The sequence below is a fragment of the Monodon monoceros genome, unplaced genomic scaffold (assembly GCF_005190385.1).
Source record: "Monodon monoceros isolate NGI ecotype Baffin Bay Population unplaced genomic scaffold, NGI_Narwhal_1 Super_Scaffold_15, whole genome shotgun sequence".
Lineage (NCBI taxonomy): Eukaryota > Metazoa > Chordata > Mammalia > Artiodactyla > Monodontidae > Monodon > Monodon monoceros.
In genome coordinates, this window is record NW_021703771.1 from 52,920,405 (window position 1) to 53,208,762 (window position 288,358).

At 39.1% G+C, this 288,358-nt stretch overlaps 3 protein-coding genes, 1 long non-coding RNA gene and 1 other non-coding gene across 10 annotated transcripts; 3 read left to right on the forward strand and 2 right to left on the reverse strand.

Annotated features, from left to right (window-relative positions):
- Positions 1-9,314: 9,314 nt before the first annotated feature.
- TRNAE-CUC lies at positions 9,315-9,386 on the reverse strand. Its single transcript has one exon. It is a non-coding gene; the product is annotated as a tRNA-Glu (tRNA).
- Positions 9,387-14,152: 4,766 nt separating this feature from the next.
- LOC114895857 lies at positions 14,153-16,212 on the reverse strand. Its single transcript, XR_003793661.1, has 3 exons — positions 16,148-16,212; positions 15,928-16,010; positions 14,153-14,753 (listed from the first exon to the last, which is right to left on the reverse strand). It is a non-coding gene; the product is annotated as an uncharacterized LOC114895857 (long non-coding RNA).
- A 3,366-nt stretch (positions 16,213-19,578) lies between these two features.
- NCOA7 (nuclear receptor coactivator 7) lies at positions 19,579-163,744 on the forward strand. Of its 4 annotated transcripts, XM_029223480.1 has the most exons (17): positions 19,700-19,849; positions 44,817-44,927; positions 61,718-61,737; positions 85,966-86,186; positions 101,689-101,768; positions 105,158-105,265; positions 109,184-109,297; positions 109,854-109,979; positions 111,694-111,878; positions 115,969-117,014; positions 118,271-118,439; positions 146,590-146,737; positions 154,336-154,461; positions 155,762-155,914; positions 160,595-160,690; positions 161,143-161,216; positions 161,593-161,793. In XM_029223480.1, the coding sequence occupies exons 4-17, from the start codon at positions 86,015-86,017 to the stop codon at positions 161,726-161,728; spliced, it is 2,733 nt and encodes a 910-aa protein (XP_029079313.1). In that variant the 5' UTR covers positions 19,700-19,849; positions 44,817-44,927; positions 61,718-61,737; positions 85,966-86,014; the 3' UTR covers positions 161,729-161,793. The 4 variants fall into 4 exon arrangements, with proteins under 4 accessions (XP_029079311.1, XP_029079312.1, XP_029079313.1 ...); XM_029223478.1 differs by lacking the exon at positions 61,718-61,737 and having other exon boundaries at positions 19,579-19,849; positions 161,593-163,738; XM_029223479.1 differs by lacking the exon at positions 61,718-61,737 and having other exon boundaries at positions 19,579-19,849; positions 116,002-117,014; positions 161,593-161,912.
- An 11,555-nt stretch (positions 163,745-175,299) lies between these two features.
- On the forward strand, positions 175,300-191,185 carry HINT3 (histidine triad nucleotide binding protein 3). The gene is made up of 5 exons (XM_029224325.1): positions 175,300-175,807; positions 182,967-183,084; positions 186,497-186,566; positions 188,464-188,590; positions 190,692-191,185. The coding sequence occupies exons 1-5, from the start codon at positions 175,607-175,609 to the stop codon at positions 190,722-190,724; spliced, it is 549 nt and encodes a 182-aa protein (XP_029080158.1). The 5' UTR covers positions 175,300-175,606; the 3' UTR covers positions 190,725-191,185.
- Positions 191,186-194,795: 3,610 nt separating this feature from the next.
- TRMT11 (tRNA methyltransferase 11 homolog) lies at positions 194,796-255,625 on the forward strand. 3 transcript variants are annotated; one of them, XM_029224175.1, is made up of 13 exons: positions 194,796-194,887; positions 209,093-209,158; positions 210,770-210,843; positions 214,070-214,151; positions 214,240-214,332; positions 214,567-214,701; positions 215,698-215,854; positions 223,171-223,251; positions 226,489-226,653; positions 228,005-228,077; positions 228,203-228,334; positions 235,772-235,892; positions 255,316-255,600. In XM_029224175.1, the coding sequence occupies exons 1-13, from the start codon at positions 194,816-194,818 to the stop codon at positions 255,445-255,447; spliced, it is 1,383 nt and encodes a 460-aa protein (XP_029080008.1). In that variant the 5' UTR covers positions 194,796-194,815; the 3' UTR covers positions 255,448-255,600. The 3 variants fall into 3 exon arrangements, with proteins under 3 accessions (XP_029080008.1, XP_029080010.1, XP_029080011.1); XM_029224177.1 differs by lacking the exon at positions 194,796-194,887 and adding an exon at positions 202,780-203,096 and having other exon boundaries at positions 255,316-255,625; XM_029224178.1 differs by lacking the exon at positions 194,796-194,887 and adding an exon at positions 203,334-203,392 and having other exon boundaries at positions 255,316-255,625.
- The last annotated feature ends 32,733 nt before the right edge of the window (positions 255,626-288,358 follow it).

Consider the following 288,358-nt stretch of genomic DNA (forward strand, 5'->3'; position numbering starts at 1 on the left):
AAACACTTTCTTTCATACCTTTTATATTTTAGGTGCCAAAGGTTTTTATTTTGTTGTGGATGAGCTAAATAGATCTATTTATTTGTTAAGAGAGCACACTTTATGTTTTCTGTCTTCAAAAAGCTATGGCTTTTCATTTGATGCAAAATAAATACAATGAAGTCATGTTTCTTTAAAAGAAAAATCTTAACTCTAATAAATGCAGCCGAGATTGAAATTATATTACTGTTTCTAAATGATGTCCTTCACTATCAAAAAGCTAATCACACATAGGCGGACAGAGTCGTGCCACTGTCTAGCACTTAAGGCAGAATCTGTCATAAACCCTGATGAAGCTATTGACTCACCAGTGACTGGGCAGGGACTTTGAGCTGCTCCCACCCTCCTTTCTGTGCCTCCCTAATACTCTTAGAATGAAGACAAAATCCTTAACCTCAAGCCACAAGACCATGCAAGATCTGTCCCCTGCCCACTTCTTAGACCTCTCCTCACCTATCTCTGCTACCTCTGAATTGCTACCCAGCCATCCCCCTTTATTCCAGCCCTTTTTCTCCTTGCTCTCTCCTGCTACAAGGCCTTGCACATGTTCCTTTTGCTCACAATGTTCTTTTCTCTCCTTCTTACCTAGGTAACACATCTGATTTTTCACATCTTGAGAGATGGATCACTCCTCTAACATCGCCAACTGGTTCAAAACCATATTGTGGAATCTTGTAAACCACATACTTCTCTTTCACAGAATTTGTCAGTTGCAGTTTAAGTTTGTGATTATATGATTAATCTGTCTCCACCGCTACACTGAAAGCAAATGATAGTGACAATGTTTCTGTTCATCATTGTTTCCAGGGCCTCTTTGCCCTGTGTCTGGTACAGAAGAGAAGTTAAAAAAATATGTGTGGATGTTAGTTAAGTGACTGAATACATGAATGCATGACTGACTGAATGAGGAATGAATGAATAAATGTCATACGCTAGACCTGCATACTTGTTGTATTGAGTTTATCTGAATTGCTTCCCCCCAAATTTAATCTGATAGCACAGTACATATGCAAGTAAAATCAAGCATATGAAACGAGAAGAAAGAAGCCAGAAGAAAAAAAATCCTCTGTTGCTCCTTATGAATACAGTAAACTCTAGATTTTGACTATATCCAACATTTCCAAGGTAAGTAAGGGTTACTTGGATTAAACGTGTCTGAATGAGACACATGAGACTAGGACGCCACCTTGTGGTTTATTTTCACATTTATCGTTTTCAACCTGCCTGGAACTTTCCTACTTCAGAAAAAAACGCCATTAAAAACTACAGCAATATTGATAAAGGAGGCAAGAATATACAATGGAGAAAAGACAGCCTCTTCAATAAGTGGTGCTGGGAAAACTGGACACCTACATGTAAAAGAGTGAAATTAGAACACTCCCTAACACCATACACAAAAATAAACTCCAAATGGATTAAGACCTAAATGTAAAGCAAGACACTGTAAAACTCTTAGAGGAAAACATAGGCAGAACACTCTATGACATCAATCACAACAAGATCCTTTTTGACCCACCTCCTAGAGAAATGGAAATAAAAACAAAAATAAACAAATGGGACTTAAGCTTAAAAGCTTTTTGCACAGCAAAGGAAACCATAAACAAGACCAAAAGACAACCCTCAGAATGGGAGAAAATATTTGCAAAAGAAGCAACTGACAAAGGATTAATCTCCAAAATATACAAGCAGCTCATGCAGCTCTATATCAAAAAAAACCACAAACAACCCAATCCAAAAATGGGCAGAAGACCTAAATAGACATTTCTCCAAAGAAGATATACAGATTGCCAACACATGAAAGGATGCTCAACATCACTAATCATTAGAGAAATACAAATCAGAACTACAATGAGGTATCACCTCACACCAGTTAGAATGGGCATCATCAGAAAATCTGCAAACAATAAATGCTGGACAGGGTGTGGAGAAAAGGGAACCCTCTTGCACTGTTGGTGGGAATGTAAATTGATATGCCACTATGGAGAACAGTATGGAGGTTCCTTAAAAAACTAAAAACAGAACTACCATATGACCCAGCAATCCCACTACTGGGCATATACCCTGAGAAAACCATAATTCAAAAAGAGTCATGTACCACAATGTTCATTGCGGCTCTATTTACAATAGCCAGGACATGGAAACACCCTAAGTGTCCACTGACAGATGAATGGATAAAGAAGATGTGGCACATATATGCAATGGCATATTACTCAGCCATAAAAATAAACGAATTTGAGTTATTGTAGTAAGGTGGATGGACCTAGAGTCTGTCATACAGAGTGCAGTAAGTCAGAAAGAGAAAAACAGGGCTTCCCTGGTGGCGCAGTGGTTGAGAGTCCGCCTGCCGATGCAGGGGACACGGGTTCGTGCCCCGGCCTGGGAAGATCCCACATGCCGCGGAGCGGCTGGGCCCGTGAGCCATGGCCGCTGAGCCTGCGCGTCCGGAGCCTGTGCTCCGCAACGGGAGAGGCCACAACAGTGAGAGGCCCGAAAAACAAATACCGTATGCTAACACATATATATGGAATCTAAAAAAAAAAAATGGTTCTGAAGAACCTAGGGGCAGGACCGGAATAAAGACACAGACGTAGAGAATGGACTTGAGGGCACCGGGAGGGGGAAGGGTAAGCTGGGACAAAGTGAGAGAGTGGCATGGACATATATACACTACCAAACGTAAAATAGATACTAGTGGGAAGCAGCCGCATAGCACAGGGAGATCAGCTCAGTGCTTTGTGACCACCTAGAGGGGTGGGATAGGGAGGGTGGGAGGGAGACGCAAGAGGGAGGAGATATGGGGACATATGTATGCATATGGCTGATTCACTTTGTTATAAAGCAGAAACTAACACACTATTGTAAAGCAATTATACTCCAATAAAGATGTTTAAAAAAAAAAACCTACAGCAATAGAGGGGAGTGGAATTTTTGCTCATCTAAATATTGCTTGCATGTCATTATCCCAAAGACTTTATTCAAACATTATCATTCATTCCTTTTTGTTTTTTATTTTAATGAAATATTGAATTGGTAGAGAAAAATGATATATGTGTTATAAATAATCAAAGGAGACAACACCTGTGTGCTCACCACCCAGCTTAGCACTACCAGTACTTTGAAAGAGCTCTGTGTGCTTTTCATTGAATCCTTTCTCCATATCTCTATTAACCAGGCACACCCACTATGTTGCTTTATTTATAGTTTACCATCCATGTACATATCAATAAGTAATAGTTTTCATTTAGCATTTTAAAACTGCATATGAAATGAGATCATTCTGTATTTGATTTGCTTTTTAAATTAAGTAGTATTTTTCTGGGACTCATCATGTTGATAAGAGGAGCTGTGATCCATTTGTTTTCACCACTCTGTAGTATTTCATTTTACGACTATACCACAATATAATTTAGCTCTTCTACTCTTTTTTTGCGGTACACGGGCCTCTCACTGTTGTGGCCTCTCCCGTTGTGGAGCACAGGCTCCGGACGCGCAGGCTCAGCGGCCATGGCTCACGGGCCTAGCCACTCTGCGGCATGTGGGATCTTCCCGGACCGGGCCACGAACCCGTTTCCCCTGCATCGGCAGGCGGACTTTCAACCACTTTGCCACCGGGGAAGCCCAGCTCTTCTACTCTTGATGGACATTTAGGTTGCTTCCAGTTTGGGTCTATTATGATGGTACTACTGTGAACATTCTTGTATATGTCTTCTGGAGCTTACGCGCAGGATTTCTCCCAGGGGATTGAATTGCTGGGCATGAGAACCTCCAACTTTACTAGATAATAACAAATTATTTTTCAAAGTTATTTTATCACACCAATTTACACTCCCACCTTTAGCGTATACAAGTTTCAGTCTATATCCTTACCAGCACTTGATATTGTTAGATTTTTCCATTTTTGCTAATTTATGGGTATAATCAGACTCTCTTGTTTTAATGTGCATTTCTTGGTTACACAAGAAGTCAGCCCTCTTTTCAAAGGTTTATTGGTGACCATGTTTCTTCTGAAAAGTGCCAGTTTCAATTTTTTGCCTCATTCTTTCTTTTATCCACTCGAGTCATTTGATTTGCTACTATGTGCCAAGTACTGTCATTGTCTAGAGGATACAAAGATGAATATGATGTAGACCCTGTCCTCATGAAGCTCCTGGCTTACTATCATTATTGCTTTCAGGGATCATACTAATAATCAAGACCAAAAAACAACAACAATTTTGAGCACCAATTATATGATTATCACTTTGTAAGACAGAAGTACATTTTATGAACTCAAACTTCAAGGAATTTACAAAACCATAGCTTACACAAAACAATAGGAAATTATTAAAAGTACCGTATATTATGTTACATATATTATAAAAATTCAGAGGATGTAATAAGCAGAAAAAATTAATTGATCAAGTGTGTCCATGGTTTAAATTTAAATTTCTTTTCTTTTATGTAACTAATGTAAAAACATTTTTTTCTATAGCCTACTCATTAAATGAGGAAAATGGAAAAAAAGAACCATTTTTATTTAAGTCAATAAGATAATAGTGATCAACATGGAGATGTGGCAAAGATTAGTTTTAATTAAATAAAAATTATGCTGAAGAAAGAAACACTTTCACAAATCAACATGCTTATCCAATAAATGCAAGTATGTTGTGTTTGCTGTTAAACTTATTTCTTTTTTTTTTTTTTAAGAGTACTTTTTTTTCTTGTAATTTATTTAATTTATTTATTTTTGGCTGCGTTGGGTCTTTGTTGCTGCATGCGGGCTTTCTCTGGTTGCCGTGAGCGGGGCCTACTCTTCGTCGCGGTGTGTGGGCTTCTCATTGCAGTGGCTTCTCTTGTTGCAGAGCACGGTCTCCAGGCACGCAGACTTAAGTAGTTGTGGCTCGCGGGCTCCAGAGCACAGGCTCAGTAGCTATGGCGCACGGGCTTAGTTGCTCCACAGCATGTGGGATCTTCCTGGACCAGGGCTCGAACCCGTGTCCCCTATGTTGGCAGGCGGATTCTTAACCACTGCGCCACCAGGTAAGCCCCTAAACTTATTTCTTAATTGAAAGTTTTCCCCAACTTTCTGGGGAATTTGGTAACCTCCAATAAGCAGCTGCTAGGATTGACTCTCAACAAAATTGTAATGCATAGAGTTCAATTATTCATTTGAAATAGAACCTGAGATATCATACAATTCCTTTTTCCTTCTATGGAACACTCCCCATGAACCACCCTATTTGTAAAGACTGCTCTAAAGAACACTCCATAGTGCCACCAGAAAATTTGTTGTAGCTGGGGAGTCTTAAAGAATACAGGATTTAGGCTGGGCAAATCCAGGCGGGAATCCTGGTTCCCCAACATATTTGTATGACATACTTGTATAACTTATAAATAAGTTATAAACTTTCTAAGTTTCCTAAACTACAAAGCAAGGATAATTGTAAGAATTGATTCTAATATTGTGGATTCAGCATTCAAAACCATAACTTACACAAAACAATATGCAAATTATTAAAAGTACTATATATTATATTATGTATATTATAGAAATTCATAGAAATAATTTAGAAATTCATCTAAAAGAAGACAATAAGAGGTAGACATTATTCAGGATGACTCAGTTTAATTCTTTTTCTGCTTTCTGCTCTCAGCAGAAATATAGCAGTGTGATTCATAAAAAATAGTATTATGAGGGGTTAGCTTTCAAGTGAAGTCCTAGCAATCTACTTCTTGGTTTAATTGATTATTTAATTCATTGATTTAGCACCAACCATATGTCAAGCACTGTACTAGATGCTGTTGAAAGTCCTTCCTTTCCTTCCTACCTTAGTTACTCTCAGACATCCTTTATAATTCTAGTATTTGTCAGCCCAATCAAGGTCCACTGTAGTAGCCCAGCCCTGGGTGAATGATGATTATTTATTTAAATAAAGTAATTTGACAGGTCCAGAAATATATTTTTGGTATACAGCAAATAACCCCTGCTATATTTTCTGCAGGTTAAATAATTTCTGTTCCTTTACCCTTAAGGAGCCTCTTCATATGTGGAGTATTTCTGCAGACAGTCCTTCAGCATTTCCCCACTCATTGAAAACACAGAAATGGAGCACGATATTCTGGCTCTATGAAGCAGTAATTTCATACTATGTGTAGGCTATGTGATATATTTCTGTGTCTAAATGACAATGTCATGTAGAAAAACTGACTAAAAATAAGAGTAGAGGGAATTCCCTGGCTGTCCAGTGGTTAGGACTCAGGGCTTTCACTGTGGTGGCTGGGGTTCAATCCCTGGTCAGGGAACTAATATCCCCCAAGCTGTGCAGTGTGGCAAAAAAAAAAAAAAAAAAAAAATTACATTAAAAAAGTAATAAATAAATAAATAGTGGTATATATACACAAAAAACAGTAGAATAGATAAAACACAAAATGATTCTAACCATAACAAAATAAAACTCCATTAAAAAATAAATCAAACAAGAGAAATATGCTACTGCTATTAATGACTACCCTGCAATCTCCAGACTCTTTCTTCTTTGACTTCCTTGACCTTGACTTATCCTCACTCTGCTCCTTCAGACTTTCCTCCTTTGTCCTCTTCTAGCCAGTCAGGCTTGCAAACCTCCACTCTTCATTTTGCTGTACTCAATCTCTTGGCATGCATTTCCATTCTTGAGGGTTCAATTCTCAATTCAAAGATGAATCTCCTCAGAATCTATCATCATTAGTCAAAAATGTCAACCCATGTATAGGACAGCTTCACTTGGATGCCCTCTCTTTAGTCCAAACCTAAATGCAACTTGACTTCCTGCTGTGCCTCGTTCTGAATCAACACCCTTTCCAAATTAATAGGCCATAATCAAAACCTTAATCATTTTCCCCTTTGATTCCTACTCAACTGTGATAAACAGTCTTACTGCCCTTTCTTACCTGTGCCTACAACAGTGACTGGCATGGAGTAAGAATTAAGAAGTGTTTGCTAAATCAGTGAATGAATGAATGAATGAGTGACAATAACTCTGTGAAGCATGCATGGGAGCTAGTAGCATCTCCATTGTACAGAAAAAGCTCCAGAGGCTCAGAGAAGCTGAGTCACTTTCCCAAGGTAACTCAGCTGATATTGGCGGACAGGATTATTTCACAGTCTCTGGCTCCTGAACAAGAGTGTTTTCTTTGCTTTCCTAAGACCTCTTTTTCTTCTCCATATTTGCTCTTCTGCAATATCTAGTTATTGATAGGTTTGCTGTCTCTTTCTCACACTAGTCCAGACCCTCACCACGTAGAGTCATGTTTAAAGCTATGGTCTCCTAGACAGAGTTGCTTACGGTGGTCTGGCTTCCACTGGTCTATTCTGAACCCAACAGCCGTGTCTCAACACCCGTCTTTACTTAACTCTCCTTCATCTTCTCCTTGACCTTTTTACAATATCCTATTCTCTTCACTGCTACTTCCTTCTTGAATTTCTCTGATCTGGTTATAAACTCTCTTACTGCACCTTTGCTGTTTTCTTTATAGTTATTCTACTTCTTCCCATTCTCCTATAATATATTCTCACCTTGGTTTATTACTTGGTCTTCTGTCCTTTTTCTAGATTCTCTTTTTGAGAGAGCTCATATCTTCTCAAACTTCTAAGCTAATAGCTCCAAAATCCCTACCTTCCTAAGTTCCATCCAGTATTTCCAACCACCATTTACCTGTGCTGCCACAGCTGGGATCCAACTGAACTTACCTTCTGTCCCAACTCTGTTTCCCCACCTCAACCTCCCTACCACTTTTCATGCCACTCCAACTTTACTAACCACATAGAACACAACTCATATTGTCATTACTGATTCTTCCCTATTATTCTTAAGCTTTTCTATCCTATCAAATACCAAGGCTTCTTGCATTCCCTTTGTAACTCCATAGATTGTCTTAGAGTCCTCCATAATCTGGCTGCACTAACCTGTCTTACCCGGACGTGCACTGTTCCCTAGCACAGGTGCCCTTCTATAGCCAGCCTGGTACAGCCACACTGGATGCCCAGGCCTTGGTCATCCTGGATCCCCTAAGATTAAATGCCCATTCCCACTTTCTCAGGCTTTCCAGATCCTGCTAGCCTCTAGGTTATTTTGAGAACCAGTTTTCCAGTTCTATTTTCATTCTCATATCCACTTCTTTCTCCCTTCCCTCATTACATATTTCAATTATTTGAAGTACTTACCACATAGCAAAGAGTCGAGGAAAGGTGCCTTTGTTTTTGTTAATGGCGATAATAATAAGAAATATATTTCTGTCTTAATTCCTCAATGAAAGACTCCTTAAACACTTCTGCTTTTTCCTACCCCCTGGACCATTAATAAATACTCTTCCTTTTCCTCTTCCAAACCAGGCTCAGCACAGCTAAAAGGAAAGCAAGACAAAGCCACAGGAGCTGTAATTAAGCTCTTGGTTTATTTCTGTGCTATTGTGAAATTTCAGGCTTAAAATGAAATGGTCAAAAAAAAACCCCCAGTAGCTTAAAAGTTAGCAAAGGTTAGAATGATTTTGAAATTTCAGGATTTAAAAAAAATGTAATGTCTATATAGCACCATTTTATCTTCTTTTTGACTCCAACATTTCCATATTCTCTTTTGGGGAATTCCCAGAGTCCTTCTTTGCCCTGAATGTAAGAATTCCAAATGATACTTAACTACTTTTGAAAGACCTATATGATTAACCTACAGGGAATCGACACACTGGATGCAAGAAATTTGCCATATTTGCGTGAAGGTCTTTGAGAAAAGTTAAAATACAACAGGTAAAATAATTACTACAGTGTGTTAGTAACAGAAAATATAAAGCAGCTACTTGATAATTAACCAACAACATATCTCAGAAAAGATCTTAGATTCATAAAGAAGAACCGGGTAAGAACAGCTCCAACATACGCAATCTACAAAGCACAAAATCTGAATATATGAAACTTGACTCTCAGCGTGATGCAAAATAGGTATAATCCCTCCTAAAATGATTTTCCTCCTCTTATTAGTCAAACGAAGCTTCAGATTAACAAAGGCTCAATAAATTAATGCTTGTATACACATCCAAACTATTTCCAAAGCTGGAAAACGCAAATTTATAAGTGACGTAGTTGTATTTAGAGTACTTTAGAATCAGGGATCATTTTGTTGCTTATTTGATTGCAAATATCTGTAAAAAGGTATGGCGTATTTTAAATCTTAGGTTCAATAATATTCAAAGCTAACTCAATTTGTATAATAGAAAAAATTCGGTAACAACCATCATAACTCATTTGCAAGCAAGAAAAAAGCTTCTTCCCTGACCGGGAATCGAACCCGGGCCGCGGCGGTGAGAGCGCCGAATCCTAACCACTAGACCACCAGGGAACTTGCTAACCTTTCTCTCTCAGTGTATTTGTTTCTTTAGAAATCGCCACGTAAACCTGGCCAATAAAAAAAGAGATTGTTGCCTCTAAGCCCTGCCCACTTCGTTCCTGTTTTGGGTTTCTGTAGGTTTGCAATGTTTCAAGATAAAAAGTTGGGGAAAAAAGAAATAGATATTTCTAGGAAATAAAAAATAAAATAAATAAAATTTAAAATAGCATAGACAATTTCTAGGAGGATACGGGAGGAACTGTTGAATTTCTTCACTTGACTAAACCCGGCAAATGCTCTGCGCTCTCAGGCGATCTCCGCGGCGGCTCCTAAGGGGAAAGGCTGGATCCTCCAAATCGAATCCTCTTCCGACTGCCATGCTGGAAAAGACGTCCTGGGATTTCATCCTAATTATGTAACATGGAAATATCTATATCTAGACAATGTTAAAGTACTGTCCAGAACCTTGCAATTTGCTTTATCATTTTCTCAATCATCTAGCTGCTCTTTCTAAATCTAACCTCTTTTTCTCTCTGTGTATGTCTTTGTCTTTCCCTCTCACGCAGATGTTAAATCCCACTAAACATTTTACTAAATCTAACGGTAAGATTGCCACGGGCGGAGAGTGTTTCCCGGTGTAGAGCTTGGCACAGAGCAGATGCTCTGTAAGCGTGGGTGATGAAGGGCCTTGTGGCCTTTAGGACGCGACTACTTAATTTACTTATTTGAGAGTCAGATTAACGAAACTGGGAGGGCTGTGGGTAATTCGCTTAGTGAAGAACCAGGGCATCTGCACCCGGATCGGAGTAAAACGCGTTTTAAACACGTAAACAGCGTTAAAACGCGCTGTTTCCATTATCCTCCTGTTTTTCAAGCTGTTATTATCTGGGCAAGTGCTTCCTTTCTCCGCATTATGTATGAGAAACGGCCAGGAAATGATGCAATTACCAAAGGAATCAAGAAACCTTCCAGCCCAGCCTCAGTTCGGAAGCCCTCATGAAATACGAGCAGAAGACAATAGGATGTAACTCAGCTTTGAAAGCGTCAACCGTTACAGTTGGACAAATGTAACCCTAGAGACCCCGCTCCGCTGCAAAATGGAAGGAGGCTTAAGTAAAACAGATATAAATTTGTAATGAACTTGCGCACAACCTCCGGCGCCATTGTGAATTACAGCCTTCGTCCATCACCTAGAATTTAGGTGAGCCTGAGCTAGAATATTTTTTCTTGTTTTCAGCAACTCAGAAATGGAGTTTAGATTACTGATAAAACTTATCTAAAATTATTTAATAATATGCAAACAGGAAGATTAAAATGACTTATTAAGACTAATAAGTAAAGATGGAAACATCACCAGAAGAAATTTCTAAACAACTACTATATTTTAGATGGGACCCACACCCCTTTCCTATATCAAGGAATTTTTAGGAAATCGAGTGCAGTAGGTGGAGCTTTCACTTCTCAACTGGGGGTTTTCAGAGCTTAGCATGAAAGAGCATCTGGTTTTGAATTAAAAGATAAAGCAGATATTACTTTTAGAATAATTTAAATTTGTTTTAATAGGTTTAGTCACAGTCTTGTACAAAAGGTACGAAAGGGTACAGCGAGAACCATCATTCCTCTTTTATCATTCTTCATTTCTTCTTCCCAGAGTTGACCAGTGTTAACAGTTTCTTCTGTATCCTCCTAGAAATTGTCTATGCTATTTTAAATTTTATTTATTTTATTTTTTATTTCCTAGAAATATCTATTTCTTTTTTCCCCAACTTTTTATCTTGAAACATTCCAAACCTACAGAAAACTACAAGTATAGGACATTGAACACACATATACCCTTCATCTAGACCTGTGCTAATTTAGTAGTACCAGCATCCACCGTGTGACTTTTGTGCACTGAAATGTGGTTAGTAAGAGTTTAGGTGTTCTATAAGTGTTGCATGCATACTGGATTTTTTTTTTTTTTTTTTTTTTGGTACGCAGGCCTCTCACTGCTGTGGCCTCTCCAGTTGCAGAGCACAGGCTCCGGACGCGCAGGCTCAGCGGCCATGGCTCACGGGCCCAGCCGCTCCGCGGCATGTGGGATCTTCCCGGACCGGGGCACGAACCCGCGTCCCCTGCATCGGCAGGCGGACTCTCAACCACTGTGCCTGCCACCAGGGAAGCCCGCATACTGGATTTTTAAGCCTTAGTATGGAGGAGGAGGAGGAGGAAAAAAAAAAAAAAAAAAGTAAAATATCTCATTAATAATTTTTACATTGAGCACATTTTAAATGCTAATTGAATATGAGTTAAAATATTAAAATTAATTTCACTTTCTTCTTTGTTTTTAACCTAGCTACTAGAATATTTAAAATTATTGATATATATATATATGGCTTGCATTATATTTCTATTTTATAGTACTAATCTAGATTCACCAGTTGTCAATATTTTGCCATATTTGCTTTCTCTTGATCTTTTTTCTGAACCATTTGAGGTTAGTTGCAGACACCATGATACTTTACTTCGAAAAACTATACCATATATTTCCTAAGAACAAGCAATACAATTATCACACTTAGGAAATTTAAATTTAATACAATATTATTTATGATACAGTTCATAGTCAAATTTTTCAATTGTCCTAACACCTTTTATACTTTTTCATTTTTATCCAGGATCCATTCAAGGATTATACACTGCATTTAATTGCCAAGTTTCTGTAGTCTCCTTCCTTTAATCTGAAACAAGTCCCCAATTTTTTTTTTTATAGCATTGAATAGTGGAAGACATTTGCTTCAGAAAGTCCCTCAATTTAGACAAATATTTCTCTTGTCAGGAAAACTACCTTAAGTGATATGTCCTTCTCAGTGCATTATATCATAATTCAAATAATGCTGATGTATTGTGTTATCTCTAATGGTAAATGTGGTAGGCAGAATAATGGCTCCCACAGAGATGTACCTGTCCTAATCTCCAGAATATATGAATATTACTTCACGTGGCAGTAGGAATTTTGCAGATGTGTTTAAATTAAGGATTTTGAGAGAGAGAGATTAGCCTGGATTATCTGGGTGGGCCGGAAATCATCACAGGGGTCCTTTTCAGTCAAGGAGGGAGACTGGAGAGTTGGAGTCCCAGTGATGTGATCCCAGGAAGACTCTACCAGCATTTAACTGGCTTTGAAGATGGAGGAAGGGGACCATGAGCTAAGGAATGCAAGGGGCCTCTAGAAACTGAAAAAGGCAAGGAAAATGTTCTCCCTCAGCGCCTCCAGAAAGAAAGCAGCTCTGCCAACACCTAGATTCTGACCCATGTCAGAATTCTGGACTACAGAACCGTAAGATAATAAATTTGTGCTGTTGTAAGCCATTAAGTTTGTGGTGAATTTTTTACAGCACCAATAGGAAACAAACACAGTAAGTCTGATCATTTGGTGAAGGTGTCTGCCATATTTCTCCATTGTAAAGTTACCCTTTACACTTGTAATTAACAAATAACAACAACAACAACAAAAAGCAAATATCACCATGGAAGTAATACTTTGAAAATGTATGAATTTTCTGTTCCCCCGCAAAATTTCACCCAGTGGTTTTAGCATCCACCGATGATGCTTGCCTGAATCAATTACTACTATGTTGACTACAAAACGGTGTAATTTTATTATTCACCTGTAAAGAACTTTCCTTTCTGTACTCCCTCTTTTTATTCTTTATTTAATTTTAAAATATCAGTTTGGACTCATTCTTTTTTTATTTTTGTGGTTTTAGTCAATGTGTTATAATCTACTGCTGTCATTATTAATACTTAAATTGCTCCAAATATGGCCAGAAGGAGTCCCTGTAAGCTGGCTCCTGTATTCTTTTGACATGTCCCTATAAATTTTTGAGCAATTACTTTCTAGCATAAGGTGGTGCAGGCACACCCTCTACTTTGTAAACTGATTTATGGAGAATTAACATCTTTATGCATGTATCTTTTCTCTTTTAATTTCCTTGTTTAAAATTTTACATGACCAGGGGCATACTCTACATACTCTTCTGTGACCTTTTTTTAAATTAATTTCTTTTGAAGCATGTCCATTCTTTACATAAAGAGTTTTTTCATTATTTTTGATAACTGCATGGTATTCCATTGTATAGATATTTTATTAAAGTAGTTTTATATCATTGGTCATTTAGATTATTTTCAATTTTTTGCTCTTAACAAAGTACTACAACAAATAACCTTGGTGCCACATAATAGGCATTTAGTTTTTATTAATTGACCCACAAATGACTTACCTTATGGACTGCCAATTTCTGACTTGAAAATGTTATATATTGGAAGAAAAATCATGGCATCCAATTCAAATTCAGTTCTCGTTATAATTTATGGGCAATGTAATTTTTCAACTTGATTTCAACCTGACTCAGCTATTCTTCTTCTGTTCATTAATTTGCTCATTTGCTGAACAAATATTTATTGACTGTCTATTATATGCAAGTCACTATGTTAGGCACAGGATGCCTGATCTTGAAGTTTAGTCTGGTGGGGTTCAAGTAAACAAGCAATTACAGTCAGTAGAGTAGTGGATAGTAAAAGAAATGTTTGACTATACTTCAATTTAATAAGTTCATTTAATACATTAAAAACATGTTATTTATCGCACATACTTTGCTGATAGGAATGTAAAATCGTACAGCCACTCTGGAAAATACTTTGGCAGTTTCTTATAAAACTAATTATGCACCCATCAATTGTACCCTTAGGCATTTATACCAGAAAAATGAAAATTTATGTTCACATAAAATCTGCACATGAATGTTTATAGTAGCTTTATTCATAATAGCCTAAACTGGAAACAACGGAAACATCCTTCAGTGGGTGAATGGGTAAACTGTGGTACACACATACCATGGAATATTTCTCAAAAAAAAGAACAAACTATTGATACATATAACAACTTGGATAGATCCCAAGGGAATTATGCTGAATTAAAAAAAAAAAGCCAATCCAAAAGGTTATACACTGTATGATTCCATTTATCTAGAATTTTTGAAATGATAGAGATGAGAACATATTAGTGATTGACAGGAATTAGATGGGGTGGGGAGGAGGATGGAGGTGACTGTAAAAGGGTAGGTGTGGTACCTTTGTAGGAGTGATACAGCAGTCCTGTAGCTCGGGGGTCCCCAACCCCCCCGTTAGGAACCGGGCCGCACAGCAGGAGGTGAGCTGCAGACAGTGGCGCTTCATCTGCTGCTCCCCATGGTCCCCCATCGCTCACATTACCACTGAACCATCTCTTCCCCCACTCCCACCCGGTCCGTGGAAAAATTGTCTTCCATGAAACCGGTCCCTGGTGCCAAAAAGTTTGAAGGCCGCCGCTGTAGCTTATCGTGGTGGTGGTAGAAGAATCTATACCGATGATAAAATTGCATAGAAATCACACACACACAGGCAAGAACATGTGTAAAACTAGTGAAATCTCAATGAGCTCTAAAGATCATACCAATGTCATTTTCTGGTTTTGATATTTACTGTAGTTATGCAAGATGTTATCTTTGGGAGATAACTGGGGGAAAACCTGGGACTTCCCTGTACATTTTTTGCAACTTTCTGTGAATCTCTATTTCCTTTGAAAAACTCCCTTTTCAGCTTATTGCACTGTAATTTTCTTTCACTCAAATAAGTCCAGTAAACAATCACCACTTAACATCACTTTGAGTTTAGGGATTCATTTCAACATTTTAAATTATATCTTAGCACAGTATCTTAGCACTAGATTATTTAAATAAGTTTTTCAGAAATTATTTTAAAAAAAAAGAATTCTCAAGCTATTAAATAGACTATTTTTAGCAGAAATAAGGCAGCAGAAACTGTCCAAGGGTAGATGCTTTTTAATTAACTGTGAATAAAAGAAAGGGACAAATTTGGGGGGGGGGCTTATTCTAAATAAGCAGCCATACGTTCTACCTACTAACAGGCGCCCAGACAGCGATCCATTCCTACATATGTCAGTATTTCTTTCTCAATACACTCTGGCAGGCTCTTTCTCTTTTCAAATGACAAGGAGATTTCTACCTCCTCTTTAGACGAGATTTCTACCTCCTCTTTAAACAAGATTTCTACCTCTTCTTCATAACAAGCCGAGAGAAGCACTGAACCTAGGCCTATCCACAAAAGGACCTATTTACATTCTTCTCAAAACTCAAGATGGTATCTAAGATGTTCTGGACCAATGACCCCAGCTGTGAAAATGAGCTACTGCCTTCAACACTATTAAATAGTGAACTCTATTCTGCCTCCTTAGGTGCAAGATGGCTCCCCCACAGACCTCCAAGATGTCATCAGTGTTTCCCTCCCATGGAACTCCTGTGTCTCAACTAGCCTACGTCAGGTGTGTGCAAGGAGGTGTGTTTCTCTTTGTGCTAGGAAAAGCAGGATGGGTTTAACCACTAGAGAATGAACTTTCTTGGTGCTGGTAGATTAAACTCACCAACCAGTACAAAAATCTCCTCTTCAACATCTTTACCAAGAAAACTCCCAAAGAAGTTTCAATTCTTTCTGTAGTTGTGAGCTCATTACTTACCAGGGAGCTTTCATTTTGACAAGGTGTTGCAGCAGTATTTGCCAGTGTTTCTGGAACTCCAGTTTCATGAGAGGTTACGAGTGCTGTGGTCAGAAGCAGACATACATACTTCATTACAAAACTATTCTTGGATAGATATGTAAGAAAAATACAGAACACATTTGCAATAATCGTTGCTGTTGTTTGGTGATGTTCCCAAAGATGTGGAACTCATACCCACCTCCTCCAGGAAGTCCCTTGGGTGAACACCTGATGCCTGAACTCAGGGATCCAGTTGTCTCCCACTATCCAATTCCTGCCCTGAGGAGCAAAAAAAAGGAGGGCAAGTGACCCTCTTTTCTTCCTTTAAGAGCTGAAGGCCTTTCTGCTTCTCTCTGTCTACCCCCAAAGTCTCATCATACAGGGTTCTTTACCCCAGAAAAAGTGAGATGACAATTCTGCCTAAATTCCCCTAAAATGGCCTCTACCCTTCAACAGAGGTAGAAAGATCAGTTTTCATTTTTAATAGAGGCCCTCATATCCATAAAATCAGTGTAGCATTACAATTTTTCATCAACTCAGCATTTACCAAGCACTTTCTATTAGCTAAGTACAGTGAGGGGTGCTAAGGATACAATTTTTTAAAAAGAAAACCTTTATTATAATAATGTATATTGCTATAAAAATACCTAACTTTTCTTGAAGGTCACGTTCTAGACTTTAGCCTAAGCGTCATTCACAGATTATCTCATTTAATCCCTATATCCACCCTGAAATTTGGTACTATTATCATCCCCCTTTTACAGATACAGAGGTTAAGTAATTTACCCAAGGTCAGCATGTGATGGAGCCACAGTCTGAAGCCAGAGCCCGAACTCTTAGAGATTACCCTGTTCTTAAGAAGTACACATTCTAATGAGGTTTGATCTGTAGTGTACTAAGATTTCCCCAATAACTTTATATACTATATCTTATTCTCCCAATTAAAATTTCACCTTGTAGTTAGAGCAGTGCTATCCAGAAGAATTTCTGGCAATAACGGAAATGCTCTATTCCATGCTGTCCAATGAGTAGTCTCTAGCCACGTGTGGCTCTTTAGCACTTGAAATGTGGCTAGTGAAATGAAAAACTACATTTTAAATTTAATTTAGTTTCAATTTAAATGGCCACATGTGGCTAGTGGGTACTGTATTGGACAGCACAGATCTAGAGGATGAGGAAATGGTTTTAGTTCTTTGGATTTTTCTATAAAGACAAGGCTTAGGCAAATCAATAAATGCTGAGTTAATGAAAAAGAATAAATGAACAATCATTAAGGGGGAATTTTCTTCCTCTTTAAACTGTAGAGCAGAAATCTTTATTCTACCGTGACTTTCATTGTAATAAAATGTTATAATAAGCATATGATACAGCCTGCAGTCCTAGAGCAGTTCATGAAGACAGTAAAGAGGATCCTTAAATTATAAGCAATGTTTTTCAAAGGCTGACAAAACATTTATAATTGATGGTTACTAATTTTAAAACACATAGTTATATCTTTGCCTAATAAAAAAAGATCACTTCTTAATTTTTTTCTTGACAAAATCTGGGGTCCATAGAGAGAAAAACAAAAGGGAACGCTTGGTGGTGAAAGGATGGAAACAGTCAAGAATTGCAACTCGGGCTTCCCTGGTGGCTCAGTGGTTGAAAGGCCGCCTGCCGATGCAGGGGACACGGGTTCGTGCCCCTGTCCGGGAAGATCCCACATGCCGCGGAGCGGCTGGGCCCGTGAGCCATGGCCGCTGAGCCTGTGCGTCCGGAGCCTGTGCTCCGCAACGGGAGACGCCACAACAGTGAGAGGCCCGCGTACCGCAAAAAAAAAAAAAAAAAAAAAACAATCGCAACTCAGTGGACATTTCATGCAGAAACTACAGACTAAAGCAGACTCTTTACAAATGTGAGACTCAGCGACTGCCAAATTCTCGTTAAGTGACTTTGTTTTGTCACTTATTCATCACAAATATACATATAGATTCCTATAGTCAATTCGTTCTGAATATGGGGCTAGATATGATGAATAATAATGGGTACTTTTGAAAATAAACTGGGGCTCTAGATCAAATCAGAGTCTCTGGAAGTAACCAAGTCATGTGCCCTGTGTTTCCTGATCCATACACAATGCAGCTCCTACCCTGCTCCCCACTGGATGTCCACTTTACTTAAAAGAACTCATCTCAGAAAGTCTTAGCAATTTTATCACAGTTTGTACTGCTATTGAACATGTCTCTTCTTTGCCTGTTTTTAAAAAATTCATCTTAGATTTCAAAATCATTAAAGAAGTGTGAGAGCAGCTCACTTTCTCTGATGATCCCAAACCATGTTCTTCTGATTCAATGAAATCAGCTCTTTATACCTTAGAAGCCTAATTTTCCCTTGGAAATCATTTGCAAATAACATAATGAATGCCTAAAGAGAAAAGAGTAAAATACCCAGTTCTTCACATTCAAACCAAAAAGATGTAAACCTGAGGTCCAATTTTATACATGCTCAGTATATCATGGGCGATTATTCCATATTTTGCAAGATAATATAGCATGACCACTTGCAACTGAAATCCCAAAGCCATCACTGTTAAATGCTTCGCTCAGTCTTCCACGAGAGGCTGTTACAGCTTAAGCAGCATCAACAAGCCAGAGGAGGCCGCTATCTAGTGTGCCAGTGTGTCTGGCCTCTGACACACCAATGTTATCGCACCGGCTGCAGGCTCCACCATGAAGTTTTTTTCTGTGCGGACGGGTAAACCTCACGGCCAAATCCTCCTAGTCATCTTGCAGTGCTGGTCATGGGACCGTAGAAGGAACAGCTCCCAGATGGGGATGGGAAGCTCACAGGCACTGCCCCGCAGCTGATGCAAATCTTCCCAACCCAGGCTCTCTCGGGTCTTTGCCAAGAGTCGTCCTGGAGGGCTCAATTGCTACGTCCCTATTGCTGTAATGGCAGCATCCGGGATGCTGTGCCTAGGATGGGAGCGGGAGAGGGGAAGAGATGGTGGGCCCCTTTGAGAAACACAACGCCGTTAAGGACAGAAGGATGAATTTATTGTGACCGGTGGTCCCCGAACTGGAAGGAAACTCAAGGCTTTAAAGCTCAGGGAGACACTCTTTAACTCCAGCTCTGCTCTCAGGGCCGTATTCCCACGAACAGTGGTGGCCACAGCGAGCCAGCTGTAGGAGATGCAGCCCGGGGAGAGGTAAGAAGACCCTCCGAGGCTTAGCCGCCGGGCGTCCGACCGCCGGAGTCGCAACGAGCTCGCTCCCGGGAGGCGTCACAAAGGGCTGAGGCCTGCGGAGGCCTAGCGCGCACCTCTCCGGGGCGGAGCCGCCGGGCTCGGGCTGGGGCTGCGCCGGGTCAGCGGAGGCTGCAGCCGCCAGGGGGTGGCGCGGCGGCCCAGACCGCCAGCTAGGAGGTCGCCGGAGCAGGGAGGATGCCCCAGATGCAGCCCGAACGGCCGAGCGGAGCCGCCGAGCTCCCCGGACCCCGCCGCAGCGGAGGGGCGCAGAGCGTGGCGCGGGCCGGGCGGAGCTAGAGGTGGGCGTCTGCACCGCGTCGCGCCACCCGCTGCTCCCCGCCTCCGGCCAGGCCCGGCAGCCTGTCGTGGCCGATGTCCTGACCGCGGGTGCATCTGCAGGGTTGGCTAGGCACCGCGCCTGGGGAAAGGCCTGAGGAGTCCCCGCAGCGGCCACGTCCAGTAGCACCGGACGCCGGTCCCCGGGGGCGCGCGCTTGGGCGCTCCTCCCTCCTGCCCCAGCACCGCGTCACCGCAAGGTCCTCCCCCGACCCCTCCTCCCACCCACCCTGGAGGATGCGCTCCCAGGCGCCGAGCGGCAGAGGCCACCGCTCTCAGAAATGCGTGCACCGGCTCCCTTTTTCCCGGACCCGAAGAGCCGGCGCCCCCGCCCTGTAGGTAAGTAGGTGAGGCGGGGACTAGCCCTAGCAGCCGCCCGCTGCTGATGCTGCCGCTGGGTAGGGGCGGGGGGCCGGGGCCAGGACCCGCCAAACTTGCCTCCCTCTGGAGCTCGGTGCAGCGCTCGGAGGCGTCCTAATGGCGCTGGGCGCAGCCCCCTGTTAACCTGACAACCTCTTCTTGAGCTCGGGAGGCCCAGCTGTGGCGAAGGAGAGCTTGACCCTTCCCCGCCCATACCCTGGGCCCCGTGGGGTGCGCGCTTCGGGCAGGGACGGGGAGGATGTGTTGCTGTGTGGATTATTGGGGGGTGAAGGGAGAAATACCGTTGAATTTTCAGCAGCTCAGGTGGAAATATGTCACCGTATTTTTTCGGCTTGATGAACAGATGCGTTCTTCCTGTTCTCTCTTAATATGTAGCCACGCACAGCGTTATTTCAGCGGCATGGAGAAGTCGCTGTGGATTTTTGTGTATTTCAGAGTTGGCAGGCTGATATATAAAATTGATGTCTCCAACCCTTAGAGTCAACATTTTAGGGCCAGTTAGAGAAGGCTCCTCTAGGAGTCAAATATTCAAGAGATAGATGAGGCTGAGGAATTCTTGTGCTGCCTACTTGGGAGCCTTCGGCTTTCGTGAAGAGCGTGGCAAGTTTGATACAGGTGTAGGGAGTTGAGAATCTGCTGGAAGGATGGACGGAGTCGGCCAGCAGAGGCAGCCTTGGGCGCAGCCTAGCTTCCAACTAGATGTTAATAAGGTCTGTATTTCTGAGAAACTGGTTATAAATTCTTTCTTCTCTCCCAAGTGTAAAGTTCATACATCAGAGCTTTTGGCAAGATTATCTCTTCACAGGCTATCATTTTTAAATTTCGTATTAAGCAATAGGTTTAGAGTCTTGGAAAGTGGATCATTGTAAGCGCCAATTTTATTAACGTATTAAGGTTTAGAGCTTTGGAAGATGAACCGGTGTAAGCTCCAGGAGGACAGTGTCTTCGTCTTGTTCAGTCCTGTAATCCCCTAGTCTGATGAATAGTGGGCGCTCATTAGTTATTTGTTGAATGAACTGTGTTTCAAGCTTCATCTAAAGACAATTTAGGATTAAAATGTGTTTTCCTGTGGCCGTTGAAGTTTAACTGGATTTTAAAAATTACTTCTTTGTATAAATAGTCAAATTCGGTTATCCCAGCATTTAAGTTGAATCTTGACATTTTTAGGACCATATGTTATCCTTCTTTAATGTGTTATTAAATAAGGTAATTCTCCCCAACTCTTAATATAAGTTAATTTCATTTCTAAGCTTGCAATTTTTTTCTAATTGGTAATCAAACTTATTTTAATTAAACTCTAAAACACAAAAAGTACAATTCATGTTTAAAGGAAATTCTAGGTTACTCCAGAGGTAACAATGATTTGGTTAATAAGTGACATATTAACTCATTTTAGAGTTGAGTTGTTGTGGTTGACCTAATTATAATGTATTTATTACAGGTAAAAGTGGAAATAAAGCATTTAGAAGTGTCTGTGATTCCTAAATGATTCAAAATACATGGTATAGATACACATTTTCAACTGCATGGTTTTCCTCAGTATATAAACATATCAGTTTTCAAGTTTGACACCCAGGGTGGTTGTGACATTGCAGGTTTGGAAGGTTTGGTGCCTCTCTGCTTTTAAATCTTATGTTATCTTTAAATAATCAAGGATAACTGCATCACATTTCATTTGCTTTATTTTTGCACTGTGATACAATATTTCCTGTTTTGTTTTTATTTTCCTGTTACGTAAGTTTTCTGAGTCAGTATTAACCTTTTTTCAATCACTTGTTTAACAGAATTATCTGGGAGTGGTCCAGTCACTGATTTTCTTTCTTTCTCTTTTGTCATTTTAATACCTCTTCACCGTCCTTACTACATATTACCCAAAAGACTTATTTTCACAAAACTATGGTAAGCCCTAGTTTATAACTATTGCTTCTCCAGCCTACTTGGGCTCTTCCTAGATGGTGAGGAAATAACACTTTTATGTAAAAGGTAGTGAGATTGGGGGAACCAGCAGTGGGAGGGAGCTTATGAAAAATATGTTATGATTTATTCAAACAGAGCAAAAATTCTCCCATGAAATAAAGATAATTACATTTTACACATCTTCTATTTGTAGTCAAGGATATTGAGCAGTTAATTTATATTGTTCCTCCTTGCTCACTTTAAACTTCTCAAAAGAGCCCTCCCCTGTGGTTACAGTAAACTCTCTTTACTTTGTTGCAGATAATAGACACTTATTTGTTCATTTGACAAAGAGAAGCTGAGCGCTTGACTGTGCTGGCACTCTTGACCTTGAAATCAGTTCCTAATGTCAGAATGGAAGAGGCATTTTTCTGTGTGTGTCCTGCATCCAAATGCGTAGCGCCCTTGCAATTGAATGACTCACTACCTGGGTCCTGACAAGTGAGCCCCCCCGGTACCCTGACTCCACATGCACCACTGGAATGAAATCCTAAGACCTAGATTTACTCTATCTTACTTTTCTATATCTTTCCTAAGGTTTTATTACCAAACCCCTATCCCTTCCTCGCTAAATGTCCCTTACTGTCCCTTTTTTATCCCACCGGTTTTTATCCCAGCCCATGATTTTTGTTGTTGTTGTTTACATCTAGTAAGATCCACTCAATTCACATATGTTAGAACCAAAATTGTTATGGTTGCAGAAAAAGTATAGAAAAGAAAATTGGTATAACCTTGAATTTCAAATATAGGGAACTAGTGGATGAAGAATAATTGTTGTATACTAATCTCCCTTTAAAAATGGTAATGAATGCCAGAGACAATGAATTGTCTGCTCATAAATTTGACCAGAAGCTTAATTGAAAGAAATGTTTGTAGAGAGTTGGCTGAACAAAGGCCATGATGTCCACCCATGCCCCTCCAATTCTAGGTGTTACACCAGGAGTCTAGCCAGATCTTCAGAAACTGTATACTTTGGTTACCTTGTTTTGCATCCTTTGTACCCCTCCCCCCAAATTGTGCTCTATTAATAAAGACAGTCACAAGAAACCTACTGTTATTTTACTTAAGAGATGTGGTTATTAAGATAATAGTTCCTTCTACAGCTCCTGCTTGAAGACTCTTGCAAGAAATTCCATTCAACTCTAAATGCCAAAGAAAAGCTTTACTTCCCCTAAACAATTATGGAGTGTTCATTTTTCATCATGCAAAAATAGAATTAGATAGTTGATTATATTTCCCTTTCTGATTTGGCAACTAGGAAACACAGAGTCAGATTTACAACTTAATTTTAATAACCCTGTAAAAACCTATGGCGTATTATTGATGTTCTGACTTTCCCTTTGGTTTTGAATTTCTGTTCTACCTTGTTTTTTTTTTTTCTTCTGATTTTTTTAACCTAAGTATATTTTCCCATTTTATTGAATTTATTAAGCTGACTCACATCTTTTGTAGAACAAGGAAAAATATAAAACATAAAACCAATAAATGGAAACGTGCAGAATTGATCTATGGATACAGTATGTTTTGATTAACAAGTTTAATAGGTTCCATTAAATGTGCTTTGAACAAGTATTGCAAGTTTAGTATATTTACGCTTGTATAGCCAAATGGAAAACAATGTTACATAGTTTTGCAAAACTAAGATCCACTTATTGTTTTTAACTATTAAATTTATGTCTACTATTGACTAATTTAAAATTGGTAAAACCATTCAGTTTAAGTCAGTTCTGGATTGACCAGGAGATTCATTCTATTTAATTAAAAAAAAAAAAGTCATTTTTAGCCAAAGGCCTAAATTAGTTTAACACTCACCACACTGTACCGCACATTTGACCTCTTTCACATCAGTAATTTATTTGATTCATCTTTGTTTTAATAAATCATAGAGATTCTTCCTTGAGTCTCTTTTATTCACCATAAAATTTAAAAGATTGAGCTCCCTGAGTTAATTGATCAGAGTTTCTTCATTCTGGTATTTTGACAACTACCTGTTAAGTTGGTTGAATTTAACCACGTAAATAGTTATTCGCATCTGTGTGGTGTCAACTTCATTTTCATGCATTTATCACCCTGGTCCACAGAGAGACTGGCCCTTCTCAAGGGATAGTCATTGGTGCAGTCCAGGAGCTTTTGAGGTAAAAATAATCTGAATTCAAAAGTGCAACTTGAGACATTGAGGAGGGGATTTGGAGAGAGATGTGGGCAAATTTTTACATAGAGGCATATCATTCCGGTAACCTCCAAGTCTTTTTTTAAAAAGTTTTATTTTTGTAGTAGGCAATACCTTCATGTGATTCAAAAGGTACATATGGGTAAACATTGAAAGGATTCCCTCTCGTCCTCGTTACTAGTTACCTGCTTCCACTGTCCACTGGCAACCAGAGTTATCAGTTAATTGAGAATCCTCCAGTGACATTTTGTGCACATACAAGCAAATGTGAACATTCAGCCTGCCCCTTTGATTTCATCATCATTTCTCTAATTGCCTTCTCTCCATTCCCACTGTTCTTGTTTGGTTCCTCAGATGCTTTGGACTGTTGCCTGCACTTTACTTTCCCCTACATTTCAGCCAGTCTTCCTTCTAAACTTCCCTTTTCAACCTTCTAAAGGATTCCCATCCTGCGCAGGAAGGAGTCCACCATGAATCTTACTTAGCCTGGTCTCCTGGCCCCTGAGGAATTCATCTCTTGTCCCCTGCCCCTCCCTGTCATGCATGTGGCTCACAGTTATTCTTAACTTACCTCCCCATCCCCAATCACGGACCCTTTAAAAAAATCTGATGAAAGTTCATGGTCTCATCACACACGAAACACACCATTTTGCCTACATGTCCTTGTTTATGGACCCCAAGTTCAGAATCTCTATGTTGGTAACACAAAACTGTCACTTCCTGCACATGCGCTGCATATGATTTTTCTTCTCCACGCTGTTTCCTCTGCATGGAACACTCGGTCCTCCTACTTTCATTAGCAAGCCACACTCAGTTCTGGTGTCATCTCTAGGGGCCATTCTTTTTTTTTTTTATTTTTTATTTTTTTTTAAACATCTTTATTGGGGTATAATTGCTTTACAGTGGTGTGTTAGTTTCTGCTTTATAACAAAGTGAATCAGTTATACATATACATATGTTCCCATATGTCTTCCCTCTTGCGTCTCCCTCCTTCCCGCTCTCCCTATCCCACCCCTCCAGGCTGTCACAAAGCACCGAGCTAATATCCCTGTGCCTTGCGGCTGCTTCCCCCTAGCTATCTACCTTACTACGTTTGTTAGTGTGTATATGTCCATGACTCTCTCTCGCCCTGTCAAAGCTCACCCTTCCCCCTCCCCATATCCTCAAGTCCGTTCTCCAGTAGGTCTGCGTCTTTATTCCTGTCTTACCCTCTAGGGGCCATTCTTGGTTGAGATTCTAGAAACTCATGGAGCCTTCCACATGTAATGTAGTATCCCAAGTAGGCTTCCATACTGGCAACAGGCATTTCTCATAAATAGCAAAATTGCCTTTCTAGTAAAAATTAATTATGATTTTGGATAACATGCTATGATTGGTCAAAAAAAAAAAAAAGCCCAAGGTTGAAGCTTTTATTTAACTATTCATCCCTCCTCTACTCCGCTCCCCCCCATCCTCCGTAGAATATGTCTGTATCATTTTCTTTAGCATCCCTGCCTTACTTTACTAATTCTCTCCAAACATTGTGTTAGCACTCATTAAAAAAAAAAAGTTCATATTTATTATGGCCCTCACCTAAGAGAGTGTTTTTTGCCTCTGCCTCTGGGTTTGCTTCTGTAGTTCGTACATAAAGGAGTGAAACCCTCCGAGTGTGGTGTTACTCTTAAAAATCGAAAGTATTAACCACCAACCCTGATGGATGACATGAACCATCTGGAGATAGCGGCCCATCCTACGAAGTGACTCCTAAGTATGTGAATATAGTATTTTTCTTTCCAAGCCAAGCAATCGGAGGGCGTCCTCTGTGCTTGATTTTTTTTTTTTTTTTTTGCGGTACGCGGGCCTCTCACTGTTGTGGCCTCTCCCGTTGCGGAGCACAGGCTCCGGACGCGCAGGCCCAGCGGCCATGGCTCACGGGCCCAGCCGCTCCGCGGCATGTGGGATCTTCCCGGACCGGGTACGAACCCGTTTCCCCTGCATCGGCAGGCGGACTCTCAACCACTGCGCCACCAGGGAAGCCCTGTGCTTGATTTTATTGCAAAGTGCCTGACATGAGGTAAACTGCTGTTGACTGATTAACAGAGGATTTAGCCAGTAAGAATTTAATAACATTTGTTGAGCCCTGTTCCTGTGGAATCCTCTGACTAGTGGATGATTCTGATCACTAACCAAACTAGCCATGTAGAATAGGCAAAATCTGTAAGACTGCTCCATAGGTGTGAGATCCCTTGAAATCTTTCATTTTCCTTCTGTAATTGTGACCTCACTAAGCAAACATCAGATTTACTAATTTGTTTCCCCAGACATGTTGATGTGAGGAATTGAGTGTGTCTTGAGTAGCAGTAATGACTATTCCAGCCGTCCAATAGGTACAGCCCCTGCTGTATGCTGTAAAGCACAATTTTAGGATATTAATCTGTTGGGAGGGCTTGCTCAATCCTTCTGGTCCCAGGTATTTACAGCTGAGCCCTCAGCCCTAGGTGCTGGTGATTCCCCCTAGGTATATTACTTGCCGGGCTCTAGGCTCCCACTGAAACAGCTAGTTAGCAACCCTCTGATATCTTCTAAAATGATTTCAATTTAACACACTTTAACTCTAAAAAGCATTCTAGGAAGGAATCCTTTTAGTCCATTTGGGCTGCTAGAACAAAATTCCATAGACTGGGTGGCTTATAAGCAGCAGAAATTTACTGCTCACATTTCTGGAGGCTGGAAGTCCAAGATCAGGGTGCCAGCATGGTCAGGTTCTAGTGAGAACCCTCTTTCTGGGTGTAGACCATGGACTTCTTATTGTGTCCTCATCTAGTAGGAGGGGCTAGGGATCTCTCTGGGCCTCCTTTATGAGGGTACTAATCCCATGAGGGCGCTAATCCCATGAGGGTAGATCCCTCATGATCTAATCACCTCCTGAAGGTCCTACCTCATACCATCACCTAGAGCATTAGGTTTTCAAAGTATGAATTTGGGGTGGGGATGGGGGACACAAACAATCTATACGGCAGGAATAGAAAATTCACAAAACAGGACTACAAACGGCCAAAACATGAAAAAATATTCAACTTCATTGCATGAAAGAAATGCAGACTATAATTAGATTGTAAAAGTCTGTAACAATTCTGGCAAGTTGAAGTTGGGTCATTTTCCCTTTTCACAGATGGTAAGAGGTTATATGGGGGTATTATGCCTTTGATGGAGAGCAGTTCAACTCATAGAATCCCTTGGCACCCGTGATTCTGTTCTGAGCACATCCTAAAAAAATCAGAGATGAGGCTTAATTTCAGTGGGGAGCACATTGTCTCTGGAAGGCAGGTGGTATGGTAGATGGGTTAAGAGCAGGGATGCTGGAGCCTGTTGCCTGGCTTGAAGTCCTTTTCCACCGTTTGTCAGCTAGGTGAACTTAGGCAAGTTAATTTCTCCTTGATTTTCTCATCTGTGAAATGAAGATAATAATAGTATCCACCTCTCACATTGTATTGAGAATTAGATAAGTTAATATATGTAAAGCACTTGGAATTCTGTCACAGAGTAAGCAACTATATAAGTATTAGCTATTAGCAAGGTTGATATTGTAAAAATTGGAGACAAATCCAACAATGGAGTCTTTTTTGATAGTATACCAAACTGTATGTACAAAAAACCCTAATTTGATTTTAAAATGCAGCTTCATGGAAGAAAAGACAGGAAAGTGATAAAATATTGAGACTTTTGTCTCCATTGCTGGGATCATAGGCAATTTCTATTTTCACATTTTATTTGTTATCCATATATATTACAATGATAATTGTTAGAAATAATTAAAATTAATATATCATAGGATTCTTATATTCTTGACTTTTCTTCATCAGATGCATATTCATTTTGACATATTTTACTCTCTCTTCCTCTTTTCAAAGCTTCTAATATTTCACTTCCTCCACATCTTCACCCACATGCCATCTGCTTGGTATTTTCTTGCATTTAGCTTGCTTGCTTGTTTTATGTATAGATCAGCCCCAAGACTAGTTCCTCAAGAATAAGTAGAGTAAGTGAAATGATTTATGAGATTTTCACGGTGGTAGCTTTCTCTTGGAAATTTAAGCCAGAGAATGCTGCTTAGGTGATAATGGTGCTGTATCCTGTCCACATTGCAGGCACTCAGCCGTATCTCCCACTCATCACCTGCATAAACTCAGCACTTTAGTAGGGTCAGAAGGGTCCTCAGTACCCCTCACGCACATGGGGTAATTCCTGCCTTCAGGCTTTTGGCTGCCCGCTCTATCTGAATTTCCTTACACATTTCTTCCTTTTGAAGCCAATATTCTGCACCAGGTTGATACTTAATTCCATCAACGCTTTCCAAGACATCTGCTCTACCCCTAATTTCAGTTTATTTTGGCACTTCACTATTTGTACTGAAAATTTTTTTTTACATCTTTATTGGAGTATAATTGCTTTACCATGGTGTGTTAGTTTCTGCTTTATAACAAAGTGAATCAGCTATACATATACATATATCCCCATATCTCCTCCCTCTTGCGTCTCCCTCCTACCCTCCCTATCCCACCTCTCTAGGTGGACACAAAGCACCGAGCTGATCTCCCTGTGCTATGTAGCTGATTCCCACTAGCTATCTATTTTACATTTGGTAGTGTATATATGTCCATGCCACTCTCTCACTTCGTCCCAGCTTACCCTTCCCCCTCCCCGTGTCCTCAAGTCCATTCTCTACGTCTGCATCTTTATTCCTGTCCTGCCCCTAGGTTATTCAGAACCACTTTTTTTTTTATTTAGATTCCATATATATGTGTTAGCATACGGTATTTGTTTTTCGCTTTCTGACTTACTTCACTCTGTATGACAGTCTCTAAGTCCATCCACCTCACTACAAATACTCAATTTTGTCTCTTTTTATGGCTGAGTAATATTCCATTGTATATATGTGCCACATCTTCTTTATCCATTCATCTGTCAGTGGACACTTAGGTTGCTTCCGTGTCCTGGTTATTGTAAATAGAGCTACAATGAACATTGTGCCCCACGACTCTTTGAATTATGGTTTTCTCAGGGTATATGCCTGGTAGTGGGATTGCTGAAGTCGTTCTATTTTTAGTTTTTTTAAGGAACCTCCATACTGTTCTCCACAGTGGCTGTATCAATTTACATTCCCACCAACAGTGCAAGAGGGTTCCCTTTTCTCCACACCCTCTCCAGCATTTATTGTTAGTAGTTTTTTTGATGATGGCCATTCTGACCAGTGTGAGGTGATACCTCATTGTGGTTTTGATTTGCATTTCTATAATGATTAGTGATGTTGAGCATCCTTTCATGTGTTTGTTGGCAATCTGTATATCTTCTTTGGAGAAATGTCTATTTAGGTCTTCTGCCCATTTTTAGATTGGGTTGTTTGTTTTTTTGATATTGAGCTGCATGAGCTGCTGGTATATTTTGGAGATTAATCCTTTGTCAGTTACTTCGTTTGCAAATATTTTCTCCCATTCTGAGGGTTGTCTTTTCATCTTGTTTATAGTTTCCTTTGCTGTGCAAAAGCTTTTAAGTTTCATTAGGTCTCATTTGTTTATTTTTGTTTTTATTTCCATTTCTCTAGGAGGTGGGTCAAAAAGGATCTTCCTGTGATTTATGTCATAGAGTGTTCTGCCTATAGAGTTTTATAGGGTCTTGCCTTAAATTTAGATCTTTAATCCATTTTGAGTTTATTTTTGTGTATGGTGTTAGGAAGTGTTCTTATTTCATTCTTTTATATGTAGCTGTCCAGTTTTCTCAGCACCACTTATTGAAGAGGGTGTCTTTTCTCCATTGTATATTCTTGCCTCCTTTATCAAAGATAAGGTGACCATTATGTATGTGGGTTTATCTCTGGGCTTTCTATCCTATTCCATTGATCTATATTTCTGTTTTTGTGCCAGTACCATACTGTCTTGATTAATGTAGCTTTGTAGCATAGTCCGAAGTCTGGGAGCCTGATTCCTCCAGCTCCATTTTTCTTTCTCAGGATTGCTTTGGCTATTCGGGGGCTTTTGTGTTTCCATACAAATTGTGAAATGTTTTGTTCTAGTTCTGTGAAAAATGCCAGTGGTAGTTTGATAGGGGTTGCATTGAATCTGTAGTTTGCTTTGGGTAGTATAGTCATTTTCACAATATTGATTCTTCCAATCCAAGAACATGGTATATGTCTCCATCTGTTTGTATCATCTTTAATTTCTTTCATCAGTGTCTTATAGTTTTCTGCATACAGGTCTTTTGTCTCCTTAGGTAGGTTTATTCCTAGGTATTTTATTCTTTTTGTTGCAGTGGTAAATGGGAGTGTTTCCTTAATTTCTCTTTCAGATTTTTCATCATTAGTGTATAAGAATGCAAGAGATTTCTTGCATTAATTTTTTATCCTGCTACTTTACCAAATTCATTGATTAGCTCTAGTCATTTTCTGGTAGCATCTTGCACTGCAAATTAAATATAGGCTTGCTTTATGACTTAGTTTTTCTTACCGTTAGCTGGTAGGGGTTGTGTTTTGTACTACTCTGTGCCTTCAGGTTTCTAGCACATGGTTGTCCACATGCATGCACATGGAACACAAGAAGACTGCATGTTGTTGTGTTGATAACATTCTTAGGAGATGGTTTATGAGTTTTCTGTTCCATCTTCCTCTTTGCCCATCTTTCTCATTCTTTTATTTTCAAGATCAGAATGTTGTATCATTTGGTTCTCTCAGTCTTACAGATATTTGCCTGAAATTTTGATGATAGATTTTCATTCCTAAAGTCTAAAAACTAAAGGACTGAATTGCAAAGAACCTCACAGTTACCAAATGCATTTACAATTAGGGTCCAGTAATATACAGACTAATCCTAGTTGCAAGGATAACTATCATCAACGGTAAAGTATTGCTTGTTTGATCAAGAGAGTTTCAGGAGTTTGCCAGAGAATGTGTTTAAAGTTTGTAAATATTTTAGATTCTCATAGGTCTTGTGTTTCCTAGAAAGGACCAAATCCTAGGAAATATTTTCATGTATCTGCTCTCATAGCTTGGACCAGTGGTTCTCCAGCGGGGTTCATGTGCCCCTTGAGGGTATGGGAAGAAATTGTTAGAATGTCTGTATCATCTTTTCATGACTTCTATTTTGTTATATGTTTTATAATGTATGTATTAGTGCAGAAGACATATTTTATGTGAAAAATATACGTATTAGGATTTTATGCTCGGATGCTTTTATTGACGTGGAATATAACTTTAGAAAATGGAGACCACTAATATAAATAAAAGGTTAAGACCTTATTGTTCTATAACCGAAGTCAGGTTCTGTTATGTGTTTAGCCATAACAAATAAAAAGTCAACTTATTAAACATAAATCCTATGTCTAACCTGAACTAGAAGTTGTAATGTATGTCACTGTGTGTGCGTGCATGCGTGCACAGGCACACTTGCTTATACATGTAGAACATGAGACACTCCTTTTGAGAGCATACAGTCTGATTGAAAGGAATATGGGCATGAGGAGCCATTAATTAGAAAATGGTACGAGACAGCATAAGTGTGTGTGAGAAATGTAGCAGTATGAGTTTGTTAGATTAAAATTGCTAAAGTGTGGTAAGAGTGGCATGCCACAATGGTGATGCTACATTCTCAGAAGATTTCAAAACTCATTTTATGTTAAGAATTTTCCCTGATAATCAGGTCAGTTCTTAGTCCATCTACTCAATAAACTGTGCTTGAATTGTCTCCTGGGTACAGATGTTAACTATGTGAGCTTTCTGCTCTAATATTCAAAATGATATTTACCGATGCTCTCAATCATATGCCCACATTTCCTTTAAATTATATGAGAAAGTGGCAGAATAGACATAATGGGGAAGTAACAATATTTTTGAGGTAGTATCCTTTTGGAACAGTGATAGTATATAAGATTTAAGATAAGTGAATATTTCCTAGAGCTGCTCTGACAATTACCAAAAACTGGGTAGCCTAAAACAATAGGAATTCATTGTCTATAATTCTGGAGGGTGGAGTCTAAAATCAAGGTGTCGACAGGGCCACGATGTCTCTGAAACCTGTAAAATAATCCTTTCTTGCTTTTGGCTTCTTGTGATTTGCTGGCTGTCCTTGGCATTCCTTGGCTTGTAGCTGCCTAACTCTAATCTGTGCTTCTGTCTTCACGTGGAGTTCTTCCTGTGTGTCTTGATCTTCACATGGCCATCTTCTTATAAGGACACCAGTCATGTTGGATTAGAGGCCCACCATACTCCAGTATGACCTCCTTTTAACTGATTACATCTGCAGTGACCCTGTTTCCAAGTAAGGTCACATCCTGGGTTACAGTGGATACAACTTCAGCCTTTTTTTGGGGGGGTGTGTGTGACACAGTTCAACCATAACAATAAATAATATCAAAGTCTGTAGGTGAATGTACCAAGATGTACATAAGTCACGCTTGGTGTCAAGTGATGCCTCCTTGTAGCTAAACTTCCATAGCCATGCACATTGGTTGTGAGGTAAATGACAACTGGAAGGAAGGGATGCTTTCTTGGCTGTTTTTGTTAATTGGCTGCTTCTGTCTCTGGGCTTTGGTATTCCAGGCCTCGGTAGAATTATGCCTATAGATGGTAACATGTACTATGTGGCTTTGATCTTCCTGGTAAAAATCCACAAAGTAATTTGTGGATTAGGATATTTCTAAAGGTGTGTTGGGTTTTTTATTGTAATAATACTGCATAACAGCCTCCAAATCTTCGTGGCTTGGAACCACAAATATTTATTTCACATTCATGAATCTGCAGGTTGACTGTGGTTTGGGTACTGTTGGCTGGGTCCAGCAGGGCTGGGCTGGACTCCAAAGCTGAGGTAGGAGTTCAGGTCTGTTCCACACATCTTCATTCTGGGACCCGTTCTGAAGAAGGAAAAGCCACTACCTGAGGCATACTTTTCTGGTGGAGAACAGAAACTTGCCAGGCCTCTTAGAGCCTTAAGTTGAAGTGGGTACACTGTTAGTCCTCAGTCTGTTGGTTAAAACAACCACATGGCCAACTGGGTAAAGAAGAATACTCTGTGTACTAGTGCAGAGCACCACGAAGTGGCATAGCAGACGGTTTGCATGTGTAATTCTCTTACAAGGCGGGAGTGCTTAATTGAGTACAACAATCCAGTCTGGCCAAATGGCCAAAGAGCCCATTTTCTTTTGAATTCTGCAAGAACTTTTATATCAAACAACTTAATAAACCTTTAAAAGAAAACATACTTAAACCATAGAGTTGATTTCTTAACCCAGTCTCTTGGAAAATTAGAATTGAATATCATACGCATAATTTTTTTCAAAGAAGAGGTCACACTACTTCCTGATGCTGGTTTAATTTTGTGTTGAGCAGATTCCCTGCCCCGTAGCACTTTTCACTATGCTTCTTCCTGAACCCACGTTTGCATATTTCCCACATCTTGTGCCGTACCAACCAAAGCACTACATGCGCCTCTCCATTTTTGCCTTACACATCTGAGGGTAGGGTAGAATTCCAGTCCTCTTGAGCATGCTCTGATAGAGAACATTTTCATTAACGATAAAACTCTTTCTGGTTTACAGATATGACTGTTCATTGGGTAGCACTGTTGAACTATAACCAGAATGGTTGTTTTTGGTGTTGTCCCACTTCAAACACCTTCCCTAAGAACACTGGCCCATGTGACCTGACCCTTTTCTTTCCATTGGTACTTCTCTTTGCATAACAAATTTTATTTGGCATTACTTTCTGTCATATCCTTTTTTTCTGATTGTTTAATTTTTGTAGATTTTATTTCCTTGTCAAAAATCGAAGTTTTCTCAGAGTGTATTAGAGTGTATTGAGTCCTCTTTATATGCATAGGTTTTAGATAAATTGTGCAGTGATAGGCATAAAACAGGTTCTTAGTAAGCTTACTGATTGAAGAGATTGCTTGTCAGTATGTGACAAGGCACTATTTTGGAGTAAGTGTAAATTGTTTATTGCCACCTGTATATTCCATGTAAATAAATATGCTGAAAGCATATTAAAAAGGGTGATAATTCAATTATTTTGCATTTTTACACATATTGGGTGTATGCCAGTGTATTTTGAAAATAGCATTCAATTGCCGGTACCATCCACATGAGAACAAAGAAGCATGTGACTTTTCCTCAGTGAAATGGCAACTTACCTGGTAAAGTGAACTTCATGTCTCTTCACAGTCTCAAAAGACACTCTAATTCTTGGAAACTAGTGTTTGCAGCCCATATACTGTATGTTCTTTGGAAAGGTATTCCATTTATTACATCTTTCATCCATCAAATTTTATTGGTTTTGTTTGCATCAATTAACCCAGATCCATCAAATAGATACCTCCCATCAAATAATAATAATAATAATAATTAGTAGTAACCACTGGCCACACTTATTTCTGTCCTAAAGTTGAAGGAGTTGGGGCATGATGCAAGACCAGAACCCCTGCAGCAGTGATGGCATTTGCTGTGAGCAAAGGCAGCTGGTGTAGTGATTCACATTGGTGCCTACTCTCTGGAAGGCCTTGGGGAATAGGCTTGAGTTCTATACTAGTAGAGACTCCAGAAGACTGTGGAACTTTTTTCTTTTTTTTTTTAATTCCTTTTGGGCCAGGGCTAGAAGATATGTGCAAAAAGAGTCAAATAGGCCAGAGATCCTAGGATTTTAGCAGTGGGTCTATCGAATAATATTAAAATGAATTCCAGAAGTAATTGAAGACAAACTTTTCTTCCCATGTCACCTGTTTGTTTATTGATACTGTTTGGAGCCTACCACCTTTAGACTCACCTTAGAGATGATCTGAAGTGATCTTACAGTACTGGAGCAATAGTAGGGGGTGTCCCTAGAAACTACCTCTGTGGCGATGCAGGCATCAGATTTTTTTCAACTCTTGTGAGGGTAGGGACAATCATATGCATAGAGCAGACAACCAATAAATAGTGATTGATGGTGAGAAAGAGGAAGTTTCCTCTTATGGTTGAGACGTGAGGTCAGCAGAGCAGACTCTGTTCTGTTTTCATTGCCTCCAATAACTTTTTATATGACTTCCTGCATATTTTTCCTGTTTGTCTTTGTGTACAGGTAGAAAACTGTACAAGACTGAATTCATATATCCTTATAAGTATTAATGAGAGAATGCATGCAGTATATTAAAAACCTCCGGTAGAAGTTTATAGAATCATAATTTTTAGTTCTAAAAAGGACCTTCAGTTTTAGCCCCTAAAAAAAAGGGGGGGACTTTTGTAACTTAAAATCAATAAACAACATTTTTTAAAAAGATCAAAATTCCATTTTTAAATTCTGATTCTTTGTATTTACTAATTTCGTTTTCAGCGGGGAAATAATTGGATTGGCAGAAGATTACTTTTCAAAACAACAGAAACAAACAAAAAATTGCCAACAGCTAAGGGAAATATTTCTGGCATATTCACAGTTTTATTATTACTTCTGTCCTTAAAACTTAAGAGGTAATTCACTTAATTTAGTGAATTAAGGGAATGTGCTTTCCAGTTAGCTCTTTAAAAGTCTCATTCAGTGCAATAAATGTTTATTAAATGCTTGAACATATTCAGTGCAGTGCATTTATTAATGAATAGCGGTGACTAACCTGAATACAGTTCAGGATCGATGTCCTAAAAGACAATTGACCAGAAAACCGGTGTTCACCCTCTTGTTCTTTTAATGGTGGGTAAATCTGGAAAGAACCAGGCAATTGACGTGAAAATTCTGTGTGGTAATATTGCCTCGCGTTAGAGGCCATAATGAGTGGCTCTGACTTTGGCATTAGATAAAGCTGATCATTCTGGCTCTAACTTTTATGGCTGTTTGACCTTGAATAAATGTTTCAACCTTTCTAAATTTCAGATTCTTTATCTAAAAAGGATTGAGAATATGAACTCTCATATAGTCATAAAGATTAAACAGTGTGTGTAGTAGCATTGAACAAAAAAATCTGGTGCATATGGTTAATGTTCAGTAAACAGTCTTAACTGTTGCTGCTTGCTGTCATCTCTACATTCACCCGGGCTGCCTGGCTTGAGTTAGTTCATGATCTAATGTTTCTGTTTAGGGGCAAATTTGAATCTGCCTCTCCAGGTGCTGATGAAGGTAGGTGTAATTTTCATGAACACAGGAACATTTGGGCTTGTTGAAATCTCAATGGAGAGAATTCTTTGTTCCATGGGGTGCTAGACTCGATAGATACCTCTTGGACACATCTCATCTCTATACCAGGCCTTTTACAGATAAGGAAACTGGGGTCTAGAGAAATTGAGTAACTTGCCCAAGGCTACATACCTTGGAGATGGTAGAATCTGGATTCCAACTGGGCTTGTCCTGCTTTAAGGGCACTGTGCTGCCTTAATAATAAGAGTCCGAGGGGTTAGTCAGGTAAAGCACAGAGAATCTTGAAAACAGAGAACGACTCAGATGTGTGGAGTTTGTAAGATCTCAGCTTTGAAGGAATTTTTGAAATTAAAAAATTTTAATTAAAAATGTTAGTTTATCCATGGAACTTGACTTTCCTCTGTAACAGTGGTTTTCAGAGTGTAGCATTCCCCACTGGGGTGCAGTTTGGTTGGCATGGTTCCTGGGGAGGGGCACTAGCATTTAGTTGGGGGAAGCAGAGGTGCCAAGTGCCCTGCAATGAGCAGGACAGTCCTAGACAACAAATAATTGTCCTTATATTTCAAATTTCATGTCATCTGTAGGACCTACATGAATATTTATTGGGACATTCTAAAGAAAAGAAAGAGATTGGTTCTAAATTACTATGTATAGAAATTCTGGTTATTATTTATAGCACTAGTTTTTATTCTAATGTTCTGTGTACTCCCACCTACCCATTACCCACCCCCTCCCAACCTCTCACCTCTGCTCTTTCATCTTCCTGTACTTCTCATATGTAGTGAAATTATTTCTGATCTTATTTCACCTACAGCTAAACTTGTCCTAAATAAGTTGGTGTAACCATCTGAGTGTTTTGTTGTGTCTTCTAATGAAATTGTGCCTGAGAATTTACTTTATTATTATAAATTATTAACTTATAACTTACCTGTTGTAAGCTACTTTTCTTTTGGCATTATATTGATTTTTGAAACCTCAGAATTTACATACTGAACTACCTGTTATCAATTATTTTCCTTTGGGGCATTACATCGACTTCATAAAATTCAGTGTGTTAAATGGGTTATATTATCTATCAACTTCATCTCAGCATTATAAAGGGCATGTTATAAAATACTTATATACAGTTGACCATTGAAAAATGTGGGGGGTTGGATCACCAATCCTCCATGTAGGTAAAAAAAATGTGTATAACTCACAGTGGGCCCTCTGTATATGCAGTTCCTCTATGTCTGAGGATCCTGTAGGACTGTACTATAGTTACTGAAAAAATAGGAGTATAGGTGGACCTACGAGGCCCAAACCCTTGTTGTTCAAGGGGCAACTGTATTTATTTAGGTGAGGGGTGTTGATTTTTTGATAAGGTTGAGAACTTCCAGTCTACAGCGACCCCACAGAATGGTTGTCCAACTTGTGCTCAGTCATCTTTGGCGATAGGAAGCTGCTGTCTCTGGAGACAGCTCTTTGCATCAAGCCTTTATGTTGAGCCAAGACGCCTCTCCCTTAATATCCGGTGCCTAGTCCTAGGCACACCCTTGAAGTTCTATTGGTACAAGGCTAAATCCTCTGCCAGATAAGATCCTTGAGGTATTTGGAAATAGCTGCCCTTTCCTCCCAACTCTTCCCATGCTAACCCTGACCAGCCCCTTTGACTACTATTCTTAAAGTTTAATTTTGTGTTAGTTAATCATTCTGTTTGTTCCAGTTTCCTTATATTTCTCCTATATGGTAGTGGGAGACCCAGAGCTAAGTGCAGTAATCTTGATATATTCGAATCCTCAAAAAGCGTGGGACAGACCACCATAGTCTTTTTTATTCTGGGTTGATTGCATTAGTGGTTTTGTTTTGTTTTGTTGTTTTTGCCAAGGTGGGGCGGGAGGGGTTGGGAAGCAGTGGCATCGCACCACTGGGTGTGTGGATCTTACTGTCACCTCAAACTGCAGGTCATAGTCACTTGTGCTAATGTTGGGTTCTCCCTTTCTCTCGTTCCTTAGCACCTCTCCCAGATGTAGAACCCCAAATTAATCTACAGACAGCTGATGTCTGTCTGAATTGAAATGCTGTTATCCAGGATGTTATTTATCCCTCCAAAAGTCCAATGAGGCCCCTGTTTTTGTTTTTTTAATTAATTTATTTATTTTTGGCTGTGTTGGGTCTTGTTTCTGTGCAAGGGCTTTCTCCAGTTGTGGCGGGCAGGGGCCACTCTTCATCGCGGTGCGCGGGCCTCTCACTGTCGCGGTCCCTCCCGTTGCAGAGCACAGGCTCCAGACGTGCAGGCTCAGTAGTTGTGGCTCACGGGCCCAGTTGCTCCGCGGCATGTGGGATCCTCCCAGACCAGGGCTCGAACCCGTGTCCCCTGCATTGGCAGGCAGATTCTCAACCACTGCGCCACCAGGGAAGCCCCGAGGCCCCTGTTTTCATTCATGTCAGTGGTGAATTTACTGGTGAGGACAAGCCTTAAGGACGAGCACTGCATTAAGCTGTTAACATCTTCCCTCCAGGTTGAAGTTGGAGGTCAGCTCCCAGCTCCGGGTTGAGGCCAGTCAGTTGGTCAGCACGTACCTCTTGGTACAGTGGTTCAGTGCTTTCTGTAATGAGTCTAATCATAGAAGCATCCATCCATGTCTAGGCCACATTTCTCAATCTTATTCATAAGCAGATCAAGAGAAACTTATCCAGTGCCTTTTTAGTACAGTTACACAGTGGTTACCTAATTTCCTTGATGCACTGGAACAGTAACTATGTCCAAGAGGGAAATTAGGTCAGTATAATTTGGCTAGGCCACCATTCTCTGAACTTCCTCCCCTCTACCAGCCCTATACGAGAGCCACACCAGACCACGCAGGCCTCCCTGTGTACTATGTATTCCCTCCCGATGGCTCGTACCATCCTCATTCTGCCTAGTGAGACCAACCTCTTCTGCATTCAGGATCAAACTCCCGTTGCTCCCTCATAGTCCAGCTCTGGCATCATCTGTGGAGCTTCCCTGACCCTCCTTCCCTTCCTGGGAGAGTAGTTCCTTCCACTCTGTGCTGTGTGGTTCCTTGTACCCACCAATATTGGACCACTCGTCTTACCAGCTGGTGGGTGTCCGTTGCCTGTTCCACCTGAGCTTCCTGGCCTGTGAGTGCTGTCTTCATCTTTGTATCTCCAGCAGAGTACTTGGTCCATGGTAGATGCTTCAAAAAGGAACCTGCTTGTTTGTTGTTGTTCTGCTGAATGGTTGGTTTTCTGTGAACATTCTGGATCTCAGGGTTCACCGCCTCCTCTTCTGAGCCCTTGCCAAGCTGCCTTTAATGATCACGTCTAAAGTTTTGCTACAGATCTATGTGATGTTCTCCAGTGTGTAATTTGCACACTCCCTTCTCTATTTTGTTGAAAATTAAAAAGTATTTGCCTCTTGTCAGGCTTTTGGCATTTTCCACATATTCAACAACTCCTGACCGTGCCAGAGATGTTTTAGAAATCTCATTTGCACGTTCTCTTCCTAGAGAGAACTTATGAAGTGATCTGTCTAGCCCAGAGTTGATTCTTCATTTAGAGTATCTAGGAGATTTGATGAAACCTCTGTACTCATCTTAGGTAAAAGAGCACTGAAACCCACATTTGTTTAATTCTTTTCAGGTCGAATTTCATTTCCCTAGGCAAAGAATAATGGAGTAAGAGTTGATGAGGTCTCCAGTCATTTTGCCATCCATTGCCTTTGTCCCATTCAAGTGATAGACCACTGGCCTGTCCTTTATCATCACCTTGATTCAGGCATAACTTTTTAGTTCTTTGTTGCCATTAAGTTCTGTTTTCTGTTGCTTTGCTTCTGTGACACACATTTGTTTATCTGGGAGCGTTATCTCCTAGATGCTCCCCCTACATGTTTGTGGCGGACTTTTGTTCTATTTCTGTGTCTTTCTTCCCAGGTTTCTTGTTAAAAAGAGTATTCAAACTTCTGACCTTGGTTAACACTGATATTTGAATACCCTTTACGTGTTTAGATGACAGTATGGCTTTGAGAAAGACTGAACACCTGTCATATTTCAGTATAAGTCTAAGTATTTTCTAGGAGGAAATGTCTGCATAGAACGGTACATTTTGGTCTGTTCCTTATGTGGACAAATTTAGTGTGACCAAGCCTTAAAGCATGTTGTTGTCATTATTTCATTTGTATAATAGGAAACCTGTTGTTGGGAAAACAGTTGATGGACATCATGGGTGCTCGGGTGTTTTTCTAGTCCTCGCTGGTTATACCTGAATGAACAAGGAGCTGCAGTGTAGATGTGAAGCCAAAAAGCCACACTGGGCTGTGGGTCCACACTGGTTTGATGTAGTTAGGGAGTCTGGTAGCTCTGTCCTTAAATCCCTTCTAAGTGGTGTCATGGGGAGCATCAGACATTTGCTGGTGACACAGAAAATACTTTGTCTTCAACACAGCTCTTATGAGGTAAGGATTTTGTATGTGCCGGTTTCTTTTGGTTTTTTGTTTTTTTGAATAATGAACTGAATGTAGGTTTAAATTGACCATTCTGATTTAAGATTACAAAATAATATTTAAATAGAAGCTACATCTTGTGTTCCCTCATACACCATAAATGCAGGAGACTCTTGTAATTATGTAATACACCGTAAATGTAATACACCGTAAATGTAAAAATGTAACACACTGTAAATGCAGGAGACTCTTGTAATTCAGTGTTTGGACGAGTCTAGCGTTTATTGATGTGAGGAGAAAGTCAGCATTAAATGAAAAAAGGGCTTTTAAGAAGCCCATTATAACCACTTATAATGGAAAATGTAGTTCCCATTAGAGACTGATTTAAAGGAGCTCTGGCTCTTCACTGAAGCGTGAAAGCTGCTGGGTGATGCGCTGTGCAAATCATTTTTATAGCATCCTTTGCTGATCTCTTTCTGGTTAATCCGTTGGTGTGCCTAGACCTGAAAGAACTGCATCTGTCTTGTTTAAGAAATGTATAAATTCCCAGAAATTTAAAAGAAACCAAAGATTTGGGTATTTTTTTATTTATCAAAGAGAAAATGGAAAAAGAGCTCTGCCAGTTCTAAACAGACACAGCAGCACCAGATGTCAGTTCTCGGATCATTTAATCTTTTCCTCTTGTACTTATTTTTGTCAATATTTTTCCACTGGAACCACATATTAGTTTCTGGCTCAGCTTGCAATATAAAAATTTTCCAGTTAGATTGTTATGACTTCATTTTTATTCATGAGGGGAAATCTAATAAACAGAGATCATCACATATGGTGGCATGCAGGAGAGGAACTTTAAAATAAACCACCTGGCCCAGGGCAGGGCAGAAAGCCAGGGTTCTAATTCTATCTGGAGTTCCAGAGAGGCTGGCTTGAACCTACATTCTCCATTTCCAAATAATTGTTAATTTGGGAGGAATCCTTGGATTGATATCAGTTTGTCATATAATTGATCTTATCCCCAGGACTGGATTAATTCCTTGCTTAGCTTTTATGTGGCTTTTCTGCCTAGTTCTGTGTTAGGTATTTAGGGAAGTATAAGGAAAGTATGAAACATGATGGTTTTTGCCTTGGAGGAGCTTTGGTTTGTTTGGGGCTGAGGAGGGTAAGTGAAGTGGCATTGTCACACAGCGTACGATTAAGTGCCTCACAGTAAGTGATAAGTGACACGTGAAGTACGCTTACACGGCCAAGAGAGAAGGGCACACGAGTGGTCGGGGGAGCAGAATTGGGCCCTTGTGCTGGATCTGGTCAGAAGGAGTGTAGCAAGGTTACCTCAGGCTTGGGAAAAGAGTAAGGATTAAGGTATAGAGTTCGGGAGGAGCCCAGTGGGTTCAGGCCACATGTGAAATGGAGGTTAGGAGAGTTGGACACTTGGCCACTGTCTTTTCTTTGTTACCACAGTTCTTGAATGAGTACTTCCCTCATTCATTGAGTCATGGCTTTCATCCCCACTACTCCACTGAGGCAGTCCTATTGGAGGTCTCAGTGACCCCCGTCCTACTCATGGCCAGGTACATTTGTCCTAACCTGTAGAGTCTACGCCGAGGCGTTGGAGGCTGCTGATTCCAGACCACGCTTTCTAACTCATCTCCAAATGCTTTCTGGCTCCAAAGGTTATCGAAAGACATTGAAATGTACACCAAACTGGATTTAAATCTCTGCTCCACCAAGGCTGGTAATGTTGAACTAGGGAAATTGGTACCTCTCAGCCTCAGTTTAATGGAAGTAAGGATACCTAACTCATATTGTGGGTGTAAGGATTAAAAGAGAGAACATGGGGATAATACGTTGAAATAGTGACTTAACAGAAGGTAGGCATCGTGGTTGGTTTTCTTTCTCTGCCCGGTAGCTACTCTGCCCATCTTGCCCTTTTCATGCACATACTTATGCTCAGGTATTCCCTCTTTCTGGAATGCTGTCTCTTTTTCCTCTTTACTTATTGAAATCCTCACCACCCTAGAAGGTTTACTTTGTCACCTCAATCAAAATTGAACTTTGTGTCTTCTGGTTTCTTAGTGTCATTGTTCGGACAGCTCCAGGTTACTAACTCCACATTTTGTTGTGGAGTTAGTTTAACCAATTGTATCCCATTGACCTGACATGCATCTTAATTTCCCTACTGGTTGGTAAATCCCTTGAGGGCACCACCATGTCAAAGCCATGGAGATAAAGCAGTAAGAGTTGAAACTGTGTCATCCATTGTTTCCATACAGGACCCTGTGCATAGTTGTCATGCCTGCAGGGTGTTATCGTACTGTTTTTGTTTTTTTTCCCCTTAACTACAGCCATATGTTGATAATTTCTAAATCTTTTTCTCTAGCCCTCGCTGCACTCCTGTGCTTTACGTGAAATCAAACATCTGGTGAATGTTTCCAGTTGACTATCCCATGAGCACTCAAAGGCAGCATGTCCAAAACTGATCTTTCATCTGTTTCTGCCCCCTTCCTCCAAATGCATGCCACTTCCTGTAGATTGTATCATATCTGTAGTTTCACAGTCTACCCAGTCCCTGAAGCAGAAACTTGGAAAGCATTTATCATTCCTTTCTGTCCCATGTTGTCTACATGGAATGAGTCACCAAATCTGAACTCATTTGCCTCCTAAATATTTTCTGAACTTGTGCCCCCTCCTTCTGTGTCAAATACTGCTGGCCGAAGTGTGGGCCCTCCTCTCTCTACTAGTTTTACTGTAATATCTTTCTACTGCGTCCGTTTTCCCCGTTCTCGATCCTCTCAAGTCCATCCTCTGTGATCTGTATGTGTTACACTCCCTCCTCCCCTTCGGTGATGTCTGCCGGGCGTGGTGCCCTTGGGCCAGCATGATCACTTAGTGACACAGGTGCCGACAAAGGTGCAGGGAAGGGGGTGGTAGCACATAACGCATAGCTAGGATCAAGTTCAAACTCTTCAGCATGACATGAAAGGTCTTCATGACCTTAATCTTGCCTGTGTCTTCATCCTCATCTCCCACTGTTGCCCTGCTTCACATTTGATCCTGGAGCAACAGAGAAATATTGTGTCTCCCTGCTTTTGTTCAAGCTGGACTTGCTTCCTGTACCGTTTAACCAGGAACCCATACTCATCCTTGAGATCTTGGTGTATGTGGGGATTGCGGTGGGGTGGGCCCTGCATAAGGCTAAGTGTTCTTCCTCTAGGCCCTGTGCCTTCTTCATAGTGATTTGTATCCCATTGACCTGAAATCCTAAGTGTCTCCCTTGCAAGACAATAAATTTCATTAGGCCAAATATCATGTTTTATTTATCTTTGGTCTCTGATACTTATCACAGTACCTTCCCTGTAATATATGTTGTGAATTAAATTGTTTACGGAGTTGAGATGGATTAATAAATAATTTTGATTAATGAAAATTCTTTGCTTTTACTTTGAGACTCATTCAGGGTGAGAAGACAGATTTTAGGAAAGGTTAATGCTGTGCAGACAGTTTAGATTAGTGAACCAGGCAGTAAGTAGATATTGGGAAATTTTGAGCAGGGGCATGGCATGATGAAAGTGATATTTAAGGAAGATCGATCTGGAGACAACCTCTTATTACAGGTTTAAATTAGGTTGCTTCTGGGAAACTTAGGTGAGGGTTGCAGGGGTGGGAAGGAAGGAGTGGCAGAGAGAAGCATATAAAGCCATTCTGAAGAATAGCTTCCTGAGGCTTTGTACTTTCATTTCCACATTTGCTTAAGTGGGACGTACTCGCTGGCATGTTTCCGAAGTAAAATAGAGCACTGATTTGTTTTTAAAGAAAGAACATTCTTGTAAAACACCTAAGTGATCCATTTTTCCTCATTATGTATGAGACATATTTGTCATTAACGGCTTCAAAGGAGTGATTATAAATTCAGAAATTAAAAAAAAATTAGCTTCTGCATAGCTAGCCTAAAGCCTTCTAAAGTCAGTGGTTTTTGTTTTAGCACGTTTTGAAATAATTGTTAATTATGAGGAAAATACTTCAGTTTATTTTTCCAGCCACTTTTTATTTTATAGTTTAACTCTTCCATTCTAACTGTAGTTTCCTGCCCCCCTCCCCTTCCCACGGGGGCATTTGTATTTCATATATGACTCATGTGACTATGCTTACTGGTTAAAGTTTAGCTTCCATTTGTTGGGGCCATGTAGCTCCACCCTGCTTCATTCTTCATATTGCCGTTATAAACTTCTTAATTTACAGTCACTTTGTTATTTTTTTTCAGGGTGATGACCCATTGATTAAAAAGGAATTTTGCAAATATTTTGCACTTTTGATTGCATATTATGGATACCAAGGAAGAGAAGAAGGAACGGAAACAAAGTTATTTTGCTCGGTAAGCATTCATTTTGCAAATTTATATCAGAACTTAAAAAATGTTTGAGGGGACTTTATTCTTAAAGTATTACTTGGCATTTTGTGATTTGTGACTGTTCGTAAACAGAGCAGGTAACCAGTAGAAGTTAAATGCACTTTGTTTCATCCTTTTTCTTATTTACACTAGAGAAGTAACATTTGATTGGTTCTTCTCTTTCTGTCCTTGACAGTTCTCTCAGGCCAGTACTGCTCAGGGAATCTAACATTCTATATGCATTGCACTGCAGATTGCTCAGAATCCTGTGTTTAACAACCTACATTGAATTTTAAATCCTAAGTACTTAGTTCCTGCTGCTCTGTAGCTTAATTAGTTGAGTTATAACTAAAACTCTATGACATATTTAAAGCTTATTACTTTGTGGGGTGTCTATTACTAAAAAGTATTTTTGTAGGTAAATGGAATGGATGAAATTGTATCATTGCAGTACCTGTCATTTTTAAAGCTTGAACTCGTCCAACATATGTACATGTGTTAGTATCTGAATAGGAGTAATCTACTATATTATTGGTTACTATTTACAGATTTAAACATCTGTATGGCAGCCACTCACTAATCATAATAACATGAATGGTTCATTAAAACATTTATAAATCATTTTGATGGCTGGAATGTTTTCAAACTCAGTGCGAGAACATAGGCTTAAAATGATCATTATGGTCTCCTAAATTGAAATACTTCTTAAGAACTAATTCAGTCTCACCACATCCCCAGCCCCAATATTCTTGTTAAAGATGCACTTCCCGTTTTCCAAATGTAAGTCTTGGAAACTGAAAAACAAAGTTTTTCTTTGATGTTTTTATTCAGAAATTAAGCTAGGTTTTAGATTGTTAAGGAACTACTATGTGCCAAGTACTTTACTTATTATTTCATTTATCTTCACAATAAACTTGTGAAATAGGTTTTCTCCCTGTTTTATTAATGAGATAACTCAGAAAGTAAGTATTTTGTCCGTTTCATGTAGTGTAAGAGTCAGTATTCAAATATAGGGTTGTATCCAAAGGACATGTTTCACTTAGTAATAGTAAACCATGAATAAGAATTTTTGGAAAACAAGAGTTATACTATTAATTTTAGTGAATTATTTTTTCCTATTAGGACCCCAGAGAGTAGCAAGATTGTTTGGGGAGGGAAGAAATCAGGCATCTAATGGGTGAACCATTGAAAGATAGGACACTTAGAATAAACAAGAACTAAATGTTTATTCTGAGATAATTGTAGATTCACATGTAGTTCTAAGAAATAATACAGAGATATCTTATACCTTTCATCTAGTTTCCCACCTTACATAACTATTGTATAATAAATATCACAAGGAAATTGACATTGATACAGTCCATTAACCTTATTCAGATTTCACCAGGGTTTACAAGCACTGAAGCACTCATTTGTGTATGGGTGTGTGTGTGTGTGTGTGTGTGTGTATTTAGTTCTGTTCAGTTTTATTACGTGTAGATTTGTGTGGCCACCATCACAATCAAGATACAGAACAATTCCATCAAAAATATCCCATGTGCTACCCTTTTGTAGCCATATTCACCTTCTTCCTTCTGCCCATCCACTCCTGACAACCACTAATCTGTTTTCCATCTCTATAATTTGTCATTTCAAAAATATTATATGAATGGAATCATACAGTATCTAATGTTTTGAGATTTTTTTTCACTTCGTTCAATTCCCTTGATATCTTAGTCTATTCAGACTGCTGTAACAAAATACCACAGACTGAGTGGCTTACAAACAACAGAAATTATTTCTCGCAGTTCTAGAGGCTGGAAGTCCAAGACCAGGGAGCCATCATGGTCAGGCTTTATGTCTGGTGAGAGCCCCCTTCCTGGTTCATCAAAGGCCACCTTCTCACTGTAACTTCACGTGGTGAAAGCGGCAAGGAGCTTTCTCAGGCCTCTTTTATAAGTGCACTAATTCCATTCATGAGAGTTCTGCCCCTCATAACCTAATCACCTCCCAAAGACATCAATCTCCTAATACCGTCACATTGGGCATTAGGTTTCAGCATATGAATTTTGGGGGTACACAAACATTCAGATCATAGCACTTGAGATCTGCCCAAGATGTTGTATGTATCAACAGTTTGTTCCTTTTTATTGCTGAGTAGTATTCCATGTTATGGACGTATCACAATTTTTTAACCCTTCACCCATTGAAGGACATTTGGGTTGTTTCTACTTTGGGACTGTTACAAATAAAGCTAGGATCATTTGTGTAAAGATTTTTTTGTGAGTGTCAGTTTTAATTTATCTGGGATAAAGGCTCAATGGAATGGCTGAGTCGAATGATAAGTACATGTTTAATTTTATAAGGAACTGCTGGACTCTTTTCCAGAGTGGCTATACCGTTTTCTACTCCTTCCCATCTGCAATGTATAAATGATCCAGTTTCTTGGCACCCTCATCAGCATTCGGTATTGTCACTCTTTTTTATTTTAACCATACTGAGAGGTGTATGGTGATATCTCATTGTAGTTTTAATTTGCATTGCTTTAATGACTAATGAGGTTCAACATCTTTTCATGTGCTTATTAGCCATCTGTCCATCTTCTTCAGCACAATGTCTTTTCATGTGTTTTGTCTGTGTTCTAACTGGATTGTTTTCTTACTGTTCAGTGTTGCGAGTTCTTTATATGTTCTAGATACTAGTCCTTTGATATGTGGTTTGCCAGTATTTTCTTTCAGTGTGTAGCTTTTCTTTTCAACTTGCTAAAACAGTCTTTTGCAAAGCAAAAGTTTTAAATTTTAATTTTAATGATTCAATTTATTAGTTTTTCATTTTATGCATTGTGCTTTTGGCATCAAGTCTAACGACTCTTTGCCTAGTCCTAGGTCCTGAAGATTTTCTTTCATTTTTTCTAAATATTTTATAGTATTATGTTTCATACTTAAGTTGGTGATCCATCTTGAGTTAATTTTTATATAAGATGTGAATTTAGGTCAAGATTCTCTCTCTTTTTTTTTTGGCCTAGGGATGCCTCTATATAGTGATTTCAAAGGCTGTAGTGCCTTCTCAGTTTGCTTCCAAACTGATTCTAACAGTAAAGGTGACTGTGGTTCACGAACAACCTGCTCATGGCTAACCATGTCTTGCTCCTAAGATGTAGAGTGAGGGGAGCCCCTTAAACTGAGAATGCAAGATGAAACTTCTGGAAGAACAGCATACTTTTTTCAACTCAGAAATACAAAATTTAATTGTCATGCTTGCCTTGACCTCTTGTGGAAAGTATTCTAGCAGTGAAAAAGAAAAACATATCCAAAAATGGAGAGTGATCCTAGGAGCATAGGGATAGCAGGACAAGGCCAATAGTCAGTGGTACCATTAAAATAGTAAATCACCGTGACTAGTTACTAGGAAATGAGAGAGAGAGAGAAAAGATAAACCTGCAGTTTAGCTACTGTAATGCAGTTGCAGCCCCAAATGGTCAAGCTATTAAAAGCAAAAAGCAAACAAACAAACAAACACTCCAAAAACTTTATTATCAGAAAAGAGGCAGCCAAAGTTATAAATCTTTTCAACTACCTCTGACTAAACTGTGGAATTCCATAAAGTGGAATCACCAGCTGGACCTGCCTGAAAGCTGGTTTCTGACAACCTAGGGCAGTTTGCTCTGGAGTGTGTGTATACGGGCCCTCCAAGCAAGATCTCTAGGGAGGAATATAGAGTCAGGCCAAGGGTGCAGCCATACCACCTTACGCAAATCTCTGCTGGTGTGCAGAGGAGAGCAAAAGGAAGATTTGCCCTGATTTCTGCCTGCTACCACAATATGTATCAGAAATCCTAAAAATTGCTTTTAACCCCCCCATCCCTTTACCCTTCTGATTATTTAAATAGTCTCTGTTTTCTTCGTGCACTATTTCACCCTGGGGTTTCATAAACATTGTATGATTGTATGTAGTAAATAATCCTTTACCTACCCCCTTTGTTGATGGTTCTCTCTCTCTCTCTCTCTGACGTTAACATCAAAGCAAAGTTTAAAAGGCCCCATTTTAATAATTTTGGATTGAAATTAGTGATTCGAGGATCACCCAATACTTTCTTTCTTATAATTTATCTTGAAATATACCTGTGTAGATCTACATGGACATGTGAGTCAGCATCACTACTAGATAAATCTATTCTGGATAAGCCCTACGGAGTTTTCAGGATCTCCTGGCTCTGCCCCACCTGGTTTTCACCATCTTCAGTGTTTTGTACCAGTTGTTTATTACAGATCAAATGATTCATGAGACACTTTTCCATGCTTTTGCAAATAATTTGTATATACAAAATTAGTATATTATATATGTGTGTATTAATTCCTTGATACTTGACAGGTCTTGAAACCAAATGAAAAACTGAATTATTGGGCTTCCCTGGTGGCGCAGTGGTTGAGAGTCCGCCTGCCAATGCAGGGGACACGGGTTCGTGCCCCGGCCCGGGAAGATCCCACATGCCGCGGAGCGGCTGGGCCCGTGAGCCATGGCCGCTGAGCCTGCGCGTCCGGAGCCTGTGCTCCGCAACGGGAGAGGCCCGCGTACCGCAAAAAAAAAAAAAAAGAAAAAGAAAAACTGAATTATTAAAGCAAATTGTACTTTCTGTACTATCCTCTGGAGTGATCGTTATTCATTATGGCCCCTGCTCCCTCTTTCTTCCCTTGTAGTTAGAATGCAGGTATTTTTTTTTTCAGAAGTGCTACAAGGGCTCCCTTCTTCCACACTCATTTTGACATTATTTGGCTTCTGCAGAATTTAGTACCCTTTTCGTGATTTTTGTGTAGGTCCCTTTGTGCTCTTTATATATATGTTTCATCCCCAAATATGATTTGACTGCTTTGGAAATTTAGACTCAAGGGGTTTGAATAACTTCACTGAGATTACACAGCAGGTGGGTGAGGCAGCATTTGTGCCCAACCCTGTCCTTCTCCATCCAGAGCTTATGCTCTGAATGCTGCCCAGGGCCACGTGGCAGCTCAGTGGCAGGATGGCGCCCATAGAACACAGGTTACCTGACCTCGTGCTGCTCACATCGTGGGTTGAGTAGATTTCTGTGGGCAGTCCTGGCAGCTTAACATTGATTTATACCACTGTAAATTAATGTGCAGAAATGCATCCTGGATTCCAAAGATCTAAGTTATAAGTGACCTTTTCTAAAAACAACTTGTTTATAACTTGAAGACATCCCATAACCCATGTCTTATATACTTTATCCATCCGTAATATGGTTAATGTCAGACTGTTAACCAACCAAGGCAATAGGAAACATGCAGTCTGTATACCCCACCTGTGTAAGTCAGTGGTTTGCATTACAGTGATCCACTTTACACCCTAGGATTGCATCTTGTCTAAAAAGAGTAGCTGCCCATAATAGAAATGAATGCAGAGATAACATCTGGACAGAAAATCTCAGCTTGCCCTCTTGGTCAAGTCCAGAGTCTAAGATCCAGCGGAAGGCGTCACCTGGATGTGCCTGGCCGGTTGATCTGCAGCAGTGCTGAGGACAACAGGGAGTGCTCCCAGCTCCAGCCCCATGGAGGCAGTCTTTGAACCTTAGGGGAAGAGCCGTCTCTTTGTGGTACAGCTGGGCTAAGAATGCATATACCACGTGGGAGGAGTGGTGTGGTGTGAACTCTTGCCCTTCCTTTAATAAACAGTCTCTAATTGTTTTTTCCTGCTAGCCAAGGACCATTAGAGAAGAAACTTAGTATGTCCCAGATTTGAGGAAAAACCCTATTACTACCAGTTGTTGGATTCAGACATTGTCATATTGCAGAGTTTAATTGAGTTGGTATATGAAAAGCAAATAGACCCGTTTTAAGTGCTTGGTACATGTTAACTCTATACCTTCTTAATATTTGGTTAATGTCCTCTCAGTTTTACTACGCCTACTGATTCTCAAGTTAATAATAATAACACTTGTGGTGCTCTATAAAGTACTTGCATGTGCACTCCCTCACGTCAACCTCACCATGACCCTATGAGTGATAGAATTGCAGGTGATGAATCTGTAGTTCGGAAGGTTAGATAACTTGCCTCCAGTCACTTAGCCTTTAAATGGAGGGTCTGGCCCCTGAACCCCAGTCTGCTTTGTCTGTATCTCTGATTATTTTTCTTCATTCTATGTTGTATCAGTTTAAACAGCATTAAACATTAATTTTTACTTTGTCTGAGAGGGGGATTAGAACATATTCATAGCATCATAAGTAGGGGAAGTTGTATATGGATTTGGAAGTAAATGTTCTAGTTAACTTTATTGGAAACCATATCTGATTTCAGCTTCTAAGAACCACTCTAGAGGGCTGTTGGCGCTGTTAGGGACACATGCCTGTAGTGATCCATAGTCCTATCCAAGGACAGTCTCGTGTGTGACCTTCTGGGCTCCTATTTGCTGTTTATGTGTTTACAGTCATTCTCCCCCGAGATGGGCCATCTGGAGGGAAGGGACTCAGCAGTAGTTCAGTGTTCTTTCCTTGTGCCTTGTTAAGTACTGGTTGACATATAACAAGTGTTAAGTTTTTTTTTTGTGTGTGTGGTACGCGGGCCTTTCACTGCTGTGGCCTCTCCCGCTGCGGAGCACAGGCTCCGGACGCGCAGGTTCAGCGGCCATGGCTCACGGGCCCAGCCGCTCCGCGGCATGTGGAATCCTATCGGACCGGGGCGCGAACCCGCGTCCCCTGCATAGACAGGCGGACTCTCAACCACTGTGCCACCAGGGAAGCCCGTTAAGTATTTTTTGACCAACTGACAGATTGAGAATATTTAAAACAGCTTCTTTAATGTAGGATATAAATGGTTTGTGAGTCTTAATTTTTGTCACTATAAATTTTTCAGTATCCAGGAATTTTATTAATCTTAAAAAAATTGAGAATATTTTAAAACCATTTCCTGTGAAAAAGCTGTGTGTGCCTTATTTGAAAATATTACTAATTACCAAGTAAATGCTTGCCTGAGCTGTAATGCCTTTTAAGGCTTATGTTTCCTATTTTCTTGATTTGAATTCAGATCAAGTGGCTCTTAAGGGAATATTTACATATTGCTTGTCATTCATTACTGGGAAAAACAGCCATGGCCAAGTTTGACCTGCTAATGCTTTCAGGAAATCATTAACTTTTTTTTTTACAGATTAAAAAAAAAATGCATATAAACATTTAGCCATTAACAGTTAGACTCATGCTTTTGGCTTCATTTTTAAAGAACAGGCAGAGTTACTTGATTTAATTCCATGGAGAATACTGCTTTTCAAGCTGTAGGTTACCAACCCTTTGGGGCGTCATGAAATCAATTTAGTGGATAGGAACCAGCATTGTTTTAATGGAATGGAATAGGATAGATCAATCTGGACTGAGCTAGACTGAATAGAAAATATCAGCATCTGTTGTATGTAGTCAGAATAAATAATATTTCATGAAAATTTTCTTTTAAATATTTATAAGGATGTTTATATTGAATCACAATTAAAAATTTATTTTTATTTTGGGCCATATTGAACAGTGACTCATTGATTTAGAGGATTCTTTGGTGCTTAGTATACTGGCAGTGAGGTTATTTTTCCTCACTGAAAAACAAATTTCCTTGATCTAACACACATCGACCAACTGCTCAAAGAAAGCCGTACATAAGGCACTTGTTATATAAATATGCTTTCCCACAGTGCAGTGTAATGGGTCTAACTAATTTTAAGGATAAATGACAAGCATGTCTCTGTTTAACCTGAAATTCCCTTGCTGATCTGGACTGTCCCAGATCCTAGAGCGAGACCCAAGGAAACTGTAATTCAACAAAACCACCAGATGGAATTAAGCTTAGACAACTTCCGCTTTGGGGCCTCCTGAAGGTTTCTTCTCTGTAGGACTACTTACTATCTGTGGAGCTGTATAGTTTTCTTTTCTCTTAAATGAGAATAATAATAGTACCTACCTTTTAAGATTGTTGAGAATTAAATTAAGATTGTACTGAATTAAAATGTATGAAGTCTTTGTAATAAGCACTATTGAAAAATAAGCACTAATGAATTTTAATGTAAAAGCATGTTGCCTAAGTAAGGAGTATAGGAATAAATGAGAAATTGAGAAAAAGCAAGAATAAATATATAGGCATAAATTTGGTGTACATTTCAGGGAGTTTATCTATCCCTTGAAACTTGTCCATGCTCTCGTCATGGCCTTCAGTGAAAGACCGAAGACATGACTCCAAGACACAGAAAGACCAAAGCATGTGAAAAGTACATGGTTTAAGCCACCTCCCTCCTTTTTTTTTTTTTTCCTCCTTCTTAAATGTTGTTGCTGACAGTCAAGAAAGACTTCAGCTGAGCTCACTCCTGAGTTTGGATTTAAATTTGACACGACTGGCTCAAGATACTCTTGTCACATGCATTTGAAACCGTTCATTGTTGCTGGTACAACAACTTTTCAGCAAGAGAAAATTGAGTTCTGAACCAGAAAATGCTTTGTGCTCACAGCTCTGAAAGTTCATCGCTCATGCTTGTAGTCCAGCATGTCGGTGATTTTAGTAGAAATTTTCCTGTCTTCCCCGCCCCCCACAAATTCATATCTGAAAATTCCTACAGTCTTCACCCCCTCTAACTCATAAGTCAAATGCTGATTGCATTTCCTCCCTCACATCCTCCCACATTAGTCTTCCTGAGGTGCACTTCAGATATGTCACTTCTGCATCCCTAGTTCTTCCCTTGAATTTGAGGTTCTGCCCAATACGGCTCGTTCCTACCTTTCTGTCTTTATCTCCTACTTCGATTTTCTATACATGTCTTACTCTTTGCCCCCTCAGAACTTTGCTTTCATCATACAAAGAACTGCCCTTCTCCATCCTCTTTTTATTTACAGTGATGTCAAACCCATCACTCTGGCACACCCATCTTTAATTATGACATTGTCTCCTTGAGGCCTTTCCTGTTTCATTTAATCCTTCACCACCTCCCACACACATAACTAGATGTACCCTCCCTTGCCACTTGAGCCAAGGCATTACTAGGCTTCCTTATCCCTTCTCTTGAGGCCCTTAGCATAGTCTATCTTTGGATACACCCAGTAGCACTCTCATCTTCTCTGCCTTATTTGCTTGTGTTATTTATTGTCAGTTCTTTTTCGTTTTTATATTCCTCATAGGGTCTAGCTTCATGCCCTGCACCTAACAGTCATTCACTCTGAATGATAACCAACATGTACTATGTAACAGGGATTGATTTGTGTACTTGTCTAATCCCATAATTACCCTGTTATCATCCTAATTACAGACAAAGATGCTAAGCTGTATCGTAGATGTAATTTGCCCAAGGTCACATAATTATGAAGTAGCAGATCTAGGACTCAACCCTGGTATGCCTGACCTCACAGACCACAATCTTAATTACCATGTCATATTCTTCATTAAACTATGTTGAATTGAATTTCGTAGAACCTTATCAGTTACCCATAAATAGGACTCACTGATCTAAATGATACAATAATTAAATGTGTTTAAGTACTAAACTGATATTTTCTGATTTTCGGTGTAGAGGAATTATTAGGAACTTTGGAACAAGTTAAGGAATCTCTGCTCTTTCAAGGAAACTTTGTAAGTCCCTACATACCAGTGAAAAAGTCAGCAATCTCCTGACCTTCCTCTATAGTTTGGGGGTATATCAAGGATTCCCCTGTTATTTCTTCTCTAAGTCAGAGTTGGAGGCCCTAACAGGTGAAAATCTTCCAGCTTGGTCACTTCTGTTGTAAAGACGATTACCTGGTGCTTGTGCCACAGGGCATGTGTTCATGCATTTTTACTTCCCTCTTCCTTCATTTACTATTTTAAATAAAGTTTGCATAACCAAAATGGTTAATGTCCCATTTTTTTTTCTGTACTCATTTTGTGGTATATTATGCCAGTGAACATGCTGCAGGCTTGCCTACTTGTTTTAGCTTTTTGCTTCTCACACGTAAATGAAAACAGTATTGAAAATGATAGGGGGCCAGGTTTAAAGAGACTGGGCAAGACGTAGGGTGGCCTATGGTTTGCAAATGTGATTCGGCACCAAATAAAACAGACAGATGAGTCAGCACCACAGAGCATGAATCTGAGGGTCCTAGGGATGAGAAGGGAAAATGTTAGTTGGATTGGGGGGCCTGGATCTCTTCCCAAAGCAAGACGTGATCTAGCATCTGCTGAGGCAGAAGGTGCTGGAGAGCAAGGAGGGCTTTTTTTTTTTTAAAGAAGATGTTGGGGGTAGGAGTTTTTATTAATTAATTAATTTATTTTTGCTGTGTTGGGTCTTCGTTGCTGTGCGAGGGCTTTCTCTAGTTGTGGCAAGTGGGGGCCACTCTTCATCGCGGTACACGGGCCCCTCACTGTCTCGGCCTCTCTTGTTGTGGAGCACAGGCTCCGGACGCGCAGGCTCAGCAGTTGCGGCTCACGGGCCCAGCCGCTCCGCGGCATGTGGGATCTTCCCGGACCAGGGCTCGAACCCGTGTCCCCCGCATTAGCAGGCAGATTCTCAACCACTGCGCCACCAGGGAAGCCCGAGGGCTTTTCTTAATGGTTCCATTACTAGAACCGTGCAACTGATTTCACTTGGAGAAGAATCAAAGGTGACTTTGAGGTGGATATATCGTGTACTGAAATGAGAAATGTAGCTTGGTGGTTTTGAGACAAGGTTTCTTTAGGTGTGGACAGAGAGTATGATGTACATATAGAAGAACCAGAAAACAAGGCTATGGAGTACATCACAATTTTAAAATGGTATTTATTAATGTACTTATGGAATACTTGACAAACTAGATGGCCAAAATATGATCCTGTGAACTTAGGAAATGGTTAGAGGCCAGTTATCCGTGCTTAAGATATTCTTTTCTATACTTAGAAAAAAAGCAACCATGAAACCTGATTATATTTCTAAATCACTCTGTAGCATTTAAAATACAGTTTGCACATACATGTTCAAGAACACATCTGTTGTACGAAGCAGAATAGATTCAAAATTGACTGATCCTGCTTTTTAGGTGGCATGATTTGAACCACATTACTGTAATGTGTGATTTGAGCTAGGTCATTAATCTTTCCATTAACTTTTCCTGTGTATGTGAAAATGTTACTGTTGATTATGACAGCCTTGGTGCTTGTTCTTCACAGTTTAGAGCTTGAAGAGATTTGGGTTTAGAAGTTGTGTAATATATAATTTAAAGCAGATGAATTTCGATATTTCAGATTAATTTTGTTAGCACAGCAGAAAGCTGAATGGTAATTTGGTTATTTCATTTTCAGAAGGTAACTGAAGCAGACGCTGGTGAGGTCATTGGGGACTGAGCCATCTCCATTTCAATGGCTCCATCATTTTTTTTAAGTGGGGGATAATTCCTTTTACTTTGCTAAATCAACTGCTTTCACTAGATACTGAGAGAAATTTGATTTTTTTTAACTGCAACTCTGAGCTTATGTAATCAGGATTTCAGGATATTTTTTCTTTTATGAGAGTAGATGTATTTTAAATGTAAAAATGAGTAATATGTCCACATTATATATATGAAAACATAATTTTTCTTTTATAAGAGTATATGGATTTTTTAAATAAAAGAAATGTTATAAACACATGTATTTATCTTTAAGTGAAATTTGCACTGTCTTAACAGGTCATTGAAAACTTAAAATTATAAAATTGATTGAGTTATAAACCTAATCTACATAATTTTTACCTTCCTGTTTATTTTTAATGCATAGGAAAATCTTTCTCTAATTTTGAATTTGGTTTTTATATTATTATCTGATACAAGTAGATACTTAAGACATCCCCTAGTTCTCTGATCTAATCAAAGGTAAGACTTTATTAGAGTCATTTGATGTTTATCATTGAATTTGAAGTATATTGTTGTGTTAGGAGGAGAACCTTATGCATTTCATATGTCTCAGACAGACCTTATGTGCCTGCACCTGTTGAGCCCAGAGGACAGAGTGCCAAGCACAACAAATTTGGGTCTTGTTCTTATGGAGATTACTTTTCACAAGGACATTAAAGAAACACGTAAATGCATATGTCAATAGAAATTGCAGTGTTTGCTCTGAGGGAAAATAACAGGATGTTATGAAAGAATTGCAAGGGAAGTATCCACATTAGACAAGAGTGATGTTCAAGAAAGAACTCTGGAGAAAAATGACATTTAAGCAGATCTTGGGTATGAGCATGAATTTCCCACATGATCTACGTATTTAGGAGAAGGACTGGGGAAAAAGGAAGGGAGCGACTATTCTAAGTAGGGGGAAACACTTAGACTTCACATCTTTAAGGTGGGAAAAAGCTTGGCAGGTTCTTGGATCTGCAAGAAGGTCAGTGTGGCTGGAAGAGTACATTTAGCGAGGATAGCTCAAGAAGGGTGGAGAGTAGTCTGGGGCAGGTCATTCAGGGCCTTGTTGGTGATGTTTGGGAATAAGGATTAAGCATGGATGGAGATGCCATGACATGAAATGGGAAAACTAGAAAAGTAACAATTTTGAGAGGGAATCTCAAGACTTTAAGTTTGGATGTGTTAAGTTTGAGATGTCTATGAGACATCCCAGTGGAACCATTGTATGTACAATTAATTGGATATGTGAATCTGGAGTGAAAACAGAATGGTCTGGGCTGAGATAGAAATTGAAGAGTTGTTGGCCCCAGCCATAGGAATGGATGAGATCATGTAGGGAGAGTGTAAAGTGAAAAGAGAACAGAAGGAATGGGGAACAGAATTGGGTAAACCCAACATATAGTGATCTAGTAGGATGAAATCCAACAGAAGTGGAATCACAGTAGTCAGGAGAACAGAGCAAGCATTTGAAGAAGGAGAGAATGATCAGAAGTTTTGAAAGGAGAGAGTGGTAAATTGAGATGTGGACTGAAAAGTATCCATTAAGTTTGGCCACTTGGAAGTCACTGATGATTTGAATAAAAGCAGTTTCAGTACCATGATGGGAGAAGCCAGTTTAATGTAAATGGGGAATAAGGGAGTGGAAGCAGAGCTTCTAGGCAGTTCTTCTCGGAACTTGTCTGGGAAGGGAAGCCAAAAATTAGGGCCATGGCAGGAGGGAGATGTGGAGGTCAAGGAAGAGTACGTTTTTGAAGATGGAGGAGGAAGAGAAGCTATTTGAGCATGTCTGTCAGGTAATGGATATGATCATTCAGACAGGGCGGTCCCTCAGAGAGGCTAACTTAATGACTGACCCTTGTGTAAAGTCATGAGAATATTAGCAAAGCAATAAAGCAGGAGATGAGCCACACCAGGTCACCTGTACCCTGTCCATCCGGGGTCTATAACAACTTTATTGTCTATATTGATGATACCACACTCTCCTTTGCTGATCGCTCACTGTGTGCCAGGAGCTTTACAGATATGACCTCGTTTAAATCTCAGGACAACCCCTGGGCTAGATGATGGTATTTTCCTCATTTTGACAGATGAGGAAACAGGCTCAGAGTGGTTTAGTGAATTCCCAAGTTATACAACTAACAAGTAATGGAGCCGGGAATTCTTCCTTCTTGTGTCCTACTCCAAAGCCTTCATGAACCACTACCCCCATAGCACCCTCCAAGTATAATATAAAAATAGAATAAATCTGTTCCATAATAGAAATGTTCAGTTGTAATATCTTCATTGAAAACTTTATAGAAATTTTCCCATAAAAGGTTTTTTAACAGTTACTTAAATAATTTATTAGAATGTGCCCTCTTTGGAGTATATATCCAGAGGTAGTTGGAGAATTCCTAAGTGTTTAAGTTTATAGAACTTTTGGGTATTAATTTAAGAAACAGATGTACCAGCTTGGAATTAGAGTACCTTGGTGGTATTAACTTTTTTTTTTTTTTAACCAATATGAATTTAAAAATAAACTAAAAGTGACTGAATTTTAAAATATTAATGTTTTAATACAATTATTCTGTTGTAGGTGAGCATCAATTGTTCATGTCTATTTTAAATGCAAAATGCTAATCTTAATGCTGTGGGCAATAACATCTGTATAGGAACTTGATGGACAGTAAGTTTGATGAGAAGGGCTGGTTGGGCCTGTTGAAGTATCCTCTTCTGTGTACAGAAAGCAAGGCACTAGCAAATCTTCCTGCTAGTAAGTAATAATGTGCAGTGCAGAGTCTGTATGACTTGGATAGCAGCTGGGAAATTTCTTTTCCTGCATTCAGAAATCTAATGTGTCTCCATGACTTTCTTTTAGTACACAGTTTCTTTTATAGGCACATCATATGAGAAACTTCAGCCCCTCTCTAAGAGTAGGTCTGGGATGTAGAAGTACCAGGTAATAGAGTAAGTAGGTAACTAGGAGGCTTGAAAGAAGTGACTGAGAGATCAGAAAGAAAAGACAGCATTTCCTTAAATAAGTGTCAAGTTTATATAAACTTGATATCTCCTTTTCTTCCACTCCTCATCTTACTACAGGCGCCACGTCTAAGTTCAGAAACATAAAATCTTTTAGTTGAAAGACAAAGGTCATCTGGGCTACCAAGCCATGGCCGGAAACTCTGCTGCATCTGACAAATAGGCCTTTTCCAGCCTGGATTTGAGTTTTTCCAACCAGAGGAATGTCGCAGGGACTCCCAAGGCTACTTGTTTCTTGCTTGAAAAGCTCTTGTTACTAGACAGTTGTTTTTTAATTTTTAGTTAAAATTTATTTCCTTTCAACTTATTCCTCTCATTCCCAGTTACTTAGGATCCACACAAAATAAATAAAATCCCTCTTTCGTATATTCTCATCGCATGTATTTGAAGATAACATCATATTCTCTCTGAACCTTTTCTTTTCCAGGCTGACTATCCTAAGTTTCTAAATCTCTTCACATAAAATAGTTTTCAGATTCTTCACCATCTTGGTATGGTCTTGAATAATGTATTTGTAGGAATATTACTTGTTATCCTTACTTTTGTTAATACAGCATCATATTTCCTTAGTTTGTTGACAGTCATACTCACACTGAGGGAAAAGAGTGTTTTTCCTTGAGAATTGTAATTTTAATTTTATCTTGTTTTCCATTCATTATTCAGTTACCAGGAAGTTTGAAGCCTGATTTTCAACATCAAACCTATTTGCTGTCCTTTCCAGCTTGGGCCAAATTACACAGCCTGAACAGCATGCCTTCTACGTCCTTATCCAAATAGTTGATAAAAATGCTGGATTGGAGAGCTTTATGCAGTCTGGCATATTCATTATTTAACTACTACCATTAGTAGTTAAATAATTATCTTTAAGTCTTTCTACTTGCTGTAAATCAATTTTCTCTAAGTTTGCTTAACCAAATTCTCTAGCTTGGCTATTTCCATCTTACTTTTAAGAAGGTAGCAACAGACATTTTCAAGAGCCTTAGTGAAATCTTGATATACTGCCTCCTGTGACTTGTCCATCAATATGCCAAATCTAGCAGCCCTATTAAAAAGATAATTATTTTAGTTTGTAGTCACTCATTTTAGCATACCAATGGTGGCTCCAAGCAGCCAATAATTCATCTTTAAGCAATCACAAATGATTTGTCTAATATCTGTCAGTTTATTTTTTGGGAGTTGGTATCAAGCTGCTTTTAGTGTGTCATTTCTAGAATCTGTGTTGTTTTTCTTTTTAACCAGGATTTTTTTTTTTCTTTTAATCTTTTCCCGTGATTCTTACTGGTAATGGTTCTACCACTCAAGGAGTTGCTTCTTACAGGGCTAGAGACTTCATCCCGGATTTCATTTTCTTCTTAGCCATGGATGCTCTGTGCTTTTTAGTTTTTCACCTAGTCTGTTTTTTTTCTTTCTTTTTTTTTTTTTTTGTGGTACACGGGCCTCTCACTGCTGTGGCCTCTCCCATTGTGGAGCGCAGGCTCAGCGGCCATGGCTCACGGGCCCAGCTGCTCCGCGGCATGTGGGATCTTCCTGGACCGGGGCACGAACCCGTGTCCCTTGCGTCGGCAGGCGGACTCTCAACCACTGCACCACCAGGGAAGCCCACCTAGTCTGTTTGATAGAGCTGCAAAATAGGATTGGACTAGATCTACTTTATCTCTCTTGTAAGTTAACTTCATCCTGGGTGCCATAGGCAGTGGGCCTATTGCTTCTCATCCCTTCATCCTCTCAACATCCATAGAATTTCCGTATTACTTTTTCCTTTGCATTGTTTACAAACTTCTATTCATTCAGATCTTCAGCTGTCCATTGTTGTTCTTAGAGGTTTGTGTCATTTGTTTTTTGCTTTTGTTTGAGTTTCATTATGTGCCTTTCTGCCATCCCTTATTCATGCCCGTTGAAAGCATGGGTTCATGAGGAAGCATTTGTTTCTGGAGATGCTTTCTGCTTTGCCTCTTCAACAGGCTCATCTGTGATGGAGTTGGCAGAATTGTTTTGAAAGAACGTATGCCTCTTGAGCCATTTCCCTTTTAGACTGTGGCCTTGAAGTCGTACTCATCTGTCCTTTCCCTCAGGAAACATTTGTAAGAATGCACGGTCTGGTGTAATAACAGGATGCTTATAAGGTAGTAACAATGGGATAAATACTGGAACCGGTGTGACTGCCAAGTGCTATGAGTGTGGGGCAAAAGAAGTGACTGTCCAAAGGAGCTTGGGCATCATCGTCAAAGAGGTGACATTGGGCTGTCTTCAGATACCATAAAGAGAGAATGAAGGAGGGAAGACTGGGTAGATGCATGGTCACGTGAAAGTGCATATGAGATTGCATGTGACTGGGACACTGAGAGAGATTTCCTTAGATCATTTGGGTGAGTTGTCTTGCACTATCTACTGTATACTAAGATATCTTCCTTTTAATTTACAGTCACAATCTTCAGCTGAAAGGTAAGAGGAAAACATCGTTGAAGACCCAAATCCACAAGATTCTTACCCAGAACTTCCAAGTCACTAGAGAATCATTTCAGTTTTTTTCCATTGTGGATCAATCCCTTGACCATGTGTCTGGACAAGTTCCTCTTGACTGATGGTTTTGATAATTGTTAGGAGGTTCTCTGCCACTTTGTCCTAACTAACACAACCTGGTCAAATTTTGGTTGCTTTCAAACCCCCCTCCCTTACAGGGAGCCCCCAGTACTTTACTCTTTCTCTTTTAACTATTATAGCAATCAATAAAACAAGCACTGAATTACTTTATTACTTGCTAGGTAAGAAATCACACACGAATTCATTGTTAATGCTAATGAAGGATTGAAGTTTGAATTCTGGAGAGGAAGAATGAGTCCATAAGCCCACAAGCAATTAGTTTTAACAAGTCCCATTTGTCATTGGTCAGTAAAGAGGCTTCATTTATGGCCCATGAAGGTCTAGGGTACCAAAGATGCTCAGAAGTTGAGTTTCTAATTTTTTTAATATTAATTTTTAAAATTTTATTGAAGCATAGTTCATTTACAATGTAATGTTAGTTTCTGCTGTACAGCAAAATGACTCAGTTATACATATATATATATATTCTTTTCATATCCTTCTCCATTATGGTTTATCACAAGGTATTGAATATACCCTGTGCTATACAGTAGGATCTTGTTGTTTTTCCATCCTGTATATACTGGTTTGCATCTGCTAATCCCAAACTCCCAATCTTTCCCGCTTCCACCCCCCTCCCCCTTGGCAACCACAAGTCTGTTCTCTATGTCTGTGAGTCTGTTCCTGTTTCATAGATATGTTTATTTGTATCATATTTTAGATTCCACATATAAGTGATATCATATGGTATTTGTCATTGTCTTTCCGACTTAGAAATTGAGTTTTTAAAATCAGCTTTGGCTGATGGGCTACTCAGAATTCACAACCAGGTATAATGAAACACAGCACCAAGTTTACCTCCTAGGGAAGTGCTGCTATGATTGGGAAGTTCTTTGGCAGGACTCATGAAGGACAGCTAGGATCTCAGAAGCTTCTGTTGTTTTCCACAGCCAGGTTGGTCCAGATCTCACACCAGTGTGATGTCATCATCCTGTGTCCCCAATGTGGCATGGTCTCTGAGCCTGCTCTCTCCCCTGCCACATGTTCTGCCCACCAAAATTCTGTTACTAGTTTCAGTTTCTCTCTGGAGCCACTGAATAACTTTCTTTCTTGCATCTTATCTAAATTATTTTCCAACTTCTGGACATTGTGTTTAATGAAACTAATTTTTTTCAAGATAAAATTTTGCTCCAATCTATGTGCCCATGGAGTAAAACTGTTGGTCCTAGAAATTTAGTGACTTATTAATTCGAGGTCATAAATTTTAAGTGATTCTCATAGTTTGACCTCATTGTGGAGAAAATGATAAATTAAGGAAGAAGCAGAAACCAGGAAAGGCAAATGTGCTCATAGTGAAATCACGCACAGACACATAAACTATTTAGTTGTCTAGGCAGACAACTAAAACGCTTAGAAGAAATAAGTGGGGCAGGCCTTTGGTGTCAGTCTGGGTGGAGGCAGGATGCTTTGCGGGCTTTAGCATCCTCCCTCATGCCACTGCCATCAGTGCTTCTCCATGCCACCCCAGAGAAACGTGTAGTCCTAATAAAAGATGCAGCTTTAACACAAGTCCCCATGTCTTCCTTAAGCTTTCTAAAACTCATTTCTGCCCCTTGCTTCTTCCTGTAGAGAAATTATAGAGCGGTCACTAGCATAAGCAGGGCCTCTTTCCCTCTGTTTCTTCCTTCCTTTTTGTTGGTTCTACAAAATTGTTTCCTCTGAGAAATAATAATGGCCCTTTAAAAAAAAAAAACTGTCATGTTAAGCTGTGAAGTTTTCATTGTTTTTTAAAAATCATAATGCATGCAAAAATATTTGGTAGGCAGATTATTGAGAAACGATAAAGAATCTTTAAAAATAAGGTGTAAAAAAAAAAAATAAAAAAAATAAAAATAAGGTGTACTTTGATACACAGTGGGAGAATATTCAAAGGAACTTGTGGGTGGCTTATTTTTGTTTTTAATAAACAAACCTGTTTGGCTTTAACCATGGAAAGCGAGCTGTCATGAAACACTTATCTGAAATCACTAGATACAACTAAAGTGACTTAAAAATATTGATATAAATAATACTTATTAAATACATGTGGACATAAAATAGTCCTCTGCAGCTGTAAGAAAATGTTAAGACATTTCAAAAAAACATAATGAAGATTTTTTATTTTCTGAATAATGAATCTCCATATGGTTTATATTTATTTACTTAGTTTTTTATTTTTATAGACATTTAGGGCTAAAAAAATACCTTAAAAACCACTTAAGCTAACTTCTTGGTAGAGATGAGTTACTGAGCCTTGAGAGGTTGTTATTTAACCAGGGTCAGCTAGTGGCTAGTTAGGGAATTTTCATTCATTCATTCACTCATTCCACAAATGTATATTTTGGTTCTGCTGTATAGCCTGGATACTGTGCAAAGCACTGAGCCTTCAGTGATGACTAAAACAGACACTGTCCCTTATCTCATGAAGTTTACATTCTAATGGGGGAGCCAGCTATTAAACAGCTAATTGAAATAATTACTCAATTACACTATTGCTAAGTGCTGCAAAGAGAAAGTATTGATAGATGGTAGCAGAGAGTCTATAGCTGGGAGACCTAACCAAGTCTGAGGATCAGGGAAGGCCTTCTTGAGGAAGTAATGTTTGACCTGATCTCTGAGGGGTGATAGGGATGAGGTAGCTAAAGGGTGATGGGATGCATTCTCGGTAGAGGGAGAGCTTGTATAAAGGTAGAAGGAAGGTAAAATCAGTAGGAAGTAGCAACAGTGGAGTGTGGAGATCGAAATGGAGCAGAATCCAGGGTCCAGGTTTCTATGTAAATAGCTTAATGAATAGTGGTATGTACTCCAGTAAGTACATAATGGTAAGTTTCACCTCAGGGAAACCAGGATTTGGGGAGGCAACTTTCAGGCTCAGTTTTGGTCATCTTGAGTTTGGTGTGCTGTGAAGAGTGCATAGAAAAGTGGAGTAGGTGATTGGATCCACAGGGAAGAAGCTCGGAGCATAATCCTGAACTGGAGGTGTAAAGTTGAGAGTCAGGAGTTTGGGAATAAAAATGGAAGCATGGGCAGTGAGTCTTCTGAGAAGACAGTGTGGGGAGACAAGTCCCAAACCTGCTCCGTCCCCCATCTTCCCCATCACAGTAAGCAAGGCTTCCCATTAGCTTAAGCCCAAAATCTAGGAGTCAGTTTTAACCTTCTTTCCCTCACTTTCCACACCTAATCCATTAGCAAGCCCTGTGGACTTTACCTCCAGAACATAACCTAAATCCGTCCACTTCATCTCCTAATTCCCATCACCTCTCTTCTGGATAGCTGCCATAGCCTTTAACTGAACTCCTCACTTCCATCCTTGCCCTTTACAACCCATTCTTCATGTAGGAGCCAGAGAAAAACTTTTTTTTTTTTTTTTGCGGTACGCGAGCCTCTCACTGTTGTGGCCTCTCCCGTTGCGGAGCACAGGCTCTGGACGCGCAGGCTCAGCGGCCATGGCTCACGGGCCCAGCCGCTCCGCAGCATGTGGGATCTTCCCGGACCGGGGCACGAACCCGTGTCCCCTGCATCGGCAGGCGGACTCTCAACCACTGTGCCACCAGGGAAGCCCCCGAGAAAAACTTTTAAAACACAAATCAGATCATATCATTCTCTGCACTAAATCTTCCAGTGGCTTTTCATAGCCCTTGAAATAAACTCTAAACTCCTTATTCTGGTAGAAGGCCTCTGTGTCCCAGCCTCTGCCAGTCTCTCTGATCTCATCAGTGTTCACCTGGGCACCACCTCCTTGTCGCCGGCGACCTTCCTCCTGAACACAAGCACAAGGGGGTTTGAGATGGAGAGACCCCTCCACACCAAGAGGCGGTGGTGTCAAGAAGGCCAGAAAACGTCTGGTCAGTAGTGTTGATTGCAGCTGAAGGGTCAGATGAGACCAGAATTAGAAATCGTCTCCTGGGGCCTCACAGCCCCCAGCCTCTGCTGGCTCCATCACTGCTGCACCCTGCGTGGAGCATTTCCTGACGCCAGCTGCTCTGTGACTGCAGTGTCGCTGGGATGAGTGTGTAATTCATCTGTGCCACCAAGCTTGGTATCCTAACTGGTCAAGGGCACTGCACACTGAAGCATTATTCTTGTTAGAACGAGAAATAGGGACTAGAGGAACAGAAGAGTAATTGAGAAAATACGGTTTTTACTAATTGCAGAGGCTCACCCTTTTTTATTTATTTTTTGTTTAAATTAATTTTTATTGGAGTATAGTTGATTTACAATGTTGTGTTAGTTTCTGCTGTACAGAAAAGTGAATCAGTTATACATATACATATATCCACTCTTTTTTTAGATTCTGTTCCCGTGTAGGTCATTACAGAGTACTGAGCAGAATTCCCTGTTCACCATTTTTTCATGATTTGAAACAGCAGTAAGTGGTAACAATAAGAAATTCAAACAGTATAAAAGAGTGTAGCACATGATTTTTAAAGTCCTCTGACCTTCTTTTTTCCCCCTCTCGTCTGCAATTTCTGTTCCTCAAAGGTAACCTGGGTAATAGAATCACGCCTATCCTTTCAGAAATATTCATGCATATATAATCATGTTTTCTCTTACTTGCTGTAGCTTCCTTTTTGAAAACTTAATGCTATATATAATATAGACATCTTTCCATGATGGCTCCATTTTTTTGCTATTACATTGTTGCATTGAATTGCATTTTATACATATCTTTGTGTTTTTGTGCAAATATTTCTGTAGAATAAACTCCTAGCAGTCATCAAAGCCTATGTACAGTTAAAATTTCAATAATTACTCCAAATTGCCCTCCAAAAATTTTGTCCCAGTTTGCACTCCCACAAGCAGTGTTTTTTTATTTTATTTATTTATTTTTTAACATCTTTATTGGAGTATAATTGCTTTACAATGGTGTGTTAGTTTCTGCTTTGTAACAAAGTGAGTCAGTTATACATATACATATGTCCCCATATCTCTTCCCTCTTGCATCTCCCTCCCACCCCTCTAGGTGGTCACAAAGCACCGAGCTGATCTCCCTGTGCTATGCGGCTACAAGCAGTGTTTTTCATAGGATGTTACCATTCTGCTGTAAAACACATGCTTTTAAAAGTTGCTACTTGGGGATGTCTTGGTCTGTTAAGTTTCTCCCTCCCCCTTCCTTCCTTCTCTTTTCCTGTCTTTTTTGTCTTTCCTCATTTTATGTCTTTCTTATTTTTCTTTCTTCTTTCTCTCCTTCCTTTCTTTTTCCCTTCCTCCTTTACCATCCATCCAGTCACCAGTGTTTTCTAAGAGGCTGTTCCACACTGGACAGTGTGCTGTGACAGCCCTAAGCAGCTAGTGTCACCCTGAGGAGAGGATAGAAGATTCCATGCCTGCCTGCCCAGGCCCAGACGAGATTCTGCAGGCACTGAACTGTGTTCGTTTGAGAGCAATGAGCATAGTAGGAGCATACGCGTATCTTGTGTGAAGAGAAATGGAAAAGACTGGAGGTATTTAGTCAGAAGAAGGAAAAAAACTTGGTGTGAGGGGTGAGTGTGCTCTCTGTCTCACATTTTGAAAGGCCTGCCACAAGGAGCAGAAATCTCAGTTCTCTGGTGCAAGCGGGAAGTCAAACCAATGGATAGAAACTTCAGAGGTGGAATATGGCGTTCAGTCTCACGCAGAACTTTATAAATGCCGTTGATTTACTTATAAGTCATCATTGTTTAGTGTTCCTTTTCATGCAAGTGGGAAAAAAAATCTCCAAGAATAGACAGGGCACTAAGTGGATTCATACACTACATCTCTCAGCTGTTTCCTCTCCATTCGCGGACCCCACAGGGAGCTGCCAGGGGTGGCTCTGAACCCTCATTATGTGGTGACAAGCAGACTGCCTCAGCTCCAGCCTCACACCTTCCTGGGTGGGAAATAGCTCATCTAGTTGTCCAGCTTAAAGTCTCCCTAAGTGAAAACTCCCATTTGGAAAAAAATAAAAATAAAAATAAGAAAACTCCGGTTTGGGAAGGGCAACCTGGGAAGGCGCGCACGGTGGCCAGTGGTGTGCTGTACTCGGCCAGAGGGCAGGTTCTGCTGCTCTGGCAGTGGATCAGTTCCCTGGGCAGCCCCAGTTCTGCTCAGAGCCACTTACTCTCATCCACTGTTTTGACAGCTTGGAGGAGGAGCCTTCTGGGAGCCGGACTTCTCTAGTAGCCATCTTCTGATGGCATAGATTTGGGGATTGAGGGATTCCTTTGGGAGTTGAGCAGTTACAAGTCCATTTTGTTTGACAAATCAGGGTTTTTTTTTTTCCTGGCAATACAATTCCATTAAAAAATTTAGCAGGCTTTCATTCTGTTTTCATTGGCCAAACACCGTGGCTGGAAACCAGAAACATAGCCTTGGCAGAGTCACGGTCTTTGGATGAAGATGGAATTTGGCTTGAGAATTTTGGTCTCTCAGCTGTGGGCTGGTACTCAGCCCATCTCCTTAGCCTTGAGAGTAGCACTACCCTCTGGGTCTGTGCTTCAGGGCAGTGAAAACCAGCGACCTGAGCTGGGGAGGCACTATTGATTTCCTTCTTAGGAGCCCTGGGCTGTATTTCTGCTGCATTTGTGCAATGGGGCCATCATCACGTGTGTATGACAGAGGGAATAACTGGAGGTAAGGGGCCTGAGGAAGATCAGCTTCTCACAAATCCTCATCTCAGAATAGTGAAGTCCCTCCCTGGTGGTCCAGTGGTTAACACTTTGCCTTCCAATGCAGGGGGTGCGGGTTCCATCCCAGGTCAGGGAGCTAAGATCCCACATGCCTCACGGCCAAAAAAACCAAAACATAAAACAGAAGCAATATTGTAACAAATTCAATAAAGACTTAAAAAAAAAATAGTGAAGTCCCCTACTTACCTTGTACTGACTTTAGTTTGGGGCAGATAATTTGGCTTTCCCACCTCTGCAAGACTCTAGGTCACCACACCTTAGCCGCAAACAAAGGTTTTCTCTTCGTGAAATTGTATTTTCATCTGGCTCTACTTTCAGCAGATCAGTTACAGCCCAAACTTGTCTCTTTTTGGAAGACATTACTGAAGGCTAAATAAGTAGACAGTTTACTCTAGAATCCTAAAAATTCTCTTAAGTCCCCTAATAATGCAGTCCTGATAGACACATGATCTAGTTTTAGCATACAGCATCCATTTTATTGTCACATGACAAAAATGGCGAACTTCCCAGCTGCTATCCAACCCCAGCTCAGACAGTCCACATTTTGGGGTCACTCACATGTAAATTTACACAATAGTCTGAACTCTCTTTTTGAGGGGTGGGTGGTGTCAAGTAACAGAAAACAGATCAAACCAGCTTAGGGGGAAAGGAGTTGGGGGATTTACTGGCACCCATAAGTTAAAAAGTCCTGAGATAGATTTTAGATTTGACATAAAGAATACCTTGATTTGGGGCCCAAATAATGTTGTCATGACTCAGTTTCTCTGTATATAAGTTCTTCCATTCTTTTGTCTTCCTTCCCAGGATTTACTTGATAAACACTGACAACACAGGATCTCCCCTGTGCAACAGTAGGCAAAGTGAGTGTGTTACCTGTAGTTCACGTGAGTCCTGAGGTTCACTCTGATTGGACCAGCTTCGATCATGTGCTGGTTCTGAGCAGCTGTGCAGGAGGAGCCTCAGTGCTTTGATTGGCCTGGGTTAAATACAGTTGACCCTTGACCAACACAGGAGTTATGGGTGCTAACCTTCCATATAGTCAAAAACCCACATATAATTTATAGTTGGCTCTCCATATCTGCAGTTCTGATGTGTCCATGGTTCTGCATCCACAAATTCAACCAACCTCAGATCATGTAGTACTGTAGTGTTACCTCTTGAAAACGATCCCCATGTAAGTGGACCTGTGCAGTTCAAACTTAATATTGTTCAAGGACCACCTGTGTTTTTCATCCCTGGAGCTGGGGTGGAACCCTACCCAGATATGGTATTAAAAGTGGGGGAAGGGTATATTTATTGAAAATTGGTCCTTGATGGCAAAACAAGGAGGAACAGATTGTAGGGAGGTCAACAAAAGTCTACTACAATTATCTATAGTGTATCAGATACTGAACTAGGCACTGGAGTTGAGTTTTAAAAAGAAGAATGATGTATGTTGTGTCTTGGTGAATTTCTAGGCACTGGAGTGTTTGGAAAGAGTCTGTAAATATAATTGTTAATCCCATCACTGGATAGATAATTCAGTGAGATGACTTTTAAGGAGCTTTCCTACCTGAAATTTTATGATTTGTGCTTCTTGGAAAACAAGATGGAAAAGATAAATTTTTTATTAGCTTAGGTAATTATTTTATCATTTTAAATTATTATTATTTTACCATTTTAGAATCTTTAATATTGTGACAGCTTTATGTAGAATTCTGAAAACTCAATTTAGTGCTTTAACATCACAAGTCCCCTAAAACAATATCTGAATATAGAGGAATTAATATATATTGATGAAGAACTCCTTATTTTTTTGTGTGTATAATAGATTTACTAAGGATATAATAGTTGATAAATGCTGAATTTTAGTTTTTGCCCGTGTTGCTGTGAAATTGTAATGTGTAATACATGGGTTAAATATTGAGCCTTGCTTTTTACTGATTGGGGCTTCTTTGTGCTAATCCATATAAACAGCAATGAAACTTTCCTTTGTTTGACTTTCATTTGAACTGCAACTAGTATATTCCCTGCAGAGCGTCTCAGTGATAGTTAAAAACATATTTATTTTCCCTCATCTTATGAAATATTGTTATCATTATATTTTGGTTTTGTTCAGAAGCTTCTTCAATCTCAGCCAGAATAAAGTCCAGCTGAGTTTTCTTATGGCCTAACACAGGAACATGGAAATCCACAGGAAATTTGGATGACTATTATTCCAATATTATAAAGGTGTAAAAGAGTTCCATAATGTGTACGGAAATTAAAAGGAATTTCTCAGATCAGAACAATGAAAACTACATAAACAAATGCAAATCTATATGAAATTACCTTGCCTTTTATCAACTACTATTAAAAAATCAAAAAGAAAATGTAATAAAATCAAAGTGAAAGTTTCTTGGTAAAGACTGCTCTTGTAGAAGGTGGTTTGATTACTCAGTTAATGGCATATAATGAATTTTGTTTCCGTGTGCCAAGTGACATATTAAGTATGAAGAAGAGTTAATGATGGAAAAGTCCAGTTCTCTTTATCTGGGGAAATGGGCAGGTGTTTGAGTGGTGAGGGAGTTGTTAGGTTTCAGGGTAGTTGTCCCCCTCAGAGCACCTTATATTCTTTAAATTAGTACATTGGTTTTGGGCAGAGTTTGATTTCTGTCATTGTAAGGGTATCAAGCAACTTCACTGTGGTATTAGTCCCTTTTAGTCTATGTGACATGCTGGGATTCAAGGATTTTAACGATTTGTGGAATTTGACATAGATAACTTATAATTAGCCTGCTTTATCATTGCAGCACTGAAGTTTGTTTATTTCTTATCTGTTCATTCATTCATTCATGTCCCATCTTATTCCATAGAGATTTGAGGCACCTTATAAAAACTACATTTATGTAACCCATATATATAAGCAGACTTGTTGTGGTCCAGTCCCAGCATTAAGTCATATTCAGAGAAATAAGTATGACAGTGAAGATAATTGAAAATAATTCAAATACTTACTTCACCTCTCAGAAAACATCCAAAAGGGGAGTAAATGCATTATATGTAATAGAACTTTTAAAAAATCCTTTTTGCCCATCTCTCTGAACTTTTACATGGCTGTCAGCTATCTCCCCAAACTTTCTCTGTCTTGAAACCTACACAAAGGGTCTCCTCAAATCCAGTCAGTCCTTACCTTTCTCCTTCTTTCCACCTTCATTTTTAGGTATTTTTCTTCTTTTTTTAAAAAAAATTAATTAATCTATTTGTTTTTATTTATTTATTTTTGGCTGCATTGGGTCTTCGTTGCTGCATGCGGGCTTTCTCTAGCTGCAGCGAGCGGGGGCCACTCTTCGTTGCAGTGCGTGGGCCTCTCATTGTGGTGATTTCTCTTGTTGCGGAGCACAGGCTCTAGGCGCACGGGCTTCAGTAGTTGTGGCACGCAGGCTCAGCAGTTGCGGCTTGCGGGCTCTAGAGCACAGGCTCAGTAGTTGTGGCGCACGGGTCTAGTTGCTCTGCGGCATGTGGGGTCCTCCTGGACCAGGGCTCGAACCCGTGTCCCCTGCATTGGCAGGCAGATTCCTAACCACTGCGCCACCAGGGAAGTCCCGGTATCTTTTCTTCTATTTCCTCTCTCATTGTATATTCTTCTCCACTTCTCTCCTCCTGCTAATTTATTTCTCACATTTGTGTCAATAAGCCCAGAACCAGGGAAAGGGGAAAAAGCTGAGAATCAAACCCAGAGTTTCCCTTAGGAGGTAGCACAAGGAATGAGGTTGCAATTATCCACATATTCATATATTTTCTCTGTGTTACCCTTATAAAAAAAATTGTAAAATACTAATTAAAAACTGAAAGTCCAGGCTAGGGAACATATAAATTGAGATGAAAAATAGAACACTAAATGGCCTGTTATTAGTTGTGTAGTTGACTCAGAATTACAGTTGACCATAGAACAACATGGGTTTTAACTGCTCAGTCCCTCAGTCCACTTATATGCAGATTTTTTTTTTTTTTCCAATAAATACAGTCAGCTTTCTGAATCTGCAGATTCTGCATCCCTGGATTCACCCAACTGTGGATCAAAAGCTTAATATAGGATCCGGGGTTGGTTGAAGCCATGGATGCGGAACTAGCCGATATGGAGGGCCGACTATGGGACTTGAACATCCATGAATTTTGGTATCTGGCTGCAGGTCCTAAACCAATCCCCCATGTATACCGAGGGATGACTACTTCATGGTTAGTGATATAAAGGGACTCCTTTCCATAGTTCTCCCTAATCGTGAGTGGAGCACACCAGTTCCCCAGGTGACAAAGCCCTTAATTCTGAAATTACATAGGATTCACATCCTAGATAAAAGGAACACTAAAAGTTTAGTGGTAGTGTCTTTAACATCCATAAGAGCAATTTACTGCAGTTACTATGAGTGAAAAGAGAGGATATGAAGCCAAAACGTGACTTAAAGACATTCTGCAGTAGGCCAACACAGTATAGTCCAAGACTGCAGCTTCCTGATGATCTGAATTGACCTAAGAATAAAACTTTATGTTGTCTGTAGCAAAAAATGCAAACAGTGACCTTAGGAACCAAAGTAGTGATGTAAATGAGTGGATGCTACGTGGTAGCTGTCAGCCTTGGGCGTGGAGGTGCTGCACGGATGGAAGAGACTGGTGACTGCACGGCACACGCCCTCTCAGAGGAGGGAGGCTGCTCTCGCTCTGCTCCATCCTGTTTTGCCATGTGGGGCTCTAGTCCAGTGCTATGTGTCTTCTAATTCTTCAAGGTCAGCCTGAAATCTGGATTTTAATGTAAAATGTCCCCATTTTAAATGCTCACCGTTAGGTCATTTGGATTTTTAGAAAGTGCTTGTGGGCCAAGCAGGACTTGCCAGCAGGTGTTCAATCATTCAACTCTCATCAGAGGAAGGGGGAGCCTGCATGTTTTTTACACAAGTCTTTATCAATCTCACCTCCATCTTCTCTGCTGTGCTCAAGGTTGGTTCTTTGGCAAAGTCTAGCATCTGGTATTCTTGGATTCTCCAATACCAGCTGGGTGTCCAACCATTCAATTCAATTCTCACACTAACAGCTCTGAGTAAGTGTCAGACTACACAGGTTTAAGGGCTCAGTTTCTCAAGACTGCCCTCACCCCAGATGCTCCTTGTAAGTTCCACATCCCGAGTCAACCCGTACATACAGCCAACTTGGCTATGAATTTGGTTCCCATGATCCCCTACTCATTCACTGGAATGACTCACAGGACTTAGGAAAACACTTTACTTACATTTACGAGTTTATTATAAAGGATATGACTCAGGAACAGCCCAATGGAAGAGAAGCATAGGGCAAAGTATGTGGGTGGGGAGAACAGAGCTTCCATGTGCTCTCTGGGTGTGCCACCCTCCTAGAGCATTGATTTGTTCACCAACCCTGGAAGTTCTCTGAACTCTGTCATTTAAGGGCTTTCACGGAGGTTTCACGGGGTAGGCACGGTTGATTGAATCATTGGCCATTGGTGATTGAAGTGAATCTCTAGCGCCTCCCCTCTGTCCCCTCTCTCAAGGTCTAGGGGTGGGGCTGAAAGTTCCAAGCTTCTAATCAAGCCTTGGTGTTTCTGGTGACCAACCCATATCTTGAAGCTATCCAGGCCCCCTCACTCCCTACCCCTCCTCCCCACACATACCAGAGTCATCTCATTAGTATACAGAGACATTCTCATCACTCAGGAGACACCAAATGTTCTGGGAACTCTGTGCCAGAAACCAAAGGAAGAAAAAGATCAAATATTATTTTTTATTAAACCACAGGTGTTTATTTTGGTTGGTTACAAGCAAACTAGTATACTTGAGAGACAACCACTGATGAGGTTTTTTGAAGACCCTGACCAAGACTGCTGTGTGGTTGGAAGATCATCACCCTAGAGATGGACCCTCAGATTCATGAAAGCAAGGCCAGAATTTTTCTTCCAAAATCTATGTTTGGTTCACCCTTATACACAAATGAATTACCCCAGAGTTCTACACTAATTTCAGTAGGGAAAAATTTCAAAGTAGGTATTACTAGTCTCCCATTCCCTGAATTTTATTTTTGAGCAATGTCACTTCCCAAGGACATGACCAGTATATATTAATTGGAAGAAATACATCTACATACTGGATGTAAGCCAACTAAATTATGGGCATCTGCCAAAATAATTCAAAAACTGTCATGCCTGATATAAGGTTATTCTTTCTGAAAGTACCTATAATGATAGGAGGAGTTATGATCCTGTGTCTAGTTTATGACATTGAAATAACATTATCATAAAAGGATATGTGTGTGTCTAACTTGTTTAAAAGCAGTTAAGGGCTCCCCTGGTGGCGCAGTGGTTGAGAGTCCGCCTGCCGATGCAGGGGACACGGGTTCGTGCCCCAGTCCGGGAAGATCCCACATGCCGCGGAGCGGCTGGGCCCGTGAGCCATGGCCGCTGAGCCTGCACGTCCGGAGCCTGTGCTCCTCAACGGGAGAGGCCACGACAGTGAGAGGCCTGCGTACCGCAAAAAAAAAAAAAAAGGCAGTTAAAAATTATTAGAATATATTTTAAAAGTTGGAAGGGTGAGAGAAGTTGAGTTAGAACATATTATAATATTATGCCGCTCATAACTGTTTTCTGTAAGTAAGCCATTTCTGCTGATCGTAAGTGTTGTGTTTCACTCACTGGGCCTTCAGGAAAATGTTAATTTGTATACTAAACTGATTTCTTTTCAGGATTGTCTTTTTTCAGCCTTATTTTTCTCCATGTTTCTATAGTTTAAGCAGTTAACAGGGACCTAGGTTAAAATCTGAGAACAAGATCCCTGGCATCTTCGTATTTCAGCTTGAAAATTTTCAGAGTAGTATTCTTTAATTGGTTGCTTGTTTTGCTTAAATGGCTTCAATAAATCAAAATTTTCTGTTTCTTCAGAAGAATTGTGTCCCTGAAATATGCTGCTGTTATGCTGAGATGTATATGTCATTGAAATATATATCCCAATGCTCTTTTCTGTAAATGTCACTGGGGAGTCTGAGCATATGATTCATTCTGAGTAAAAGATATTTTAAAAAATAGTTAACTGACTTAAAAAAAAAAAGATTTCTGGGCATGCTAAGGGGCTCTAGTAAAAGAAAAAAAAGTATTTGGAGGACTTCTTGGCTTTAGTCATAAAGAATGAATACCTGTTTTCAGTGAAGATTAAAGAAATCAGATATGAAAATGAGATGAACTCCTTAGAAATCCTGCCTGTTAAAAATTTTCCTTCCAATATCTCCACCTCCAAGAGGCTGTTTTGCAGTCACCCAACATAAAATGAGAGCTCGTGTTTGTGGTATTTTCATTACACCTTTAGATTTCAAGATGGTCCTGAGTAAACTTTTTGTTTTTTCTTGAGAAATATTTGGTTACTGCCGGTCACTGACAGGAGTGAACTTTTTCAAGTAACGTAGACAACACATTGCATAGATGCAGAAATGATTTAGACATGGGAAACTAAGACACTACAGTGATATGCTGCTCAGTTTACAATTATTTGTGACGCAAAAGCTAATTTAGCCAGTGTGGTAGACTGAATAATGACCCCCAAAGATATCCAGCTTCTAATCCTTAGACCTGGGAGTGTTACCTTCTCTGGCTAAAAGACCTTGAAGATAAGATTAGGTTAAGGCTCTTGAGATGGGGAGATTATTCTGGATTATCTGGGTTGGCTTCTGGATGCAATCTCAGTTTTCATATAAGAAGGAGGCAGAGGGAGATTTGACTGCAGAGAAGAATGTGTGATAGTGAAACGAGAAACTGTGCTGCTGGCTTTGAAGATGGGAGAAGGGGCCACAAGGGATACAACTCTAGCAGCTGGAGAAAGCAAGGAAAGAGTGTCTGCAGGTAGTGTGGCCCCGTGACTGAGTTTGGACTTCTGACCTTCAGAACTGTAAGAGAATATGTGTGTGTTGTTTTAAACTACCAAGTTTGTGGTAATTTGTGACAGCAGCCATAGGAAGCTAATACAGCTAGTTGATTTGATGATGTTAAGTTAAATAAACTACATACATAATACCATTATAAAGCAAAAGGGAATTTAAAAACTGCCAAATACGTAGTCATTTCTTATCACTTCTGTTTGCAGATTTTGGTTAATTTCTGTATTGCTGTGTTTATCAGCTTATTCTTGACTGAAAAGCAGTAAAATTCCTAATATTTAAATATTACATTATATTTACAGGACTTTGCCGATTACTCTTAGCAGAATGCAATTCTCTTATCTCCCAGAGCAAGTTCCCTTTTCTGGTTCCCTTTCTCAGTTTATGGCTGAGGTATATATTGCTGTGGTCCGTACGTACTATTGATTCCCATGTAACTTTTTCAGGTTGTGACTCAGCATCCTGATTTTTGGAAAAGGGAACCAGACTCCCACACGGGCACTCTATATATGCAACAAAAGCGTGTCTTGTTTCGTAAATACAAGGCAAACATTCTACACAGTAGGCATCCATTTTGTGGCAGTACCATTGTCATCCTGGTACTGGGGGGAGCGTGTAAGTTTCTCTGAAATGTCCCTTATGAAGCCACCCCCCCCCCAAGCCTTCTCTGAAAGTGTGACAATTTGTTTATGTCCACTCCTGGCACCTGCACTTTGATGACCCGAGTCCCCTCAGATCTGCTGATTCCACCCCTGTTATAATAGCACAAAGAAATCCTAGAAAAGGGAAAATTTTGTGGTGTGTCCCTGATTGGCATTCTGTTTAGCAGTCTTTATAGGAACGCAGTTGTTTCTTGAGGCCAAGGGAAATTCTGTTACCTGTGTTCATCTGGATGGCTGTATTGCTGGTTAGTGAACTCAAAACCAAAGGATTTCATTTTCTAACTGTGTTGGTTCTATGGAACCAGAGTTTTTCCATTTGAACTGATGAATTCTCCTGGGGGAGAGGGGGATTTCATGATCAAAATTAGACTAAATGAAAAAAATGAATGCACATTTCAAGGGGTGGCACTAGAATCAGGTACATCTACAGATTTTCCCAGGGATTACTCCTGAACTTTTTGGTTTTATTTGATCATAATTCCAAGAGAGAATTTTCATTAGGTGAGTGTTTTGTTTCGTTTTGTTTTTCAATGATTCCCCCCCACCCCGCCCCCGGCTTGAAGTTTGATTTTATTTGGCATTTATCCCAGTTGGGAATTTGCAGTGGAAACGGAAAACTGACCTTCCATTTGTGAAATCACAAAATGAAATGGAACACCAGAAGTGATGCTCTCCTAGAAATAATAAATAGCTTTGTGCTGGTGTCTAAATTCATAGCACAGTTAACTAAAGTTAATATTTATGTACAGTGAGAAGAATAATGTCTGGAATCTCTCAGACATCTTGTTTGTTGTGTTATACTCTTTTTATATGTTACCTCATTTTCTTGGATCTTGAGAGATCCCCAAGTAGTGACAACAACAGTGGCACAACCAAGTAGGAACATCTGGTTATTGAGCTCTTACTGGGAGCCAGGCACAGGCTGAGTTTAATAGTACAGGTAAGCTGTCCGTGTACTACTTAGTTTAATCATCAGAAAACCCCATCTGAGGCCCTTGTTTCCCTTTCACAGATAAGGAACCCGAGTTGAGATTTAGTAACTTGCCTGAAGATGCATACCTAATAAAGAATAATGAAGGTTCAAACACAGATGTTTCTGGCTCACAGGCCGAACTTATTCTGTGGCAACACCCATTCCCCTGAGTCTGGAAATGGCAAGAGTCTGGTTTAGGCAACCGGGAAAAAACAGCCAAGACTCTGAAGGTCAGAACAGTACAACGACAAGGTTGCAGTGGAACAGCCAAGATCAAGAACTAAGAGAAGGTCCCCTGAGGGCCACAGACCAGCTCCGCCTTGATAAAGAAGGGGATTGGGGTTGCAGTGTAGCAATTTACTGTGATAGCTGGATTCAGAAAAAAGAATATACCTCTGAATGAGATTCAGCAAAATGTTGTCATAGCTATAGACGCTTAGTGTTTTAAAATGTATTTGCCTTATAATTACAAAATTAATATATATGCTTTCTGTATAAAAAAATTCAACACCAAATTATGTAAGTGTCAAGTAAAAGTTACCCCTCTTCTCTCTTTCCCCATTGACCAACCATTTTCCCATACCTATATATCTAACCTATGTACATATATAGCTAAATGGAATGGTTGTTGGTCTTGGAGGGTTTTCTTTTCTTTTTTGTTTTATTTCACAAAAATAGGGTCATACTATAATACTGTTCTATAACTTTTTAAATGAAATAATATTACATCTACATCTTTTATGTTAATACTCTTATTTCCGTACAGAAGCAATTTTGAGGAGAAATATTTGTATTAAAGAAGACTGTATTGGGGGGTGGGTGAAATGGGCGATGGTGGTCAAAAGACACAAATATCTAGTTATAAAATAAGTTCTGGGGATATAATGTACAGCTTGGTGACTATAGTTAATAATACTGTATTGTATATTTGCAAGTTACTAAGAGAGTAGATCTTAAAAGTTCTTATCACAAGAAAAAAAAATTTGTGGCTGTGTGTGGTGATGGATGTTAACTAGACTTATTATGGTGGTCATTTCATAATATATACATATATTGAGTCATTATGTTGTACACCTGAAGCTAATATAATATCAATTATATTCCAATAAAAAATATGCAAGGCTATTACATGCAGTTTGGGAGGTCACAACTTGGACCTGACCTGCTTGAATACTTCCAGTGATGGGGAGTTCCCTTCTTGGTGAAACAGCCAGTTCCACTATTGGATTGCTCTGTTAGAAAGTTATATTGAACTAATGTTTATTTTTTTGTGACTTCCTCTTGCTCATTAATATGTTCTCTGGAGTTCCACAGACCAAATCTCATCCCCTCTTTTTTTTTTTTTTTGCGGTACACGGGCCTCTCACTGCTGTGGCCTCTCCCATTGCGGAGCACAGGCTCCGGACGCGCAGGCTCAGTGGCCATGGCTCACGAGCCCAGCCGCTCCGAGGCATGCGGGATCCTCCCTGACCGGGGCGCGAACCTGCGTCCCCTGCATCGGCAGGCGGACTCTCAACCACTGCGCCACCAGGGAAGCCCTCATCCCCTTTTTACCTGTAACTGGATGAAATGAGACACCAAGGGGTATGCTTAAGAAAATTAAAAAATGAAAAAACTTAAAAAAAAACGGTAAAAGAAAAAGAAGATTATATTGCCTCCGTGGCTGCTCACTTTTGACATTTTCTACTTTTCTTCATGGAGATATTAGCTCCAAATTGTAGAGCAGAGCTTCTTTGTCTTTTTTTTTTTTTTTAAACATCCTTTGTATATGAAGGGTGTTCTTTCTTAACCTCTGGATTTTCCCAGGCCTGGAAGCTCTGCAGTGGAAGATATAATCAGATGCGAGGGAGCACAGGAAAGTGCTCCCTTAGGAAGGTTTAGTTTGGATTTAAAAGGTTTTTTTTTTTAACCTCAAAAATAGCTTTAGCACATTTCCTAAGCTCAGCCAACTTAGAGGCAGACAGGACCTTGAAAATCATGTCAGCCTCTTGCTTTTGTTTACCTTAGAAGTCCTGGAGAGTTTATCTTATTTCCAAAGAAGGTCACAACTGATTGTCAGACAGCCAAGCCCAGAACCTCTTTCCTTCCTGTGAGCATGTTCTCCATTGAAGCCTACCAGGTTGCCAAACCATTCTCCCTCAAATATTTCAGAGAATTTCCAAAGTCCAGTGGATTTTATTTTAAAGTCAAGGTATATATATGCCATAACACCTTTAGGAGAGATCCTGGAGGCCCTGTGGCCATTGTGAATTCCTGTTCCATAACTTAACCAAGCCCTGTGACCTTGCAAAGTGGCCCTAATTTTTCTCAGCCTTCCATTTCTTATCTGTAAGATAAGATTGCCTACCTCCTTGGCCTTTTGTGAGGATAGGATAATATTTATAAAGTACATAACACAGTGCCTGGTTCATTAGTCAACTCAATAGTAGTTGCTGTTAGAAGAAAGCTCTTTCAAACTTTTCGTAATAATCTTTTTTAAAAAGTAAAGCTCAATTTTAAAAATGTGACAATATATGTGTTAAATTATTGTAGGAAGGAGACTTCAAAGACTAAATACTTAAAAAAATTTTGGGGGGGGACTAGATGTTGTACATGGTTTAAGATCCAAAATATATAAAAGAGAAGCAGAAAGTAATTTTTCTTACTCTCTCTTTCCCCACAGCTACTACCTTTCTTTAGCTGGAAACTCACTTTACAAATTTTTTGTTATACCCTTGTAGACGTATTCTATGCACATACTCAATAAGCTTTAAATATGAAACGATTTCTGTCTTCAGTCTTTCCTCTAGTCTCTTGCTAATAGGGCTCTCTGTTGAGTCAGCTCTAGGTCAGCACTGTCCAGTACTGTCTGATGACAGAAGTGTTCTATACATGTGTTGTTCAATACAGTACCCACTAGCACATGCATCTATTGAGTTCTTAAAATATGACTCTTGTAACTGAAGAACTGAATTTAAAATTTTTATTTAATTTTTATTACATTTAATAACCACAGGTGGCTAGTTAGTGGCTACCATATTAGACAGTGCTGTGCTAGATATTTATGTCTATGGCACTTTTTATAGAAACACATGGACCTCAAATTATGGAATTAAGGAAAGAGTCATGGAGAGCCACTAAGTTAATGTTAATGAAAGAAGTCTATAGTTTAATATATTTTTAATTATATGTGGCTAATATATTTTCTTTTTAAGTATCTAGATAAGGAGATGAGAGTTTATTTTTGAGAACATGTTGCTAATCAAAGAAAGCTGTGAAATGGCATGTTTGTAGGAGAGCAGATCTCAAACAAATCAGAACGTAACCTCATTTATCTATTTATTTTTTCAAGAAGTATTTATTGAATAGCTAATGTGTACCATGCACAGGCCCTGGGACTATGGCATTAACAGAACCTAAACAAATCCCTGCCCTCATGAAGCTTTCACTCTAGTGCTAATGAAAACCTCCTCTCTGCATTTGGTGCCTTTTTGTGTTACATTCCACTGGCGGTCAGCAAGCAACAGGGAAGACCTCTGCAGAGACAAAGAAAGGAACTTGCTCCAGGCCCTTGGCTTTGATGGCCGCCAGTGCTCTAAACTTATTTCCTTTAGTAAAGGAAAAAGCTTCATAGGAAAACAGTTTTCATTGAGCTACTAAAAAATGCTTTCTTTAGCAGTATCACGTTATTTATTTCTGTAGTCTGCTATCTCTGGATTAGGATACGAGTAGGGGAAAAAGTGAGGTGTGCATGTGTCTTACAAGGGGAAAAAGTGAGGTGTGCATGTGTCTTACAAGTGCACACAATTTTAATGTAAAAAGAGCCAAGAGATTCCAAAATAGTATTCCTTTTTTTAAAATTGGAGTATTGTTAATTTACAATGTTGTGTTTCAAGTGTACAACAGATTCAGTTATACGTACATACATACTTATATATTCTTTTCCAGATTTTTTCCATTATAGGTTATTACAAGATATTGAGTATAGTTCCCTGTACAATACAGTAGGTCCTTGTTTATCTTATATAGTCCTTTAATATCCTTTATGGAAAGGCACGTATAAGAAGCTCAGAATCATGATGGTGAGCCACACTGCCTCATTCTTCTGCTCTTGGGGAAGGTCTGACTAGTGTAATTGCCCCTACCTTTACATTTTCTCCCCCAAACAGTGATTGCCTCTTAGTGTTAGCATTTCATTTGATTTAAGTGTTATTTTTATTTTTCTGCATTTTCAAAATTTCCTAGTATGAACACATATTATTTTCATAATAAAACAAAGAACAATAAATTATGTTGTAAAAAAATAGTTCAGTCAGAGAGATGATGAAAGCCTGAAATCATTCCATGGGATCAGAGACCAAGAAAAAGAGGTGTATTTGAGAGGGAGAGATTTAGGAAATAGAATTGACAGGGCTTGGTTACAGTAGTGAGAGGAGATTGTGTAATAAACACTTGTTTTATGAAACTGTGATCTATTTTTTAAAAAGACAAATGAGCATCACAAAACGTTTTTTGTTTTTTAGTTTTTTGGTTTTTTGGGGGTTTTTTTGGATTCACAGCAATCAAATGTTAAATATGTCTCACCATTTTCAATCACTCATCTGTTTAAGATGACTTGCCAGGTAATTTTTTTTTAATTAATTAATTTTGGTTGCATTGGGTCTTTGTTGCTCTGTGCGGGCTTTCTCTAGTTGCGGCGAGCGGGGGCTACTCTTCGTTGTGATGCGCAGGCTTCTCACTGCGGTGGCTTCTCTTGTTGTGGAGCACGGGCTCTAGGTGTGCGGGCTTCAGTAGTTGTGGCACGTGGACTCAGTAGTTGTGGCTTGCAGACTCTAGAGCGCAGGCTCAGTAGTTGTGGCGCACGGGCTTTGTTGCTCCGCAGCATGTGGGATCTTCCCGTACCAGGGCTCGAACCCATGTCCCCTGCATTGGCAGGTGGGTTCTTAACCACTGTGCCACCAGGGAAGCCCCAGGTAATTTTTTTAGTCCACCATATAAATGTGTACATTTGGGGCCATTAAAAAAGGTTTGGTGAAATAAAGGGAGTTTATTTTCTTATGTAACTTTTTGTTTCCAGTTATCTTAATTTAGTAATAAAATCCTTTTGTGAGAATGTCTTAGAATGATACTGATTCGAAGAACAAAAGGGAAGGCTTGGGCTTCCCTGGTGGCGCAGTGGTTGAGAGTCCGCCTGCCGATGCAGGGGACACGGGTTCGTGCCCCGGTCTGGGAGGATACCACATGACACGGAGCGGCTGGGCCCGTGAGCCATGGCCGCTGAGCCTGCTCGTACGGAGCCTGTGCTCCGCAATGGGAGAAGCCGCGACGGTGAGAGGCCCGCGTACCTCAAAAAAAAAAAAAAAAAAAGGGAAGGCTTTAAAGATAAAAGCCCTAAAAAGGAATGTTTGAAGAGCATTAACTATACCACATTTATCAGATTGGCAGTTTTCCCCCCTTAGAAAAGTATTAACAATGTATTTCCATGCTTTGGGGAAGGATTTTACAGTGGGCTTCCAGAACTCACATCTGATTTCCAGTTACAAGATCAGAATGTTCCCCTCATATTGATAACCTCCAGAGAAACAAATTCTCATGAGTTCTCTAGTCAAAACAAAAGATGTAGCTGATTGTAAAATTACTGAAGTGTTAAATTGTACTCTGTCTTCTGTTAAACAAGTTTGGTGTTGCTATTATCTAGCTTTTTTTTTTCTCCTTTCTGAAATAACAACTATGTTTGGCTATATGGGTTGACAATAATGGTCTGTGTGGAAAGGGGGGGAAATGAGTGAAACAATGTATCCCATTTTGTTATTTCCGCGTGTGAAAATCAGCCTCTAATGAGATGTCTCCGATAGTGCTGCTGTTCATCAAAACATGTGCCCTAGATCTGAGTGAATTTAATTATAGTGGGAACAGTGAAATAAGGACATTTAAATTAACTTACAGTAGAAAAATTCAGGAGATTAAGAAGCGGCAACATATCTCAGTCTGCATAGAACTAATTTTTGAAGTCTCTTTTCTCTCCTCCCTGGAAGGAATCATTTTGGGAAGTGGGCAGTAACGTTCACCTCAAGCATGTTTTTGTTAAATCAGTATATCAGAACAAGATCAGCATGTCCTTCTGGATACAGAGATCAGCTCTTTGCATAGACCTCCCTAAGCAAAGAGCTGATCTCTGTGTGATATCCAGGTTACTGCATATTAATTTCAGCCTCATACAGAAATCTGGATCGAGAGAGAAATTGTTTTATTAGGAGCATTATCTGACACACCTTTGCAAAGAGCCACCTACTCTTTTACCAGAAAAAAACAGTTTAAAATCTGAGGATAGAAAATAAAAACATGCTTCCTAGATATAATTCCTTTTTATGAATTTCCAATTTTGTTTAGTTTGTGTTCTTATTTGTTTTTTTAACAAGTAAACCTGAAGAGAGAGCTAAGCTAAGAGATGGGCAATATATTCATTTATGACTTTTTTCCAGCTCTCCTTTCTCCTAGGCCATATACTCATTTATTAGCTAATGAAAATATAAGAACTTAGCTGCTCAGTGAATAACAGCTTAGTTGAAGTGTTTTGTTAGAACATGGTATGGTACCTTTATCTCAAAAGCTGAGTTTTTGAACTATAACATGAACTTTTTGAACTAAGCATGAGCTGTACCATGCTTAGTTCTCGTGTTCTATATAGTTTTATGATTGCATTTGGGTATATTCTCCTGTTTCTGTTGGTTTGTATTTTACTGTTGATACATATTTTTTCAATTGATCCTAATAAAAGACCCCATTAGATAGCTAAGCCTCAGTGAGGGACCTCTTTAGACTGTTAATTTTTCCAACATTACAGAGCAAATCAGCATAAAATCAAACCTTAGTCCCTGTTTGATCCTACAGTTATCTCCTTTTTCTCCCAAAACATTTCATCCATTGCCCAGCATCAAATTGTATAGATGCTCAAGAGAGCAAAGGAAATAGACATGTGTGTGAGAAAGCCAACTGTGCCTAGATAGAAGGGGGGAAAATGGTCCTAATTTTAAAAATGTTTATATATGACCAGACTGCCACATATAGCAGAGGCCAAGGCCCTTATTCTTTACATTCTGGGGTGGTAAAAACATTCTTACGAAGGACTAGTGAGTACAGAGTGACACGCCAGTTAACCAGAGTGATACATCAACTGGAAAATATTTTGAGTTACTGGATTTCAGTGAATTATTATAAACTTCTGTTATACGTCTTTGACTTAGGAATGAAGACTTGAAAACATCAAATATGTTAACTAATGTATCAGTCAGCTATTAGTAATCATAACGACTATATGTTTCATTGTGGCATTTTCTATCTCAGGAAATGCAGCTCTTTCTTCACTACTACTATCATGTGTAAAGGAAAGGAATTACTCAGACCTGAACCAGTTCATACCTTGCCAAACCTTTCTACTCAGTGTGTGAGCCAATTATAAAGGATTTGTTTTTATAAATGTGCTTGCCCATCAGTCCAAAGTTACCCTTGAAACCAGAAACACTTTTAAAAAAAATGTAACACACTAAACATGGCATTGTAGTAGGGTAGCTGCATATCTTGATTAAAAATACCCAACATTTTATAGCCTGTAGAAGAATCTAGTATTTCCTCAGGTCTAAAGCATTTCCCAGTGATTTTTTTTGAGACATAAGTATGGAGGATATAAAATTGAGGAAAGGCCACAGATCTCCACATAAGAATTTTTAAGTGATTAAAAAAGAAAAAATAATAACAGGAAAGTGTAATTAACAGTAATATAAAGACTTTTCAATATCAGTTAATTAGTTTCTCAAAGACCAGTAGCATGAAATTAATATGATTTCTCTTAGCAAATTATTTCTCCAATGTTTTTCCTTTTTTTTTTTTTTCTCATCCCTAGATTGAAAAAGAAAAAGCAAGCCAAACAAAATGCAGAGACAGCCTCAGCTATGGCTACAAGGACTCATTCTGGAAAAGAAGATGCTAGTACAGTCATTTTAGAACAAGACATGTGCAACATTGCTGTGGAAGAGGATTATATTACTGATGAGAAAAAAAAGAGAAAAAGTAATCAGTTAAAGGAGATCAGGCGTACAGAACTAAAGAGATATTATAGTATTGGTGAGTATTGGTGGCAACTTTGCAGTATTTTCATTTAAAAAATCTGTAATAGTTTTAAAAAAATAATTTGTAACTGGTCATAATATATAATAATAATAGTAACAGTTTATTGAGCAGCTACTATGTGTGTGTGTGTATATATATAATATAATGTGTAAAGGGAATGACAATTATATAATAATTTATATTTATATAAATATATATAAATATTTTGTAAAGATATATATATATATAAAATATATATATAATCTTGTTTAAAGGGAATGACAACTGAATAATGTTGGTGTGTCTTGTTTAATTTTATGTTCCCAACATCTAACACAGTGTCTAGCACATTGTGTCTGCTCATAAATATTTATTAAATGAATGGTCACTTTTCTTGTATGAGAAATATTTTTCTTAGTATTTATAGACATGTCCATAAAAATGTTGATAGAAATGCCTGCACTGTTTCCTAGGCAATAGGAGATGGAGGAGAAATGGCCTAGCATCCATTGGTTAAACAAAAAAAGACCACGATGATGATGACTTGAGAGTTGTAGCTGAGGGGAATCTTAAAATGAGTCCACAATATCATGTAGTTTCTGAGGATAGTCATTGCATCTAAAGCTGCATTAGCACAGGTCGCTTGTCTAGCACGATGGAGGTGATGATCCTGCTTTACTTTACCATCCATCTCATACCTACTGCTCCTATCACATGCAGGCCTGGAGTATGTTCAAAAGAGAATGCAAAGGGACTTCCCTGGTGGTGCAGTGGTTAAGAATCCGCCTGCCAGTGCAGGGAACGTGGGTTCAAACCCTGGTGCAGGAGGATCCCACATGCCGCGGAGCAACTAAGCCCATGCACCACAACTACTGAGCCTGTGCTCTAGAGCCCACAAGCCACAACTACTGAGCCCACAAGCCACAACTACTGAAGCCTGTGTACCTAGAGCGCATGCTCCACAAGAGAAGCCATCATAATGAGAAGGTTGCGCACCACAACGAAGAATAGCCCCCACTCGCAGCAATGAAGACCCAACGCAGCCAAAAAAAAAAAAAAAAGAGTGCAAAGAAAGGGAACCAGGAGATGAAACTTGATGTGGCACATGGGTTACAGTGTACTTGAGATTGCTAGGCTCAGAGACAGAAGACTGAGGTCTCTGAGAACAAACTGCAGTCCAGTATATGAAACCTGGGCTGGTGGCAGGCACTTGGTCCACAGGGTCCCAAACTTGGTCCCAGTTGATGCCAAAGTTACCGGGGGACAGATCTCGTCTCTGTGTTAATATAACTCTCTACTAGTGCTCATCAAAGATAAAGGTGGGCTGCCATTGGGATGGTTATAAATGAGGTTTTGCTGACATTGCTCCAACAGAGGCAGATGAGGTATCTGCAGTGGAAAGCCTGTGGTTTGTAGTATTCCAGTGGGTTCCCGTGATTATGTCATATATTACATAGCTTCATGGATGCTTTTAATCTGAAGCCATTCAGCATTTTAAAAAGCTGTAACTGTCAGCCTATAGAAAGAGACTTCTGTGTGATTACTAAACTTCCTCTTAAAATTTTAAGTGTTGAGTATTATCCCTAAAAGGGAAAGAGGAGTAAGGAAAATTGCATTTCACATCTTTTACAGTGTATACATTTGAATGACATTTGAAAATGTGTGGTTTTTACAGTTGTACAGTTTAAAATACTGTCTTTTCTCATGCTACTTTAAATGCTGCTGCTTAAGAAGTATTTTTAAATGGAGACATTTTGCTCTGTAGGGTTTCCCTGAAGGAGGTTGATAGAGTCCTCTCCATTGAGATTTCTTTTTTCATGATGCTGCCCTAACTGCAGATGCTGCTTTGGGATAGCTTTTTAACGTGCTGCGCTCTGTTGCATGTGTAACACTTTGAATGTGAAACAATACCCTTCACTCTGCTCTTTACCTAACTAACTCTTCCTAGACGTCACCAAATCCCCTCAGTCATCTTTTCTTCCAGGAAGCCCTCCCTGTCCCTAGACAGGTTAGACTTCCCTTCTGCATTGTCATCGTGGATTTATTTATCTGCTCTCCTGTTTACAGGTTGGACCCTGTATTATTAGCTTTGTGTAGTATCTGCATTACAGGTGCTCTTTAAATGTGCATTGAGTGGGTGACATGTACATAGATGAATGAATACTGTGATTCGTTTGAGTTTCATGAAAATTCTGGAAGGATATAGGCAACATTACAGTAGTTGAGTCAGAATTATCCTGTGATTTTATTTGGTGACAGTTAAGTAAAGAGATGCCATTGTAGCTTTTCATTTTCTCTCAAGAATGGCAATGATAACAACGGTTTGGAGGTTTGAGGCATTTTCTTAGGAGAATCCAGTGCTTATAGAAAACTACTAGGTGGGTCATTGAGTCCCAGGGTTGCTTGTCCCTTTTCGCATTTGACTCTAGCTGACAGACAGCTGTGTTGGCAGGTTTGCTTGATCTCATAGGGCTGACGTGGCATATTTCCTAGATTCCCATCCCAGAATGTTGTCCCATACCACTAGGTGGAGTATTAGACCTCAAGTCAAAAGTAATTCTAGTCCAAGTTCTTTTGGTGGCTCTAGTCTGGGGAGGAGAGATGCTAAAATGGGAGGATCTTGTCAGCCACATTAAGGATTTGGACTTTATCCTGTATCAGTGGGAAGCCGCTGGGGGAACTCCATTAACTGTCTGTTTTAAGAGGATAAATCTAAGGACAATCGATGGAAGTGAGCCTGAAGGCAGGTTGGAGACTGGGGCAGAAGAGAAACAGCACCCTAAGGAGAGATTTTGCTCATAGAAACAGCAGTATTTGGTGACCAGTGTAGTGTGTGAGGGAGAAAAAGAACAGCGTCAAGAACTGACAAACTGGAAAACTCAAGAAGAAAGAAGGAAAATAATGAATTTGTGTTTGGAGGTAGTTTAGAGGTACCAGATGGATTTGTCTAGAGGGACCTGGATTTTAGTTAGGTGAAAGGCCTGGAAATTGCTACTTAAAGGTGTGAGGTAAATATGTGTAAAAGAAGTAATCCAGGGAACGCACAGAAAGTCAAAACAAAAAGTTAATGGAGGGACTTGCCTGGTGGCGCAGTGGTAAAGAATCCGCCTGCCAATGCAGGGGACATGGGTTCGAGCCCTGGTCCAGGAAGATCCCACATGCCTCGGAGCAACTAAGCCCGTGCGCCACAACTACTGAGCCTGCACTCTAGAGCCCACGAGACACAATTACTGAGCCTGCGAGCCACAAGTACTGAAGCCCGCACACCTAGAGCCCGTGCTCCACAACAAGAGAAGCCTCTGCAATGAGAAGCCCATGCACCGCAAAGAGGAGTAGCCCCCGCTCGCCACAGCTAGAGAAAGCCCGCGTGCAGGAACAAAGACCCAACACAGCCAAAAATAAATAAATAAATAAATAAAAAGTTAATGGATGATAAATGATAACTTATAGAAAAACAGACTGGAAGGATCTACAACAATATGTTGATTATTGTTTCCTCTGGGTGCAGAAATTGCAAAGGAGTGTTCTCTTTATGTTCTTGCACATTACACAGTTTAAATTTATTTTTAATATTAATCAGAAAATTATAGAGAACTGAATAATGTAATAGAGCAAACCCAAGGGCTTTAGAAAAAGAACATTAGACAAAAGTAAAGTTCTATCATCAATATAAAAGAAAGTGATTACTTTCTGTAGGTATCTATTTCCACTTCTGTAACATTACCTACCTGATTTCAGGAAGCATATTTAGACAAAATAATGTTTTTTACTTATTAAATTAGATTTATCTGTGCCTCATGTAAGCCTTGGGTAGTAATTCATTACTCTCTCCTACCACTTCGGGGAACACTACAGCTAAGATACTGATAAAAGATGTTATGGAAAGACTGAGTCACTAGAATCGCCTTGTAACAAAATGGTGCCAATTCCAAAAGTGCTTTGTTTTTGAGAGGGGAAGTAGGAGAAAGGAAGTGGATTAATTACATCGAGGCAGATGGCATCAGATAAATCTAGATCTAGCACCTATTGTAGCACGGGGCACACGGTAAGCATCCATGCAAAAGCTTCTAACATAAGTGAACTCAACCCTTCTATGCTTGCACTTGTATTACTGATATATAGGGCTCCTTATTCACTTATTCTATTTATTTATATAAACCCTTAAGGAATTGTTTGATAACAATATATTTTTATAATTTTCTATTTTAACAATGTTAATATATTTTTCAAAATTAGCTATTAAGTTATAGTTAAGTTTGACACAAGTAGTAGGAATGTTTACATATGTTTCAAAAGATGTTTGGTCCATATTACAATATCAGAATATATTAAGTTGCATGAATTATATCTCAAAATTCTCTTACATTAAAGGAATACATTATTCCTTAATCTGAGAATAGTACACATCTTTGCTTCTATGGAAGTGGAGATAGGAATGGGAATTTTACAAATGTGGATAATGTCTCAGTGGGAAATTCTTTAACTGAAACACAGATATATAGATGTAAGACCTGAAAGAGATAGAGAAATTTTATAAATACAGGAGACAAGCCTAAATTGGAATTAAATATATCACTATGTTTTTGTAGTGTTTTAATATAAAAGGTTAATACTAAGAATCCTGGGTAGGAAAGTAGTTATTGTAAGAGAATTGGGAGGTTGTTTTAACAAACAGAAAGCACTTAGGTAAGAGTTTGGTCAGTTTTGTGGTTATTGCAATAAAGATTTATTTAGAGAAAACCTCTGCAGTGTAAAGAATGAATTTAGCTTTTCAATAATAAATCTGCAGTGTCTAAATCATTTCACATCATAGTTTTCCCTCCTGAGTTCAAAAGGAACTTAACAAGAGTAAAATAAATGAAATTCTCCACTTTTCCTTTGTTAAACATTTTTGGGGTTTGCTACAGGATGAAAGTAACCAACTATTGAATTACTTCTCATGATGGCAACCCTGACAGATTACTTTTCCTTAGGGTATTTTTTTTTTTTTTTTTTTGGTACGTGGGTCTCTCACTGTTGTGGCCTCTGCCGTTGTGGAGCGCAGGCTCCGGACGCGCAGGCTCAGCGGCCATGGCTCACGGTACCAACCGCTCCGCGGCATGTGGGATCCTCCCGGACCGGGGCACGAACCCGTGTCCCCTGGACCGGCAGGCGGACTCCTAACCACTGCGCCACCAGGGAAGCCCTTAGGGTATTTTTTAACCACATGTGTGAAGATTTCCTATCTGTTGCTTATCTTTGTTTCACTTAGCAAGTTCAGGAAGCCAAAGATGTGCTATTCTGATAAACTAATTCCTAAACATAAAAGTAGGTCAAACTACAAACATACAATAGCATGACTCTTCTGTTCAAAAGTAATGATCATTCTAGTGCTTTAGAGCTCAAATCAAAGGCTTAAAATGGACTCTGGGGCTTCCCTGGTGGCGCAGTGGTTGAGGGTCCGCCTGCCGATGCAGTGGATGCGGGTTCGTGCCCCGGTCCGGGAGGATCCCTCATGCCGTGGAGCGGCCGGGTCCGTGAGCCATGGCCGCTGAGCCTGCGCGTCCGGAGCCTGTGCTCCGCAACGGGAGAGGCCGCAACAGTGAGAGGCCCGCGTACCGCAAAAAACAAAAACAAAAACAAAAACAAACAAACAAACAAAAAAATTGACTTTGATGTGGAAAGAGGATATTAAGAACCTTATTCATATATTTTTTTAATCAAGCAGTGTATAAAGACTTCAGGGACTTGGGTATAAAATAAATCGAAATTATTAGGATGGAAATAATTAGGCTTGTGCTTCTTGGGGCCATCAAGGAAGTCAGACTAATGTTTAAAGTGAAGTCATACCATGAAAGCCTAGGTGGTGAACAGGTCCAATCTGACAAGTGCCCCCAGAATGCAAAGGATCATCACAGAAAGAATGCAAGCGTTAAGAGAGAAGATGACAGATGTGGGAGGCGTAAGTGAAGGACCTAGGAATCAAAGGTGTTCTTGGTGAGGAGGTCAGAACAATGGGAATAGAAGCAGTAATCAGACATAGTGTAAGATAAGAAGAACGCTTTCATGAGCTGAAACTCGTACCTGACTTCTAAAATCAGAACAGCTCATCATATTTAAGCAAAATTAAGGGGAAAACTCTGCACTTAAATGTGGCAAATGTTTACAGGTTATGGATAAATGGTAAAAACAAACAAAAAAACAAACAGGCAAAAAGAAAAAAAACCACAAAACAAAATGTTCCCTACAAAGGAGCAGAGAAGAGAGGCACAGACTTCTCCACAGCAGCGAACACCAGGGGAATTAAATCTCCTTCAGAATTGTGAAGTAAAAGTTGTTTTTCAGACTCAAAGACAACAGGACAGCCTCAGACATACTAAGGTTTTAGGAAACATACCTTTTGTATCATACCTTTCTTAAAATAAAGTTACTGAGAGGGAGTGATGTTTTTTTCTGAGACACATGTCAAAATGTCCTCAAGAATGAAAAAGTCATTTATTTATTTATTTATTTATTATTTTTGGCTGTATTGGGTCTTCTTGCTGCGTGCGGCCTTTCTCTAGTTGTGGTGAGCAGGGGCTACTCTTCGTTGCGGTGCAAGGGCTTCTCATTGCAGTGGCTTCTCTTGTGGATTGCGGCTCTAGGTGTGTGGGCTTCAGTAGTTGCAGCATGCGGGCTCAGTAGTTGCGACCTGTGGGCCCTAGAGTGCGCGGACTTCAGTAGTTGTGGCACACAGGCTTAGTTGCTCCAAGGCATGTAGGATCTTCCCGGGCCAGGGATGGAACCCATGTCCCCTGCACTGGCAAGCTCATTCTTAACCAGGGAAGTCCTTAAAAAGTCATTTTATAAAAGAATTGGTTAGGTTAGCATTGCAACTAATAAAACATAAAATTAAAAATACATAATAATGATTGTAAACATGACTATAAGTAGGAATATAAAAAAGCATCATAATTCTTTTTTCTAGCTTTACTGAGATATAATTGACATAAAATTGAGTAAGGTTAATGTATACAATGTGTTAATTTGATACATAGATATATTGCAAAATGATTACCACCCTAGCATTCACTAACACCTTCATCTGGTCACATAATTACCATTTCTTTTATGCGGTAAGAACATTTAAGAGGTGCTCTCTTAACAAGTTTTAAGTATAGCATACAGTATTTAACTATGATCACCATGCTGTTCATTAGATCCTCAGAACCTATTCGTCTTATCGCTGGATGTTTGTACTCTGACCAACGTCTCCCCATTCCCACACCCCCCAGGCTCTGCTAACTGGCTGGGTTTCGCTCAAGGGACCCTCTTTCCTTTTCCTCACAGCTCCAGCCCTCCCATTAACACAGTATATTGTAATCCATTCTAGTCACTAAGTGAAGAAGCTGTGTTTGACAGAACTTGCTGTATTTGTTCCAGCTGAAAGTCTAGTCCTCTTATGACTATAGTGGTCTGCATCTTGCAAATCTTGTTTCCTGCTCAGTCCGTCGTGTGATATCACATTTGTATTATGAGAAATCTCACTTTCAGAGAAACACTCAAATGTGGTTGGGGCCAAGGGAAGGACAACAGATTAGACTAAACAGGGTTAGTGATTTTGAAAAATCAAATTAGAAGTGAACTGGGGAGAGTGCAAGGGAAAAACACTGATAGGAGGAATGTGGTCGGATCTTTTTGAAAGGCAGTTTGGCCATTTTTATCAAGAGCTTTACTTTTGCACACCCTTTTCCCCAACAATTCTGTTTGCAGAAGCTTACCCTAAGGAAATGATCATGAGCGTAGTGGATTTGACCACAGCGACTATCATTGCATGTTTAAAATAGTGGAAAAATTAAAATAACATAAATAACTTTAAATGGAATACTATGTGCCGTTTTTTTGTTTTCAATATGTTTTTTAACATAATTATTTACTTATTAATATTTATTTATTTGGCTGCATCGAATCTTAGTTGCGGCATGTGGGCTCTCTAGTTGTGGCGCGCGGGCTCCAGAGTGCACAGGCTTAGTTGCTACACGGCATGTGGGATCTTAGTTCCCCGAGGAGGGATCAAAAGCGCGTCCCCTGCATTGAAAGGCAGATTCTTAACCACTGGACCACCAGGGAATTCCCACCGTTTTTTAATGATGGAGAAAAACAGTTAATGCCGTGGGAAATTTTCACAAAATATTGTTACAGTAGAAAAGCAGGTTGACAATAGTGTATAGACTACAATTCCATCTGTGTGTAAAAGAAGGAGAGCTGTTGGAAGTATATTTACCAGAATGCAAACATTGTTTCTCTCTGAATGGGGGTAAAATGGGTGATTGGTATTTTCTTCTTTCATTCAACTGTATTTTAACTGTATTTCTGTATTTAACTGTATTTCTCTTTCAAAAATAATTTTGGATAGTCTTAATGTATTTAGCTTCTAGTCTTATATATTTATGCCTGGTTAACAGTTTGACATGTTTTTTAATTTTTGACCTAAATCGCGTATAATTTAAAAATTAATTTGAAGAGAAAGTGAAATATTCACAAGAATGATGTTTCCTATTTAGGAACATTATATGCACCACCCTGTATTCAAGCTTCCATTTATATTCTTCAGAGAACCTTTAAAAATTTTTTTATATATCTTTTGCCATTATCTTGCTGTATTTATTCTTAGATATTTTCTAGTTTGATACCATTATGCTGGAACTTTTCCAAATAGTTTTTATCACAAGTATAAAAGATTGCTACATCTGGTCACCTTACTGAACAATTTTATGATTTCTGGATGTTTTTATGATGTTGGCTTTTGAGGTAGATAATTAATTCATCTGCTAATAATCAAATTTTCATTTCTTTCTTTTCAGTATTTAAAACTTTTTTATGACTAGAGATTCCAGAACAAAGTTGAGTATAAACTATGATAGTAGGAATTCCTGTATCTATTTTGGTTAGTGTTTTACTTTTTATATTTGCTTTTGGTTTCTGCTATAAGAATCCATCTGTTTACTCAGGCCTGCTTTAGGAGGGTTTAGAATAGTGCTTAATTCTAGAGACCATTGGGGAACAAGTGGGCACATGGAGTCCATTCTGCACACATGTTGCCTTTCAGGGCTCTAAAAGGTGGCCTCCAATAAAGGGCAGGGGTTCCCTCTTCCTCCTCGGGATTTCCAAGCTGTCTCCTTATGTTTGAAGTGTTTCTGCTTTCATCTCCACTGCAGAGTTTATTTTTATGACCTTGAGTACTTGCGGTTTAGCCTTGCCTCACATTAGGTTAGCCTCTGTCGTAATTTAGTGGACTGGGAGATACTATGCCCAGAAGTCTTAAAAGGTTTGCTGGAAGTGCTCTCAGGCACTTGTCTTCATAGAACAACAGGAGTAAAAAGAATGGGTGGAGCTTGTGCAGTGCCTGTGGGTATCCCTCCCACTGCATACCCTGGAACCTTCTGTAAGGCTGGGGTGGCGGCCTCACTAGTGTGTTAGTTCAGGCTGCATTTAGGTAACTAACCAGGCACTGCAGTCCTGGAAGTGATGTCATGAAGTCATTTAGTTTTCATTCTTATGGGGAAATTGCTTTTGGTATACAACCTCTAGGGTTTCATTGCTTTTTCAGAAGCATATTTCTCATTAATATCAAAGAGTAAGTAAACATTCTTCATCATGTTAAGAAAATTCACTCCTATTCTTAGTTTTCTAACAGTTGGATTTTTAAAAATTTTATTCTTTTTAAAAATATAATAATGGCTATTTAATTTCATCAGATGATTTTTGACATGTATCAGAGTGATCAGATATGGTTTTTTTCCTTTAAGCAGTTTATAATCATCTATCACATTAATGCTATATCACTCCTGTATTTCTGGAATGAAACCTTTTGCTTATGGTATAATTCTTTTAACACCCTACTCTGTTCAAATTGCTGTTTACTTATGTTGACTGCAGTATTATTAATTACATTTGTTAAACACTTACTTTGTGCCAGGCTCTGAGATAAACACTGTGCCCATTATCTCATTTAATCTTTTGAACAACATTGTGAGATCTCCATTTTACAGATAAGGAAACGGAGGCACAAAGATTTCAAGTGACTTGTTTAACATTGCACAGCTATGAGGGTTGTTCGGTGAATCCAGCTTGTTTTGACCCCAAAACCAAATAATAATCAGAAAAATGTTGGGTGACATAAGGGAAATGGCACATGACCTGACTTTGATTAATATCATCAGTTTACCATAACCAAATACATCTGTTCCCGGTTTAGGGCTATGTCTGTCATTGGAAACAGGTTTTCCTGTTTACAAATTAGGGTACCCTTTTCTTAGATCTAGAGAGACATAGACAATTGTTGCTCTCTGAATCCACATCTTTTGGATGCCATGGAAACTGTCCTTCCTCTTCAGACAAGTATGTAGTGGGTCCTGTGCTTTCAGCTTCGTGTACCTATTCAGATGGTCTTATGATAGAGCTGGAAGGAAGGGAGAGAACTGATTGTTCAAGAGGAGTAAGGGAAGAAGGGGCACACACACCCGGTTGATGTAAGGCCAGAGAAAAATTGGTTCTGATATAATTTGAAAACCTGATAATTTTCAACATTCTGTTTGTGCTTGTTCAGATAGTTGATAATAGAAAAAACAAAGCTACACACTGACTTTTCTATCCTTCCTCTATCTATGTAGAGCTTATGGAATCAAGATCCAGGGAATTCACAGGTATCTCTTTGTTTCTGTTTTCAAGTACAATAATGGATAATAATGTCCACTGTCCTGACTTCACTCAGTCCCCAGGGGTCTGTGCCAGGAGCCAGATGCTCTGGTTTCAGTGACATTGATATTGTCTCATTCTTGCTGGAATTTTTCCAGAACTGAAACATATAACCAGAGCTGCATTCCTGAACACCTCCATCCACCTTCCCCTATCCCCCTTCTCCCCAGCACACTCACATTCACACCTGAGATCACTACTTGAATCCTCAAAAATCCCCTCTTTGGGTCTGAACCTCTTATCTTTTCCCATAAACCTGTTCATCACCTGTGGTAGGCAGAATAATGCCCTCATGCCCTCCCAGCCTCCCCAAAAGGTATCCGTGTCCTAATTTCCAAAACCTGTCAGGTTACACAGCAAAGGCGCATTAAGGTTGTAGATGGAATTAAGGTTGCTAATCAGCTGACCTGAAGGAGGTGCGCATCCTGGATTATCCAGGTGCCCAGTATAAACATGAGGATTCTGAAAAGTGAAAGAGGGTGGCAGAAGAGAGCTAGAGAAACAGCAGCATGAGAGCACACGGCTTGGTGTTGCTGGCTTTGCAGATGGACGGAGGGACCTTGAGTTGAGGAACGTGGGCTACTTCTGAGGTGAACAGGCCAGGAAACCGGTCTTCCCCTATAGCCTCCGGAAAGAACTGCCTGCTGACGCTGTGAATTTTGCCCGGTGAGACCCATGTCAGACTTGGAACGTACAGAACTGTAAGATAGTACGTTTGTGTCTATTTTTTATTTGGAGTCATGAGATTTGTGGTAACGTCTTACAGTAGCAATAGGAAGCTAACACATCATGTCATTCTCCTAACCCCGTCTCGGAGCCCCTCACCTACCACTCTTGCTGCCCTGCTTACGTGTCCTAACCCCATAGGTGGCCATGACAGCAGGGGATTGGCTGATTTCTTGCATGGTCTGTCACCCTGATGTTGAGACCCACCCCTGGGGGAACCCTTACTGCTGCTTCTTGTTGCTTTTTTCAGTATTCATTTTATTAAAACCTGACCTTTGCCACAATAACTCTTCCAAATGTCACAACCCCTTAACCCCCCAGTCCTGTCTTCACCTCCTTACATTTTAGCAAATAACTTTACTGATAGGGTTAACACCATCTGTCTTGAGATCCCTCCACTTTCATCTCAGGACCTCTGTGACCTCCCAGTCACCGTTTCCAGGTTTCCATCTCTCATCCTCAGGGTAACATTTGACAGCGTCAGTACAACTTTCCTTTAACTTTTTTCCACGCCTTTGTGACATTACACTCATTTTCCTATCTTTTCAATCCTCCCCACCTGCCAATCAGCCACACTTCTTTTCGGCCCCCGCCCCCCAAATCTAAGCCTTCCTTAGGTTCTGTTCTCAAACCTCGGATATTCTCTTGGCAGTTGTAAGCTCCACAACTTCACAGATCACCTAGTGAAAGGATTCCTTTACATCCGACTTTTATGCCTTTTCAGGCCCTGGACATTCTCCTGAACATCACCTTCTTTTAGCCCCAACACATGGAGAGAGAAGAGTCTTTCTGTAAACATATCTAGCATCTCCTCAGATGCAGGAGGCAAGAGCCTTGTTTTCTGGACACCCCTGGCCCTCCTGTGGGCTGGGAAGGGAGGAAGAAGCAGGGCTGTGGGCAGGGCACCAGGTCCACCTGAGGTCAACACAGGTTCTCCCCGTTCCCTGTTTCGGCCCTCCTAGGATTTATGAGAAACGAGACAGGTTAGGCAAAAGGGCTTATGTTTCATTCTTCTAGGGTTTTGGTCAATTTTGTCTCAGTTACATTCTTACTGGGTGGGAAAACTGGCTCTGAAACTTTTCAAAGGGGGGGCAAATAGGAGGTATAGTTGCTTTGTTCTGAATGGCTTCTGAGGATCACCTGGCCAATTTTCTCCTCTGGCAGTAGATACTTTTACATCATTTGCTTCAGGTTTTTGTAAGCAGGGGGAGGTTCCGAATTTGGATAGGTGTAAAGGGCCTGAGGAGGCCTAAAGCTTCAAGTAGAGGTGTCAGGTGTCATTGAGAGAGAATTCCATCCTTGTGGATGGCCATGAGTCCTCACCTGAAGTGCTGGAGGTGGAGTCCCCTCCTGAAGCACAGCAAAGGAACTCTTTCCAAGGAGGCTCGGATCTATTCCCCGCTCTCCCCAGTGTCTTGTGGACCATGTGCTACAGAATCCATCTAGATAAGGTATCCAGGACTTCGCTTATTGAGACAAGCAGCCGGCCATCTTGAAAACTTACTGCAAGAAAATATTTAGGAAGTAATATGAAGCCTTTCCTTGGGCGTTACTGATATGAAGACATTTGGGTCCTTAGAATGTGCCAGTTACTTCTCTGCTTTCTGTATTCAGTCAACTGTAAAACTTAGGGTTCGGGTTGTGGCTTTGATTGGTTCCGATGATTTTCCTGGTGTGATGCTCTATGAGTGAAAATGTTGCCCACCATCAAACTTGTCAGGCTCATTGATCTGTATTGGAAAGTTCATGCAAGCATATATAACGGATATCATATTAAAACACAGGATGCTCAAAGATGGGTACGTTACGGTCTTTACCTCAAGGATTTCAAAATCTTAGACTGTGGCGGGTTTTTGTTTTCTTTTAATAATACTACTGTGATTGCCATTTTTCTGGCCTACCCACTTGTGCCAAAGGAAAGTAAGTTTTATACTAATTCAGGTGTACATAGTTAAGTTTATCCTGAAAGGTTCAGCCAGCACCTGTCTTTCTTTGGCAGCTGAACAGTATGGAAACTCATGATTTGGTGGCTTACAACAGTGCCCGCATTGAGACCAGAGATGATTATGCACAGCCTATGGAAGGACACGGGCTGTAGCTGCCACAGATGGGAAACAGCAGCTTAGGTTCTAGAAATAGGAAGCACCTACAGAAGGACATGAAGAGACTGTGCTGAAAGCACGAGGAACTAAAGGGACAGCTGTTTATGGTGACAAAGAGAAGGGTAGGAGTGTGGGACAGAGAGTGGAGCTGGGATATTAACAAGAATGAACACCAGGTAGATGATAAGAGTTGTAAAATACTGTGATTGAGTTTTTCAGTAGGCTGTGTGGAATCTCCTGATCTGCAGAATCTGGAGATCTGAAACCACAGTCAGTACAGGCTCATCTTCCTGAAGTAATTTAGGTGTGGTCACCTGACAGAAGGGAGGTCACTTTTTACAGCAGAGGGGTTTTTCAGAGTGTCTCTGGTTCTACAAATGACTAGAAAAGGATACTAATAGCAGCATCTTTTATTCTTTTTCTTGGTTCTTAATTTAAAATAATGTAAAAGAAATACTTAAAAGTCAGTAAATCCCATGTGAATGAACTATTTTCATATTTCTGTGTTACCTTCCAGCTCTCATCCAGTTCACCCACATTTGTTGTGTAGTTGAAATGATATTGTTGGTTTGCGTGTGGGTATGGGGAGTTGTAGGACCTCAGATGTAGAGGGATGCGTTAATCACACTTCAGAGTGCATGGCTTGTCATCACTGGTCAGAGCTGGGCCCTTCGTTATTTATTCATGAGTTCCTTTTTATCCTCATTCCCCACTCCCGTTTCTCTCCCCGCTCCACTCCATTCTATTGTGTTCAATGTGTATAGGCTTTTGTCTGGATGTGGCCTTGAAAAATGTGTGTAGTTGTTTTGTGGACAGCTTTTTAAAATATACATAATGATACCATTCTGTACATCTCATTCTGTTTCTCTCGATGTAAACATGTTGCAGTGTATACTTGGGCTTGTTATGCTCTGGGATTCTAGGCAGTAATTAGATATATTTTGCTGACCCTCCTGTTCCCCGCTGCCACAGATACTGTTGTTCTGTATACCCTCCAGCAGGTTACTTCATGATATCTCCTGGGAGAGGATGTATATCTGTGGGTTAGTTTGCTGACTCATATGGGCTACGTATGCTTAATTTGCTGGGATGGCTGTACCAGTTTACATCGCTAGTAGCAGTTCACATCTTTGCCAACACTAGAATTATCCAGCTTTCTGATTTTTGCCATGCTAATAGATGTAAAATGGTGCTGCATCTTAATTTGCATTTTTCTGATCTCATACAAGTTAGAGCATCTTTTCATAGTTAATTCAATTTGGTACTTTTTGTCACTTAATTTGTATCCATTGTTATATGTCTCTCTGGTTTTCAGTGTCTGGGTTGATACATTTAATCATAACAATTGGGTTGAATCATATGTAGCTGCCAAACTATCAGGTTGACCAGTTTGACCCTTAAAAATAGCAAACTCTGTGGTCCAACTTAATGTGTTGTTGAACATATAGGTCTTTACAAGTTTTCACCATTATAAATAATACTGCAGTAGCATATGCTGTGCATAGCATTTTTCTTCTTTTGAATTTTTCCTTAGGATAAATAAGGGAAAGATTACTGAGTCAAAGAACGAACATTTTTATAGCTATTGTTACATATTGACAAATCACCTTCTAAAAGGGCTGTACTGATTTACATTATGCATCATTATTCATCATTTATATCATGACTGTACTAGTTTTACTTTAACTTCGTCTTTATACATTATCATTTAAACGAATACCTGAATAACTATAAAGCATAACCTCATTGTTATTTGTACTATTTGATCACAGTTAACATTAATCATTTATTCAAGTATACATGGATGAACAATATGTTTTTATGAGTTTGGTCTATTTGTACATTTAGTCCACTTTTCTTTTAATCTTTTTTTTTCAAAGTCAATTCGAAAGTGGGTTTTAATATACTGTAGATTACCCTATCCTCAATTTCTGAAAATGAAATCATTCACTTATAAACATTTTATTCTTCAGATGACAATCAAAACAAAACACATGATAAAAAAGAAAAGAAGATGGTGGTTCAGAAGCCCCAGGGTACTATGGAATACACTGTAAGTATAAACAGGTAGAATGAAAGTTTGTTAATACCACTAGATTTACATAATGTTTCTCCCTGACACATCCTTCCCCTTAGTCATTTCTCTTCCTTCCTTATTTTTTCCCTGGGTATACCTGTTACTTGAATTACCGTTTGATATGCCAAGGACGACCAATTTTAGGTCTCCATCCCAGACATGCTTTCTGAGTTCCCAAACCAAAGATTCAGCTGTCTACTCCGACATTAACTTAGACCTCTGTGCTTGGTCTTTGTTCAAGAAGCAGTGGCTCCATCATCCATACATTTCTACAAACCAGAACCTTAGCCTTAACATCTTCTTCCCATTACTCTCCATGTTCAATCTTCCTTTCCGTGACCATCCAGCAAGTCTAGGCCAGATCCCTTCATTTTTCTCCCTCATGGAATCTTTACATAGTTTATCTCCGTTTAACAATATTGATTCACTAGTGTGATTGTTATATCTAGATTGTGCCTTAATTCATATACCCACAGAGAGAGACTAGATTCCTCTTTGGTCAGCACTCTGTTTCTGGTGCTTGCAGGGTATAGGCCTCCATATGGTTGAATCAGCACATGAATAATGCATCGCATGTGTCCGTTACTGCACTTCCACGTTAATGTGCTCATCTCTCTCATTGCGCCATGAGCTCCTGGAGCCCAGGAGCTGTGTCTACTTATCCTAGGCCTGGCGTAAAGTGGGCACTCAGTTATAGATCTGTTTTAATTCACTTTGAGCCAGCATTGCTGAAGAGTGATCTCTGACTTCTAGAAAGAAATTAAGTGCTGTTGCCATTGCCCCTGTGTTTTCCTCATGTTTATTTCTTTTCTACTCATTATCTGTGTGCCGTGCCAGGCTCTATATATGGCAAGCAGCAAGGCCTGTCCCTGCCTGCCGTTTCTTCTGGAATGGTGAATCCTTTCCAAGCTTCTGTAGCATCACACTGAAGAGCCCTGGCACCAGCATTTCATGCTCAGGGCTCTGTGAACATCCCTAGGCATCTTTCTATGGTTTATAGGCTTGGTCCTTTCCAGAAAGGATTTGGGGGTGATTATATATCTCACATTACCGCTGTCTACAATATATTGTTGATCCCCATAACACCTAGCACAGTTCCTTACCTCCTAGAAGATACTGAGGAAGTGTTGGATTATTTATCATTAATAACAATATTAATTCTAAATCCATGTGTGTATCCTACAGTGTGATTCACGAGCCCCTCCAAGGAAATGAGAAGTATCTTTGCTAGGAGATGCTTCACATAGCATGTACTAAATAATGCAGTGAGAGTAAAAAAAATCAACCCCAAATTAATTCATATAAACAGGTGATCAAATTAGTAATTCAGATCTATCCACCTGATTGATTTATGTTATGGAGATTAGTTTTAGTTGGCAAGTTACTCTGTGTACTTGTCGTCGGAAATAAAAGGTGATCCATAACTTCGTGTTTAGAGAACCATGACCGGAACCCCTTACCTGATTGCTTACATTGCTCCAGAGCTGTGGATGTTCAAGCATTCTGTTTAGTTTCAAACATGTATTGATACCAGTATCCCTCCCAGGGTCTGTAACTTGGTTCCATATGTATGTCTTATCCTTGTGTAATAACGGCAGATTGTTAAAATTTTTCTCCTTTCCTGAAACCCCTATACATAGTATCTTCAAATGTTTGTGTAAAAGTATGAAGCCAATTTATTGATCACTTGCCATGAAGTAAGTGCTCTTGAATTAGAAATTACAATTATGTATCTCAATTTGGATGAAGAAACTGAAGTACAGAGAAGTTAAACAAGTGACCCAAGATCACACAGCTGGCAAGTGGCAGATTTGGAATTCAGGTCCAGCAGTCTGGCTCTGGTCTGTATTATCAATCTGTGTCTTATACTGACGCTAAACCCTGAAACCCCCCGGATTTGAATATGTTATGTAAATGTATAATATTTGAAAAAAATACATTTTAAAAAAGTTTTTTCAGTTTAGTACAGGTGATTTTGCTCAGGGTAAGGTAGGGGCATAGGTTAAGTTCTCAATGATTTTTAAAAAATATACGTATTTATGTCTTGTTCTAGAAATACGTTGAGGTAATTTTAATGCAGTCTGTAACTATGAACTTGGTTAGCCTGAGACAGTTCATCTAGTTGGTGGGGGTTTTTTTGGTTTTTTTGGCGGTACGCGGGCCTCTCACTGTTGTGGCCTCTCCTGTTGCGGAGCACAGGCTCCGGACGCGCAGGCTCAGCGGCCATGGCTCACGGGCCCAGCCGCTCCGCGGCACGTGGGATCCTCCCAGACCGGGGAACGAACCTGTGTCCCCTGCATCGGCAGGCGGAGTCTCAACCGCTGCGCCACCAGGGAAGCCCTAGTTGGTGGGTTTTTGACACTTAAGGGCAGTGAGTGGTAAGTTGAATTCTACATGTGTACCTTTGCCCCTGTCCACAACCTCCTGCAGCCACCTCAAATTTCCACCTATAATTCGAGGCTCCCCTGGTGGAGCCAGTTCTGCTTACAGGGTCAGCCACCAGTGTTGACCCAGGGCTATAGTTGGGAACTTCTCAGTGACATTCGCCAGAATGACCTCCCGCTAACAAGTTCCATCCAGTGACCCTGGAGAGGGAGTCTGTCCTGGGATATTGACCTTACCAGAGGCAGCAGACTTCTTTTTGGGTGGAGCTTTTTCACTGAAGTTTCACATCTTCTTACTGCCCTTTTTATTCCTATTCCCCTTCTATTAGAGAAGGAAAGAAACATGTATACCTGAGACATATCACAAGTTTTATAGATTTAGAGAATAACACTAATTTGGCTGACCATGGGAAATTGTCATTTTTCATGTCAGTGAACAATTTTTGTAGCTAATCCGAAGTTCTTTTAGATTTCCCTGCCTTTCACTTTTTTCATTCATCAAATATTTAAGTGCCTTCTATGTGTCAGGCACTGTGGGGAAAAAGGCCATTAACAGGCCACAATCCAGGAGCCTAAAGTGCAGTAAAGAAACAGGCAAATAGACAGACAGAAAAATGCAAAGAGAAAAAGTAGTCCTATTATCCCTAGGAGTGGTACTGTCTGTAATATTTCTTTTCTTCTTAGCTTTATGTTATACCTCACGCGCCCTCTACTCCATACACCTAAGTTGTGCCAGAGTAAGTTTAGAAATCTGTTAGTGGACAGTGAAATTTGAAGATAAGGGAGTCCAGAAATGAATAATATCTAAGACTTCTTTTGTTAAGAATTGAGAATGTATTCGCTTTTTTCATAATACATTTGGATGTATGTGTTACATTTTTATTCACTCATATCACAAATAGATTAATGTTGACTATCAAGAGGAAGGTTTTGTTTGCTTTTTGCTTTGTGTATTGAATCTTGTTTGTTTGATTATTCTAGGCTGGAAGCCAGGACACCCTAAACTCCATAGCACTGAAATTTAACATCACTCCCAATAAACTAGTGGAACTGAATAAGCTTTTCACACATACTATTGTTCCAGGCCAGGTAATGATCTTCTTGTTGAATTTTACTTTAGAAATTTTGCATTTATTTTTGTTGCCATTTTTAATGACTCACTCTTAGTGTCACAGGATTATCGTCAATGATAATGTGCATTGGTTCAGTCTTCCATTTAGATCCAAGACTTCTGAAAGCATCCTGGTACTTATGAACTGTTCAGAGATGAATGCTTTGCAAATGATTAACACAGTTGGCAAACTATCATTTGTGTTCTAGATGTTTCCATCAAGAGAAGTTAAGTTAATGTAACTTTTTTCCCTGTAGAATTTCATACAGATATTCTTAGAATATTTAATTTAGAATTGCAAGTTTCAGTTTAGTCCACTCCTGGGGTCCATTGTGGTCATTGTTTTGTTTTAAATTAGGCAAAATTTTTGTCATTTTGGTCTTGATTTGATACCATGACAAAAGAAGTCAATCCAGCCAAAGGTGGAGACATTCAGCAGGACCATCAAGAAAAGCCTACGGACACACAAAAAGACGCTCAACATTGCTAATTATTAGAGAAATGCGGATCAAAACAGCAATGAGATATCACCTCACACCAGTCAGAATGGCTGTCATTGAGAAGTCTACAATAATAAATGCTGGAGAGGGTGTGGAGAAAAGGGAACCCTCCTACACTGTTTGGTGGGAATGTAAATTGGTGCAGCCACTATGAAGAACAGTATGGAGGTTCCTTAAAAAACAGAGCTACTGTATAATCCAGCAGTCCTTCCCTTGGGTATATATCCAGAAAAAACAAAAACTCTAATTCAGAAGGATACATCACCAGTGTTCATAGCAGCACTATTTACAATAGCCAAGACATGGAAACAACAACCCAAGTGCCCATACACACAGTGGAATATTACTCGGCCATAAAGAAGAATGAAATATTGCCATTTGCAGCAACATGGATGGACCTCGAGAATATTATACTTGGTGAAATAAGACAGAGGAAGACAAATACTATATGATATCACTACACATGAAATCTAAAACATAATGCAAATGAGTCTATATACAAAACAGAAATAGCCTAACAGATGTAGAAAACAAACTTATGGTTACCAAAGGAGAAAGGGAAAGAGAGAGAGACAAATTAGGAGTATGGGATTAACAGATACAAACGACTATACATAAAATAGATAAGCGGTAAGGATTTACCATATAGCACAGGGAACTATATTCAATATCTAGAAATAATCTATAGTGGAATATAATCTGAAAAATATATATATAACTGAACCACTTTGCTGTACACCTGAAACTAACGCAATACTATAAATCAGTGATATTTCAATTTTTAAAAAAAGCCACACATTTTTTCCCAGGCTTTTAGTACTTTGTTAAACTAAATGAAATTGACATGTCATATAATTTTGCCATTCTCGGTTAATCCAGCAATTTTTTAAATACCTTCTGCATAAGATATTCTTATGTTTCTACTTGAAAACTACACTTGGCCAATAAATGTAAATGGCCCAGTCATAGGCAGATCCTTGCTGAGGCCAAGTTTCGAGTCCCATCTATAGAACTACTTGGTTGCCATGAGCACATTCCGGTTCCATTGCTAACTTACTAGACCATGTTCCTGCATCTCTACATTATAGTGACATTTTTATTCAGGATGTATACTGCTTCTTCTAAGTATAACTTCATTCAGGAAGTGGTGGTATTCTTTGCATTTCTTTCACGGGCAGCAAATGAAACCAACAGACCATAAATTGACCAGTTTGTACTATCATGCTTTTGGTATTTATGTCCTTGTCAAAAGGAGATATTACTATATTGCTGATACCAGGTAATTGAGGGGAAATATGAGTTAAAACTTTTTCAAAATTAATAAATTTTTATCTCTAGGAAAATTAGATTCCAGGCACTTTTATTGGGTTTCTTATAATCTGGGGTATTGCTGCATAATGTGTAACTGACCCATAGCAGTGAACCTAGGCTTACTAATGCAAGGCTGAAGACTGTAGTCACTGGGACTTAGTAAAATCATTTACGGTGATTCCTTATTCGTTTACTAAGTGAACGGGATTAAGGTCCAGTAGCTAATAGGAGGTATAGGAACTGTTTTAATATGCCTAGTTAAGGGTAAAAATATAGAAATAGGTGCCCCAAAGCTTCGTTTCCTTTGACCCTTTAGTAACTGTTTGACTTGGGTAAGTCACTTCCTTTTTTGACCCTGGTTTCCTTATCTCTGAAATATGAGGGGTTGGGCTGCATTATCTCAGATGTCCCTTCTAGCCTTTACTGTGCTGTGTAGCCCTCATATAACTAAACAGTTATGTGCTGTTAGTTGTCCCAGCATCTAGCTCCACTCATGATTTTTCTGGCAAAGATAAGGAATTGAGAAGAGTGATCCAGACTCACTTCCATGTTGAAGTAAGACGTATTCTGACTGAGCTTCCCTGTGTTCAACTGTTACTTCTGTCTACAGTGCAGTGAACTGTTTATGCATAGGAATTATCCCTTTGATTTGACATTTAGAGTGTCAGACAATAGAATCTCACTCTATGTTGCCTAATGCCTGTCAAGAGCTCAGGTGCAAAAAAAAATATTAATGGAGAATTGTTTGGAAGAAATGACATCTATCTGTCCCTCTAGCCTAGATACATATGATACATAAGAGCTGTATACTAAGACCATGTAATTTTAGCCTTCTGTAAATTGCTTTTATGGAACTCCAAACTTCTGACATTTTCCATTGACCCATTTTGAAATTGTTATAAAGAACAGTCCTCCAAACTGGTTATTGTATTTACTGTCAATGTGTCATCAAGGACAAAGAGTTCACTGTGAGACACTTTTTTTTTTAATGAGACTTCATGGGAGAATACTTGTACTTCTAAGAAACTGGTTTGTTTTTATTTTATGAACATTGAATTCTGTTAACTCACGATGTCTATCTCTTTGCATTGGTTATTTGGAAACTTAGAGCCAGTTTTATGGCCCACTTCTCAATGAATGTTTGGTAATTTTGGAGCACATTTTCAGTATAATCAGTCCTCATCTTATTTCTCCTTGATGGTGATTTTCCCACCTTTATCTTAATGTGTCTTTTGTTGTTGCCTCATTTTTTCTGGATTGAAGAGAGATTTAAAATAACTAAAGTTAAAATAGAGAGATGACTGGAAGGATGGAGAAGAGTGAATAACAGTGTTAAACAGCTGTTACATGATTTGCTCTGAATTATGTTTTATAACATTAGAGGTCACTTTAAGACTGTTTTTGATATAATGCCAGAATGTAGCCCTGTCTCGTGAAAAAAGTGTTGAATAACAGAATCACAATAACATTTCGGGAACCAGAATATTTTACAGAAGGAAGCTATTTAGTACAATTTAGGGGATTTTATTTTATTTTATTTTTTAGAAAGTATTGATTATTGATACTATCTTGTACAGTTTATCATATAAGGACCTTACTGCGTTAGCACTCAGGGCCTGCTTAGGGTTGGAAGCCTAGATGTGTCCCCTTCCTTCCTGACACAGGAATTATGTTTAGAAGCATGCCATGTGACTCTCTCCTCTATTCCCTTGTACTATTAGTACCCTGCCCTGGAAGGCTCTTCCCTCCCTATCCGAATCCTATGTATTGTCCAAAGCTTCACTTGGACCCACCTGCTTCATATGGCCTTTGCAGAATACTCCCCCACTTTCCTCTCCCCTCTGTGAGCTCCTGCAGTGTGTTCAGTACCCTTTGCACTGCACGCATCTGCACACATTCATATTGCTGAGTATAGTTTCATGGATTAGTCTGGAAGACCCCAAGTAGCTCGTGAGTTCTGTGACAGCCAACTAGGCCTTAGTCACACACCCAGCATGATACTGTACAGAGAGTAATTGCTCTAAACACTGCCTTGTGGTTTGCCCAATTCCTGGGACTCACCTAGCTTGTCTTCCCCATTCTCAGGTTCTTTTTGTGCCAGATGCCAGCTTTCCTTCCAGTACCTTAAGGTTATCATCATCCAGTCCTGGTGCTACTGTCTCTCCTTCGTCATCAGATGCAGAATATGATAAACTGCCTGTATGTATTTCATTCATGCACTGAAGTTCATAGTTCTCAGCAATGGTTTTGAGTTATTGCAGAATTCTACATGTTATTTTTCACAAGAGTTCATCTGAAACTCTCCTCCCTCGACAAAGAGGTGGGGTTAAGTAATTTGTCATTAGTTGAGAGAAGAAACCTGTTCACATTTAAGGTCTCAAAGGCAGAAATGCATGTCTTATTTATGTAGAAGTATGAAGTTAAACTCTCAATGAGACCAATAATTTATTTGTACTACTTTACTCCTTTTTCTAAAGAATTTGAACCATGAGTCCAATATAAATTCTTTCATTTAAGGTATTTTCTAAAGACACTTGATGAGGCATTTTTATGGGTTCATACATAGGTGCTTTTTAAAAATCTTAGTTTGATTTGGGTGATATTTTTGAAGGTTGAAAGACATAAGCCTTTTTTTATGTTCACGTTAAATAGGAACAGGTTACTTACAGGGAACGTAGATGGCTTGATTCAAATAAATGAATAATCTTTTGAAAAAGTGCTTCTATTTGATTTTGGAAAATTTTGCTTTCTAAAGGATGCTGACTTAGCAAGAAAGGCCTTAAAACCCATTGAGAGAGTCTTATCATCCACTTCTGAAGAGGACGAGCCAGGCGTGGTAAAATTTTTAAAAATGAATTGTCGCTACTTCACTGATGGAAAGGTATATGGCTATGCCATTTGTTTCCTTTTCTTGGAGTCTATGGAAAACTAAACTAGTTCCAAATTACTGAAGGCAGGCTATTTTAAAATATCTTACCCGAAGTTTCAGCTTTAAGATTTCACAACTGTCCATTAGTTTTCCCCTCTTGGATGCCTGACATTTGACTTACTGAGGGAATAACAATCATCACGTTGAAATGCGATTCTTTGTGACCTTGGGTTTATTACGTATATTTCAGTTCTTAGCCCATAAATTGTTAGAGAGACAGTACAGAATGTGTTTAAGAGCAAATGCTGGAGTCGGGCTCACTGAACTTAAATTCCAACTCTACCACCACTAGCTCTGAGACGATGGGCAAGGTATTTGAGTTTCTTAAGCTTCCATTTTTCCTCATCTATAAAGTAGGAACAATAATAAAATTTAACTCATAGGGTATGCTAATTAAAAGAAAATTCATGTGAAGAGCTAAACACCTAACCTGGAAAATGGTTAAGTTCTCGACCTGTTTGCCGCTAGAAATTCTGGTATGAAAAATGTCTGTTACATCGTGGTTTCAGTTTTTTGGTTGTTGGTGTTTTGTATAAAGAACAAATCTGACATTTTGTGAGCCTCTGAAGAAGGGGTAATATTGATACAAAGCAAATTCCTGTGCTCATAGTAGAGACTTCATGCCAGGTTCAAATGGTAGGAAAATACATTATTGATATGCACTTGAAACTTTTGCAACTAAGACTAAGTAGTGCTGAAAGGCAAAACTTTTTGCCAAGGTGATCACTAAACTCATTAAGAGTATCAAAATAAATAACTTACCTAGGGCTTCCCTGGTGGTGCAGTGGTTGAGAGTCCGCCTGCCGATGCAGGGGACACGGGTTCGTGCCCCGGTCCGGGAAGATCCCACATGCCACGGAGCGGTTGGGCCCGTGAGCCATGGCCGCTGAGCCTGCGCTTCCGGAGCCTGTGCTCCGCAACGGGAGAGGCCACAAGAGTGAGAGGCCCGCGTACCGCAAAAAAAATAAAAATAAAAAAAAAAAACTTACCTAAAGGGAGTTATTTATATCCTGCTGTCCCTGGTAGATAACATCCCTGTGGCCAACAGGGTCTACCATATAAACTGACCAAGTTTCAGACTTTAAGTACCCACCAAGCTACTGTTCTTTGCTCTCGGTTTCCATAGCGTGGGTATATTCACTTTTGTCTGCAAAAATTTCATACTCCTATTTGTGTCAGATTTTGCTGAATGTGGGCTTTCTAAGCATCTTAGAGCAAAATATTAGAAGTACAGCCGCTCCCTTAGCACAGTACCAGGCACTTGCTGGACAGGTAGTGAATATGTGCTGAGTGGATTGTAGAGTACCCAGTTCTCAATTTGGAAGGTACCTGGGACAGCCCTTCTCATTTTACAGACAGGGCGTTGGCAAATCTGAGACATACATGTGGAACCCAAGATCCTACCACAATTGTACTATTGCAGCAGCCATGCTAGAACCAGGCTCAGCTGATTGCCACAGCGAGGCAAGCCTGTTTCTCTGCTCAGCACACCGCACCCAACGTTGTATTTCATCAGCCTGTTTCTTCCAGCCCTCGTAGAGGGGATGCAATTGCCCTGTAGGATACCATGGTTCAGAAGGTCAATGGAATGGCAACGTAAGTTCATTAAAGCTGCTAGGGTGGTTGCATCTTGCCTGTAGCGACTCTGTACTGTCTTTTTCTTCAGGGTGTGGTCGGAGGTGTCATGATCGTTACTCCTAACAATATCATGTTTGACCCTCATAAGTCCGATCCCCTGGTCATTGAAAATGGGTGTGAGGAGTACGGCCTCATTTGCCCCATGGAAGAGGTTGTTTCCATCGCGCTCTACAATGACATCTCCCACATGAAGATCAAAGATGCCTTGCCATCGTAAGAGATCTTTCTTTGTTTACCAGAAAAAGGGGTATTGGGAGAATTAAATGCAATTAAAAAGTGAGGGCATTGGCAGGAGTGAGAGATTGTGTAGAGGTGAATTTGAAGGTGGAATATTTGTGCACTAAATTTTAAAAAATAGAAAAAGGAGAGGAAATGGAAATGATAAGGTCAATAAGGAAGAGTGAAACATTCAAATCAAAAAATCATGTAATAATCGTATTTCTTTGGCTTATTTTTCTGAAGAGCAATGCATGTTCTTAATTTATGAAAGAATAAATGAAGTTTCTCTGAAAGACTTTGTCTGATTATCGATAAGAGAATAGTATTTTCTCTTTGGTTTAACTGGTAAACAGATTTACATTCTTCCTCATTCAAATTCTAGGATAGGTATCTTCCCAGCTCGTGTGTTTCCTTAATCCTGTGTGGAGAGAGATTTGCGTGGACATGCAGAGGCACTGCCCCTGTAACCAGAATACCTTAAGTGGTGTGCAAAGGCTGTAATAGTAGTTTGTTTTGTCTCTTAAATGTAGATGGATATTACTTTAGTCCTGATTACTTTTGCCTTCTAAAACTGAGTTTTTTGATTTAAAGAAGCTCCCCATGAAGAAAGGGTTTAAGAAAACTCAGAGAATCGATTCACTTGTAGGGATAATCTGACTCTTTCTGTCATTTTCTCAGTGTGCCTATTTCTGTACACTATATATGTGCTAGCAGTAAAACACTTTAGAAACTCTCAGTGATAGCAAGGTAAAGGCAAAGCAGTGGGTCCAACAGAACAAAGGGAAGCTAGCCCCTTGGACTCAGGAAAAGAAGGGAAGGTAACTAGGGAACTAACCCAGACACAGCGTCCCTAGGGGCTTATGCCAGCAGGTTCCCCTGGACTTCTACAGTCCTTAGCATCTGATCCACTAGACCCTTACATGCCCAGCCACTGAAGGAACTACTGGAGCATGGTCACTGGGTAGTTTCCAAGTTCTGGCAGAAGTGCCTAGAGGTTTAGGAGGCAGTGTAGCAGACCAGGCAGTCCTGCAGGATGATGCCTGGGTTTCCCTGGCTCTGCCACTTATGGCTCCATGACCTTCACGAGTGACTGAATCTTGAGCCTCGGTTTTCTCATCTGTAAAATGGAATTAATAGTATTCTTCAGCTTGCAGAGCTGTTACAAGATCTAAAAGCATTGATATACCAAAACTCTTAGAAAATAGCCTGGTACCTAATAAGTATAGGCTGTTTATTCAAACCTTCAGTTCATATCTGAAACTCTAATCATTGTTCTGTGGGAATCTTTTATTCACGCAGAATGAGGCTTCTAATGCATCTTAGTGCGCGTCTCTTGTGTGGCAAGGATATGAAGATAAGTGGGTCACGGCCCCTGTCCTGCAGTTTACTGGGTGCGACAGGTGGAGAGAGGTGGTAATTGAACAACACTGTAGATACAGACGTGCACACGGCATTCCATGAGAACCATGTGAAGGAGTGTCCAGCTACCTTGGAATCTTAGATGAGAAGGAGGAGAGGGAGTGAAAGAGTCACTTTTGGGAAGAAAGTGTGAACATGAGGTGACAAGAGGAAAGAAGATAAGAGTAGGTAAAGATACAGTTAAGTTTGGAAGTGGATGCACGGGCAGATAGGGGCATTTCTTGCCCAACGATGGCTTCAGTGGAGTAATACTGTTACACATCTTCAGCTTAGGATGTTAAGTATTTTGTTAATAATAGGGAAGGCACATTCTTACAGAAAGATTTCTCTCAATGTGAGATTGTGTTTCATGATCCAGGCCTAATGCTGTAGATGAGGGGGGAGAGAGGAGTTGAGAATTGGCTCCTAATGTGTTGAAATTATTTCAGAATTGTACAGTGATTGCTACCGTGGATGCAGGTATATAAAGACTTCTTAGACTAATGAACAGTATGTGCACCAATGAGCAAAATAGAATGTGGTAGTGGAATCAGTGTGAAATGAACTTGGTATTGACCTCAGAATTCCATCAATTGTTTAAAGTAGTTTAAATTTCATTATTTAAAGTTGTATGGTAAAACAAGAAGTGCAAATTATCTAGCTGCCATGTGCATAGTTTTTAAAAGAGTGTGTGTGTGTGTGTGCGTGTGTAAAATCTCTCCATCCTCACCTTCAGGCTTTATATATTTTGTGTAAGACATTTTGTAACTCCAGCTGCCACGGAGACTAGGAACAGAACAACCGAAAGGATTATTGGTCATTATTAGGTCTCTGGCTGAGTCTAGAAAACATTCATTAACAGCAGAGCCAGTTGACACCACTATGTACTTTGCCCCGACAGAGCTTGACAGTTGTGATGCAGAAAAAGAGATGGCTGAATTAATCCCTGCTTGGATTAGGTAGAACAAGAAGGGAGGGATAGACAAGAAGGTAATGTAGGAGGCTGATTAGAGTGCAGTCGAATGCATTCTTTGTGGGGGTCAAGCTAGCTAGAGAAGGAAGAGATGAGGAAGGGGCTTAGGTGTTCATGGAAGATGGTTTTGCTTACTAATTTGCTAGTTAAGTATGTGAAAAGCTGGGCTTCTTTGTTACAGGACTTACTTTGGCCTTTAATATGCCAAATTAAATTTTGGGTCTGAAAATGGAAATTATACTACATTACACTAACTTATTTGACTCTAGGATTGAAGCATCTTTAACATCTCCTGAGATGCTCACGTTGAGCAGAACACTTTTGTATGTGCAGGTTCCTGAAGAACAGAGATACTGTCACAATTGTCTTTTAGCGTGTGGTGTTTAGGGGCTCGATGAATGATTATTGAATTGTAATGAATTATGAATTAGAGGCTTTTTAAAGCATTTGTCAGAGCCTAACAATTACATAGGCTTTTATTTTGTATTGGGGAAAGCATGGATGTTCCATGCAAGTGATTTATTCAGTAACTTTGGGGAGACAGTTCAAGTTCAGTAACTTGAACTTCCTGGCACTTTGTTGAGTATTGTCATAATTATTTCAAAGCAAGAAGAATAAAGTATTACCTGAATATGATCTAGCCTTTTTAGAAAATTTATTTCTGAAATCCAAAAATGTTATTTTTAAATAGGGTTTTTATACCTCTGTGTTTTAACCCCCTATAGACACTAGGGTAAGCAGAAATACAGATTTTAAAAAGTGTTTCTTGACAATTTATTTTACACTGTGGAGAGAGCATGTTTAATCAATATTTTCTGTGTAAATCAAATCTGGGTAGTAGAGCATCTGTTATTAAGGAAGAACAATTAACTGTGTCCCAGTTCAAAATTTTATAGAAATGTAAATTGAATGAGCTCTTACTTATAATAATTAGTATAAATTTCTTAACTCTTTCATTTTATTACAATATCAATTTTACTTTATGGCAATTAGTAACTGATAAAACCTCAAATCTGCGTAGTAAAGCATCTGTTATTAAGGAAAAACAATTGACTGTGTCCCAGGTAACTATAAAATTTTAAACTGTAAAATGGAGCAGGTGCTATATATCCACAATAATAGTGGAAATCATCCTCTTGCATCTCCTTCAGGAGTAGAAGGATGTCTTTTATTGGAAGCATCAGATCTTCCAAAATTATGGTTCAGTGTCAGTCATTTTATAGAGCAGTTAAATGAGTAGCTACTCAGTCAATGAGCCATTCAGAATTAAGGTAGTTGGTTTATGTACTATTTTATAAAAAAGGAAAAGCCTTGAATATCTAAGGAATTTTAGTCATAGTACTGAAACAGTCCCTCTCCTTTGTCCTTCATGAAAATCAGAAACATTATTTCATCATTAAAAATCTGGTGGGTGACATCTCCATGTTCATAAATGACCTTAAATACCATTCATTTGCTTCTAATAGGATATTGCGAGCAACTCTCATGGTTCTTTATTTTGCCACTTTTTATAGTTGATTTTATTTTTCATTTTGAAGTCAATTTCTGGATTTCATTTCCTTATTTTAAAGTCCTTTAAACATAAATTTAAGTTGTAGTATATTTATGTTTTGGTTTTTGGCTGGGTTTTGTTTTGTTTTTTGCCTTTCATCCATTTTGTTTTGGTTTTTGTCTTTAACATTCCATGTGCACCCACCATTTTTCCCCCCACAGTGACCTACCTCAGGATCTTTGTCCTCTGTACAGGCCTGGAGAATGGGAAGACCTGGCTTCAGAAAAGGATATCAACCCATTCAGTAAGTTCAAATCTCTCAACAAAGAAAAACGGCAGCAGAATGGAGAGAGAACCATCACTTCAGATTCCAAATCAACAAGACCTTTGGAGAAGTCAACAGAACACACAGAAAAGAAACCCTCAGACAGCTCTGTGTCAGACAAGTTAAAGAAACTGGAATTCTCTGCAGAGGCAATCAAACGGTCTGCCGCAGTAGCTAAAGTCAGCAAGGAACTTTCTGACACTCAGGCTGCGTTTGAATCTATAGCCAAAGAAAATTCTCTCTTAGGAGAAGAAGACGACTTCGTTGACTTGGAAGAACTTTCTTCTCAAAATGATAGTGGAATGGACAAAAGAGACACCTCAAAGGAGTGCCTTTCTCTTGACCCAGCGGAGCTAGGGAAGACTAAATCACAAATAATCGGTTCTACTATGGAAATGCAGGTGCAGTCAGCCCTGAACTTTTCAGAAACAGAGTGTGATGCTGAATTGAAGGGGACCCTAGATTTAGAAACCTGTGAGAAGCAAGATATAATGCCAGAGGTGGACAAGCAGTCTGGTTCCCCAGAAAGCCAGGTGGAAAACACATTGAACATACATGAAGATCTAGATAAAGTTAAACTCATTGAATATTACCTTAATAAGAACAAAGAAGGGTCACAGTTACCTGATAACTTGCAGAAGGCAGAATTAGTTGATGGCAAAAGTATTGAGCCAGTGGGAATAGATATCACTCTTAGTAGTTCTCTTCCCCAAGCAGGTGATCCCCCAATTGAGGGCAATGAACAGCCAGATAAAACCTGGGTGAAAGAGAGAGCACCCCTTCCACTGCAACTAGGCTCTTCTACAGAAGAAAATATGAATAAAGTGTATCCAGACTCCTCTTTGGAACCTACTCTGGACAACAGCTGCCAAGGTGCACAAATGGATAATAAATCTGAAATTCAGTTATGGCTATTAAAGAGAATTCAGGTACCCATTGAAGGTAAGCCATTTTTAATTTCTTTATATTCTGTTGTATAGGCTTATCTTGTTTTATTGTGCTTCACAGATATTGCATTTCTTTTTCTTTTTTTCTTTTTTTTTTTACAAATTGAAGATTGTGGCAACCCTGTGTCAAGCAAGTCTATGGGCACCTTGTGTCCAACAGTATTTGCCCACTTCATGTCTCTGTGTCACATTTTGGTAATTCTTGCAAGATTTCAGACTTCATTTCATTATTATGGTGATCTGTGATCAGTGATCTTTGATATTACTGCTATAGCTCACTGAAGGCTCAGATGATGGTTGGCATTTTTTAGCAATAAGGGATTCTTTAAGATGTACTTTTTTAGACATAATGCTATTGCACACTTAACAGACTACAGTATAGTATAAACATAACTTTTATATGCACTGGGAAACCAAAAAATTTGTGTTACTTACTAGATTGCGATATTCACTTTATTGTGATGGTCTGGAACCAAACCCACAAATATCTCCAAGGTATGCCTGTATAGCTGCCTTCCTAAAACTTGTACATGCAATAGCAAAAGTAGTATAATTATTTGAGAACAGTATTTTCTCAATAGGGTATATATCTTTACATTAGAAGGTTTTAAACTGCATAGGTCCACTTATACACAGATTTTTTTCAATAAATACGAAATACAGTACTACGCCATCCATGGTTGGTTGAATCCATGGAGGGCCAAGTCTAAAGTTATACACAGATTTTTAACTGCACAGGTGTCAGTGCCTCTAAACCCTGTTTTGTTCAGGGCTCAACTGTAATTGGAAAAAATTAGCAATATATGCTATCTATTTTGAACATTAGACTATGACATAGAATTCTATTTCAAAAGTAGTTCGCTTTTTTACATCTTTCAGGTAACTTTCCTTTTTCACTTTGAATTTCTAAATCTAAAGAAGTTTTAAAAGGTTTTTGAAGGTATTTCAGTTCTAAACTGAATTGCGTTATGGTATGGTTGGGTCCTCAGTACTGTTCATTAATATGTATTCTTGTGGGTTGTTACAATTCTCCACCCTTTGCTGTTTTGTGTGTTGGTTTTTATCCTTATTCCTAGTTTGTAGCATCTCATGTGGTGTAGACAAACCTGAAACATCCAAAGCTTTTTCCTTTTGTGCTAAAGAAGATCTGAAAAATTTAATTAGTCCTAATATGATGATGTTGTATGATGTTTATGGCAACTATCACCAATATCGTCAATAATGAGGAAATTTTTTTCATATGTGATTCAGATATACTTCCTTCAAAAGAAGAGAAAAGCAAGACTCCACCTATGTTTCTGTGCATTAAAGTGGGAAAACCAATGAGAAAGTCCTTTGCCACTCACACTGCAGCCATGGTCCAGCAGTATGGCAAACGAAGAAAGCAACCAGAGTACTGGTTTGCTGTTCCTCGGGAGAGGTGAGTGTGAGCTAGAATGGGAAATCTGTTGGTCAAGTAGATTCTAGTTGCATCTTGATTTTTAATTTAGTCTTGAAATAATTTTATTCTTGAATAATAGGTTTCTCTTAATTGTACATTTTGGAATTTCTAGAAGGATATTATTTCAGTAGCTTTCTGCTAAAGGGTGTTTTCAATATAGCAAATTTGAGATCATCCTAGGTACTGTGTGCCGAACCACTTTCAAAACTTTCTACCCAGTTGAATTTTAAATGAAGGAAGATTGAGATATTCTAAAGTGCCAGTAATTGCAATTGCTATTCTGTTGGGAATAAAGGAATATGATGGAGCAGATCCAAACCCCAAGTGCAATAGAGAGGCATGATTGTAATTTTAAAGTGCCTGTTATTCTGGGGGGACTAAAGATTGCTTTCGCCTTATGGAGAAAAGTATCTGTGACTCAGCAGCGTGAGAAGTGTAACATGAGATCACCTGGGTACGCTCGAGGGGCTATATACCTCTAAAGAGATTTGTGTTTTTAAATTGCCAAAGAAGAAAATTTATTGGTGATGTGACAGTCTAGGATAGCAGGGATAGTGACATAGACATTCTTCAGCAGTAGGTCACTGAAGACATCTTTATAATAGAAATATTTAGGAAATATTATTTTTAGAAAAAATTGTTTTTCTTTTGTATGTAATAGAATAAAATATACTTTCTTTACAAAGGCCTTGCAATTAGTTTTCAAAATTGTTAAATCCACACATTTTTCCTTCTCCTAACTAGTCATCAAGGCATACTTTTTGGCTAACATACCTACCAAGAACAAATACTCACTGAGCTTCCATAAGCATGAATTTTTTTTTTTTTTTTTAATGAACTTTCCCCCTGATATCTCAGTAGTGAAGAGGTCATTTCATTTATTTATTTGGCTGCACTGTGTGGCTTGTGGGATCTTAGTTCCTCAACCAGGGATTGAACCCGGGCCCACAGCAGTGAAAGCACCGAGTCTTAACCACTGGACCACAAGGGAACTCCAAAGCATGAATTTTTAATAAAGCAAAATTAAATTTCAAGCACGAGCACACCTTCTGGCTGATTAGTACCCAGAATGATAATTCTCATCGAGTTGCCTGATTTTAATAAGTCATAGTTTAATGTGAAGATAATTAATAGGATTTTAATGAACAAATTTGTTAATATTTTTTCTGGCTTAGACACAGACCCATGTTTACATAGACGTTAAACATAATCTGTTTCCTATTTACAAAATACACTCCTGTCCTGTGCTTGCAGCCCCAGTGCTATCTCCACGGAACTTTAAACTAGGGACACTGAGGAGATACAAAGAAAATATGTGTCTTTCACGTTTCTTCTGTTGAAATATTTTTAAATAATAAATTTCTGAAATCCTGTTAAAATCAGTGTTCTAGAATCAGATGTCATAGATGGACAAACTGATTTTAAAGGTGGGGAAAACAAAGCACTGAAACTTTCAGCCACATTTAGGTTATGTGGATTCCTCATCCGTCAGGAAAACCACCTATCATATGTTTTTTTCTCTGGAGAAATGTACTGTTTATAATATAAGGACATTAGGATTTTTCAATTTTATTATCTTCAATGAGACTTGTGCATACCAAGGAAACTTCTAGAGTAAATTTTTTGCAGTCTCACACATGTAGTTATTTTACTGTCATTCTTTAACCCAGAATAAGTCTGTAATGCTGAAATAGTACTTCTCTTTGACCTCATACAGAGGTGGTTTTTGTGAGCTTTTTAAAGTAGGTCACTTGTTGAATTCTATTATATTGTGTTTTATAGTGTCCATGATTTATTTGTCTTTGGCTAACAAATAACCTGACATTCTTAGTTTTCTTTCTTAAGCTAATCATTAATTAACCAAAGATTTTTCTGGGAGACATTATCTCACTATGTTAATGATTTTTTGTATAGATGTTAGGAATTTTTTTTCTGTTGTTCCTTTATGTATTTCCATCTCTACCTACCCTTAAGAAAAGCTACATTTTAGTTTAAGATAGGGAAAGATGAAGAAATTCTATAGTTAGCTCCCACCCAGAACTCCAAGTGCACAAGAAATAAAAGTTCATTTTTATTTCCAATTTATGAAATTCTTCAGGACGTTAAGGTCAACAAAGTCCTTAAGGAGCTAGGAAGTGGCGTGCAGTGCTTTTCTCACTCTGATGATAATTTCTGGATTCCCTTGCTACATCAAACTGAGCATTTCTTCTTGCCTTTCTATTTAATGGGTCTTCATATCATTGGAGTTTCAGCAGCAGAGTGAAGTCGCCCTAGCAGTGGCTTTCTTTCTAGGTCATAAGATGCTCTCATAGACCTTCTGTGTGACAGTGTACTCTCATGGGCAGGTCTCTTTGGCTTATGCAATGCACCACAGCTCCTTAATGTTTTCCTGTTGACATAAGTTCACAAACATGTTTCACTATTCCTCTCTATTGTTCCTAATCAACAGCAGATTAGATGATACAGAGAATGGATCAGTGATCTGGAAGACATAATATAGTGGAAATTATCCAATAAGAACAGCAAAAAGAAAAATCTTTAAATGCAGGTAGTTTAAGGGACCTCTGGGACAATATCAAATGCACTAACATTTGCATAATAGGGGTCCCAGAAAAAGAAGAGAGAAAGGGGCAGAAAACTTTTCTGAAGAAATAATGGCTGAAAACTTTCCTAACCTGGGGAAAGAAACAGACATCCAAGTCCAGGAATCACAGAGAGTCCCGAACAAGATGAAGCCAAAGAGATACATACCAAGACTTAATTAACAAGGCAGAAGTTAAAGAGAATTTTGAAGACAGCAAGAGAAAAACAACTAGTCACATACAAGGGAAGCCCCATAAGATATTAGCTGATTTTTCAACAGAAACTTTGCAGGCCACGGTGTGTGGCAGGATATATTTAAAGTGTAGAAAGGAAATATACTTAAAATCAAGAATACTCTACCTGGCAAGTTTATCAATCAGAATTGAAGGAGAGATACAGAGCGAACAAGCAAAAACTAAAGGAGCTCATCACTACTGAACTAACAGGTCTTACAAGAAGTGTTAAAAGGTCTTCTTTAAATGGAAAAGATAAGACCATAACTAGAAATAAAAATATATATGAAAGAAAAAAATCGTACTGATAAAAGCAAATATATAGTAAAGTCAGTGGATTAACCACTTAAAAAGCTTCTGTGAAGGTTAAAAGACAAAAGGAGTAAAATCAACTATAACTACAATAAATGGTTAAAGTATACACAAAATAAAAGGTAAAATAGGATGTCATAAAACATAATACATGGAGGGGAGTGGTAAAAATGTAGTGCTTTTGGGATATGTTTGAACTTACATGACTATCAGCTTAAAACAAACTATATATATATATATATACACACACACGTATATGTACATGTGTGTATGCATATGTATATATATGTATGTACATGTACATAACACACATGTCAATATGTATGAACCTCATGGTAACCATAAACAAAAACCTACAATAGATACAAACAAATAAAGTGAAAGGAACCCAAACATAACATTAAAGAAAATTACTGAACCACAAGGGAAGAGACCAAGAGAAGAAGAAAGGGACAAAAGAACTACAAAAACAACCAGAAAACAATGAACCAAATGGCAATAAGTACACACCTGTCAATAATCACTTAAATATAAATGCAGTAAATGTTTCAATCATGAGACACAGGGTGGCTGAGTAGATAAAACAAGACCTGTCTATATGCTGCATACAAAAGACTCACTTCAGCTGAAAAGTTTTTCCTCTAAGATCGGGAACAAGGCAGGGTTACCCACTCTTGCCACTTTTATTCAACATAGTATTGGAAGTCCTAACTACAGCAATCAGACAAGAAAAAGAAAAGTCATCCAGAAAGGAAGAAGTAAAGCTGTCACTATTTGTAGATAACACAATATCATTATAGAAAACCCTAAAGAGTCCAACAACAACAACAAAAAAACCTCTTAGAACTAATAAATGATTCAGTAAGTTTCAGAATACAAAAATCAATATACAAAAATCAGTTGTTTCTGTATGCTGATAATGAATTATCAGAAAGAAATTAAGAGAATAATTCCAATTACAATTGTGTCAAAGAGAATAAAATGCCTAGGAATAAATTTAACCAAGGAGGTAAAAGACCTAAATGCTGAAAACTATAAGACACTGACGAAAGAAATCAAGGAAGACACAAATAAATGGAAAGCTATCCCATGCTCATGGATTGGAATAATATTGTTAAAATGTCCATACCACAGGTTCAATGCAATACCTATCAAAATTCCAATGGTGTTTTTCATAGAGATAGAACAAATAATCCTAAAATTTGTATGGTACCACAAAACCCCCCAAATAATCAAAGCAATCTTGAGAAAGGAGAGCAAAGCTGGAGGCATCATACTCCCTGATTTCAAACTATAATACAAAGCTATAGTAATCAAAGCAGTATGATACTGGCACCAAACATACATAGATCAATGGAACAGAATGGAGAGCACCAAAATAAACCCACATTTTTATGGTCAATTAATTTACAAAAGAGGAGGCAAGAATCTGGGGGCAAAGACAGTCTCTTCAATAAATGGCACTGGGAAAACTGGACCACTTTCTTACACCACATACAAAAATAAAATAGATTAAAGATGTAAATGTAAGACCCGAAACCATAAAACTCGTTGAAGAAAACATAGGCAATAGCTCTTTGACATCGGTCTCAGCAGTATTGTTTTGGATATGTCTCCTTGGGCAAGGGCAACAGAAGCAAAAATAAACAAATAGGACTACATCAGACTAAAAAGGTTTTGCACAGTGAAGGAAATGATCAACAAAATGAAAAAGCAACCTACTGAAAGGGAGAAGATATTTGCAAATTATATGTCTGATAAGGGATTAATATCCAAAACACATGAAGAACTCAAATATAAAGAACTCATACAACTCAGTATCAAAAAAAATTTCAGTTAAAAAGTGGGCAGAGGATCTGAATAGACATTTTTCCAAAGAAGACATACAGATGGCCAACAGGCATGTGAAAAGATGCTCAAATCACTAATCATCAGGGAAATGCAAATCAAAATCATGATTAGAGGACTTCTCTGGTGGCGCAGTGGTTAAGAATCTGCCTGCCAATGCAGGGTACACGGGTTTGAGCCCTGGTCTGGGAAGACCCCACATGCTGTGGAGCAACTAAGCCTGTGCGCCACAACTACTGAAGCCCGAGCGTCTAGAGCCCGTGCTCTGCAACAAGAGAAGCCACCGCAATGAGATGCCCACTCACCGCAACTAGAGAAAGCCCACGCGTAGCAACAAAGACTCAACACAGCCAAAAATAAATAAACAAATTCTAAATCATGATTAGATACTACCTCACACCTGTCAGAATGGCTGTCATCAAAAAGACAAGAAGTAACAAGTGTTGGTGAGGATGTGGAGAAAGGGAAGTCTCATGCACTGTTGGTGGGAAAGCAAATTGGTACAACCACTATGGAGAACAGTATGGAGGTTCCGCAAAAAATTAAAAAAGGAACTACCACACAGTCTAGCAATTCCACTTCTGGTATATATCTGAAGAAAACAACACTAAGTCAAAAAGATGTATGCATCCCATTGTTCACTGCAGCATTATTTACAATAAGGCATGGAAGCAATCTAAGTGTCCATCGATAGATGAATGGGTAAGGAAGAAACACAATGGAATATCCCTCAGCCATAATAGAAAAGAATGAAATCTTGCCATTTGCAACAATATGGATGGACCTAGAGTGTGTTATGCTAAGTGTAATAAGTAAGACAGAGAAAGATAAATACTGTATGATTTCACTTATATGGAATCTAAAAAACAATTCAAATGAACAAACATAACAAAACAGAAACCATCTCACAGATACAGAAAGCAAACTGGATGGTTGCCATGGGGATTGGCAAGATAAGTGAAGGGGATTAAGAGGTACAAACTTCCAAGTATAAAATAAGTCCTGGGATATATGTACAATACAGGGAATATAGTCAATAATAGTGTGGTAATTTTAAAGATCAAGATGATGGAGTAGGAAGACACTGAGCTCATCTTCCCCCATGAACACATCAAAAATACATCTTCAAGTAGAGCAATTCTCACTGAAAACAAACTGGAAACTGGCAGAAAGACTCTTGTACAACCAAGGCTGTAAAAAATGATCCACACAAAGTCAGGAAGGGAAGAGAAACGATCAGGTCAGGACCTGTGCCTCTAGGAGGAGACCCAGAAAAGGAAGGAGATTACATGGGCTGGGAGATCCTCCCGGAGGAGTGAGCGGTTTGAACCACATATTGGGTGCCCCTGCCCTGGGGTCCAGTACAGGGAAGATGATACCCCTTGGCTTGTTTGAAGACCAGTGGGAATAGCAGGGGGGTTGCGGGGAACTTAGACTCTGCTCCTGAAGAGCACGCACACACTTGCTTTCTCCTGAAACAAGGCGGAGGAAGCAGACTGAAACTGCTCAGGATGCCGACTGGTTTCCATGGGCAGTTTCCCATGACCACCTCAGTGCATGTCTGGGCCCCTCTTGTTCTCTGATGCAGCTCCCCGCTAGGGCTAAGGCTGCTCTTGCCGAGGAGAGCGCACAGTTGTGGGGAAGGAGCCAGCTTGGACCTGGCACTGCCTCTGAATGCAGAAAGAGGAGCCATTCCCTGGTGCTCATGGAGCCAGCAGATTGTGTGTGGTCTGGAGTGCTGACTGGCATAATGGGACTGCCCCAGCAGCTGCCCCGGCCCACTCCAGGTGCCGCTCCAGCCTCTTGCTCCTCTGGGGCAAAGGTGCCGATGCTGGGAGCAGGGAGAGCACACACTTAGAGGGAACAGAACCAGCTCAAACCTGAACCTCAGTGCTTCTGCTTCAGCACCTTGGGACCTGCCCCTGCCCCCAGTGAGGAAGTGTCAGCCACTGAGCACAGGAGAAGCCCCAGCTCACACCTGGCTCTGGCTCTGTTGCTTCCATCGCCAGCTCCACCTCCCACCAAGGTAAGAGCTGCCAGCACACCCTGGGGAAAGACATGACCTGTGCTCATTTCATATCTAGCCCTCCCACCAAAGCCACATGCAGACTGTGTCGGTATTCTTCCACACAAGGGCATCCCGTCAACACCAGGATAGGTAACTGTTTGACCTAATTTCATAGAGACAGAGAAAGTTGTTTCAAACAGCAGAACAAGAAAACTCCCTTGAAAAAACAACTAATGAAACAGAGATAAATAATTTACCAGATAAAGAGTTCAAAACATTAGTAATAAGAATGCTAACTGAACTAGGGAAAAGAATGGATGAACAGAGTGAGAATTTTAACAAGGAACTAGAAAACAAAAACCAGTCAGAACTGAAGAATTACAATAACTAAAATGAAAAACATACTAGAAGGAATTAACAGCAGACAAGGTGGTACAGAAGAACACATGAGTGATCTGGAAGATAGAATAATGGAAATCATGCAATCAGAACAGCAAAAAGAAAAAAACGAGAACAGTTTAAGGGACCTTTGGGACAACACCAGGCATACTAACATTCACATTATAGGGGTCCCAGAAGGAGAAGAGAGAGAAAAGGGTCAAAAATGTATTTGATAAAATTATGGCTGAAAACTTCCCAAACCTGAAGAAGGAAACATATATCCAGATACAGGAAGCAGAGAGTCTCAAACAAAATGAACCCAAAGAGACCCCACACCAACACATCGTAATTAAAATGGCAAAACTTAAAGAGAGAATTCTAAAGGCAGCAAGAGAAAAAGAGTCATGTACAAGTAATCCCCATAAGGCTATCAGCTGATTTCTCTGCAGAAACTTTGCAAGCCAGAAGGGAGTGGCATGATAAATTTTAAGTGCTAAAAGAGAAAAACCTACAACCGAGGGTACTCTACTTGGCAAGATTGTCATTCAGAATAGGAGAGATAAAGAACTTCTCAGATAAGCAAGGAGTTCATTAATACTATACCAACTCTAAAAGCAAATGTCAAAGGATCTTTTCTAAGTGGAAGAGAAAAAGCTTCAACAAGAAGAATTTATAGAAAAGGAAAAATCCCACTAGTAAAGACAAATATATAGTAAAGACTGTGGATCAACCACTGAAATAAGCCAGTACGAAGATTTATTTTTTAAATTTTATTCATTTATTTGTGGCTGCATTGGATCTTTGTTGCTGTGCGCAGGCTTTCTCTAGTTGCGATGAGCGGGGGCAACTCTTCGTTGCGGTGCGCGGGCTTCTCGTTGCAGTGGCTTCTCGTTGCAGAGCACGGGCTCTAGGCACGCAGGCTTCAGTAATTGGGGCGCACGGGCTTAGTGGCTCCGCGGCATGTGGGATCTTCCCGGACCAGGCCTCGAACCTGGGTCCTCTGCATTGGCAGGCGGATTCTTAACCACTGTGCCACCAAGGAAGTCCCGGTAAGAAGATTAAAAGATGAAAAATTGTAAAGTCAACTATAACTACAATAAACAGTTAAGGGATAAACATGAAGATGTAAAATATGACATCAAAAACACAAAATTGGGGGGGGTAAAAATGTAGACCTTTTAGAATGTGTTGAAATTTAAATAATTACCTGCTTAAAACAAGTAAGTGTAGTTATAGGTCAACATACATGAATCCCATGGTAACCACAAATCAGAAATCTACAATAGATAACTTTGTATGGTGACAAATGGTAACTAGATTTCCTGTGGTGATCCTTTCCTAATGTATAAAACACCAAAGCACTATGTTGTACACCTGAAACTAATATAATATTGTAAGTTATACTTCAATTTGAAAACAAAACAACAACAAAAAAACCCCAACACTATTGCTCCTAAAGGAATATTTTATCGGGAAGATAATCCTAAATTGATAAAGTACCACAGGCAATAAGGTTGTTGTTATTGACAAGCATCTATTTTTTGCACCTTTACTCTGTGCGAGCCTGTGCCAGAAGCTATCTGATGTCTAAGAAGACAGAATCATGTCCTGCCCTGGAAGAGGTATGGCGCCTTGGGTTGCCCTGCTCTGGCCAATGGAATAATGAGCCCCCAAATTGGACTGAGATGAATGAGAATCCCTAGGAATTGTGGGCCCTAGAATGAGATACATTATACATTTGAAACATGATTTCCTAATTTGAAAAACGGGTCATGGTGAGGGTTAAGTAACTAGATCATAGTTGTACAATTACTGAGTGTGTATGTCCTGGCAGGCACTAGGCTAGTTATAAATGAGTAAGACTGGGAACCTACCCTGAGGATCTTGTGAAAACAGTTCCTCGCACTTTCTAGAGACAATATAGATGGTATTCCAAACATTTGGATACTCTTCTATATAAAAAATACAATTGTCTTTTTTCCTTTCTTAACACTGAGATATTTCCTTTCTTAGAAAGAACCAATAATTCCTATTCAAATTAAAAGTTTTCTTTTTTTCAATTATTTATGGCCTCAATCTCTGAAGTGTTTCATAATAATTGATTTCATAATATCCAGCTTCTAAAATAAATAAGATGGAAATGGAGTTAACTGGGAATTATGTAGAATTTACCAAATCATGTATAAATGTTTAATCCAAGATGAATTAATTGGTTAGTGTGATTTATGTAATAAGTAAACTAATAAGAGAGGGGAAGGGGGAAAGAGAGAGCCCGTGGGTATTTTTAAATGTGTTTAAACTTGAAAATAATTATGCTAAGATAGTTTTAGCAACACTTGAACATACAGATAAGCAGGAGGGGAGAGGAAGGTAGAATCTATTTTGCAATTTGGTTTTTTCCCCACTTAATATGTTATGCATATTTTCCACATTACGTACTACTATACTACTATATGTATATGAACAATATAATTAGTAGCCCCCATTATGTTTCCTGGTTGATTTAATTATGTTTCTGCTTTGTATATAAGGTTATTCCAGTTTTTTTTCCATTATAAGCAACACTATATTAAACACCTTTGTAAAATTCTTCAGGTTGTCTTACCAAACCAAAGGGTACGTGTAAGGCGTTTAAATACAGGTTGCACAGGAAAGTGTGTGGCAATTTATACAGCACCAGCATGAGTGCCCTTTGCCCCACATACTGGGAAATCTAAGTGGTATGATTCTTTATGCATTTGGTAGAAGAGAAAGGAAGCAAATGTAGCTTTTTAAATGTTTTATTTTAAAGTTGAGTGAACACTTGTTATATAACATTTGTTACGGAGTCAAGTGAGTAGTGGCCTGAGGATTTTTATTCTGTGTGACTTTTAATGAGAAATTAATTTATACCTTGATATTTATATTTTGTAATATATATTTGTTAAAAATTATCTAAAATACCATGTTTCTCTAATCTGTTTCTAATTGAGATCAACAAGCCCTCTGTTTTACGTGGGATAATTAACATTTTGTGCCTGCCCACATTTAGAGTAAACTCATCATATATGTTAAGTTGATTCTGTTTTAGAAAGCGTGATATTTCCTTACATAATGTCAAGAATAACTGAAGTTCCCAAGCACTTTGTAATGGTTGGGATTTTTTTTTTTAATACTTACAAAATTTAAGTTATGTACCCATGAACACACAGGTGTCTGTCCTTTTAAAACACGCTGTCCATGTCATATGCATATTTCTCAGATCCAATACGTGAGCAGTAGGTACTTCCTGCAAGTGTGTGTATTCTCTCTCCAGGGTTCTCCATGGTTGCCTATCTCAAAGAGTAGAACCAAGTGTTCAAGCCCCCATTTTTAGGAAAGGTGCCTTTTCTTTAGGTCAGCATTTCCCCCAAAGATATTCAGTGGAAAGCTCATCCCATGGATAAGTAAGTAATAAGTATTTCATATTAAATATGTTTCATTGCTAGTCCTTAGCTCTATCTAGAGTTTCATGCTCATAGTTACTGTTTTCTAAATAGGATTTTGTAGGAATTTCTTAATTTTATTTTCTATTCTTTACTGTTTTTCCTTGTACTGATATAATGGAATATAATTGATTTTTTAAAAAAATTTGTCTCTAATCACATTTTAATCTTATGAGATACTTGGATATCTCTCTCTATCTAGAGACCATTTTAGTCCAATCTCTGTTGGTTTTATACTATAGTAAATACAAATTGGGATTTATTTCCCTTTTTCACATTTCTAGAAGTAGCAGCCAAAGACACAAAGACCCTTTATGTAACCTTTTGTCCATCAAAGCTATCTTACATTGTTAGGAAGGACTGGTTGATGTCAGATCCTAGTCAGGATCTACCTTTCAACTCTTCTTTGCATTTTCCTTTTGTCTTTAAAAAATATTCTGTCTTAGTTTTGGAATATTTAGAATAAATTCTGAAAGTCATGAGTACTGAGCTTTTCATGATGTGCTGTGTATCTGAAATCTTATTCATTTTCAAACTATGGGTCTAAGCATCTTTGGACCCTTATATAATTCTGGTGCTTGAATTGCAACTTTGTAAAGTGCATCAGATTATTCTGGTTGAGCACCTACCTTCACAAAGATGCTTTTACGATATCTTCATCCTCTAAAGTAGGATTGCCACTCTTAGAAACTCAAAGGGGAGTAGCAAAGAAACTAACTCACCAGCTGAACTATCCACTTCCTCAGCTCTAAGTCAGAGAGCCAAGAGGGCAGGCAGGGCACTCGATACCCTCCTTGACTCTGAGCTGGTCGTGGTGCTCTGGATGCTATTTTGCATGGGTTATCTCACTTAATACTCATGATAGTTCTGTGAGCCATGTGGCGTTACTCCCCATTTTACAAATACAAAAACTGGGACACACTGAGTTTCAACATCTTGTTCAAACTGGCAAACATCAAATCCAGGATTTATACTCAAGTCATTTTGATTTCAAATCCCATTCTCATAACCAGTTTCCAGAGCAAGTAGTCGAAACTGTATTGATTATACTCTTTGGGCTAACAAATCACTGAAATGGGAGTGGGAAAGGGATACTTCATACAGTCAAAGTCATTTCTTGGCTAGTGAGGGAATGAAAATTTGCAGTCTCCTCGAATTTATTCAACTCGGACTTTGATCAAGTGCCTTCCGTCTGGCTAGATATATTTCAGCGGTTATGGGGAGAGGAAGTGACTGGTATTTTATGGGTGATACTCTATGGGTGCTCATTAATTGAACTGAAGTAGTCTAATCAGAACATTATATGGAAATAAAGAGCTTGACTAAAATGTCCTTTCTCTGATACTCGATGTCTTAACTTAGTTCAGGCTGGTTCTAGCATTGGCTCATTATTAGAATGAACTTTTATGTGCTACAGTGGTTGGTTATCTGACCAAAATCAGACAAACAAACAAAAAACCACATAATATTCCATCTTCTGAAGATCCAGGTACCTTATTTTATATGATTATTACTGTGAACACAGCACTTTATACGTAAACTATAATTTCTGCTTCTCTAGTTACTCCCCTTAAAATCTATTTTTTTGAAAAATATTTATTTATTTATTTATTTGGCTGCATCAGATCTTAGTTGCGGCACATGGGATCTTCGTTGTGGTGTGCGGGCTTCTCTCTAGTTGTGGTGCGCGGGCTCAGTAGTTGTGATGCGTGGGCTTAGTTGCTCCATGGCTTGTGGGATCTTAGTTCCCTGACCAGGGATTGAATCCGCGTCCCTTGCATTGGAAAGTGGATTCTTAACCACTGGACCACCAGGGAAGTCCCCCCCTTAAAATCTATTTTGTACCTTATGGCCACATCTTTTAAAAAGATATTTTGATCTTGTCACATTGCCCCCAAAATATCTTAAGCCTTCAGGATTCAAGTCTAAACCCCTTGTTTGTTTTTAAAAGCTCTTTGCAGACTGACCTACCTTTCTAGCTTTTTCTTGATCTGCCTGAATCTGGGGTTTTACTGGAATTAGTTGTTTTATGGGCTTTTCGCAGTAAGTCTAGGACCTTTCTAGCTTGGCACCTCTAAAAATACTATATTCTCGAATTCAGGTGGTTCCCTTCTTTTCTCTACCTGCGTAAATCCTTGTTTCCCCAAACAATACACCCTGCAGTGATCCCTCTCTAGACTGACAGTTACAGCCCTTTCCCAGCCTGCACTTGACAGGGGAACAACCCTCAGGTACTGAGGCACTGGGGAGAGGAAGTGAAGTCTGGCACCTTTTCCCCTCACAGGAGTGGTCATCCCCAGTTTCTAGATTCAGGCGTGTGGGGGACTGAAGCCTGTGGCGGAGTGTATTCTGTTTCACAGATATGAAAGTATATGGCATTAACAAAGAAGTTATGGCTTAGATCAATGGGTGCCATTAGCCTTGTAATAAACTCATCTAGAAGCCTTTAAACATACAAAGTACCCAGGTCCTTCCCTGAGCATCCTGCTGCTTTGGATTGGTGAATCTGCGAGGCATTCTCTCGTTTGTGATAAACGAATGGGCGTTATTTTGTTCTTATTTGACTTTAACGTTTTGCAGCATTTGACTCCATTGACCATCCCTCATTTCTTTAACGCCTTCTTTCCTTCTATCATCCCTTCCTAGTTTGTTTCTTCATTAAATGTTACCCTTTAAATGACTCTTTCTCTTCCTCATTGTATATACACTTGCCTGCACCTAATTCTTTTTATTATGTGCCAATCATTTTCAGCTATCTTTAGTCTAGAACTTTCTACTGAGCCCCAAACACATACATACCTAGTAACCTTCAATATTTGGATCATCCATGGATCAAACAAACTCAAAACAGATCATGCTCTAAACTGGACTTCTCATTTCCATTTTTTTTTTTAAGAAAAAGTTTGTTCTTTTTCCTTAGGATTTCGATCTTAGTTCCCCGACCTGGGATCGAACCCGCGCCCCCTGCAGTGGAAGCACGAGGTCTTAACCAGGGAAGTCCCCTTATTTCCATCTTTGTCCCTGCCACTGTTCCCTAACTCCTGCTTTCTGTTTTCTCCATCACAGTAACTGGTACCACCAGCCTTTCAGTCCCCAAAGCCAGAACATGGGCATAATCTTGCTTCTCAGTCATCTCCCCACATTGCTCAGTCACCACATCCAGCTTATTCTATCCATTTAACATCTCTAGGATCTCTTGCTCCCATTGTGACCCTTCTGTGTTTCAGTGTTAAGAAACATGAATCAGACTTATTAGCTGCTTGCTTGGGTGCCCACCCCCCTACCCACCCCACCTAAGTGCACAAATTAGTTCAAATATCATCTCTAAGAACTTCCCCTGTCTGGTTTAGATGCTGCTCCCCTATACTTTCACCTCTATCATAACACTTACTACATTCTTCTACAAATGTGGACTACTTGTGGCTTTTTCCTCCTGGACTTTAACCTTCTGAGGGCAGGGACCAAGTCTTATGACACTGTGTCCTAGAAACAGCATAAGGTCTAGAATATAATATAGTCCTAAATGTTAGTTGGATGGGTGCATGAATAAATTAGCCTATAGTCTAATAGATAAAAATGATTAAATAACTTATCACTTACAATTAAAATAATGCATAGACTTTATATAGTATTTAGAAGAATATAAAAAAGAAAACAAAAAGTTTATAATTTTGTTACACAAAGATAACTACAATTTATCTTTATTTTTGTAGCCTTTCAGCCTTTTTCTATGCATGGATTAATGTAATGATAGTGTATATATATACAATTGTGTATGTATAGATATACACACACTCTTTTGTAAACTGCTTTTACTTAAGAGTATCCTTCTCTGCCATTAAATATTCTATCTGCATGCATTTAGTGAGCATGTATTACTTTTGTTAACAAGAAGTAAAATCATTAAAAAAATCATAAAAAAATTGATTCTCCTGTTAAACTCACTTTACAATGGGAAGATAGCCAAGTCCTAAGGACCCTCATGAAGACTAAGCAAAATGCTCTTAACATTTTCCTTAGAGAAAAAAGGGTGAATTAAAGGAATCACAGACTGACCTAGTTTTCTACCATGGAATCTTTTACCGTAGTTAATGCTAGATTTTCTGATCAAAAGTTATCTTTTAATGAGATCAGAGCTAAATTGAAATCTTTAATAACTGTCAGTGACAAGAAGACCATAGTGCTGAATAATCTTTAAAGTACTATACTTTCTAGAACAACTTAGGCCATACTTAGCCAAACCAGGTATGTTTCAGAATACAAACCTGGTGATTTTTATGTCATACTGTAGTCTTATAATGATGTTTTAAGGTGAGAATGTCACTAATAAAGACAAAATTCAAAAAGGTCTCCAAAATAATTCCTTAAAGGAATTATCTTTCTCTCTTTGTGTTTAACACAAGTTCTAAGTTTGAGGAAACTACTGAACAAATATAAGTGATAGGATTATTAGTTACTTATATAAATATTCTCACTTCTTTTTTTTTTTAATACTTTAAAATGGTTTGAAGTGATCTTGCTTCCTCTCATTCTTTTCCTGGTCATTTTACCTTTGATTCACTGACTTAAAGTTCTAGAAATTCATCATCATTTTCCAGAAGCACCTTGTTAGGCAGCCACCCCTCAGTAACTTCACTAACCAGGTTTGGCAAATGCCTTGAGTTAATCAGTGACTCTACAGTCAGACCTAAGCACATGAAGAAATAACCCCCTTTTTAAGCGAGTGCTCTACTGTCGTGGCTGTGCTTTCTGGTGGAGGAGTGAGCGCCAGTGCTCTGGAGAGTAGCTTGTCGCCTGTTTCCACTGCAGGATAATTAGTCCCTGCCGATGGGTGCTGCACATAGCGTTTGGGAGTAAGTATGCAGAAACAGTGATTATTGCAACCTAAATATTTGCAGGGGCCAGATGGAAGGATAGAGGGAGGGAAGCTCAGGGGCCAGTGTTAACTAACTGCTCTGGGAATCAGCTGCTCAGTAACTCGCGACCTCCAACCTAATGCTGTTATGTGGGAACGTGAGCCTGGTGTTGCTACATCTTCCCATCTTTTTCAAAAGAAATTGAATTGTGGATTATGTGTGTCAAATCTCCCCGATTTTACGGTGTTAGCCACTGTTTAATTTAAGAAAAAAAAAATGGTGAGCCGTCTAAAAAGCACCACAGGCTGCCAGCTGAAGGCCTCCAGCGTTGATATTAACATAAACTTTTGGGTTTTACTTATTTTTTTAAACATTTATTTATTTGGCTGCGCCGGGTCTTAGTTGCCACAGGCTGCCAGCTGAAGGCCTCCAGCATTGATATTAACATAAACTTTTGGGTTTAACTTATCTTAAACATTTATTTATTTGGCTGCGCCGGATCTAATTAGTTGCAGCACGCGGGATCTTTGTTGCTGCATGCAGGATCTTTAGTTGAGGCATGCGGGATCTAGTTCCCTGACCAGGGATCGAACCCAGGCCCTCTGCATTGAGAGTGCAGAGTCTTAACAACTGGGCCACCAGGGAAGTCCCAGTTTTTACTTATTTTTGAGTGATCCTTTTTTGTAACTATAACTTTTGATAGTGATTCTCAAAAGATTCCTATTATTTTTGGTGAACTAGAACAAAGCTTATTTAGTTGGTGATTTTTAAATAATGTTTTCTTTTCATAGACACACAAAGAACCTTTAAGAATGGGCATTACATCAGGGCATTACTAACCGTTGATTTCCTCTGGAGTTGTAGTATATTGGCTCCAGAAGGGGCCTTACAAGCAAGTAAAATAACCCCTTTCTTTTTTTTTTTTTGGACCACGCCACGTGGCATGCGGGATCTTAGTTCCCCAACCAGGGATCGAACATATGCCCGCTGCAGTGGAAGCACGGAGTCTTAACCACTGGACTGACAGGGAAGTCCCTAAAATGACCCCTTTCATATAAGGACCTTGGGTCAGGCCACTGAGGGTGGGTTGTTTTTTTTGTTTTTCTTGCGGCACGCGGGCCTCTCACTGCTGTGGCCTCTCCCGTTGCGGAGCACAGGCTCCTGACGCGCAGGCCCAGCGGCCATGGCTCACGGGCCCAGCCACTCCGCGGCATGTGGGACCCTCCCGGACCGGGTCACGAACCCGTGTCCCCTGCATCGGCAGGCGGACTCCCAACCACTGCGCCACCAGAGAAGCCCGAGGGTGGGTTTTAAAAGGCGATAGTTTTCTAGTAACGACCTCTGTGGTCAAGAGTGCTTTGCCTTATTGGGTTTCTCTGGCTGTATTCAGAATGGAGGAGCCTGGGAAGGTTTTAGGCCAAAGTGCATTGAAATATCTTTAATTTACAATCAATGCAAGTGAACGGTGGGACTGCATACGTATATAGTTCAGTACTCTCTAGGTCACATTTTCTCTCTTCTTCCCTTTCCTTATCTTATTTCCTATTCTCTGTGCCATAATGTACTCTGAAGTATATTTTTAATGAAATAGTTATTATTTATATAATTATATATATATAATTTAATTGTATATATTTATAATATATATATTATATAATATATATTATATTATATATAATTATATATATTATATAATATATATATTATATAATTATATATATATATAATACAATAATTTATATATTATAGTTATTTAGTGGTTCCTGCTTATAGTTTTGAAATCAAGTGAGTGATTTAGGGGTTACATCTTGCTGTGTATTGCCCCAATTTCTTTTCTTACCGATCAGGTGACCTTTGATAAGACAAGAGTGCCTAACTGCTTCTGGGTCATTTTGGTCAAGTTTGTTGGTTTATGTGGTAGCAGGATTTTAGAGAATCACACGGAAGGGACTTTCTGAAAGATCTGTTCGAAAGTAGAATGAACTTATACATTTAATGCTCCAGATACCTATATGAGGAGCTAGGTTTTCTTATCTTCATTTTAGAAGCTCAGGGAGATTAAGGACCTTTCTCTAAGCTTCCAGCTGATAACAAGTGGCACCAACTTGGGAGGTCAGGTCTTTAACTTAGAAATGTGTGCTTTTTGTACTTTACGTCACAATTATGTTAAAAAAAAAAAAGGGAAAAAAGCAACAGTAAATAAAATCCCACCATAACTAGTAGTCTTGTTTGATAGCATAGATTATAATCATACCTAAAACCCATACACCTGATCTATGAAGAGTTAGAATAATGTTTTGTTCCAAGCATCAACTCAGATTTGTCATCAGTTTTTATATCCCTCAGCCCTACAGCTTTGTCAGTGATGGGCTTTTATGAAATAGTAAAACCAGGACAGAGGGCCTGACCATAAAGGAAATGGTGAAGCATGTTTGTTGGGACCACGAACTGACCTGAGGTTAATACCAGGTCCACCTCTAACATACTGTGTGGCCTTGGGCAAGTTAGTTAATCTGTGTAAGCATCTGTTTCTTCCACCTTTAAATAGGACCGATAATTACGGCGGCTACCTCCTGAGGTTATCGTGAGAAACAGATGAGCTTGTCCATGCACTAAATGAAAGTTAGTTGTTACTGCTGCTGTTGCTTCCTTTCTTATAATTGGCAGTGCTTTGTTACCTCTAAGGTAAGCCTGCTGCCTTCTGAGGACCTTTCACTTACCTTCAAAGAATTCCTTCTTCAGAGATGACAACTTTATCTGCTAGATGGGGATTTGTAGCTTGAATATTGTGTCTCCTTTGGGGTGAATCTCTAAAGGAGCCTTGAGGCTTATGAAGAAATCTGATTAAGTCCACATTTGTAGTTAGACAGAAAACCTGAACAAAGCTTGAGTGCTGGGTTTCGGTATTACCAGTTGCTGGATGGGTGGGGATTATTTTTGTGCCTGGAGGAGTGTGGATGGCAGCCTTCTCCCCATCTCCACTGCCTCGCCTGGGCTCTGGCCTTGATCATCTTATGGCTGGATCACCGTTGTCGCCTTCTCCACAGAGCCTTTGTTTCTAGTCGGTCCTATCTCTTCCTGACCTTCCCTCCTTGGCTCCACAGCAATCTCTCTAAACTAAAGACCTGGCCAGGCTTCTTCCCTGCTGGAGCCCTGGGTGTTGTCTAGTGGTGCTTCTCAAGCTTTGGTCATTCACTTCCTTTCCAAATGTCCCCATATCTGCAAACCATCTGTACTAATGTTTACTTAATAGCCGTCTTCAAAGGATTTAGGTCAAATCTTTTTTTTTTTTACTTAGGCTTTTCCTGAGCAGTAATATCTGTGAAATCTGAAGTATATAATATGCTAGTTGCATTTCCTCCTAATACTCTTTAAATAAATACCTAACTATGAAAATGGGTTCCTCTGTGTATCCTCTGAAGTCAGTGGAGCTGCCCCTGCTACACTTTGGTAAACAGTGGCCTCAGGATAAGGTCAAAGCATTTTATCTCATGCCCAGGACTTTCTGTGATCCAGTGACCTGGCCCCTCTGGCTTTTTTTTTTTTCTTCCTTTCCTGCCATTCCATTAGCAAAGAGTAAAACTTGCTCTTTCATTCTACCTGTCAGGAATTCTTCCCCCTCCTGATGAGTTTCTGTTCAACATGGACATCCCAGCTCAGATGCCCACTGGCTGTGTTGTTGGAACTGTGTTAGGAATTTTTGTTTATTTCTCTCAACCTGCTCGCTCTAGGGCAGGGCCTGGATCACTCTGGGCAGGCACTGCATCTCAGCAGCTTTTCCCTATCACAGAATCCTCTGTCAGAAGCCACCAGTGACATGATTGTATTGCCCCTCTTTCCCTCTGCCATGTCCAGTTTGACCTCCTTCCAGCATCACCCTGCCCTTAAGACGCCAGGTCTTTTTGCACATATCCCCTCCAGTAGAATGCCACTTCTCTTCCTCCTGTAACTGGCTCTTTCTCCTCCTTCAAAACTCAGCTTGGGGGCTTCCCTGGTGGTGCAGTGGTTAAGAATCTGCCTGCTAATGCAGGGGACACGGGTTCGATCCTTGGGCCAGGAAGATCCCACATGCCGCAGAGCAACTAACCCCATGCGCCACAACTACTGAGCCTGTGCTCTAGAGCCCAAGAGCCACAACTACTGAAGCCCACGTGCCTAGAGCCCACACACCGCAACACCTTAACAAAGAGTAGCCCCCACTCAACGCAACTAGAGAAATCCCCCACGCAGCAACAAAGACCCAACGCAGCCAAAAGAAACCCAAAAAACAAAACTCAGCTTGCCCTTGGCCCCTGGGAAGCTGTCCCTGACCCCAGTGTGAAATGATTCTCCACTGGGCTTACCTTTGTCATCACTCTTCTTAAAATAATAATAATAATAAAAAAATAAATAATAAGATTATCAAGCATTATAATCTTTTAAATAAGATTTAAAAACCCTGCCTCCTTCCAGACAGTGTCTGAGGCAGGTTTAAGAAAGGGCGTATACTAAAAGGTTAATAAAATCAGGAATGAAAAGGAGTTGGAAAAAAATGCATAACCCAGATGTTAACAGTACAATCTGAAGGGAAGATGAGGTGTAGGAAGGAGGTTTTAGGGAGAAACAAAATCTTGAGGCTTATTTTTTAAGGAAGTGCAAGTAAGTTTGTGGATTAAGATGAAGGAGATAAAGGGATGAAGAAGTGGGGTGGGAATAATGGAGGGAATCCATTAAGGAGCGGGACTGTTCAAAGTTCAGAGAGGAGGGTTAAAACGGGAGAGTAGTTCCTTCTTCTGAAGAGAAAGGTCATTAAGAGGGGAGTGCATTACTAGAATGGAACAACGGAGAGTCCTCTGTTTAGGCAGGGTGGGTGGGTAGGAGAGTGGGGGTGAGAGCTTGAGAAAGTAGAGGTCTGGAATAGCTGCTGTGCAAAGCAGTGAAGGAAGAGAGCTAGAGGGGAGTAGAGAATCCCACGAGGGAGGGTTTCTCCTGGCCAGTGTTAGGTGCCCTTGACTTGTAGTGGATCCATTAAGCGCCAACAAGCAAACTCAGCAACGTGCATCACCCCAAGAGAGCAGTTAGAAAAATGATGTTTGTTTCTGTGGGCAGGCGTTTGGAAGGGCAAGTGCAATAGAAGGATCAAAGCTGTGTGCCTCTAGGGGGCGGCGGTGCAGGTAAGGTGGAAAGTCTGGCCTGGGGGTGTGTGAATCCAGGAGGGGGCTAATGCTGGGGAAAGAGGAGGGCTGAGGGTCAAGGTGAGAGTGGAACTGGTATAGTCAGGAGGAAGGAGTGGGCGAGGTGAACCCAGAGGCACTAGGAGGGGAATTTTCAGAACTTTAGGCCTGTTTCCAGAGGGCAGTGTTCAGTTCTGGGAACTAACCACCAGGAAAATCCAGTTAAGTTAGCCAAAAAGAGCCATTCCAAGAATTAGGTTAGATAAACTTAAACTTAGTGCCACTCTAATCTAGAAGGAGAAAAGATGAAGTCACATCCTCTTCTCTTTGGTCTCCAGGGACCTAAGAATTAAGCAATAAGATTGGCTCCAAGTGAACTTTAATTTTCTCTTGTGGAACAGGCCATTTTAATTGTTCCGCCTGCTTTTCCCTCAGAGGCATCGCGTGAGGGCCCTCTCTACATGAGAGAAGGAGGAGATTTTATGCAGGAGGCTGTAGTTGAGGGAAACTGGGGTGTGCCAGTGCCCTGGATGTCTGAGAGAAGAGACACGAGCACTTCCCATCAGGTTGCCCCATAGCAGAACATACTTTGGAGGTTTGCCATCTCACCTGAGGCTTCTCGAGGCTGGGGCAACCTCGTTGGCTGCAGAGATAAAGCCCACCACCTGAGAGAGGTGGGAGGTTGTCCAGGGCTGCTGCCCTGCCTGTTGCAGCCAGTGGAGAACCATTCCCAGGAGTGTGGCTGAGGTGAGGTGGCCACCCCGCGATGTTCCCCGAGCATGGAGCACAGTGCTGGCAGCGATGTGCGCCTGTGCGTGCAAGGTGGGGGAGTGGGAATGGGGAGTGGGCCGCATGTGACCTAAGGGCCACTCAGGGCATCTCACACTTACTTAAGCTTCGTTAATAAAACCCAAAGCCAAGGGCTTCCCTGGTGGCGCAGTGGTTGAGAGTCCGCCTGCCGATGCAGGGGACACGGGTTCGTGCCCCGGTCCGGGAAGATCCCACATGCCGCGGAGCGGCTGGGCCCGTGAGCCATGGCCGCTGAGCCTGCGCGTCCGGAGCCTGTGCTCCGCAACGGGAGAGGCCAACAGTGAGAGGCCCGCGTACCGCAAAAAAAAACAACAACCCAAAGCCAAGGAAGTAGTTGACCTACAGTATGAGACCTCTGTCTGTGGACAGGTACAAAAATGTACCATCCCCCTTAGGGTTCAGCATTCACAAAAGAAGAGGCAGTCAGCTTAGACTAGCTGGAACATTTCCAGAGATGGGGTGTTTGGGCACACTGAGCCTCAGTTTCCTTATCTTTAAACTGGGCATAGTAACACTTGCCTCTTAGAGTTGTTGTGCAGTGTGCGGTCCTCAAGGCAGGGAATCACGTCTTTTCTTTTCAGGTAGCTGACATATTTCATCAGCATTGCTTAAAACAGAAGGTTGCTTCTCTGTTTAACATTAAAATTGTTATGACTTTTACCCTCTTTTCTGTGGTATTTTGAGAATGCCTTTTTCCTCCTTTCTAGATATTTCCTTTTGTGGTAAGTTCAACAAGCCCAGTGCTGGCCCTGGCTGCTCTTGACCTTGCTGCAAAATAGGCCACTCACTCTGGCAACAGACGATCCCAGAGGCTTGATTCACCACTCACTGGAAATCCAGCAGTCCCAAGAGAAGAGATTTGGAATAAACCTCTTTTACTTGGTCATCCCAGATTCTTGCCCCGGGTTGACATATTTCTTCTAGAGAGAAAGGCACAGGGCAGGCAAGAATACTTTGTGCCAAAACTCACCTTCCCCCAGCCCCTCACTTGTTATAACTCCTGGGAACTCACACATATGTGTATGACATATGTAGCCACCTCCTTCCATAGTATGCCCACTGTTTTCCCAGCAGCACACCATGCCCACATTCACCCACTCCTAAGATAACCGTGGCATCATGTGGATCCCAGGTCATGAGTCTAGACCAGGCCATTCCCCCCACCCCCTTGAATAGTTTCTCATCAAGAAGGATGGGGTGGAAGAAGGGGTATTATCCTTTCCTAAGGTCTTACCTCTATTAGGACCACCTTAATTCATCAGAGATGCTCTGATAATCTTGAACTTTGAAAGAGAGGTATTAGGCACACAATTCCTCCTTCTTAGGAAATCCTCCTTCTTATACAGATTTCCCCTCTCACCCACCTTCCATCCCATCCACCTGCCCAGTGGGTTGGAGGAAAGAGTTGTCTTCCTCATGCAGGGAATGTTCAACTATAACTTCCTCCAGAATAATAAGTCCTACTCACCTTGCATCTACACAATAAAAAGGATTGCTCAAATGGTTTCCCCAAGCAACTCAACGTCTTGGTCACCAAAAAGGGAAGTGACTGGCAATTGCTAAGATTGGATCTCACCTTAAAATCTTTATTGACCTGCAGTTTTCACAATTTATATTTTCTTATAATATCTAAGAAGAAATGAAATCTTAACTTCAAATCTGTGCCTCATCCCTCATTCCCTTGCAGTCTTACGCAGGGGTATATGTCAGCATGAGCTTTCAGCATTTCTTGGGATGCTTTTTCAGTGTTTATGCTTGTACAATGACTTCTCCTTTGAGACTAAAATGTTAGAGGATAAATGAGCAGTGCTTCATGGAAAGTAGGTTCAGAAAGTGATAAAAATGTGTCTTGTGTCATAACCAGGAAGTTAAGTGGGAAACAATTCAGAAATCGATGTGGGATAAGGGGAGGACTTTGTAGTGTGGTTCAAAGAACACTGATTGCCACCTCAGGAGATCTAGTCCTGGCTGTGATGCTGGTAGTAGACATCAGAGCCCCCATTCTCTTACATCTAAGGAGAGTTAGTTGGATTAAATGATATCCTATATCTCCACCAACCCTAATGTTCCAGAAGGTAGTTCCTCAAGGTCAGGGTCACTGGCACATAGTGGGTACACAGGGAGTATTATTGAAGGAAGCGATGCGCTGCAGCCAGGGACAACCAGGAACACACCTGAAATTGAATGTGTTGGGTTGACTTGTTGCAACGAGGGAGAATGCACTGCATGGGACCTAGGGCCATCTCAGTAAAAGGGTGCTTGAAAGGGGTCGTAGGATGTAGGTTTACGTTAGGTGATTCGAGGGATAACTTCAAGTGGGACTTTGCTCTAGATTGGAAGCTGTCAGGAAGCAAAGGTCATTCTGTGATTGAGTATATTATAAATCCTATGTAGAAGGAGGAAGAACTAGAGAGGCCAGTGCCGTAATTGGTAAAGAAGCACAGTCATTTATATTAGCCAGATTAGAGAGATGTTTGGTCATTTTTGTGGTTGGACAGTGTTTGTGTTTAGATGTCAGACCTCAGTGGTCTCATTTCTGTCTTGATTCATCATGGTGATAGAGTGGCTTTGCCGGATATTGATGTTTTGGGAAGTTGTTAATGTTCAACGGGAGAATACCAGGGCCTAGCTGTGAGTGCCAGGCCAGTTTCTCCCAACACTGGGGCCTGACCGATGGGAGCAGGCTAGCTCCCACGTATCAGGAACTGCTTTCCTCTTTCTCACAAATAAGCTAGCCAACAAATATTTGGAAGCCATTTTATTTGATGTGGATAAGCATGTAATAAATGTGTCCTTTTCCAAAAGTTAGAGTGAAGCATATTTGGTTCTCAACTTTTTTCTAAAATACAGTTAAGATGGACTAAATTTTAGGTGTTAGCAAACTAAAAGAGTTAGAATTATATATATATATATATATATATTTTAATGTATTTATTTTTGGCTGTGTTGGGTCTTTGTTGCTGCACATGGGCTTTCTCTAGTTGTGGCGAGCGGGGGCTACTGTTCGTTGAGGTGTGTGTGCTTCTCATTGCAGTGGCTTCTCTTGTTGCAGAGTGTGGGCTCTAGGCGCACGGGCTTCAGTAGTTGGGGTGTGCGGGCTTAGTTGCTTCGCAGCATGTGGGATCTTCCCGGACCAGGGCTCAAACCTGTGTCCCCTGCATCGGCAGGCGGATTCTTAACCACTGCGCCACCAGGGAAGCACTAGAATTATATATTTTTCAAACCTTTCTGGAGTCATGATTTTTTCTAAGTTAACTTTTAATAGGAAATGTCATACTACATGTTAATAATAGTTCAGAGATTCAAAAGAGTATACATATTGCTGGTAGGAGGGCAAAAAATGATTCCATCCCTAAAAAGGGCAACATGGTATTATATATAAAAAGCATAAGTGAATTGCTCCTGTGATAACACAGTCCCACTTCTGGGAATATGTCCTACAACTCTACCTGTACACGTGCAAAAATGACATACCAAGTTACTCATCATAGCATTGTTTATAAAAGCACAGTCTTGGAAACAACCCAAGTGTCCAGCTGGAGAGGATGGTTACATAAACTATGATAAATCCACACAGTAAAGTACTGTGTAGCTATAAAAGAAAGAATGAGGAAGCCATCTCTATACTGTTGTGGAAGGATATCCAGGCTATATTGTTTAGTGAAAAAAGCTAGATAGAGGATAGTACTATCTTTTGTAGAAATGAAAGACAAAGAGAATCTATATTCATATTTATTTCTATCTACAAAAATAACACTACAAGAACACACAAGGAAATAATAAAGTGGTCAACTATAGCGGAAAAAGGTGGACCCAGAATGTGATGGACAGGGATATGAGTGAGATGGAAACTTCTCATTATTTGCCTTTTGAAATATAATTTTAATTCTCAACTTATAAAATGTACTACCTAGTCCAAAAATTTAAATAATTTATGGAAAGATATATATATATATATATATGTATATAAATGCAATATGTCTTCTACCTCATTCCATTCCCCAGAGATAACCATTTTGATCAGTTTCTTATATAGCTTTTCAGAGTAGTCCATTGTATTAGTCAAGGATCTCAAGAGAAACGGAACTGAGAGGATGTGTGTGTGTATAAAATATATGAAAACTGGTAATTCTATATTATGGAAGAAAAGGCATAATTAATATAAAAAGGAAAAAACAGCTTAGAAGTACATTTGATAGTGGTTAATGTTACATTATATAAAGGCTCCCACATATTGAAAAGAAAAACATTGACTCCACAATCACAAGGAGCCAATTCATGAAAGCAGCCGGGGAGAAAACATTTTAAAAATGTTCAACCCACTACCACTCAAAGAAATGCAAAGTGAGTTGGGTAAAACTTAAAATATATATTAAATTCATTTAGAAATAGAAGGATAAGCAGGATTGTTTTGAGACTTAGATGCAAACTGCAATGCTCGTGTCACAGTAAACTAGTCAGCCTTTCAAGAGCAGTTTGGCAGGATGAATCACAAGCTATAAAATCATGCCCTTTGGCCTAGTAATCCCTTTTCTGGGAACTAATCTTGAGGAAATAATTCAAAAGGTGGCAAAAGGCATAGATCATGAGGATGTTCATCGTAACGTTGTTTGTATAATCAAAGAAATGGAAAAAACCTAAATATCCCAAAGGCATGGGAATTTGGGTAATTATGGTTTATTACTTTCATGAAATGTAGGCATTAAAAGTCAGTACAAGGGGCTTCCCTGGTGGCGCAGTGGTTAAGAATCCGCCTGCCAATGCAGGGGACACGGGTTTGAACCCTGGTCTGGGAAGATCCCCCATGCCGTGGAGCAACTAAGCTTGTGCGCCACAACTACTGAGCCTGCACTCTAGAGCCCGTGAGCCACAACTACTGAGCCTGCGTGCCACAACTACTGAAGCCCATACTGCTGGAGCCCATGCTCTGCAACAAAGAGAGTGAGATGCCCGCGCACCGCAACGAAGAGTACCCCATGCTGGGCGCAACTAGAGAAAGCCTGCGTGCAGCAACAAGGACACAACTCAGCCATAAATAAATAAATAAATAAAATTTTTTAAAAGTCAGTACAAGGACTAGCAACATGGCAAATATGCATTATTTTATGTTACATATAACAATTATGTCTTAGCCCTGATAACAATGGAAAGAAAACTGTGTACATGTGCTCAAGAACAGATAGGACTATAGAAGCCTAAAGACAGTGTGACCGATGGGAATATTAGAATTATAGTGACATTTCTTTTTTGTTTTAATTAATATTTGTCTTAGTTTGTTCAGGTTGCTATAACAGAATACCATAGACTGGGTGGCTCATAAAGAAGAGGTTTATTCTTGACAGTTCTAGAGGCTGGGAAGTCCAGGATCAAGGTGCTGGCAGATTCAGTGTCTTGTGAGGGCTCACTGGTTCATAGACGGCTGTCTTTTCACTGTGCTCTCACATGGCACAGGGGGCTAGCCAGCTCGGTGGGGTCCCTTTTAATCCCAATCATGCCTCATAACCTAAGCACCTCTGAAAGGTCCTACATCCAAATACCATCACACTGGGGATTAGATTTCAACATGCAAATTTTAGGGGCACACAAACATTCAATCTATAGCAATTGTGTTGTAATATTTTTACAATTATAACTTTTAAAAACTTAGCAATAAGTTAGCATTGTCCCAAACAGTAGCCTCAAATTGAAATTACCAGTTTGTAATTAGAAAAGACTCTAAGAATCATTTGATCCTATCTATCTTCCACTCCCCCACTGTGACGGTTGCAGGTGTAGAATCTAAGGTCAGAGGGCTTTTGACTGTTCTACATGGTCGGGGGGTGGGGGGATATTGTAGGTGCTGGGACCAAAAGCCCCACCCTCTGCTCAGGAACTAGCCACCTCTCTATTGATTAAGTCTGGAGAGATGCTTCAGATGTTAAATATGTATAAGAGAACAGAGATATTGGAAGCAAACTGCATTCCGATATCAATAAAATTGTTTCTTTCTAATGTTAAAATAACAGCTAATACTATCCCTGATATTTTCTAGTTATTAAAGATATTTTATAAAATTATGATATAATAATGCTTCAATCTACATAAGACCCATTGGAATATTGCTTATCTTTGTTCCCATCTAAAGCTTCAGATTAATCTTTTTCCCATGAATACAGGTGTCCAATAAACGAAGACCCAATGAGGAAAAAACATTTGGTGTAAATATTTCATTGTGTTTTTTACGTTTATGTCCCATTTCTTGATCTTTGCCTCAGATTGAAAGACATTTTTTCAGTGTCTGTGGACTTTAGCTTCCATTTATTGACTTATTCTCGAAGTTTGGAATGCATTAGCAGAGATTATCTTCAACATGGGAGATTTCCCAATTAGCAAAATGGATTTGCCAAGCAGGAAAAAGATAGCTGTACATGCCCAAGTTCCTGGTCGTGCCTGCCAGGAAAGTAGATTTGGTGTTAACCCCTGTGATGAACATGTTTTTCAGGGTGGATCACTTGTACACGTTCTTTGTTCAGTGGTCTCCTGATGTCTATGGGAAAGATGCCAAAGAGCAAGGCTTTGTGGTGGTGGAAAAAGAAGAACTGAATATGATTGACAACTTCTTCAGTGAGCCGACCACCAAGAGCTGGGAGGTGAGACTCAAGAGAGGGCTAGACTGTCCCTTAAAGTCCAGTCCACAGGGCTTCCCTGGTGGCGCAGTGGTTGAGAGTCCGCCTGCCGATGCAGGGGACACGGGTTCGTGCCCCGGTCTGGGAAGATCCCACATGCCGCGGAGCGGCTGGGCCCGTGAGCCATGGCCGCTGAGCCTGCGCATCCGGAGCCTGTGCTCCGCAACGGGAGAGGCCACAACAGTGAGAGGCCCGCGTACCGCAAAAAAAAAAAAAGAAAAAAAAAAAATTCCAGTCCACAAACAAAATGTTCTTGTGTCAAAATTCCAGTAACCTCTTGGCTGGCAAGAAGTCAGATTTCCTGTGCCTCTTTGAAATCACATGGGGAAAAAACCTTATTCATCTGTGTTGAAGCTAGTTATGTGTGTCAGAAAGACCTCATCTCCACCCCTACAACCCAGTAATTTCACTTCTCTTTTTTGAAACTGCTGCAGGGTCCCCATTACGTACAGGATGAAAGTCAAGCTTCTTCATTTGACCTAAAAAACTGTTCATAATTTTTTTGAGCACTTACCACACCCTTCTCATGTTAGGGGCACGGTGGATGAGATCAAGGAGGATAGATAAATCATTACAATATAGTGAGATAATTACCATTGTAGGTGAAATGCCACGTGCTATGGGAGCATGTACCCAGGCACCTGAATGGAGCTAGGGAATCAGGGAATGCGACCCTGAGCTGAGATCTGAGCTGAGATCAGAAGTGGGAGGACAGGCAGTTGGGGTGAAAGTGGGACATGGAACACGGAACATGTTCTGGCCAGAGAGAAAAGTCTATGTAGAGGAATGACCCAGGGGAGAAACAGAGAGTGTGGGACATTTGATGAACTAATAAGAGTTCAGTGTAGCTGGATCATAAGAGTGCAAAGCTGAGGGAGTGGCAAGAAATGAAGCTGGAGATAATGAAATGGCAGATCACGAAGGACCTATGAACTGTTTGTCATAGGTTTGGTTTGGCTGTTTTCCTAAGGGCAGTAGGAAGGCAGCAGTTTGAGCTGTCTTCAGACAGCTTCAACCAGTAGGAGCTGTTTGGAGCCTGGAGAAATAAATACAGATACACATTTTGGAGAGCTTGCTCTTGCTGGCAGGTGTTCATGGAGTTGGACAACACTTGAGGCTTGAAGACCCATTAGGAGCCTCTTGCAGTAATCAATGTTGAGAGAGAACAGTTGCTGAAAGAGTGGCAGTGCAGAAGATGGAAGATGTCAAGATTGATCTCTTGCTTTTTAGAATGGGAACTGGAGGGATCGAGGTACCTGCCCTTCACTGCGATAAGAAGCATAGCAAGAGGATTAGATATAGCAGAAAATGCTCTGTGTTCTGGTTTTAATCTAAATTTGAGGTGTCTGTGGAATGTCCAAGAGACAGCTGAGAATAAAACTTAGGAAAAAGATCTGAAGATATACTTTCGGAAGTGATTAGCAAAGTTGAAGTTGTGAGTGTAGGTGAGGTCAGCCTAGGAGAGTGTGTCCATTGGCAAGGGAGCAGGACTCAGAACAGAACCCTTCAGGATGCCAGCACTAAGGGGCCAAAGATAGTCGAGCCCACAAAGGTGACTGAGAAGGAACAGCCAGGGGAGGGCATGGAAAACAAGAAAAGCCGTGTCTTAGAAGCCAAGGGAAGAGAATTTCAAGAGGGGAGTGTGGTCAAAAATGCCTAATGCTGCAGAGGAGTCAGAAGGTAAGAACTAAGCTATGTCTTTTGGATTTAAAACCAAGGAGGTAATAGTTGGTGACTTTGACAAAAAGCAGTTTCATTAAAGTGGTAGCTTCAAAATGTAGCTACCAGTGTTCAATGAATGAATTGGGGGTGAGTAAGTGGAGCTAGTAAAGGTGGGCAAGCAACTCGAATTTGGTTTTGGAGAATAAAAATGAGATGGAAGGCTGGAAGAAGAGGTGAGGGTGGGGAGAGAGAGACTGTAACGTTTTGGGTGAGGCCAGCGGGAACGGTGGAACAGAAGGTACAGAAGATAAGGGAATAGGAGAGGGATTAAGCGGGAGGCTGGATCCCCGAGAATTGTCCGGGAATGTGGGGGTAGGGATAGAATCGGTCTTAGGTGGTCGGGCAGCAGAAAAGAATAGGATGTGTGCATATAGAATGTAGACTCACTGGCGGTAAATTCTGGCATTGCTCATTTGATTATTTCTCTGCAGCAGGAGGGAGCACCCCCTAGAAGTGAAGGAGGGAAGACTTAGAGGAATACGGAGAAGGTCTGAAGTAGCAACTATAGAGACTAGGAAAAAAGCCAACTGAAGAACTGCAGTAGGATGGCTGTCTGGTATTGAAAGCCCTGGTGGGGTCTGGCACCAGGCTGCAGTGAGGGCAGGTTTTCTCCAGCAATACTCCCAGCCTGGGTTTAGATTCATCAGGTAGGCAGTCAGATCTTCCAAGGCTGGAACTCTGTCAGACTGGGATGATTAAGGATGATGAGGCCTGCCCCTTGGGTCTAACTCCTTCTGGAGTGCCAGGTCCCTTCATATGTGTGTTTGCCCTCACTCGTCCCTTTCTCATTCACTCCCTCCCAGCCCGAATGTGTACATGCACACACACAGCTTTCCATGTCAGACTCCCGTCATCCTTCAAGGTCCAGCTCATGTGTCACTCCTGTGATGCTTTCAGCCAGAGTTACTCCTCCTGTCCTTCCGCAGCCCATTGCTCATAGCTCTGTAGTGTATCGCTCAGCACTTTACTTGTTTGCATGTTTGTCTTCCCACAGTTCATAAGCTTCTTGTTTGAAACCGTTGATTAAAAATATTCAAGCCTATTAGGCTCTCCCTCCCTTGGCTCTTCATATCAACTCCTTTTCTGTCTCTGGCCAGTCTTTCTGAGTATACTTTGCTTGTCCCTTTTCTCATGGTGTTCCCTAGTTTATCCTTGGCTCTCTTTTCTTCTCATCTATTACATCTTCCTTGGACGAGCTCATCGGCTTTCGAGGTTTCTGCTGCTGACTCCCACCTCTGTCTCCTCCACACACCTTTCTTCCAGGCTGCTCTTCTAGAGCACATAGATGCCCCACAGGCATGACTGGGTCTCCACGAGGCAGAGATGGTGTGACACTGGCATTCTGGCCAAGGCGTCAGAGAATATCAATTCCCGTCCTCCTCACCTAACCATCTGTGCCCAAGAGGCCCCCACCCCCATGAGATATGCGCACAGATGAAGCATAGCTAGGAAATGTGTATTTTCTTAGTGAGGCTATGGTCTCTTGCCCAATATGGAGGGCCAGAGAGAAGGTTTAAATTTCACTGGGGATTTAATCCTTTCCCGACTAGGCCTGAATATCTTGAACTGAAGCAGCCCTCTTTTAGGCCTATTCTGCATCTTTCCACTAATCCCAACCTTGAATCTCAGCTCTTGACAACTCCTGTGGGAGAAGAGGCCACACCTACCAGCACCAGAGGAAAAGGAGCTAAAGGGGCACGCAGAGAGAGAAAGGTCTGCTTCCAGATCTAGAGTAGAGTGGGCTTGAGTGAGCCACTCAGACTGAGCCACTGAGGAGAATGAGAGGGCAAATCCCTTTAGAAGGTGTCTCTAGACCTGTAGTGGAAGAGGAAGAAAAGAATAAGGGATGGAGAAGGAGGAAGAAATGGGTTGGCTTGTTGCAAGCTCCTAGTGTACTTGTTAACACTTGGGACATGGAAAGAAAAGATAACTGGAGAGAGAGGTGACTGGACTGTTATCCCTATTTCTTTTTTTTTTTTTTAGATGTTGGGGGTAGGAGTTTATTAATTAATTTATTTATTTTTGCTGTGTTGGGTCTTCATTTCTGTGCGAGGGCTTTCTCTAGTTGTGGCGAGCGGGGGCCACTCTTCATCACGGTGCGCGGGCCTCTCACTATCGTGGCCTCTCTTGTTGCGGAGCACAGGCTCCAGATGCGCAGGCTCAGTAGTTGTGGCTCACGGGCCTAGTTGCTCTGTGGCACGTGGGATCCTCCCAGACCAGGGCTCGAACCCGTGTCCCCTGCATTAGCAGGCAGATTCTCAACCACTGCACCACCAGGGAAGCCCCTATCCCTATTTCTTGCCACATGGAAGAGAAAGTCCAAAAGTACAATGAGGAGAAGAATGCTGTCCAAGCTCCCTCCCACGCAGGAGCAAATTCTGCTTACTAGCATTACCTTAAGGCCAGGCCACTGTGATAGCACTGCTTCGTGGTGGCATTGCTTCTCCTCTGTGGGTGGGGAAGAGGAACCTTCACTCCCCTGACAGGTGTCTGATCCTCAGCATGTCCAAAACGTCTCTTCATCTTTCCCCAAAACTTGCTTCTTCTCATGTATTCCCATCTTAATTAGTGGTGCCCCAAGCTAGAAGCCTAGATATCAACCCAGATTCTTCTCTTTCATCATCATATATAGTCAGTCATCTCTAGTTAGAATTTGTTGATTCTGATCTTACGTAGGGTGGGGACCACTGCCCTAGTCAGCTGTCTGCACCCTTCACTTAAACTCTAGGGCAACTCCAGTCAACCCAACCACTAGTCCATCCTCCATACCCAAGCTCTTTAAATAAGCTTTACTTCCTAATTTTATAAAAGTAACACCTGCTTTTATTATAGGAAATTTGGAAACTACAGAAAAGCACAATGCAGAACATTTAGAAAATAGTATCTAAGCACACATTACTTTTGTACATTTTTTTGGCTCATTTTTTTCTATTTTAGGGTGTTTTCTAGGCGGTAAGGGTGAGAGAGTATTTTTGCAAAATGGGATAATGTTCTATGTATAGTTTGGTATCTGGCTTTTCTCACCTGACATCTTGTGAGAACTGTATCATATTAAAGATTTTGAAGCCTCATTTTAATGGTTACATAATATTTTAAACCTCAATCAGAATTTATTTAACAATTCCCCACTTTTAGGAATCGTGTTGGTTCAAGGTTTTCATAAGGATGAGATGATCTGTAACTCTGACTGTTCCCCTAATTTCCTGAAAGTGATATTACTTAGTATAAGGCTATTGATTTTTTTAAGGCTCCTAGTCTTTTATATAATGACAATTTTCCAGAAATGTGAGGAATACCCTTCTTCTCATTGTGCTTCTGGCAACAGAAAGTACTATTTCTATTATCCCTTTCTTAAAACTTTCGCTAATTTGAAAAGCTGATAAATGATATACTGGAATTGTTTGTGCCACATGCCTGGCAAAGCACCTGGCACTTGCCATCATATAGAAAGCACTCAGTAAGTGTTAGCTGTCATGAAGTGTCAGGCACTGAAAAGAATGCTGTCTCACTGGTACAAAATCCAAGTGATTCTGCCCTAGATTGTGTCTAGGCTCTTGCATTGAGAATAAGTTCTGGCTGACCTGAGACTGGTCACCAATTATCTCCCAGAGCCTCATTAGAACTGACCCCCGGGATGAACTATGTAGTGGCGCCCGATCTCCCAGGGGTACCGGAGACCAAGAGGCCATTTTCGATCTGGAAAACTCACAGATCCCTGAAAATTGATCCAATGGTAATCTACATTTCTTTCCAACCCGCTGATATGTGGTCTGGGCAGTAGAGGAGGACTCATCATGCTTATTAGTCATTAAGATTAATATTTTGAAAGGTTGAAAGGTAAATATTACTTTGCCAGCTCTTCAGAAAACCTGAATCTAAACTAACATTTTTCTCAGCCTCATATAAACCGGATGTTTTTTCAGTTCTTTGAAGTTTCTCATACCTAACAAACATGACGGTTTTGAAGTGAAACGCCATTGTTCTAAGCGTAATGAACCTACTTCTGGTAAAGGCTCCTTTTCATATTTCCTTTGAGATTCAAACTGATGTCAGGGAACACACATAAACTTTTAAAATGAAGGTTTCGCTTTAGGATGCAGAAAAAAAAAATCTGAAAAGGCAGGGCTAGAAAAGCTAGCTCAGCCAGCTGGAGGACAATCGGGAAGAAAAGTACAAGACAGAGAAGAAGAAAAAAAACAACAATGAGGTTTTGTTGTGCTGTTAGGAAACCACCCTTTCAAAGGTGAAAGTGTCTTTTTACAGCCTCGCAGCTATGCCTAACAGGAAGTGTGTGCTTGCTCTAAATCCTAATTTGGGTGTGTTCCTGTAGAAATACTGAACTCTCTCCTAAGGGAAACAGAAACTCAATCATGCAGGAAACTAGATACTGCATAAACAGTTGTAGCTCAGTGTGGCTGTAAGTAACAGTGGTGTGGAGGCAGATAAGAGAAAAAACCTGCACCTCTTTAGAGAGCAAGCAGGCAGTTCACACTACTTCACGATGAGAAGATTGCCTCTGGACATTCAGATTTTCTATTGTGCCAGACCGGACCAAGAGCCTTTTGTGAAGGTATGTTGGAGTCCTGAGGGCTAATCATGTGTCCGTGAATCCTCCAAGCTCTGCGGATAAGATGCTTTGAAATGCTTTCTAATTAGAAAGGATCGTGCTGATATTTCAGCCAGAGCAGGTATTTTATTCACTTTGGAGAGAGAGATGGTGTGGTTTGCCCTTTCCCTTTGGAGTCAAAACTCCATACTGATTTTTTCATTCCACAGCCCCACTTTGTACCTGTGTTAAATGTAGAGTTCCCCCCAAATATATGCTTTATTTAATACATTTAAAATGCTGGATTTGTGATTCTTCAACAGTGTTTTCTTTAAGTAACTGCCCCTTGAGAAGACGGTAAAATTTAAGGGCTAATTTCCTTACCTGTAAATCCGGCTCAGATGACAGCATTTTGGAAACTAAGTAGTCATTGCCTGACAACCTTCACTCAATGTAATATAAATGTTTTTTCTCTATGATGCAAAAGTCATTAATATTTGTACTCAGGAATTTTGGTGAATTAGTTACCTTCTGTCTGTATCCTTCAATTACAAAATAATTTAGTGATTTATCCAGACTTTCGGAGAGGCAAAAGAAAAATGATTTTTAACCTGGTAGTTTATAAGTATATTTATGATGAAATAATAAACGTTGCGTACAACATCATGTTTCTGTTCTCAGCTTTGAAGGAAAGATTATTCTGATGTTTTCTCAACTCTCCATAAAGAATCATACCTAATTGTAATTTAGACTAAAGCTTCGTGTCTCTTTGTATTGTTGCTTTCCGTAGATGTTATCATTTGCTATTTCTGTCAGGGTTGGTTGCTATGATCAGCCTTGAGAGAAAACGTTAGGATTCTTGATTAAAGGACTATCCTTATCTTCCCCATTTCCCTATTTATAGAAGACTTGCTCATAGTATGATATCTGTTAGTCCCTTAACAATTCAAATTTAGATGCAGGCTAATGGAGAATAATTTAGGGCATCTCAAGGGTATAAGTCGCTTGTGGAGTTATACATAATTCTTACTTGATGACTGAGCAATAGTAAAACTGGAAAACTTGTGACTTTAATTTGTACATATTAAGTGCTATAGCTGTACTGTGTTAATTCTCCATTTGCTCTGAAATTGACATTGTGATTAGCCATTTCCCCCAAAGTGCTGGCTCAACTTATGTCCTGCTGCTAAAACCCTACCTGTTACAGGCAATTGTGTACCTGAGGTCCTTTATAGCAGGTGAAGGAAAAGCAAAAATATCGTTTTTCTTGGTTTATTTGTCTTCTCCATTTCAGATCATCACCGTTGAGGAGGCAAAACGCAGGAAGAGCACATGTAGCTACTATGAAGATGAGGATGAGGCCGCCCTGCCGATCCTGCAGCCCCACAGTGCGCTTCTGGAGAACATGCACATCGAGCAGGTGGGTTCTTCCTGGGAACTTAGGATAGGTGTCTTCCAAACCTTAGAACACATTTCCCACCCCTGGCATTTGCTCTTCTCACCTGGGGTGAAGCATGAGCTGAGCTTTAAAGGAAGAAACACCAGCAGCCTAACCAGGGCCCTTCTCTGCTTCTGAAAGGCAGCATCCCTGCCACCTTCTTGGGAGTGCAAGGACTTGGCCAGACACCTACGTCCATTCCCCAAACCTGAACAAAAAGCCATTTCTTGTCTTCAAAACAATTTTTAAAGTGTCCTACTGTAGTCCTAATGTATTTTAATCATTATCCTAATGATTATCGCAGAGTTCCGATGGTTTCAATTTATTGAGCTCAGTAAAAGTCATATAGCAAGTACACTTTACTTGCTTTATGAAAACCACCTACCACTACTAGGAGTAATTTTCCTTTTTCTGTACTTTTTTTTTGTTTACTTTCTATTTTCTGAACATCTCTTACGTGAGTTTTTATGAAATACTACGTGCTTGTATTTGAACTTTAGTAAGGGACCTCTTGTGCTTCCCCCATCAGTCAGCTTAGAAACCTGAATTTCAGAGACCTTAAAGAATCATCAAGTTCAAGTCCCTCAATTTACAAATGCCATCTCTGAAGGCCCAGGAAAGCTAGGCGACTTGACCAAGCAGTTACAGGGATGGAGCTCATGCTGATTCTAGAACTATGTCAAGCATTCTTGAGGACTTCAACATTTTATATAGCCTCCTTTGTGTGTATTTTTGAAGAGATATGCATTATTGATATTTATGGCAGCCAAGTTTAAGTTAAATATTAATGTAAGTGAAAGATACAAGTGTAATGAGGACAGACTACATCTGATTACTAGCATAAAACACCCGTGTCTTCTTGTTCTCACTTTGGTGGGAATTTACAGCTGTCAGTAGCAGCTCTGAGCCTTTGAAGGTTTAGAAAGAACAATTCGAGAAACATGAACTGCTTGGTGAAAGTCAGGTTGAAGTGTAAACAAGAGAGCATGTGTCTAATTCATACCTCTTTATCAAGCTAGGTGCTGTATCTTCAAATATATAGTGGCATAGTGACCCTTCAGGATCATCCCTGAGAGGGAATGCATGCTCTGGGGAGCATTCCTGCGAAGGGATGATTTTCCCTTCTTGGTTTATAGTGGCAAATATTTGCTAGAGTATAGGGGAGCAATATGGAAGTAGTGTAATTATCGAGTTTGAGCCACAGGCATCGGTTTTGTGCTACAAATTCATGAGTGATTTGTAGGCAAACTGTGTATTTACATCTTCATCTTTGGATTCACAGCTGGCCCGACGCCTTCCAGCAAGGGTACAGGGGTATCCATGGAGTCTCGTGTACAGCACATTAGAGCATGGGACCAGCTTGAAAACTCTCTACCGGAAGTCAGCATCACTAGACAGTCCTGTCCTATTGGTCATCAAAGATATGGATAATCAGGTGAGGCTTGTTCCTCTTATAGAGGAACATTTTTTTTTTTTGCGGTACGCGGGCCTCTCACTGTTGTGGCCTCTCCTGTTGTGGAGCACAGGCTCCAGACGCGCAGGCTCAGCGGCCATGGCCCACGGGCCCAGCCGCTCCGCGGCATGTGGGATCTTCCCGGACCGGGGCACGAGCCCGTGTCCCCTGCATCGGCAAGCGGACTCTCAACCACTGCGCCACCAGGGAAGCCCAAGGAACATTTTTTTTAATGAAGCTTTTCAAACCTACACAACAGTAGAGAGACTAATACAATGACCTCTCATCACTCAGATTCTACAGTTAGCAGGACTTTGCCACATACACTTCATTCTTTCCTTTGTTGGCTTTTCTTCCCTGAAGTATTTTGAAGTAAATCCCAATTATTATGTCATTTCACCTCTACATACTTCAGAATGCATCTCTAAAAAAGAAAATGGAGTGTATCTCCAAATACAGTCACATTCTAAGGAATTTTTTTCCTGTACTCATCATGGAGTATATATATATATACTATATATATATAATATATATACTATAATATATATATACTATAATGATATTCTGTAACCTAAAACTGGAGAAGCTGGAAGAAAAGTCAAGTCTAGATTTGGAGATAGTTGCAGAAGGCAGTTCAGTGCCATACCAGAACTTCTTCCAGGTAGCTGAAGTAGTGCCCACCAACCTTGCCTGCATAGTTGCTGAGATGGAGAGCCAGTTAAGGCCATGGTGTGTTGTACCTGAAGGGCCCAGTTGTTACGAAACAGGAGAAAATGCTCTGGACCATTGCTTAGTGCACTTTCACCCACGTTGCTGTCGGTCTTGGAGGCACTGGTGAAATCTAGATATTACCCCCATCTCCCCTAAGCTAATAATTCTTCACTTGGTCAGCCTGGAGTATGAGTGGAATCTGTCCAGGTTTCTTTCATGTACCATCCAGGCAGACTTCTGCTTCACAAAAGGAAAGCATCTTTCAAGTCTGCTCTTTATTCATTTCAACTTGGTCTATATTATAGCAAGAAGAAATTTCTTTACACTTTTTGTAGGTGTCATTATTTTCTCTTCCTGGCATTTGGAAGCAGGGTTTACTTGACAACCATTTATTTATTCATCCATTCAGAAAATGTATAATGACTGTCTGTTAGATGTGGGGCACTATTAAGCATTGGGGAGCTTACTGAGAAGCCATATAATTGGGATCATTTTAGGGGAAATAGATTTTTGCTGTCATAATTTGTCTTGGGAAAAATTAGCAGAAAGAAGGGCACTGTCTTTCTCAACGGTGATCATTCCTGTAAGTAGATTAAGAGTTGTGAGGAATAGTTTAGTTACTATCATTGTTCCTACTGTTATTTACTGATTGAGAACACTTTATTTAATCATAGTCCAAGCTGAACAGTAGGGAGAGTCAAGTTAAAAATTTAAATAATAATAACAAAGGTTTAAAATGGAATTATTTAGGGATTTAGTGAAATGTTTGCAAAGTTAGGTGCTACTTTTTAGATGAGATAGGGCTAGATGGTTTTAGACCACACACACACACACACACACACACACACACACACGTACCTGCACCGTAAGTATAGATTAGTTCTATTAATTTACCAAAAGATAACTTGTTGGGGAATAACTTGTTAGCTCCCAGAGCAGGTTTTGATGCTGCACAGTAGTACTCAGCTTCCTATCAGCAGATATGTAAAGGAGGCCTGCCTATACCTGAAGATTACACTGTTTGTCTAGAGGTATAATCTTACTGGATCTGGTGCCCTGCAGGCATTTGTGTTATTTGAAGGCGTAACTCTGCTTTCCCCACCCCACCTACCCCCAAGGCAAGGATGCGGCTTGCTGTGTTTGGGAACATGATAGAACAACACCTGTAAGTTTATCTGGAAATGAATTATATAAAATTCTAAGATAAAAGCATTACGCATGCAGAATGGCAGGCATGAGGAGTTCTACAGAATCAATCCCCAGTGAAACAATCATTACTGGTGGGAATTATAAAAACAACAATCATTTAAAAACAACAATCATTTAAAAACAACAACAATCTCTGGAAATTGCCCTAAGGGCATACAGCAAGTGAAGAACCATTTATTTAAGAAAATCTAATGAAGCCCAGTAATAATAGTGAGATTCTGTGGCATTTGAAGGCACAGCCTGCTCCCTCCCCCAACCCCTGTTCAGACAGAAGCTTCCTTCTGGGCATGTGTGGACAAGATGAGGATCCCTCAGCTGCCAGCTCCCAGGCAAAGACTATGATATGCCTCCTCTAGGGGCAGGTCCCCAGCATGTCTTATCCCCTACCCAAGATCTCTGTTTCAGAGGCTAAATTTCAGGGCTTTCTTCCTCTGACCAGCCCCTTCTCAGAGGACAGTTGCTCTACCTTCTGCATGGCAGGCTGAGAATACAGGGGTCTCTGCTGCCCTTGCTCCAGCACATAGGGCAGAAGTTCCATGTCAGGTGAGTGGAGCCAAGACCAGTGGCTACTGCCCCTGCCCAGCACCCTGCTCATAAAACAGGATTGTACCTTTGAGAAAAGCAGGCCACTGTCCAGCCCCCAGCTCCAGGGGAAGAGGCGGACCATAAAACATATAGCTCAGAAGCTCTCTCCAAAGGAACTGACGTTATTTAGAAGAACATGGGGAAGGTCAAGCCAAGGGACACTCTAGAGAACAATGAAAATTTTGGTGGTAAACAACTAAGGCTGGTAGTTCCATGAAGGCAGCAAACTAAGCTGTAGACCATCTAGTTTACCAGAGAGAACCGGGGAAAGAGACAGCTAAGGAGAGCCTTCCTGGAGTCAGGATAAACTTCATAGACTGGCCACAGAAACTACCCCTGCAAAGGGGCCCAAATTTAATTGAATGAGACCGTGGAGTAATTTACACCACAAAGCATTGTGGAAAATAATAGAACAATCACCAGGTAATAGAGTCCGATCTATATTAACTTAATTCCAGTGAAATATAGAAATGTTACTCCTATATTGCTCTATGACATCTTTCCACTTTTTGTGGTAATTTTGTTATATTACGTTGATATATATTACAAACTCAACAATAAACTGTTACATAGCTGTTTGTATAATTTTTATCTACTAAGAAAGCTGAGAGAAGAAAGGAGAGCAATTATACATTTATAGGTTTTGTCATATTAACCTTCCTTTTACCACTTTGGGCTATCTTCATTCATTCCCCTGGATTCCTTTGTTCTGTTACTGTCAAACATGTTAAAATTTTCGATGGTATAGACCCAACAATACCATTATTCTACAATTTCTTTCTAAGTTAATTAATAGAAAAAAATAAAATGGACATTTTCTTACATAACCATAATGCTATATACCTAAAAAATTAACAGTAATTTCTTAGTATCATCATACCTCCAGTGCTTAAACAGATTTCCATGATTGCTAAGAAAATTTGTTACTGTTTTTTCCTTGTTCTTAACAGCTCTAGGGACAGGTTTTGGTATGAAGAACATGGGTTAGAAAGAGATTCTAGACTTCTACTCTACCTAATTTTTAGTATTTCAAGGAGCTAGGAACTGAGTGTACTTGGTAAAGAAGAGATTCCATGATGATGATAATCCAATTTAAATTAGTTTGAAAACTTATAAGACATTTTTCAGGTAGACTCCATTTAAAGCGTTGTTTCTTGGGACTTCCCTGGTGGTGCAGTGGTTAAGACTCCACGCTCCCAATGCCAGGGGCCTGGGTTTGATCCCTGGTCAGGGAACTAAATCCCACATGCATGCCACAACTAAGAGTTCACATGCCAAAACTAAGGAGCCAGCGAGCTGCAACTAAGGAGCCCGCACGCCACAACTAAGACCCAGCACAACCAAATAAATAAATATTAAAAAAAAAAAAAAGCATTGTTTCTCAAGTGGGATTTGGAGAAAATATATCAGAATCACCTAGGGACATTTCCAGAATATATATTCTTGCCAGTCCTCACTCCTGCACGCACTGGTCAGGATCTGAGCAGAGGATAGGAAGCTGAAGCAGTGGACATGTGTGTTCTGAAAAGACTACTCCTTCCAACCCCAATAAGAAATAATAGAAAAATCATTGATTCAGATACATCTAAACCACCTTTAAAGCCCACAGTATTATGGAATTGTTACTTTTTTCTTAAGAGCCATTTTGAACTAAGATATACTGGATCAGTCACGTTATTATGCAGTTTTAATAAGTATGTTGAAAACTCATTTTTCGAATCAAAGGAGAGAAAAATTTATTTTCTCCAGGGAAACCTCTGGCCACAATTTTACTTAGAAAACACATCAGAGATATGCCTTCATTCTCTCAACCACTCATTTCTATGTGCAAGATGAATCTTGTTATTTAATGTTTCCAGTATGTCCTCTGTATTCACTAAAAGAAATTTGTCTCTATAGTGGACTTCGGGAGTCTTTTAAAACTGGAGCAATTGTTGGCCTTTGACAGATAAGTTCTCTAAGCCACTTGGGTTCTAATGAGAACTGGGGACATTTTATTTGTTGGATGGTGGTCTTTTTTATTTAGGAGCTCTGATTTAGTAATGATCTTTGCTGAATGAGATCTCAGAATAGGATTGTGCTAAAATATTTCAGAAAGTCTTTTTTTTGGGAGGTTTATGGTTGAAAGTAGATAAGGTTTCTGTTTTCTTTTGACAGATTTTTGGAGCATATGCAACTCATCCTTTCAAGTTCAGTGATCACTATTATGGCACAGGCGAAACTTTTCTCTACACGTTTAGCCCTAACTTCAAGGTACCTAGATGAAAGAAATACCCAACTTCCTGGTGTCACGGTGTCAGGAGGGTCGGTGGGGTTGGAGATGGGGGGCTGTGGTTGGAGCAGCAGCTGTCCCATCCCGTTACTCGAGGTAACCTCATCTGGCCTCACTCTAGCCTGGCCAGCACTTCATGACTGCAGCACAGAAACCGCTTAGATTCCCTCCCCAGGCCTTGGGAACTGCTCTTTTGCATGGTCTAAGATCAGGGAGGGGTTGCAAGTCAGAGCCAACATGTGTCTGAGAGGTCTTTCCTACCTCATAACCCCTTTGGAGATCTCATCCTGGTGTGGGAGAGGTCTGGCCGTCAGGAGCTTCCTCAGCCAATGGGTAGTGCCCTTGCACACACACAGGTACTATGCTCTTACTCCCTCTTCGTGAATTCTCCAGATTGAAATGTCTGTTCTCTGTCTTGTGTTTCTGTCCTAAGGTCTTTAAGTGGAGTGGAGAAAACTCATACTTTATCAATGGAGACATAAGTTCTTTGGAACTTGGTGGCGGAGGGTAAGGTTTTTGTTGTTATTATTAATTACCACCTGACCTGAGTGAGCCTGTTTTGACCCAGGTAACTGAAACTTTGGTGTCAGGTGATTTTAGCTAGTCCATGTGCTTCGATTATTTAGGACAGTGTGGTCTAACACATGACACTAAGAATTGAAGATAAAATGACTTATTTATGTGTCTAAATGAGGGACTACCGCCACCCGTCTTTTAGGAAAGATGGGTCATTTAAATGAAGTAAAGGAAATGTACCTTTTGTTTTACAAGCAGTTTAGGGTTTTGTCTGTCTACAGCATAAAAGAAAGAAGTTGGGGCAAGGGAGGACAGAAAGTGTGCACATAAAATTGAAATGTTTTCACCATTTTATTAACCTTTTCAGGGGACGATTTGGTTTATGGCTAGATGCTGATTTATACCATGGACGAAGCAACTCCTGCAGCACTTTTAATAATGATATTCTTTCCAAAAAGGAAGATTTCATAGTTCAGGATCTCGAGGTATGGACATTCGAGTGAAATTCAGACTGCCTTAAAATACGACATTAAAAAGACTGGGTTCAATCAGCCCTGCTAAAGCTGGCTGGAAGAGCAAGCCCCAGCCCAGACTGCCTCATCCCATCATAGTGCTTTCTTTCTGCCTTCATCTCAGCGTGTGATCACATTGCAGAGAGATTCTGAAAGGTACATGTGGAAGGCAGACGATGAAGAAAGAAATCTGAAGTCCAGATTGTTGAAAGACTTTATACTCTCACTTCCTTCAAATCCATACAGTGAGGAATCAGAATATTTATAGATGTGAGTTGAATGCAATTTTTATTTTTGTTAACTGTGAAAAAGAAAATACTGTGGAAATATATACATTCCTTGTATATTTATCAATATAATTTTCATTACCAAAATGTACAGCATACTGTTGTTAGCCATGGAAAAGTTTAGTCTCATTTAGAAAAATTCAAAGTGCACAGCACTTAAAGGGAATATATGATTTTTAAAAACTGTTTTATTTATTATTTCTAGTATATTGTCTGAAATGTGTTGGCAGTTTTTTCTTTTAATGTGTCAAATTTTGAAATAAAGGAATGTATACATTTTGTGCTATGTTTTGGCAACAAACCCATTTGATTTATATAGTTTTATATTAAATTTTTTTTGCCCTGATTGTTTAGGGTGATATGTATATGTATGTGCTGCTTAATGTCCAAATATATATATGTATACACACATATATATATACACATAATTCTGAATTTTTTAAAACTCAATACCAATGTTTATTGATTTGACTGTTGTAGGCCAGCTTTCCATTTAGTCATTAAAAAGGTACATTTTTAGTTATTTACTCTGAACATAACTGTGTAAAAGAAAAATAAGCTATTTCTCTTAGTCATAAGTTGATATTTACAGAAATGTATACCTTTATGAGCCTAGATTTAGAACAAACCCTGCTTTTGAAAAGAAAATGTTTTGCTTCTTATAAAATCACGTGTTAATAACAAAAATTGTATTTTTATTGGATTTTTTTGCATAATTTTCCCCAAGTTTTTACATTAATGAACAGGCCGCTGTTTGAAATGAGACTGTTTTAATTTCTGTATATTTTATATCAAATGAAAAAAAAGGTCAAATTATCCCAATTGTCTTGATTTCTAGACTCTTTTATTTGAGAAAAATCAATGCAAAGAAATGCATTCATACCAAAATTCGAATAAAAAGTAAAAACTTGTTTTTTAATATCAACTCACTTTCACATCATAAAGCACTCTTTTATTAAAGTTAATAATAAAGACTTGTTAAAATTTTAACAAATATTATTGACTGTCAGACGTTTATGAAAGCCAAAGACTGCTAATGGAAAAAAATGTCAAATGATAGCCAAAGCTGAGAAAGTGGTCTGTCATAAGTTACATACCCAGTGATCTTTGAAGGAAAAATTAATAAAAAGTAGTGTTTATATACCTGCATTTTAAAGAAGTAAACAGTTCTTAGAATGTTGGCCTTAAGCTGGCAGAATATTTCCTTTAGCTTATTCTCTTATTTTAGACTATTTATAAAAGAGAACAAACAAATTGCCAAGTGGCCTCCTGTCAGATCAACAGTTATTTTACTCCACCCACATTCCATGCAAGTTTAAATGAACGCTATAAAATCTTAAGTCTATAGCCTGGGTGCACTTTCACCCAAGTTCTATTGAGAACTCTTGATTAACAACTTATTGGCAGTTTAACCTTAATCTGCTTGTTAAATTATGTGTTGGTATGAGATACCAGGAATGTCTCATGATGATCACGTTTACCATTTATGCCATTTGCAACCATATGCTATTAACGAAATGGTCATTTTGCATATAGTTCACTCCTACCTAGTTTAGTCCATGATATTATACTTGTGAGAGCATATTCAGATGCTGTGTTCTCTATTTAAAACAGTATTGTCCAATCAGAAATGTGTGGCCCTTCATTTATGGATACTGAATATATGTAATGCAGTGCTAGCCCAATATTTTCAATAAAGGAATTTATGCATTCAGTGTGACTTTCCTGAGGATTCATTCAACAAGTATTTATTGCATGCTAGAGCTTTTACTTGAATGAGAGGATGATGAAGTATCCAAGACTAAATAAATAAGGTCCAGTGCTCATGTTTTTATTGCTGCCTTGGAAATTCCCTCTTTGTTCCCCATAGCCACTCTCCTGTTCTTTCATCAGTTCATGAAAACTGCTCCTGTTACAGTTACTAGAGAAAACTCTTGGCCCTGCCTAGCAGTTTCTCTGTTCTTAATCCTAGCTGTTCTTTGAATAGTGACTTTCTTTTTAACATCTCTCTCTTGACCTACTTCCTAACTTCCATGAGAGACACCTTACCTTACCCTCTGATTTTCTTTGACATCCTGTCTCCTAGCCCCTAAAGATGAAGACCTCAAACAGTGTTCGTTCCTTGCCAATTCCTCAGTTCATGAGTCTACTTCAAAAGATGTGGATGGGAGGGGGCAACCAAATGTCTCACCAGACTCTGTTGAAAATGATTTAGATACAGCCCCACGCTACAAGCCACCAGGGACACCCTGAACTAGTGTGAGAAGTAGTATTGGCCTTCATTTGATTTCCCTTTCCTTAAATCCTTTTAAAGTTTTAGAGGCATATGAAACAGGACTAATAAAAGAAGTACTTTCCTTTTGAGGAAGTCATTAAGAATCTCTTAAACCAGAAAGGGAAGCTGAGATTCATGTTCTTCTTAAGATGCCTAACGTATTTTTACCAATATAATCAGATACAGAAAGGTACAGAGGTCAGAAACCAAAGGAAGTTCCAGAAACTAAACAGCTGTACTGGCCCTTTGTTCAAGTATTAAAAGTACCTTTGACTACTTCCTTCTGCCCAATCAGGTCACTCACTCCTCATTCAGGGTAAGCCCTAACCTCAGAGCATCGCATCTTCCTACCTCCTTGCCTATGACCATTATCCATAGTGATCTGCCAACAAAAGGTATCTTAACTGAAAAAATGAGACTTTACAATTCACACTGAAATCTAAAATCCTACTGCCTCCACCCTTCTACTTCAGATCTCTAGTGGTTCAGAATAAAAACCAGACGGAGACTCCCTGGTATGGTCAAGCAAGCATCCAAATGGTGTTTTTTGATTGAATATCTTTGGAGACCTATTTATTTTCTAGATCAGTGCTGCTCAACAGAACATTCTACTCTGATAGAACTGTTCCATGAATGTGCGTTGTCCTTTACGGTCGCCACTAGCTTACCATACTGGTGTTGAACACTTGAAATGTGACTTGGATGACTGAGGAGCTGAATTTTTATTTAATTCACTTAATCTTATTAATTTTATTTAATATTGAAGTATATAAGTTTAGCCACATGTGGCCAGTGGCTGCCATATTGAAAGCACAGCTTGAGATCAAGATTTGGCACAGCCAAATCGTTATGTCATCAGCAATGAACTCAGACTGTTACTCCCTCGCCACAGAGAACCTTTAGTTCTCAGTACTTTGATTTGTCCCTGCCATTATGGATCCTTACAAAACGTGGTACCACCTAAAGTAACAGTGTGTCTCACTGCTTAGGTCATCAACTAATAAAGAGACCAGAGGGTTCAGTTCCCTGATTACACTGAAAACTTAGATCTCTATAGCATTACTGATCCTCATCTTTAATGAAAAATAACGAAAAACCTCTCCCAGTGCCCGGGCCTTGTCTCAAATAAACATTTCCTGCCTTGGCCATCAGTATGTGTTTTGTTGGCATATTGGACATTCTACTGCCATGGAAGTCCTATAGGAGCCATACCCCTCACCAGGCTCCCATCCACAATCACAATGAACCACAAGAAGGAAAAACAATGTATTCCTTATGCAGAATTGTGCAACCAATTTCAGAATCATCAAGGATTAATGAACTGCCCAAAATGCCTCAAACAGTTCTATTCAGTGACCAATCTTCCTTATTAAGCTTGCCAGCTGGGATGCCCAATGGCCCCCTGCACACCCAGAGAACCTGCCTGCCTGTGGAGAAAGTTTTCAGTATCAGCCTGTTAGAATGAAGGGCAATCAAAAGGCATAAGAAAAGAGACGATTAGATAATCTTGGTGTCCTATTTCCCTGTCAACAAGAGCCCATCATTTCATCAACGACTCCACTTCTAGGGTTACGAAAAGTAACCTTGATCTAGCTTAATATAACTCTGAGGTTACACTGAGGAATATGCTAAACAAGAAACACCTACAAGAAACATTCACATTCAACAAACTTGGATGATAAGGCATGTCTTCTCATGTCTCTGCAGCTAAAAAATCCTCCTTACCTTGACATATTTTGAAAACATGGGAATTCAGCCAATCAATTCAGCCTTTAATCCCCACAGCAGTCCATGGTTTAACCACAATCTCTACAGGCTGGTGGATCAAACAGTACACAGGGAATTCAGTAAAAGACAGACATTTCCTCCCCTATATCCCCAGAGGTAACAACCACAAAAGTTCCTTGTGTTTCCTTCTAGGGCATTTCTACGCATATATCCTTATTTATATCTTCTTCATATAAACAGAAGCATACTATGCACACTGTTCTTTAGTTTGTCTTTCTGATTTAACAATATACTATGAACATCATTTTTTATCGATATAGGTAGACTTACCTCATTATTCATTGCATGGATCTGTCATTGTTTAAACGGTTCTTCACTAATGGATTTTTTTTGGCTATTACAAATAATTCTTAGTGAACATCCTTGCATATAGAACTTTGTGCATTATGAATTTGTATATTTGTAAGATAACTTTTAGCAGTGAGTCAGAGTATATGCACTTTTTATATTAAAAGATATATTAATTACTCCTCCCTAAAAGTTATACTAGTTTACACCAACTGTGTATGAGTATGCCAGTTAGTTAACCTCACACTCTCACTAATATTGGTTATACTGATCTCTTTTTAATCTTTGCTGAATGTTATCTTAAGTTTCATATTCTAATCATGAATGATGTTGAACATCTTCCCACATGCATTGGCCAGATTTGTGTCTTTTTTCCTGAATATTTTGTCTGAGTCCTTTATCCATTTTTCTATTGAGTTATTCGTCATCTTACTGATTTGTAAGATTTCTTTAGTATACTCACAAAATTAGCCCTTTGTCATAAACATGACAAAATATAGCAAATATTTTGCTCAGTTTATATTTTTGAAATACATGCATTTTTAATACATGAGAAGTTAATTACAATTTCTTTGTAGTCATATTCATCATTCACTTCTGATAAAATTTCTGGCCCATAATTTTTTAGATCAAGTTTATTCAGCATGATTTTCACTCTTTATTTAAACCTCTCCCAATAGAATGTATTAACACATCCTCACTTTATCTAAAATGCATCCTCTTGCTTATTCTATGCTTAATTACACCATCCCTCATACCTCAGAACATTTAGAAGTAACCTCCTCCAAGGTCAACTTCACTTTTCACTGGCCTGTAATCATCCCATTAACACATGTCAACATCTTCAGGAAAGGTCTTGGGACAAGATCTGAATATCCATCTAAAGTACTATCCTCCAGTGAGTTAGCTAGAGCTGAGCAAGATTGATGGACGACTTCTAAATCTCCAAACCCTGCAACAACACCTTGCTGAGCAATAAATGATGTATTAACAATAATAATATGAAGAGGAGAATGAGGAAGACAGGTAACATTTATTTATCATGACTTTCACCCTCCTTTTATATGCATTTATCATATTTGATCCTCAAATCGAATATAGTTTAATTATTATCTCTGTGTTAGAGATGAGTAAACTGATTCTTCAGGTTAGGTAACTTGCCTGAAGTCACAGAGTTCATGAGGGTTAAAGCCAGGATATCTATAGTTATGACTGACCCCAGAGCTGAGCTCTTAACCACAACAGTATGCTGACCATTGTGTAGTCTCTACAACATCTCCACCACAAGGTTACCCACACTCTGCTTAACCACCTCAGGCACCAAGATCCATAGTTCTCCACTCTGGAAAGACAGCTCTTTAATGGCTGGGAGGTCCTCTGTAGCTAACGAGGTCTTATGCATCCCTATAGCCCCAGTGCTTGGCAGGGTGCACGGCACCTAGGAGTCGTTCGATAAATGTTTGTCAAGTCTAACTGAGCAAAGTGCATAACTAAAGGAAATGAACTCCAGAGAATTTGAATTTGCCCAACATTGCACAGCTAAGCAGAAGAACTTGGGAATAAAACAAAGGTTCTGGATTCCTGGCTCTCCTCCCCTCCCTGCTATATAGTGCTTAGTCACAAATTTACAAGCATTATTCTTAAGACTGTGAGGCAGGAAGAAATGATCCTTCCTCTAGCTGCTCAAGTTCTGTCCTTTGGGTCTTAGGGGTATTAAGTAAAGACTGAGGAAGAGATTTCTGGGGGGTAGGGTGGTGGTGGTGGGGTGTGTGTGGATGCTTCCTGGGAAACGAATTCCTTCATTTTCAGATCTCTTGGTTACTGGCATTCTGAAAAGCATAGACTGAAGGGAAGTTCCAGGGCCTCAGGGCTAATTTAGGGCATTGAAAGTGAGTCACATTCTGTTTCCACATGTGAAATCTGGAAAATAGCTCAGAAGACCATTCAAGGAAGATCAAACTATCCAGTGAGCCTGCACTTTTGTGATAAGGTTGAAAGAGTGCAAAGGCATATGATAAAGTGGATTCTCCAGTTCTAACTCATTGTGTTGATTTTGGAAGAAAGATTAAATCAGGCAGAAAAATCAAGGACATTTTATGTGGAGCATTTTTTATAAAATATTAGTCTAGGCAAGTGTGTGGTACTGTGTAAGCATAAAGTAAATGTCAAATAGATCATGGAACCTCCACTTACCAGCAAGTTATCAATACTTAAACTCTCTGTGCCTCAGGTTCCTCATCTGTAAAATGAAAGCAATACTACCTTCCTCAAAGAGATGTTAGAATTAAATGGATTAATATATGTAAAATGTCATTATACTATTCAATATATACATTTACTTGTTAGAGATGTGCTTTTTTCTTTTCCCTTCAACATTGTTTCTAAGATTCTTCCATGTTGTTATTGCTGCTATATTTCATTTGTGTGTGGGGTTAATATTCTTCTGTGTGAATGTATGAATGTACCACTATTTAATCCATTCTCCTGTCAGTGCACAGAGTTGCCTGCAGTTTTGTCTGGCTCTAACCATTGTCCTGAGGCCCATGAGAAAGAGCTTCACTGGGATGGAACAGCTGGTCCACGGAGTATGTATTTGGCTTTACAAGATAATCCCTCAATGTTTCACGAAGTGATTGTACCATTTACATGCCTATTAGAATATTCTGTCCAACATCTGATACTGTTAGATTTCTTAGTTTTTGCCAGTTTCAAGAATGTGCAATATTATTTCATTGTAGTTCTAATTTGTATTTCCCTATTAATGAGGATGAGCATCTGTTAATGCTCATCTTATCTTAGCCATTTATCTTTTCTCCTTTGTGAGATGTCTATTCACGTCTAATGCCTACTTCTTCTAATCTGTCTTCTGGGAAGCGGTCACACAAAATCCTTGCTGTTACTACCTTAAGAATAATAGACATTAGTCAGTCCCATCTACCTTTTTGATGAGGAGGACAAATAGATAACATGATGATATCAGAGGTACTCAGGCCCTACAAGGGTATTTTCTCAAGCATCTCCCTTAAGTGGGCAATATCTAGGGAGAGAGGTGAAAAATGTTTGTGTTTTGCTTTGCAGATTTAGGCATGTATTGGCACTTATTAATTTGATTATGTGATTTTTTTTTTTAGAAGCAGCATCAAGCAGTTTATTTGTAATAATATTGGATTGGCCAAAAAGTTCATTCGGGTTTTTCAAAACCCAGATGAACTTCTTGGCCAATCCAAATAGTAAATATTTATTGAGCGCTTATGCATCAGGTACTATCCTAAGCACTTTACATATATTATCTCAATTAATCTTTACAATAACTTGTGATGGTCATGAGATAAGTACTCTATTATTATTTCCCAATTGAGGAAACGGAAGCCCTGAAAAATTAATGACTTACCTAAGGTGGAATCACTACTAAATGGTAGATATTGAGGGAGTCTGACTCCCCAACCCATGTCTTTGACCAATTAGATAACCACAGGTGATAGCAAGTTAGTTGGCAGTACAGCAAAAATAGAAAGAGGGCATGGTGGGTGCCCAGAAGCAATTCTGGGAAATGATGGGCTTTTGGGGTTTATGCTGGGTAGGGAAGGAAGTGAAGGTAGGAATGCAACAGAAAGCATTGAAGAAAGATCAAGAACAGAAATTACTAAGAAGTCAGGAAGTTGCTGGGACAGGTGCTTTCAGAGGTGTGAAGAGTCACTAAAGTTTAGGTTTTCAGGGCATCTGGGTAAATGTCAAGCTAGGATTTTCCCACAGGAATGAGTTGTGCTAAAGAGGAATGGAGGCAAAGGGCACTGGAATCCCTTTGTGTGATTGAGAAGCTATGAATCACGGATGCTGAGGTTGTCTGAGATAACGCGGGAGTCTGGCAGCATTTGTGCGCCAGGTCCTGAAGCTCTCTGTGAATCTGGGGGGGTGACCAAGAAGCTGGTGCACGATGTGATTATGCTTCATGCTATAGCATGATACTCGAAAGGGCACAGAGGGTGGGGAGTTGCATACAGGTGGGAATGGGATCACCTGGACTGGCAGTTAGAAGCTAGAGAACGCCAACACTGCTTCCAAATCTCTCTCAGCATGTTGGAAGGTGGGGAGAAAAAGCAGTTTTTGTTTGTCGATGCTCAAGGGAAGTGATATCCTTGGGGGAATGCCAGGTTTCAGATAAGGCAAGAAGGTGAAGGTATGGTTCTGTGAGGAAGCTGAGGATACAGATTAGGGTGCTCACAAATAAACTGTGGCTTTTAAAGTGGAAAGAGATTCAGAGGTCAGAGACGGAAAAACGTTAGGGGAAAAAGAAGCATAAGACGCTTTGGGTTATCAGTTAAGAAAACTAAAAAAAATTTTTTAACAAGAAAAAGAATGAATGGTGAAGATGAGATTTATTGGCCTTGAGATTATGAAAAAATACAGGTGTGAATTTGACAAGAAAATTTACATTAACTTCAAGATGATGGAGGTGGGCTGATTTACATGGTAGCTGTTTTCTATTGATTTGAGGGAGAAAAGAAGTGCCTCTCGTCTGGTTCTACTAAAGGTCTGGATCCCTCTATCATCCACCAACTAAATGATCGTGAGTAGGCTGATTCATCTTCCTATGTCTCATTTTCTCCATTTCTACAATAGGGGTAATAAAATCTACTTCTCTGATTTGTTATGAGAATCAAATTAACTTACATACATGAAAGTGCCTTAGAAAATTGCAAAATGCCAGACAAAGGTAAGGTGTTAGTCACATCAAACTTTGTTTATGCTGAATTCTTTATCAGAAATGCAAAGTCTAAGTGTAATCTTATTTCTGATAAAAGTAGAAATTACTTTCAATGTTTTGAAGACATGGCTTTCAGGAAAGTATTATGAAAAAAAGCAGAAGTGTCTGCATTATACTCTGTAGGTAAGTAAACAAAATAACTTACCAGGGAAACAGCAGGAATGGGAAAGTTGCTATAAGGAGGCGGGATTTTTTTTCTCTTTTATCATTCTCTCCATTACAAATAATTTACACAGTTTCCACTTCAGAACAACACATCAGGACTTCCCTTAAAGTACTCCAGCAAAGCTCAAACAGTCACAAGTCGGGACTCTGGGCCACTTGCCAGTATTTCTTCCAAGAGAGCTCTAAATAAGGCAGTTTAATAATCGGAAACTGGAAATTTCCCTCCTTTCCCACACACAAGCACTCCTTCCTCCCCTTCTTTTGCCTGTTAGACATTTCACTCACTCCAACAGATGGAGGCCAATATTATGCAGTACTTAGTACCAAGCAACAGCCACTCTAGCCTTAAGTATTTCCTTTTATACTGTTTTTCTTAAGGAGAGGGAAGTGTGTCCACGCTTTTCACCTTCAGAAAAATCTAAAATTCTTGAGACACTAGTGAAACAGCAAAAAGTTACTCCTATTTACTAAATATAAGCCAGAGAAGGTTTTTGTATTTGTGTTCAGGAAATTTCTATTTAGGATGTGGAAAAGGGGTGTTACTGACAAGATGATACTTTATGAGATTAAGACAAACTCACCAACACACTTTCCTATCCTCACTGCAAAATGGACTAAATACTGCACTGTATCAGACATATGGTTGTAGTAGCTCCACTGTCTGTCTCTCCCCAAAACACCAAGAAATCTGCCTAAAAATGCTTCATGGCTCTTGACATCAGGGTTGAACAACTCAAAAATTTATGGAATGAGATTATTTATGAAACAGAGAATGATGAAAGGAAATGAAGTTTATTTGGAATTCTGAATTTTAAAAATCTGTTAAAATGTTTTCCTTACGACAAAAGTACTATATTTTCATTGTTGAAGACGTAAAATATACAGAAAAACCAAAAAAAGGAAAAACATCAAGACATAATTTACCCATCCAGAGATCACAATGCAAATATATTTGGTATGTATTCTTTCAGGTGTCTTTCTTACAAATTCATATGTATATATATTTTTCTTTTTTTTCACATATGTATATTTAATAAACATGACTCATACTAGACGTATCTGAACACACGTACACGTCAAAGTACCATGATTTAAGAGCACAGGTTTCCATTAGACTGCTTGGGTTGGGGTCTCTGTTCTGTCACTGACTAATGGGATGATATTGGGCTGCATGAGATCACCAAAGGAGTGAGTATAGCTAAAGAGAAGAGTAGTATCAAATTGTATATGTTAAATATGTACAGCTTTTTATGTGTGAGTGGGAGGGAGAGAGAGAAGGGGGACAGAAAAACCTAGGACCAAAGCCCATTAGTGCTAAGAGAGGTTTGGAAGAAGTGGAAGCAGCCGAGACTGGAGAAGGAACAGCCAATCAAGTAGGAGGAAATCTGAAAGTGTGGTGTGCTGGAAAACAAGAGGAAAAAAATGTTTTATCAAGAGGAAGATAATAATCAACTTTTGCTGAAAAGATGAGCACTGAGAAGAGACAATTAGATTTGGTGACATGGGGGTCATTGGTCAACTTGACAGCATAGTTTGGACGGGATGATGGCAGTGAAAGCTTGATGGGAGACAGTGTGAGAGGAGAGGGGGAGAGGGATTCGGAAGAGTATAGTCAACTTTTGGGGGGGAGTTTGGTTGCAAAGGAGAGCAGAGAAATGGATCAGTAAGTGATGCGGAAAGCACAGACAAATAAAGGCTTGTTTTAGTATGGTATGATGTTCAGAGTTGGCTCTTAATAAATGTTTGCTACTGATAACAGTAATGTGACTTACATTCATATTGTATATTATTTTCAATATTGGTTATTTTTATTGAAGTGTAGTTAATTTACAAGGTGTTGGTTTCAAGTGTGCAGCAGAGTGTTTCAGATATATATATATATATATATCTCAGGAAAAGATAAAAAACTCAGCCCATGTCTTCACAGATGGTAAGTTGTACAGCTGTCTAACTCCAGAGCCTGCTCTGAAGCAGGGTTGCTACTGGCCCATATGGTGCCCTTTTGAAATGAGAAAAGAGCACTCCATTTCACAAATAAAATTTAAAATTAGTTTATTGTCACACAACGCAAATTGCTATTCCTCAGGGGAGCTATCCAGAACCCCACCTGGTAGCAGCTCTGTCTGTGCACACACAGTGCCTATATTTTTGCCTGTTCCCACACCAGGACATATACTCCAGACAATTTTAAATACTTTGTTTTGCTCCTCCCACTTCCATGGTAGGGAACTATATCAAGTCCAAGGTTTGGGAATGGGAAGCAAGTTTTTGAAAGTAACAGGTAAGTGAGCGAAGCAATCGCAGGTATCACCAGGGACATCGTCAGGACAGGTGCGCCTCCCCCTATGTCCATAGCAGCACTATTCACAACAGCCAAGACACGGAAACAACCTAAATGTTCATTGACAGATGAATGAATAAAGAAGATATGGTACATATATACAATAGAATACTACTCAGCCATAAAAAAGAATGAAATAATGACATTTGCAGCAACATGGATGAAACTAGAGATGATCATACTAAGTAATTCAGAAAGACAAATACTATATGATATCAGTTATATGTGGAATCTAAAATCTGACACAAAGAACTTATCTACAAAACAGGAACAGACTTACAGACATAGAGAACAGACTTGCGGTTGCCAAGTGGGGGAGGGGTGGATTGGGAGTTCTGGATTAGCAGATGCAAACTATTATAAAGAGAATGGATAAACAAGGTCCTACTGTATAGCACAGGAAACTATATTCAATTTCCTGTGACAAACTATAATGGAAAAGAATATGAAAAAGAATGTACATACATGCATAACTGCATCACTGTGCTGTGCAGAAATTAACACAACATTGTAAATCAACTCTACTTCAATAAAATAAGTTTAAAAAAACAAAAACGCTTCATTTCAGGAAGATTCATAGAAAGGGCTTTTTGACAAGTACAAGTTTCTGATAACTTTCAAATCATACCGCTGAACTGGGTAAACCAGATGGCTCTATAAAACTATTAATTACATGAGATTGAGTAAACTGATGGATATGGTTATAATTTTTCGGTCTCACCTGAGATATTACTGGCTTTTATTCTGTGTTCTCCAGATACAAGGAAACCCTTCCCCTCAAGCTAATTATGATTTATAGCAGTTTGGTAAATTACACCCCTAAGTAGAATTGAAACATTTATATTTTCTACCTGAACCCTCCAGTAATTGGAAACTCAGAGATTCCCAGAAACTTTATCCAATAAATAAGGAAGGCCACCTCCAAACAAATGCAAGAGTTTCAAGGTATTTTGGGGGGAACCTCAAAAAGGGAGGAATTCATCCAAATCTGTTAGGCAAAATCTGTGATAATCCCTTGGCATGGCTTTCTTGGCCCTGAGAGGCCTTTTAAAAGTTTAGTCTGAGACTCCTAAGAGTCCAAGCACCTGAGTTGGTAACACACGGTTTTTACCTGAGTGGCAGAAAACTCAAGGAGGAAAACTAGTTAGAAGGATATCGCAGTGATCCAGGTGAGGCATAATGAGCCACTGGCAGTAAAGGTCCGGAATATTTCAGACTATAAACTACAGGATTCCGCATTACCTGTGTATGAAGAATGAGATAAAGCGCGCTGTTGTGATCTAGCTGGTGCTGTTAACAACAACAACAATTAAAGACAGATGGGAAATTCAATTTCACATTTTGAGCTTAGCACCTAAAATTATCATGGCTGAAAATGCGTACACAAAGGATCAACTATGATCTTGTGGAAAACAAAGTTCTAGAAATTTTGTTCATTCTCTTAAAACCTACGAATTCGTAAGCTTAAAATATTAAAATTTAAAAACTTTTTTTTAAGACATCGTCATACACTCTTGGGGCACCTTACATTACAGGATTCAGGGAAAAGACATTCAGTACACTCAACAGGTTCCATTCCGCCCCGAGGACACGGCGCTCCCGTGACGTCACCGCGACGTGGGGCGCGAGCCTGCGTTTTGGCGGAAGTCCTGCGTAGTTACCAACGAGACGCAGAGGGAGGGGCAACTGCCGCGGCCGACCGCTCTTCCGTGTAGCGTCCTCGCACGTCCCCTAGTGGCAGCCGGCGTGCAAGCGAGCCTCTGGCTTTGAGGCTCCGCAGCTAGTCAGTCGCCTTGGGTCTGGCGTGGCCCGGGATCAGCGAGCGTGCCCAACTCCCTGTCCGCCCCAGCGCCAGGCGAGGGGCGACGCCTCGAGGTACAATCTAGGAGGTGCGGGAGGCTAACTCTGCGTAGGCCCTGTTGAGAATCCTGAGGCTCTCGGCGGTGCGGGAGCGGAGGCGATGGCGGAGGAGCAGGAATGTGATTTCAAGAAGTCATGTGCCGACTCTGAGGCAGCGGCGGCTGCAGAACCTCTGGGATCCCCTTCGGACACCACCGCCGTCGCCGCAGAGTCGCCGGAGCTCGAGAACTACAGTATCAAGTGCGTGTTCTGCCGGATCGCGGCGCAGCAGGATCCCAGCACTGAACTCCTGTACTGTGAGGTTGGCGGTGACGCGCGACCGGGGACCCGATCGCTCCTCGGGGCTCCGCGAGGGGACCTCGCCGATGTGGATCGGGTGGGGAGGGTCCTGATAAATGGGGCTGGGGGAGGCTGGGTGTCCTAGTGTTAATAACAGACTTACTTCTCTAGGCGCAGGGAGTGTCACCAGCCACCTCTTTGCTATTCTAAGGGGAGAAAATGTAGTGGTAAAGTCTCTCTGCAGCTGCCGAGGTACTTTGTGGACAATAGCATGTATGGCCTCTGATTTTATTAAAGGGACCCCCCTCCCCCCGCCTTTCTAGACACTGCTTTTACATTCCGCACTCTTAATACTGGTACTGAAGAGAAACCAATAGAAAATAGATAATGGTAATTGTGGAAACCTGTTTGTTAGATTGACTGAAAATAGGCTGGCAGGAGTGGGTCCGAGGTCAAACTATTACTTGATAGATTCTGATTTCCACTAAAGGGTCCAGTTCCTTAGAAGTGTTATCAGTTAGGATATGTGGACATTTTCAGAGCATTAAGACTTTGTCCAGATATTTTAAAACAGATGATCTGGTAGGCACTTTCTTCCACCAGCTCGACTTGCCTTTAAAGAAACATACTTTTTTTTTTTTTTTTTTTGGTACGCGGGCCTCTCACTGTTGTGGCCTCTCCCGTTTCGGAGCACAGGCTCCGGACGCGCAGGCCCCGCGGCCATGGCCTACGGGCCCAGCCGTTCCGCGGCACGCGGGATCCTCCCGGACCGGGGCACGAGCCCGTGTCCCCTGCATCGGCAGGCAGACCCCCAACCCCTGCGCCACCAGGGAAGCCCAAGAAACATCTTTTGAAAGAATCCGCTCCAAAGATTCTGGGCTTCTTTGTGGTTTTTTGTTGTTTTTGTAGTAATCATTCATTCATTTGTTGAAAGTAAATTGACTTCCTTCTAAGCACTGTTGGAGATTCATTGGTGAGCAAGGTAAAGGACAGTCCCTGTCTGGATTTTATAATCTAAAGGGACAGAAGAGGCAGCTGACAACAGTGCCCTGTTGGATGACGAGATGGTTTTACCACCTGCAGTATTTTGCAGGGCTCGTGGGAGGAGCACCTGGCCCAGATTTGAAGGGATAGGGAAGGCTTTCCAGAGGAAGTGAGACGCGAAAAAGTAAGTAGGCATTGGTCAGGTGAGGAGGAGAGAAGATGCCCCTGGTAAAGAGCACCTTCAGAGGTTTGGTTTCTGCCACAGGAGAACAGAAATTCAGTCTAACTGGAGCATGGAGTTTGAGGGGATGAGTGGTGAAAGATGAAGCTGGAGAGGTAGACAAGGGGCCAAGTTATTAAGGCTACTGTAATTCATGTGAAGGAGTTTTGGCTTTATTTGAAGAGTGAAGGGAAGCTCTACCGTGTTTAATGCTACTGCTAATGCTGGGTTGGAAGAAAGGGGTTGAGAAGTTACATGAAAGGGTTTGATCTTTGAAAGATTATCTGACACCATTGTGGAGAATGATTTAGAGAGGACCAGCCTGGAGGCATGGAGATCAGTTATGAGGCTGTTGAAGTAATCCAGCCTGATGATGGCCTGAAATAAGATGTAATAGTGGGAGTGAAGAAAAGCCAATCAATTTAAGGATATTTAGGAGTCTGACACTGCAGAGATGTGCATCTCTAGCTCAGATTATAGAAACTGTCAGCTTACAGATGGAAATTGAAAAGAGGGAAATTAATGAGATCACCTAGGAAGTATATGTAGAGTAAGAAGTGAAGGGGCCCCTACAAGAGAGAGGCAGAGGAAGAGGACCTGAAAAGAGGAGAGAGAAACAGAGGGAAAACTAGGAAAGCTAAGAGAAGGGAGTATGTTAGGAAGATAGGAATTGGCAGCAACATCAGCCTTCCCTAATCCTCGAATCTGGGTTAGGTGACTCTCCAATATGCCTGCAGAGAGGGCACCTTAGATCAGAGCTGGTTTTGTCCCCAGAGTGATGGTCATTGACCTTGAGGAGAGCAACTGCAGTGCAGTGGTGAGGCAGAAGGCAGATTGTAGTTGGTAAGAACCTGAAGGATAAAAAATTGAAGACAGCAAATACAGACGACTTTTGAAGGAAGTTTGGCAGTCTTGGGGAGAAGGGAAAAGGTAAGGTAACTACAGGAGGAGATGGAGTTAAGAGAAAGCTTTTTAAAACAGTGAAGACTTTGGTGCGTTTAAATCCTGATGGGAAGGTGCCAATGGAGAGAGGTTTAAAATGGCCCACGGTGGTAAAGCTTTGTCGTTGAGAAAGAGGAAACTCAGTCACTCATCCATTACTCAGTATTTGAATGAGTGCCTTCTGTGTGTCAGGCACTGTTGGAGGCATTAGGATATAGCAGTAAATAAAATGTGCAACAATCCCTGTCCTCATGGAGCTTACTCACAGGAAATAGTAAGCAACATAATAAGTAAAATATTATATAGAGAATGGATATTGTTACATAGTTCAAAATATTGATACATAGTTCATTAGATGGGAATGAAAAAAGAGAAACGGGATGCAAATTTTAAATTTTTAGTCAGGAAAAGCTGCACTAAGAAGGTGGCATTTGAATGAAGCCCTGAAGGAGGTGAAGGAGGAAAGTATATGGTTTACTCTTTATATATAAAGTACAGCTATGCCATATAGGACATGAGAGATACACAATATATTTGTGATATTAACATATCATGGGAGGGCAATTAGGAAAAAGTCTAAAAATGTTCCTTAGGAGGGTGATAATGAGAAAAGTTTAAGAAACGCTGTTATAATCAAACAATGGCCATAATTCCAACTTTAAGAAGGTCATCCATTTCTTTTTTTAAAATAAATTTATTTATTTATTTTTGGCTGAGTTGGGTCTTTGTTGCTGCGCGTGGGCTTTTCTGTAGTTGCGGCAAGCAGGGGCTACTCTTCGTTGTGGTGCGCGGGCTTCTCATTGCCGTGGCTTCTCTTGTTGTGGAGCACGGGCACTAGGCGCACGGGCTTCAGTAGTTGTGGCTCGCGGGCCCTAGAGTGCAGGCTCAGTAGTTGGGGCACACGGGCTTAGTTGTTCCACAGCATGTGGGATCTTCCCGGGCCAGGGCTCGAACCCGTGTCCCATGCATTGGCAGGCGGATTCTTAACCACTGCGCCACCAGGGAAGCCTGAAGGTCATCCATTTCTGAGGAAAAGTATATGAAAACCCTAATGACACACCATTTTTTTAAGGGGTAGATAAGGGAGTATCGGTAGTTTTATCTTTCTGTTTAAGCAACTGTCATTTACTGAACAGATTTTACAGGCTTACTATTGATATGTGTTACTCACTTGGAGGTCAAAGATGAACACGGCATGTCCTACACTTGAGAAGCTTGCCTATGATCTGAATTGACATGAAAAATTCTCTTTTAGTGGGTATCACTAGGTATAGGTAGTCAAAATTCTGTATTTTAAAGTCACTTGAAATTATCTTTTCTTTGTGTAATTATGCTACCAACATGACAAATAGTTAGGTTCACTCATTTCTGTTTGTTTTCCATTGTTAAGGACTACTTTTTTTTTTTTGAGTCCAAAAATGTATGGTAAATATTCACATGCTTTTAAAATCAAAATTGTAAAGCAAAGTACATTTGAAGTCTAGTATCCATTCTCTTGTTATCTCTACCCTGTTCCTCTTTCCCCGTAACAAACCTTTAAAAAATATTTTTGGTTTATCTTTCCTTTGTGAGTAGATATGTATGCGTGTGTTTATATTTATACTCTGCCTTCTTACACAAAAGATAGCTTAACCTTGTTCCATGCTTTTTCTTTCTTACCTTAGGAATTTATTCCAGAAATGATTTCATAAGTGTATAAAGATCTTCCTCATTCCTTTTTATAACTACACAATACTCCACTGTATGGATTTGCTGTAATTTATTCAGCCAGTCTTAGTTGAATTTTATGGACAGTTGGGTTATTTTCAGTCTTTTGCTATCATAAATCATGCTGCAAAGAATAGCCTTGTACAAATATTATTTCATATTTTTTGCCTCTTTGTCTGTGGAATGGGAGGACAGTCTTTCTTTTATTTATTTTTTTAAATGAGTGATCTTTGGATAGCTTTCCTGTACGGGTTTGTAGTGGCTTTTTTTTTTTTTTTTAAGAAGATGTTGGGGGTAGGAGTTTATTAATTAATTAATTTATTTTTGCTGTGTTGGGTCTTCGTTGCTGTGCGAGGGGTTTCTCTAGTTGTGGCAAGCGGGGACCACTCTTCATTGCGGTGCGCGGGCCTCTCACTATCGTGGCCTCTCTTGTTGCGGAGCACAGGCTCCAGATGCGCAGGCTCAGTAGTTGTGGCTCACGGGCCTAGTTGCTCTGTGGCACGTGGGATCCTCCCAGACCAGGGCTCGAACCCGTGTCCCCTGCATTAGCAGGCAGATTCTCAACCACTGCACCACCAGGGAAGCCCCAGTCTTTCTTTTAAATGAAGAGTCTAAATACTGGCTAGATCAGTAGTAGCAATGAGAGACATCAGAGAGCCAGTTTCAGTATTTTAGAAAGCTTAATGGAAATCTAATTCAATCATTGATTGCATAGGCTAAATAAAACGTCATCGCTTTGCTTTTGACAGGAATTTTATCTGCTGGTGATGATGACAGTTATGTCAATTGGTAGGTTTCTTTAATTAACGAGAATTGGGAAAATAAAATATTCACACATGACGTTTAGTAAACAGAACCTTTCAAAATAGGGTTTTGGGAGATGAAGACAGAACTGGGCATTTGGTTCATTCTTATGGCTGAGTCATGTATGTCAGCAGATTTTTAAGAGCTTCTTTAATGTTTTTCTCCTGTTATCCTTTAGACTAGCATTTTGTAGTTCCATGAATCTAAAGAAGTGTTACTCCTGCTTTGAGGTAGAATTCAGCTATATTATCTCAAAATAATTCTAATCGGGATGTATTCTGTACCAGAAAGAATTACCTCTGGATTTTTAAAAGTTAATGCCATAATTGAGGGGGAAATAAAGGCATATAAAATTGTTTTGTTATGAATCAGTCTGGGAAGTACAATTTTGTTGTACTAGATTTGACCCCCGATACTAGTTGTTTCTCAGCTGGAAGCATTAAGTAAATAATGGAAAACTTTAAACATTCAAAAACATTGCTGTCTTATCCCTTTTGATCTTATCCCTTTCTAAAACATTCCATGGATATGTATATTTAAAGTTACTACTAGACGGGAAAACCATAATAAAAATGGAAATAATTGTCATGCTTGTTATTTTAGGGTTAGGGTTAGCTCTTGGGGTTCCCCAAGTCAACCAACCTTCTGGGACTATACACACACGTGTGTGTGTATATATAACACACATATACATATATATACACATGTATACATATTTACATAAATTTACACACACACACACACACACACACACACACACATGCACCCCACCTGGTCTGAGTCTCTGTCCCTGAATTGCAGGAAACCCATCACTTTCCCCAGTATATCAGAAGATTTCCTCTTGGCGCTGGGGGGAGTATGCTGCATACATTATCCCTAGTCACCTCTCATGATTTTCTGTTTCTACTAAATTTTCTATCTTATCCTCAAACCTTTGTCTTGCATCAGCCGAAGAGAGTAACAGATTCTTTTCCTTTCATTTTCCTGATACATTAACGCAAAGCAACAGCTGCTATAGATTTTTCCTCAAAGTTTGGGGGCAATAGGATTCTCATATTCTTTAAACACAGCATAAATCCGTTTCTGTAGGCAGGCACCTCAATTCATTTCTTGTTTGTGTACTTTCCTCATAGCTCATGCTACATTCAGTTGATCACTGTTTACTTCAAGGTCTTAAAAGTTACAATTTCTCCCCCTCTCTAGTCTCATCTTATAGGCAGGTTACACTCAATATCTGGAAAAATAATCGAGATTTTTGTGTGGCTGTGCCTCCACACTTTGGCAGCTCTTGGTTGAAAGTATGTAAATGAGGACAGCAACAAAATCAATATTTAAGCAATATTTTAATAGAGTGATATTGTGGACATTTTATAGAAGCCTTGAGATAGGAGAGGGACACATAATACTGTATTTTTGCTGCCCTCCATTTCAGTCATGACTCTGCTGGGGGCTAAAGGAGACAAAAAGTCCCATTCACTGGATTGTGGCCTCACTGCAGGTCAATTTGTCAGTCACCTGAAGCTTAGATGAGCAGTATGGATACTGATAAGGAAGTTCGTGTTACAGTATGTACAATTGCCTTTCATCGTTATTCTCACTGAAATCAAGATTATTGGCATGGATATGAGGCCCTTGTTCCAACTGAATTTTAGTTCTTGGAATGGAGAACTAATGAGCAACAGTGCATTCTGGGAAACTATGCTTATTGATACTGATTTTATTTAATTTTGACTAATTTTTTAATATAAGATATTGAATAAGGTTATTTAGGGAATATAGATTTTTCTTTTGAAAAAACTTGAAACTCAAATGTTAATAGGTTGAAAGACTCCCTCTTTTGTTTCCTTTTCTTTTTTCCTTACATTAATGTGTGGAGTATAGAAACCAGAAAACTGATACCATACATGTAATGGACTGGACACATAACTTAGTACAGTATACTAGAGTTTGTTTCAGCATTTCAGAGTCTTTTTAATGCTATAAAGTGGCAAGTAAACATAAAGAAAAAGTATTTATAATTATTGTAAAAATGTTTAAAAATGTAACCCCTGGATATATAGATGCTAGATGATGTTATAAATGAAGAAAATGGCACTTTGGAAAAAAAGTAAATGTAAAAAAGAATTTATCAATCTTGCTATGATTCTGTGGTAGAACCTTTAAAAGTACATATTAGGAGTAGAAAAACCTTAGGGTAGAGATGGAGAAATATATAATGAAATTTAAAAAAACTCTGGGATTATGGTAATGAAGTTTTAATGAACTTCATTCATAATTGTTTTCCGGAAATTGATTTTATATAAGTCTTTTTCTTCTCTGGAATAAATGAGCATCTCATGAAGGAAGCTAAAGCTTGTCTTTATGGACATAATGCATAATCACAAAACTGCCCAATGGAGATTAGTTGTAACATAAGCACCATTTCCCTATCAGACTGAGATTTATGTATGAAGTTTGAGACATGCCAGAACAGCATTAGGAAATTCTTTTTAAAAATTCACTAACAAATGATATTTTCCTTTAGAATGAAGACCTAGTTTGCTTCAAAGATATCAAGCCAGCAGCGCCTCATCATTATCTTGTGGTGCCAAAGATGCATATTGGAAACTGCAGATATCTAAAGAAAGATCAGATAGAACTGGGTAAGTTGATGGCAGTATTCTTCATGGTTATATCATCGTGAACTGGCATCAGTGAGGGCAGTGACAATTGAAAAGAAACAGTTTAGCCAGGTATTGTGTTAAAGGAGCATTATGGCTTTTTGAAACTTGCATTATGAAAAATTTCAAATATGTACAAAAATAAAGAAAATAGTATAATCTCCATGTATTTATCACCCAACTTCAACATTTATTAACTCATGGCCAATTTCTTTACATATATTAACCTTCTCCCACAGTGGATTTTAAGCAAATCTCAGACGCCATGTTATTTAATTTTTTAAATCTCTAAAAGATAATGCCTCTTTATGCTTTTTAAATGATGGCTTTCTTGATTCTGAAAGTGAAAGATAATATGAAGACTTATAAACAAATAGAATGGATAAAGAAGATGTGGTACATATATACAATGGACTATTACTCAGCCATAAAAAGGAACAGAATTGTGCCATTTGCAGAGACTTGGATGGACCTAGAGACTGTCATACAGAGTGAAGTAAGTCAGAAAGAGAAAAACAAATAGCGTATAATATCACTTATATGTGGAATCTAGAAAAATGATACAGATGAACTTATTTGCAAAACAAAAATAGAGATGCACACATAGAGAACAAACGTATGGATACCAAGGGGGCAATGGGGAGGTGGAATGAGTTGGGAGATTAGGATTGACATATATACACTACTATGTATAAAATTGATAACTAATGAGAACCTGCTGTATAGCACAGGGAACTCTACTCAGTGCTCTGTGGTAACCTAAATGGGAAGAAAATCCAAAAAAGAGGGAATATATGTATACATATAGCTGATTCACTTTGCTGTACAGCAGAAACTAACATAACATTGTAAAGCAACTATACTCCAATAAAAATGAATTTTAAAAAAGTTATAAACAAATAAGTTATAGTGTGGCATATGAGTACATATTACCTGAGAGTGAGACCGTATTGTACCCGCCTTGTAGTTTCCTGCCTTGTAATTTCCTGTATAGATGGAGTAGGACCAAAGTTTAATTATGAGATTTTAGTGATGAACTTTTAGCCTCTGAAAAAGAGATTCTGAATTCTTGTCTCTTACAGGATTATCCTGTATTTTCCTATACATGATTTCTGTGACTTGTCAGCTACGGTTTACTAAGACATTGCTAAGTTTACTTCAAACCTGCTTCAATAGCCATTGTCATCAGGGTCTGGGATGTTTGGTCAATACTTTAAGGTAGCTGGCAAGATAGATAAGTTGGGCCAGATTTTTGAAGGTGACTAAGAAATCTCTTTGATGAAAACCTCGATATGTGGTTTATTAGTGTTTAGACTACTGAATTACCAGTTTTTAAACTGTTTTTTCGAGATATTGTGAAATTCCTTAGTCATCTTCAGTTCTATCAGTATGTTTCATGCTCCTTCCAACAGACGGAGGCCAATATACGTGCAGTATTTAGTACTAGGCAACAGCCACCAGCCTTAAGTATTTCCTTTTATACTGTTTTTCTTAAGGAGGGAGAAATGTGTTTATGCTTGCTTTTCTTTTTCTAGTATTTCTTTTCGTGTTAAAAGTTTTTATAACAGTTGCAAATCAAATGTTACTAATTTTGAAGCAGCATGGTGGGTGTTTGGGATTTCATTATATGTACTGTTTTTACTGATTTTGTGTATATTTGAATATTTCCATAATAAAACTTTAAAAGTCCTTGAAATTAATATTTTTATACAGTCTATAAAGTTGGAAAAATAATAAGCATATGGAAGAGCTTAATAATACTATCAAGCACTGTGACTATAATTGACATTAATAGAACTTCACCTAACTATAGAATATACATTTTGTTATGAGCACGTGTTCACCAAGATAGTCCATATTCTGGACAATAAAATAAGTCTCAATACATTTCAGATGATCAAAATCTTATAAAATACATTGTCTGATGACAATGGAATTAAAATAAATAATAAAATCTAGAATAGCACTAAATATTTTTAAGTTAAAACACTTTTAAGTAACTTCTAAATAAATAGGTAAAAAAGACAATATTTTGAACTGATTGGTAATAAAAATACAACAAAACAAAATTTGTAGAATGTAGCTGAAGAAGTGCCTAGAGGGAAATTTATAGCTTTAAGTGCTTATATTAGAAAAGGAGGTACAAAACCAATGACCTAAGTTTCCAGTTTAGGATGCCAGAAAGAGGCAAGCAAATCAGATCAAAATAAAGTATAAAGAAGGAAATAGTAGAGTAGATATCAATGAAATAGGAAAGAGACAATACGTTTTGCTTCATGTATTTTGGATCTGATTTTGAGTGAATATGTAATTATGATTGTCATGTCTTCTCAATGATCCATTTTTATCATTGTAAAATGTTCCTTTTTATGTCTGGAAATACTTCCGGTGTCTTTTTTTTTTTTTTTTTTTGCGGTATGCGGGCTTCTCACTGTTGTGGCCTCTCCCATTGCGGAGCACAGGCTCCGGACGCGCAGGCTCAGTGGCCATGGCTCACGGGCCCAGCCACTCCGCAGCATGTGGGATCTTCCCAGACCGGGGCACGAACCCGTGTCCCCTGCATCGGCAGGCGGACTCTCAACCACTGCACCACCAGGGAAGACCTTGGGAGTATTTTTAAAAGAAAACAAGATACAGTCTGGCTCGAAGTAACATGAGCTTTTTTTTTGACCTTGTGGTACTGGCCTTGTCATGGAAGCCTTCCCACTCAAGCCTGACTTAGAGAGGTAAACTGTTAGCAATGATTTTATAAGCCTCATTATAACAACTGCCCTCTGCAGATTCTCTCACTTCTTCTCTTTTCAAATGCTTGATTACACCATTCAGAAACAAAAGAGATCTAAAGTTTGGCATTGTGCTTTGAAGATCCTGGGTTACCAAAATTTTTTTAATGGGGAAGCATATTCCCACCTGAAGGCCATGAAACATTGAGACAATAAAGATGCTAAGGCAAATAAGAGTTTGGAAGCCAAAACAAACATTTAGCTAGTCATGGCTGGGCCAACATAAAGGGATGTCATATTCCTAATTTGAGTTCAAAGACAAATTCAAAGTTTTCTTGTTCTCTTAACTCAAACAGTTTTTGTTTAATTACTTGGTTTCCTTATGATTAGAATTAGACCTCAGTAGGATCAGATGTCCTGAACAGTCACTTGATAATATCCCTCAACAGCTGTTCAAAGTCAGCTTATGTGTGACAGTTTGTGATGGGTTGAACCTTCATTTCAGTTGTTGATAAGCAAATTTCTTCGTAACTTAGAGCTACTGGATGAGTCTTTAAATGTGTATCCATTTGATACGACTTTTTACTAGGACCCTAAAAGTTCGGGTTAATAACTAGGTAGTGAACTTAATGTCTCCTATAGTGTAATGTAGTTTCTTTACTGTTTTGTAGTTGAGAACATGGTAACTGTTGGAAAAACCATTCTTGAAAGGAATAATTTCACTGACTTCAAAAATACGAGGTATGTATACTTCCAGATGGAAACCAATATATGCAGTTGGTTTTTCTGAAATGTTATTTCCTCAGGAAGACGAAAGTAGAGATGGCAGAATTCATGGTTTAAATGCAGTTTTCCTGAAAGTGAACATATTGTTCATTGGTAAATTTAATAAACAAAACTTTTTTTCACATCTCAACATCGTCTAATAATCACCACATTTAGTTTTGGACAGACAAGTATATTGAAGCAGTGGGTAGGTAAAATTAGTTGCTTAGTCCTCTTTGTTCAATATGTGCATTCCTATAAAATTGTGAGTAAATTGAATTTCCTTAGAAAAAATTTATTTTATATGATTTAAAAATACATTATTACCCTTCTAGCATGAAAGTAACTTGAATTTGTTGAACTGCACTCTGACATTAACCAAAGTTTGAGTAAAAGCATACAATATTCAATTTGGTAACTGTTTTAATTAATCTATTTATTTTTTCTTTTTAAAAGATTTCGATTTTGCCTTGTATGATCAAAGTAGTACCAAGGCAGGTATAGTGATTACTTTGACACCTCTGAACTGGAATTCAGAGGCCTGAATTCTAATGCTATCAGTGTTACTTGCTTCTACTGTAGTTGTACTGGCTGTGTTACTTTAGACAAGTCATTTAAACTCTCCAAGATAATACCTGCAGTGCCTACTTGTAGGCTAAAATGAGATTGAATGTGTGAAAATCCTGTGAAAACTATTATGAACTATATCCAAGGGTGATAATGACAAGGAACAGATGGTATTTGAGACCCTTCGGTCAAAATCAACACGTTCCCTTCCCAGTCATAGAAGTGCTCATTAGAAGAATGAACACTGGACTGGTTGTCAAGAGCCCTGAGTTTCAATTCTAGCTCTACCACTGCCTAACTCTGTGATCTTGAGAAGTCTCTTCAACTTTCTAGATCTTGGTTTCCCCATCTTTAAAATCTTTAAAATGAAAAGGTTGAGTGAACCCTTGAGTTACTTCTAGCTTTTAGATTACTTGATTCCATTATATGACTCCTGTTTCATAGAGGGAAAACCTAGTCTCCTTTTCTGGGTGGTGGTAGAGGCTTTTCAATATGTTACGGATCTGATTCCACAGTCTGTCCTGTACTGCTGCATTATAGCACCTCTCCTTGCCTTCTTCCCACGTTCCCAGTCATTTTTAGTCTTTTTTAAAAATTGAGACTTACTTCTAGTTTGAACAGGCAAATATTTCTAGGCTTGAATTATTGTTACAGGTGTGCCTTGCTCCACTTACAAAGTAGACTTCCAAAACTGTGTGTAAATGGATTTTTAAGAGGTTAAATCATATTAAAAATTTTTTTTACCAAAGGAATTCTCTTGTAAATATTTTATAAAGCAAATAGTTATGAATAGTTATCATCTAACTTATTTTTAGTATTCAAGAAACTTAAGTGATGATAAAGTTTTTTTAGTGAGGGTAAGGAAATGACCACTTTATTAAAGGAGAAAGTGCGCCATCTACTGGCTATGTCTTGGAAAAAGGAATCCTACTTCAGCGTTCAGTAATTTTAAGATTCACTGCAGAGATATCTTTTAGGAGAATTAAAGCTTAATATGATAAGAACTGAAGTAATAAGACATAATGCCAGCTCAGAATTCATAAGGGTTATACAGAGGTATAATATTCTGTGAAAGCCTTTCTCAATGAAGAGTTTATCTTATTGTGAACTTCAACATGAAGATGAACTGTGTGAATACTCTCAAGTTCATAAAGAAAAACAGTGAAAGAGATGTTTGAGTGGTAATCTGTCTACCTTAGGTAACCTGTTTTGGATATATTTAATATTTATGTGTTTTAACCTGAAAATATAGTTTTAAACTGTTGTAGAACTAATTTGTCAATTATCTCTTACCTTGCTGTTTCAGAATGGGTTTCCATGTGCCACCATTCTGTTCCATTTCCCATTTGCACCTTCATGTTCTGGCACCAGCCGATCAGCTTAGCTTCTTATCAAAATTGGTTTATAGAGTGAATTCCTATTGGTTTATCACAGTAAGTGTTATTGTTATGCTAGCAGCATACAAAAATACTTAAAATATTTGTCCTTTTTGTTGTAGTTTTTCTTTTCTTGGCAACAGTGGGCACTTATAGACTTGATCATCTGTTTTAACATTCTATTTGCACATATCTGAAATAATATTTTTAATTTGGGGCACTTTTCCAGGTCATCAAATCTGTAGGAAGAGATACTATGGCAAAGTCTCTCAATTGTAAGCAGAGGATATGATATAGAAGTTCATGGCATTAATAGTTCAGAATTCTGAATTGTGGCTCTGTTAGTTACTTGAGTGACCATGTGCAAGTTACTTAAACTTTTTAAGGCCCAAGTTTTTTTATCTACTACTGACGTATAGGTAATAGTGCCTACATCTAGGGTTGATAAGAGGATTGATGAAATAATTAACATGTGAAGCCCTTAAAACCGTACATTGCAAACAGTGAGGGCTCAGTAAATGTTATCTGCTGCCTCTGTCATCATCAGCCTCATTGCAGAAATTGATGCAAGTAGTAGCGTCAGCTACTAGATCTGAAGCTGAAGCTTTGAGCCTAAAAAAATTGCAGAATTTTGCTTTACTAGGGCAAAAGTAGAATAGAATTCAACTGATTATTGGCTTGTAACCTGACAGTCAAGCTTTAGTTATTAAATGACTCTGTCCTTCCAGGGCCACTTGACTAGTAATTTATGTTTCTTATTTTATGTGTCCATGATGATAAGGTGACCTATAGTTGCTGTATCTGAAAAACCATCAAATTGCAAATTAAGTAATTACCATTAGTTAATGCAGATTATTATTATTATAGTCATAGTACAAAAGAGATGAAAAAGCAGTTGATTTCTAGAAACTTCATATTTCAAACTTATTATCTCTCTCCTCAACTTGTTGTCCATATATTTAAGGTATGTGGTGTATATATTTGAAATTAAAAAGTGGGACATTTTGTAGGAAGCTGGTGTGGTCTCTTAAAAAAATCAGTATGATAAAAAACAGATATTTTTTTCTTATTTGTATTTCTAAGTTTCTACACTATCTATGCTTTTATAGTAAAAAATAATTAGAAATACATTTTTATACTTTTTAAACTGTATTTCCTTACATGATTTTTTAGTTGGGAAAAAAATGAATGAACAAAGTTATGAGATCTATTAATTGTTCGTCCTGGGAATCTGAACTCTTCTTAAATCTAGGTATTTAAGTATATATTATGAGACTGAAAAAATCAAGATAAAGATATTAACGTTTATTCTGAAATCTTACATAATTTTTCAGATATATGATGATTGAGAAAAGTATCTGAAATGATGTAACTAGAAGGCTTTAGTTTACTTTTTATTCTTTTTGTTTTCCTTATTTTTTTAGAGCAGTTTTAGGTTCACAGCAAAATTGAATGGAAAGTACACAGAGTTCCCGTATACCCTCTGTCCCCACATACTCGCAGTCTTCCCCACTGTCAACATCCTACACCACAGTGATACATTCGTTATAATCCATGAAACTACATTGACATGTTATTATCACTCAAAGTCCATAGTTTACATTAGGGTTCATTCTTGGTGTTGTACATTCTGTGGGTTTGGATGAATGTATAATGACATATATCCACAATTGTAGAATCATGCAGAATAGTTTAACTGCCCTGAAAATCCTCTGTGCTTTGACTATTCATTTCTCCCTCCCCCTTAATCCCTGGTAACCACTGATCTTTTTAATGTCTCCAGTTTTGCCTTTTCCAGAATATCATGTAGTTAGAATCATATTGTATGTAGCCTTTTCAGATTGGCTTCTTTCACTTAGTTAAATGCATTTCAGGTTCTTCCATGTCTTTAGTATTATATTTATTTTCCTTATTGAAACTATCTAACAAAAAGGCAATGTGGATAAAAATCTGCCTATTTATATATAGTATAGAATAAACACCTTTACTGTAGTTTGAAAACTGTTATGTTGAGAGTTTTTTGTAAGATATTTTTAGGAACAGAATATGTAGTATCCAGTTCTTCTGCTGTGGCTTATTATAATAGGGGCGCCAGTAGAATTATTTCATGTAGGCTATGATAACTAGAATAAAAAAATATGTTATTTTTCCATTACAGGCTGATTATTTGATTGACAAACTAAGAACATGAAAATGTCAACAGTGGAAGATTTTCCTAATTTTAGCTCAACATAAACTAATATTCTGGTCTCTTTGAAGTCTAATTACAATTGGGTTTTATGTGAAGCTATTACTGGGTAGTTTTAAATTATTTCTTAATGTTTGTTTCCTGAAATCTGTGATATAGTTATATGAATATTTTGTCATTGACTTTGTTTTAGTGGTTCCTTGTCTAAGGTATAAGATACTATAGATAAAATCCCATTAAAACAAATTCTGTTAATCAAGAAGGGCTCTGTATTTTTTTAAAGTTCAAACATTTTAATTTCTCAATAGTCAATTATAATAGTGATTTATTTATGAAGAATAAACTGGTATAAAATACTTTGTTGGAGCCTTTATTATATGAAGGAGAAAGAGAAATTATTTCTTGATTGTTCTATAATTTTACACACAAAATTTCAAAATAAACAGTACTGTACTACACAGTGATCTCTGATCTTATTGATGGAAAGAACTGTATATGTGTCACTTTTTACTCAGGTTTCAGATGCTGGTTTTCACTTCTTGAATCCTAGCATCTTTGTAATAAATTGATCCTGAAGCTATGTAATATATATAAAATAATTTCACTGTAACAGTGGGTTTGCTATAACAATCAATTTGGCTATCCAAGAGAATTCATTGTAATGGAATTTTACCTGTAAGAACGTAAATTGGGAAGAAACATAAGTGGTTACATTAATCTATTAAAACTGGCAGAAACTGTTGCTCTATGGCTTATTTATTATACCAAAGGAAAATTAGAATTAAAAAGTGGTTAGACCTGTCTTTTATCATGAAAAAGTCCTGATTTGAAAGTAGAGATAGATTGGATGAGAAAATTAATTTTAATAGCAACATTAATATATTGATAAATCATTTCATGAGACATATTTCTTTAGGAATTGTCTTTTGGTGCTAATCTACACTAACAATACTGAATGTGAATGAAAAATAAGTACTGAAAGCTAATCTTACATTGTGCCAGTGTATAACGGTACCATATACATGAATATAAATGAACATAAGGATTAAAGTATTGATCTTAGGAACAGGCTGAGAAGAGTAGTGTTTTTTTTTTTTAACCTTCTTTTTTGGGGGATGATATTAAACGTAGTTTTAAGTAATGAAATACTTAGTTACAACCTCTGGAATCAATATTGTTTAGTTCATTTGTTCATTAATTCATTCAAAATACATTTAGTGGGCTTCCCTGGTGGCACAGTGGTTAAGAATCCACCTGCCAATGCAGGGGACACAGGTTCGAGCCCTGGTCCAGGAAGATCCCACATGCCGTGTAGTAACTAAGCCCGTGCGCCACAACTACTGAGCCTGAGTTCTAGAGCCCAGGAGCCATAACTACTGAACCCGCGTGCCACAACTACTGAAGCCTCTGCGCCTGGAGTCTGTGCTATGCAATAACAGAAGCCACCGCAATGAGAAGCCCGCACACCACAACGAAGAGTAACCCCCGCTCTCTGCAACTAGAGAAAGCCTGCACGCAACAACGGAGACCCAATGCAGCCAAAAATAAAAAAAATAAATTCGGTGAGCATTTAACATGTACCAGACATTGCCAGGATCAGGAAATATAGAAGTGAGAAAGGACAGTCTGCCTTTAATTGCTAATACGAAGATCAGACAAAACCAGTGAGTACAATTTGGTATGTTAAGTACAAAAATGTCCATAGAAGAGGCTGTGGAGAGGGAAACAATTTTGAGAGCAGGTGGCAGTAGAACTGAGTATTTGAGACTCAATGTTAGGCAGGTAGATAGTGGAAGTTTAGGCTGAGAGACCAACATGTACTTTCCTTGGGTTCTGCTTCCATTATTATTTACTTAACAACTGAACATCCAAATTCCATTTTGTTCACTGAAGGTGGAGAGAGGAATTTGGAAGTAGGGGTTACGGGCTCTCAAAATTAGATTTACAGGTTTTTCAGCACTGCTTTGCTAAGTAGCTGGCTGAGCATCCACACAGATTAGCAGTTACATGTTTCTATAAATCAGTTCAACTGTGATCAGCTTCAGAAAAGGAATTTTCAACATGTGCAACATGTTGTATTAGTGAACTTACAGTGATATAATTGACAGTATTATGATAACAATATGTAAGGTATTTAAGGAATTCTCAAATGCCTTATGGACCTCTTAAAAAATGTGATTAGCCATTTGATTTAATTTATATGAGATTATACCCTCTCATAGTAAGTTTTTCTCCTTTGTTGTAAAACCCTTGGAACCTTACATTTTCAGTGGCTCTTCTCTTGTAAAGATCAATAATCAAATTATGACAATTAAAACTCACTCAGCCTTTTCAGTAGTTCAATTATTTGGTAACTCTCTAGTCATCTATAACATTAGCTCAGTACAAAGCTAATTCATAACCTGTCTTAAAAATGTTTAAAATAGGGCTTCCCTGGTGGCGCTAGTGGTTGGGAGTCCGCCTGCCGATGCAGGGGACTCGGGTTCGTGACCCGGACTGGGAAAATCTCACATGCCGCGGAGCGGTTGGGCCCGTGGGCCATGGCCGCTGGGCCTGCGCGTCGGGAACCATGTTTAAAATAGTATCAAAAGCATTATTTATGCATGTTGTGATAGTTTTTTTTTTTTTTTTTTTTTTTTGCGGTACGCGGTCCTCTCACTGTTGTGGCCTCTCCCGTTGTGGAGCACAGGTTCCGGACTGAGGAGCTGAATCATATTTAAATCCACTGCAGTTGCTTATGTCTGAACAGGTGTCTCAGAGTCCCAACTTGTTCAGTTTTGTTTCCTGAGAGCAGCCAGTGTTTTTTCCTCTCTTCTCTTCTTCCTGAATTATCTTCATGAAGACTGAAGATGCTGAGGACCCTTCTGGAATCTTGTGAAATAGAACTCACTCAGGAATGCTTCACAATAGTGAAGTTTCCATAGTTCTTATATGACTTGTTACAATAAAACTTTACTCTCCAAACTGTTCAAAAACCCCTTGTTTTTTACTCATTGCAAAAATCTAGTCTTCCTATGTATGAAGAGAGCTTTTCTCCCTCTCATTGGTTCACACATCCCTATGGTTCTAAACCATAGGGACACCTAAACCCTTTTCAAATGATAGATGTTTAGTCAGATGTATGGGCAACTTTGACATTACACGTGACTTCTGCCCCTGGGACCTGTTAACTCGCTAATTTCTTTTCTTCACTGACTGTGTCCTACTAGTCTTAACATTGTAGTGACCTGTTCTAACCAGAACTCAAAATTCTCCTTTCCAATTCCTGGTCCTTCCCAGGAACACCTCTGGTTTTTTAATAAGCAGCAGCCTATACCAGAGGCTCCAATGCTTACACAATAGCAATCTCACAAGAGGGGCCAGGTCTCTACGAGATCTGCCTTGGTGAGCAGACGGAGCTTTGCATCTGTCTAGAAGGCAGACTTTGAACCTCTCTGCCCCTTCCAGTACAATTTTTTGAAAAAGCTGCAGATGCAAACTAGTATATATAGAATGGATAAACAGCAAGGTCCTACTTCATAGCACAGGGAACTATATTCAATATCCTGTAATAAACCATAATGGAAAAGAATATGAAAATGAATATATATGTGTATAACTGAATCACTTTGCTGTACATCAGAAACTAACACAACACTGTAAATCAACTATACTTCAATAAGTATAGCTAAGTCCAGCTAAGTCAGTCCCCAAAGCCTGGAGTGGTTAGAGAAGTCTGCAGGGAAAAGACAGAAATTTCAGTTCAGTTTCGAAGACCTGGAATTTGAAGAGTTGTAGGGGAAGTTAAAAGTACATTCCAGGTGGAGGATCATTGGGAACTACACTGTCTCATCGCAACCTGCTCTTGAACACAACACATCTTCTCACACCAGCTCCTGGTACACCGGGACCTCAAACAGAACGCATCCGGCAGCAGAAGAAACCTCTCCTGGAACTGCGGGGCTCAAATCCCGCAAGCCGGGAACCTCCGGAGAGAACCGACTCTCCCCACTTCCGCTTCTGGCTCCTCAGGCTCTGCCTTAGCGGAAGCGGTCTGTAGGGGAAGAAAAGAGTGAGACACCCTCGGTGGCGCAGGCGCGCCGTGGGCTGATGCGATGGCGCTGCCGGGACCCGTGAACAGGTATCTTCTGCTAATGGCACAGGAACACCTGGAGTTCCGCCTGCCGGTAAGCGCCGCAGTGACCTCCACCTCTTTCTTCTGGAGAGGACGGCGGGGTGGAGACTGGTGTGCGAGCGGAGGCGACCCACGCAGTCCGAGCCCGCGGGCAGTGGGGGGTCTGTGCTTGTCGGGGAGATCACGCGTCCCCCCAGTCCCTCGGCCCCTGGGATTGGTCTGAGCTCTGCGGAGGGTGTGAGAGAGAAGTCCGAGACAGCCTCTCAGCCTTGATAAGCATTTTCATTCATTCTTCAGCCTATGTGCCAGGTACCGGAGTCAGGCAGGTGAATATGACCGGTCCTCTCCCTCCTGGAGCTCTTCGTCTAGAGAATAGAGACAGCAGACAGAAGTACTCAGGGTAGCGTTTTAAGTGTCGAATATGCGGGTCAGGTTTCGTGGGAGTTGGCGTAGTGGTGGTGATGGTGGGTGGTAGGGTTAGATGATGGAAAAGTTGGGGAAGTTGTTTTATTTATTCATTCAAGAAACATTTTCAGAGTACCTGTAATCGAATATTCTGGACGCTGGGGATATAATGATGACAAAGTTTCTGTCTTCAAGGAGTTTACTGTTTAGGCTAAGGGGTGAGCAGATGCATAAACGTAGCACTATGAAATAATGTTGGTAAGTGCAGTGATAGGTAGGGAAATAGCATATAGAAGGGAAATATGATCCACCTGAGGGGTGGGTGATGTTGGCCATTAAGATGGCTTCCAGGACGGCATGACACTTGAACTGTAACATAAAAGAAGAGTAGGAGTTAGCCAGGCCAAGGAGAGACATAAGCAAATTAGAATTACAAGCTATTCATTATTACCTGATTACCAAATATGTAGCAAAGAATGACAAGAAGAGAGCAGGAGAGGAGGGTAGGGTTCAGAAAATGCAAAGCCTTAAATACTCTGGATCTTAGAAGGGGACTTTATTGAAGAATTTTAAGGAAGTGACAGAATCAGATTTTTTTTTAAGGAAATCACTTTGGCTGCAGCACGGAGGATGGAGTTGAGAGGAATAAGGAGTTAGGAGTTGAGTCTGTTGGAATAGTCTTGTTAATAAATTAAGAAGGCCTGAACTAGGGCAGGGGGTAAGAGGATGGAATAGACTGGGGATATATTTAGGTGATAAAATCATCAGGGCTTGATGATTGATTGAAGGTGGGGGCAAGAGGGACCAATCAAGGATGATTCCTGGGATGGATATAAGGGTGTTTCCACTTAAAATAGAGTGCACAAGCAGCTGTATGATTTAAATTTTGGTTATGCTGAATTGGTTATGCTTGTGTAACATCAAATGGAGATGACCAGGAGGCAGTGAATATGAGTATGCACAGATGCTGATAGAGCTGCATGTACTGGTAATTAATATTTGTGAGTCTTCTGCATATGAACTCTAGGAGAGAAAATGAAATTATTCAGAGAAAGCATAGCTTCGAAAGAGTGGTGGGCCAAATGCAGGTACTTGGAAGCATTGATATTAAGGGGAATTGGGAAAAGGAGGTCATGAAGAAGATAGGCAAGTGTCAGAATAGGAAGTATGTGAGACCATAAAAATCAAGAGGGTAAAGTTTTAGGATTTTGCTAGAGTGGTTGTGTAGTTTTAGGCAAAGAAGCCAGATTGCTTGGTTTAGTGGTCACTGGAAAATGAGGAAGGGGAGATAGACTGCTCTTAACATAAGAAGGGAAAGTAAGGGATTGGTTAACAGTTTGAGGGGGCCCTAGAGTCAAGGGAGGATCCCTATCCCTCTTGGAGAAATTTGCGTGTTTGTAGGCTGAAGGGAAGGGGAAAATGGATATAAGGACACAGTGGGAGGTGTGGGCCTTTCAGTAGAAGGGGAGTGTGGGCGGAGGGGACTTAAGATGGGTGCGGGTAGTTGCCTGAGGGCCTGTTTTCTGGGTAATGAATGAGTCAAGGTTATTTCTTGAAAGATGGGGGACCAAGCGATTGAATGGAGAAACTGAGAAAAATAGTAAAATCTGAAATAATCATTGAGAGCAAAGAGGGAGCTGATGAGCTACAACAGTTGAGTAGAGAAGAACTCAGGTGTTAGAGCGAGGCTGAAAACGCAGCTGAGGGTGAAGAGCATGTATTTGTAATTGTGCCAAGATTCTGTGATTTTCTTCAGTTGTGTTCAACTCACTGGCCTTGGGAGTTTTGAAGGAAGATTGTGGCATTGATTCGGGACTAATGTGTTGCTGGGCAGGTGCGTTGAGAAATGAAAGCAAGTGTAGAGGCACAGAGGGATGGTTGATTATGGTGGTTTGTGTGGGGGATGTGAGGGGAAGGAGGATGAAGTAATGGACACTGAGGCTAGAGAGGTGGGTAGGATCCAGATTTTGGAGTGTTGTGAAACCATTGGAAGGAATTTGGATTTTGTTTTAGATTTAATGGAGAGCCATTGACTCTTTTTTCTTTTTTTTCCTTTTTAAGCCAGAAAGCGACAAACATTTTTTCATTTTAAATCACTAAGTGACTAGCAATCATTTGTGTTTTAAAAAGATAGTTCTGGAGTACCAGAGAAAGGATACCACTTAGAGGATACTGGGGTGGAACTAGAGAGAAGCCAAGGACGGTGAGTGCCTATAGTCAGATAATGCAGGGAGAATGGAGTGGTTAAACTGCAGTCTTAAAAATAGCATCCCTAGTATTTGCTGGTTTTACCTGTTTTTTCTTTCTTAAGTTCTTCTTAGTATCTTTCCCTTGTGCCAGTTTAATCTTCCAAAAGTTCAGCCATCTTTTCTGTCTCCATTGTCCCAAGGCTGAAACTCTAGTCTGGCATTCAAGGCCTGCAGTTGCATGGTTTTCTCCTCTGTATCCTCCCACCCGCTCCTCCCACAAACAGTGCAGCCAAAATAGACTTCCCCATTATTCCCTGAATGATGCCCTCTTGTTTGGGTCTTTCCTATTCCACTCTTCGTTTTACTGATTTTATATTGTCAATATTCATTTAGATTTGCCCACATATTTGTTTATTTTAGGTTTATATTTTTCACTTGATTCTTTTTCAGATGTGCAATTTCCTTTTTTTTTAATCCTCTACCAAAATTCTTAATTTTGTCTTTTATCCCCTTCAATCTAGAAAGCACAGTTATGTTAAAGCACGTAATTGAAAAAAGGGGTCCTATGGGTCTGTTTCTTTTATGTATTGTTTCTCTTGGTCCTTTTTCATGTGTGTGCTGGGTGTTTGTTAAATATATACCAGATATATTTGAAAATTTATTTGAAAAAATAAGTGAGGGCTAGGATGATGTAAATCCTCTTGAAGAATATAGGAGCATTAACACACTAGGATCACTTGAACTCGTTTTCAGCCATTAAGTTCTGTTTCTGTTCTGATTTGCACATACTGCTAGTGTGTGTAGCTTTTGGGGATGCCAGTCTAAACTGGGTGGGTTATCAAACTTCCTTTCCTTCTCATTGTTGGCCCTATATTCTTTTTGTTCCTCTAGCTCCGTTAAGCTGTCCAAAGGGCTGTCCGCCCTCACAGCTGCTAATGGAATTGGTAAATGTCCCAGGGAGAGAGTGGCTGCACCTTGAGATTTCTGTCCTCTCCTGGATCCTGGTTTGGTAATTTTTGTAATCTCTTGATGCCTTCAAGCAGAAGTCAGGTTTTTTTTTTAAATTCTTTTCAGCAGGAGGCTTAATCTGAATCACCTAGTTTGCCATCATTGGAAGTGAAAGTCCTCTCTCTGTACAGATTCTCCCTGTGTTTCAGGGCTTAAGTGAGTTTTTTTTTTTGTTTCTTTTTTTTGTGGTACGCAGGCCTCTTACTGTTGTGGCCTCTCCCATTGCGGAGCACAGGCTCCGGATGCGCAGGCTCAGCGGCCATGGCTCACGGGCCTAGCCGCTCCACAGCATGTGGGATCTTCCCAGACCGGGGCACGAACCCATGTCCCCTGCATCGGCAGGCGGACTCTCAACCACTGCGCCACCAGGGAAGCCCCTTAAATGAGTTTCCATTGAAACTTTTCTTCTAAAACTGAAGTGATCTTTTCTTCCTTTGTACTCTGGTACAATACTTCTTTGCTTCTTTAAGGGCACTCACTGTTGTACACCTCACTTTTCAGTTACTGGATTAAATGTTAGTTCTAGTAGAGCTTAAGCTCCCTCAGGATAAATATATATTTATCTTTACATAGCTCAGTGCCTTGCACATATTAGTTGTTTAATAAATATTGAATTGAGTGAAATAGGATCTCTTCAGGGAAGGCAATCAAAAGGACAGTCTACACTTATGGACCCATCTACTGTAGGAGAACTGCTAGGCAGGAAAACTATAATGAGAGGCTGCCTTTATGATTTAAAATGAAAGATTGAGTGCAAGTTTGGTCTGGTTTTACCTCTGTGCAGTTAATCAGGGCCAGTTTTAGTTGGCAGCTGCCTTATTGTACTAAAAGTAAAGTTCAGACCCCTGGGTTTCATTTCTGGTTCTGAAGCAAACTAAATGGATGAAAGAGTGGCTAAAAGAACTGAAAAGCTCGTGAATTAATGTATCAGGTATGCATCAGATCATGCCATATTTTTATATCCAATGTCTAATATAAATTCTTCTATTCCTGATGTAAAAAGATTCTCAACTGGAGAGTGAGTCTGCCATATGATGAATAAAAACCTTGTGTTTTGATTTTTCCAAGTAGGTTGGTATTGTAGTTTAATATGTGTTTTGCTTTTAAATTTGAAACTTGGATTATCACATTTACTCTCACTTTAAATCATTGCTTAGATTTTAGGTAATGGTGCTAATCCTATGTTGTAAAATTTCCAATAATCCTCACTTTTTAAAAAAATCTCTTAGAACATTTGTGCTTTAACCTGTTGCTAATTTCTAACAATGTATTCCAAGAGCAGCACACTTTCCTGTTTTAAATGTAAAGCTGATTTCATAATATGGTTTAGTACAGAATGAACAATAGTCATTCTAGGTCAAGAGACAATCTATAACTTCATTTTTTTCTTTTAAGTACTATAACTTTGTCAGTCTCACTTGATTTCTTGACTCACTGGACTTCAAGGATAGTGTTGGTCATCATCAGCTTGATTCCTTTAATAACAGCCTAGGTTCTTTGCTCCATTCTTTACAGACCTTACCTCGTGAGGTAGCTGATTCCTGTTTTATAGGTGGGGGAACTGAGGGTCAAAGGAGTTAAGCTTCTTGTAAAAAAAAAAAAATCACACAGCTGCTATTTGGAAGAACTGAAGAACAAATTGTGGTCTGACTCTGAGGTCCAGTGATGCCTCCTATTCAAATTTGTGTCACCCATGTTGCAAAATGACTTTTGGACTACCTTCAGTGATTTACTGATAGTCTATGCTAGTTCTTGGTCTGTCCATGTGATTCAACTGAGTTCAGCACCTTCTAATGCCAGGGATTAAGAAAATGATTTGTTGCATAGACAAAAGGGAAAACAGAGAAGGTACTAGTTGTTCAAACCTCCCATTCTTCTTGGTCTTGAGGTAGAGGACTTCATGGTCTGGGTGTACGTTCTCTCATGGTGGCTGTGGCTCATGATGGGCGTGGTTTTCGTCCCTTCCCCTAGTTGGAACGAAAGGGGATTGTAGGCACCCCTCAGTGGGGACACTTATCTCTCATTAGGTTTATTCCTCTATAAGACCTATACAGAGGAGTGGGATTCTACCTGCTTTATGTTATTTGGGGAGGCAAAATTTGTTAGTAGTATAAATCATAAAGTTTGTATAATATCCTGTGTTTATCAGTACATAGTGATTGCTTCATAGACTATATGTACTATCTGAACAGATTTCAAGTTTGCATACCTGATGTTTTAAAGTAGCTTTTGTATTCTCTTTCTAGTTCTGTAATTTTATCCAGAAAGGAGATTAACGTACCATAACTTGTACATAATGAATCCACAGTGATGCTCCCTAGTTAATCACTTTTCTTTTTTTTAATTTAACATATATTTATTCATCTAATTAATTGGACAAGACAGCAGAGTTAATCTCTAAAGGGACTCCTGGCATTTGGTAAAATTCTATTATTCATCTTTTAGTCTTTTAATCATAAAATAATACATTACTAATGACTTTAGTTTCTAGAAAAAGAATGGTTCCAAATACAGCTTGTAAACAAATATAGTAAAAATAATTTTCTGTGCTAGTAATCAAAAAATTAAAATAACAAGTTAAAAGCACTATTTTTTAATCTACTTAATTAACAAAAACAGTACAACATACCTGGGTAGAGCAAAAGAAAAAAGAAAAAACAGAGACAAAAGAATAGGAATGGGACCTGCCCCTCTGGGAGGGAGCTGTGAAGGAGGAAGAGTTTCCACACACTAGGAAGCCCCTTCACTGGCAGAGACAGGAGTGGTGAGGGAGAAACTTAGGAGCCACAGAAGAGAGCGCAGCAACAGGGGTGCGGAGGGCAAAGCGCAGAGATTCCCACACAGAGGGTTGGTGCCGACCAGCACTCACCAGCCCGAGAGGCTTGTCAGCTCACCCCCCGGGGCGGGTGGTGGCTGGGAGCTGAGGGTCAGGCTTCGGAGGTCAGACCCCAGGGAGAGGACTGGGGTTGGCTGCCTGAACACAGCCTGAAGGGGGCTAGTGTGCCACAGCTAGCTGGAAGGGAGTCTGGGAAAAAGTCTGGACCTGCCTAAGAGGTAAGAGACCATTGTTTTGGGGTGCACGAGGAGAGGGGATTCAGAGCACCGCCTAAACGAGCTCCAGAGATGGGCACAAGCCATGGCTATCAGCACAGACACCAGAGATGGGCATGAAATGCTAAGGCTGATGCTGCCGCCACCAAGAAGCCTGTGTGCGAGCACAGGTCACTATCCACACTCCTAGGAGCCTGTGCAGCCTGCCACTGTCAGGATCCCATGATCCAGGGACAACTTCCCCGGGAGAACGCACGGTGTGCCTCAGGCTGGTGCAACGTCACGCCAGCCTCTGCCGCCACAAGCTCGGCCTGCATTCCGTACCCCTCCCTCCCTCCGGCCTGAGTGAGCCAGAGCCCCCGAATTAGCCGCTCCTTTAACCCCATCCTGTCTGGGCGGAGAACAGATGCCCTCAGGCGACCTACACGCAGAGATGGGCCAAATCTAAAGCTGAACCCCAGGAGCTGTGCGAACAAAGAAGAGAAAGGGAAATCTCTCCCAGCAGACTCAGGAGCAGCGGATTAAATCTCCACAATCAACTTGATGTACCCTGCATCTGTGGAATACCTGTATAGACAACGAATCATCCCAAAATTGAGGTGGTGGACTTTGGGAGCAACTGTAGACTTGGGGTTTGCTTTCTGCATCAATTTGTTTCTGGTTTTATGTTTATCTTAGTTTAGTATTAAAAGCTTATTATCGTTGGTAGATTTGTTTATTGATTTGGTTGTTCTCTTCCTTTTTAAATTTTATATATATATATATATTTTTTCCTTTTTCTCTTTTTGTGAGTGTGTATGTGTGTGATTCTTTGTGTGATTTTGACTGTATAGCTGGGCTTTTGCCATTTGTCCTAGGGTTCTGACTTTTTTTTAACTGTAGTTTTTAGCACTTGTTATCATTGGTGGATTTGTTTTTTGGTTTGGTTGCTCTCTTCTTTCTTTCCTTCTTGTTTTTTTAATTACTTTTTTATTTTTAATAGTTTTTTTCTATTTTAATAACTTTATTTTATTTTTTCTTTCTTTCTTTTTTTTTTTTTTCTCCCTTTTCTTCTGAGCCGTGTGGCTGACAGGGTCTTGGTGCTCCAGCCGGGTGTCAGTCCTAAGCCTCGGAGGTGGGAGAGCCGAGCTAAGGACATTGGACCACCAGAGACGTCCTGGCCCCACGTAATATCAAATGGCAGAAGCTCTCCCAGAGATCACCATCTCAACGCTAAGACCCAGCTCCACTGAACGACCAGCAATCTACAGTGCTGGACACCCTATGCCAAACAACTAGCAAGACAGGAACACAAACCCACCTTTAGCAGAGAGGCTGCCTAAAATCGTAATAAGTTCACAGACACCCCAAAACACACCACCGGATGTGGTCCTGCCCGCCAGAAAGACAAGATCCGGCCTCATCCACCAGAACACAGGCACCAGTTCTACACAACCCTCTGAACCAACCTGCATAACCAGGAAGCTTACACAACCCTCTGAACCACCAGGAAGCCTACACAACAGGAAGCCTACACAACCCTCTGAACCAACCTTACCACTGGGAGCAGACATCAAAAACAACGGGAACTACAAACCTGCAGATTGTGAAAAGGAGACCCCAAACACAGTAAGTTAAGCAAAATGAGAAGACACAGAAATACACAGCAGATGAAGGAGCAAGGTAAAAAGCCATCAGACCAAACAAATGAAGAGGAAATAGGCAGTCTACCTGAAAAAGAATTCAGAGTAATAATAGTAAAGATGATCCAAAATCTTGGAAGTAGAATGGAGAAAATACAAGAAACGTTGAACAAGGACCTAGAAGAACTAAAGAGCAAACAAACAATGATGAACAACACAATAAATAAAATTAAAAATTCTCTAGAAGGAGTCAACAGCAGAATAACTGAGGCAGAAGAACGGGTAAGTGACCTGGAATATAAAATAGTGGAAATAACTACCACAGAGCAGAATAAAGAAAAAAGAATTGGGGACAGTCTCAGAGACCTCTGAGACAACATTAAACGCACCAACATTCGAATTATAGGGGTTCCAGAAGAAGAAGAGAAAAAAAAAGGGACTGAGGGGCTTCCCTGATGGTGCAGTGGTTGAGAGTCCACCTGCCGAAGCAGGGGACACAGGTTCGTGCCCTGGTCTGGGGAGATCCCATGTGCCGCGGAGCGGCTGGGCCTGTGAGCCATGGCCGCTGGGCCTGCGCGTCCGGAGCCTGTGCTCCGCAACAGGTGAGGCCACAACAGTGAGAGGCCTGCGTACCACAAAAAAAAAAGGGACTGTGAAAGTATTTGAAGAGATTATACTTGAAAACTTCCCTAATATGGGTAAGGAAATAGTCAAGTCCAGGAAGCGCAGAGAGTCCCATACAGGATAAACCCAAGGAGAAACACGCCAAGACACATATTAATCAAACTATCAAAAATTAACTACAAAGAAAAAATATTAAAAGCAGCAAGGGAAAAGCAACAGTAAACATACAAGGGAATCCCCATAAGGTTAACAGCTAATCTCTCAGCAGAAACTCTGCAAGCCGGAAGGGAGTTGCAGGACATATTTAAAGTGATAAAAGGGAAAAACCTACAACCAAGATTACTCTACCCAGCAAGGATCTCATTCAGATTCAAGGTAGAAATTAAAACCTTTACAGACAAGCAAAAGCTAAGAAAATTCAGCACCACCAAACCAACTTTACGACAAATGCTAAAGGAACTTCTCTAGGCCAGAAACACAACAGAAGGAAAAGACTTACAATAACAAACCCAAAACAATTAAGAAAATGGTAATAGAAACATAAATATCGATAACTACCTTAAATGTAAATGGATTAAATGCTCCAACCAAAAGACATAGACTGGCTGAATGGTTACAAAAACAAGACCTGTACATATGCTGTCTACAAGAGACCCAATTCAGACCTAGGGACACATACAGACCGAAAGTAAGGGCATGGAAAAAGATATTCCATGGGAATGGAAATCAAAAGAAAGCTTGAGTAGCAATTCTCATATCAGACAAAATAGACTTTAAAGTAAAGGATGTTACAAGAGACAAGGACACTACATAATGATCAAGGGATCAGTCCAGGAAGAAGATATAGCAATTGTCAATATTTATGCACTCAACATAGGGGCACCTCAATAGATAAGGCAAATGCTAACAGCCATAAAAGGGGAAATCGACAGTAACACAATAATAGTAGGGGACTTTAACACCCCACTTTCACTGATGGACAGATCACCCAAAATGAAAATAAATAAGGAAACACAAGCTTTAAATGATACATTAAACAGGATGGACTTAATTGATACTTATAGGATATTCCATCTAAAAAACAGCAGATAACACTTTCTTCTCAAGTGCTCATGGAACATTCTCCGGGATAGATCATATCTTGGGTCACAAATCAAGCCTTGGTAAATTTAAGAAAATTGAAATCATATCAAGTATCTTTTCTGGCCACAGTGCTGTGAGACTAAGTATCAATTACAGGAAAAAATCTGTAAAAAATACTAACACGTGGAGGCTAAACAATACACTACTGTATAACCAAGAGATTACTGAAGAAATCAAAGAGGAAATAAAAAAATACCTAGAAACAATGACAATGAGAACACGATGACCCAAAACCTATGGGAAGCAGCAAAAGCAGTTCTAAGAGGGAAGTTTATAGCAGTACAGTCCTACCTCAAGTAACAAGAAACATCTCAAATAAACAACCTAACCTTACACCTAAAGCAATTAGAGAAAGAAGAACAAGAAAACCCCAAAGTTAGCAGAAGGAACGAAATCATAAATATCAGACCAGAAATAAATGAAAAAGAAATGAAGGAAACAATAGCAAAGATAATTGATCCTAAAAGCTTGTTCTTTGAGAAGATAAACAAAATTGATAAACTATTAGCCAGACTCATCTAGAAAAAAAGGGAGAAGACTCAACAGAATTAGAAATGAAAAAGGAGAAGTAACAACTGACACTGCAGAAATTCAAAGGATCATGAGAGATTACTACAAGCAACTATATGCCAATAAAATGGACAACCTGGAAGAAATGGACAAATTATTAGAAAAACACAACCTTCTGAAATTGAACCAGGAAGAAATAGAAAATATGAACAGACCAATCCCAAGCACTGAAATTGAAACTGTGATTAAGAATCTTCCAACAAACAGAAGCCCAGGACCAGATGGATTCACCGGAATGTTCTATCAAACATTTAGAGAAGAGCTAACACCTATCCTTCTCAAACTCTTCCAAAATATAGCAGAGGGAGGAACACTCCCAAACTCATTCTACGAGGCCACCGTCAACCTGATACCAAAACCAGACAGAGATGCCACAAAAAAAGAAAACTACTGGCCAATATCACTGATGAACATAGATGCAAAAATCCTCAACAAAAATACTAGCAAACAGAATCCAACAGCACATTAAAAGGGTCATACACCATGATCAAATGGGGTTTATCCCAGGAATGCAAAGATTCTTCAATATATGCAAATCAATCAATGTGATACACCATATTAGCAAATTGAAGAATAAAAACCATATAATCATCTCAATAGATGTAGAAAAAGCTTTCGAGAAAATTCAACACCCATTTATGATAAAAACCCTGCAGAAAGTAGGCATAGAGGGAACTTTCCTCAACATAATAAAGGCCATATATGACAAACCCACAGCCAACATCGTTCTCAATGGTGAAAAACTGAAATTATTTCCACTAAGATCAGGAACAAGGCAAGGTTGCCCACTCTCACCACTATTATTATGCATAGTTTTGGAAGTTTTAGCCACAGCAGTCAGAGAAGAAAAAGAAATAAAAGGAATCCAATTCAGAAAAGAAGAAGTAAACCTGTCACTGTTTGCAGATGACATGATATTATACATAGAGAATCCTAAAGATGCCACCAGAAAACTACTAGAGCTAATCAATGAATTTGGTAAAGTAGTAGGATACAAAATTAATGCACAGAAATCTCTTGCATTCCTATACACTAATGATGAAAAATCTGAAAGAGAAATTAAGGAAACTTTCCCATTTACCATTGCAACAAAAAGAATAAAATACCTAGGAATAAACCTACCTAAGGAGACAAAAGACCTGTATGCAGAAAACTCTAAGACACTGATGAAAGAAATTAAAGATGATACAAACAGATGGAGAGATATACCATGTTTTTGGATTGGAAGAATCAGTATTGTGAAAATGACTGTACTACCCACAGCAATCTACAGATTCAATGCAATCCCTATCAAACTACCAAAGGCATTTTTCACAGGACTAGAACAAAAAATTTCACAACTTGTATGGAAACACAAAAGACCCCGAATAGCCAAGGCAATCTTGAGAAAGAAAAATGGAGCTGGAGGAATCAGGCTCCCTGACTTCAGACTATACTGCAAAGCTACAGTAATCAAGACAGTATGGTACTGGCACAGAAACAGAAATATAGATCAATGGAACAGGATAGAAAGCCCAGCGATAAACCCACACACATATGGTCATCTTATCTTTGATAAAGGAGGCAGGAATATACAATGGAGAAAAGACAGCCTCTTCAATAAGTGGTGCTGGGAAAACTGGAGAGCTACATGTAAAAGAATGAAATTAGAATGCTACCTGACAGCATACACAAAAATAAATTCAAAATGGATTAAAGACCTAAATGTAAGGCCAGACAGTATAAAACTCTTAGAGGATAACATAGGCAGAACTTCATGACATAGATCACAGGAAGATCCTTTTTGACCCAGCTCCTAGAGAAATGGAAATAAAAACAAACATAAACAAATGGGACCTAATGAAACTTAAAAGCTTTTGCACAGCAAAGGAAACTATAAACAAGACAAGAAGACAACCCTCAGAATGGGAGAAAATATTTACAAACGAAGCAACTGACAAAGGATTAATCTCCAAAATATACCAGCAGCTCATGCAGCTCAATATCAGAAAAACAAACAACCTAATCCAAAAATGGGCAGAAGACCTAAATAGACATTTCTCCAAAGAAGATATACAGATTGCCAACAAACACATGAAAGGATGCTCAACATCACTAATCATTAGCGAAATGCAAGTCAAAACTACAATGAGGTATCACTCAACACCGGTCAGAATGGCCATCATCAAAAAATCTACAAACAGTAAATGCTGGAGAGGGTGTGGAGAAAAGGGAACCCTCTTGCACTGTTGGTGGGAATGTAAATTGATTCAGCCACTGTGGAGAACAGTATGGAGGTTCCTTAGAAAACTAAAAATAGAACTACCATACAACCCAGCAATCCCACTACTGGGCATATACCCTGAGAAAACCATAATTCAAAACAAATCATGTACCACAGTGTTCATTGCAGCTCTATTTACAATAGCCAGGAAATGGAAGCAACCTAAGTGTCCATCGACAGATGAATGGATAAAGAAGATGTGACACATATATACAATGGAATATTACTCACCCATAAAAAGAAAGAAAATTGAGTTACTTGTTGTGACATGGATGGACCTAGAGTCTCATAGAGAGTTAAGTAAGTCAGAAGGAGAAAAACAAATACCGTATGCTAACACATATATATGGAATCTAAAAAAAAAAAAAGTTCTGAAGAACCTAGGGGCAGGACCGGAATAAAGACACAGACGTAGAGAATGGAAGTGAGGACATGGGGAGGGGGAGGGCTATGCTGGGACCAAGTGAGAGAGTGGCATGGACATATATAGACTACCAAATGTAAAATAGATAGCTAGTGGGAAGCAGCTGCATAGCACAGGGAGATCAGCTCTGTGCTTTGTGTCCACCTAGAGTGGTGGGATAGGGAGGGTGGGAGGGAGAGGCAAGAAAGAGGGGATATGGGGATATATGTATATGTATAGGTGATTCACTTTGTTATACAGCAGAAACTAACACACCATTTTAAAGCAATTACACTCCAATAAAGATGTTAAAAAAAAAGTATTTTGGCCACATATACTCTAAGAAGCCATAAAATTTTTCACGTCTCTGAGTATAGTAATGCTACTTTAAAGAAGCAATCTCAAATGGAAAAATCCATATATTTGTGAAAATAAGTATTTAGCTTTGTTTTAAACTGATAAAGTTGAAAACACCTAAATGTCCAACATAAAGTGTATTGTTTCCTGCTGAAAAATTTGCAATCCTGATGCCAAGGAAGAAAATGTTTATGATATTAATATTCAAAGGGAAAACACAGGGATCCTAAACATCATTACAAACATGTTATTTCTTTTCTGAACATCCTCAAATCATCTAATTTATTTGTATTGATCCATTGTCAGATTTACTAATCTATTGTTTTTGTAATCTGCTTTTTCCTTTTAAAACTCAGTGCATTTTCTCAAAGTTTTTTGACGCTTTTCTTTTTTCCTAAAATTTCTCCGAAATTACTTACCATGATTGTGACTGTAAAGTTTTTTTAGAACCCAGAGTTGTAATTTGTCTGGTATTGACATTTAAACACCTTAAGTAGATAATCTGCTCTTTGTGTGTGTGTGTGTGTGTGTGTTTGTGTGTGTGTGTGTTATAACTGCATCTTAATAGACTTTTAAGTTCCCTGTGTTAAAGTGTATTCTCTCTCTGATATTTTCAATATAGGAAATAAAGTCTCTGCTTTCACTTTTTGGAGGTCAGTTCACCAATAGTCAGGAAACTTATGGAAAGGTAAGTTGAATTTGTATTTTTCATTAGACCATATGTAGTATCCTTTTAAATAGAACCTTGGATTTAAAGAGAAGAACTCAAAATCTTAAATTTATATTTTTTTGGTTACCTGTGTCTGTTTTTAGGGGCAATTGAATAAAAAGGATATTTTGGAGAAATTTTGGTTTTGGAAAGTTAGATTTATTTCCAGTATTCACTTATTTTATTAGTTTTTAAATTGTAGTTCAACAGATATACCATAATTTATATCTGTTGCTTCATTGGAAAAAGGTCTGTCTTCTATTGATGAGGTATAATTAGAGTTTAGAATTTAGCTGAATTTCAGGCTTATATTGGTACTCATTTTAAAATTTAATTGTGCATGTGTGAAATTGTGAGTTTATTTATATATTTTGTATTTGATGGTTTATCAGTGTATTAGAGGAGTTTGGAAAATAGAAAAAGAAAAAATCATTCACAATTCTTCTTCCTTGACGTGACTTATAATTTGGGAATACTGCCTTCTAGTCTTTTTTCATATACGTTTTTTCCGCTCAGTGGTAATGCTACCAGTGAACTTCTGCATTTCTTTTTCATTTGATAGCATTAATGTAGGCACATATTTCTGCATAGCTTTCATTACTAACAGGGCTGTGTAATATTTTCCATCGATTAGCTCTACCGTAATTTATCTAATGATTTCATTTCATTCAGGTTGCTTTTAAATTTTTCCTAATAAAAATAATACTGAGATGACCATCTTTTTTCCTGTTTGGATTATTTTGAATTTTTCTGTAGGGTAGTGTAAGTATTGGAATAAAGGCTGGGTGTGGCAGGGAGGACTTTTCACAAAAGATGAGAGAACTTAATTTGAAAGTCCCCTGGTGTTGGACTTGTACTCCTGAATGAATTTCACTTATTGAGGGAGGAGGAAAAGAGGGAGAGTGTGGATATAATTGGGTGAGGGTGTTAAACTGAGGTTAGGATCCTGCTACATTTTGCTGCATTCTGGCAAGTGGTTATCTGGGTGGAGCACAGAAGTGCCTATAATCTTGGGTATTAATGATGCACTTGGAACTTTTTTCCTTAGATAAAATAATAAAAATAAATGATAATTTAATAATATACTGTATAGTTTTCCATTATAGTTATTGCAGAGACAATAACTATGTTTCCCACCCCCTCGGGTGGCCACTACTACCTAGAAAAAAAGGGATCATTCAAAGAAACACATTACTTAGTAGTTAAAAATAAAATAGCTGTGTTATAAGAAATAATTAGCAACAATAAAAAATTCTGAAATTATATTTTGGGGTAAAATACTCATTAATTCTTGATCAAACTATATAAGAGCAAATACAAAATTAACCTGAAGTTTAAATATCCTTAAATTTGCTGATGTTTTCATTTATACAGTCATTTATAAAAGTGTTCTGATACTGTACTGTATTATCTTAACAGGTTACCTATTAAAATTATTTATTTATTTATTATCTGTTGGAGCAATTTTTATTTTGGTTAGTGTCAAATCAGATATTCTTACATAAAAGTAGCAGATAGGAATCTCTCCTTATTGACTTCTTAAACGAAAGCATATGAGGCCATAAAACCATATATTGTTGTTTCTTTCAGTCTCCTTTTTGGATTCTTAGCATTCCCTCTGAAGATATTGCCAGAAACTTAATGAAACGGACAGTGTGTGCCAAGTAAGAAAAACTTATAGTGTCCTCCTGCATGAGTGTAAACCAGACTTCTCATAACTACTCTGTCTTACTTTTTGCTTATGTTGGCAGAAGGTAGAAGGGGGTTGATTGTTTGGGGAGCTCAGCTTAGCTTGTAGTTACATGTATTTGCCACTGGATGGTGGTAGGAGAACAGAGGAGAGTTATCTGCTGAAACTGAGGTTGAGAGAATTTCAGTGGTGAAATGCAGAAACGCTTGCTTTAGAATAATTTTTTTAAACTTCTACATTAAGCAAGCATATGGTATAAGATGTAAATGCTATGTTATTACATAGGATAAATGCCACATTTAATTATAACCAAAGTATTGAAAACCTAAAAATGTTTTTCTTATAGATGGTTTTTAGTTAGATGAACAGATTGGTGAAGTGTAAGATGACAAAAAATGAGGACTACCATAAAGTATGTTTTCTGTTTTATTTGTTAGAGGAACTCTGATTATCATATCTTGATATGGATTAATATAATGATGTCTTCCTTATTTATCCTGCCTGAGTGTTTTCTAGCTTTTATCATTAGTATCTGTTCTTTTTTCATTTCTTTTCTTTCTTTCATTTTTTTTATTGTTGGAAAATTCTATCTTTGGGTTTGAAAATTAAACTGCATTTTTAGCTACCATTTTAAGAACTGAACAACTTATCCTTGAATTGCTTTTTTTTTTACATGCCCCCCCATCCCCAAACATTTCTGAAAACTTCTTTTTGCTTAGAAATTATAATATTTAATAATGCAGTGCAAATAAGAATTTACATATATCTAGTTTTGTTAGCATGGTTAGCAATACTTTATAGCATAGTATGTCATTGCTATATTATTGAATAGACTACAACCCCCATATTAGATTTATCCTATTGAAAACTAGCTGCAGTACTAAATCTAATCTCATAAATTGAGGCTTGTTGATGGGTCTTAGTCAATAAAAATGACTAGAAAGCAGAAACAGGACTAAGAAACACATCCTTTGAATAATTATTACTCTACATTAGCGTATTAAAATTTATGGCTCTAAGAGATGTTTGAATTCCAAAGATAAAGCTTATAGGTTTAAAATAGCTACTTGAGAACCAGAACTTGTATACTTCCTTCAAAGCTCATATCTTCTGATGAATATATTTGAGTAATGGTTCAATAAATAGTTGTATAACATTATGAAATAATGTCCCTGGCTGCTTTTTAGTCTCTGTATATTTTGCATAGCTGAGGTTATACCTTAAGTGATAACTAAGTAAGAACAGTATTACTGCAGAGGCCTTATCTCTATAAATTTAATAGAAATGGGGGAATTCATTTTCAGAGGATAAAATTTACAGTTCTAATTGTAGCATTAATTGTTCTGGAACTAATAGACTTTTAGAACAGTGCATTCAAAGCTAACTTAAATTCAGATTTTTTTGTGGTAGAATAGGGATTGAAAGTTCATTTTATTTGACTTATTTTTAACATGGACTATTTTGAGCATATCACAAGCAGTGATATATAACAAACACCGAGGTACCTACCTTGTTAGATCTCAACATTTTGAGATATTTGCCACAGCTTTTTTTTTTCTTTTAAAGAAATAAACCATGACAGGAACCATTGGTGCTCCTTGTGTATCTTTCCCCATTCTATTACCCTTCTTCCCTCAAAGCATAGTTTCTTAAAGCATTTTTATTTGTCAGAAAGGTTTCATTATTACTGCTATAATCAGTGAAATATTTTAGGTCATATTGATATTATATTAGTAAGTTGACATCCATGCTTATTTATATAGCACCCATGAGATGTGTCAATTCATATAAGTTTTATAATCTCTAAAATAGGGATCATAATAGTGCAGTCATATATATGAAAACCGTTTACTCCGAAATCTAAATCACAAAGGGTGTTACTCCAGTGTTCCAGTTATAACTGAAGCTTATGATGTTATATATCTAATATTTTTATTTTGCCATTTAAATATAAATTTATTAATGTTATATAAATTCTTTCTGAAAAAGAGGGTAGGGAGTATTATTTCATTTTTACTGATTCTAGGTTATCACTACAAGCATTAGTTCCTATAAATTACTGTATAATGGTTCATTAGGGATAATTATGATTTATGGAATTGTCTGTGCCTTTCCTGAATGGCCTGGAGTTCCTGTCTTTTTGCATATTTATATCTGAGAAACAGTGTATAGATTCTGGAGTCAGATGGATTGGGTTTGAATCTTAGCTTCACCAATTGCTATATGACCTGAGAGAGTTATTTAATCTTTCTGTGCCTCAGTTTCCTCATTGGTTAAATGGATGATGATACTGGCAGCTACCTAATAGGATTCCTGTGAGGAATATGTGAATTAATATTAAGTGGCCTTAGAACAGTCCCTGGTACTTTGAGTTATATTGTTAGCTCTTAGTTAGCTAAGTAAGGGTAGTATTACTGTAGAGGCCATCTTTCTATAATTCATTACAAGGGAAAGGAGGAATTCATTTTCAGAAGATAGTATACTCAGTCCTAACGGCAGCATTACTTACAATCATAAAGTAGTTGAATTCAGATGCACAAAATTGTACTAATATATAGATCAAGTTCCATTACAACTAATTCTAAGAATTGTTTCATTGATTACAATGAAATTTTGCTTAATTTTTTATGTTCCTTGATAGACGCTTGAGAATTTTTTGTAGTAAGAATTTTGTTTTTGTAATAGTCATAAAAGTAATTATTACTAAATGTTATTAAATAATGGCTAAATATTAATGGTAACATTTTTATCTGGTCGTTTTTCCTTTTGTTTTATTCGGAAGACAGTGGGAATGATTGAATTTCCTGCACCTTTATTACTGTTTCACTAAAATCGCAAGTCATTTTATGGAATCATTTGTGTTCTAGTTAAAAAATGATGAAGTGATAACACAACATTGTAAATCAACTATACTCCAATAAAAAATTTTTAAAAATGATGAAATGATTATGATGAAAACTTCAAAAAATCTTGACTTATAAATCCTCCTTATTTGTGTAAAGATCAACTTCTGTGTTAATTTAGACTTAAGCTATATTTGTTTCCAGGATGCGTATTTCTCATTTATAGCTTAGAAAACATAGGCAATAATTGTTTTAGTGGAGCAAGCATAAAAACCAGTGAAATAATTGTTACATATTACTGTATGAACTCATTTTTTTTTTTTTTACTGAGGTTAATGTCAATCATTTATTTCCTAGGTCTATATTTGAACTATGGGGTCATGGAAAGTCTCCAGAGGAGCTATATAATTCTTTGAAAAACTACCCTGTGGAGAAGATGGTGCGTAGTGAAATGTGGTTTTCTGTAAGCATATCTGTAAATACTGTAGAATTACTAAGCTTAAAGAATTTATCTGCTCTTATTTTAGGTTCCATTTCTGCATTCAGATTCTACATATAAAATAAAGATTCACACATTTAATAAAACGTTGACACAAGAAGAAAAAATCAAACGGATAGAGGTAAGTGAATTTAGCAAAAACCAAAAACCTATGAGATTAATGTAATATAGCCACTGTTGATATATAATATCCGCAATGCTAAGTGCTTCTTTTGTACCACATTATGTGCTAAGTACTTTTCATGTTTTGTCTTATTTAGTGCTGATACCAGACTTACAAGATTGGTATTATTATATAAGCACTATGTTTTCTTTTAAATTTTTATAGGACATTGGAATTACTTTTATTTTTTAGGCCCTTGAATTTCTGCCATTTGAAGGAAAAGTGAATTTAAAGAAGCCACAACATATATTCTCTATTTTGGAGGATTACGGTTTGGACCCAAACTGCATCCCTGAGAATCCACATAATATCTATTTTGGTAGATGGGTAAGCAAGTGTTCTTTTTACCTATTCTATGAAACAGAAACAGAATCAGGGACATAGAGAATAGACTGGTGGTTGCCAAGGGGGAGAGGGGTGGGAGAGGGTAGGAGTGGGAGTTTGGGATTAGCAGATACAAACTGGTATATATAGAATGAATAAACAACAAGGTCCTACTGTATAGCACAGGGAACTATATTCAATATCCTGTGATAAACTATAATGGAAAAGAATATGAAAAAGAATGTATATATATGTATAACTGAGTCACTTTGCTGTACAGCGGTAATTAACGTTGTAATTCAACTATACTTCAATAAAAAATTGAAAAAAAAGAAATTCTAAGTGGTAGGCCTTTGTATTTGACTCTTTATATGTAAAACTTTAAAGGAGCTGAAGAGTCAGAACTACTGTATGAATTAAAATCAGTGGAAAATATGTGGTTGTGTGTTTTGTTTTTCCAGAGATTCTGATGAAATGCAAGAGGATTGTTAGATATGGGGCCCAGGTAGGAGGTCATGTACCTGGAAGTCTTAAGACTCATCGGAAAGTGTGAACTGCTTTTTTAATAAAGCAGAGAAAAGGCAGAGTGCTGTGATAGCAGGATTCTCATTTGTGGAGCTCTCTGATCTAGGTTTCCATTCTGAAGAGAAATGAAATTACTGCAGAGCAGTTCTGCCCACTTCCCTGAGGCAGGAAGCTGTGGCTTATGTTACAGAATATTGTTATTTAGGAGAAAAAAAGAGGTGGCTAGAGCTCACCACCAAGCCCTGGAATAATTGCATTCAAATTCAATTCAAATTTGCTTTGAAAAGCAAAAGTAAATAGGAACACACTAAGAAATAAAGGTATTTGTCCATAACTGCCTTAATCACATATTTATGTGAAGCAGTGGTAAATGGAAAGAAGTTCTCATTATCAAGACACTATGGGTTTATTGTGAATAATTATCTTAAATCTGTTCTGTACATTTACACAAATTGAAAATTATCTCCAATCTAGATTGCAGATGGGCAGAGAGAGCTTATTGAGTCATACAGTGTCAAAAAGAGACACTTTATTGGAAATACAAGCATGGATGCTGGTTTATCATTCATCATGGCCAACCATGGAAAAGTGAAAGAAAATGATATTGTATTTGATCCATTTGTTGGAACAGGTATTTTAATTTAATTGTTAAACTAGTGTAGAGATGTTGCTTGTTTATATTAGTCAAGGTCATAGTAATAGTTTTGCTAAAAGATAAAATAATCCTTTATTTATCATTAGATAAGAGACAACCACATATTTGTATAGTAGCCCATATTTAACACTTTTGCCACTTCCAAAGAGGATGCTGAAAGAATTTTGTGGGGTTTATTTCCCCAAGTAAACCACTAAGGGGAGTATACCATACATTGTAGAAATGTTGTAAAGCTATATAGTTTATTTAAATAGGAAAACTCTTACTATACTTCAGTTAAAAAAAAAAAAAAAGGAAAACTCTTGGGGGGAAGAAAGACTTGAGTGACAGAATCTTAAAAAGTATTCATCTTTTAAAATTGATAATTATATACTTACATGGAAAAAAAATAATGTGCCTTTGGTTTGTGGAGGTTCATATGTGAAGTTTGAAAATAAGAAAAGTGACTAAGTATCAATGGACTAGAGCTTGGCTGCTGAGGCTATGACCTGGGTTCTGTATGCACTTGATTGGATGTCCTCATAATTAACTTTGTGTGGAAGTCCTAAAAGTCCAAGTTTATTTCATCTGACTCTGAAGACATTTTCCTGCTTCAACCCATTTTTTTTAATCTTGCCTATACTTAGGGAGTACTCACATTTAGGTTCATCTGGCTAAATTCATTATGATTCAGATCATTTAGGAACAAATTATGCGTGGTTGGAGTTTCTCCCTGTAGTGGTCTTTCCCCATCAGCAACTCATTAGAAACTCATCAGAAACTGTAAGCAGTGATGATGCAGTAGCTACTGTTTGTTGAATAGTAAACATGTCAGGTACTAGCTATGCACTCTAATGTTACTATCTAATTTAATTCTTACAACTACTGAAATTGAGATACTTAAAAAAATCTTCCTGAGATTATGGCACAGACAGAGAGGTTAAGTGACTTGGTCAAGGTTATACAGTGTAGAAATCTCATGAGATTCAAACTCAAGCAGTCTAACTCCAGAACTCGTGCTCTTTACTATCATAATACTGCCTCTCTCAGCCTTAGGATCTGCCAGCCAGCTATTGTACCATAAACTAACTTGAGGAATACAATCCCATGTCATTAGGAGCAAATAGAATCAAGGTCAAGAGATCCCAACTGGTGGAATTATTTCCTGTGTTGTTGAATTAATCTTAGTGAGTCTCTGCTATTCCACCATTGTCTTCATATATCCCACCCCCAACATACTACTATACCTATTCCTTTCTTTCCTATCCTCATTATCCTGAGTGCCTCCCCAACTTTTTGAACTTTACAGGAAATAATGCCAAACTGATAGAAAAGTTACAAGATTAAAAATAGAAGAAAGAACACATACATATCCTTGACCCAGAGTAGACTGTTGTTAAAATTTGGCATCATTTGCTTTATCATTTATTTTCTCATTATGTTTATATACAAGTAAGTTGCATCCATTACATCCCTTTATCTCTCAAAGACTTGGAATATGTTTCTTAAGAATAAGGATATTCTCGGGCTTCCCTGGTGGCGCAGTGGTTGAGAGTCCACCTGCCGATGCAGGAGACGCGGGTTTGTGCCCCGGTCCGGGAAGATCCCACATGCCCGTGGAGCGGCTGGGCCCGTGAGCCATGGCCGCTGAGCCTGCGCGTCCGGAGCCTGTGCTCCACAGCGGGAGAGGCCACAGCAGTGAGAGGCCCGAGGACCGCAAAAAAAAAAAAAAGAATAAGGATATTCTCTTACATAACCACAGTATAGTTTTCAGTGTTAGTAAATGTACTATTAATACAGTAGTTTAGTGTTTGTATTCCATTTTTGGTAATTGAACCACTGATGTCCCTTTATACCATCTGTTTTCCTTTCCAGGTATTGTATTTTGTTGTTAACATTTCTTTGATCCCTTGATGTGGAGTATATCCAGAATCTTACTTTTTCTTTTATAAAACTTACAATTTTGAAGAATACTATCCCTCCTCTATTTTTTTATCCAGAATGTTCCTTATTTTGGGTCAACCAAACATATACATATTTTAGAAATTGTGAGTTTTCACATATACTACAAATTCTGGTCTAACCGTACAGATTTTTTTTTTTTCACTTAACTTCACTTAGTATTTCTTAGAAATCACTTCCTTTAGTTCATAGAGATTATCTTCGTTCTTTTTTATAGTTGTACTCCATGGGTTTATGTACTATAATTTAGTCAAACAATCACCTAAACTTGGATATAGGTAGTTTCCCATATTTCACAGTTACAAATAATGCTTGCAATGAATAATCTGTACATATATAGTTTCATAGTGTTGGAAGTATAGCTCCAGGGTAAATTCCTAGAATTAGGATTGCTGGGTTGAAGAATGTAAGCGTATGTAGTTTTGTTAAATGTGGCCAAATTACTCTCCATTATACCATCTTGCCTTCTCGCCAGCAATATATGAGCCCCTGTTCCCTCACAGCCTCACCAGCAGAGTATATTGTCAGGCTTTTGAAATTTGCCAGTCTGTTGGGTGAAAATGTTATCTCAGTGAAGTGTTCATTTGTATTTCTCTTACGAGTGAAATCTAATGACTTTTTCTATTTTAAGGTCCAGTTTTATAACCTTTTTGGAATTATCTCCAAATCTTTTGCCTATTTTTCTGTAGACTTTTTGATTCCCCCCCATATTTTTAAAAATACTTTATATTTTAGTCACTCTCCCCCTTTTTTCCTGTTTTATGTATGTAAATATGTAAAATATTTTCTCCCAGTTTGCCCTTTATGTTTTGACTTTGCATGTAATTGTTTTTTTGCCAGGCAAAAACTTTCCCGCTACATCCAAGTTATAGAGGAATTCAGCTCTGTTTTCTGGTACTTTAGTAGTTTTGATTTTTTTCCTTTTAGATCTCGAATGCATTTGGAGTTTATTTTCTTGTATGCCGTGAGGAATTGATTTAATTTATCTTTTTCCAAATGGTAACCCTCTATTAATTCTTAATCTTGTTCTTGGACTTCTAAAACCTTTTCCTGTGAAGTGATTCTTTGAGATACATACATGTACGTGTTTAGTATGCACACATACACATAGACCAGACCATAAAGTTTAAAAATAGTTACCAGTATGGGTAAAATTTCCTTCCTTTGATGTAGATGAGGCTGGGCATATTATGAAATGCTAACTTCCATAGCAGTCAAGGTGTTGACTATTGTTAGTGTGGTAAGGGGTGAGCAGACCCGCCCCTAATTTGCTTTAAGGCTGCTCCTTAGGGTGGGTAGCATATCTTGGTCATTTGACTGTTTATACTGTATAGGACAATTAATGGAAAATTAATTGCAATATGTAGGACAGTTAATGGAAAATTGCAAGAGGAAGATCTTTGCAAAGATGCTGCTAAAATACATTTCATAATTTGTGTTTGTTGTTTAAGCATAGCTTTAAGACTTTAGGTAGTTTTTGGTGCTTTTGTTTTATAACTGGTAATGGCTAATAATTGAGAATAGGCACAGTTCTTAAGCAGTTTGTCCTCTTTACTGGACCTTTTGTCTCTTCGATGGGTAGTACCTTCTGAAGGATTGGAGAAATAAGTAGCCTTGTGCCCTCCTCCATGGTCATAGTTTTTCATAAGTATTGGATGATATTCTTTTCCTTTTTTAGTATTTTTGTTTTAATTCAAATGTATGATATCCCTTTTCCATTCTAAAGGTACAAAATAGATGTTTATTAGTTTCCTGAAGGCTTTACCCACAGACTACTTATGGCTTGTGATATTCTCAAGGTTATAGAGTAGGTTAGAAAGCTTCTGGAAAGTTGAAAGGAGAGATATAACCTTTTCCTCCCTAAATACCTTTCCTTTTCCTTTTAGACAGTCTGTTCTCTTGTCTAGAATGACATTATGAGCTACAGAAACACACTTTCATTTCCATTTTAGCAAATACATTGAGTCTCATTATAGTAAGATTTATTTTAAGTTGTACATCTCCATTTTCTCAAGGGGGAAGATGTATATCGTGGGTCAGCTGTCAGTAATTAGGAAGTACTGCTGTTCTAATATGAACATTGCTAAAGGAATGATCAGCATGCATAAGTTGAATACCTATAATGGCACAGGCCTGCCTGTGATGTGATACAAGACTCGTGAATTGTATACAACTCTTATTAACTGAGTGTGCAGCCTTACTTAATTTAATTTGTTTAATAACAAATTTTACTTTTGTGTATCTAATTAGTAGGCTAATATTTACTTCAATTGCTGCTGACCCTAAAGGAAGTTATATAGTATAGCGTACCATAAGAGCAAAGAGAGTGAGTTTTAAATCCTTACTCTGTCAGTTACTATATGACTTTGAGCAAGATGCTTTACTTGTCTGGGCCTCAATTCCATCATTTGTGAAATGGTAATAAGTAATATATTGTGAGGTTAAATGAGGTAATATATGTATATGAAATTCTTAGGAAATTGTATGATGGATGGAAGACAGTCAATTAACCATACTGTTGATCATTTTTTAATTATTTTGTTAAGCACTTAGATACCTTTTTGGTGAAAGATGTTAGATATAGCTAATATTGAATGGTGATGATGAACAATTTGGCCATGAATTCATTTTCTAGTTCCTTCTTTGGCTGATTTCCAAGATATTCATAATTTGCAACTATTGGCAAATTATGGCAGCAGGCAAAGTAATTGAGGGTTAAAATTGTAAACTTCTAATTCTTTGTTCATAATGAAAATAATTGGCACAAGTGTGTGCCGATGTCTGTAGGTGCAGTGATGTAGCTCTGCAGCCCTAGCTCTGATTGCTTTTCCCTTTCCCCTCTCTCAAATGAGTCCACTCCTTTAGTAGTTGGGAATATACCCAGGAGACTATCGTGTACTCCTTGCCTGTTCTACCTTCAAGTGGCTCATAGGTTTAAGGAAAGGAGTAAAACTTTGACATTTTGTCATTGCAGATGATAGACATGGGAGCAAGGTGTTGAGAAGCCCACTGTCTACCTCTGAGAGGAGACTATGAGGAGGAAAAGAGAAAGTTAGCAGAGAGATAATGGATCTCTGTAGGTCTTTGTGAGAATCTCTGCTTCCCATTTTATCCACAACTCTTTGTAGACCCCTTTTCCTGAGTCTCATAGTTTGGTATAATCTCTGTTTTCTGGCAATATCCTTTTGCTTAAGCTGCTAGTTTAATTTATGAGTTGTTTTTGTTTGTTTGTTTGTTTTTATTAAGGATTACATAGGGGACATAGTATTACAATTTTTCTTCCTTTTCTTTCGGCAAAACCAAAGCCCAGTTCTCATTTTCACATTTTTATAAGGCTTTCCACTTAAATCTTTACAGATGAAACTCATAAATTTGTTTCTGTATCATAAGAGTTCAGTTATTGTGTCCTTTTACCTGTAAGATATTACCCTAACCTTAAACTGGTTACTATTTAGGTAATAAGACATTAAAATACTGATTTGCTAGTCTAGATCACATATGTGGTATTTTTACACTTGATAGCTAATAAGAAATCGGGTGAGTCATGTTATCTGCCCCCTCAACACTTCACCCCCTCCTTTTTTATCACCCCTTCTTCCACCAAAAAGCTTCCAAGGAAACTCCAACTGAGGTATAACTAAACGTGAAAATGCTTCAATTTAATTAAAAAAATAACTAGATGATTAACAGTGATTACCCAGTGACCAGTTCAGAGAAGCTAATTTATATTGATTTTATTTGAAACTTGAAAAGCTTTTAGAGGGCACAAAGTTAACTAACAGATGTAGTCTAACAGATTATTCATCTCCTTTCAGCAGTGTACTCTAAATTGGGTCTTCTCAAAACTCACTCTAACCAAATGGATAAGGTTCTGTTTAAGGAACACAGGAAAGCTTTTCTGTTCCCCTTGACAACTAGTTCTTCTAGGTGAGTATCTGCCTTAATTGGCAGAATTGTAGTAATTCCTCTAATATGGGTGAAGTGATTTTTGTATTTCAAGTCATTACTAAATATAGTACCTTTCCTAAATATGGACTGTTCCATTTATAGGCTAAGAATTATGAGGGCTTACTTAACCTTACCTCCTCAAACAAATGCTTTTTGTAGTTAGTATGAGGGAACCTAGGTTTTGGTTTCTGCTGTACTTTTAGTCTTCCATTTCTCTTATTCATGGCTCCATTAGGTAGTAGTTATAATATTTTTCATTGAGCAAAGTATTTTTAAGTACATGTTACCAAACTATGTTTTAAATGGCTATGGAAGGAACACATTCATTTATAGACCTTGACCCTCTGGAGGCACTACCCATCTTAATTTTAGAGATTACATTTCAAAAGGATATAATGGAAAGAGCCCTAGTTATTTCCCCATATCCAAGTTTGTGCATAGGCTAAGAATATTTTTCTGTATATTTCTGATTTCAGTTTGGCTGACAGATAGTTCTGCAGTATGGCTATTAGGACTTACCCAAGTACTAAGAACATTTTTAATTTGGATAATTAAAAAAGTGAAGTTCATTGAAAAGAACAATTATTAAGATATTTAACTTTGTGAATTTTTATTCTTAAACAATTTAAAAATATTATACCTTTTAGTTTAAAGGATTTCATTAATTTTTAATCTTTATAAGGATGTTCCTTCATATGTGAACTGGTCACACCTACCAAATTACTTAGTCTAGTCAAATCGTGTTAGGACATCTGTTCTTTCTTTGTTCACAGCACTAAGTAAACAGAAAATTCATTGTATTAAATATTTTTGTGTATGTCTGATAACAGTTATTCAGAAATTTGTATCTACGGTTTAAAATCAGATAATTACCTCACTGACAATAGGAGTAACTATTTGTTGTCCTCATATTTTAATTTTTGTAAGAATTAATCTCTTATATATTAATTATGCCCTCTTTAAGTTATTTGAAACTCTGACTTGAGTGAGAATTAAGCCCAATTGTCAGACTTATTTATTGCCAGCTCTTTGTGTAGCAGCCTTGTATGTTCATTGTAAGAAAGGAGCAAGATGCTTTTGTATAGACTTCTCAAAATAAGATGAAAATGTTTAAATACACATTATTTTGACCAAAAAAAGGATAATTTTCCCAGAGTAGTGCTGTTTAAAGTAATAATGCCAGGGCATATATTAATTCCCTGCTTTGTGACCAGTGTGATGAGCACAGCTTAGGGGTTTGTTTTTTCAGTTCTGAAGCCTACTAAATATGGCCAGAACCAATGTCATTCTAGGGTACTCTGCCTACAGCTGGTTTGTAAGAATTTGGATCAGATTAAATAGGGGAAGAAATAAGAGTCTGGGACTTTCTGGTTAACAGATCACAATTGTGTGATTTTTTTCAGGTGGCCTTCTGATAGCATCTGCTCATTTTGGTGCATATGTATATGGGACAGACATAGACTACAACACCGTTCATGGCTTGGGTGAGTAGTGGTTCTAGACAGTGTTACAGTCTTTGCTCTTGTACCAAATGTGCCTTTAAGATACTTAAATAGTTATATATGGCATTATACATCTATTTTTAATGTTAAAGTGTTGTGATATAGTTTTAGTTATTCTTACAACAATAAGACTTCATTGGGTATCTGCTTTTTATGAAGTGATCCAGTGTGAGCAAAATGACCCCCGGGGAAACACAAAGGTGAGTAGGAAAAATTCCTCCTCTCAGAGCTATTTTTGGTCTTAGATTTTTAAAAAGTAGGCAATCAATAAGGTTGTAAAACTTTTGGGTTGGGAAGGAAGTGGGAGAGGGACTAGTCATTTTTAATTAGCATATTCATGTTAGTAAAACAGAGTTTCTACTTAACAATTATCACTGTTCTTTTATTCAGCAGTCATATGTGTATACTCTAATTTCTAGTCCTTGAGTACCATACATGTTTTTAATTTCATAACTGACCGAAACATCTTTGAGACAGTTAAGGTGACAGTAATAGTAAAGATTCTGCATTAGACTGAGGGTAATTTGAGATAAGCATCTGCTTGCTTTTGAGGCAATTTTGGAAAATACTTTAAAAATCTAGAAGCTTTGCTAGTGAAGTGTGATTGGATGAAATTGAATCAAACTGAAAATATTCCTTCATAGCTGAATAGTATTAAAAATGTAAAGTTTCTTTGATTTTGAAATTGTAGTTATGCTGGTATTTCATTGTTGTAACTAGAATCAGCCTATAAAACATGCTTTTCCTCTTACTCACCCAGTGTAAATTATTATATAGGTGAGAATTTATTAGACTTTATTTTCTTTTGCTTAAGTAATTTGATATATTGTATTTGATGAACTGTCTTTTTTCCTACCTTGCTATAAAGAATTTAGTACTACAAGGAGAATGAGTAACATTTTATAAAGTTCACCTAAATGGGCTAACCAGAAAAAGATAGTCTTTGTCTGCAGTATGTTAGAGTAGACAAAGTGCTAAGAAGAATTATTCCTGTTTGCTTTTAGTAGAAGCAGTATGTTTGCTTTAAGGATATTGTCCTATATAATTCATTTGAATTTTTATTTATTAGAGTTATGTTTAAAAGTTATGTAATAACCTTTCAGTCTACTTGGGTAGAATTCTGACTGAGGTAGAGTTTCCTCAGAGCTTATCCAAGATGCTATTAGATATGCCCTCTGTTTCCTATGCTTCTAATCTCTTACTATACTCTCAAATACTTCCAAGTTTCTTCTATTTTAAAAATACAGAACTTTTTCTATCAATCCTATAGGGACCCTCCTAGCTACTACTTTGTTTTCCTCTTCCTTTTACCAAAGTGTTTCTTTTTCTTTTTTTTAAGAGATTGAGTTTTTTTAATTAATTAATTAATTAATTAATTTATTTATGGCTGTGTTGGGTCTTTGTTGCTGCGCGCAGGCTTTCTCTAGATGTGGCGAGCGGGGGCTACTCTTCATTGTGGTGCGCGGGCTTCTTATTGCAGTGGCTTCTCTGTGGCGGAGCATGGGCTCTAGGCACGTGGGCTTCACTAGTTGTGGCGCGTGGGCTCCGTAGTTGTGGCTCGCAGGCTCTAAAGCGCAGGCTCAGTAGTTGTGGTGCATGGGCTTAGTTGCTCCCCGGCATGTGGGATCTTCCCGGACCAGGGCTCAAACCCATGTACCCTGCATTGGCAGACGGATTCTTAATCACTGCACCACCAGGGAAGTCTGCAAAGTGCTTCTTTCATTTTTTAAAAATAAACTTATTTATTTTTAGCTGTGTTGGGTCTTCGTTCCTGCATGTGGGCTTTCTCTCTAGCTGTGACGAGAGGGGGCTCCTCCCTGTTGCGGAGCATGGGCTTCTCACTGCAGTGGCTTCTCTTGTTGCGGAGCACAGGCTCTAGGCGTGAGGGCTTCAGTAGTTGTGGCTCATGGGATCTAGAGCGCAGGCTCAGTAGTTGTGGCACATGGGCTTAGTTTCTCCACAGCATGTGGGATCTTCCTGGACCAGGGCTCAAACCGTGTCCCTTGCATTGGCAGGCGGATTCTTAACCACTGTGCCACCAGGGAAGTCCCCCAAAGTGCTTCTTAAAAAGACTAGTTTATTTGCTATTCCTCTTCTTCATCTCTAACTGCGTTCTGCCTGTTATTTTTCAGCTTGCATGCCTACTGAAAAATCTTACTAAGGCCACAGATCTACAGTATTTGGCAGTGTTGACCTTCATAAAGCAGCCCTTGGTTTCCTAGACAGTGGCTTCATTGGGTGGTACTCTGATTTCTTTGTTTTGATCTCAGTCTCCTGAAGGCCCTGCAGTTTTCTTCAATGTCTGTTTATATGTTGCTTTTCTCCAGGCATCTCTTGTTGACCCCTTTTATCACACTACATATTGTGCAGAGTCATGTCATTCTTCTTTTGCTTTTTAAGTTTTGTTTTTATTGTGAAGTAGATCATAATACAGAAGAGTTTATTAAAATAACAAGAGTATCGAACAAACATTTATGTAATTGCCACCTAGGTTAATCAGAAATATCATTCATTCTTACAGATTTAACTTAAGTTTATATACTGACATCTCTCAGGTATATGTATTCTGGTCTCTAACTACCTGCTGAATATCTCTTTCTGAAGCTTCTGTAGGTACCTCAAGGTATATCAAGATTGATGTATCTCAAATGAACCTCATCTTCTTTCCTAGATTTTCTTTTCCTCTTGGTTTCTCAGATCTTAATTGATGGTATCATCATTCACTCATGTCTCCTAAACTAAAACTTTTGAACTTCTTCCTTGAGTCCCTCACTTTAACTCTTCATCTCTTGTGTTCTCGTTTTACCTCCTCTGTCCATGGTCACAGCTCCTGCATTTCCCAAGTTAGCGCTCTTCATTTCTGTTCCATTTATCTAATTCGTCAGTGTTTCTACACTGCTAGAGGAAAGGGACCATGTTCTGTTTAACTCTGTGTCTTTATTAGTACGCTTTGAATGCATTAATTATTGAATGAGTGTTTTAAGGCAGTTTTATGTGAAAAGATAGTTAGACATCAGTACAGTTTACTTTCTGAAATATTTTTTACAATAAGTTAAAATAAAAATAATTGTTCCTTGTATAAATAAAATTAAGATTTGAAATGAAAGCAAGTTTTATTTGATTAAATATAGGTTTAGATAAGTTAAACGTTACTTTTAGCCAAATGACGAGGTAAGAATGTTGTTTGTTAGTTCTGTCTTCCTTTTTCTTTCCGTTCAGGAAAGGCTAGTAGGAAAAACCAGAAATGGAGAGGACCAGATGAAAACATTAGGGCAAATCTTCGTCAATATGGTTTAGAGAAGTATTACCTTGATGTCCTGGTTTCAGATGCATCTAAACCTTCTTGGAGGAAGGGCACATACTTTGATGCAGTCATCACTGATCGTAAGTTTATTTTTATACAAAAGTAGGAGTAGGATTAGGTTCCTAAAGTCATTTACATTTAAATTACAAAATTTATCAGTACAACAAAGAAAGCCAACTTGTATTAGTATTCCCCTCACCCCTGACTTCTTCACATAGTGAGAAGGAAAAAATTATGAATGTAGGGCAGGACACCAATTTAACTAAGTGGTTTTGATTTTTTAAACTATATGTATTAACTTGTCATTCCTTTTTCTCTTCGGCTTATTTTTTAAGACATAAATTTGTTTTTATATTTGTTTTATATTTGACCGTAATTGGTTATTAGTGTAGCAACTAGAGCCAAAATGTCATTTGCAATTATGGTATCACATTTGAAGAGGAAAGTTTCAGATATTTCCCATTTCTCTATGTGTAAGCTTTTATGGTTTGTTGTTGTTGTTGTGCCCGTTGTAACTGGCATCTCCTTTATAGAGTTAAAAGAAATTTGGGTGTGACCCACTGTGCTTGTGAACCCACTGAGCTTCAAGAATGTGCATGAGAACTTGTTTTCTCATGCCATGTGAGTTCTTGGGCTTTTCAGGCATCCTATCTAAGAATAAATCTACCTTTTCTATAGTATTTGGCAGTAAATCTGTATATAGTGGCATACAGTATCTCAACCCTTCCATCTCAGACCTTTTCAGTTCTTTGGTAACTTAGATATTTTCAAATCTAACAAAAGAAAAATTAGCAAGTATGAATATCAGTATGAATATACTTTTGAAAATTGAGTGACTTTTTATTAACAATCTACTTTATTATTTGCTCTCACTCTCTATGTGTATTTATAAAAATACGTAATTTTTTTCCTGATCAATTGAGAGTAAGTTGTATACATCATGGCCCTTCACCGCCCCCCATACTCCAGTGTATGTTTCCTAAGAGTAGGGATAGTCTCTTAGATAGCCAAAGTACAGTTACCAATTTCAGTGAATCGCTAATTCTTTAATCTGTAGTTTCTCATCCAGTTTTGTCAATTGACCCAGTAATATCCTTTATAGCATGTTTTTCCCTGAAGTGCAGTATCCAGCCTAGTGTCAGGTATTGCCTTTAGTAGTCATACCTTTTAACCCTCCTTTAGTTTGTAACATTTTCACAACCTTTCTCTGTCTTTTATGACATTGACATTTTGAAGAATACAGCCACCTGCTTGCCTGCCCTCCCAGTGTTTTAAATAGAATGTCCCTCTTGTTATGCATTCTCAGCTGGAATATTGCATAGGTGATGTGTCCTTCTCAGGGTGTCACATCTGGAGGCACATGATGTCCATCTGCTTTGCAGTGATGATTAGGTGACTTTTGACTATCCGTGTTACCTGTTTTCTGTCTAGCTCCATATGGTATTAGAGAGTCTACAAGAAGAACAGGTTCACAGAAGGAAATACCAAAGGGGATAGAAAAATGGTAAGTAAAAGTTAAATATGGTATGTTACTACTTTGGGAAGAAGCATATTGCTTTTTTTTAATTAACTTAGTTTAATAGTCTTAAAGTTTTTCACTGATTTTGAAATTTTGTTTTCTTTATCTAGTCCAGAAAGCCACGTTCCTGTTTCCTTGAGTTATCATCTGAGTGATATGTTTTTTGACCTGTTAAACTTTGCAGCTGAGACCCTCGTATTAGGTGGAAGACTAGTCTATTGGTTACCAGTGTACACACCAGAGTATGTAATATTAAATAATTTTACTTATAATTATTTAAAATATTAAATAATTTTACTTTTTCTTATGGTATTTGTATATCTAGCATACCTTTTTCCCTGTCTCTAATCATATTCAGGGTAAATATCTTTGTGTTTAATGTGTATGATGACCTTCATTTACCAACACGCTGCATAAAACAGGCCCCTTCTTCTTATTGATTGAATTGCTTTGAACTTTTTATTTTACATCAGGGGTTGGCAAACTACAGCCTGTGAGCCTGATATGGTTTTCAGCCTGTTTTTGTAAGGCACTTGAGCTAAGACTGGTTTTTACCTATTTAAAGGGTTATTAGAAAAGAAAAAAACAACAAAGAAGAATATGTGTCAGAAACACAAGTGGTCCACAAAGGCTAAAATATTTACTATCTGGCCTATAAGAGCAAAAGTTTGCCCCTGTTGTATATCATACTTAGCTCGGGGCCTGTGTGTTCAATAGCTGTTTGGCCAGGCCATAAACTTAGATAAATTTTAACAACTTAGCTGAGTGATTCATCTACTGCTAGTTAGCTTGAATATATATTGGCTCTTAGGATCACCGTAAATGCAGTAAAATCTTTTTTAAAAGCTAAGACCAAACAAACTAAGAGCTATGCATATATTTAAAGCCCTGATTATGTTCAACATTATTGGTTTGGGTTTTATTATTCAATAGCTATTAATTATAAACAGCTGTGTACACCAACAATGAAAGACAAGATGTGTTGACAAAACAGGATCTTTAGATTTGAAAGGCAGTGTCAAGCTGAAAATTTGGCTATTTGTTCAATATGCTATAGATATCTTTTTTGAGAAATTATTTTAATTTCTATATTTACTATACATAATTGTACAAAAAGCATTTTAGACCAGTGTTTTCTTGTTTGTCTTTTCATAATGGTTGATGGTCCCTCAGCAGTTGGAAGCTATGCTTTTTTGTTGTTTCTTTTATAAATGTTTCATTGGGAGCTACCATGACCTAACTTTATTTTTTTATTATTATTATTTTAAAATAAATTTATTTATTTATTTATTTATTGGCTGCATTGGGTCTTCGTTGCTGTGCATGGGCGTCCTCTAGTTGAGGCGAGCGGGGGCTACTCTCTTCATTGCAGTGCGCGGGCTCTAGGCACGCAGGCTTCAGTAGTTGTGGCTCACGGGCTCTAGAGCACAGGCTCAGTAGTTGTGGCCCAGGGGCTTAGTTACTCCACGGCATGTGGGATCTTCCTGGACTGGGGCTTGAACCTGTGTCCCCTGCATCGGCAGGCGGATTCTTAACCACTGCACCCTCAGGGAAGCCCTGTCCTAACTTTAGTTTTGCATCTTGTTTATCAGCTAATAAGACTGTACACATTCATACCCATACCCCTTAACACAGGGCTTATGTTCTGTTAAGAAATTAATTATTTCTTAATTTTGGAAATAAGAGAAATTAATTCCAAAGAGTAAAATGACTTGTCTAAAGTTAAAAGCTAGCTAGTTTATTGTTTTCGTTATTCCTAGTGCTGTTCACATAATTCAGCATCTTGCCAAGATCTCAGGTGTCTGGTATGTGAAGTGATAGATGGTGTTTTATTAATATTTTCAGAGAAAAAAAAATATTTTCAGAGAAGAGCATATTTGTTTATTTTTATTCAAAAGTGATTTCTGCCTTAGACAAGCTGAACTCCAGCAGCAAACTAACTTGTCTTTTTGTTTTAATTCAAGTTTTCAGAGCTGGAATTTTAAAAACTTTATTTGAAATAAATTTCAAATTTACAGAAAAGTTTCAAATGCAACAAACTCCCATCTCTCCCCCATCCAAATTTTCCAACTATTAACATACACCTCCTCTACCCCCCTTTCCTCACCCATTACATTAATCACATGCCCATTATCATTTTTGGAACTATTTGAGAAGTTGCAGATATGATGCCCCATCACCCCTGCGTATTTCTTTGCATTTCTCAGAAGCAAGAGCATTGTTGTCAAATCACCATCAACCCCTGAAGTCTGGAAGTCAGCATTGATAGTGCTGCTGTCCAGGTCATGGACCCCAGTCAGATATTACTGATTGTAGTCTCTCTAGGAAAATGTACTGCATTGACCCATCATGTCATTCTCCTCCAGTCTGGAATATTTCCTCAATCTTTCCTTATCTTTTGTGTCCTTAACAGTTTTATAGAGTACAGGGCTTATATTGTGAAGGTTGACCCCTAACCCGGTCCATCTGATGTTTCTTCCTTGACCAGACTCAGGCAATGCTCTTGGTAGAAATACCACAAAAATGACACTGTGCTCTTAGTGCACTGCATTATGGGGCACACAGAGCCAACCTCTACTGGAGGTCTTAAACTTGATCATCTGGTCATGTTGTTCTCTGTCAGGTTTCTCTGCTGTGAGTTATCATGTTCTTCTCGATTAGTATTTCCCAGGGGGAGGTATCACAAGATTACACCAATATCTTGTTCTTCAGGTGACTACTCACATTGACAACCACCATAATGATGACTTTTCTATTCCATCATTCCTTCTGCATTTTAAGTTGGCATTCTACTATAAGGATTAGTTTTCCCTTCCCTCCCATTAATTTATTAATTTATACTGGTATGGAGTCATAGATTCCTATATTATTCATTGGGTTATAATTTATTACTATCATTATTTTGTTGTTCAAATTGTCCCAGATTTATGATCAGCAGGAGTCCCTCTGAGGTGGCTCCTCTGTCCTTTTGAAATATCCTCATTAGTTTTTGTGTGTTTCTTATATTCTGGCATTTCTGACTTTCCACTATTTTGTAGTTTATTATTTAATTATAATTGAAATTAAATGTGGTTATGAATATCTTCTGTAATTCTTTTATTTATTTCTTTTTTATAAAAAGTCAAACTGGAGGCACTTTCAACTATTTTAGTATTTCTGAAGACCTTAAAAAATGGCCACTGGGTATTTCTTCAGTGACTTCTCTTTTAATAATTTTCGACAAGGGGAAATTTCCAAGTCCATATAACCAAAGGGATTTTTTAGAAGTAAAAAAAGGCACGTTTTTGTCACTTTTTTGTTTGTTTGTTTACCTTAGATGTTTTATCAAAGGACAAATTTCATCCAGGCTAGGACACACATGGAAAGACTACTATGGCATTTACTTCCCTGACTTATTTGTCAGGTCTTCTGATGTTCATAACTAGACTTCTGTTGTGCCTTCTCCTCCCCTTAACTCAAAGTGATCTTATTAATGAACTTAGTTTGTCTTGCGTTTATATTAGGGAATGAACTATTTTCACTTTTGCAGTAAACATAATCCAAAGTATTTACTCTTTTTAAAATAACACAGTATTAGATGAACTTAAAACTAAAGTCATCTGCAGAAGTTTGAAATAATGTTCTTGCTTCTGAATGAAACAATTTAGAATTAGTTTGGTTATGTTGTATTGCATATATAGCTTTTTATTAGACTAAGAATAAAGAATTCATTTTAAAATTGTACCTTAGCACAGCTTAATTTGAAAACTTTTGTATTTTTGGTATAGTGAATGTAGGCTTTTAGTCCTACTATTGAATTAATTTACTCAGCCAAATCCTGTTATATGATTGAAGTTTAAAAATAAGACTCGCACATTATAATCAAGTTAAGGTATTATTCATTAAACGCAGAACATTTTTATTTTTTTTAAACCCAAGACATTTTGAAAGGTATAAGACGATAAAAACAAAATACTACCTAACAGCTTAGTTATTTGTGAAGAATTGTCAGATTGAAAAAGGATTTTCTCACTATTTGGTAATTTAAATTGTGGTGAAGAAACTGCTACTCAACAAACTTCTGCTTCCTCTAGTCCAGATTCTCCCCACTCTAGTATATTGTATTTTTGGCCAGCATCAAGACACTCTGTATATGTTATGTCCTTCAACCTTTATTTATTCTGTACCCATTGCTTGATATACTGTTTCTTCTTTCCTCAGCCGTAAAATTCTAGTCGTCTTTCAAGGCCTGGCTTAATTGTTACCACCTCTGTGACACTTTCTGAAACCTTCTAAGCAGAATTCATCAATCCTTCATATGTGCTCTCCTAGTAGTTTACTCTTATTACTCATAGAGACTTACCACATAAAATTATTCTTGACTTTTGGTATTTGTGAGTTTATTATTCACAATTTCAACTATTTGCAAATGACCCTGAAGATCTGTGTAACATTCATTTGGGCAGGGCATACATTCAACTCGTGTATTTGATATTATAGGAGTTGCTAAGCTGTTGAGTGAGTGTAGCTTTTTGCCCAGGTTCCACATATCCCTATGTGTTGTTTTCTAATTGTCATTTATACACAGATAATGCTCTTGAAGTGATTAGAAACTGTGTTTCTTTGTGAAGGATGTCCTTTACTGGAAATCCAACTGCTAGTGCTTGTGATAAAAATGATGACAAAGTGAAGAAGTCTAATAAAGTACTCCAAAGTAAGATTTGGGGATAAAGTTTAATTGTGATAAAATGAATTTTGTGGTGGCTCAGAGCCACACAAAACAGAACCGAACATGTTGTTTTTCATCTTTCATACAGGAAACAGAGAAAAGTGATTCTTTTAAATTGTTTTCAGTAAGCGCTCCAATCAGCACAAAATCCGTTTCTCAAATGGGAAGTGAAACTCTAATGACATTTGGAAATAGTTAGCTTGAGTCATGAAGATTCACAGGAAAATAAATGGCTGTCAAAATTGATTGATGGAAAAGCTAGGGACCTATACACTTTTTTTTTTCTTTTTTAAAAAAGGTTGAAATATAATTTGTATACCGTGAAAGTCACCTTTTTAAAGTGTACAACTCCATGGTTTTTAGTATAACCTCAAAGTTATGCAACCATCACCACTAATTCTAGAACAATTTTTAAATAAATTTATTTTATTTATTTTTGGCTGCGTTGGGTCTTTGTTGCTGCGCATGGGCTTTCTCTAGTTGCAATGAGTGGGGGCTACTCTTCATTGCGGTGCGTGGGCTTCTTTGTTGCGGAGCATGGGCTCTAGGCATGTGGGCTTCAGTAGTTGTGGTGCGTGGGCTCAGTAGCTGTGGCTCGTGGGCTCTAGAGCGCAGGCTCAGTAATTGTGGCGCACGGGCTTAGTTGCTCCGCGGCATGTGGGATCTTCCCGGACTAGGGCTTGAACCTGTGTCCCCTGCATTGGCAGGTGGATTCGTAACCACTGCGCCATCAGGGAAGCCCTCTGGAACATTTTTGTTATCCCAAAAAGAAACCCTGTATGCATAAGCAGTCACTTCTGCTCTTGTCCCTAGTAACCACTTACCTATCTCTGTGGATTTACCTATTCTGGCTGATTTAGATTTTAAATAGAGGCTTAGATAATAGGGGAATAGTACTAAAAACAGGGAGTTAAGATAAGATACCATACTATCATAATAGTCTAGGCATAGTACAGATTTATAGCTTCTACTTAACAGATTGCAAACAGTCCATTAGTATGAAATATGTTAGTAAATATATAGTAAATAATTTTTAACTGCTGTTTTTTATTTTTTAGTGTGATATTTTGGGAGTACACTGTTAAATTGATTGGCTCATTCATATAATAGAGTAGTGGTTAAAAACAAGTTTGTTAATGATAATGATGACCTAAATGATGTCCTTTCATGCTTAAACTGAAAGTTCAAGTCAAAAAATGATCTAGAACATGTAAATGTTTTTCTGCTGTTAAGCCAAATGCCAATGACTTAGTTTCACCAGTTTAGCATTATTCATGTCATAAATGTTAATTGAAATTGTATTGGTTTTGTACTTTGATTTGATTTATAAATTTGTTTTGGGTTTTATAGTTATATAAATTATATAAGCATGAGGAATTTATGTTTATATACATTTAAGAAACATTTTAATAAAAATACCTTGTCAATAAAAGGTATATAAATAAAATTTAATAAAAATACCTTTTCCTTTGCCAAGAAATAAGATTTTTTTCTTTAAAAAAGGGTATGTTACTAAATTTGACAAGTTCAGACATTTCTAAACCCTGATGTTTGCAAGCCTAAGGTCAAAACTATATCTTCTCTTTGTTACCATTACTTAAGTCTGTAACTATGGTGTAGAATGTATTCTTTCATATCATAAATGCTTTGTGTGAAGACTCCAAATTTGACATCAACTTAATGTCATAGGAGCACAACATTTCTGACTGTATAGTGAGCATTAGAGAATTATTAGGTGAGATGAAATCTGAAATGGCCATTATTTGTTGGAAAGCCCTAAGGAGGGAGGCAGAGAATGACTTCAAGAGAATTCCTTCCACTGATAATGAAGTGAAGTGTATTATGAATGTTGCTTGGTAAGTGGGTGATGAAAGTTTTGAGCATGTGGTCAAGGTAATGAGGGAGAGCTTGTTGAAGGTCACAGGGACCTAGAGAAATCAGTGAACAAGTGGTGGGGAAGACAGTGTTGATGCATTAGAATTGGCTGGTCGGATGGTGGTCCTTTACAGGAAGCGCTGATCAGCACCTTTCCCATTTTGGATCAGAGCTTTAAGATATCCCATATAAGAAATGTTTGCAGGCTGTTTATCTAGAAACATATGAAGATTTGCAAAGGAAAAATAAAAACTGGCAATCACAGTGTTCTTAAAGGTGCCCCTACCTAGTGAGCCCTCTCTCCTGCTGTTCTTCTGAATTCTGCTCCATAACTGTTTCCCCCACATTTGTTACCTGTTTCTTCTACCAAGATTAGTGCCAACAACCTATCAGACATGAAGTTCCGAACTACTGCACCCTGACTGTCCTGCTTTCTAGGTGTCGTCATCTTCATTGACTAAGTACATGTGCTGTACAGCAGCAAGCACCACTGCTGTTTATCATAACTTTGGTTTTATTTCATGGCAGAGGATTGATGTCATCTGTAGTGTTTAGTTTAGTGGTAGTTTATCCGAATAATCTTATATAACAAGGTTAATAGAGGTCTCAAGATGTCATAAAAAATTTTGCAGGGACATTTCATTTTAAAGGGGTATATGCTGTAGTGGACTTTACTTTGGGAATTTATAAACATCCCCAGTTGAATCAGTCCCTCATGAATGTTAGGGGGTTGTTATGGAATGTATTTCTGTCTGTCTTATGTGCTCTCGTGGGATCCTTTAGGGTAGAATTGTCATCTTGTATTTTTGTGGTTTAAATGCTTGGCATTCTTCAATAAAACATACCTGTGTTCTCTCTCATCCTCATTATACAGGTAAAAAAATTAAGCTACTTTCTTTGGATGTGGTTATGTTAAATACTTTGCTTTTTATAAATGCAGATTGTTTATGGATTATATGGACAATTAGCATATGTGAAATAAAATGGCACAGCATGTAGTGGGAGGACGTCCCATACCACACTGGATAACCCCCATGATGATCCTTTGCGGGGTTCATATGTGAGTGTCCCTAACAGTCAGCTGCTCTTTCTTCAGATACACTGAAGAGATGGTACCCTGGCACCCTTGCTTGACACTCATCAGCAACTGTGAGCAGAAGCTTTCCGGTCGCACATCAAGGCGCTTGATAACGATGGAGAAGGTGAAGGGATTTGAGGTAAGTTATCCTAGTGTTTTTCAGATAAATTCTGGAAGAATTTAGAAGTAGATTTTTCTAGTTTTCCTCTAATGAAGTTTGGAAACGTTAGTCCTTGATTTTTTAAAAAATATTGATGAGTTCAGGAAGAGGTAAAAGTTGAGCAGGTTTGTGGCCTTTGGTGGAGTTCAGAGGGTAGGAATAGAATGTAGAAGTTGAAGACTAGAAATAAAAGTTGACCTTTACTTTTCAGGCTTATTTGACATCCTTGGGCTAACTCAGTTATAAAACAGAGCACTCTTAATTAAACAACCATTGTCTAATTAGCAATGTACTAGTTACCATTTCTCCCCAAAAGCAGAACCTACTTGATTGCAGACTGTACTGAAGAGAAAATGTCACTTTGTATAAAGGAGAAAGTAATTTGCCCCCATCTGTTAGGGTCCAACACGTGTTCTCTCTCTTTTTCTTTCTCTTTCTCCCCCACACATAATTCATTTAAGCTTGAGAAGAAAGAACAAAACATCTGTTACTTCATATCCAGATCAGAATTGTTATGAATAATACCTCACACTGGAGCTTAATTAAATCTACAGAATGCTCATTGGGCTGCACTTATCTTGATTGACAACCAAAGCTCTTCCACATTCACTAGAAATTTGAGTAAGCCCCATCTTTGTTTTGGATTTGTAGGGCAAGCGGAAAAGAACAGGGTGTTACTGCCTGAGGATTTTGTCTTACTCATCCTTACTCTGCATTTGATATTTTTCATCTACTTCACAGCTTATGGGTTCTTTCACAATAATAAAAACTAATGTTTGTACAGTCCCTTTTGCATATATTATTTTACATATTTCTTGTTTTTGTCCTTTTAATTTCCATTTCCTGTCTGTCTCTAATTTAGACCCTTATTACCATATACCTGGTTTATGCTGATAATCTCCTAAATTACCTTGCTCCTTCCATTTTTCACACCTCTAGTTCTTACATGTTAAATAAATCTTCCTAAAACACTGCATTCGTTAAGTCACTTCTTGATGCAAAAATTTTCGTGACTCATTTTTATAACAGAGTAAGGTTCAGAATCTTTAATGTGACAAAATTTCCTCAATAATTGGGCTCCAGTATCAGGGCATTTCTGAAGGCTAAGCTATGTGTATATATACATATACGTATGTGTGTGTGTGTGGGTGTGTATAAAGTTGATTGGTGTCCACTCTTACGTATATGTGTATGTATGTATTTGTGTACATACATACATACATATGTAAAGGTATATGTGATGTAATTAAAATGAATGCCTGATAGTCATTTTAAACAAATACTAGAAGTTTATATGCAAATAGCAGATATTCTTGGAGTGGCATCTTGTACTCAATATACTTATGTCATAATTATTCAGCATGTTCTTAAAACTTTTAGATTTACATTTAAAGAAGAAATATATGAAACAGTTATTTTACTTTATAGTACACCTTGCTTTTCTTCAAATTATATTCCTGGACTTTGCTGCTCACATTTTATACCAGACAGGTCACTTAATGTTTTTTGGAAGTCACATCTAGTTCCAAGGATGACAGTTTGCCATTAAACGTTTAAAACATAAGCAGTTTTCAGAAATTCCAAAAGAGGAGTTTTCAAATTGTTTGACACAGTGACACAACCTTCCAAAGCGATCATTTTAAATGGCCACCATTTATTTGGATATGCAGTAAGCCCTCCCTATCCGAGGGTTCCACATCCACAGATTCAGCCAAACTGCTCATCCTAAATGTGGTACACGATCCACAGTTGGTTGAAACTGAGCGTGCGGAACCCGTGGATGCCGAGACCCGACTCTCAGACTTGAGCATCTGCCAATTTTGGTATCCACAGTGGGTCCTGGAACCAATCTCCTGTGGATGCCAAGGGAGGACTGTACCATAGAAGCCCTCTTAACTAACCTCATTTCAAACTCAGTTGATTAACCAGTACTCGCTATTCCTGCTCTAAAACACAATGCATGATGCCTAGAATAGGTCAGATACTTTGACCTAGTGAGTTACTTGGTGTCTACTATATCTGTACACTTCTGTACTTACAGATGAATTGTCTATTGTGAGTCACTTGTGTTTTTCCTGTGAGCTGTTTATGCCAGTTATATTTGCTATGTCATTTATATAATCTAAATACTAGTTAGACCAGTGAAATGTGAATGGAAGAATAAAGTTGTCATTTCTGTAGAAACAAATATGAATGCTTTAGAAAGATAGGACAAAGTGGATTGCTGAAAAATTTAGAGTCTTGTATTGGAAATGGTTGAGATAACTATAACAGGTTGGAAAAAAGTTACTGCAATCCAGGTTTCTGTACTGAGGTTGCTTTGTAAGAGTCTAAGTTCTTGCTTCGTTTTACAGAAGCCAAAACTGGACATCTTTGCAGGTCTTAATTCTGTATCAAAAGATTGATAACGTGGGCTTCCCTGGTGGCGCAGTGGTTGAGAGTCCTCCTGCCGATGCAGGTGACACGGGTTCGTGCCCCGGTCCGGGAAGATCCCACATGCCGCGGAGCGGCTAGGCCCGTGAGCCATGGCCGCTGAGCCTGCGCGTCCGGAGCCTGTGCTCCGCAACGGGAGAGGCCACAACAGTGAGAGGCCCGCGAACCACAAAAAAAAAAAAAAAAAAAAAAAAAAGATTGATAACGTGGCATGTGGAATCTTAGTTCTCCGACCAGGGATTGAACCCACGCCCCCTGCAGTGGAAGCGTAGTCTTAACCACTGGACCACCAGGGAAGTCCCTGAATATACAATTTTTTAAGTTGAAATAAGATGTTTAATATATTAACAAAGCATTTTAATTTTGTCCTGCTTTTACTGACTTTTTAAATTAACTGTAGTCTACTCAGCCTGCCATAACAGAATACTGCAGACAGAGTGGCTTAAATAAAAGAACTTGATTTTCTCACAGTTCTGGAGACTGCAAGTCCAAAGCCAGCAGGTTTGGTTTCTGATGAGACCTCTCTTCCTAGCTTGTAGACAGCCGCCTTCTCTTTGTGTCCTCTGTACATACACACTGCTGATGTTTCTTCCTCTTACAAGGACATCGGTGCTATTGGATTGCCACCCCACAGTGATGGCCTCATTTAACTTCATTCACCTCCTTTAAGGCCCTATGTCCAAGTACAGAAATATTGGGGGTTAGGACTTCAACATACGAATTTTGAGGCACACAATTCAGTCCATAACACTGATTATCAGTATCTGTCACATTGAATAAAAGCCTTCTGTTGTATGTTAGAGTATGCTTTTTTCATACTCTCCCAGTCACTTCTCATGTCTTTTATATTTTGAGGGAAGTAGTAAGACATTTGATAATTCAGATAGTAACATTACAGCTCTTAGAAATCACAGCACTTAATGTACTTATATGAGTTATTAATAATAAGAATAATAACTTAACATGTGCCAGCCACATGAGTAATATGTATAAAAAACAAATATTACCTATAGATTTTGTAGTTTTAGTCTTGAAATGAGAAAGTAAAGTGAGTGACATTAGTATTCTTAGTGAGGTATAATTGGCATATTTCTCATCTGTACATCATGGTTCAATGTTTGTATGCATTATGAAATGATCACCACAGTAAGTCTAGTTAACATCCATCACCATACATAGTTACAAATTTTTTTTTATCATGATGAGGACTTTCAAGATCTACTCTCTTAGCAACTTTCAGATATGCAATGCACTATTATTAACTAGTTACCATGCTGTACATTACATCCTCATGGCTTATTTATTTTATAGTTGGAAGTTTGTACTTTTTGACCCTCTCCACTGTCTCCCTCCTCTAACCCCCTGACAACTATCAATCTGTTCTCTGTCTTAATAAGCTTCGTTTTTTGTTTGTTTTGTTTTTTAGAATCTACATATAAGTGAGATCATATGGTGTTTGTCTTTTTCTGTCTTATTTCACTTTGCTTAATGCCCTCAGGGTCCATCCATGTTGTTGCAAATGGAAAGATTTCATTCTTTTTTTATGGCTGAGGCGTATTCTATTATACATATCACGTCTGCTTTATCCATTCATCCATCGATGAACATACAACTTGCTCCCATATCTCGGCTGTTGTAAATAATGCTGCACTGAATGTGGGGGTGTATGTATCTTTTCAGATTAGGGTTTTCATTTTCATAAGGTAAATGCCCAGAAGTGGAATTGCTGGGTCATATGTTAGTTCTGTTTTTAATTCGAGGGGTCTTCATATTGTTTTCCATCGTGGCTGCACCAATTTACCTTCCTTCCAAAAATGCACACAGGTTCCCTTTCCTTTTTATCCTCACAAACATTTGTTATTTCCTTTGGATAACAGCCATTTTAATAGGTGTGAGATGATATCTCATTGTGGTTTAGATCTGCATTTCTGTGATTAGCGATGTTGAGCATCTTTTCAAGTGCCTGTTGACCATCTGTATGTTGTCTTTGGAAAAATGTCTATTCAGATCCTCTGCCCATTTTTTTATTTTAATTTTTTGCTTTTGAGTTGTATGAGTTCTTTGTATATTTTGGATATTAACCCTTATCAGATACATGATTTGCAAATGTTTTCTCCCATTTGGTAGGTTGCCTTTTCATTTTGTTGATGATTTTCTTTGCTGGGCAGAAACATTTTAGTTTGATGTAGTCTCACTTGTTTTTTTGTTTTGTTTTTTTTTTGCGGTACGCGGGCCTCTCACTGCTGTGGCCTCTCCCGTTGCAGAGCACAGGCTCCGGACGCGCAGGCTCAGCGGCCATGGCTCACAGGCCCAGCCGCTTCGCGGCATGTGGGATCTTCCCGGACCGGGGCACGAACCCGTGTCCCCTGCATCGGCAGGCGGACTCTCAACCACTGCGCCACCAGGGAAGCCCTATTCTTCCTTTTTTCAATGTGGTGTATCACGTTTTATTGACTTGTATTGAACTCTTCTGGCATCCCTGGAATAAATTCCACTTGATCATGGTGTATGATTCTTTTAATGTATCATTGAGTTTGGTTTGCTAATATTTTGTTGAGGAGTTGTATATCTGTATTCATCAAGGATATTAGTCTATAATTTCTTTTCTTGTGGTATCCTTGTCTGGTTTTGGGTAATGCTGGCCTCGTAGAATGAGTTTGGAAGTGTTCCCTCTTCCTGTATATTTTGGAAGAGTTTGAAAAAGATGGTATTAATTCTTCTTTGAATGTTTTGTAGAATTCACAAATGAAGACATCTGGTCCTCTGCTTTTGTTTGTTGGGAAGTTTTTGATTACTGATTCAATTTCTTTCTTTTTTTTTTTTTTAAAGATGTTGGGGGCAGGAGTTTATTAATTAATTAATTTATTTTTGCTGTGTTGCGTCTTCGTTTCTGTGCGAGGGCTTTCTCTAGTTGTGGCAGGCAGGGGCCACTCTTCATCACGGTGCGCGGGCCTCTCACTATGGCGGCCTCTCTTGTTGCGGAGCACAGGCTCCAGATGCGCATGCTCAGTAGTTGTGGCTCACGGGCCTAGTTGCTCCGTGGCATGTGGGATCCTCCCAGACCAAGGCTCGAACCCGTGTCCCCTGCATTAGCAGGCAGATTCTCAACCACTGCACCACCAGGGAAGCCCCTACTGATTCAATTTCTATTAGCAATTGGTCTATTCAGATTTTCTGTTTCTTCATGACCCAATCTTAGAAGGTTGTGTGTTTCTAGGAATTTCTTCTAGGTTGTGTAATTTGTTGGCATATAAGTGTTGATAGTGGTCTCTTATGATCCTTTGTATTTCTGTGGTATCAGTTTAAAGTTTCTTCTTTCAGTTCTGATTTTACTTATGTGAGTCTTTTTTTTTTTTTCAAGTAAGTCTAGCTAAAGGCTTGTCAGCTCTATTTATCTTTTCAAAGAACCAGCTCTTAGTTTCATTCATCTTTTCTATTATGTTTTTAGTCTCTATTTCACTTATTTCTTCTCTGATCTTTATTTCCTTCCTTTCTAGTTTGTTGAGGTGTAAAGTTAGGTTGTTTATTTAATGTTTATTTTAATGCATTAAAAATACAAATATTACCTATATATTTTGCAGTTTTAAGTCTTGATATTAGAAAGTACAGTGAATGACATCAGCAATCTTTATTTTGTGGCCTCCATAAAAAGTACTTGCACCATATGATGATTATGAGGGCTTGAAGCACTGTTCCAAAGAATTGGAAGGAGAAAAATCTAGAGAAAAGGCTTTAATAATTAATGGAGCCCCATAATAAACCAGTCATTTCTGTTTTAGTGACAAAATTAAGACCCATTGTGGACAATTTCACATTTGCTTTTCCCTGAGTTTAATTTGTTTAAGAAAGTCTAGTATATTTTTTTTGGTAGATTTATAATATTTCCCTAAGCAAATTTGATACACAGAAGAAGAAATAGAGAATGATCTAAGAATGCTTCTGAGAATGCTTTTTCCTATCTAAAAATGATAAATAAGGTCACTCACCTTACATATTTTTAAACCTATAAAGGCAGTGTTAAGTTTTGTTTGGTTGCTTTTTATCATTTTACTTTTGTCCTTTCAAATTAATTTATAAAACAAGGCAAGCCTTTTGCTCAAGTAATTTTTTGAAATGGCCTTCACTTTATAAGATCAAATTTAATCAGTGAGTTTTAACTTGTATGGAGTTTATTATAACTGAAATTACTTTGTCATGTTAAATTAGTCGTGTTTGGCTTTTAATTAATTACTTCATTTCTACCTTCTGTTTGTATGGAGAGGAGTGTATATAATTGCAGCAAGATCCCAGTCCTTTATAATGAAAGTGATGACATAAAATTGTCAAACAGTTCTCATGCATATCTAACAAATTATTCTCGACCTTGTTCAGTGTTGTTGATTTTGGCAGTGGAAGACTATTAGTTTTAGATTTTTACACTTTTGTATACTGTGTCTCTTCATTTTTGATTTGTTACTTGTTAGGTTTAACTTCAGTATAACTTTTGACCCACTTGATGTGTTGTTATAAAGTGTTCTCCCTCCCCCCCTTTTAAAATGTAAACATAAGTTATAAATGTAAAAAAATCTAAAGAATATAGATATTTCATAAAACTTTGTATCTTTACATTATTGGCTATAGTTTTCAGACTTACTGAACATTAGTAGTAAAGGAGAAAATTCTTGCTAACCATGTTAAAATTATGAAGATGCCTGATTAAGAAAAGCTAGTTTTCTGTCATTATTCCCTGTTGTAGTCTGAAAGCTAAGTGAATGACAAATAACACTGTTTAATGCTTTATTTTTTACAGCGGTTTCACATCCATTTGACCTTATTATTTTGCCTCTGTTAGAGATGAGGAAGTGGCCAAGGCCTAGCCCAGTCCACTTAAATAGGAAGTGGCCAATTTGAGACCAAAACTCCTCTTTGTCCCTAAAATTCTCTCTCCTTTTTTCTAGATCTTGTTGCCTTTTCACCAAAACACAATTCTACCTTTAGAATATGCCAAGATTAAAAGGCAAATGTTCTTCAGTAGCATGTTACAAGTTTCTTTTAAAGCCAGTTTTTTCTCATCACTCATGGGGCCATGGCAGAATGATTTGTTTTTACTAGAACTTATTTTTCCTGTTGATACAACGTGTAGTCAATGCTGCTATATATAGTTGTGGTCACAGTGGTTACTCCTATAAAACATTTTTCTCATGTAAAATTCATAGGAGAAAAATGCTGATCTCTAGAGTTGTCCAGAACAGTTCAGAAATCAAGTGTAGTAGTTTGTCTTCAGTGAAGTACCCAAAATAATACTCTCTCAGTGTTTTATACCGATATACTTGGATAGACAAATGAGTACCCAAAGCAGCCATTTTCAAGACTTCCTTGAAATTTTTTTTTAAACATTAATGCAACTTTTGTATGCTATAGTACTTGGGTAAATATAAGAATATTATCTTAAATTGTCATTGCACTAAATGGGCCATCATGTGCCCTATTTGCTTTGTGGCTTACTTACTTGACATTCTGCCTTACACTGCTGGTGGTTTGAGAAGTACTGAAGTATAGATAAATTTAATTTTAGATACCATATGGGCATTAATTTAGACTAAAGTTATAATATTGTGTAAACCAGTTGTTATTTTTTTTATAGCTAGCCAGTATAGTTCACATGATTTAAAGTAGAGAATATTGGGAGGTCATAGTAGCAGGTGATGAAAGTTAATGTAATTTTTTATTTTGGACCAAATGAAAGAGTCCAGTAACATGAAGCCTATGAATGCTTCATTAATCAGAATGGAAGGTGGCCAAAACTGAAAGACTTGACTAAAGGACTGAAAGATTTTAAAGCTGTGGAGGGAGAAAAGAACCATTAACATTATAACAACAACAACGGTGTTTTAAATAAGAGAGAGAAGAGAAACTGAGGTCACTTGTTTGAGAAAATGACTTATGAATGGCTTGAAGTGGAAGAAATTAGTCTTTGTATAAGTAGTTTCCATATTAGAATGATAGTAGTGTTACTAATCACAAACTGTGGTGTTTTGCTGACATAATGCTTGTGCCTGTTTCCATTATGCATTATCCTTTCCCAGGATCGATGTTGTCAATTTTTTTTCCTTTGGCAGCCATTTGAATTAAAGGTGGTCTCTTCCTATTGACCTTTCTTTCTGAAATACTTTGTTTTTTGCCTGTCTCTTGCCAGGATGGTTGGGTATTTTCCTTTTGATTAGAGCTATGAAAGATTAGAGATTAGGTATGAAGTATTTCAATCTTATAACATGCCTGGTGGGAAATAGATGCTACTTCATTTATCAGTGAGAAAAATAAGACAGGGTGACACTAAATCAGAACATGATAGTTGGATATGAACTGAGTCTAGGTCATAGTACAATACAGTATTCATTACCATCAAAATGTGTGTCTGTGTGTGTGTCTCTGTGTGTGTGTGAGAGAGAGAGAGGGCAAGGGAGAGAGATGGAGAAAGAGAGACTCTTTTAAATTATTTTGCATTAGAAATCAGAAGGAAGCTATTTGCATTATTTATAAATTATATTTCAACTTGAGATATTTAAAAAAGGCTTATAAAAACAGAAAGAAGCCTGATGCTGCATATCATATTGTATTAATTCAGTTTTAAGGATCATGCCATCTACTTAGTTCTGAATGAATCACTTTTGCTGTTAATGGTACTGTTCCTTGAATTTAAATTTTAGAGAGTCATCACTTGACTTTTTCTTTTATACTTCTGCAACTAAATGACTTTGCCAAACTGGATGTTTTGTTAAATTAATGCTATCATAATAGTTTTAAATTACTATTTCTGGTAAACCAAGAAAAAGCAAAAGTCTGTCCCCTACTAGCTCCAAGAAGGAATCATTTAAGATACCTGGATCCTTCTATTTATGATGCTATTTGGATATGGCTCTTTTATTTGCAGGAAAAAGCAGTTGTTCTCTGAAGGCAGAGAGAGCATCCATCTTAATGTTCCAGCTCTAATGCTCATATTTTCAAACCATGGCAGTAAAACAGTCTTTAACTGCTGTTACAGAATCTTAGGCAGAGGTCAGTTGCAAAATATAAAGTATGACCTAGGGGTCCAAGGCATGAATGGTTTAGGGAAATTGGAAGTTTATGTTCATAGTCAGCATAATCCTCTGGAGCTTTTTTTATAATTCTCAAATGACACATTTTCTATTTTTTGTATTTTTATTTATTTATCAAATGGTTATTTAATTTAGAACTATATTTCTAGTGTTTTTCAAATTCAAACACAAACTAGTGTCTTCTTCTCACTCCATGACCCACCAAGAACCCAACCCTGAGATTTTAATGTGTATTTTTTTTTGCCCAAAACCTAAAGGGTACAGTTTAATGAATAATTATAAAGTAAACATCTCTGTAACCACCACCAAGGTCAGAATTACGGAGTATTGGAGCATCCCCTTTTGTGGCTATTTTTGATCATAAACACCTCCTCCTGCAGGTATAACCACTAATCTTTTATGGTAATCACTTCCTTACTTTCCTTTGTAATATTATCACTATTGAATTCATCCCTAAGCAAAATAATTTTGTTTGTTTTTGATGTTTATGTATATAAATGCATGTGTATTTTAATTAATTTTTCTTTTAATGGATTGTTGATGATTTTAAGAGGTCACCTAGGAGATGAATTGTCTCCAAATTAAAGCAAGAGTATGTATGTTCATGTCTATGCATGTTTTGGTCTGTTACTCATCCTCTGCTGCTTAGGTAAGTAAGGTTCTTCTTAACTTTAATTGACTTTTAGATATAGTAGCTAATAAGTTGTCATTACATTTTTATCCCGTGTTGACCTGTATTTTAATGTTTGAGGTTAAGTTTCGAATTTTATGGAGTTATAGGTTTTAGTGGCGAGTATGTAGAAAGTATTCATAGTTCTGTATCATCATGATAGCACAGATATCCATGATGGTTTTTTTTAGTTAGAAAGAAATTATGTGTTGAGTGCCAGATGTCAAAGTTCAGTCATTAGGTGTCACTCATTTTCAGAACTCTAGATATAAAGATTTTTATATATATTAAAATATTTTAACAAATTTTAGGTAACTTAATATCTTACAGAGTAATTAAACTTTTTACAAGTACAGGTTATATGTAAATACCAAGTTTAGGGATGAAGATTTCCAACCCTTACCTTGCTCCCATTAAGAATAGTGCTAGAGGGTTTTTTTCCTTAACAGTATTGGATGCCAGACTTTTGACCTGCTTGTCCTTGGTTTGGAAATGGCCTAGTGCTGTTTATAGTTGTATAACTTTAGCACAAGTGGTTTCTATAGCTACTGTCCAGTACCAGATGTAGAACACTGGGAAGCTTTGATAAGGGGAGCAGGATTTTTAAACAAAAGCCGGACATGGATAATTACCCTGAAGCTGAACTGAGGTCCATTATGTTCAGCACTGTCATTTACATTTCATTTTCACTCTCTGCTGATTATAAGAAGGAAAATCTACTCACTGTTTTCCTCTTCCATCTCCTTGCCTTCTTCCTCTCACCTTATTAAAGAATGTGTATTATACCTTTAATCTGTTTCATGAATCCTCGACAGAATTAGGTGAGCATCACCAATTTGATGGCTTTTACTTAACGATGACAGCATCATTGGTTTCCACTTATCATAGAATAAGTTTCGTAAGCCATTTGTATTCAAGTGTTTGCAGTGAAACTGCTGTTTTGTATAAACGGCTGCCACTTTGAGAATATAAATGACTTAAGGTTAATACTAGTGAGGTAGAAGAAATCATTATCTCATTATCAGGAGCTGTCAGTAAGTGAAAGGACAACTTAAACCTGACCTATAATTAAAATAGCCATTTGGTTTTCTTCCAGATGGTTTTCAACTTCATCCCCAAAGTGACACCTTTCTAGGGGAAAGCTCTTGTTTTTAAACAGTAATTTTTATAAATTGATGATTATTCTTAGGTATATTGTTGGGGGGTTCTTTGAAAGTAAGTCTTTTGGCAGTAAAGGGATACCGTGAGAGAATTTTGGCTTCAGTTAGAATGTGGGTTGGGAGTGATGAGACAGACTGTAGAGTTAAGCAAGGGGATCCAGTTTGTAGTAGAGGGGGACTGGGGGCAAGGAAGTTGAGAAAATTCATACTTGATGACTCCCTTTTTTTTTTTCTCTGTAAAGAAGGATGTAAGTTTTTGTTGAGAGTGAATGGAAAAGGTAGTATGAGAAAACTGTCTTTTACTGATTTTTACATTCATGTATTTTTCATATTTTAGTATGTTTTCTTTTTCTGATTTGATTGCATGTTCCCTGAGGGGAAAGCCATGGCTTTCATCACTCAGCATGTGTTTATGGGACCATTTGTGTCATGTGTTGAGACAGAACAGACTGATAAAACATAGTCCTTATCCTTAGAGAACTTGCATGTGGGAGAAACGATGACCCAACCCATTCCAGCATAACGTGTTTGGTTTCGTAGTGATCAGTGCATATTGCTCTGTGAACACCAGAGAGCGCCTACCTGAGGAGATGGTCCTTGAGTCAAGAGGCCAACATTTTCAGCAAAGGTACAGAGACATGAGAGGGGTTATGGTGCATTCAGGGAACCCTAGACATTTAAGCATGACTGAAATACTAAGTATGTGGGGAGGAGTGGCTTGAGAAGTGGAAAACCAAAGGCCTGCCTAGTGTTGAAGGTCTTTACATACCAAAGAGTTTCAAGTTTATCCTATCGGTGATGGCAAGCCCTGAGGAATGTGAGTTGTAGAGTGGCAGAAGTTCTTGTTTTAGGAAGGTCACCCGGGCTTTAACATGCAGGCAAGTTTTTATTATGGAAAGATGCCTGTGATACCAGCCTGGAGACTTCTGGCATGGTCATGTGAAGATGATGAGGCTGTCAACTAATAAAGGTGGAAACTGGAGATTGTGGGTGAGACAGTGGAATTGAGAGCTTCAGGGGAGGTAGATGTGCCAGGACCTAATGACTAATTGAATAACTGGGGTAAGGGAGACAGGAGTTAAGGATAACTTTTAGAAATCTGGCTTGGGGTAGCTGAGTAGGTAGATGTATCTTTACCCGTCCTCCCTACTTCCCAAAGGACATGGTGCAGTGCCGCTTTCCTGGACTACTGCAGGAGTCTTCCAGCTGGTTTCCCTGCCTCTGGAATTTCTCCTACCATTAAGTTTCCTGTACGGTAGCCGGAATATCTTTCACAATGTAAACAGATAATGAAACTCCCCTGCTTAAAAGTCATCAATAACTTTGTGAAATTTAGACTAAAATTCAGAGTCCTTCACATAACCCTCAAGGCCGGCCTGATCTTAGACTTCTGGCCTGTCTCTCCAATCTCATTTTGTGCCACCTTCCCTTTAGTTTTGCAAGCCTTAGCCACACTAGCCTGCTTTCAGTTCCCAGAATGTACTTACCTCTTTCAAGTCTGAGTCTTTTCACATTGTTTCCTCCCTCATTGTGTTCCCTAGAACACAATGTGTTCCCTAGAATGCTTTCTTCTGGTCTCTTTCTGTGAGTAAATTTGACTCATCCTTTAGGTCTCAGATAAATGTCACTTCCTTAGGGAAGCCTTTCTTATCCATTCTCTTCTCCCCCATCTAACTAGGTGTCTCCTTATATTCTTATAGTAACCCTTTTCTTCCCAGTGTTTAATCATGGTTTGTAAATACATGTTTGGGTATACATTGTTTAATGTCTCTTCCCGCTAGTATATAACTGTGAATTCATGGAGCTTGACTGTTTTGCTCACCACTCAGTAAATATTTATGGAATGAATAGTAATTGTTCAGTGATTGTTTTGGGCCCCTCTAGAATAAAAAACAATCAAATTCAACAGCATTTAAATCATCCATTTGAAAGAAGAGTAGGAATAGATAGTTAAGCCTAGCTAAAAGTTTTCTGTTTCAAAATACACTGAATTTTATCATTACCCTGATATCACTCCTCAAAAGTCAGTGGTACAGAAACATTTTAATCCTATCATACCTAGGCCTCATTTCTCATGAGAAGCAAACCAAAAAAGCAGCTGAATTGCCATTCTGTGGAAAATCATAACACCTTCCTTCTGTTTAAGGGAGATGATAACAAAGAATGGCAGATTTCTGGGAGAAGGCAGTAATTAGAAGGATAGTTTTACCTAAATGGAGCTGTCAACTTTAGTTTCTTTAAAGTCTGAGCAGTTTTATGATGTTCAGGACGCTCTTACATATATGTATTCTCCCAGTGTAATCCAGAGTGTCATTAGTTTCATTCAAAGTGTCAGCTTCAGGGCTTCCCTGGTGGCGCAGTGGTTGAGTCCGCCTGCCGATGCAGGGGACACGGGTTCGTGCCCCGGTCCGGGAAGATCCCACGTGCCGCGGAGTGGCTGGGCCTGTGAGCCATGGCCGCTGGGCCTGCGCGTCCGGAGCCTGTGCTCCGCGGCGGGAGAGGCCACAGCAGTAAGAGGCCCGCGTACCGCAAAAAAAAAAAAAAAAAAAGTGTCAGCTTCAGATGTAACTACAAAACATACAGTTTTCTTTCTTTTCTTGAGAAGTTGTTCCCCTTTAGATGAACATTTATTAAATTACAAGTGGCTGAAGTACTTTCCTTTCAATGTCTCCTGTGTTCTTTTTGATGCTCTACTTTTGATGTAGAGTTATGTGTAAAAATAAAGATTAACTTGAATAAGGTCTAGTTTATGTACTTTTCCTTTATTTTTCTCGAGAATAATTTGCAAATGGACATAAATGACAATGATACACTTTACAGTCACTAAGGTAAATATGTATTTGTATATTTCCACACTATTCTTCTGAAAATGAAATGGTGTGAATAAATGCCAGTGCCCTCTGAAGGAAAATGGCCATCATGTTGCTGCTCTGTAACTCTAGGTGTTTACAGCAATCAGGACTTAGAGACAGTGAGGGAAATAGAGCGCTCCTGACAGTCGGATGCATGATGGTCAGCTCTGCTTTAAACTATCTTTATCCACAGCGGCAAATACTATACAGAAGGATTTATCTGCTTCAGCCAGCAGAGGGCACTGTACACATAAAAGTACACTACCAATTGTAAAGCTTCCTTTGATTTTTTTTGGCAAGTGTGTTAAAATTCCTCGAGTGGTTTATGTTTAGAATTAGCAGTACTGATAGGACAGGAAATTGGCTGGGTGGGACAGTGGTTAAAGGGGTTCTGTCTAAAAGTTTAGATCTGAAATATGTGCTACCAAATATGTTGCTGTTCCGTGAAGAATGTCCTCTAAATGTCAAACTCCATTTTGAACGACCCACTAATCTACCATGTGGGAAGTTAACTCTTTAACCATTGTTTTGATGTAATTTCTACTTAAAAAAAAAAAAAACTGTGATGGAAAACGCATGAGCTTTGAAGTCTGATCTAGTCTACAATTCTGAAAATACTGCTTACTAGATGTGTGACTTGCGGCAGATAATTCAGACTCTTTTAGTCTCTTTCCATATCTGCAAAATTTAGATAATAATCTGTGAAAAGATGCAGAAAATTAAATAATTCACTTATGTAAAACACATAGTTGCAAATACGTATCAGTTGCTTTCTTGAATCAGAACTTGTATGTTTCTTGTCATATTTACAATTGCTGTTTGTCTTACAAAGTTAAGTGATAGGTCTGAAAGCTGTGTATTTCCATTATGTAGCCATCTGTAGCTAGCACAGATTTTCCTACAGAAATTCTTGATTTCTGGTTATAAAAATGATAAACAGTAGATAGTGTAATCAACAATCTTAATATTTTATTCATATTTCCATAAGTACTGCCATGTGCCAAAATTTAACCAGTAGTTATGAAATTTGGGAAAAGTGGTCTGTAATCTTTCATTGCCATAGTTTTCTTTCTTGGCATTTCCTAATTCTTTGTGTATTTTTATTTTCCATGAAGTACTTCTTGCTTACTAAAGATTGGCAGAACTCAGGTTTCATGATACATAGATGATATCGTGACTGATAGTGATAGACAGATTTGGAAGTGTTAGAGAAACCAGAAATCAAACATTGGGGCAAGATTGAGTTAGTGAGGGATATCAAGCGTTGTGTTGCTTGAGGGTACTCTTCTCCTTTTAAGTAAACCCTTGGCATTTGAGATACTGAGTTGAAAAACAAAATCTGCAGATATTCTTGGTTGAGATGGGCAGGGAATGTGAATAGAGAAGAGTTATCAAAAGGTGATGAAAAATATGTAGAGTTGAATATCATCATCTCAAGTGTGAGCCCTGGTAAACTAAACTAAAGATAGGATGAAAGAGAGAGGGAACAGAGAAAAAAATAGCGAGCTTGCCATTTTATTCAGCATCAAGTTAACATAAGTTCTGAATGCTGCAAATGGTATTTTTCATAAGGACCAGAGTATATGTTAAATGTGTATTGTTCATAGATAATGATATTTACATATATGATATGTATGTGATAATATGTGGACCATAAATGTACTAAATGTTTTATGTGGAACATTTTATGAACCATATCTTTTCCACTTAGATGAAAATGGTAGCCAAAGTCTCTGGAGTGTCTGGCTTATCCCAAAGCAGGACTTAACGCTGCTAGTAATAGAACGGCTCTTGCCAGGTCCCTGGCTGCATAAGGGATTTGGAGCTTTTGGGTTCTCCAGGAGTTTTTGTTATGAATGTCTTATTTCACAATTAGGGGGCAATCAATCTTACAGAAGGAGGCGTTCCACTATAGGACCCAAACACATACCTCACATTGATTCTTCTCTACTCCCTGGGAGATAAATAGCATTTCCCCCAGCCCCCAGAGGTTGCATTGCGAAGGTTAATAGTCTTTCCCCACTTTTCCTGTAGCATGTATTTCTCTGTCACTGGGTCTCTGTAGCACTGAATATATGGTCTTTTAGGGGCTTATTTTGCTTTTCCTACTATATGTTCTGAGCGAATCTTGAAGTCTAAACTAGTTAGATAAAGAATGCCATAGGTAGTATATGTTTTTTTGATAAACATTAATTGTCATAGGTTTTAATCATTACTTTTGGGTTTTCCAGGTTTCTGCTGTTCATTCTCAGTCTCTGCCTCTGGTCTTTATAGTCTCTTCTTCATCCTCAGTTTGTCCTATGTATATCCTTTAAGTCAAAGACAAGCTATTTGGTTAAGCTCCCACTTTGGTCTATGAGGATACCTACCTTCCATTGTGCTTCAGCTTTTCTCTCCTGCTTCCCCCAGTGAGCTGCATAATTGGCAGTTTAGGTGGGTTAGGCACACAAGTAACTGAGCCTGAGTCAGTCCCCGGCCCATCCTGGTCTTCAGCTGTCTTACCATGCCTCTACCTTTTCATATAGCACTCTGGGATCACACATTTCTGTCCTGTCATTCCACTGCAGCCCCAGGACATTCACTGAAGTAGTCTGCAGTGCATTTTGAGATGTAGAGGTGCTCTTGCATGGCTTAGAGGAGTCACAGGGAGAAGAGAGGACAGAAGGCAAAGCTGGGAAGGATCTCACTGCCTGACAGTGTTCTGATCCCTCTTGTACAGAAGAGGAAAGTGAGAAGACATTCAGCAAACTGATGTGCAATTGAATCTCACTCCCAAATGTTAAGGGAAAAGCCTCAGAATTGGGGAAAGTTTGAACCCGTTTGGATTTTAGCCAGAATGCTGGAATATTAGATTTGCATTTTAATAAGTTGCATTTGACCCCATTATGGAGAATAGAGAGGGAGCCACAAAGGCAAGGCAACTGGCAGTTTAGGAAAAAAGCAAGGAGAGATGAGGAAGGCTTAAGCTATAATAGTGGAGTTACGGGTGAAGAGGAGGAGTGGATTTGAGAAATTTAGGATGCAGAATCTAAGATTTTAGGACTGACTTAATGTGAGAAGAAAAGGGAGAGCGATTTGACCCAGGTTTCTGATTTTGATGACTGGGTGGAGAATGATGCAAAGAGCTGTGAGAAGTAATGTAGCAGGAGAGATGTCACATCTGGACATAGCTTTACATATAACCAAGTAAAGGTATTTCTGCCAAGATTAGGGTAATGTAGTTCAGAAAGTAGGCAAGTTTTCTAGTGATCTTATTTGATATAAGGACAGAATGTACAACGCCTGGAAGAGCAGATGATGGCAAGTCCCTTCCTTTCCTGTGACTCTTCAGTCAGACTTCTGATAAAAGTTGGCATGCACAAGGCAAGGCTAAATGCTGGACCATCATCCTGTATTGCTGCTCTCCCAGGTCCGGTCTGGAGATGTGGACGTTGAGTCCTCCCGTCCAGTCGACAGTACTGCTAGGGTTATGGTATCCCTCAGGCATCCTGTGGCTCTTTATATCTCCTTCTAGTATGAAAATTTTGTATCATTGAAATAATCCTCTTAGTTACTAGAACAAAGTTAATAGCATTTCTGATCCAGGTCTCTTCCTTTCTGGGGAGCCTTTGTTCATCACATGTTTATTCCCTGAGATACTCCTGCTTCTTGAGTTGAGGCAAGAGTTAGCTCTTTTGGGGAAAAAAACCTCATTATGTTATAGTTAAAGGGTGTAGTCCCTGGGTCTGGTAGACCTGTGTTCAAATCCTAGCTCTGTCACTTACCAGCTGTATTATCTTGGGCCTGTACTCTTAAATAACTCCTCATCTGTAGATGGTAATAAGAGTGTACTTATCTCTTAAAGCTGATGAGTTTGTATTAGATAGTGCATGTAAAGCATTTAGGATGGTTTTTGGCCCGTAATAAATACCCCATAAATACTACCTTTCATTTGGTATTCTTTAACTTTTTATCTTTTGGGGATTATATAGCCTGAAGTTAGTAACCATTGGCATGCTTTCACGTGCTTGCAAGAATTTGGAACTGTAGTATATTTAGTGCCATAAAATTTAAGTAGCCACTTTTTTTCTTTTTAAATGAATCAGGAAATCTGGGCATGTTTAATAATTTCTTTTTTGTGTGTAATTAAAAAAAAACATTCTGGGGCAAAATAGTTTCTGAATAAACAAATCAGCCAACATAATTTTATTTTGGCTAAACCTGGGCTTTTATTAATATTAGATATGAGGGAGAGAATGAAAGTATTCATCTCATACAGGAATGAGGAAAAATACAAAAATATTTTGAGGATTGTTATATTCCAGATATATTTGTAGATATCATTTTGATACTGAAACCAGGATAAATAATTAGGCTTCATATTTTCTAATTATGTCTCCCGCCTATTCTCAGAATCACATTAATCCCTGTACATTTGAATATGAATTTACAGAAATGCATGGGAAATGAGATTTTATTTCTAATTAGATTTTTTTTCACAGTTTAAGGTGGCTAGTGAAATTGGGTGAGAAGCTGATGTTTTAATGTTGTCTGTCAGTCTTCTTATCCTCAATTTTCTAAGCTGAAACATGACATTTTAGCCCAGGTTAATATTTCCAGTTTCCAAATGTCAGTCTAAGCACTAGTCCTCACCTGTCTCTGAAGTCTAAAAGTGTGAAGATCACTTGTTTATCCTGTATCTTCATCTACTGAGGTTACTGAAAGTTGCCAGGAATAGTTTATTTCATTAACTGAACATGCATGTACTCCCAAACAGTGTTACTGATCTGTATGACATCATACAAATGTAATAATTTGTTGTTGTACACCATTGGAGTAGAAGCTTCCTTGCTTGATAATTCTTATAGTCAAAGACGGTTTCAGTTTGTGCTGAACTAGGAATCGGAAGATGCAGGTGGTTGTCCCAACTCGAGCTGCCTGGATGATTCTCTTTGCATTCCCTGGGTCTCTGTTTTCCCAGTAAAAGTTTTTGTCTTCTCTGTGCAGAGGACTGTTGGGTGGATCAGATGAGGTGAAGTAAGTGAAAACACTTTGGATACCCAAGCATGATACAGATATAAAGTGGTGGTGTATTTCTTGTTCATGTAATAAAGGAAAACAAATGTGTACCAGAGAGTGAGATTTTGCTTAAAGTAAATGACTGCTTTGGTTGCAGGCTAACGAAAGAAATAACTCAAACATCTTTATTTTCTGTATTTTCCAACCAACCAGAACCGGGACCAGTATTCACATCTGCTGAGTGATCACTTTCTGCCGTACCAAGGTCATAATTCCTTCCGTGAGAAATATTTCAGTGGGGTAACAAAAAGAATTGCCAAGGAAGAAAAATCCAGCCAGGAGTGAAAATTAGGATTTTGACAATGGAGAAAGAATAAGGATTTGATAGAAAAGACATCTGGATGTGAACTTTCATGTATGATACAGAAAATGTACTGTTTTAAATAATTTTATATAACAAAATAAATGCTATAAAGTCAACTGAACAATTCTTTTAACATTAGCTTTGTTTTATAGACTATTCTGTTGTATGTGGTCTTTTGAACTTTATATTTATGCTTTCAAGTATTATGGAAATTGAAAACAGTTATATTTTTGGTAATTAATTTACAAATGGTATTGACTTTTTAAACAGATATCTGCTGGATATGTTATAGGCATTAATAGTGTTTGAGAATTTATTCATTAGGTTAGGCTTGTTTAATTTTGGTTTTGATTGTAATTGTTTTACATTGTCATCAATAAAGCTTACTGAGGATTCCTAAAATCGTGTAGTATACGGAGGGGATGTGATGAAGGAAATGAATTTTTATTTATAAATCCCAGACAAGTTAGTAACACAATGATAATGGTGATGATGAGAAAGGCTAGGACCTGACAACCTAAAAAGATTCCAAACTCCTTGAGGCCTGTCCACATCTGAAGCTCGTCTGTACCTTGGATTTGCTTCTGCATTCCTAAACCTTGACTGTCGGTCAAGTTAACTACCCACAATTTTTGGTTTAGAAAGTAACTGATAGTTAAAAGCAGTAACAACAACACAAATCCTTGATGGTTCCCTAATGGCATTAAGTCTAATCAGAGCTCTTTGAAATAGAAGCTGTATTTTCTTGAAGGAGAAACTTTGCTGAGTCCACATTGTGTCCATCATGAAAATATCTTGTTTGAAAACCACTCTACCCATTAATTCAGGATGCTAATAGCTTTCCTGCTCTCGGTGGTCAAAGTACCTCAGCAGGACGGCAGTAAACGAATCCTCTCTCTTTAACCAGAGCCTATTTTTATTTATGCTATTATTATTATTTTAGTGTTACTGCTGGCTTTTATGGACTCACACTTTGAATGTGCATAGCTTAGGACCTCCAGAAGACCAGTGCTGCCCAAGCAGAGAGAGAGAGAGCAGGCCATCCGCCTAGTTCTCCCTCCTTTTCTTGTCCTGCAGCTCTGAATTTCAGCAGCAGATCTCAAACATTTCAGTGATTGTTTTGTTTGGGTTTCTGGATGTGATTTGTGGTACACTGGGGAAAATCTAAAAGTATTCAAGGATGATTTATTTTCAGTATTTCTGTTGTAAACTGACTTATTTAAAATTTTTTGAGGTTATATGGGCGGTGAGTTTGAAACTTTGTAGCTGACTAAATTTGGAATGAGATTTTAGCCTTGCCCCATTTTTTGGTTGTCACAAAAATTAGTCCAAATTAGTTCCAAGTTAGATCTGGAAAAGTTGCAACATTAATTTTAGTCACTTTGTTCTTAAAAATTATCCAACATTAAAAAATATATATTTCACATTATTTCTTATTACCATTAGTGGAGGCCTTCTAATCTTTAATTCTTCATTGTTGTGAGGTTTATTTTCATATATATCAATAAGTTCAGTCTCCCATTCCTGAAATGTCACCGGACTCAGAGTGTGAATTTGTGCAGTTGTTTTAAGGTTGGTACTCAGAAGTGAAAAAGAAACCTGATCACTTTCAACCGATTTTGATTTCAGTGCAGGTAACACGTCCTCGTATTCTAAAAAAAAGAGACTTTATTTTCTGGCATCAGGATCTTACTACTTCTGCATAAGTTGGAGAAGATCATTTCTGGGATTGCTTTAGTTTTATGTGTATTCCTCATGCACTTACTGGCTGGAATATCACCTAGCAAAATGCCTACATTTTAGGTAGTCCTGTAGTATGAATTTACAGTGTAATCTGTGAGTGAACCCTAGGTGGTCTGTGGGCTGGCCTATTTAATGTTTATAATATGACAGACTCTGTAATTTTGTTTCTGGCATATATTAAAACATCCGTAAAATACAGACGGTTACGGATGTAACCGTCTTGGTGGTATTTCATCATAAGTAACCTCCTTCCCATCCATTCTGGTGGATTTTTTTTTTTTTTTTTTGCTGTGATAGCTGGGAAGGAATAGTGGAATAGGAGGTCTTTGGGGTATTTAGCCAAAGTGGCCAACAGATTAAAAAAAGTTTAAAATCTGCTACAAATTTCTAGCCACTTCCTGCCCAAGGTGACCCAGGTTTAGGCCTGTTCGCCACTAACTTCCTTATGACTAATTCTTTAAGTACAGAGATTGAGCAATGAAACATTTTCAAACTGTTTAAACTCTGGGAGGTAAGTCAGTGTTACCATTATTTCCTTATGGTGGAAACTCATTTAAAATTCAGGGCTGGGCTTCCCTGGTGGCGCAGTGGTTGAGAGTCCGCCTGCCGATGCAGGGGACACGGGTTCGTGCCCCGATCCGGGAAGATCCCACATGCCGCGGAGCGGCTGGGCCCGTGAGCCATGGCCGCTGAGCCTGCGCGTCCGGAGCCTGTGCTCTGCAGCGAGAGAGACCACAACAGTGAGAGGCCCGCGTACTGCAAAAAAAAAAATTGATATACCCTACGTATTTAAGAAGAACGGTGATTACAACTAAAGAACTTTATTTCAAGTTTGGTAGGGAAAAAGTAGAGTATGAGTTAACATACCAAATGCATTGTAGTGAATGTGTTTAAATTATTGGATGAAAAATGTGCTTTAAAAGTTTGGGACAGAAACAACTTTTAAGGTAATATGTTTTATACTCTTAAACAATCAGGGATGAATTTTTTTTTTTTTAACATCAGGAAATTAGATGTTAAGTTTGTGTTATCTAGATGCCAATATAAGCAAATCTGACTCTTGAATCAAAGGCCTTAGTCCTTTTGGGTTAAGAGAACTAACCCATTCTGGAAATATTATCAAGTATTGCTAATCCAAAGAGATATGTAATAAAACATTATGTGTTGAAAATCAAAGGTGACATTTTTTGGGGGAAATGATCTTTCTACACCATTCTAATCTCCCTTGTAAAACCACAGTGGAACTAAGCTGATGTTCATGGTTCTAATACTAAACAAGGCACTGGCCCTGTATAAATTCATTAATGGAACATAGGGGTAGAAATGGAGGTTGGTGTTGCTGAGAATATTGATGACCTTACTGTTGATTTGCCTGTTTGACCAAAAGGGAGTAAATTATACCAGAATAAGGACTTTGGCTCTTTTTACAAGAGCATGGGTTTTCTCCATTATAAAGTTATTTAGAAAACTAAACACTTGTAAGAATCTTTCTGTCTTAGAAGGATTGTATTCATAGAATAAGCGAAGGCTACTTTGATTCCCAACTCACTCACTCCCATTTTTCTCAGATATTTATCAAGTAATGTGGTTTGTAATCCAAACCAAAAAAAAAAGTGCCTTAATCCAGAACATACACATGGACACAATAACACTAGACTGATGATGTTTGTACTTTACTAAAACATTGAGATCGTCTCTAAAACAGAGTGGTTTAAGAACATAAGGTCTAGAGTGTAAAGAATTGTAATGGAATGATAAACATATCTGCGATTCTATCTAGCCATAGCATCATGGAGACAGCACATTCCTTGATGTTCTTTGGGCAAACCTGACTCTATTCCCTTAATAGAGGTCTGCCTCAGGATGTTCATATGTTTCACTATGTGGGATAAGCAAGTTGACATTTAGACATAACTGAGGCCAACCTGGAATTTGGCTCTTATCCCTTGCTTTATAAGCCATTGTAGACAGGCTCTTAGGGGGATGGAGGCTAAATTCTCATGGCAGTCTCTTAAGAAGCCTGGGCCATGGAACAAAATAGGCTTAAAAGATGAATGTTAAGATAAGCCAGCTTCACTTTATGTAACTGCTAGCCCTATTTCTTGGGACATTAGGACGTGCTTAGTATATTTTTGTTCTAGAATTTGAATGTTCTTACTAAGATAATTATATCGCCGTGATGCCAAACTGAATCACCTAAAAAGGAATCTGCTTTGACCTCTATGACTTTAAAATCTCTCCTTTAATCAAGCCTTCCTGACTTTCTCCTGAGGGCTTATCAGAAGAACTCTATTTTGTCTAACATCCAGCAGTGGAGATTAGCTGGACTTATGTGTGAAATTAGTCAGATTTTTTAAATGGCTGAGGAGAAAATTAAAATTGGAAATGAAATGGTACTTGGGTTGGGCTTTGAAGGGCTGCCCAATTATTGTATCTAATGTGTTGTACATTTGTGAAGTGGATCAGGATGGTCAGAGCTGGTATTGATGAGCTTTAAAAATCTGTAAAACCTCTTTAATATCTGTTTATTTATAAATCATGGACTGGAGTATCTCACCACAAGTCTGAGTGCTTCCAGCACAAACAGCAAAACTTCTTTTTGCATTATTTTTCTATAGTTTTTACCTCTTGGGTGACAATTCTCCATAGATGCCTTGCGTTTCTGTACACCTTACTAAAGGGGGCACTGACCCCCTGCATCGTAGACCGTCTTTTGGTGGGGTGTGAGCACCCTTGAAAGATAAAGGTAGTGTCTCCACCTCCCCTGCCTCCTCCCTCTTCTGAAAAGGGAAGAAGGCTATTTTAGCTAATAGTCTGCTAACTATTAGCTAACTACTGGGCTCTTTTCAAAACTGAACACCTGAGCCATCCAACCTGATACTTCCAAAGTGGAGTGGATCAAACAGACTCACAACTACCAAGATAGAAGGGCCCAACAAGCCTCACTTGTCCAATGGAATTGGTATATTCAAGAATGCAGCTGGCTTAGCCCTTGTTGCATCTTGAATTTAGATGAAAAGGTGGCAGCTATCCGTTTGGGCAAAGTTTTACCCCCCATTCCACTGCCTGAAACAAAGGGAGTGGCTCAATGGTGTCCTTGATTCATAAAGGTTACATTTAGGGTGGGCTAAAAATACACTTAGGTTACAATCAGGAGATTCCTCGAAATGCCTTCTGCCCCGTTCACTGATGGATTGGCCAAACTGAAACCCAGTGGTGTTGGACTGCTGTGGCTGCTCGATCTTAGCGCCAGGTACACAGACCCAAAAATGGATGTGGCTGGCCTGGTCCATGGGCATAAAAAGCTATTCTCATAACTCCAGCCAATACCCTCTTTGCTGAGCCTTGTTATAGTTTTACTGACTTTTAGGCTTTTGCTAATGACCTACGGTTTGTTCTGTCACTTGGGAAACTACAGATTAGCTGATTAAAGATACCCTTCCTCAGGGGCTACAAATAGTAGAAACAGACTGTGGCTGCCGACAGAGCTGTCTGGGTCATTCTCTGATGAGACCAACTAGAGTAAAGCTGTTGGTTGGGCTGGCACCACCCAGATTGCCATCATTGTTCCCTGGATCCATCATTGTCCCACACATGGCAGCACATCCACCATTGTATAGACAGGACACAAAGTAAAGGACTATGTTTCTGATGCAGAGTTACCATTTGCTGCCAGACTTGTGACTCCTGCCAAAGGTAGACTCTGATTGCCTTGTGGTGAAGGAGACCACATTGCATGGAGTGTTGTCCAGCCTGCTTCTGGCAGATTGATTATTTTAGATCTTTGCCCCACTCTCAGAGCTGTTGGCGCTTTCTCGGGTTACAACAGTGTTGTTCTGCAGTTGACTCCAGCCACGTCACTTTGGCCCATGAGACTAATTCGTGTCACATATTTGGCTTTCTGGACCATTTGGTATTTGGTATGACAACGGTATTATACCTTTCATAAGCCACTCGACCATGGGCTGATAGTCAAGGTATCTGGTAGACTTTCCATGCTCCCTACCATCCCCAGGCATCTGGAATTTTTGAGCTCTGGAAATTTTCTCTACATTGTTCTGTGTTTTCTCTGGCAGTCATTTACCAAGCCTTCTCAGAAAGGCTTAGTACATTGCTCCAGAGTTGGCTCTGACTAGTGCAGTGTTTTGTCCTTTGTCAGACACCTAAGTCTTTTAGTTGGTGGGTTTCAACTCAGAGACAGTTGTTGATTAATAGCTTGAGTCTCAGGCTGGGAAGGTTTCCAAAACCAGCACCAAAGAGGGAGCTGTGACAATCCGGTCCAAAAGGACTCCTCTACCTAGTATGCTTTATTATTGATGTTGAAGCCGGAAAATCAATGTTTCATCTGACTTATTATCTTTAATTTTCTTCTCCCTACATTTTCCTCTAGATCTCAAAAAATGTAAACAAAAATTGTCTTCTATTTTATTTTAGTGGTAACTGCTTTTCCCTGAAGCAGTTATATGTGCTACTCTATTTTCCCTATTATACATGTTCTAAGGCTTGCCTGCTGGTGATTGGTTGATGCCAGGGCATAGAAAGAGCATGGTGTGTAGGGGAGCTACATGTGGTTTAGAATCACTGAAGGGTGATGTGTGACCTGGGAATCAACAAAGTACGGCTAGAGATTATGGCAGGAGGGGTTTCTACCTTGCCTCCCTCTGCTCTGGGGGAGGAAGGGAAGCTACCTCAGGATTTTTAGTGGGAAGGAGATATTATCAGGCTTGGTCTATCACCATCACTCCAGTGGTAATAGTTTGGAGTGAAGGGAGATACACTAGAAGCTGGGATGTTTGTCAGAAGGTTGTTGCAGTCATCCATCCAGGTTAGAGATGTAAGGATCTCAACTAGAGCAGTGGTAGTAAAGATTGAATGGAGAATATTAAGAAGATGAAATGAGCATGTCTTGGTGATTGACTGGGCACAGGGATGAGTAACGGATGATATCCAGGGTTCCAACTGGGTGACTGCATGGATGGCATGACACAAACTGGAATAGAAAATAGTGGAAAGAGGATGTGTTTAGGATCGGACAGACATCCTGAACATGAGAAGCCTATGGAACAGGCACAGAAACCTGCACAGCAGGCTGTTGAGTATTCAAGGCCGAAGCTGGATAGTGATTGCAAACGTGAGGAGCAGAAGATCCCTGCATGAGACAAAGAACTACTGAGTTAACATACCCCATACAGAGCTAAGGTTCATTCTGTTGCATTGTCCCCCTGCGTGATATGTATGTTTAGCAAAGAGAATTGGCACGACCCAATACCCATGAGACTGGATCAGGCAATTCCAAAGTTATTACAAGAAATTTATATTCGAGTTGCTAATGAGATGAAATTACTATGTTGTACTACTAGAAGCTTCAGAGAGCAACACTGGCTTTGGGGTGATGTGCTTCTGTCCGACTGGATGGGTGCACGCACTCCATTTGTTGTATACATCAGTGAGCCCCATCGTAGAATTAGAACTTTAAAAACCGATAGGCTGCTGTTACTTGCCTCTAAGAGAAACCTGCTAAAGAAACACAGGCCATGCTGTTTGAACTCTGGATGTAGAAAAAGAAAAACTCAAGAGTTTTTTTCACTCTCCTCCTTATCCTTTAAAATTAAAAATACTTCCCCTTTCTCTTTTTTAAGTAACTATGTAATAACTTTTGGGTAGCAACATAAAAATTACAGGGTAGGCCAGAATGGGGAAATTTTTAATTAAACTGGGGGTTTTGTTTGTTTCTTCGTTATTAAAAAAAGTTGGGCCAAAATCCCGATTTCCCTCTACTCCCTTTTTATATATACTTACGCATTTGGCAGAGTTCATGACAAAACCTCTTCCCAGCTGAGGATGGGCCAAAAACCTTTTCTGAAGCTCCTACTAATTTGGATTAAACTAACTGGTCGAAAGCTTCACACAAATTCTGCCAGGAAATGTCATAAGATCCCTTGACATTTAATTCTACAAACAGTCTTATCTTTTGGAGCAAAATAGAGAATAAAAATTTATTTTTTGATTTATGCCTTTGTTAGCTTGTTTTCTTTCTTAGTTTTGGAAAAACAGATCAAGAACCTGAAAACAACAGAACTTTGTTTTTGCCTCCAGTCTGGCTTCTAAACCCGAAGAGAGTAACTTGCATGATGCTAAGTGGGTTCCTGAGGAAAGAAGGGCAAGATGAGAAGATGAGTGCTGTGTAATGAGCAAGGCTTCTTGGAGAAGACATGACACGTTTCTACGAGCTGTGAGTGGTCCAGGAGACTCAGTCCTTTAGCAGGTGATATCACCTAGTGCACCAGAACCAAGGGTTAGACCTTGAAGCCTATCAAGTTGATCTCTGTATACTTTGTTGCCATTCTTAGCAATGAAAAAGACACAGCCCCTGTCCTCAATGAGCTTACAGTTGGAGGGGCTACAAGTGGTAGTAAACAAGGAGGTAAGTAGTCAATTCAAATAGTCGCCAGTCTTACCAGAGCATTAGTCCACGGTGAATATAAGAGGAGCATTTAACCACTTCGAATAGTGTAGGGTGTATTAACCATGTGTTTCTGATATTTTGACATGTGGGACCTTGCTGATCTTGGAGAGACTGCTCCTTCCAGGGCCAGCCAATTCCTAGAGGCGGTGAAGGACTCGCCTGCTAGTGTGTCGCTCATATGCAGACCAAGCAGCTCAGAGCCCATATACCCCTACGTCCTCTCTCAGCCCCTTACACTCTGGGCCACTATTCCCATGTCATAATCACTCAAGGGCCAGATACAGACAATTAAGGACAGACCCTACACCCCAGAGCCCACTGAAACTATTCAAACTAGCCAATCCCAAGCCTGCTTACCCTACTTCACAGTTTGTTCCTGTGGGAACCCCAGTAAAGGCTCTTGCCCACATTTTCCCCGAGCTCCCCTCTGCCTTCTGACCAACCTGTGTGCCCCTGCATGGCAAGACATGCTCTCTTTGGGGAACTTTGAGGAGCAAGCTATCTTTTCAATGGCAATCATATTCTAATCTGTTGGTCTCAGCTTACTTGAATAATCATAAAATCTACATTTTAAAATATAAGGGGTGGGAGAGGGTGACATCTAAGTAGACTCCTGAAGAAGCAGTGCAAGTTGCCAGCTGACGTCAGGTTGTGTGAGGGCGAGAGGGGGATTCCAGGCAGAGGGAAAAGTACATTTGGATAACAATTCAAGTAGTTTGGATACTTGGAGCTAAACTAAAAGTGCTGGGTGAAGAGAAGAAATGAAGCTGGAGAGGAAATGAGGGCCAGATCATAAAGGACTTACATGCCTTTCTACAGAGTTTGGGCCTGAACTGGGAGAAGTTTCCTCCCTACGAGGATCGTTCCCTTTATGCTGTTGTCAAGGCTCTTTAGGAAGTTGTAGCTTCTTGCAAAATGGCACCCTGTGGCTGAGATGCTTGACAAAGGTCCTATGGTGATGGAGTTTGTGGCTTTGCCACTGCTCTAGGGTCTGTTCCTTTCTTGGTTCTGGGTCTCAGTTAATGACCGTTCAGTGGGGCAAGCCACATACTTAAGGCGGCCTGAAGCAAAGCATTACTACCTGGGAGCCTCAGTTTCTTCATCTTAGGCTCCCTTCTTAGGCTCCCAGTTACACTGTGTGCAAGATTTCCCACTTAAATGCAGCAGAAACCTCCCTGACCCTGACTGACAAGACACTTGCTTCAGAGCCAAGAAACAGTCTTGAGTTGGCCTCCTGCATTGAGTGAGATGCTTTTTATTGGTTTCACTCTTCACACAGTGCTGACGGTGTAAGCTTGCAGAAGAGCAAGCTGACAAAAATAAAGACTCCTGAGTTGCCGGCTCTTGTTTGTCCTTATTTCCAAGGACAAACACAAACCCTGTCTCCGGGAGCTGCTTCTTCACTCCAAGACAAATGAGCTGTTGAAGTGTCATGATTTTGAAATCCGAGCAATAGACATAAAGGATATTTTATTGATCAACCTCAAGGAATCTCTCATAAATAAAAAACGGTTTGTGATTCAAACACTGTTGCTTGTTTCAGAGCTTTGCCATGGGGTCCATTGTTCTGATGTCTAAGACCTGTAGTGTTCCCTGAAGGAAAATGGTTCAGAACCCCGAGCACTTGTCTTTCCCATCTCCTTGAAGTAGCCTACCCAGAGCATACAGTCTTTTTTTTTTTTTTTTTGAGTCACCAAATTCTTATGACCCTTTAAAACCCCGTTAGTAACGAAGATGAGAGGGAGGGCATTTGTTTGTCATCCTTCTTTCCTCTCCAGTCCCCTCCCTCTATCATTCCCTTCTTGCTTCTCCTTCAACATTTACTGAATGCCTGATGTATACCAACCACCTTGGATAAAAAGGTGATAAAAAGCCTGTTTCTTGGGCTGAGAAGCTATATACATAGTCTTTGGTTAAGCTAATTTTTGTTACACTATTAAAAATCATATTCTGAGTTCCAAACTCTGGTACTTAAAAAAAAAAACAAGCAAAAATATCAAACACAAAGCTAGACTGTGCCACTTTCAGTATAATACTGTTCTCTTGCTGAGGAACTAGTGAGGTTAGGAATGGTGGGGAGATAGGCTGGGAGATATAGTCAGTCTTAAAAGAATTGAAAAATTTTCTCCTTTAGTGTATATTTCTTTTTTGGGGCTGCACCGTGGGGCATGTGGGACCTTAGTTCTCCGACCAAGGATCGAACCCATGCCCCCTGCATTGGGAGCGTGGAGTCTTAACCACTGGACTGCCAGGGAAGTCCCTTAGTGTATATTTCTTTTCATCCCTTAACCATTTTCTTTAAATGTTCATGTTTCCTCCTATAAACCTCTACAGTTATCTTTTTCATGCTTTCTCTGTGCTCTATAAAGTTCCACAGTCCTTTAAACATTTTTTAAAAATTTGGTGAATAGGCAATAAGTTTACATGGTTTAAAATCCAAAACAGCTTAAAAGGATATACCCAGTGAAAAGTTTCCCTCTCCCCTCTTTCCCTCCCAGTGGGTGCCTCAGCCACCCAGCTCCCTGCCCTGGAGACAACCACTGTCACAGATGGCTTAGCTCAATGTCAAACAACATAGGATAATCCAAATGTGAAGCCATCATTGCAACACACATGTGGAACATGGCAGGAACAAAGTGTGACCGACCCTTTCTAGTTGGGCCCCAACAAGCATCTTCCTGCCCGGTGTCGTTTGAGCTAATAGAAAGAGACCGAGTTCGGTTCAGAAGCAAAGGACAGTTTTATTCTTTGATCAGAGACTGGAGAGGTGAGAGCTCGTGCTCTAGAGTCCACGCCCTCCCTGACAGGCCTTGGTCCGGGCTGCTTTACAGGGTTCTCCTGGCCGGGGTAGGGGGTGGAGCAGAGCTCTCACGGGTCGGGCACTGGCGCAGGCGCCGCTATGCTGCTGGGGCTCCAGGTCGCGGGGCGGGAACGGGGGCGGGGACGGGGGGTGGGGTGGGCGGGGCGGGCAGCGTCTCTGCACACGCCGGCCGCCATCTTGAATTGCGGTGTCGAGCGCAGCGCTTCTGCCCAAGGTCCACCAATGAGGTGTCAGCGAAGCGTTTTGTCGCCGGGAACTCTGGTCTGAAGGGCCGGGCAAGGCCTCTGCACGCGGCAGCCTGTGAGCAAGTGAGACTAGACCAAGCACAAAGGAAAAGGAAAAACAAAAGGTTAGACTTTATTACCTGGATTCTATTTTTATTTCCCAGGAATTGTTGATGGGCTTTGCCAGTAACAAAAGAACCAGAAGTGAGAGGGTCCCTCCCAGCACCATCAGGACAGCTCTGACTTCATCTGTGTCTACTTCTCATTGTTAACCTAAAAATAATAATAATGTTTCCTTATCTATCTCCCTTGGAATGAGAGTCTATTGAGATGATGTGTATAAATGCATTTTAAAAGATTGTTCTGTAAGGGAAGAGAAAACCCAGAGCCTAAAGCTAAACCCGTCAGGCATATTTGTCATGGGAAAGAGTCAAATCCTCCAGGCTATCGTCCAAAAAAGTCTTTCACTTGATTTCAAAACTTCCAATGAAGAGACGCGGAGGGGCTGTTGGGCTCAGTAGGGAAAGGTAAAGGATGGATTTATTTCCTGTCAATTTTCAGATTCTTTCTTGAGTCCTCCCATGAACTAGTGGAGGCAGTGCCCTTTCTTAGGTGCATAACTAAGCAAAGAATGCGACTCCTTTTGTTAGCTGCCTGATCGGCCACCTTTGGGATCAGCTGAGGCTTATTTCCTGGACTGCTTGATTCCCTTCTGGTCCGTGGAGTGGTTTCCAATCGAGAAAAGATTTGGTCAAGGTTACTTTGAAAAACATGTGGATTTGGGAGAAAAAATAGATTGCTGGAGGACTGTCTCTTTAGGGTGGAGGTCACCATCTCCCCGGAGGCAAAGCGTGCCCTTTACTTGGGAGGAAGTTGTACTTCTGGAAGGAATGCGGACTCGGTGTGCCGTTGAATGTGCATGTGTGAAGGGGACTTGGCCTGAGAGCCCTGGCTGGAGCCCTTGTTTATCCACAGAAGATAAGAAGCAGGGACGGAGATAAGGCGGGCTTTGATGTGTGTGTGCCTGCACCTGGCCCCGGAAAGGCTGTGTCTAGCGCAGATAGCAGCTCCGGTAGGCAGCCCACTGAGCCTTGTGTAGTGACAAATAGCCCTGCAGTTATGTGGAGGAGACCGCTGTCCTCTGGTCAGTGAATTCTGGTGCCATTTTATCAAAGGATCCCTCATCTTATGCCCTTCATAGACTTCTTTTTTTTTTAAGAGAATTATTAATATGTACATACTCAATAAATGATAAATGTGTTTTGAGCATTAATTTTCCTTTACAAAGCAGCCTAAGCAAAGCCCCAGGATGCCTGGGAGAGTGTCCAAGGTTGCAAGACTTTACTGCCCCCTATCTCCCTCTTTACTCTTCTCCATCCCTCTGTGGCAGGAAATAAAGTTTATTCCACAGGTAACTGTCTGATGGTGTCTGTGGTTTATGTCTTGACTTTCGGATGCTGGGAATTAAGTCTTATGTGTTAAGTTTTCTTTGAAGTTATTTATCTTCCATATATTAGGGAAAAATCAGATACTTTTCAAGGAGAGTCTTTTGGTGAATCATATTGGGATATCTGGGTGGACATACTGTTTCTCTTCCTTGCTCTGTTAGGGGATCTCTGGAGAAGTTTAGAGTCCCCACTGATTGGAAGGGATTGGTGGCTTTTTGGTCAGTGTTGAATATAAATCAGAGGTCTGAACACTGTAATTCTAGGAGAAATCATAGTGACCAGTGAACAAAACAAGCTTGGTTAAAGTTGCTTTAAATGCACAGACACCAGGAGTTTTGTAATGGGTTTGGTGATAATTAAAATAGTTAAAATGCTTCTGTGCAGGGAGCAATTAGTCTTCAGGAAAAACACAGAAAATGTGTCATTTACACCACTGTCTTCAGGCAATCAAACCTGCCATCTGTATGTGAGATGGTTTTAGCTTTTTCACAGCAATGGAACTCAAGGCACATAGGTCAAGCCCTAGTGGCCTAAGAGATTACCTCCTTATGGCCCTGGTTGTCTTCAAAGTCTTTCTACTAGAGCATCTTTGCTAAAGGGCAGGTGAGGATTGAGAGGCTTAGCTGGCAGCTCCACCTCCCCAGTAGTGTTTCAAAAGGATATGTCCAGTGCGGATGATGGAGCTGGCTGGATTTCTGTTATTGTGCCTCAGATGGCTCTAGGAGCCTACCTTGGGTATTGAGGTTATTCCCTTCTATGCCTCTGGATTTATTGAGTCCTTGCACCTCTGCTGTCTATCAGCACCACTCGGTCTCCCTGTTGATGGCCAAAGATGTGGCAGGTAACAGCTGTACTATAAACAGGGTTAGCTACTAGATTTCTAAGTTTCTCTTCACTTTTAAGATTCTGGGCCCAGAAAGATCCCAGAGGTGGTACAAGCCAATCATACATCACAGAATTCAGGGTGTTCCTCCCTATTCTCTCAATGTATTTTGGACCAGGGATTGTGTGGCTAAAATGAGTGTCTATGACAGCTCTTATAAACAGACCAAAAACATGAGTAGTAGGAGAAACAGTTAGTGGATAGAAGGTAGAGGCTGAGCATGAGGAAATTCAGTGAGCTGCAATGCTAATAATAATTACCTGAATATACCAAATATTTAATAGGCTGACATTGTAATAAGTGCTTTTTATGGAATATTTCATCTTCATGGCCATTCTATGCCATTTTACAGATGAGGAAACTGAAATTCATGGAGACTAAATGAAGTAAGTAGTTTAACGGTGAATAATGTTAGATTTGAACCTGCAGTTGACTGATGACGTCTGTACTTTGGACCATTACGGTCTACCAATAGCTATTAACTCTTTTCTCCTATGGACTGTAGGTTTTTCCAGGATAAGGCCTCTGGCCCATTTATTTTGGTGTTCTCAATACCTAATCATATTGTCTGGTTGTATGGAATTAAATCCTGTTCTCCATTGACATAGAACTGTACATTGTCATGTCCAAAGACAGCTCTGAGAATATATTCAGAAAATTTATCTGGAGGAAAGGAAGGAAAAAAATCATGGTCAATGGAAATGTGGGTGAGAGCTGTTTCTGCTGGCCATGATGTTTTCACGAGCCCTCTGCTCACCAGCATTCTAGTGAAAATGAATGGACAAGGACCATCAAGACTCAGAGAAAAATTAGATAAACCCTATGGATTTACTTCAAATGCGTTGTCACTTTTTACTTTTTGTGAGCAGCTTGTTTTTTTCTTCCTTTCTTCATGCTGTAGACCCAACCTAGACCTGGTTGCAAGATTTTTATCATATTTCTTAAATTCAAAACCTTAGGTCAAGAACTCAAATTTTAAAATTGAGGAATTGTTTTCCCCTTAGGGTTAGCTACTCTATTACCTACAAGCTCTAAAAATAATGCTTCGCCTCAGAACCTGACATCTGTTGTCTCTGTTTTACTTTTATCTTATCACTGGCTCTCCAACTCAAGCTGTCCACTGAGGGAAGTGAAATGCCAGAGGGGGTGTGTGTGGTGCCCTCACCCTCCTTCAGGCAAGTAAGGCCAAGTGTGCTACAAGAACACTGTTGACTCTGTCTCTACAGAGAGAATAGACCATTCACTCCATGTTCTGTCACTCAGTGCATCTGTGACAAGGTGCAGATAAAGCACCTCACAACATCCGGAGGGTCTGGGTTGGCCCTGCTCACAGGATGTGGCCAGTCACTGCCAGAGGTGAGGACAAGGCCTGGGCTCTGTCCAGCAAGCACACAATAGATTTGTTTCAAAGTTTCCCTTTTTTCTTTTGATGGAGAAATGAATCTCCCAACTCTGATGACAGACAATGCCCCATTTTAAGGACTGATGTAAGTCAGTATATTAGATTTCTGAGTTGAGCAGCATTTTGAGAATGCAACCTAAACCACTGTGGTCTGCTTTTAGATCAGAGGACAAATGGATTGTAGTTTCTGTGCTCGGGGAAAGGGAATCACTTGGTGTCTTAGTTTGTTTGGGCTCCTATAACAGGATAACAGACTGGGTAGCTTATAAACAACAGAAATTTATTTCTCACAGTTCTGGAGGCTGAGAAGTTCAAGATCAAAGTGCCAGCAGATTCGGTGTCTGGTGAGAGCCTACTTCCTGTTCATAGATTGTTATATTCTCGCTGTGTCCTCACACGGCACAAGGGGCAAGGGAGCTCTCTAGGGTCTCTTTCATGAGGGCACTAATCTCATTCGTGAGGCTCCATCCTCATGACCTGAGCACCTCCCAAAAGCCCCACCTCCTAGTACCTTCACATTGGGGATTAGGATTTCAAAGAATGAATTTGGGAGGGACACAGATATTCAGTCCATTACACTTATATAAATGAAATCCATGACTCACGTTCGTGGGTAGTTTCAATCTTCTTCCTCACCATATCTTTCTAAAAGTTGCCAAAAGGTAAGTAGCCTCTTGTTACTTGGAAGTGCTGGTGAGTAGTGCAGGGGCTGAATGAAGGACCACATGATGTGAGAGGAGAATCACGGCCACGGCCACGGGGGAGCCGCAAGGTAGGGGGAGGCTCAGCCCTCTGGTCCTTTGCTGTTATCACCCCAGAGCTTGTTAGAAATGCCTGATCACAGGCCCCATGCCAGACCTGCCAAATCAGAATCTGCATCTTAACAAAATCCCCAAGTGATTTATATGGACATTAAAATTTGATAAGCACTGCTCCAAACTCAAAGCAAGTTTCCATTAATACCACATATGTAACAACTATTGTCTAATAGCAGAGAAGAAAGATGACTGAAGTCATTAACATAGTTCTTAAACTTTTGTTATCAAGGTTAATTATTTGTTTATTTAAACTAAAATGGCCTACTCCCTCCAAAACCATTTATTATACATCAGTAAATCACAGGCTTCTTTTTTTTTCCCTACACGCTTCACAATCCTCAGAATGAACCAAGGATCAGTCAGTTCTTTCAGTTGCTGATGCCTGTAACCAGTTCCGTCTGATACTTGAAGTTGTTGGTGTCCTTCTTTGCCACCAATAGCCAGTGTGTAGTCATTACACTGTTAGAAGATAATGGCTGTTGTGAACAGCTGTTGGTCTTGTCTGCCCAGAGGCCCATTTCCCTTTTATTTCATAATAACGTCTTCCTCATCAGAGGTCTCCAGATTGGTGGGGCTGTCAATCAAGGTCCTCTCCCCTCCAGTGACCAAATGAGTTGGTGTGTGACCACAGCAGGGCCAATCAGGCACTCTCTGATTGTGATACTGAAGCTCATTTAGTCTGTCATAAGAGCTGAGAGGACCATTGCTGCCTAGATCCTGGAGTTTCTGGATTACCATCCTGTCTGAGGCTTGGCTGTTCAACTTTTTCTTCTGTTGCTATTCCATGTTCTTACAATATATTCCATTTTTATTTGCCTAAGATAGCCACAGTTCCTTTCTGTTGATGCAAACCAAAGAACTCTGGCTGAGCAAAGGAGTCTAAATATGTTTCATGTTGTGGAAAACCAATTTTGTTTTTAATGAGGAGGGATGGCACTTATGAATCACCACAACTTTCCACTTTGTTTCATTGACTGGGTTGTGTTCTATAGCCAGGTGTAAAAGATTTTAAGGTTGTTTAAATGTTATGTATAACTTTTATCCTGTACCTTGTTGTAGTTTTTTATATATATGTATGTCTTCGCAAAGGCTAATATTAATCAATAATCACCAGGATACAGGTAGGTGATACTTCCGTGGCAACTTCAACCTTAACCTCAGTGTGTTTTTAGTTTTCAAACTTATGACTTTGGTTTTCATGTGCTCTTAGTACATCCTAAGTGAGTTCAAAATTAACCCCAGGGAAAGAAAGAACACATGTATAGCTTATCAATCTATTGTACAGAAAACAATACTGTTAGTATAGGCCAATCCACTTAACGACCCTCAAAGGATGTTACTTAGTGGACAGATTTTGGTTTTATCTATTCATAGAGCTGCATAAAAACTCACACACTTTTCCCACAGATGTATTTCTTAATTGTATTAGTGAACACAAAGGACTGAAGGTGATACAAATTAATGAAATGAATAAATGATACTGCCTTATAAACAATCAATTGAATCAAGCCCAGAGAATAGCTAACGTGTAGTTACTTATTTTTTAAATGCCTTTGGAAGAAAATAGAAATGGATCCTGGTGAAACATTGGTTGTTTTAATGTCCTAAATAAATAATCAATACTCTTCAGCCATTTAAAAAATATTGTAGATTAATATTTATTGGACGTGTGTTGTCCATGATAGATAAATTAAAAAAGGGTATGTACCATGTGATTGCATTTTATTATCTGTTATTTGTAATGATGTTACATATACACAGAAATATTGCAGTGTCTTACAGTGGTTATCTCTGTGTAGTTTTATTTTATCTTATTTTATTGATTTGTTTTATTTCCTTCCAATTATGTTTTTCTGATTTTTCTATACAAACATGTTTTGCTTTAATAACATGAAAACAAGAAAAGGTTATTTTTAGTTAAAAATAAAATAGAGACTCAGTGAACTTTGTGTATAAATTAATATGGGGAGATATGTCAAGGATTAGATGTCTAGACTAAACCTTATTATACAATGTAGAAATTACAAAAATACTAAATTTTCCTGAGAATGTGGAAAGTCTTATTAGCTTTTAGTTTTAATTAACCAAATTCAGTGGAACATAAATTAAGAAAATATTTCTGCAACAGTTCTGATTTTGTAAAAACATCCTGCAATTGGGGATTAAAAAAGAAGAATAAATTAAACTTGTGTTAGAACAGGCGTTTCTGTTTTCTAGACCAGAGCTTCTCAAATCCTAATGTGAATCCCCTAGGGATCTTGTGAAAATGCAGATGGTCTGTGGTGAGGCCTGAGATTCTGTATTTCCATCCTGCTTCCAGGTGGAGCCCGATGCTGCTGGTCTGTGGCCACACTTTGAGTGGCAAGGGTCTCTAGACCGAAGTTGTCATTCTTAATGACATTGGAAATCATTCCAAGCCAAGGAAAAATAAACAATCACTGAGCAAAAGCTTTTAGAGTCCAGGCCAGAAAGCTGGGAGGATTTGAGCCTTCTGGGTCTGGGACTTGAAGGTTTCATCAGAGTGGAACTGAGGTCAGAGTTCTAGGAGTAGGAGTGAGGGATGAGATGGTGGATCAGAACATGTGGAGGTGGGTCGAGGGGGGACCGTGCAAGGAGGGAGACCATCCTACTGATGTTGTCGAACCCTAGTTTGTGTGCCCAATGCACAGTAAGGCCAAACAAACCAAAACATCGGGGTTTGGAGCAGATAAAGTTTTATTTCAGGGCCAAGGAAGGAGAATGTTGGTTCGTGCTCAAAAGGCCTGAACTCCCCACTGATTTTGAGGGAAGAGTTTTTATAGGCAAAGTTTGGGAAGAGGAAGGCAGTGTGTGTGACCTTCCTCTGATTGGATGGTAGTGAGGTAACAGGGTGGTGTTGCAGGAATCAGACTTCTGAGTCCATGTGCTTATGCTCAGCTTGAAGTTATCATCCTCCACCTGGATAGGAGCCTTATTTCTTGTAGAAGGACTCAGAAATATCACTCCCCTAATTAGTAATTGTTTGAATCTGCCCTTTAGAACTCAGGGAGGGTCTAGGAGGCTGAAGCCTTTTCCCTACTAACAAGAAATGGGGGACATGGAAAGGCTTTTGTTCCCAGGAGAGCCTCACAGGGTCCTGCTTGGTTTCACTGACATGGCTATTCCTACAATATTATTTGATATAACATTCCTGAAGATGCCACTGATGGTCTCCTTCACCCAGTGGATTAGAAAGAGCTAGAGGTTGGCAACGTTTGGAGAGGATACTTTGGGAGAAGTGGCAGCTTGTGAGCATGGGAGGAGGGGAGGGAGGAGGTGATGGTGAGGGCTGATGTTGGTGCTGACTACTGAGCAAAGGTGGGCCTGCAGTGGAGGGACGGAGGGACCAGGCAACAATTTGGGACCCTTGACCTGTGGGGTATCTGAGGACAGCCCAAGGCATCTCTGAAAGTCTGCCTATGTGCCAACTGACACCCTGGATTAAACCAGAGCTCTGCGGTCCACTTTTAAGTACATGGGAACAGTTCCAGAAGGATTAGTATCTTCTCTTCTCAAAATGGGAATTAGAGTACATTAACTACACTGCTGCCAGAGTCACCCAGAGCCGTGGGCTCCTGGATTGAGGTTGTGTAGGGGAAATAGAGGCAAGAGCTATTAGACTGCATTTCCCAAACAAGTTGCCTCCTGAAGCTGAAAGGCAGTGTTATAAGAAAAAATTAATTTGCCTCCAATATACAAAGAAAGTCACAATTAAAGATTGGAGACAATCTTTTAAAACGTTCTGTTTAATAAACTGTGACAATTTCTGACAAGATAATAATGGTCAGTAAACCATAAGGAGCAAATTCTATTTTGAGAGCAAACACCAGGTCAAAAACATGGTTTCTGCAGGCCAAAAAATCATGTACGTTAGGAGGTCCAGTGGTTTTCATTGTCACTTAATTGTTTGTTTCAAAGCCTTGTTTTATGTTTGCTTACTACCTTTGATGCAGAGCAGGGATAGTTACAAAGGATAATTAACTTGATACTAGAACAGAACTTGCATTTACTTTGGAGATGAAGACTGATCCCCTGGGCGGGGGTGGGGCCCCTGCTTTGAGTCTAGGAGCATCTAGATTCAGCTGAGATCCTCATCTGCGGATAAGTACAGAGTCACCACTTACACTCACTAGGGGACAGAGATGACAGAAGGAGAAAGTGAAAGGGTAGAAACTAGTTCCCAAAGCTAGAAACCACTGACCATAGTTCACTCACAAAAAGATGTGAACTATTTGCCTATGAAAAGGAGCTCTAAAAACCCAAATGATTGAATCTGAAGCTTTTTTTTACTGTTAAGTAAATAGCTTGACAAGACCACCTACTATATAAAGGGAATCTATTGACTAGAGTACTGTAAAGGAGAGATGATACTTCGTCCCGTCATCTGTTTCTTCTGTCATGATGTCCACTGAGCCTGGGCCTGGAGAAGCTACAGGGCTCCCGTAAGATGCAGGCAGGACTGAGCTGAATCCCACCAGCCTGAGTCCTCATGTAGCCCTGCTACCCAGCAATGTAAAGGATGCCCCCTTTGTGTTTTATCCACTGACAGTGACCTTCTCTTGGTACATTGGAAGACTCCAAACCAGAAAACAAAATAATCTGTCCTTTAATTCTGGACAACCGCTGGCTAAATTGTGATTAAGTAGGTTTGGTTTAATTCCTGATGCCTCTGTTCACTACTATCAACACCTTACTTAATCCTCTCTGGGCTTCAGTGTTCTTAACTGTGAAATGGGAATAATCGTAGTACCTATCTCATAGGGCTGTTGTGAGGATTATAAATTTAACACATGTAAAGTGCTTAGGAGAGTGCCCGCACACAGTAAGTACTCAAAAGATAATACTTTATCATCAAAATTATATTATTATTACTCTTTAGCTGTGCAGTCAAGGGCAGTTTCTCTGAAGCTGTTCCTTATATGTACAATGAGGATAATAGTACCTATTTCATGAGCTTATTGTAGGTAAAAAAGGATGGATGCTGAGGCAGATGCTCAGACTATGGACAGGTGGAGCTCAGATGGTATTGGGCAGAGTTGCCTGCACATTTACATTTACACAGGAGTGGAGACTCCTTAGAGAAAGGGACTAGGATTCAGACCTCCTCCCTTGTTGGATGGCTCCAGGGAACAGGATCAAGGCCAGACTGTAAAAGTAGGTGAGCAAGGAAGCCCTCTGGAAGAAACACATTTTGCAGGCCAGTACCAAGGCTGGCCTCTCCAGGCTGGCCAGGGTGAGCCAGGGGTGCCCTGAGGGCCAGAATTCATCCTCTCCTGCCTTGTAGTGAGTGAATCACAGGCCCATACTGTTTGGCGTGACACTCTGTGGACTGAATATACTCCTCAGTCGGAACACTACATTCTCTTGCCTAGAGATGATGGAAACCCTGGGTGAATTGTCAGACCTACCCTGAGGGTGAGACAAAGGGCAAACTACATGGTGCAGTAGAGGTGAGGCTTGAAGTGCCCTCTACCTGAACAGCCAGAACATTGGCTCCACTAGCCAAGGTGAAAACAAGGTGCATTGCTTAATGGCTGGAATGTTGGGGGGCCTGAGCAACTCCCTTCAAAACTTTATTTTTAAAATAATTGCTGTTTTGTAAAATATATCATACATAGTAAAATGTGTACAACGTAAGTATATTGTTCAATAAATTATCACAGAGTAAACACACATGACTCATGTAACCATCACTTAAATCAAGAAATAGAATATTGCCCAAACAGGAAGCCATCCATGTGCCACTTTCCCAACACAGTTGCCCTGGTGCCTGTTAAATGGAATCAATATCCTGACTTTCAGGTAAGCGCTTCATTGCTTACCTTAGAGATTTACCACCTAAGAGTGCATCTTCAAACACCATGGTTTGGTAGCTTGTTTTGCTCAACACTTTTGTAAGATTCATGTATATTGTTGCATCTAACCAAAGTTTGTTCATGTTCTTTGCTGTGTGAATATAGTATAGTTTACAGTATTTATCAGTTCTAGCAATGATGGACATTTGGGTTATTTACAGATTTGGGCATTCATGAATAATGCTGCTGCCAACATTTTTTTGTGTCTGCTGGTAAACGCATACATTCATTTGGTCGGGTTTATACCTTGGAGTTGACTTGCTAGGTTATACTGTATGCGTATTTTCAACTTTAACAGATTATGCCAGGTTATTTTCCAAAGCGGTTGTACCAATTTACCTTCCCACCAGAAGTGATTAAGAACTTAATTGCCCCGCATTCTCACCAATACAATCTTTTTAATTTTAGTCATTTTGGTAAGTGTGTGCTAAATGTGCTGTGTTTAAACAATTTTTTTAATAATAGTTTTATTGAGATAGAATTCACATACCACACAATTCACTCATTTCTTGAATGGACAGTTCAGTGATTTTTAGTATATTCACAGAATTGTGTAACCATTACTTATTGTTTGTAATTTTTATTTTCCTGATTTCTAGTAGATGAACACCTCTTCACATGTTTATAGATCATTTGGATTTCATCTGCGATGTGTCTAAGTCTCTGCCTCATTTTTGGGGGTGTGTTGTCCATCTTTTTAAAATTGTTTCATTGGAGTTATTAAAAAATTCTGAGTCTGAATCTTTCTTCAATTTGTGGCTTTTTACTTGTTTAATATTACTATCTGACAAACAGCTGTTTTCATTTTTGTTACGTATAAATTCAACAATTTTTTTCTTCATGGTGAGAACTTTATGTGTCCTGTTTTAGAAATACTTTATTTTCCTAAGTCAGGTCATGAAGTTAGTCTCCTATATTATCTTCTAGAAAATCTGTTGTTTTGCCTTTCACATTTAGAGCTCTGATTCACTCAGAAATAATTTTAGTGTATGGTGTGAGTTAAGGAGATCAAATTTTATTTTCTTTCTGTTAAAATATCCAGTTTTCCTAGCACTATTTATTTAAAACATCATCCATTCCCCACTGCTCTGCAGGTCAACATTTGACATAAACCAAGTATCCATTTATGCACAGGTCTGTTTAAGGCTTTTTCTATTCCATAGATAGAATTGTGCATGTTTGGACCAATACCTCACTATCTTAATCACTGTAACTTTAGAATATGATTTGATATTTGACATCTGGAAAAGCAAGTCATCTTCTCTTTTCTTTTTTGTTTTTATTTAAAAGAGCATTTTGACTATTTCTAACTCTTTGCATTTTCCTATGAATTTAAAACTCATCTCATCAAGTCCCATAAAAGCATCTGTTAGAATTTTGACTGAAAGACTTTCTTCATTCCCTCTTTTTTTTCTTTTTCTTTTTCTTTTTTTTTCCAGTTTTACAAAGTGGATCCCAAAAGAATTGTTTCTTCTCACTTTGTGAGTGACCATATTCCAGGCACTACAGCTATGATGGTGGTGACTGTGGTCTGGCATTGGCTTTTGTAGGAACCAACCTCCAGACCAGCAGTTGTGGAGTTATCCAGAATTGAGGGCTGTTGGAGTTCCTGACCTATGGGAAGAGCCAGGACTCATTTAGGAGATGAGTCAGCATATCTGGGGATTCTTGGTCCTCTTGAGAAGAGGACCACAGGAAAAGGAGAGAGTCTGCCAGTTTGGGGAGGGAGAACTTGGAGTCACTGTAATTTAAGGTATCAAGGTGTGTGCCTGGAAGCTGGTGAAATCCAGTCATTCTGATTCCTTGATAACTGAATGAGTGAAGAGTCTCTATCAGCACCAAACAATGCCAAGTCACAGAAGATGTTGAGTAAATGAGTTACCTTCCTCCCTTCTCTTGCTTTGCCCCAACTACCTGTAAGGCTGTGCTTGACTGAACACACAGTAGGACTAGGCTACAAATGTTAGGCAGCCGTAAACCAATGGCTTGGTAGTTTGTGATCAGATATAGGAAATTCCTTTGAGCAGATGTGTTGTCTGTGATGCCAAAGAGACAAAGTTGTGAGCAACCACTAAAATGCCAAACTTTTACTGACTGTACCTTTACTGTTTCTGGGAGAATTCTGAAAACATCCCTAAAGCAATAAGCATTTGGGTTTCTCTGGTTTCTACATAGTTTCTTTTTCTTAAAAGAAGCAAACTTCTTAAGAAACAATAAAACTCCAACATTGAGTTGTACCTAAGTGTTCTTGCTGTTTTGGTTGCTTTGGACCTATGTCTGAGCCCTGAAATTGGAGACAGCTGGCAAGCTGCAAAGCTGCATGTTATCCCAGCTCCCCTTTGTTAACAGCTTCATGCTGGGAGCTCTCCATCTACTGCTGCCAGCAGGGTGTCGCTGTTTCCGGAACCTGTCATCTAGGACCTGCCGGCATTCAAACGCATCGTCTTCTCTGGTTATTGGAAACTTCTAAGGAACAGTTTTTCTTTTGTTTTTGAAGGCTGTAACTGTGGACATGAGGGAGAGATTGACAATAGTGATACCTTTGGTTTCTGTAAATGAAGGTTTCTTCCTAGTTTCATTGAAACAAAAAAGGATCTGTCATAAATGCCCTGTTAAAGTTACCTTTGTTTTTGAAGAGTCAAATAGAGGAGTTAAGGTATGGCTACTTCCCAATGGATCCCTCTGGGAGGGTTTGGGGGCAGTTAGAGAGTCCTACAAAAGTAGAACCACATGGATCAAAATAAAAGCAAACACAACAGATGACACAATAAATAGTAGCCATGGGTCCCTTTCCTTTTCTGAATTCTGGATGGAAAGTCAGTCAGGAAAGGGGGTCTAATCTCTGGAGACAGTGATGGAGATGTACTGCCCATCAGAGAATGAAGGAACTTTCACTTCTTTTGCTTTCTCTCTAGGATTCCTACATCAGAATCAAGAGACATGTTGGTTTCCATAGTAGTTTCCAGTTTGCTGCTTGTGGTTAGGGTCCAGAGAACTTTGGAAGCTGCAAGGCTTATCCTTGCTGCACAGACACACTCTTCCCTTGTTTTTTGGCCCAATATCACATACCTGGTATTCTCACATGTTCTCTTTCTCCAAAATTTGAATAAAAATTGACTTTCAGATCTTACACTCATCCTAAGGGAGAGATGTTTGCAAAACCAGATGGATTTGTGAGATCAAAAACCAAAAATAAAGGAATGAACCTCTGAAGGTAGAATTCCAGGAATCAGCCAGTTGGTGGGAAAGTTTGTATGGTTTTTCCCTCCTTCCTCCCTTTCCCCCTTTCTCTCTTTTCCACTCCTCCCTTTTTTCCTATAGGAATCATAGACCTAGTGCTTTTCTTCCAGGAACTTAACATTCTAGTTGGTTACATCATCATGCATAAACCAAATTTGAACGATAATGACAATATAACAGCACCACTTATTCAGCATTTATATAAACAATGTGCTAAGCATCTTATATGTTTTACTACATTCAATTCTTATAACAGCTCTGTGATGTTAGTAGTATTATTTCCCACATTTTTACAGATGGGGAAGTTGAGGCCGAGAGAGGTTGAGCTTGCCTAATAACCATACACCTAGTAAGTGGAGGATCCAAACTGGTCTGACTTCCAACCACTTTGATAATTCAGCCCTACACTCTGATTCATAGGCTACAATAATTTGGTCTGTAAAAGAAGGAAATAAAATGCCAGTGAGTGAAGCTTTGTGGAGTTGATGCGACTTGAGTTGGTGAAGAATATATGGAGGAAGTAGGCAAGTGAGTGTCATTTATGGCCTTATTATGCCCTCAATTCTGATCAGTTTTTCCCTTCAGAAAAAATAGTCTCATTGCCAGACATGAGTGTTTGGAGTGTAGTAGTTTTCCACTTTAAGTAAGAACTGGTTATCATTAATCAATGCGTGCAGCCCTGTTTCCTCTGGGGGGCTTCTTTTGGATGCTGATAAATCTTTCTAATTAGCTGTAAAAATCATGTAAAATAGACATCATGGTTTTTTTGTGTGTGTGTGCTGGGTCTTAATTGCAGCAGGCAGGCTCTTTAGTTGCAGGTTGCCTGCTCCTTAGTTGTGGCACGTGTGCTCCTTAGTTATGGCTGGCGGGCTCCTTAGTTGTGGCATGCAGGCTCCTTAGTTGTGGCAGGCGGGCTCCTTAGTTGTGGCACGCAAACTCTCAGTTGTGGCACGCGTGTGGGATCTAGTTCCCTGAACAGGGATCGAACCCAGGCTCTGTGCATTGGGAGCTCGGAGTCTTAACCACTGCGCCACCAGGGAAGTCCCGATGTCATGTTTTAATCATAAGCCACTTGGGCCATTGGCATTCGTGTGATAGCTTGAATTCTTATTTTCCTTTACCAAATTGCTTTGAATTTATGACATTTTTAGTAGATCTTCTGTAAGTCCACAGACCTCAGGATTGCAAAAGCTATGCATTGTTTTCAGTAACTCAATCACAGAAAAGCAAAGCAAAAAAAAAAAAAGCAAAAGAAAACATTGACACATTGTCAGTAGTTTATTTTCCCATATGTTGGTGGGCTATTAAAGATCTTTGAAATCTCTGCAGATAATTCAATGCAGGCCTGGTTCTAAGAATAAAAGCTGGCATACTGATCAGTGAAGGAGAATTTTTTTTTTTCTCAGAAGCTAAAATGAACTCTTCCAAGAGTTGGGGAGAAGAATATGGGATTAGAAGGCACATTACAATTGGCCTTTAGTGTTAAGATGTAACGTCAGATCAGGTTCAGAACATAATGGCCACAGCTGGAAAAATCAAGTGTCAGCTAAAGTTTTCTCCACATCTTGGCGTATCAGTGGTTCTCAAATTTCAGCATGTATCAGAATCATTTGGAGGGTTTGTCACAGCACAGATTGCTGGGCCCCAGGCCAGAGTTTCTGACTCAATAGGTCTTTGATGGGGCCTGAGATTTGCACGGCTGATGTTCTCAGGTGATGCTGATGCTGCTGGGGCAGGTACCAAATTTCAAGGGTCTGATTTACAATCCCAGCTCCATGCTATCCAGCTGTGTGATGTGAACACTTCTTAGTGTCTTGTGTCTTTTTCCTTGAATCACTTGCACCTAGTCTAGTGCAGGTTTAGGAATCACTGTAAAAACCACTGTGATATATCTAATAGCATCTGCTGGGATTCCCAGCTGATAAAAATATTTATTTCATTGTTCCTGGGGAGTTCTAAGGATTAACTAATGCTGTTCTTCAGTATAAGTTCATGCAGCAATGTTGAACATAGCGCATGAAGCCTAATAATTACTTTCAGCACTTATATTCTGAAAAGAAAACACTATTATTTCTGAAAGTCACATACTTGTGTTCTTGTCTTTGTGTATGCCACAGCACCTAATAGAATGTGTTAAGTTTAGTAGGTGTTCAATAAATGCTATTAAGTTGAAACATTGGATTTTAAATTTAAACTAGGTGCCAAGAACTCATCTGTTAAATTATAGCCTTTGTGTAGATAGAAATAATCTGAATTTTGTACACTTTATATGTGAATTAGAATCTATACAGAATTGGGAGAAGAAATTATCTGTCTTCCTCAATCTTTATAAAAATTGAATGTAATGATTGAGCATTTGGGGCTCAGATCATCGAGGATCCTATTTGAGGCGTATTAGTGTTCCCCTTACCAGGATTTCTAGGAGTAACCTTCTGGCTCTGTGCCTCTTTGGGAGGCTTTTCCCTGTAGCCATTGATGGCTGGATCCTGAACATGGTTGAAAATGCAGATTTGTGTCATAGTAGAAACGCTGTGTGCCCCAGTTGAGTACCACCTCAGAAGGATTTTTGCTCACTCTGAAGCCAGGAGAATGGGCACTCTCCCTGAGTCTTCGCTCGTGAGGACTCAACGAGAGATTACTAAAACCACTCTCTTATATAGTCTGAATCACTGCACCTAGCACACCAAATACACGTGGATAATTCCATTTTCTATTTTTAAATGTCAGGGCAAGTTCCTTCATTTCTCTAGTTAATAAATGAAGTCCTCTAATGAGACATGCGCGACCCACTCTTGTTATCCATTCTCAAATGGATACACGAATTGCAAAGTTACAACATAAACCCACTTTGGAAATAGTTCCTTGCCTCATACTCAATTCCTGTGACATGAATATAAAATAATTCCTATTCTGTTATCCTAAATACAGTTAGTGAGTATCAAAAAGTTGAGTGGTTAGGTAATAAACTGATTCTTTTTTATTATGAGTATATTATTCTTTTTTAGTGTCTTAGGGAGATATTTTTCTTGGATATAAATATCAGTGTTTTTCCTGAACAACTGGTTTCTTTTAAACAATGTGAAATTGTTGCTAACCAAGTTTCCATGCTCACAGTAGCTATTAGACAGTTTGGGCCCTATTTGTGACTAGTCAGTCATGTAGCTTACAGGATATGTGCTTTTGCCTTTCTGTGTGTGTGTGTATGTGTGTGTGTGTGTATTTGTGTGTGTGTGTGTTTCCTATTCCTTTCTTATGTACTTTATAAAAAAGACTATAATTGTAAAACTGTTCTTGTTTATCTTAGACTAATTGGAAAATATGGAAAAGCAAAAATAACAAACCCAGAATATTTTATAGTCTTTTTCTATACATGTACACATCTTTCTATTTTAATAAATTGGCACATTAGTATGTAACTGTGTTATAAGCCACTTTTTTTCTTTAAACAGCATGTCTCTCATCGCTTACTCTTAATGTATGCTATCCTTCTGTGTTTATATATCTTTTAAACTACCTAAAATCCTTTCAGAACAAGGAAGGGTAAATGTGAATTAATCACACTTAAAAAAACAAACCTGTATCTGGTGACTAGATACAGATTGATAAGGAATGATCGAGATCAAACGAAAGGTAAAAAATACAATGAAATCCCCTGTAGTTTCCCTAAGCAATGATGTTTGTGATAGAGAAATGAATAAAATATATATCCTTCATATATAGGGCACCCTTCATATCAAAATACATTACCGACCTATCCACAAGAAAATATGGTCTCTAAGTGGTGTTTTCATGAGGGTGGCAGATCTGTACCACACTTAGGTCTTGACACAGCTGGGACAAAGGTCCACTCCACAGTCAGAGGTCCCACAGTTGGGGATCAGCAGAAAGCTCACTGATCCCACAGTACTGAGGCCCAGTTTCATTCTTATTAGTTGCATGCTAACCCGTGGAGCCAATCAGCTTAGCCTACGGATTTCCACCTGCCCTCTGGCTAGCTCTCTTGGGGATCCTAACAGTCCTTGCAGGGGTAACAATGCCATATCTCAGCTTCCTGGGATCAATTTGTGCACAACGAGTTTTCAAACCAAGGATTCATTGAACATGCTGTGAATTGTCCTTCCAAGAGGTAAGGCACAACTTACTTGTGCCTTAAAAATCGTCTTTTGTAAAGATGCCCATGCTTGCAAATGGATTCCTAAATATTCCAAGGCTGATTATATTAATAAGTAAAACCAGCCAATCCTTCTTCCTCTCTCTACTTCTGTGCCTGTGCTCTTTGCCTCAATGCCCTAAATTTGCATTTTTACCAGGCTAGTCCTGAGGACAAGCTGAGGTATCTCTTCTGCCAGAAGGTCTTGTCTACGCTTCTGCTGCACGTACTCCTGTGCATGTAGCTTACACAGCACTTAGCACTTATTACACCATAATTGCTCATAATCCTGTGCCCCACTGGCACAGACTTCTTTACTTATTATAGGAGCACACTATTTGTTAAATGAATAAATGATATGTAGGTTTCTCTCAGCAAAATGGACTTCTTGGGGTGGGGATAAGTATATATAAGCTAAAATAGTTTGAATAGTAGCTATAGCTAAAAGAAATTATCAGAAGGGCCATTGCAATGGAGAGAAAAGACATTAGGGTCTAGCAGTTATCCCATTTTTTTTTACTATTAGATCCCTGGAACAATGTTTTTCTACACTGTTTTCTACACTGCATCCAAAATAACAACTTCTTAATTTCTTATTTCAGTGAAACCCAGATAAATAGGAACTTAATTAGGCAGAATCCTTAATTAACTGGATCCTGCCTGAACCAGAATTTAGGGAAGAATACAAACAGCAAGTAATTAATTATTTTCAAGACGGGCTGCCAGAAAAAGTCTGAAGGTCAGTGCTCATTCAATCCATTTCTTCATTTACTGAAGTAAATACAAATAATCAATTTTCATGGTGATGTTACATCATCAAAAATTTCTCAATTTTTGAAAAATAATGGCTGATAAGAGGAATAATACATTTTAGAAAGATTCTCAATAAAAACTCAAAAAATCATTTAAATGTAAACAGAACATCGTATTTTGGGAATCAAGTTTCCTAAGTTAAGCCCTAAATGCCAATTAAATGCTCTGTATAAAGAAAACCTGATTAATAAATTAATCATGGAGACATATGCAGGACACCTTAAAACAATTGCTTTTAACTCTTATTAAAGGAAACTTTCAAGTTTCCGTTTTCAAGAAGTCAGAGAGTAAATGACTATGTGAAATCCATAAGTAAGGCTTTATTTAAATGGTACCTCTCATCTCTCTACTGCTAAGAAATAGTAATATATTAGGTAATTAACCCTAGGTGCTGCAACATGCAAATTTCCAAATCTCAGTAACTTAATGTAATAAAGCTTGTTTCTTGCTCACACGGAGGCCAGTTTGTGTCGGGGAGAGCTTCTCCATCTGGTCCCATCCCATCTGGACCACAGAGTCTCCAAGGTCACTCTGGCAAAGACGGAGGAAGATGGAGAAGACACATGAGTCTTAGTTGTCTTGGCCTAGCTTTCATTCATCCCCTTTTTCTGCCTGCTTAATATGCTACTAAAGTTGATGAGGTAGGAGTAGGAGGTAGGGAAAAACTGAGGAAAAGAGGGCATAGGTTGTAGATATTTATTATCTCCTCTGGTAGCAGAACCCACATTTCCTTATGAGAGCCAGCTGTCTTCCAATTTTGGTTCATATAGTTCTGACTTGACCCTTCCTTTCCCTCCAGGGCTGAGCATGTGCCCTACACCTGACCAAGCAGAGACGGCATGAGACAGGAGAGCCCTTCTTTCAGGCCTCCCTAGCTTTAGGTGCTCTATGTGCCTATAATGCCAGTAACTGTGCCAATATAGTGCCATCATTGGATGTGTCTGCTTGAAAATGAAGCCAAACAAAGAAACTGCAGAGCAAGAGAAAAGAGACAGGATTTGGATGACACTGATAGAATCCCTGGAACGAGCAGTGCCAGTTCATGCCTTGGCTTTACCAGTTATGTAAGCCACGTATTCCCTTAGTTTGAGCTAGGATGAGTTGGGTTTCTGTAACTTGCAACTAAAAGAGAAGAGCTAGTGATTATCACTCTACAAAACTCCAAAATAGCATCCTTGTACCCCTTTGTCTTTAAACCCAAATAACTAGCAGTTATCTAAGAAAGTACTGATAATTATAACCCATACATTTACATCACAGAATTGTTGCTTTTGTAATATAGATACCATATAAATGAAGAGTGACTAATTGTCCTATATGTGTTTCTTCTAATCCTAGTTCAACTATTAGTTATAATTACTAGTTGGCTGATTACTATCTGAGTCAAAATGGATTTAATTCTGTTAGTTAATCATTTCCACTTGTGACAAGTCAAATATTTAAATCAGCTTTAAGAATATTAAGGGAGAAACTCCCCTCCATCCCTATCACCTCCACAAAAATCAGACTGTTAATAGAATGTTTTGCAAATATCTAAAGTAAATCTGAGTAATGTTTTCTCTGGCCATAATACCACAAAGGTATAGATCCCATAGGCAGAACCAAACTTTGCAGACTGTGTCGGGGGATTTGGCCCAGGTGTCTGTCCTATTTAACCCAACACTTCTGCAGAAAAGTCTGAAAGAAGATACGCAGTAACTTTCTGGTGACCCAAACTATTGTAACCTCAGTCTCTAAATCACATGACATTTGCTTACTTTCTTTCCAATAGGCTGATTAATTATTTATCTTTATTTAGTGTTCTCAGTCAGGAGCCAAAAGAAGTTGAAGCAGCTGGGGTCAATTTTTAAATTTAAAACTAACAGAGCAATTTGGCTGTCTGATGTGGAACCGAAGAGTGACTTTCCTTTAACATTGTCATCACCACAGTGTCCAACATACTCTGTTTCAGATGTGCAACATCTGGGCTTTGAAGAGTATGATTAGGAAATCAAACAAGACACGTGGACAACCAAAATGAGATAAGAGGCTCCAACAGATCACTTTCCTTTCTTATGTAGTTTCTTTCATCTGATTCTGTTAAAGTTTGCTGGAAACCTCTACCTGGAAAACAGAATTCCTCCTCTTTTACAAGCAAGGCAGCAAATGTAAAGAAAGTTTTATTGTCCAAGATAGTTAAATGAACTGAATAAGAATCCACATGAAAAATCCCCTAAATCCCTCCCCATAGATTTTCCTCAGGTAATAAGTTGAATTAAACCAAAATCCTCTTACTGGCTGGACAGAAAGTGTTACTGACCCTAGAGTGGTGAGTGGGAGGAATCAAGTTTCCTCTTAGAAGACATTTCTTTTCTTCCCAGATTGGGGCTGTTTTTCCTTCAACATATAAAAAGTAAACATTATTTTCTTCCCTATGTGAGAGTGGAGACTTAACTCAGCTGAAAACTTCAAATGACAATACTTGATCTATAGCAACTTCAACTGGGAAAGGCTAATAAACTTTAAGTGGGATTCTCTAGGGGTAGAGAGAGTGTTAATCATTTGACTATTAGCCTGTTCTTCATTACAACTCTGCTTCTTATGTGGTTAACATAATCTCCTCATGTCTAAAAAATCCTGAAGTTACATAAACCAAGTCTGGGTTGAATCTAGTTGTCTCAGTTGAGTATTAGCATATATATGGACATATGGGATGGAGCACACATCCTTTGAGTATTTGTTGAGGATACCCTTCATGCTCACATGGTACTAAGTGGATGGGGGCAGTGGATCAAGTCCCTACCTTATGGTAATCCAGTTGCTGAGATAATACTAGCACAGAATAAACAATGGTTACTAGTAAAAGGCAGCATACCACTAAAACTGTGTTATGTAATATAGACTAAAACTCTTTAGGAGCTCAGAAAACAGGCTGTGGTCATGATAAATTGACAGCGAGAGGGATTGTTCTGGGATTTAAAAAAGGTTTAATCACAGACCGTGCACCTCACCCCCTATGTGTGCCTGAACAA

Coding starts and splice junctions, on each gene's coding strand:
- NCOA7 (XM_029223478.1), top strand. CDS start 44,878: ATGGATACCAAGGAAGAGAAGAAGGAACGGAAACAAAGTTATTTTGCT. Junction 105,266..109,183: donor ATACTATTGTTCCAGGCCAG/GTAATGATCTTC, acceptor CCCCATTCTCAG/GTTCTTTTTGTGCCAGATGC. Junction 161,217..161,592: donor TTGGAACTTGGTGGCGGAGG/GTAAGGTTTTTG, acceptor TAACCTTTTCAG/GGGACGATTTGGTTTATGGC.
- HINT3 (XM_029224325.1), top strand. CDS start 175,607: ATGGCGGAGGAGCAGGAATGTGATTTCAAGAAGTCATGTGCCGACTCT. Junction 175,808..182,966: donor CTGAACTCCTGTACTGTGAG/GTTGGCGGTGAC, acceptor ATTTTCCTTTAG/AATGAAGACCTAGTTTGCTT. Junction 186,567..188,463: donor ACTGACTTCAAAAATACGAG/GTATGTATACTT, acceptor TTGCTGTTTCAG/AATGGGTTTCCATGTGCCAC.
- TRMT11 (XM_029224175.1), top strand. CDS start 194,816: ATGGCGCTGCCGGGACCCGTGAACAGGTATCTTCTGCTAATGGCACAG. Junction 194,888..209,092: donor ACCTGGAGTTCCGCCTGCCG/GTAAGCGCCGCA, acceptor TTTTCAATATAG/GAAATAAAGTCTCTGCTTTC. Junction 223,252..226,488: donor CAACACCGTTCATGGCTTGG/GTGAGTAGTGGT, acceptor CTTTCCGTTCAG/GAAAGGCTAGTAGGAAAAAC.